General features: G+C 40.2%; 1 protein-coding gene and 1 long non-coding RNA gene across 2 annotated transcripts; one reads left to right on the top strand and one right to left on the bottom strand.

Moving 5' to 3' along the window:
* Positions 1–1251: 1251 nt before the first annotated feature.
* Positions 1252–213307, bottom strand: CRYBG1 (crystallin beta-gamma domain containing 1). Its single transcript, XM_055260353.2, has 22 exons — positions 213129–213307; positions 122179–122317; positions 57576–59185; positions 49344–51681; positions 45606–45653; positions 45400–45518; positions 43320–43485; positions 40495–40634; positions 31603–31729; positions 29517–29552; positions 27968–28125; positions 26875–27001; positions 26639–26784; positions 20033–20159; positions 19795–19827; positions 18453–18565; positions 16139–16268; positions 13109–13248; positions 10832–10955; positions 10258–10416; positions 7869–8031; positions 1252–3334 (listed from the first exon to the last, which is right to left on the bottom strand). The coding sequence occupies exons 1-22, from the start codon at positions 213305–213307 to the stop codon at positions 3240–3242; spliced, it is 6417 nt and encodes a 2138-aa protein (XP_055116328.2). The 3' UTR covers positions 1252–3239.
* LOC129471603 (uncharacterized) lies at positions 67218–122515 on the top strand. The gene is made up of 3 exons (XR_008653661.2): positions 67218–67272; positions 68435–68592; positions 122196–122515. It is a non-coding gene; the product is annotated as an uncharacterized lncRNA (long non-coding RNA).
* Positions 213308–234889: the final 21582 nt, after the last annotated feature.

Genomic DNA, 234889 nt, shown 5'->3' with positions numbered 1-234889 from the left:
TTTTTGTTTTAGAGATGGGGTCTCGCTGTGTCACCCAGGCTGGAGTGCAGTGGCACAATCACAGCTCACTGCAGCCTTGACTTTAAGCAATTCTCCTTCTTCAGCCTCTCAAGTAGCTAGGACTACAGGTATGCACCACCACACCCAGCAATTTTTTTGTATTTTTAGTAGAGACAGTTTTGCCATGTTGCCCAGGCTGGTCTCAAACTCCTGGGCTTAAGTGATCCACCACGTCAGTCTCCCAAAGTTCTGGGATTACAGGCATGAACCACCCTGCTGGGCCTGATCGTCTTAATGTACAGTACTAAAACTTTCAGTGTATGGATGGATGTTGGCATGAAGAGATAATTTAAAGCTGGTTCCTTCTTGAATTCATCACTGAGCACCTTTCTAACTGGCCAAGGTTTCCTTTTTTGTTCCTCCACCATAATGTGGTCACCACAGCTCTTAAAGTTCTAAATCTCTTAGTGTCATATATAAAAATCTGGCTGGTGATTCATTTGTTTATGCCTTAATATTGAAAGGTGAGGGCAGAGTTTCTAACTTTTTAAAACCCTTACATCTTGCATAAGGATTAGGCCTCTTTTGGCAATTGAAACGTGCTTCTCCGAGGGCTTTTCCATGAAAATTGCAGCCTTCCAATGGAGCCCAAAGCTTGCCACTTTGATGTCAAATGTTTACATTTAGATCTCTCTCCAGTCAACCCATTGCAGTGTGCACTTTTGAATATTCATTTACGGTAAGTGTTTTTACTTCCTAATATACTCATCCTCAGTATTGCACCTGAAATGCTTGCTTGTAACTTTTGATGTAGACCTGTTTTGAGATTTCTGCTTTGTTTATTCCTGTTAGACACTCGTTTGGTAGCATGTATGTTAGATGTAGGCTTTTCTGTAGAATTGCTGGTCTGGTCTTACTACCGAGTTATTGCAAAAGAAAAAACAAATCTGATTTTCCAGGTGTAAATACCAGCTGCTCTTGACTTCCATCTGGAGCAGCCTCAGCTCTTTTCCTGGAGGGCTCCCAGGTGGTAGTGGGAGTAAAATACTTGAGCCAGGACCTCACTCATCCTCATTTCCACTCAGAAACTGTGGAGTTTGGAAAGAGAGTGGTCAGCAAAACTTTCTTGCTATTATACCAGCACCCCTCAAACCTGCTTCATCCTAATCAGACATTTGTTTCTAATCTGCTAGCTGACTCTCTTTGAAGGGTTAGATGAGGGCTACTGAATGGACTCTCAGATTTCATGAACATAGTTAACCAGAAGCAAGTTTATTTAAGAGATCAGTTCAGCACAGGCTACTGTAGGATGTCTTACCCCACCATATTGTAATGGTATGCACAAAAGGCCTAAAATCAGAGCTATACATTTAGGAACAAGACAGATATGTTGGATGCTGTTGTACATGCGCCAATAATATTTTAAAACAAGATAAACTATTCCAGTGACCATAATTGCCTACCATAGACTCCAGAGAAGATCAGCATTTTAGAATTAGAAACACACTTGAATAGATGGAAAAGAAACAAGTTGTTCTACCTGTGACAAGAGCACCAGTATTGAGTGATGAGGACAAAAAGAGGAAGAATATATTCAAGGAAATGTTTAGTACTTTTGTTCAAAGCTAGAACTCACTGTTTGAAGAGCAGCGTATGGGCTGGTGTCTTGTCAGTTGTTAAGCAGTTTGTTTGCATTCTTGAAATGCTTACTGCAGTTGAGGGTTCCAAGATTGCTTGAAGATTGATTTGACTCCGGTCAAATCATGAGTTCCAAGACTTGACCAGCAACATCCCTAGAGGTCTCTTTTCCTTCTCTTTCTGGGGATAATTAATTGCTGGTCATCCTCTTGAGCCTTTCACCCTCATTTAGTGGCTATAGTGCCCCCAAGACCTGAGGCTGTCCACCAACAGCTGTACCCCGAAGCATGGCTGTAGAACACTACAGGGAAGGCAGCTCCATGCAGGCCATGTGCAGATGCAGGTGGATAGGAGGGCAAGAAATTAGGCTAAAAAATGTGAGTTTAGCAAAAAAGTATGTAACATTGCTTCAGCACTTGTAGATGAGTAAGGATGGCTCATAAATTAGGTCATAATAGTGTTCCAGTAGCAGCTATAAGAAAGGCATTAAACAACACTCATTTGTGACATTCTTGGGCAGCCCATGGATGAGTTAAAATAATGCAAATCCTGGCTGGGCGCAGTGGCTCAGGCCTGTAATCCCAGCATTTTGGGAGGCTGAGGCGAGCGAATTGCTTGAGCCCAGAAGTTCAAGATCAGCCTAGGCAACATGATGAAACCCCACCTCTACAAAAAAAAAAAACCAAAAATTGGCTGGGCTTGGTGGTGTGTGCCTATAGTCCCAGCTACCTGGGAGGCTGAGGTGGGAGGATCACCTGAGCCTGGGGAGGTAGAGGCTGCAGTGAGCCATGATTGTGCCACTGCACTCCAGCCTGAGACCCTGTCTCAAAAAATAATAATTCAAATCCTACTAACAAATGTTACCAGACTTTGACATTAAATTTTTACAATGTATTAATTTTTAATATGAACTAAAGGAAAATAGTATTTTGTTTAGAGTTCGTTAAATGTGTGAATACCTAAGGCTTTCCCTTTGTGCTATGCAGCATATTTAAAGGTTCCAGAAAGTGTTTAAGGCCAAGAACCAAAATTACAGGCCTAATAAAGTATTTCTTCTCAGATGCTAAACAGTTCTCTACCTTTCAAACTTAACTTAAGCCTTTATCTTACCCTTTAAAGTGTAAGGGCTTTGTTAAAGTATTTCTTCTCAGATGCTAAACAGTTCTCTACCTTTCAAACTTAAGCCTTTATCTTACCCTTTAAAGTGTAAGGGCTTTGTAGGTCCACAAAGTTGGTAAATTTGTTCCAGTTCTCTCCTGTCACTATCTTTGGAAATAATTTAAAATGTACACAGTCTTGAAGTCTTGATATAACATTTTAAAAAATCACCCAACAGCTGCTAATTAGGCAACCTGTTTAAGCAGCTACCAAAAATGAAAGGCAAGAAATGAAAGGAGGACAAATTATTGGTTTAAAGCTATGATAGTCTTTTGAAACGATGAGTAAGTTCTCTGAGTCATGGCAGCATGATTTAAGGTTGAATTTAGAATCAATGAAGGAGGAGTCGATCCACTTTCCAGTTTGGTCTTCCATCAGCATTGTCCTTTTTAAGAAATAAGGTGGCTGGAAGGACCTCCAGAAGATTCTTCTTCCTTCTTTGTTCAGGTATATAGGACCATGGCTTCCCACACTTGTGTAAACTTCTCTTTGCTGACAGTGTTGAGGATAATGTGATTTTGATCATACTGTGTGCCCCCTAAAAGAAAGGAAAATAATAAAAGATGAATGTGCCCACGGTGAAGGGTCTGTAGCAGACACAATTCCCCTAACACCAGTACAGCAAAAGTAAGCAAGTAAACAAGGTGTAGAACTGCATGCCTCAAGGAGGCAAGGCAGGGAGGGAAGCCTGAGCCCCTGTGGGATGAGAGGGTCAACCTGTCATGGGTGAATCTGTCCAGATTCCACCATCGGGGCACCAGCACCTTCACACAGGACATCCTACCTCACGGGCTCCTTTTTCTACCCAGTTTTTAGGAGCTAGTCCACGGTCACTCTTACAATGTCTGAAATTCAAGGGAACTGGGAAAACTCGAGAGAAGGTAAACGGAGTAAAGAGACCAACATATATTTGGTAGTGAGATGGTGGATTCGAGACACCAGTGAGGAAAGAACAGGCAGTCCTGGCAGTGGTGGAAAGGTGGGAGGAATGGTTATCGGGGAACAGCGTTTGCATGAACAATGAAAATGGGCTGTATTAGGTCAAAGGGGAAGTTTGGATGACACCTGGAAGTACATAAAGGGACAGGGTAGCATTGTCACTAATGGGGAATCAATTGGTGGATAAAACTTCATAGCATTTAAGATGCTGAGTACCATTGTATTGTAAAACTATTATCATCTAACTCCCTGTTACCAGAATGTAAGATTTTCCAAAGGTGCTCACTGGATGTTTCAGATACTTTTGTGCTAAAAACAGCCTCACGGCTTCTTTCTTTGGAGACAGCCTCACGGCTTCTTTCTTTGGAGAAGTATCATTAACAAAAGGGTTATCTGATTTTTTTTTCCAGTGTAGAAGATCCCTTCAGATGGCTTATCCTTTTTTTAGCATAAACCTCAGCACCAAGGATGTATCAACAAAGACCCCATCAAAGTAAAAATCAGTGTATTTTGATGCCGGGAGTGACTGGTATTGAAAGCATGCTTCCTCCTCGGATCAAGAAGAAATAAACATTCTTTTCACCTTTGAAGCATTTACAAAATATGAAAAAAGTTTGAGAATTTACACAATAAATCTAGGTATTATAGTTGAGGAAGGAAATCGTCTCTTCTCTTGTGAGACACTGATTTATCATCACTGATAATCTACAGCCTCTACACAGCTAGAGGTATGGCTAGATGTACTATAGAATACAAGGGTGAGGCGCTTTGGGCCTTTATGTGTAAGTTTGTAGCAGCAGGGAAAAAACGTTTTCACTACCAGCAAACCCTACACTCTGCCGAGACAGAGACACACACAGCATAATACTCCACTGGAATTTCAGGAAGTATTAAAGTCACAATGTCTCTTTTCATTCTTCATTATTATAGTATGTTAAAATACTTTTTGTATGTTAAAATACTTTTTGTATTTTAAGAGTATCTTTTGTATTTTAAAAGTATCTTAAAATACTTTCATATAAATTCAGCTAGAATCATGAAGACTAGAAAGTTCTTGAGAAATAATTTGATCCATTCTCTTGCCTTTGGAAAGTATTTAAATTGTGCAGACTAAATGTTTTTTAAAGTGAACATGAATCAGCTTCCACTGTTGTTACAAGGTATGTGGTCTGGAATAATACATGAATGTCTACCAAAAGAATTCATTTCCCAAACACAGGGAGATGAGCTAGAAGACAGATGCGTGATCTAATAACTCTTAGGGCAATTTTAATACATAACAAATGGTTCAGTAGTTGTAGCTAATGGAAATCATGGTCTGCTAGTAAGTGCACCAACGAGAAGTGTTTATATTTTCCTTTGCATGGGGTGTGGGAGGTGCGGCGCTGCTCTCTCATGTCCACAAGATGGCACCATTCTCCCAGTCTGAGAAAATTCAGTTTTAACAAGGAATTAAGACTGTTGTAGCTAGCTGGGCGTGGTGGCAGGCACCTGTAATCCCAGCTACTCAGGAGGCTAAGGCAGGAGAATCGCTTGAACCCAGGAGGCGGAGGTTGCAGTGAGCCAAGATCGTATCACTGCACTCCAGCCTGGGCAACAGAGTGAGATTCCATCTCAAAAAAAAAAGGACTGTTGTTGCTACCGTACTAGATACTGAGATTTCACAAATATACAGGACATTATGCTTACTCAGCAGGCACTTGAGTAATTTATATAGTGTCATTTAGGAACGGGCTCTGGAGCTTTAAAAAGAAGTCTTAAGAAACCTAGAGTCCCACGGTTCATGTCAGAGCCAAGACGAGTCAGGTGTCTTTCCTTCTGGTCAGCTGCTAATGTAACAAGTCAGGGACATCCTGTGTGCCTAGCACATCTAGAACATAAACTGAAGCCAAGGAGGAGGGTTTTTTTTTTTCCCACTCTGGTGCCCTCCGTGTCTAGCACCGAGCCTGCCACATAGCGTGTACCCTGTGAATATATGTTGGAAGAGTAAGAGAAGAAAGCTCTAGCTAAGGATTATAGTGTTGTCCACCCTGGACATAGGAAGCAGATCACATTTGTAAAAAACAGGAAGGTTTGGTCAGATTTCCTTTGAGAACTAAATACCCTACTTTTTCTAACATTGCCTCAAAAACTCCATTTTTTCCAATTGAGTCACATTTCTTTGGTGTCTCTGGAGATTTTGAAACTCTTGTCAACACTGAAGCTCTCTAGTACAATAAAGTTTATCAAAATAAGAATAAAGGAAGATCTGCATAATTCTTAACTAGTTTGAACCTCAGGTTGATCATCTATAAAATGAGTATTTCACCTGTCTACATATTGACAAATCTGTTGTACCAAATGTAAGGTGAGGGAGTTGTACTATATGTTACTGTTCGGTTTCTGAATATTGCATTTATTTTCTTATATCCAAGGGTACTGCTTGCATTTTATATGATCTTTGTGGTCTCCATCCAGCCTGTAGTTGCAGTGCTTAGTTTGTGTTCCTTAAGTGCCCCCTTTAATGAAGGCAAAGGCATTGTTTGCCTCTGAGCATCTTTCCAACTTCTCAGATTCTGTGTGATTCTAAGTCCATTGTTTTAAGTGGGTTGGCCAAGCTACCTACCTGGAGATCATTCAGAAGTGACAGCCACTTTTGCTCCCCATACAGTTACCAAAGCCCCTGATGAAAATGTCCAGATTCATTCTCCATTATCCAGAAAAGTTGTTTTTTAAAAATCAGATTACAGCACTTTCTTTATCCCTACAACTTTTTTTTTTTTTTTTTTTTTTGAGACAAAGTCTTGCCCTGTCGCCCAGGCTGGAGTGCAGTGGCACAATCTTGGCTCAGTGCAACCTCCGCCTCCTGGGTTGACGCGATTCTCCTGCCTCAGCCTCCCAAATAGCTGGGACTACAGGTGCCCACCACCACACCCAGCTAATTTTTTGTATTTTTTAGTAGAGACGGGGTTTCACCATGTTAGCCAGGATGGTCTCGATCTCCTGACCTCGTCATCCGCCCACCAGGGCCTCCCAAAGTGCTGGGATTACAGGCGTGAGCCACCGTGCCCAGCTCCTTACCCCTACATCATAAACTTTAATGACAGCATTGGCCTAAATCCCTGATTAAAGTAAAATTGAGTCATTTTGTAGTGATGATTTAAAATAGAGTATGTAATATACTCATAAAAATTTTAAAAAAATTAATGGAGTATGTAATATGGTTACATTATCACCAGTTCGCTAAATTTACAAAACACAATTGTGCTGACTTTCCTGATAGGGAATAAAAAAATGCCCATTAATTTAAAGCAGAATTACCCCAGATGACATGAACACACCATCCGCGCCTGTCAATAGCAACACACTAGTTCACTGAGTTCCCACACAGAGGTTAGGTCATTCTTATGTTATTTTAAAATGACCATCAGTGGTTCTCTGGGTATGGGCCTCAGACCAGCAGCATTGGCAACACCTGGGAACTTGTCAGAAAAGGAATTCTCAGGCCCCACCCCAGACCTACAGACTCAGTCTCTGAGGATGTGGCCCCACAGTCTATTTTAACCTGCCCTCCAGGTGATTCTGATGCAAATAAAGTTTGAGGACCACCACCCTAAATTTATTCTCTCCCAAGCACCATCAATTCACTCCCTATTAGCTTCATTGAACACATGTTGCATTGAAATCCTGTGGGCTGTGTTAATTCCTTTGAGATCTTAGATCTTTTCAATGAAAGGTCACATGTATACATGAGAATCATCAGCTCTACTCAACTATGTGCAATCACGGCCTTTCAGCTTGTGATTTTTTAGCCTAACACTATTATAATAAAATAAATGTTTGAAGTCAGCCTATGGCCAGATTCTGGCCAAACTGGCCAACCCCTTTGAGCTTCTGGGTTTTTTTTTTTTTGTCTGTAAAACTGGGGAGAAGAGAAGAGGGAGAGGGGATAATGTAGACCTCGTAGGGCGGCTGTGAAGATGACAGGAGATGCTGTACTGAAAGTGGTTAGCACAGCAGCTGGCACACAGTAGGGGCTCTCTTACTGTTACTACTAATAATACATTCATCATTTTCAAAAGTTATGAATAGATTTTTCCCTAACTAAAAGACATACACATTACAATAAAGAAAATAAAGGAAGTGACCCTTACCTTTGATATCTAAAACTAAATTTGGCTTCAACTTGCTATAAATCCTGCCATCGGACTTCAAGCTCCAGAACTGGCTGTCAGCATTCTGGTCCAGGGCCAGGCCTAGCTTGGAGCCAGATGTTACCAGGCTGCCCACAATCGTCAGGCAGCAGTCTTCTGCTATCTGCTCAGTGGAAAAGACAAGATATCTTAAATATGTATCCAGCTGTAAGTCTCATAGCAATTATTTCTCTGGTTACATTGAGCTTTAAAATTATCTTAGTTCCTAGCTTCATTTACCCCACATGAGGCAGTTCGGACAATAAGTATTTATGCCGTTTATTTCAGATGACACGAATGATGGAAAAATCTCAATGTTTGTGCATCATAAGAGACTTCTGCCCTTTGCAAGACTATCTTACTAGTAGGGAAAGCCTCAGAACATTAGAACTGCCCATCATATTTTTCCCTGTCATAAATGACCATGATCCCAGGCAGGTTCTGTAGCTATATCGCCCTCTGACATCTCCACCTCTGCTTGGCCTGACCTTCCAGTATATGACTGCACCTCTAATTTTGTAGCACTGGGTGGCTAAAGAGTATTTTATCATTTTAAATCTCGGAATTGCGTTTATTAGCATTTGTCTTTCCTTCATGAGAATTAAAATTTTCTAAACAGGCATGCTTTCCAGCTATGAAAACAGAAAAATGCAGACTCACTAGAGGGTGTTTTAATGCAAAGATTTTATGAGCCCTTCCCTGAAGTGAATCTACCCTTAATATATAAATAATGTATGACAGTCATGTTCACATGCCATTAACAAAAATTACTGGCCAGGTACAGTGGTTCACAACTGTAATCCCAACACTTTGGGAGGCCAAGGTGAGAGGATCACTTGTGAGACCCTATCTCTACAGAAAAGTTTTACAAATTAGCCAGGTGTAGTGGCATGCACTTGTGGGCCCCAGCTACTCAGGAGGCTGAGGTGGGAGGATCCCTTGAGCCCAGGAGGTTGAAGCTACAGTGAGCTGTGATCGCACCACTACACTCCAGCCTGGGCAACAGAGCTAGACTCTGTCTCAAACACAAAAACAAAACAATGTTGCTATAAAAATGCCTGTTAAAAGTGTATTATTGTAGGCCAGGCACAGTGGCTCAGGCCTGTAATCCCAGCACTTTGGGAGGCCAAGGCAGGTGGATCACGAGGTCAGGAGATGGAGACCATCCTGGCCAACACGGTGAAACCCTGTCTCTACTAAAAATACAAAAAAGTTAGCTGGGCGTGGTGGCACATGCCTGTAGTCCCAGCTACTCGAGAGGCGGAAGCAGGAGAATCGCATGAACCTGGGAGGTAGAGGTTGAAGTGAGCCGAGATCATGCCACTGCACTCCAGCCTGGCGACAGAGCAAGACTCTGTCTAAAAAAAAATTAAAGTGTATTATTCTATATCGAGATGAAAGCACTGTGATAATCTAGGAGACTTTTTCTCATTGACCTATTGAATTCAAAGTTGTTAAATAACATCACTGAAATGTCTGTTAGAAATAACTGCTGAAAGGCACCATTTTCTTGGATTGTTTAAGACAATTCAAAGGCAGAAAGCTTCTTTTCATGATTCCATATTACAACTACTTCTGTTTCTCCTGCTAGTTCTTCTATGCATGTCCAAACAGTACTTCTGTTTACTGAAAGAATTCTCCCTCCAGCACAACAGATCCAATTAACGAGTTGTACTCCTTTTCGCAAGGCTGTGTTCCTTCTGCTGACTCACGGGGCACCAGGTTTTTTTTTTTTTTTAAAAGAAAATTAGGAGCCAACGGTCAAGCTCATACAATCAAGGAGTAAAAAAGTTTTATCTACCATAGAAGCATGAGCTTCTTTCATAAAAATCTTACTACAGTCAGCTTTTAAGTGTCTGTTAATAGTAGGAATGATGCAGGAAGGACATGGGCCATTTTCCAATTTACAACGTATGACACTTAGGAAATGGACTGTGTAGCACACAGAGGGATCTCTTTACCCTTCATCCCGTTCTGTGGATTTCCCTAAAACAAACCAAGAGTGATTTTTGTTGACAGGGCTGGAGCTTATAGTTTGTTTCTGTAACAGTTACATTAAGGAAAAAGGGAAGAATAACAAACACTTCCTTTTTCTACTACTATATAAAAATCAAGCATAGAAATAAATATTCTATTTTGAATCAGTGCTATATTTACCTTTCATTTTAAGTTCCTAGACTGGTTCTATCAGAGCTAGGATATACTGTCATGAAAAAAACAAATTCATTTCTGAAAATACTCCAGGAATTGTGAAATTGCATCTACTTGAAGAAAAGATCAAAAGCATATGAAAGGATGAGTCACCTCCTAGCAAAGGCATCACAGGCCCCCGTGGAATCCTAAAGCTCACCCTGCATTTGATGCATCCTTCTTGATAGATCCAAATCTGATCATCGGCCCCGACATCCTCCATGACCTGTATCCTCAGAAGCTTCAGATCCTCCAAGTTTCCATTGGTTGACATGAATAACCCTGTTGCTTTGTTTCGAAGTCTGAAATAAATTCGCTTCTAGAAGACAAAACCCCCAGCAGTCGTTATACCAGATGTGCTGCTGGAAGCACTGAACAAGCATGAATATCAGGAAGAATCCAAAGTGAGATATGGATTAAGGGTAATTACCATACTCAAGAGTCTCAGAGGTTTTAGATTTTCTCAATGGGAAGAGTTTGACAAAATGTCAAAGCGCCTGAGGCAGGGTGCCTGCCTGTGGATAACTGCGTTTGATGTTCAGTTTGATGGCATTCTGAAGCAGCCACACCTCTTAGCACCAGAAACTGAGCCCAGATTATTGGGGCGGGGAAGGAGTTTATGGGGTGAGGCCAATTATAAACTTTGAATTAAAAAATTGGATAAAAAGTTGGATTGCATTTACAAAAAAATTTCAGAGAAGAGTCTATACAGAGCATGGAGAAGAAGAAAATACCTGAACAAAAGGTCGTAGAGAACCTATTTGGCGACAGCCACTGAATTCATACCAATTAGGTACTTCTGCAGGTGACAATAGGAACTGTCGCCCTCTGTAACTGCCATATTCATAAGTAACCCATCTGAAAACAAAAATAACCACAGTAAGTGGCAATTTTCATTTGACAGTGGACCCCAATTACATTTATTTTTACAATGCTTTCCATTTCTAGACTGAACTATATACTTTTAACATACATTGGGGAGAAAATGAAGATCTTTTCTAGAACACTTAAAAGAAGTAATTTCTTGACAAATAGCAAATTTTTGTTACATGAGTACTTATGCCAAAAAGTTACATTCTTGAAGAGAAATAGGTAAGTTTTTTCCTCCATAAAGCAATGAAATACTGTCTTTTAGTGGATTCCTCAGTTCTTCCTGGGAACTATTCATAAAGCAGCTTCAGTTGTAATAATGGATCTTTTAAGTTGTTAATATTTCCAAAGCTCTTAGTAGGTGCTAAATAGGGTTAAATAATAAGTTTTGTCTGCAATGAGAGTAATCTTTGTTAAATCTAAAAAACTGCTAAGATACTCAGTTCCCTTCCGCTCAGGTGCAACTGCTGCACACCTGAGGAAGTATGGGTTTAAGCGCAGACTGGCATGGAAGCAGCCCAGCACCCTCCTCTCTTGCATATTACATCAAGGAAGAATGCACTCTAGCTTTAATCCTGGAACTTAAATCCTAGATAAAATTTTATCATCTTATCATAAAAACAAAATATTAAAACCTACTGCAAAAAAATCACCCATAATTCTACCACCCTAATATTCTATAACTTTTTTTTCCAGGTAGGTCTCACTCTGTTGCCCAGGCTGAAGGGGCAGTGGCCCGATCACAGCTCACTCAACCTCCTAGACTCAAGTGATCTCCCACCTTAGCCTCCTGAGTAGCTGGGACTACAGGTGCGCACCACCACACCCGGCTAATTTTTGTGTTTTCAATAGAGACAGGATTTCAACGCGTTGCCCAGGCTTGTCTGGAACTGCTGGGTTCCAGTGATCTGCCCGCTTTGACCTCCCAAAGTGCTAGGGTTACAGACGTGAGTCACTGCGCCCAGCTTCTGTGATATTTTTTTATTTTCTATTTTTTTTAGATGGAGTTTCACTCTTGTCACCCAGGCTGGACTGCACTGGTGTGATCTCAGCTCACTGCAACCTCCGCCTCCCGGGTTCAAGTGATTCTCCTGCCTCAGCCTCCTGAGTAGCTGGGATTACAGGGGCCCACCACCACACCTGGCTAGTTTTTGTATTTTTTAGCAGAGATGAGGTTTCACCATGTTGGCCAGGCTGGTCCTGAACTCCTGACCTCAGGTGATCCACCTGCCTTGCCCTCCCAAAGTGCTGGGATTACAGGCAGGAGCCACCGTGCCCAGCCTGGCCTGATTATTTTTTAAATAGATGTAGTCCACCCCAACATCTGTTGTACACAGGTAGACCATACCTATTGTTTTTGTGAATAAAAGAAAAATACTTTCTTAAAAACATGTATTACATTGATGGTACTCATTCATTTTTATATCTTATTCAAGAATTTTCGAAGTTGAGGGGAAAAAATCTTTCCAAGTTGACCTTTAATCATTTGTATAACATCTGCCAGTCATTCCCAGCTAAAGGAAAATCTCAACCCTGAGCTCCAAAATCAGAGGACTTGCTCTTTTTTAAAGGGATAAGTAAAGTCAGCTCTTTCTTACTTGCTAGACTATGAGAGGTGTTAAAGACAAAGTCCTTACCTTAAATAAACTAAAAATCTGGATAATGAAATAAAAAATGCTTTACATATGACTTTTCTACAAAGGTGTATAATTATTAACCATTACAGAAAGAGAGGGTATATGTCAATTAGTTTAAGATAATGTAAGAGAGGGAGAAATCTGATCAATTTTTTTTTTTTTTAATTAAGATAGGGTCTTGCTCTGTCACTCAGACTGCAGTACAGTGGCATGAACACGGCTCACTGCAGCCTCAACCTACTGTGCTCAAGTGATCCTTCGGCCTCAGCCTCCCATGTAGCTGGGACCACAGGCATGTGCCACGACACCTGGCTAATTTTTAAATTTTTGGTAGAGATGGGGTCTCACTTTGTTGCCCAGGCTTTTCTTGAACCCCTGAATTCAAATGATCCTTCTACCTCGGCCTCCTAAAGTGTTGGGAGTACAGGCGTGAGCCACTGTGCCCAGCCCAAACTTGATTTTTAAAATGATCTATTTTATTGAGTCAACAAGTAGGTAACTCACATGCCACCAATAACCTGAACAGAGCGTATTTGCGTGTTGAATCCCAGGGATCGGAGATTGACAGTTTCTGCATTAAATTCAATCTTTTTTCCTTTGAAGTCTTCTCTTTCAAAGAGAATAATTGTTGGTTCAGAAAATTCCTGTTGAGGAACAAAAACAATGTTCTGTTATTCATCTTTGTTAATAATTCAAACTTATGTGAAAATCATCTTGTTACAAGGACAAAGCACAAAAAATCTGCTAGATTTGGCCTTTCCATAAACTCCTTTTCCAAGGGAGCCTGGACGTTTATATACTCCAAGCTAGAGAGAAAGCACAGAGGGGCAGTTAGTTTCTCCATTGCATAGGAAGGCAGGTAAATACAAAGTTTGTAAAAGAGGACAAAAAAAAGAGAAATGAGTATATGCTGGGAATATCAACACTTCTGACGGCATTTATTTTTGACTTAGCCATTTTCACTGGGACAAGGAGGGGCTGGAAAGTCATGGACATAAATGTTGAGGGTCAGAGGGCTGTGGCATCTGATGTTTCGTCGCTTAGTGTACAGTGGTATTGCCTAATCAGGGAACCTTCCTCTTGTATGTATTTTCAAATGTCTTTTTTTTTTTTCTGTTCATCACTAAGACAATGATTCTGTGTACTCATGCTCCCAAACTTTCCTGTAGGAATCATTGTCAGGAGGAGAGAAAAAAAAACAACAGGATGGAAGCTCTATGTTCAAACTGTCAATCATTTTAAAGAGGACAACAGCACAAACGTTCACTGTTCAGCAAAATGAAAAGTTGGCAGCTTATGCCTGTTTTTTCAAATTATAGACACTTTTGATTCTACATTAATCTCTAATGGTAATACTGCTAAGATCATAAATGATGCATTAAAAAGCATGTGGGAGGCCAGGCACGGTGGCTTACGCCTGTCATCCCAGCACTTTGGGAGGCCGAGGTGGGCGGATCACTTGAGGTCAGGAGTTTGAGATCAGCCTGGCAACAGGGTGAAACCCCATCTCTACTAAAAATACAAAAACAAAACAAACAAACAAAAAAATTAGTCGGGCGTGGTGGTGCGTGCTTGTAATCCCAGCTACTTTGGAGGCTGAGTGAGAGACTAGAGAATCACTTGAACCTGGGAGGCAGAGGTTGCAGTGAGTCAAGATCACGCCACTGCCCTCCAGCCTGGGCAGCTGAGTGAGACTCCATTTCAAAAAAAAAAAAAGCATGTGGGGATTACAATTTTTTCCCTATCCTGCTTAAAGTTTGTGGAAAGGGTGCGGTACCTTACTGCTTCATTTATGTGGGTGTGTCCTGACTTGTAAAAAAAGATTTTGTCCATCAGTAAACAGAGCATGTTCGTGTGTAGAAGTAGTTTGTATGGTCTAGGAATTAGTTTATATAAAACATACACGGAGGAAAGAAGACAAAAATTATAGTAGTATTACTACCTTGCACTTTTATTGCACTTTTGAGATGGCATGCCCAAAAATGTTCTAAACACTTTAGTATTAAAAAGCAATTAAATAAGGCCGGGCGCGGTGGCTCAAGCCTGTAATCCCAGCACTTTGGGAGGCCGAGGCGGGCGGATCACGAGGTCAGGAGATCGAGACCATCCTGGCTAACACGGTGAAACCCTGTCTCTACTAAAAATACAAAAAATTAGCCGGGCGTGTTGGCGGGCGCCTGTAGTCCCAGCTCCTCGGGAGGCTGAGGCAGGAGAATGGCCTGAACCCGGGAGGCGGAGCTTGCAGTGAGCCGAGATCGCGCCACTGCACTCCAGCCTGGGTGACACAGCAAGACTCCGTCTCAAAAAAAAAAAAAAAAAAAAAAAGCAATTAAATAATTTTGAAGTAGTAAGTCACAAAGATATGTAGTCTTCATATGGGTAAAACATTCATTTCCTCACAATTAAAACATAAAAAGATGTCATCTATAGCCTCAGAGTGTTGTGAGCATAGTTGTGGTTGAGGGAAGGCATTGAAATTTTCAAATACATACTTGTAGGTAGCTTTTAGAATCCTAGGCAGAATAACAATCAAAGTCTTATTTCATTAGTTGTAAGCTAGTGAATCTTACTACCTCATTTCATGTTTCATTGTTACTATTTTCATGTCTCAGTAGCATTTTTGCTATTTAAACAGGCAGGCAGGGATGAGATGAAAACCAACTCACATATGTTTTTCCTACTTTTAAAACTAAAATGACCAACTACGTGTGTTTAAAGCTTTTTATGAGAAAGCAGTTACCAAAAACTAATAAAAATGTCAGAAATGACGGATACTTCCAGACTTTAATATCTGAACATGATCTTGCAGTTTTGTTCTATTGAATATTACTTCCACTACATCAAACTGAAAGATTTCTGTCCAAAAGAGGGCACTATAATCTGGATTAGCACATAGTGACAAACTGGGAGAAGTCTTTTGATTGCAAATCTCTAAAATACGGAATAATAATAGACTAAAAACCTATAAGGAATTTCTTCAATAATAACAACCAAAGATAGAGGAAGCCAAATTGTGAAGGATACAATACACAATTCGCTGAATAGAAAATGCAAATTATAAATAAGAGATACCAGCCTCACTAATAGTGAAATACAGATTAACCCAACAACAACATAATGCTTTCTGCTCATTCTATCAAGTTGACAAAAATTAGAATGAGAGAATATTCAGTAATGGCAACAATGTGTACTGCTGGTGGGAGTCTCAAGTGGTGGGATCTGGCAGTACTGAATGAAACTGCCTATTCTTCCATGTGAAATCCAGTAATTCTACTCCTAATGTATAGTCCCAAGAGACTCCCACACAGGTCCGTAGGGATATGCATATGAGGATTAAGTGAGTAAAACAGAGTGGTGGAAAACGTGTACCAGTTAGAATCAATAAACTAGATGTACACAGAGCCAAATGGACAGTTCCATCTCCAAGCCCTTAACTAACTTTAAGAGCAGGTTCTACCGGCTGGTTACCTCACTCTGACCATCAGCTATGTGAGGCATACATTTCTGCAACAGTATTCACAATGACATACTTACAACATCTATAAAACGAAGAGACTTGAAAGTTGCTCCAGGCAGGCATCCCATTGCAGACAGACAAGGATAATGGCCTTCTTCCAATACGTATTGATTACCAGTGAAATTTTCTCCATCATATACAACCCAGCTACAATGGGAAAAACCACACACATGCACAGAGTATGCAACTTGAGCACCCCTATTCAAGAAGTCTCATTTTTAGAAGTGGCCTGCTATAAAATAAACACAATGCTTGTGGCAAACAGAGTTCTTTCTTCAAAAATATTTGGATATTTTTGTTGCATTTCTGCTTGTGGCAAATTAATATTCATAATAAGTCAGTTAACTTTGCATTTGGGAAATAAGCTTCTTTCTCCATGTTCTTTCTGACTTCCCCAGCCTCCAGCCTTCCTTGCTCTTCTCATGGGTGCCACCCTTTGCCCGCCAGTGGAGCTTCAAGCCCTCAAGTCCTCTTTGAATAATCCTTCTTCAAGCTTTGTGACTAGTTCATCACCAAGGCCTATTGATTTGGTCTAGTGATTTCCTTCCAAAATTTCTCGTACACTCCTCATCCTCATTTCTAATACCTCTGCACTGGGCCAGGAGTCAAAATACTATATTGACTTAGACAAGTCACTTAGCCTCTCTGGTATCAACATTATTCATAAAATGGTGATTTGCCATGCTTCCATAGAAGTTTGTGGGTTTTTTTTTTTTTTCCTTTTTCTTTTCTTTTGGCGGCGGGGAGACAGAATCTTGCTCTGTCACCCAGGCTGGAGTGCAGTGGCATGATCTCGGCTCACTGCAACCTCCGCCTCCCGGGTTCAAGCAATTCTTCTGCCTCATCCTCCTGAGTAGCTGGGACTACAGGTACATGCCACCACACCTGGCTAATTTTTGTATTTTTAGTAGAGACGGGGTTTCACCATATTGGCCAGGCTGGTCTTGAAATCCTGACCTCGTGATCCGCCCGCCTCGGCCTCCCAAAGTGCTGGGATTACAGGTGTGAGTCACTGTGCCCGGCCCTGTTGTTGTTTTTAACCCAACAAATGCCTTTTGAGGATTGTGTGTCAGGTACTTTTCTATTGCTGGGGATACAGCAGAGAACCAAAGTCCCTGCTCTCCTGAAGTTAATACTCTAGTGAGCTGAGACAGGTAATTTTCAACATGCACAGGACTGCTGGTCATAAATGAAGCAGGCAGGGGATAAAGAGGAGTGGGGATGTGGTAGTGGTATGTCCAACAAACTAGGAAGCTTTACTGTCCATCTATGTATTTGCTTTTTTTGTTTTTTCCTGAGACAGAGTCTTGCTCTATTGCCCAGGCTAGAGGGCAGTGCTATGATCTCAACTTACTGCAACCTCTGCCTCCCAGGTTCAAGCAATTCTCCTGCCTCAGCCTCCCAAGTAGCTGGGATTACAGATGTGTCACCATGCCCGGCTAATTTTTGTATTTTTAGTAAAGACAGCGTTTTGCCATGATGGCCAGGCTGGTCTCGATCTCCTGACCTCAAGTGATCTGCCTGCCTCGGCCTCCCTAAGTGTTGGGATTACAGGCATGAGCCACTGCACCCGGCCTCCATCTGTGTATTTGAATGCAAAGTCAGTGCTTTTTTGCTGTGCAGTACTAAAGGATAGGATAGCATTATTTCAACCATAAAGAACCACATGATATGTAACTACTATTATTAAGTGACTTAAATCCTCAACACCTCTTGCACAGATTGCTCCAAGGCTTTCCTGACTGAGTTTCCCTGACCCTGGGCTCTCCCCTCTCCATAAAGCTTTTGTACAAGGATTGTTTCAGCATGGCACTTTGAGCCCACTGCCTTTGCCCTGAGTCTTGTGTTTCCCGTGGAAGCCATCTAAACTCAGTGTGCTCAGCTTTGCTTCTCCTCCCAGTACAAAGGCCTCCCAGCAAGCCGGACTGGTGTGCTCCCTGATTTGCATGTCCACCAGCTCCACTCCAGTGTGCACTTTCTACCTTCCTGTTAATGCAGAGTGCCGATCCTGTCCTTTAAACAATCCACCTTGGGAGGTACCTTGGATTAACTAGAGCCCAACTCTCCCTTTCTAGATGATGGAAAGACATACAGAGTAAAGAATCTGCTCTGAATTCCATTACACAATGCGATGATCTTCAGCTTCTCCAACCAACCCGAAGCCCGCGAGCTCTGGCGTCTGGTTCTCAGATGTCGCGAAGCACGCCATGGGACTAAGATGGTGGTTTCACATAGTGCCAAGCACCTAACAGGCATCACTAAATACTTGCTGATGTGTGAATTCTGTTTTACTCCCGTGATTCAGCTCTGCCAGGCCATCGTTTTACTTACCTGCCTCCTGAAACTCTGCAAGACTTGGTAGAAAATGAATCATCAATTTGACTTGTTGTTTCTTCAAAACTTTGACTGTGACCTTGAAACTGTGGTTCTGAAAACAAGTGAATCTTTGAAAAAGTAAACAGAAACACATAAAATTATTTTCCTAAACACATGAACTAATTTAGCCTTTGAAATGATGACCTAAACATGACCTGTTGACTTTTGTTACAGTAAACTGGTATGAATTTTATAAATCCTTTAATTTTCCATGTCTACATTCATGATCAATTAGAAACATGTTAGCTGCACCATTCATGACTATTTAATTCAGAGACATCAAAGTAAAATGCAACAACAGAGGTAACTTTCTATAGAACACCCTGTTGTGAAGCCGTGAGGCATTTTAAAGCTTTATTGTGGCCAGAAATCATTGTTCATCAGTTCTAACATTAACAACAAACAGTATTTTGGAAAGACATAGTGTAGTTTTCTTCCTTCTCAATGGAAGATACTTGCTGACTTATCAGAATCCTGTAAATGCCAATAAAGGAGGCTATAGTGGTGTTTGTTCCTCTATAATTATGGCTCTGTGAACACTTCCATTAAAAGGCCTAAATAACAAATGTACACTCCAGGTGGTGTTAAGAATCAGCATTCAGAAAGCGTGAGTGAGACCATAAAAAGTGTCTAGTGTCGACACAGCAAATATGAAAATTCATTTTACCATCACAATAACTAGATGCTATTGTTTGAAATATTAATCTCAATGTATTAATACAAACTGAGTCAATGTAATGATATACAATTCAGCTTTATACAATAAGAGCATGTTATAAGAATTATTTAGACATGGGTCAGTACTGTCAATTAACCATTAAAGTAAACTTAAATCTTATTTTTTAAATACAATTATGCTTTCAGGCATAAAAATCAGTAAAACTAACAAAACGTCCCAAATGTCTGATTTTTTTTTTTTTTTTTTTTTTTTGAGACAGAGTCTCTGTCACCCAGGCTGGAGTGCGGTGGCGGGATCTCGGCTCACTCCAACATCTGCCTCCTGGGGTTCATGCAATTCTCCTGCCTCAGCCTCCTGAGTAGCTGAGCTTATAGACACAAGCCACCACACCCAGCTAATTTTTATCTTTTTAGTAGAGACGGGGTTTCCCCGTGTTGGTCAGGCTGGTCTTGAACTCCTGAGCTCAAGTGATCCGCCTGCCTTGGCCTCCCAAAGTGCTGGGATTACAGGCGTGAGCCACCACACCCGGCCCCAAACGTCTGACATTTGAAACATAAATTCAGCTTGTCAATGGAAGGCCCCTCATATACTAATATAAAAGAATATTTTTAAAGTTACCTGATTTCGTCTCCTTGGGCCAGTGAAAGAATCCTGAAAATTTTTAAAGGAAGGAGAAAAGGAAATGAATAGAACAAACACATTGAAAAAGCTTTTTTCTTCTAGATTATTAGCAATTACTGCTAAAAATAAACTCAGAATATTTTCCATAGCAATTACTATTACATGAACCAGTAACACACATTAAGGAAGTCCAGAATTCAGTTAAATATTCTCATACAAAAATATAACTCCTTACCAAACATATAGGCTGAACAGAAGAGATCTTACAATTTTTGCCTCCCCAGTCCTCAAAACTGGTATAAAATCCTTTATCCAGTATGTACTGTTCTCCTGTGAAGTCAGGATTTTCATAGGCTACCCATCTAAGAAACAAAAGCAATAACTTGTTGGAGTTCATATTTTACATATAAAACAATCACATATTTGGATAACTATGTATCATACAGAAACTTTGTTTTGCCAATTGAAATTTTAATTTTTCTGATTCTCCATTAACCTTTAGAAGCAGATGGGTTTGTCTATAGGACAAATCAAAATGGTAAGCCAGCAGAGAAAAGGGAACGCTTATACACTACTGGTGGGAATGAAATTAGTTTAGCCGCTGTGGAAAGCAGTTTGAAGATTTCTCAAAGAACTAAAGATAGAACTAGTATTCAACCCAGCAATCCCATTACTGGGTATATATCCAGGGGAAAACGAATTATTCTACCAAAAAGATACTTGCACGTGTCTTGTTTACTGCCGCACCCTTCACAATATCAAGATGTGGAATCAACCTAGGTGTTCATTGATCAATGGTGGGTTGGATAGAGAAAATGTGGTACATATAAACCATGGAATACTGTACAGCCATAAAAAAGAATGAAATCAAGTCTTTTGCAGCAACTTGGATGCAGCGGGAGGCCACTATCCTAAGCGAATTAACACAAACAGAAAATCAAATACCAAATACTTATGAGCAAGAACATATACTTATGAGCGTGTTCTTGCCCATAAGTGGGAGCTAAACATTGGTCATGCATGGACATAAAGATGAAAAAAAAAAAAAAAGGCTCTGGGGACTACAAAAGGAGGCGGGAGGGAGGGGGGTTTGAAAAACTACCTATTGTATACTATGCTCACTACCTGGTTGACAGGTTCAACCGTACCCCAAACTTCAGCAAATCATGCAATATACCCATGTGACAAACCCTGCACATGTACCCCCTGAATCTAAAATAAGAGCTGAAAAAAACTTTAATGCAAAAGAAATGGTAAGCGTAAGAGTATCTTGACATGAACTTTTTGGTGTTCTCGCTTATCAAATACTGTTCCTTGAGAAAGCTACAAAGGCAATACTTCTCTGTGCTTTGTTTTTCTAATTGTATTCTAAGGAAACAAAACAAATAGGACTTTTGAGAAGAACCTACTTCTTTTAATAAACAATCAATAAATCCTTTCATTCTCAACCTTAAAATATTTTTGCAGAAAGATCTTAGGAAGCTGTGTCTATTTATACAACAAACCACACTGAAAAAGAAGTTAACAGAAGAAATGCTTTTAAAAATGCAGAACAGAACTAAAATATTGTTTCCACCAGTGTTTCCAACATCACATAAATATGTAATAATTAAATAAACAAAATTGAGCAAAGTCACAGAAATACTAAAAATAAATCTCTCTTGGAATGTTTTTTATTTCTCTTTTAAGTGATCTACACCCAGAGGAAAATCAACAAAACCAATTTAATGATGCTATTTCCTATGCAAAGATAAAGTCTTTGAAAGGAAAAGGTTTTTCAGTTCTGTTATATTAAAGAGATACTTAATACCATTATATTGAAGACATTAAGTATCTCTTCAGTTAATTCATCACTCTCTTGATCCTTTCAAAGCTTAAAGGAATAATATCTATGTATGTATTATGTAGAGTGATCAGAACTTTGCGAAATGTTTCCACATCTGTTATCACATTTAATCTCCTAGGGAGGTATTGGTGTTCCCATTTTACAGATGGGAAAAACCTAAGACACAGTAAGTTAATTCATTTACCAGGTGCCAGGAACTAGACTGGCACTAGATATACAAAGATGAAAAAGACAAAATCTCTGTCCTCCAAAGCCCACAGATGGGTAAGAAGCATCACATGGAAGTATTTGTTGGTATTTGTTTTGAATGGGATGACTTGTCCAGGGTGACACAATCGACTATGGGCCAGAATGTGACTGAACCTACCTGTCCTGAGGCTCACCAGGCTCTCCTCGCTTTGTGACCCAACCTGCCATGTGCCCTGGAAAGTTACCTTTCATTTACTGTTCTAGTAAACCATGCCTAAAACAGTCCACACACTTTATAATTAGGGCAGATTACGATTTTACTATCCAAAGGCCTGATTTAAACAAAAACTCAAGTACAGTCATTACTAGAAATATGAACAGCCATCAAGGAAAAAAAGAACACTGCCAAAATCTCCAGTGAGAAGTAGCTAATGATAGCCAACATCTGTGCACTCACTCCCGGCCATCCAAATGGAGAAGCTGCTGTACGCACCACTCCGTCTTTCAGGAAATACAGCCCCCTACTACCCCCCATCCCCCGATTTCAGAACCTCACTAGCAATTTTTAAAACCTATTCTTTTTTTATTTATATTTATTTATTTATTTATTTATTTATTTATTTATTTATTTAGTAGAGTCAGGATTTCACCATGATGGCCAGGCTGGTCTCAAACTCCCGACTTCAAGTGATCCATCCACCTCAGCCTCCTAAAGTGCTAGGATTACAGGTGTGAGCACTGTTCCCAGCCTAAAAACCTGTTCTTTATCATTGAGAGGTGAGGAGATAGGAGACCTGGCTCCACCTGTGGCCATGACATTAACTTTCAGATAACTTTGAAGAACTCACTTAACCTTTGTGAAAGTTCGTATTTTCAAGAGTAAGTAGGGGAGGGGGCCAAGGTCCCCGGGGCTGACCAGGTGATGCTGTACAGCACACGGGTACCCGCATGTGCTGCCTCCACCCGCAGGGCCTCAGGCTTTACCCCCAGCATGAAAGGAAGCAACAGTAAAGCCGAAGCAGGGAGCACTGCTATGTGGGAGGAGTGTCTGCACATCAAGAAAATCTACGTTACAAACACTAGGACTTAAAAAAACAACTAACAATTAAAGAAGTAGAGCCACATCGAAAAAAGAGTATCTCACCAGGGCTCCGGGTCTGTAACAAGTAGAGAGATCAAAGGGTCAAAGGCCTTTCTGTTTGACTTCAAGGTTTGGAGGGAAAAAAGCCAGTGAGGTGGGAGGCTGAATGCCAAGGAGAGAGGGCAGCCCTGGAAGCAGCTTTAGCCAATACTCTATTCTTCTTACTAACAAGTATGGGTACTGTATTTTCCTATGAAACTAAACTACTTGTAAGTAAATACCCAACACCCAGCTAAGCCTATCTCTAATTCACTGAAGCTGAAGCTGGAAAACAATTTATTAAGATGTTACTTGAACTGACAGTAGTGTTGTTTTCCCTCTAAGATACTTGATGAATCACCCATGAATACAGGGGAGTGGGGGAGGGGAGAAGCCGCAAAACCCAGATCTGAGATTCTCTGCTCTATGATCCGAGAATCTACTTACAACTTACACTTGGGGCTCTTAAGAAAAGCCCTCCCTGTCCTTGTCCAGATGTATTCTGTACACATGAATCAACATTCCTCTGTTTAAAGACTGATGGGGAGATGGGGGAAAGGCATGTACACAAGTACTAGCAGGTCCCAGCCTGGTGGAATAATTGCTCAGAAGACAAGGGCAGCAGGGTAAACCTGCCCTTCTGTGGAAGGCCAAAGGAAAAAGAATTTAAAACAACAACACTTTTCGTTTTCATCTGAATACCAGAAATATTTCATTTTGCTCCTATATTTAAAAAACTAGCCCAGTTTCCACTATTTGAGCAAGAGTATAGCATAGAACTAGAAACTGATAAAAGCAGTTCCTAAAAACCTTAGTTGCTGGTTTCATGGGCATCCTTCCTGAAGGCTGTTCTCTGTTTCAGGGCTAATGATGAGATTACTGCCCAGGGGATGTATTACCCATGTGATGGTGAGCCTCCTGGGAGATACTTTCATGGAACAAGAACTTCAGAAGAGTTATTTTCTAACAATGCGTGCCATACTAAGAAATAAAGAACCAAGCTAAAATACTTAATTGCCAATAAAAATAAAGCCATTAAAATACAATAATTTTCCTTTGAAAGTATTAAAAGTGAATAGGTAGTCCTCCTCCATCATCTTGGCTCATCTCAGCCTTCCTATCCTATCCCACAGGCCTAACTCCAATGCCACCTCCTCCACAAAGTCTTCCTTCCCTGTGTCCAGACTGGAAATTAATCTCTCTCTGCTGTGGATTCCCAGAGCATTTAACCTGTACCTCTTTTGTAGCAATAATTATGTTTTACATAAATACTGTAACTTCTTTGAGGACATAATACAATGCTTTGCACATAATAGACCTCAATAAATACTTGTCAAATGACAAATTGAACAAAATATGAGGAAGCACCTGGCCCTGGTAAATACAAAAGCCCTTCCATATGCAAAGAATTTCAAAGGAAGTGGGGTGTGTGTGTGTGTGTGTCCATGTATGTGTATGTACCTCCCTTCAACTTCCCCGTTCTACCAAAACTTAACTGCTACAGCCAGAAAAAAAAGCTTAAGCCAGGAAATGCAATTAGAAATGACTAAAAATAGAAACATATAATAGCAGCACTTTATAAAGGAAACTGATTTCAAGTAAGCAAGGCCTGGGTTAAAAAGGAAAGGAGATTGGCTCAAGGCACAATAATTCTACCTGTGTTAATAGCATCATCTACAAAATACCTAAGGGAATTCATTCTACCCAGCCTCCTTTTGCTTCCTCCGCCAGGGTGGATGACTAGGCTCTGACTAACAGAACCAACACAACTGGTGAGTATCAAAATGTGCAACTGTTTCACCAGACTAAGTTGGTCACTATGTTTTCCTCCTAAATAATTAGCTTTAAAGGCAATCTAAAATACTGCAGAGCCCCAGCAACGTTTCAGATAACTTGTACCTCATATTTCAGATGACTTCTGGCTTTTGCAACAGGCTACTGATTCTAAAATGTTAGGTCTCCGGAATAGGACCCAAGAGGAGGCATTTCCTGCTAAGAATGGAATACCCAGAAATCACTGATACTCTGCCAAAATGGCACCACATGCAACGGCCTAGACAAGAACTTAGTGAACAAGGTTTTTTTTACTTTTTTTACTAAGAGTAAAAGTTAAGCATGTTCATCAACTTTTAGTACATTGTACACACATTTCAAATATCCAGGGCTATTGTTGGAGGCCCCATGAGATACAGTGGGGTTGAGGCTAGGATGATTCAAATAATCTATGTCACTATGACAACAAAAACCTAACACCAAACACTTTCAACATAACCAATGTCACATTATTTCATGTAACTATTTGAGAATACTCTCACTTATAACAAATTAGAATAGACATTAGCCTGGATTATAAGAATAATTATGTAACTCCCTATAACAGCCATCTGCTGTTTTTGCCCATTTGGCATCTATCTCCCCACTCTTTCTGATGTCCCCGGGGAACCACCAACCCCAATCATATCTAAGTGGCTCCTGTGGGATAGACCCTACATCTCAGCTCTGGAAATGGACACGTAGCCCAGATGCGGCTATCTCTGTGGCTACGGTGATTGGTTCAGGCATGTGCACATGACCCAAGCCTAGGAAAGCAAAGTCAAACATGGAACTTGTGAGAAAAAGAGAAGCTCTTTCCACTGCAAGAAATGAGCTGGGGCCAGGCACGGTGGCTCATGCCTGTAATCCCAGCACTTTGGGAGGCCAAGGCGGGTGGATCACCTGAGCTCAGGAGTTTGAGACCAGCCTGGGCAACATGGCAAAACCTTGTCTCTAAAAAATTAGCCAGGCCTGGTGGCACCCATCTGTGGTCCCAACTACTTGGGAGGCTGAAGCAGGAGGATTGCTTAAGCCCAGGAGGCAGAGGTTGCAGTGAGCCGAGATGTTGCCACTGCACTCCAGCCTGGGAGACAGAGTGAAACTCTGCCTCAAAAAAAAAAAAAGAGGAGAACAAAAGCCAAATGTGGCCACAGGCCACCAAATGCAAAGGGCCTACCTAAAGTCAAGTTAACACAGAAAAAAGCCCAGTCAAGACACAGAGACCAAGTTCTGATAGTGTTTGATCCCCTGCATCCAGCCATGCCTGAAGCAAAATCTTCTCCAGGACTTTTTAGTTACTTAAGCCAGTAAGTTCCATTTTAATCCCTTGAGCCAATTTAGCTTGGCTTGCAGTCACTTCATCCCAAAGAATCTTGACTAAACATCTTTCAATAAAAACTTGCTTTACCACTAATAAAACAGTCAACTGCTAACTCCACGTACATAGAACAATTATTTTTATGTCAAGCTAATAGTGAAGAAATATACTGGAACAGGTGTAGGACCACAGGAAAATCTAATGGGACTTTGACCCAGCCTCAGGTTTATGTTAGATTACTATTATTATTATTTGATCTCCATCATTTAAAAAATTCACTATCTTTCTGTGCAGAACGATAAAGGAAGCAGATCTGTAGATTTCTATCATGATACCCAAAGCCTACCCCAAATGTAAAAAGAAGAGATGGTATGAGAAAGATTTTTAAAGAGAGTTAATGAAAATATCATGACAGCAACTCTTAAATGACTGATTTAATGTTAAGCTGTTGAGATATTTGTGTATCGAATGCCTACTCTGTCATAGATTCTTACCAGTTTAAAACAAACCAAGGTAAAACCCATGTTTAAAATTCCAATTGGATTATTTCACTTACACTCCACTCAGCACATTAATAGACTGTGTCTTCACTCCATATCCAGTCTCCTTTAAATTAGCAACAATTCCCAATACATCAATACTGGAACCTTTGGATCCAAAGTTTTTTTCACTGTACATTATCATGTGAGCATTTGAAAAATCCTGTTGAGAAAAAAAATTCAAAATTCAAAGGCTAGCCATTTATTATCCAAAGAAGACCAAGTATTAGCCATTAGCTTGTCCTTTACTTACACCTAATATAGGTCGTAAAGAGTGAAGCTCTCCATTGTAACCTCCCCAGGCTTTCCAGTCCCTGTATTCTCCTTCTTCTAGCAAATACTGATGACCTGTAAATCCAGGCTTCTCATATGCAACCCAACTGCAACACAAAGAACATGAGGAGTAGTCATTTCCAGACATGTTAACATTTTTTCAAGGTACATATCAATTTCATTGAAAAATACAAATAGTTATAAAGCTAGACATGAACTTCTGCTTTATTATCGTTGGAATTCTTGAAAATTTAGGAGAATAACAGAATGGCCCCAAGAAAATAACCTAAGAGACATATATCAGAGTTGTATAAAAAAGGGAAGGGGAGTGTGTGTGTGAGTGGTGTGTATGTGTGTGTGTTTAATCAGGGCTGAGTCAAAAGAACCTCAGCAAGCAAAACTGGATAAACTCACTTCAAATAGTAACGAAAATATTATGAATAGTTGGCGATTTACGAGAGCAATTTCAGTGTGCACTTCCATGGGAAATGTGCAAGATCTATAAAATGCAAAAATATAAAAATCAGAAAGCCAACTATCAAACCGTTCAATAGCTCAGAGCATAATTCTAATAAGCAAGGTTGTAGATTTGATCAACTTGAACAGGCCAATCAGCCTTCCTTGACAGAGTTTCGCTCTTGTTGCCCAGGCTAGAGTGCGATGGTGTGATCTTGGCTCGCTGCAGCCTCTGCCTCCTGAGTTCAAGTGATTCTCCTGCCTCAGCCTCCCAAGTAGCTGGGATCACAGGCATGCGACACCACGCTCAGCTAATTTTGTTTTAGTAGACACGGGGTTTCTCCATGTTGGTCAGGCTGGTCTTGAACTCCTGACCTCAGGTGATCCGCCCGCCTCGGCCTCCCAAAGTGTTGGGATTACAGGTGTGAGCCACCGCACCCAGCCTCAAACTGCTTTCTTAAATCCAGTCACGATAGGCTGAGGAGAATGTGGACATAACTGTCAAAATTCACCATACTATACAATCAGGAATGTTGTTTTTAGGGGGGAAAGGGCACATTTATTACTTAATATTTAGGAAAAAAAAAGAAATCCTAACAAGTCACCCATGTACTTACATGCCTCTTAGAACTTTCACAGACCCCACTGACGTAAACGGCAAATGATCGCCTCCAGTCGCCTCTTCTGTTTCACCTCCCTCCATGACAAAACTACGCATTTCTGTTTCTAGTTCCACACATTTTCCTTCAAAGAAAGGCTTTTCATAAACAACTACCTACAATAGAAATGAGATATACCAGTAATCTGTAAGAAGTATCCCAACAGCTTAACATTAAATCAGTCATTTAATATCACTAAGTCCTGACACACAAATTAAAATTTTCTGGCTGGGCGTGGTGGCTCACGTCTGTTATCCCAGCACTTTGGGAGGCTGAGGTAGGTGGATCACTTGAGGTCAGGAGTTCGAGACCAGCCTGGCCAACATGGTGAAACCCCATCTCTGCTAAAAATACAAAAATTAGCTGGGCATAGTGATGCACACCTGTAATCTCAGCTACTCAGAAGGCTGAGGCAGGAGAACTGCTTGAACTCAGGAGGCGGAGGGTTAAGTGAGCCGAGATCACGTCACTGCACTCCAGCCTGGGCGACAGAGTGAGACTCTTGTCTCAATACAATACAATACAATGTTCTAATCATATTTTAAAAAATTAACTAGGTCAGGCACAGTGGCTCACACCTGTAATTCCAGCACTTTGGGAGGCCAAGGCAGGAGGATCACTTGAGCTCAGGAGTTTGAGACCAACCTGGGCAATATGGTGAAACCTCATCTCTGCTAAAAAGAAAAAAAGTTGGGTGTAGTGGTACATGCCTATAGTCCCAGCTATTCAGGAGGCTGAGGCAAGAGGATGGCTTGAGCTGGAGAAATCGAGGCTTCAGTGAGCCATGATGGTGCCACTGTACACCAGCCTGGGTGACAGAGCAAGGCCTGGTCTCCAAGAAAAAAAACCCTAAATAATGGCATCTGATAAGATAGTAAAAAGAAAAAAAAAATCAGCCTTTTCTTTTCCCTAATGTGTTATAGCCCAAAGCCACGGTTCCAAACAGTTTTAAAATAATTTATATACAGATATATATAAAATAAATATATATACACACATATATATGTATATATATAACTGATATTTAGAACCACATAGAAGGAACCAGAGGATTCTAAAGTAGTGTTAAAACTGAAAATTGAAAAAATTTATAGTGTGTGGCATCGATGTGGGAATTGGGAATAGCAGAAAGGGTATTTTGGAGTAGGGAAAGTTTGTCTTGAAAAAGTTTTTTCCTGGCTAACTGGCAAGCAGCAAGAAGCCCTGCATTTAGTAAATACAACTGCAGATTGTTAACTCAATATAACAATGACCCTTCTGAGCCATGGCTAAATGTACTCTTGGTGATAACCAGTGCCATTAGCATCATCTTCCACCCTGAAGGATGGCACCTGTAAGTTGGCAACTTCCTTTGGCTGCATTTATGTGTGATAGAGGTTTAATATGAGAAGTCACATAAGCGATATCTTCATAGAGATGGAGTGGGAATAACATTAAGTACACATATATGTGTATATGTTTAAATAATTACATATACATACACACAAAAATACATATATATTTTTACCTTTGGATCTGTAGGGAATTCAACTTTACGGCCACCCTGAAAAAAACAACATAGTAAGAAAAATAGTTTTTTGCTGATACATTACCATTTTATATTAGCCATAGCAGTTTATAGTAAGCCATTGAATTTCAGTGTGACTACGTTCCAGTTTGTTTTAACTTACGTGAGATAGTTCTAAAATTACCAACAATACAGATGAAGACACGGGGAAGGCAGGCTAGAACGGAGCCTTGCACAAGCAGTCTATAAGCTGATCTGCGTTGTAGGAGTGTTTTTTGACCTAGTAAGTTTTTTTAACTTGGAAAATTTATATAAAAATCCATACTTCTCTTGAAAAAGCAGTTCCAAGAGCTGACATCTCTGGACCCAGATTCTCCCAGGCCGCTGTCTTCGGCTTCTGCATTTAACGATCCTACCCTCAGTTCATCCTTCAGCTGGGCACAGGCCTGGGGTTGCCGTCTCTACCATTCCCTTCGGTTTAACTCTCAGCCATTTGTATTTGCTGCCTGGCCCCTGCAGGTATTTGATTTTGCAACCAGGGCTTACGAAACTATTATGTGTTGAAGTTCACATAATAAGATCTGGAGAATTCATGGAATAATTAGATAAACTGTTAAATAAAATTTAAAACATCCCAAAGGATGAGTCTATGGGGGGTTGTTATAAAATAAAAAACTCACTAAAATCAGAGAAATGGTATTACATTAAAAAGATATGCACAAAAATATTAAATAGGTCAAGAGTTTAAATCAGCAATGGGAAAGTTGGATTTTAAAAAAATTAATATATCTTTAATAGCTTTTTTAAAAAAGTACCGCCAAGGATGCTCAAAGGCACCAAATGAACTATAATTATAAAAGAATGTGTTGGCTTCCTTACCTTTTATGAAAAAACAAGCAAAAAAAAAAAAAGGAAAAAGGAATGTGGCTGATATTATCAGCAAACCAGAGATTATACAACTAAGCACATGACCTTTTCCAAAGTAATCCTGTTCGAACACCATAGACTTTGGAGATTTTTCATCATCATTACAAACTGCTCCTAAAACCTGGACGAATTCTTTCATACGTTCACAAAACTAACAAAACTTTGTTCTTTGAAACTGAGTTTAATTTTAGAAACGAAAGCCCAAATCATTTGAACTAAGACCAGCAAACATACAGATAATTAAACCAAATACTTTGGAAGGAGGGGTAAAATTAACATAAAAAAATTGTCTTCCTAACTTTCTAATTTGTCTCAAACTGTCTCAGAAGACAACTGCGAAGTGCAGTTTCGAAAACATATTTGTAAAATGGGAGCCTCATCTCGCTGTGGGCATTTAGAGAACAACTTCTATGCTGCAGCACACGCTGCGCTCAACACTGGGGACAAGACAGATGTGGCCTGCTTCCTCCCAAAGCTGACAGTCTAGTGGAAGAGACAAAGAACAAAGCAAGACAGTGGGACAAGGGAGAGGAAGCACAAAGCTCTTTCCACAGCAGATACTCGGGAGGACAACACTCATTTACTCATTTGGTCCAGCCCCAGCGACCCCCAAGCCACCACCCACTCGTGTCACGGCAGCCGAGCCAGTCCTCAGCGTGCCCGGCTCTCTCCCAGGCTGCACCCTGGCTCACACAGTGCATTCACCGACAGCTCCATTTAAAAAATCATCCTGCTAATTTTTTAAGACTGAATTTAATTTAGCATGAAGCTTTCCTAATTATCCCCCTTTTCTGTCACATCACCCACAACTTGGAATTGTATGTATCTTTGTCCTGTTTTTCCACCAGTGTTTAATTCTTCACTTTCCTCACTTGTTAAACCTACACTGGGCTGAAGCTTTGTGCACCCATCTGCAGCTCTGCAGGGCTGAGAATGCCTTAAAGACAAAGGACATAGTCTTACCTGCCTTTTTTTTTTTTTTTTTTATCTATAGCATCTTTCCAGTTATTGTTTCCATGATTTCTATTGAGCAATAGGTCCAATCTACTACAAATTTGTTTCTTAAAAGTCAGCTTTATTGCTTCAAAGTCATACCCTGTGAATTACCACGTCAAGCTGACAAAGAATCATCACAAGAACATTTGGATTTCATTTTTACCATTTTCAGAGGCCGCATGGATCCAATATATGCTGCTTCTGTATCCCAGAAGGACAAGTCAGGGTATTCACCAGGTTCCAGGATGAAAGGAACACCCTGAAATCCAGGCTCTTCATAAATCAGCCACCTAAATAGCCACCATGGAAGGAAAGAAAGGGAGCCAACTCATCATTTGTTTCGGTTTTTCCTTCTGTCTGGTACCCAGGATGAGAGGAAAAGAACAGGAGAGGATACGGACCCACACAATGAATGGCTGGACTCAGGTGTTAGAATCACACTAGACTCAAGGAAAAATAAAGCCACTATATGCTCCTATTCTTGATCTTTTACTTTTCTCCTTGGCTGGCTTTGTCCCCTTATTTTAATTTATATTATTAATTGCTCCAAAGTTCCATCTAATCATTTGTCATGGTGCCAAACATTAGTAACAGCTAACATCTCCCTAGAGCTTACAAGGAATGCCACTCAGAATTTCATCTAATCCTCACAACATTGCTATGAGGAAGAGAAGCTATTGTCCCCCAAGGCCACACAGCTATGAGTATGAAAGGCTGGAATGATTCAAGCCGATTCCAGAACCAGGTTCCTAATCAATTTTTTTTTTTTTTGACGGAGTCTTGTTCTGTCACCCAGGCTGGAGTACAGTGGCTTGCCCTCAGCTCACTGCACCTCTGCCTCCTGGTTCAAGCGATTCTCCTGTCTCAGCCTTCCAAGTAGCTGGGAGTACGGGCACACACCACCGCATCCGACTAAGTTTTGCATTTTTTTTAGTAGAGGGGTCTCACCATGTTGGCCAGGCTGGTCTCAAACTCCTGGCCTCAGGTGATCCGCCCGCCTCAGCCTCCCAAAGGTGCTGGGATTACAGGTGTGAACCACCAGGCCCAGCCCTAATCATTTCTGTGATGGCAATTTTTCTTATTGCAGGAAGTGCATTGAACACAGTTTACTCTTTTCACAGTTACTCAGGATCATCACTGTGAGCATTATTTAATACACAGTGGTGTCCTCAGGGGCTCTGAAGGTCTGTGGGGCTGCTTGTTCCGAGGCCACAAAGCTTTTTGAGTTCTTGGTTCTGATTGTTATGGCTTTTCAATACCACACCCTTCTATCATCTCGTCAGCTGTCGCTTCTGCTTCAGTTGGGGAACCAGCAGTCCCACCCTCCTCTAATGTGCCAGAAATCAGGAAACCAGAAAACCATGCCTACTAGCCCTGTCTCTAAAGTGTACAAGGTCTTCTTGTAAACATCTTCGCTCCTGGGAAGGGTTCTGAGAAGGTGAGGATGCTGAAGAAGTGACTTTTCTATAAGAGAGGGGTTAAGGTACCTGCTTCATAAACAAACATAGACTTCTTAATGATCACTTACACTCACCAATTCGGTTAGTTTTGCTAAAATGTTCTAGCTGTGGTACTCCACCATGTTGTGTTCCCCAGAACACCATGCCAAGAAGAGAGTGGCTCTAAATGAAATCTTTTACCAACAAAATGGGTCTGACACCTCCCTCTTTGCTTTTTTCTTCTTCCCAATTTTGGCCCAAGGCACATTTTTGGCGATGGTTTTTGTGAAGATTCCGCTGGATAAACTGGTAACTTCTCTAGACTCTCATTATATGGAGATTTACAACCAGGCTCCTACTGATGATTTGACAACACACACATGAAAGAATGTTGGGAGGCCAGGTGTGGGATATGGGTAAGAGGTCAGAACTACAGTGTTAGAAGTCAGGATGATGGTTCCTGGGGAAGAGGGCGTGAGGATGACTAGGAGGACGCATGAAAGAAATGGGTTTCTGCGATGCTGGGAATGTTCTTTTTCTTGATCTGAATGGTGACTGCGCTTGTGTATCCACTTTGTGAAAATTCACTCAGCTTATATATTTAGGGTTTATGTACCTTTTTGTACAAATGTTATGCTTCAAAAAAAGTTACCTTAAGGAAAAAAAGAGGCTTATCTTTTAAATACTACTGTAATGCTTCTAAACCACAAGAAAACAGACGCTAAGAATAGGGTACTTTAAACTGCCTTATGTTTAAAGCATGACAGCCAAGGATACATTACATGTATTTTGGAGCTCAAAGCTATCACAGGCACAGTACCCATGAATTTTGTTCTCTAACAAAATAATGGCAGTTCTGTAACACATTATGGTATTAGGCTAACAAACCTTTAGGCCCCAAGTCTGACTTCTTTACAAGTGAACAGGTTTAATTTTTCAGAAACTGAATGTATGGCTCATGAGCAAGCGATCTGAGATTTTGAAATGATTCTTACCGAAGTACCCTTTTCATTAAGTCTTTCCTTCTACAGCTTGAGTTCAAAGGGGATTTATTCATCTAATACTAAACATTTCACTTTTATTGAAGTATGTGGTTTAGTTGCATAACATTTATGGAAGGAAAGTCATTCTGGGTAGAGGGGAATTTGTGAAAAAACCAAAAACATAAATGAATGGATTTGAAAAGACTGCTGTTCTGAAAGTTCTTCCTTAGCAAATGAGTGCTGAAGGCCTGCTGGGTAATTCAAACAGATATTTATTCATGTTGGGTGGAATTTGGAATTTGGAAACTCATATACAGAGTATGATTCACTTTTTCTAAATTCTGTTCCAATAAGATACATTATTTATGAGGCCATCGGGAGGGGGGAAACTATCTCCAGGCAAGGTTATTTCAGTTTCTAAAGGTAATCTTTTATTTTCCCATGCACTTAGGTCATGAGCTTTTGCCAATACAGATTAAAAAGTACAACTTTATAGTCGTACTTAACAAACAGTATGATTATAAAGCCCAAGCTTATTTTTTAAACAAACAAATGTATACCTACAAATGAATATTGTTAAAGTAATAACAATGGCCATCTATATGTTTATTTCAAATATTTGTCCAATTACTCTTTTAGAAATACCCTTTGAGTCACACAAGAAAAAATCAGTCTTATCTTGTTCACTTGTTCTTAAACCATAAACAGCACTTCCAGATGGATCTTAAGTTTTGTTCCCTAGACATGGCTGTATATGAATATTGGCCATTCACAGAAACCAACTGGATACCTGAAAAATTAAATATGAATGTTCTGACTTTGAGGTTATTCACAAGAGAGGGGACTATGAATGTCAAAGGGGAAAATGAACCTTTACAATGGAAAGATGGAGGAGGCACCACTTTAACCAAGCAATCAAACTTGGTATTGCTAAAGGGCAAGCTAGTTAGCACATGCCACCTGCTGTGATATAACATAAATATATGGCACTACCTATATGAAGTATCCGTGCCAAAACTGTTTGGCCTGAACCCAACCATACCTCAAGACCAAAGCCCTAGTAGATAGGAAATTTGGGCAACAGAAGAACATGCTAAATAGTAGCATGAGGGAACACTCAGACAAATCTAGAATGTGGCACACTCTCTAAGACAGCTGGCCTAAATCTTTTTAAAAGTTAATGGCTTGGGAAACAAAGATGGGGTATTTTAGAGATTTTTAAAAAGAGACTTAAAGAGACAGAACAATCAAACGCATTTATATGAACTTTGATTGGATCATGATTTGAAAATGCAAATCTATAAGAGACATTCCTGAAGCAATTGGGAAAATTTGGTGGTGGGCTACAGAACAGATATTATCATGAACACCTTGTGAATTTTCTCAGGTGTAATAATGATAGTTATGCAGGAGAATATCATTAGAAAGAGAGTCAGGCTGAATCCTATATGGAATGAAGGGTCAGGATATCTCCAATGTACATTGAAGTGCTCAGAAAAGTAACACAAATATGGCAAAATGATAACAATTATTGGGTCAAAGTGAATGGTACATTGGTGTTCACTGAACTATTCTTCCTACTTTTCTGTATGTTTGAAAACTTTTATAATAAAAAATTGGGCTCTGATATGGTATATTCCACAATGAAATATACAGTGAATATTACACAGCAATGAAAAAAATACATACAGATGTACCCATCAATATGAGTAATCTTAAGAGTCTGGTTACATGTGTAACCACGGTGGGCAGCAATGTTGGTAATGGTCTAGGTTGTAAATTGGGTGGTGGGTCCACGGGGGATTGTTTTATTACTGGGCTTCATAGTTCACTTATATACATATATTATTCTGTATATGTCAAATATTACACGTAAAAATGATCAAATAATGTTTGTCCGTTAAAAAAGAAGTCCCTTGACTTTAGAACACCTGCATTCTAGTACACATTCTGCTAACAGCTAACCCTAGTCTGGAGAAAGTGACCAAAGCTTGTCTTCCTCAGTCAAATGATGGTGTTGGCCAGATCATTTTTACACTCCCTTTGAAGTTCTAAACTTCTTTGCTTTTGTTTGTTATAAATATACCACCCCCTACTTCCACCCCCACACACACCCCGCCCCCAAAAAACCCAATATGCTTTCACCTCTGGGAGGATGGGTGCTAGGATTAGCCAGCTGCTTAAAAGAAAGATTTAAAAACAAATTACTCTCAACAGAATCTGAAAGGCAAGTTTAGTTAGAAATTACTCATTTCCTCAAACAAGAATTTGACAAGACAAGTAACACCCTTATTTTGTGTATGAGTAGAAGAGCTTAATCTAGAGTGAATGGGCCCTGGAATAAATCACCTAATGGATTCTTAAGGAGTTCCCTCTACAGCAAAGACTTCTTATCTCAGTTCAGGGGAACTGGTGCATCAACAGAAGCAAAATGATCTTGAGTACTTACTATCAGTGACATCTTCTCAACCCCTTGAGACTTTCCTTTGAGATCTATAAAAGCACTAATGACCTGGTGTCTAAGCTCACAAACCAAGTTCAACGGGCCCAAACTTTGAATTAACATCTGAGGCAGTGTTCCACTATCCTAATGACAACAGAAATGAACAGCCAGAAAAAAAGATGCCCACCATGACACAAACCTGTCATAAATCATAAGCTGTGACAGGCTGGTAACTACCACCTAGGAGGCAAAGCTAAACTTACTGCAAAGGTAAGAAATATCATTTAAGGTAGATTAATGTGCTTCAACATAGCCAAACCTGAGTCATGGCACCTTCCAGACACTGAGATTAAAACATGATAGCAGATGCCTTTTTCATTCTTTTCTAAGGAAAGTGATGTTTCTCAACCTGACACCAATTCTTTAAAAAAAAAGTGTATAGACTTCCTTCATATGAAACAATTAAAGGCAGCAAGAGACGAAGGCATTTTCTTTTGCTTTTGCTTAGATTCCCACTTTTCTTCCCAGTCTCTAAATACAAAAGTGCCTTCTTTTCCCTTAACTACACCCACTCCCTTTTGGGACCGTGTCCTGTGCCTGGTTTAAATACATTCTCTATGCCAGTGACTCCTAAATTTATGCCTCCAGCCTCTCCCCTGAACTCCAGCCTCACATACCTAGTCACCTTCTTGCCCACTTACTTGAATTTGCAGTTGGCATCTCAGCCTTAATCTGTCCAAAACTGAGCTCCTGAATCTCACTTGCTCTCCTATCCCGCTCCTCCAAGTCTTCTTCGTCTCAATAAATGTTGGGGTTCCAAACCCTGGGCATGTCTCGGCCCCTCATACCCCACACACAATCTGTCAGAAATGTTGTTAGTTCTACCTTCAAAATGCATCCAAGATCTGACCATTTCCCACCACCACCATCGCACGTCTAAGCCACTATCCCTTCTTGGCTGTATGATTGCAAGTGCATCCTACGTGGTTTCTTGGCTTCCACCTTTGCCTCTTTATAGACTATTTTCTATACGAACAGTCAGGCTGATCCTTCTATTAATAACACAAGTTAGACAAAAATTCGCCAGTGATTTTCCATGCCACTTAGAGTAAATCTAAATCCTCCTCCCCGAGGCCTGAAAGGCCAGAGGTGACCTGAGCCCTGTCCTATCCCTATCCTCCTACTTCACTCAGCTTCAGCCGCCTTGGCCTCTTAGCTATTGCCCAAGCATGCCCAGAAGGGCTTTTGCAAATGGTGTGCTTCCTCTCTGGGACAGGCTCCCTGCCCCTCTTCCCTCAGCTAGCTCCAGGGCAGACTCCCTCACTTCCTGCTGGTCCCTCCTTAAAATGTCACCAGAGTCCTTTACTAGCCACCCTATCTAAAATAGCAACATGCCTGCCCCTCTCTGTAATTTATGTTTCTTGTAGCCTTTGCCTTCTGACACATTATATATGTTTTTGTGTTGTTTATTCCTGCTAGACTGACAGCTCCAGGAGAATGGGGACATCATTTTATGTCTTCACTGCTGTATTCCCAGTGACTAGAAAAGCACCTGGCACATGGTAGATGCTTGATTAACAGATTTACTGAATATATTTAATGTATCTCATAGATACTCTTTTGGGTTTATATTTGTTAAAGTCTCAATTTCTCGTCATATTTAGACAGGGTATGCAGAGGAAATAAAAGCCTTTCCTAATTTCTACTTCTAAATTAACCACCTTAAAAAATTTCAGAGCCTTTCAAGGACTACAGGGTACCAAATGATATAACTCAAAATGTACACAAAAAACAGTACATTCATCTAAAGAAGATATACAAATGGCCAAGAGGTATATGAAAAAATGTTCAACATCACTCAAGATCAGGGGAATGCAAATCAAAACCACAATGAGATACCACCTCATTCCAGTTAGAAAGGCTACTATCAAAAAGACACAATATAACAAGTATTGGTGAGAATGTGGAGCAAAGGGAACTCTTCCACACTACTGTTGGGAATATAAATTAGCACAGCCATTATGGAAAACAGTATAGAGGCTCCTCAAAAAATTAAAAATAGAACTACTGTGTGATCTTGCAACCTCACTACTGAGTATATATCCAAAGGAAATGAAATCAAGTATGTCAAAGGATACCCATACTTGCATGTTTCTTGTAGCGCTATTCGTAATAGCCAAGATACAGAATCAGCCTGAGTGTCCATCAACAGATGAATGAATAAAGAAAATGTGGTAAAAATATACAATTGAATAAGTTCTGGTGTTCTATTGCACAGTAGGGTAACTATGATTAACAATAATATATTTTATATTTCAAAACAGCTAGAAGAGAGGATTCTGAATGATCTTACCACAAAGAAATAATACGTGTTTGAGGTGATGGATTTGCTAATTTCCCTGATTTGATCATTATGCAATGTATACAGGTATCAAAACATCACATTGTACCCCATAAATATGTGCAATTATTATGTGTCAATTAAAAATAATTTAAAAAGCAGTAAAATGTATACTATCCTTGGAAAATAACTTTATACATCAAGAGGAGATATTTAAATTAATATCATTCTCTACACCCCAAATTCTGCCCTAATACCTATACCTTTGTATATTGACGAACAATCACTATAGTCTTCCCTTGCTATTTTCTCACTCTTCTAGGAGTGGAAGGTTGTTTTCTGAGAGGGGCTGCCATAGGGAAAGAGCACCCTCGGGCTTCTGGGGTGCTGGTAATGTTCCAGTTCTTGGCTCAAGTGGTGTCTACTTGGGTGCTCACTTTATTTAAGTGTACATTTACCTTCTGTGAACTTTTTTCTAGGTGTCTTATATTTCAAAAGGTTAAAAGGAAATAAATAAATGAACAAACTGTCGTAAAGGAGGTATCTAACTCATACTTTCCTTTCCCTACAAAGCTCTGGATAAATTCTTGTCCATCCTCTACCTGAATACTCCCTTTGATGAGAAACTCTCTACCTAACAAGGCAGCCCACTTCCATTTTAACTGTATTAACCATCAGAAAATTCTTCCCTGGGTCAAGTCAAAATCCATCTGTCTAATATCTACTGGTTTTTCTGGGACCTCCTATGGAATAACAGAGAACAAGTCTAATATCTCTTCTATATGACCACTTTCCAACTATTCAAGGATAGCTGCTACCAATTCTCAATAGCCACACTTCCTGTTAAGTTGCCTAGAAGTTTTTAGTTTCTGATTTCTGAGGATCAAAAATCAGATTCTATGATCTGTAACTTATCCTATTCCTACATTTTGCCCAATCAAATCATTTTTCTAAGATATGAACAATGGCAAACCAAGACTTTTAGTAATAAATAGAATGCAAAAAGCATGATTAAGGAGTGCCTTATTGTTCACTGCAGAGATACTCCATACTACTTTAGGGACAGACGGTAAACTTTTTTGACTGTATAAACCATTAGTAAAAACATTTGAGCATTCTCTGAATATATGAATATTTATAAATTATATACATTACTACTGAACTAATACATTATGCATATTAGAAAACATATACAAAAATAAAATCTTAAGAGGTGGAGACTTTAATCAAATAGAAAGAAGTTTTAGTGTTTTTTCCTGCATCTCAGTGAATGTCTTTCTCATGCCTTGGGGCTTTGTGCTTCACTTTGGAGACCACATTCTTTGGTATTGCAGTCTGTACTTTCTATCCTCATTTCTCCCCTATCTGAGGTATTCCCATTTCCTTCAAAATATTCTTGCTGTTTCCTGTGATTTGTGAAACTAACCTCCTAGGGGCTTTGAACCAGCATTGTGTGAAAATATTCAAGGAAGTACCACGTGTGTTGGCTTCCATCCCCCCCAGAAATATCAGGGGCATGTGCTTTGAATTACTTCCTCTGAATCACCATGAAAATATAATCTGCTACTCAGCTTTGAATAAATCAGATTTCTCTGTGACAAGGAAAGCCTTACATTAAAAATTCAATCCCCCCCCATTTCCTATAATAAATCGATACTGTTTTTAAGAGATGAATCATAACATAGGTGCAAAAGAATCAGAATTTTATGTGCCATAAAAATGTACCTTACAGTTAATAATCACTTAACATGATGACAAATCAGAGTCAGAGTATCTTAAGTCCTCTTTTTCCAGTACTACACTCACAAAAAAACTTCATCAAAATTGTGTTTGAAAAAAAAATACTTACGTGCCCCAATGTACTTTCATGGAACAAGTCTTCTGCATTACACCGAATCCCTGCATTTCTTCAGTATCATCAAAGTAGGAACTTAGGATTCCTAACCCTTCTGGTTCGGTAAATAAGTCAATGTGACTAACTCTGTAATCCTGAAAAAATATAGATGCATAGATGGTAAGAACTGCACCATGTATTTAACTCTCTAGTAAGCTCATTCTTCTTCTTACAACTAATCAAAATGAGCTTTAAATATACAAACACATTTCACAGAGCACCTTCCATTTTAGCCCTTTCCTGTTTTCATCCATGAATTAATAATACACCTATTTCGGGGCAGACACACTTGCTTTAGTTATATAACTCAGTGTTGCATTCAAGCAAAGATCATCAGAAATGTATTTTATTTGAGTTTTGGAATATATTTCTTTTTCTCATCCTCACTTGGCCCTCTTTGGTCTTGGTTCCTTTGCTCTGATATAATTATCCAAGCACAGAGACTCTAGTCTGTAGAATGGCTGCTCTTGGAGTCTTCCTCAGCCACTGTTTTGTGTCCATAAGCTCTCTGTTGCTTTGTGGTAACTCTCCTTGACTGACTAAGCCTCTATGATATTGGTTTGATCTAAGTTGTAAAAGCAAAAGCACACATTCACAGTGATTTACAAATCTCTGTACTTTGGTCATTGTTCCATGCCCTGATATCTGTGGTCCAAACAGTCTTCAAAAGGCCTCTTCTGGTCAAGTGCCTAAGCATTAATGGAAAATTTATTGAACTTCATCTATGCAGCTGAGTTGGGTGAACTGAGTGACAGAAGAAATATTAACACTTGAATAAGCTCAGATGAGGCTTTTCAAATATTATCAAAAGGAACAACTCTAATGAACTAAAAAGGTAACCTTTAAAATATATGCTGTGACTTATGTTTTATGTTTCAAGAAACCATGCACACGATCTGTAAAGAAAATAAAATCCATGACGTATCATAGCCCTTTAACATGACACCATTCAGAAAAATGCACCCCTAGGAAACAAATTAGAAAATTATAAATTACTGGCCGGGCACAGTGGCTCACGCCTGTAATCCCAGCCCTTTGGGAGGCCTAGGCGGGCAGATCACCTGAGGTCAGGAGTTCGAGAGCAGCCTGGCCAATATGGCAAAACCCCGTCTCTACTAAAAACATAAAAATTAGCCAGGCGTTGTGGCATGTGCCTGTAATCCCAGCTACTCTGGAGGCTGAGGCAGGAGGATCACTTGAACCCCTGGGAGGCAGAAGTTGCAGTGAGCTGAGATTGCACCACTGCACTCCAGCCTGGGCGACAGAGCGAGACTCTGTCTCAAAAAAAAAAAAAAAAAAAAAAAAAGAAATTTATACATTATTAAATGCACAAAAACATTCTCGTGGCATTACTTATAATAGTAAAAAACTAGAAACAACCTTAAGATTCACTGAAAGAAGAAATAATAAATAAATAATGGTACCTCATTTATGTACTAAATAATAAATAATGCATCATTTCAATGGAATATGATATTCAGCTAAACCCTAAACCTGTGGTAACATGAAAAGCATTTGCTACAGTAAGTATGCTATTATCAGACAAAACAAGAGATCTCGTTTCCCTTCCCCATCTTCCTGAATGCACCCAAATCCTCACCCCACCAGATTCTGATATCTTCCCCAGTTGCCAATCACAAAGATGTTACCAAGGGGAGTGTGATTTTCAGGAAAGTGGTATAAAGAGAAAAAAAGGATTGAGAACCACAGTGTTAGGTGAGAAGGGTGGAACAGCACTGTACCTGTACTATGATTATTACTGCAGAAAAAGCAGACTAGAATATGGCCAGCAAAGGGTAGAAAATTCAAAAAATAAAAGGGGAGAGGACACTTCATGATGGTGGGAATCAGATGATATTTTTAAACATTGCTTTATTACCAATATTATTTGAGCAGTAAATAAAAACTCTAGGCAAAATATTCCACTAATAGGACATTTTGAAATAGGGCTTCTCAAGTCTTAGTCTTCTCATATTATATACTTAAAACAAATAAAAGATAAATCATTTAGCATACTAATTACCACCTAAGTTACTCAGAAATGTTGACCCAGGAAGTAAGCGATGCTTTCCTCTGCCAAAACTGTTACTCATCCTTACTCATTCTGATGTAAGAATGTTCCTTTTCTCTGTATTGCATCTTGACACGCGTTTCCATTAAAACTTGGGATTTTAATTTTCTACTTAGAAGACACCATTAATTGCATTTTTAAGGTAAAGAATCATCAAATCCCAAGAGCCACAAAGAAAGACTCTGACAACACTTTCCTCATCAAATAACAAGAAACCAAGAAATTTTACCTCACCCATAAAGTGGCCTCAAATAGAGTAAATAGTATTTTGTTAAACCCACATGAAATCCCAGAGTTAATCAACCAAATTATTTTTGGATTATTTATTTTTCCAAAATAGAATTCCTATAAACCACTCAAAGTAATCAGAACTCATACAGCAAACAAAGACAGTAAATAAATGAAAAATCTGTTCATAGATGCAGAACTCATTTAAACGAAGTTACCAGGTAAAATATATTTGGAAGATGGGAATAGAAGGACAGGCATAAAAGATTTACCTGAAGGGTTTATTGTGAAAAATTATCTAACCAATTATGTTTCTTTTTAAATTATTTAAAGTATACAAATACTTAAAATACAGAAAATATATCCATAAGGCACCAAATATGTTTCCCAATCACATATTTCATAAAATGAACATTTCCCTTAAAGTAAGAATCCATAAATATTAGCTGAATAAATAAAATCCATATTTACCACAACCTACCTGCACCACATGTCTGATGGAACCAATCACCACCGGCTTATCAGACTCTGCTTCTTCCTGCCTTTCCAAAATGTCTTCTATACCCCAGAGACCAGAGAGTTCCAATTCTCCTTCTTCTAAGGGGATGGAGTGCCCTTCAAAATTTGGTTGCTCATACAAAATCCAACTAACAATAAAACACAGCAAAACCATTAGTCTTGGTGAGAGAGGTTTTGATTACTCAAATACCCTGGCTAATTGCCATTTTATATATATATAGGATATTAGCAGCCAATTATCTAGCAATTAAAATAGCTTAAACTCTCCCTAACACTAATATTTTACTGGGTATAATTAAGCCTCTGATAACTCATGAACTATATCAGGATCTTAGAGAACTTTGGAGTTACCTATGTGAATGCTATAGAGCTACTACTAATGTTCCAAGTAATTGCCAGGTGGTAGAGACTTATGATAATATGTCAGATAAATGGATGTTTACTGTAGTGGGTTTTTTTTTTTTTTTGTCTCTCTTTTTTTTTTTTTGGATACAGAGTCTTGCTCTGTTGCCCAGGCTAGAGTGCAGTGGTGTGATCTCGGCTCACTGCAACCTCCACCTCCCAGGTTCAAGCAATTCTCCTGCCTCAGCTGCCCTAGTAGCTGGGATTACAGGAATGTGCCACCAAGCCTGGCTAATTTTTGTATTTTTAGTAGAGACTGAGTTTCTCCATGTTGGCCTGCTGATCTTGAACTCCTGGCCTCTAGTGATCTGCCCACCTCGGCCTCCCAACGTGCTGGAATTACAGGCATGAGCCACCATGTCTGGCCTTTTGTCTCCTTATATGTGTAGAAAACACTTCTCTTAGAGAGACTTTAACTTACATATTACAGTCATATCAATGAATATGTTGGCACAAAAGACTATAGATATGGTAATGGAAAGCATTTTAACAATATGCTTCCCAACAACAGCCAAATACTAAAGAAAAACCTCATGTCAATATATGGCAGTGTAAATGCTTACGCTTTCGAGAAAAAGAAGCCGACAAAAGTTGCAAAAGAAAGGAAAAAGTACTGTTCCTTAAAAACAAAATTTGTGTAAAAAATTGCCACTATTATATATTGTATATTAGCGGCCAATTCTCTAGCAATTAAAATAGCATTTGTCTTCAAATTTAAGAATAAAAGCAAATCTTGTTTTTCTCATGATTATGTTGGATATATAGGAAAAAATATTAAAATATCTAAAAATCTAATAGGAAAGCTGCTGCATATTTAATCAAATGGAGACCAAAAGAAAAGCTTATGAATCTGTAAATCCATAAACATTCAGAGGTCTACCCTCTTTATTTCAAACAAGTTTACAAATAGGCACCAAAAGATAACTATTATGCCAGATCAGCGATTTCTTTTTTTAAGCTGCCTTTCTCTACTCAACTTCCTGTGTATCTCCAAGAGGCAATGAAGCTGATAAAATGATTTCAGAAACTGTCAAAATATTTATTTTTTTCACCAGTTTCTTTACTTAGCCAAAACAATCTTTTGTGGAAATATTGGAAAGTAAATTAAATTTTAAGTTAGTGCTGCATTGAACTGTCATTAAAAAGTTAGAAAAATGCCTTTCTTTATAGATTGTTTTTGTTTTTCCTTATAGATTTTTTTTCCTTATTGTTTCTTTACTTTGCCTTTTCCTACGTGTTCTCAAGTTTCCTTATAGATTTTTAAAAAGTCGTAACTGGCCTATCAACATGACTAGTGCAATTCTTATCAACCTCATTTAAAGGTCATCAACCAAAAGTATGTTATGGGCCCTGATATAGGACTAGTCCAAAGCAGTATTATGGGGAAACATGGGAAAAAGAAGCTTGTTCTACTGTACTATTGTGATTTTTCTCCCATAAACATATATCACTGCTATAATCAGAAACATGATTTAAAATGACATTGTTAAGATATGAATCCCTTATCTTACCACGAGTAGTATTTCCTGTGCTTTTCATTGCTAAAGCCATAATTTTAAACTAGTAGTGAGGACTAAAAAGGTAATTAAGTATGTAAAACACAAACACTTGACATCAGGAACTTAAAGTGCCATTCTTACCATCCTCTAACAACTTTTATGAGTATCACTGGAGAGAGGCTCCAAGAACTGCAATCCTGAATGTCACTGAAAACTTCAATGCACTTCTCAGATACGTCGGGTTCACTATATATCACTACCTGCAAGAAAACGAAAGTGGTAGCACATTTTGTTGTACTCTATCAGACCAAAATAGAATCAAGACTAGAAACAGAAAATAATCTTACCTTTCCAGGTCGGGGATTGAGCTTATTTTGGACACTTCCTCTAAGTGTCTGTAATCAGATGAACAAAAACACAACAAATAATTACAACTTCACATAACAATCCTTTTTTTCCACCCACGATCCTGTAGGTAGATCACACTTTTCCCACATTGTATCGATTTTGAATCCTCGACTCTAATCGATGCTAAAGTTGTATTAAAACTCTTTGAGTTTATGCTTTTAAATTAAGGTTTTTTCACCTCTAACTGAATTTGCCATTTCAGTTTCTCCTAATTTAAATGTCTAGGCTATTTCCACCAATGCTAGAAAATTCAGGGCACATATGTTTCATGTCAGTTCACAGAATAAGAACTCAGCTAAGAGATTCTAATTCAAATAATATCAGTATCATCTCAAATAAAGATAAATTAGAATATATTAATCACTTACCTAGAAAGAGCTGAATCAATTTTGTGTTCATATACATACCCTATCTGAATCCATATAAATATTGTTTTCTCATAGTAAATCTACAATCATATAACAACCACTAGTGTAAATAGAAGTGTTTATGGTATATATGGTATATTTCATAATGTACATTGCACATAGTATATTTAATCCCCCTTTTTTTCTTTTGAGATGGAGTCTGGCTCTGTCACCAGGCTGGAGTGCAGTGGTGTCATCTTGGCTCACTGCAACCTCCGCCTGGGTTCAAGCAATTCTCCTGCCTCAGCCTCCCGAGTAGCTGAGACTACAGGCGTGTGCCACCATGCCCAGCTAATTTTTGTATTTTTCTTTTAGTAGAGATGGGGTTTCACCATGTTGGCTAGGATGGTCTCGATCTCTTGACCTTGTGATCCGCCTGCCTTGGCCTCCCAAAGTGCTGGGATTACAGGTGTGAGCCACCGTGCCCGGCCTAATCCCGCTTTTTTGATAGACAAAATACATTTCAATATGGCTCCAAAACTAATCATTTTCAAGACCATCTGACAAGACCAGTAAAACCAGAAATGCATAAGATAATAAAATAGTAATTATACATGTAAATATATTACAAAACGTGAACTACTTTCAATGCTGACCAGGATGCCTATTTTAGGAACTGCCTTTGCTCTGACTGCTCTTGCATCACACCAGAGTGTGATATGCCCAGAAGACCACAAAAGGCTGGGGCGCGGTGGCTCACGCCTGTAGTCCCAGCACTTTGGGAGGCTGAGGTGGGCAGATCACCTGAGGTCAGGAGTTCAAGACCAGCCTGGCCAACATGGCAAAACCCCGTCTCTACTAAAAATACATAAATTAGCTGGGCGTGGTGGCACTCACTTATAATTCCAGCTACTTGGGAGGCTGAGACATGAAAATCGCTTGAACCTGGAAGGCAGAGAGGTTGCAGTGTGCTGAGATCATGCCACTGCACTCCAGCTTGGGTGACAGAGTGAGATTCTGTCTCTTAAAAAAAAAAAAAAAAAAAGTCCATAAGGGCCCACCTAGAGCATTATCAGAAGCCACATGGCATATACCTACTTATGTACATATACACATTAGAAGTAGATAAACTGAAGAAAAAGCCTAAAATTTAAAACAAAATTCAGGTAAAACCTTCATGATTCAATAGTTATACAATCAATAAAAGCCCAGGACCTAAAGAAAGACCACATTTTTTAATCATAAAAAGGCCTAGAAAAAGTGTAAAGGTTTTATTTTTCCTTTTTATGTCATTTGACTTGATTTTCATAGGGAAACTGTATATTCTGTTATTAACTTTGTCAGATTGTAGTTAAATAAGGAAAGCGATCTAAGAACAATTAAAAAGAACAAAGTAGTGATGAATGGGAAGTGGACCAGTGGACATTTTGTGCTTGAGAGAAATAGTTAATATTTCTATTATATAACTATTAATAGAAATAGTTAGAATTTTATGATTTCTGAGTACCATAGGCTGATTCAGTCTTATTTGTTTATAGCAGTGGTTCTCAAAATGTGGTTCAGAGGCCACTGGGGGGGTCTCCAAGATACTTTCAGGTAGTCCATGAGGTCAAAACTATTTTCATAATAAGAAGAGGTCATCTGCCTTTTTCATCTCTGTCTCAAATGTCCAGTGGAGTACAAGCCTCCATGATGTGTGATGACATCGTTGCTCTAAGCACTGGTGCAGTGTGCACTTCTACGTTCTGGTGTTTTACAATTTTCTCAGCAATTGTTTCTAATATAATAAATTCTGATAGGCAGAACCCATACAAACAAAAGCTTGTTGGGGTTCTCAATCATTTTGAAATGTAAAGGGTCCTTACACCAAACATCTGAAACCCAAACTTTACGAAAGTTTATGAAATCACATGAAAAAGGGATCTGCACCTCTGCTGGAAACCCAACCACATATTTTGAAAGAGCCTGCAACATCACATTCTCTGACAGGATTGTAGTAAAAGCCAATACAATACATTGAACCATGCTGCAGTACCCTGTACAGACGAGGAAAGCTGCAAGGTATTTTCTGCCTGGATAAACTGTGTTGGATTGCGGTCCACACTTGCCAGACAGCCGGGTTCACAGGAAGGACCACCAGAAAACAAGCCCTACTCAGGTTTCTAGCCTGGCAGAGCTGATCCCTAAACATATATTCCACCTTCCTCTCTCATAGTCCTCTCTCACCTTAAATAAGCTTGGTAGCAAAAAGGCACAAATTCACATCAAAAACCGAGTAAAGTAAACATCTTCTGAAGTGAGATAAAAGAAGATGCAGAAATCAAAATTATTCCCCAAAATCATGTTTTGCTGTCTTCTCTCTAATATTTAAGAAAAGATCCAATGAAAACCAAAATTATTTATTCCCCACAGCTTTGCAGGGTAAAAAAATATTTCCCTAATGAAAACTAATTCCCAATAAAGAGAAAATACTTTCTCAATTGCATAGGATGAACACCTATTGCTACTTATGGGAACAAAGAGTGAATCTCACAGAGAGAAGGATTAAGAAAAAGTTTCCCTGGCTGGGGACTTCCCAAATAGAAGAAGCTGCTTCACAAATCCTCAAAATTCTAAGTATAGCACTGAGCATTTTTACATAGAATAGGTAAGAAAAAGCATCTTGTCTGTCTCTGAACTCCAAAAGCTTACCTATACCTTTCATAACACAACATATAAATTCACGTGTCTTAAAAGATTTATTGCCAGCCAGTCAGGCTGGCTCACACCTGTAATCCCAACACTTTGGGAGGCCGAGGCAGATGGATCATGAGGTCAGGAGTTCGAGACCAGCCCGGCCAATATGGTAAAAACCCCGTATTTGTATTTTTAGTCTTTACTAAAAATACAAAAATTAGCCGGGCATGGTGGCACACGCCTGCATTCCCTGCTACTAGGGAAGCCGAGGCAGAAGAATCGCTTGAACCCAGGAGGTGGAGGTTGCAGTGAGCTGAGATTGCGCCACTGCACTCCAGCCTGGGCGACAGAGCAAGACTCTGTCTCAAAAAAAAAAAAAAAAAAAAAAAAAAAAAAAAAGATGTGCCTTAGAACATTTGTAGCTTTATCTCCCTGCAAGACTACAGATGCCGTCAGTGAAGACTCTTAGTACATTTTTTTCTTGCACTCTAACAGTCCCCTGTACATTGCAGGTTTTCAAATATGTGATGAATGAATAAAAACTATAGCACATAAGCTTAACCATTTCTAAAAGAATAACATGAGTTGCTCATCATCCCTCTCTTCCCTTGCTTTAAAAATACCCCAAATAAATAATAATATATTGCTACTTACCATTGTGTCTGATAATGACATTCCAGAAAAAGAAATGCTTGGGTCATACCGGCTTGATTTGAAAAGACCCATGAAGTCGGTGTCACTGTTTGCACAGTCTGGCAAGTTTGATTTAAGAACACTTCCAATATGATTAGCCTTTTCCATATCATTGTTCTTCAGTTTTGACAATTCAGAAAATTTAGTTTCTGGCAAGTGTAGGTTGCTTCGTGAATCCAGATCTTCTTTGGCTTTCTCTTTTTGCGGGTATTTTTCCATGTGGCTTGGACTTTTCAAACTGGAGTGTGATGTATTTGACGAGTTGAAATTGAAGACCTTTAAGGAGTTGTCGGGTAGAAGATTTGACTGTTCTTTGTTCAAACCACAGGGCGGGGCACCCTCAGTCGTGGGCTGTGACACTGAAGACTGAGATAGGGAACTGTTCTGAGAAGTACTGAAAGCCGTGGTCATAGTGTTGACTGATGTCACAGAAGGAGAAAAGATTTTGTCTTGTGGTAAAGCAGATAACAAGCTTGAGAAAAGTGCACTTTTTTCTAGTCTCGATCTCTTAATGCCACCATTTGTGACGTCCCTGTTCTCTTTATCATTGATTTCCGGCATCACCAGAGGCTCACTGTTCCCATTAGTGTTGGTGTGCAGGGATTTGAAGAGGATGCTCTGTTCAGCAGATGCACGTTTGGCTCTCAGTTTGGATTTTGTGTCAAGGTTCTGCATCAAATGTAAAGCTGGTGACATTTCTGGCTGACTTTCCTTCTTCTTCCCCAAACCAAAGGTAAACACATTGGGATCAAACACCTTTTCCAAATGGTCTTCGTGAATAGGAGGCATGACAAAGTGAGGAGCAGGAGAGTTTGGCATCCTGGCCTTCTTTCTTTTCATGGGCATACAAACTGCACTATCCATCTGTTTTATAATTTCAGTGAATTTTTCCATATCAGAAGAAGAATCAAATACACTATCATCACTACCAGCAGAAATGTTCAAAAGGCTGGCAGGGCTATCCTGGCCATTTGTAACAGTCTGATCTGGCCTTTGAGGAGTGTCTAAGTGATTTCCACTGCTGGGAGAGTTGGTGGGACTGGATTCAGCCATCAGGGGTGTTCTGCTGCCCTGACTTTGAGCCTGAATAGGCAGAGTTTTCTCTGATGCTAGTGGCACGACTTGTGGGCCAGATTCTGCCGCGAGCTCTGTTGTGCAATGAGAGTGTTCGGGTGACATGCTGTTATTGCCCAGTACTTCCTCTTGTGGGGGAGCACAACTTGCAACGGAAACCACTTCAGGTTCATTACTGTGACAAGTTGGCAACTGCACTTCTCTAACTTCAGAGCTCTCTGGAATGACCTGGGAACTCACATCCTGGGTGCTCTCCACGGGGAGCACGAAGGACCTGACCTGGACGAGGACTCTGGATGGACACTCACTTCCCACAGCTTCTGGACTATGCTCTGTGGACAAAGGAGGGTTTGTTTCTCCTCCAAGTTCTGAAAGTGGCATTTCCTCATTGTTCTGATGAGACACAGGCAAAACACATCCTTTATGGTTTTCTGACACTTTTAGATCAGTGCACGGGAAACTGCTTATGGGCGATTGAACACATGTGTCTTTGGGAACATCCCCAGGAGCGGGTGCAGACAGTGAAAGAGAAGGCCCAGGAGATGACTCAGCAGGGGGCTGTGAGTCAGAAAATGTATGCTGCGGCTTTGGCATGGCCGTTGGAGGTAAATCTTTGGTATCCACAGTGGTGGGGATGTCTTGTGCTGTACTGGTTACATTTTCAAGTACAAGTCTTCTGCTGTCTGCAGCCTCTGAGTCCTCCTTCTCTAAGAGCTTATGATCCTTGACAGGAATCAGAGCAGAAGCCACTGGTTCCGAAGGGCAGCCAGCATCTGTTTGCACATCTGCTTTATCATCTTGGTTAGGCTGAGGACCAAGAGCTTGATTCTCAGAAGGGTCTGCATTCATTCCTCTGGTTGCTGGCAGAATTTCTTCTTCCGAGACAGTAACTTTGGTTTCTATAGCAGTTTCCTTAATCAGCACACCATTCTGGGGACTGTTTGGTGTTACTTTCTTTTCAGGTTGCTCCATTTCTTTGGCTTTTTTGGCTAAATTCAGCTTTGCCCTCCCAACAAACGTTTTACTAGAGGCAAGAGTATTCCTTGTGCCTCGAATGTCAGTGTGTCTTGGGCTACTGTTTGTCCGTTTGTTTTCAAATAAGGAGATTTTGGTGGCAGTGTTGCCTTTGTGAACTGGCTGGCTAAATGGATTGTGCTCATTTCCCAAACTGTCAAGATTCTTATGGGTTTTAAGATTTAGTTCCACATGTTTGGGCTTGGCAGGGCTGTGAGGAAAAAGCAGGAAGATAAAGTTATTGACCTAGTTTTAAAAAGTGAACACACAAACCAATTAATTATAAAACTATGAAAAGCCAACATCTCCCTGATATATAACATTTGGAGTGTGGTGTGTGTGTGTGTGTGTGTGTGTGCACATGTGTTTTTAAGACAAGGTCTTGCTCTGTCGCCAAGACTGGAGTACAGCAGTGTGATCATAGATTGCTGCAGCCTCGAACTCCTGGGCTCAGGCAATCCTCCTGCTTCAGCCTCCCAGGCAGCTGGGACTACAGGCACATACCACACACCCAACTAATTTTTTTATTTTTATTTTTTTGTAGAATGGGGTCTATGTCACCCAGGATGGTCTCAAACTCCTGGCTTCAAGCAATCCTCCCATCTTAGCCTCCCCAAGTGCTGGGATTACAGGCATGAGCCACCATTCTCTGCCACATTTGTTTTTTAATGAAACTATTTTTAAATAGTCCTAAGTACACTATCAACTATTTTTAATGGGTGTTTTGCTTGCATATGAGGGATCGGAAGATTATATAGCCAAGAAACTCTAGGGATGAGGGATGAACTAATTTATTGAGTACGTAGCATGTATGCACAGTGCTTGGCACTAGAGTTGGAAGACATCTTAAGACCTGAAGAACATTAGAAGAAATTTAAATATTTAATGCATTCCCATACTCCAACATCAATTATGTATTTTTATTGTAGCATAACTTTTTAAATATTATCTCAAAAGGATAGATTTTTAAAATTCATCTACTATTGACCTCTTTGGATATTTTATTCCTCTCATCCTTCCCCCATAAGATTTTCTCTAAGTGTGTTCACTATAGCAACTTTGGATAATATTTAAAAATCACTGATAATCCTACCAGTCAGACAATATCCCTGTTAACATTTTTACACGTTTCTAATCTTTTTATATGCATAAATATTTTGAATAGAACTGAGATGATTCTGTTCATATAATTTGATATCTTGCTTTTTCAAGAAATAAAATGACTTAACCTTATAGTTAACATTTTTCAGATTACCAAAAATTTGTTTGAAAAGTTGTCTTGATGCTGCATGGAAGTCCATCATATGGATATACCATCATTCACTTTTCAATTATGCAACTGCTGGTTTTGTCACCACTTCTTGGGCAAGAGAGTCTCCCCTCTCTCTGTCACATTTCTTGGGTATAATTACCCCCAGTGGAAATAATAAGTCTTTGAATGTACACAGTGCTTTCTTTCAGAGAAACAAAATGTGCTCTCTTTGGCATTCTCTGGCTCTGGTCCTGGCTTTTATGCTAATTATCTGTGTGAACCTGGTCAAGTTACTTTACCTCTCTGGACTCTACCTTCTTCATCTTTAAAAAAAAAATGAGATGGTTTAGAACAGAGTTGTTTTTATTTCCCCCAGGTTATGGCTGAAGGACTCCCTGGGGTTCCCTCCAAGGGCTGCAGTTGGGGAAAGTAGGGATGGGGATGGGGCTGTCCACTCTCCTTTCAACCAGAACCACTCCCAGTATCTGTTTTATTTATTGTTCCTATTTAAACTTTCTTAGAAGAAAGGATTCCAAAGCACGAATACATATATATATTCCAGTACTTTGGGAGGTCAAGGAGGGAGGATCACTTGAGCCAAGGGGTTCAAGACCAGCCTGGGCAACATACTGAGACACAGTCTCCACAAAACAAAACAAAAAATTAGCCAGGTGAAGTGGTACGTGCCTGTAGTCCCAGCTACTCCAAAGGCAGAGGTGGGAGATAACTTGAGTCCAGAAGATCAAGGCTGCAGTGAGCTATGGTCGTGCCACTGCACTCCAGCTTGGGTGACAAAGCGAGACTCTGTCTCAAAAAAAAAAAAAAAGTCTAAACCATTGGTCCAGTGGTTTATAAACTGGGAGACATAAAGCATAACCACTAACAGTCAGTGATTGTCAAGCCCTTGAGAAATGCTTCATCGGGCTTAGTTAATTAATATACAACTTTATACATTCTATTTTTGGCTGAGGAAGTTGAGGTGTTGAGAAGCAACTCCCTGAGGTTATGCAGCTAATAAGTGACAGGGCCACAATTTGAAGTGAGGTGCTCTGGTTTCAGATGCCAGGCTCCCAACCAATATACTATTCTGCTTCCCCAGATAGGCTTGGACTATACCCGCCTGAATGAGCTTCTCTGGTTCTTTCCATCTTTATCATTTAAAGTCAGTGAATTATCATGAGATCCATAACATAACATAGACTTTAGAGGCCACTTTGATAATGAGAACACACAAGTGGAGACACTGAAATCCCATACTGCCTCTCCTTCATGGACTTGGCCTTCACGAAGCTTGGGCCTGGCTGGGTGCAGTCGCTCATGCTTGTAATCCCTACACTTTGGGAGGCCAAAGTGGGTGGATCACTTGAGGTCAGGAGTTCCAGACTAGCCTGGCCAACATGGTGAAACCCCATCTCTACTAAAAATACAAAAATTAGCCGGGTGTGGTGGCACATGCCTGTAATCCCAGCTACTTGGGAGGCTGAGGCAGGAGAATTGCTTAAACCTGGGAGGTGGAGGTTGCAGTGAGCCAAGACTGTGCCACTACACTCCAACCTGGGCGACAGAGTGAGACTGTCTCAAAAAAAAAAAAAAAGAGAAAAAAAAAAAAAGAAGCTTGGGCCTAAGGAGCTTCTAGAAGGGACAGGCAGTATGACTGCTGGTGAGTCACCTTATCCTTCTGGATAAAATATTCTCTCCAAAAGCAGCACTGAGAATTCAGATTTTAATTTTTATGAATTTTACTTGATACTAAATTTGAGGCTGGGATCAGTGGCCGATGCCTGTAATCCTAGCACTTTGGGAGGCTGAGGCAGGTGGATCACTTGAACCCAGGAGTTTGAGACCAGCCTGGGGAACATGGCAAAATCCTGTCTAAAAAAATACAAAAATTAGCCAGACATGGTGGTGTGCCTGTAGTCCCTGCTACTAAGGAGGCTGAAGTGGGAGGATCACCTGAGCCTGGGGAGGTCGAGGCTGCAGTGAGCCATGATCATGCCACTGCATTCCGGCCTGGGTAACAGAGTGAGATCCTGTCTCAGAAATAAATAAATAAATAAACAAACAAATAAATAAATAAATAAATAAATAAATAAATAAATTTGATCTCTGCTCACAAATTTCTCCCAGGCATTGCTTTCCCCAATATCTCCGTAAGATACTTAGGCTCCCTTATTGCAGGCCCATACCTTAAATTTAAAAGGAAAATTAATTTATAAGCATTTCCTCAAAGATCAAATTATGAAACTAGTGAGATGATTAGAAATAGAGAGCTTCAATTTGCTATCAGTTAATGAAGGATGGTCACATACCAGAGAATATACTTTTTAAAAATTCTCACTGATCAGTTCAAGGAAGGGTACTCAATTCAAACATTGAAGTATATCTTATGATGTAAATAGAAAATACTATAGGTTAGCCAACAGGCTACCTTAAGGACAGGAAACACATATCTGCACATTAAAGATTTACACCAAGATCAAAATAAATTTTACAACCAAACTTTCTGTGCTATTAAGTTGTGCTACCAAGAGTCACTACAATTAACCTAGTTCAGACTGATTAAAAGGAAGGCTCCTATAATTCATGTTGTAATGCCTTCATTATGAGACAGGGGAAAATAATTTGGAGTCCAAAAAGCTGTAGTTTTATTATAAGAGGAAAATTCTCCTTATTCTACATGTACCATTTTAAGAATTTCAACATTCAGCACTTGGTAGAGAACGTGAAGGAATCATTTTTCTAACAGCATAAAGGAACATGCTACTTCAGTGTCATTTTTCAGGAAATATGAAATAGTTTTTCTTACTCTTCAGTCTCAAATTGTTTTAAAGAATAATCTGATTAACATCTTGCGATACGGTCATAGGAAGAATTAAAGGGTCTGAAAAAACCATCAGTCACAAAGAAATTGGTCAAAGGACTAGAAATACTTGTTAATTTTTAAGTCAATAATTTGCCAAATGACCACGTGCAAGGCACTGCGCAAAACAAATACATTGAATGTCTGGTAAAGAAAATGTTTAGGTATAAATTAATCAGAACTGAGAAAGAGATATTTGGTTTAGTTCTGTTACAGAGAACAGCAAACGAAGAATTTCATTATAAGATCATCTTTCCTGTTTGTTTAGCCTACTATTTCGCAGTGTAACATTTCTGGTTTTTCTACTGGTGTCTTCTAATTGGAAGACAGGTGAACCATCCTTCATAAGGTACACAGGAATGTTTCTCTAAGGCTCACATTTAGAAGGCTTTAGCATTCAATCACACTGGTCTTCTATAAATAACAGGCATCATTCACCCAGCTTATTTCTCTGATGCTACCTACCATTACAGAATAAATCACTGACTATATCAAAGGTCTCCAGGTTGGCAGTTGGTGAGGTAGTCAAGTTATTCATTAAGCATACTTCCCTCTCAGTGTTCTCAGAGTTCACCCAATCAGAACTCTCCTCCTCTAAAGCTTACTTATCCAAGAAATCAAATAGAATGAAAGAAACCATTAAGTTCAAGAATTATAATGATAATGTTAAAATACCCACTCTTCGAACAAATATGTGAATGGAGGAAAAACTTAAGCACTTAATCATTGTTCACTTATGCTAAGTGGGAGTGGTGAGGGAGCAGAAGTGTGGAAAGGGAGGGTCTTATCAGTTTCATAGAGTACCTGCCCTATCCTGTCCACCTATACAAATTACATTTATCATCAAGGCACAAGGCCCAGCTCCTCCAAAGCACCAGCAGTGATTTCTTCCTCGCTAGCACTTTCCCAGGCTTTACAGATGGTAACATTCGTTTGGCAATTTCATCAGATATCATCTCGTATTGTTATTTGATTTGTGTGCTTTTTATGTGCCAGATAGGGCTATAAAAATTTCAGGGCAATATCCTGAGTCATAGTTGTAGGGTTTTTTTCCCCCACAGTGCCTAGCACAATATCTTGCATATAAAGTATTAAATAAATTACTTGTGAAATGAATAAACTTAACAGCAAGTAGTCACAGTTGTTTTGTGCTTTCATGCAGCAGCACAAAGAGGAAGAAGCAACCAAGATACGTAAATTAGGGACTTTTTGAAAAAGGCTTAGGCCAATAATGCACTAAGTTCCATAAAATGTTTTGGAATTATCTTAAACTCACACCTGTCACAGCTGCTTTCATGTAGCAAATAATCTTCCAGTAAGAACACTGATCTTTTTTTCAGTAACTGAGAACTACTTTTCAACCTGGGTCCAAAAGTATCAAACGACTCCCTAACATTATAAAGGGGAAGAAGCAACCAAGATACTTGTATTAGGAACTTTTCTTGTGTGTGTGTGTGTGTGTGTGTGTGTGTGTGTGTGTGTGTGTGTTTTAAGCTTTTTGCCAATAAATGCACTGAGTTCCATAAAAGGTTCTGCGAATTCTCTCAAAACTCACACATGTCAAAGCTACTGGATCGTATTTAACATGTTACTGTTTGCTCCATATTTTGAAATTCACAGCACATGCATTTTAAGAACATCCCAAGTTGGAACACCCTTGTACATTTTGAATAAAGAATGGAATCAGCTCATGTCAGGCCCTGAAGTCTTATCTCTCATCTACATAAACGTTGAGCTTCAAGGGATATCCTATGTTTACATTCGTTAAACTTAAATCTTGTGTTAAAAAGGGAATTAACTGAGGAGACTGCCACAGGTGTCATCTTAAACCTAGACTGTGTAAACTGGCCCTTCACTATCTGAAGTTCAGCATGGAGGGGAAAGTTCAGTGAACAGACATTTCTTCCACAATGCAAAGACCCCGAGCCTCTCAGAGCGGACCCCCAGCACGTGTGCGGACAGCAGCTCGGCCGGGACTTGCGCGGCTACTTACAGGGTCACTTTAGTGGTCACTGTCGACCTGCCCACGCCGAAATGGTTCCTGGGCTTCAAGCCGTCGGCGTCAGAAGCTCCAGGCGCTCCGGCTGCTCTGCCCAGCTCTTTGCTTCGACCTCCCTCTGCCCGGCCGTCGAAGTGGTTGGGGAGCGGGCCCCTTTTGTGCTCGGGCTTGATCTCTGGCAGCAGCGAGCTGCTCTTGACCAGGAGCTCGCGGGGGACCGCCCGCACCGCCTCCTCCCCGCTCTCGGCCGCAGCGCCCTTGGTGACCGGGCCGGGATCGGGCACCCTCTTTGATGGGGACTCCTTGGCGGGAGCCCGCGGGCCGCTGGCGGGTGGGGCGGGCACGGCCTCGAGGGCGCGGCTCCTGCCCTTCCTCTTGGTGGGGGACGAGGCCAGAGGTGGCTGTTTGCTCTGGTTCGACTCCCCTCGGAGCTGCCCTTTGGGACCGGGGCCGGGCTTGGACTCTGGGCTCGCAGCGGAGGCAACGCCCCCGTCGAGGGCTGCCCGTGGAGATTTCACTTTCTTTTCCGCCGAGGCGTTATCGCTGGCCGCGTTTGGCGCCACCTCGTCGTCAAACACCGCGTCGTCCCTGGCAGCGCTCTCAGGGAGCTCGGCGTCCGCGCCGGGGGAGTCGGTGGATTTCTGCGACCTCCTCCGCCTCCCCGACCTGCGGCCGCCCGACCTCTTCTCCATGTCGTCCCAGTCACCGCAATCTTCCGCCCTGGGAGTAATCACGACCGGCTCGTCCACTTGCGCCCCCTCAGTCTTACTCAGGTAGATGTCCAAAGTTAGCACCTTAGCAGGGTGGGCGTGACCCCTGGGGCTGGCTGTGCAGTCTGCCTGCGCGGAGCTGGCCGTATGCGCTGCGCCCTCGGCTGGAGGCTCACCTGGCAAAGCAGACGCGCCTTTGCGGGGCTGGCTGCGGGCGTTGCGGGGCCCCAGGGAGCCTTCTTCGGCACACACACTGGGGGCTCCGTCAGGGGCCTCGCCTAGTCCTCCCGCGGGCCGCTCCTGGGTGGGCGACCCTGGCGCACCCCTCACACCCAGGAAAGCCTCCTGTTCGTGGCCAGCACCTGGTGAAGCGTCCTCCCCCAGACTGCGGGCGGGCGTCTCTGCGTTCTCTTGCCTGGAGGAATTTCCCGGCGAGGAATGCAGCTGCTTGGCAGCGGTGGTGGCATCTGGGAAAGGCTCTCCCTCTGCCTCCAGAGATTCTAATTGGGGTGAATCATTTTCATGGCACTGCTGCACAGCCACAGCCGCTGCACTGCTGCTCCAGCGAGGTGACAGCTCGGCGTCAGGCGGGGCTGCGGGGCCACCGCTCTCGGGGAGCTCGCCCTCTGCCTCCTGGGGATTCTCCCGGGGGCAGCCCTCCTCGCTCGTGTCCGTTTGCTTCAGTTGGCTGCTCTGAGATCTGCTCCTCTCACTCTCTCTCTCTGGGAGCTTAGAAGAGGCTACCACATCTTTGGGAGAGAGTGGTTTGGCATTTGATCTGGTGGGACTCTCTAGCCCGTTTCTACTGTTCCTTCTCCTTCCTGCAGTGAATAGAGTGCCAAGTTTCCCCAAAACTGGCTTCCTTCTGTTCTCTTCTGGAGGTTGTGCTCTGGACTGAAAAATAAAAGGGATGAGGAGGGAACATGTGAGAGTCTGGTGTGTTTCCCCTTAGACGTACATTACAGAACTACCAGCCAAAATGATAACAGACCAGAGTTTCTAACTGAAAATGATAAAGTTATGTTTATGTTACCTTCATTCCAACAAAATAAACTCCGGTTTTACTTTTGAAATTTTGTTAAACACCTTAAGTTTCTGGCAGTAGTTAGAATAGCATTTTCTTTGAATTATAATTCTTGTTTTTTAAAGGAAAATTTGAACGGTCCAAATAATCACATATACAAAATAAATAGTTCCTTGCTCTCTCTTGGTTTTTTACCTTCTTCCTCAATAAAGATGCAATTTATAAACAGCCGTGCACGTGACCATGGGGCAGCAGTAAACACACTAAGTATCCTAAGGCGGACTTTTTCCCGAAACACCGCCCTTTCTTTTGTAGGAGGGAAGGAGGACGAAGAAAAAAAACCAGTCCTAGCAGCCTTCTCCTCGAGAACAGTAAGAAGCCACCCGAGTTCAACATATCATACTTGCAACATGAAAACCTTAAGCAAGCTCAGAGGAAGCGAGCACCTGGGCCCCGCCTTAGCCCGAGCACCAATGGGAGGAGCGCGCGAGCGTTCAAACACTCAAGTGATCCCGCGGCTGCTGAGCGCACCGGAAGGGCTTTTGCCTGTTGGAGTTCCTACCATGTGAACGCAGAGGAGTGCGTGGGGGTAGCGGGCGAGGTTGCAGGAGTGACTGCCTTTGCTCACCGCTCCCTAGAGCCGAGGAGGCGTGGCTGAAGGATGCGCTTGGGACTCTGCCTACTCAGCCCCGGGACCCGTTCCTCGCCACACATGTGGTTCCGGGGGGCGCAAGGCCGGAGCCCCAGGGGCCGGCCCACCCATGCGAGGGTGCCGGGCCGCCTGCGAATGATCCGCAGCGCTCCCAGGAAGGGGGAAAACCTGGGCTTCTTATATCGCCTGGAGCAAAACGGCTAGCATCCAATGCCCGCTCCAGAAGGCGGGAGGGAGCTCAGAACAAACCAATAAAAGCAAACCCGCCAATGGGCGCGGTGGCGCGCCAGGGTTTGCCAGAGTGGGGACTGGGTAGGTGCGGGGCATAGAGGTGGGCAGGAAGAGGAGGGGGCGAGCCTGGAAAAGGGAGGGAGCAGGGGCGGCGAGCCCAGCCTGGCTCCTAGGAGAGGGAAGAGTATTTGCGTAAGGACTCCTCTGAAACCAGGCCAAACGTGCGGCTACAGTATTTCTTAAGAATGAACTCTTACATTCAAAACCCAGGTGCTAGCTTGAGTCCTGGCGATGCAGGAAAGAGCCCCGCCTTTCCTGGAAGAGGAACATTCAGGACAGTACCGACTATGGGGAGGTTCCCCAATCACCCTTTGAGGCTCCATTGCGTTTGAGTTAGTGCAGCAAATGGACTTTGGTGATGGTAAATAGGAAAGATAACGCATGAAATTAATAGGTCAACAAGCATTTGTTGAGACAGTCGTGGTACTGTAACATAGTGTCACCCCGCTACAGCCCAGTAAGGTCATGCTGTTAGCACACAGATGAGGAAAGGAAGCTCAGCCAGCCCATAAAGAGACACAAAATTGGGGTGAGGGGGAGAGGCGGTCAGAGCAGTAAAGTCAGAATTCAAATCCAAGTCGCCGCCTGCCCACCCCATGCTCCTTCCATTCCGCCACAGGGGCCCCTTTTAGAGGCCGCGGAGGTTCTGCCGCCACCCGAGAACCACAGTCGGCCCAGAGGAACAGACTACGGGTCACCCACCCTCCAGAGTCAGCTCCCGAGGAAGTGCATATGAATCAGATTTGCTCTCAAGGTTCTAAGACTCTCCTGGTCTTAGAAGCACCTGGTGGGCGCTTTGGGACTAGACAGCTGCTGCTGCTGCGATGAACCAATGGTGCAGCCGCTCGGAGCTCTTGCACCTGACGTCATACGACTCTAAAATCTAACCAGATTTTGATTAATCTGATTCTTCAATGGTTATATAAATAATATAGGAAGAATTCGAAGTATGATTTAAGGGTCCTAAGGAAACATTTGGATTATTTTACAACTCAAAGGTATGACATGATTTTTAAATCATAATACATGTTTACTGAGCTATCCTTATGGGTCAGGCCCTTGTGACTCACACACTTTCATTTTATCTTCCCAACAGCTAGGTAGGTAGTCTTTTTTTAGTGCCCATTTGTCCAAGGTCCCACCACAGGTAAAGTCTGACTCTGACATAGAGCTCTTTGTCTCTGCTGTCTGGACAGGCCTTCAAACATATCTTGAAGAAGTAGCCAGGGAAAATAGGTTTGAGTCTTGGCTTAATTCCATTCCCTGTCAAAATAAAACAACTAAGTATATGTATTACTCTGTCCTGCCAATGATGTTGCAATCTGCTTTTCCCATGCAGCAAAGACGCTTGATCAGCAGTCCTCTCTATGCTCAGTATAGGCATTAAAACAATTTTTTTTTTTTTTTTTTTTTGGCTATTAGATGCTTTTTACAAAACTGGTTGCTTGCCCTTCAACTTGGCTCAACTACTTGACTCCTCCTCCCCTCAGAGGGGCAGCCTGTTAATCACCAGCCAGACTGCTGAATTTCCTTAAAACACATGAATGTTCATAGTGGCTTCATTCATTCGTAATAGCTAAAAACTGGAAACAGCTCAAAGTCACTGGACACAGCTTGTGAACAGATAAACAAATTGTGGTACATCTATACAGCAGAGTATTATTCAGCTATAAAAAAGGAACAGACTTCTGAAACATGTAAGGATATGGATGCTAAATGCTTTGGAGAAGCAGTCAGACTCCAAACGTTACATACTGTATGGTTACATTTATATGACATTCTAGACAGTGCAAATCTAATCTATAATGATAGAAAGTAGGTCGGTGGTTGCCTGAGGGTGGGGTCAGTGGGTGGCAAGTGGTAGTGGTGCAACAGGGAAGAGGCACAAAGGAACGTGAGGGTTAAAGTTCTATATCTTGATTGTGGTGATGGTTACACGAGTACGTATCTTTCAAAACTCATCAAACTGTACATTTAAGATGGGTATATATAAATGAAGTTAAGATACAATCTCTTTAAAAACAGAGTTTTTCCCTTGGGAAATAAAGAATAGAAATGCACTGTGTGGCACAATCCATCTGTCTTGGGTGTACATTTCACAGGATCTCGCTGTATTGACCAGGCTGGAGTGCAGTGGCACGATCACAGCTCACTGCAGCCTCAACCTCCTGGGCTCAAGTGATCCTTCCACCTCAGCCTTCCAAGTAGCTGAGACTATAGGCATGTGCCACCATGCTCAGCTAATTTTTAACTTTTTTGTAGAGAGTTTCACCATGTTGCCCAGGCTGGTCTCAAACTCTTCGGCCCAAGTGATCCTCCTGCCTCAGCCTTCCAAAGTGCTGGGATTATAGATGTGAGCCACTGTGCCCAGCCACATTATGCAGTTCTTGATGAGGGGTCTCGTGTCATTTCAAATGATAGACTCATTTACAGGGGAATGCAGTCTTCCCCTACGGGACCAGGTCCCTGTGGGTATCCAGGATCATATCTCCAAACAGGATGATCTGAGCAGGGCTCAGAATGCCCCATGCCTCCTGAGTAAAGTCCTCAGTCACATCTTTGAGGAACACCCCTTCTTAAATGCTATACATATTTCTTTTCAACCAGGGATTGTTTCTTTCCATTGTTCATGGGGAAACTAAGGCAAATGGAGAACAAAAAAACTAGCTGGCCTGGGAGTTGTCAGAGAGGTACCTTCTTAGGTTTGAGCCTTTGCGTCAGGGGTCTTAAACCTAGGATGGGAAGCCACAGACCCACCATCTTTCCAGGCTTGATGATAATTTGCTAGGAAGGGGAGTGTTTTGCAAAGAGGCCACGAGCGACCATCAAGCTTCTTCATGCTTCCTCAGATTCCTCTGCCCCTGGCTTTCCCACAGGCCTGGGCAGGGTCCTAAGGGTTCCCAGGCTGGGTGTTCTCAGAGCATATGCAATCCCGGGTCCTCCTTTGTATTTACCTTTTCACTGTGTATTTTCTGCCCACCTTACTTAAGGCAGCTTGCACACCTCACAGTGCAGAACCTGCACTTGGCGCCCTCCCATCGTCCATGTCCAACCGGGATTGAGCAGTCCACAACAGGACTATTGTAGAGGTAGCACATGAGTTGTGTGCTAGGACCTGCTTTAGAGTGTTCTTGTTGGCTAATATGAAATGTGGCTCATTAGGGGCACATGTAACCATCCACGAGATCATATTCCAGCAGCGTGTAGAGGCCCAGGCAGTACTAGCTGCAGTGCCGTTGGGTGATTCTCAACCTTCGTGGTGTGGCAGCACCTACTATCTGCAGGTACCATTTAGTAAATGTTACCTTGTAACATCTGCTACCCATTAGTTAAGGAGATAACGTAAATGTTAGTTTTTTGAAACTGTTCTGGTTCTGAAGCTGGCTGCCTCATGAATTTTTCTTTTTTTCCTTGCTTAAATAAATTCTGCTAAATTTAACTATCTAAGGGTTTTTCCTTTTTTACAGTAACTATGGGAACAAAACTAAGTTTTTAAATTTTAATACAATTATGGGTCATTGACATTTGTTTTATGTTTATAATCTATTTACATCTTTAAGAAATCTAGACTGGGTGCGGTGGCTCACACCTGTAATCCCAGCACTTTGGGAGGCCGAGGCGGGAGGATCACCTGAGGTCAGGAGTTCAAGACCAGCCTGGCCAATGTGGTGAAACCCCGTCTCTACTAAAAATACAAAAATTAGCCAGGCATGGTGGTGGTTGCTTGTAATCCCAGCTACTCAGGAGGCTGAAGCAGGAGAATTGCTTGAATCTGGGAGGCGGAAGTTGCAGTGAACTGAGATCACATCATTGCACTCCAGCCTGGCTGACAAGAGTGAAACTCCATCTCAAAAAAAAAGAAAAGAAATCTAATAACATTTTGAGTAAGGTGATGTTTCTTATAAAAAATAAGTTTTCCTATGTTTCCCACCTTTTCATTCCCCAGTGAATGTAAGCTCTTTGAGAACAGAAAAGATGTCCTGTTGCCTTCCCAACAGCTGGCATGGGGGACTGACAGCTAGTGGTAGACATGAAGTATTTGATGCTACTAAAGAATTAGTAACATCCCTCCTCCCTTTCAAAAAAGGAGTTGTCAATGCTCTTGGAGACAACTACAAACATCGTTCTAAACAAATCGGAATGAAAATCTTATCTGCCTAAAACTTAGTGTGGTCAAGACTTGGCAGCTTTATTCTGCCTGAGTGAGGATTCCACGTGTTGATGGAGCTACTGGTGCACAGGTTTACTGCTGCCTCTCAGCCCAAATCTGACTCAGGAGAGTGGAACAAAATCTTGTTACATGTAGTCATCTGTGCATCCTTCTAAAATGTGGTCATCAATGTACAAAGTAACTTTTTTTTTTAAACACTGTGATTCCCTAAGAGCTTTCACTTTGTTGATTTCTGAAAGGTACCTTAGCTCTTCAATTCAGCCACATAGGAATGAGTCAACTGGATATTACTGTAAATGATAGGATTGGCCATGTTACTTGTTCACAACATATGCATATGTGTGTTTGTGCTAGTGAGCAACTTTTTTTCTGAGTAGTTTTTTTGTAAAAAAAAAAAAAAAAAAATAGCATGAATTGTGTGGCTTAAAAATATAGGAATTTGAGCTACTTTACACTTCAACGTTAAAAGTTAAAATAGGGGTTAGAAAATTCTGTTCGATAGAAGCAAGAAAGACTTCAGACTCGTGACAGCTAACTAAAGAACGAAGATGGGGAGCGGGGAAGAGGGAGAAAAAGGAGAAATACACACAGAAAAATAAGGCCAGGCATGGTGGTTCACGCCTGTAATCCCAGCACTTTGAGGGGCTGAGGCCAGCGGATCACTTAAGGTCAGGAGTTCAAGACCAGACTGGCCAAGATGGTGAAACTTGTCTGTACTAAGAAATACAAAAATTGGTCCAGGTGCGGTGGCTCACGCCTGTAATCCCAGCACTTTGGGAAGCCAAGGTGGGCAGATCCCGAGGTCAGGAGATTGAGACCATCCTGGATAACATGATGAAACCCCGTCTCTACTAAAAATACAAAACATTAGCCGGGGGTGGTGGCACGTGCCTGTAGTCCCAGCTACTTGGGAGGCTGAGGCAAGAGAATTGCTTGAACCCAGGAGGCGGAGGTTGCAGTAAGCTGACATGGCGCCACTGCACTCCAGCCTGGCAGAGAAAGACTCTGTCTCAAAAAAAAAAAAAAAAGTTAGCCCGGTGAGGTGGTGCATGCCTGTTGTCCTATGCCGGAGGATCACTTGAACCCAGGAGGTAGAGGTTGCAGTGAGCCAAGATTGCACCACTGCACTCCAGTCCATCTTGAAGAAAGACTTTTATGAGACATCTTTTTTTTATATAACTTCCAGGATATTCATTCTGAAGACTTTTACAATTAAAGTTGAAATTGTATTTTCCCATGATAAGTGTATGGCAGAATATCCTCTCGGTATCAGAAACACCAGGCAGATGAAGTTAAGTTTAAGTGAGGATCCACATACAGATCCCTGATACCACAGACACTGATTTGGAATAGGCATTAAAAATAAATTAACTATCCTCCCCACCATTCCATTTGTGTTTTCCTTTCTGATATTGATTGGGATAATATATGTGGCCCATTCTAAATACACACACACACACTGCAAAAAGAATAAAGAAATGTTCACATAAATGAACTCTGATCTATTAAGCACAGAAGCTTTTCATTTTAACTTTGAAAATATTTTCTATTATATATGATTCAGTTCTCTAAGAGTATACTAGATATAATTTAGTTACTTCTTTATGATTCTGGAGACAGAACTATGAACCTCTGTTATTACATTTGTGCTATAATAATGATTTCTTCCAGGGCTGTTAGAAGGAGTGAAGACTAAGGCTTACACTAAATGACCCACAGACTGTAACACTGTCCAGTAGTAAGCAGATCTCTTATGAAAAGGTATATGAAACTGCGACGTTTGACCATTTTTGATCTACGGTCCAATTTCATATGATATAACCAATAATCCTTGATGTTAGGGCTTCAGAACCTTCTTCTCCGATGTCATTCCTCCCAGTCTCCCAGGGTGGAATGTTTGCTTGCCCCATGCTGCTTCTAATATTTGTCACCACTTCTAGTGCCCACCCCATCTCTGATGCAATTTTTCTTTTTTTAAAAAAATCTTTTCTCTGTCATTTCAACATAATGTAATACATGCCTCTCTACTTACACCTCAATGGTTGTGTTTTGTTTTTGTTTTTGTTTTTTTCTAATGCTGTCACTTCAGGCCAAACAACAATATCACCCTGTTGGGTACAATCAAAGGTATACTATTGGGTGAAAGAATAGTGACAGACTTTTTAACTCCCAGATTAACCTGTGTCCGGAAAAAGCGGTGTCACTGAATACAAAAGCCATCAATTATAAAAGTTAAATTTTCATTCTCCCAAAAAGCTTCTTTCAAAAAGCAGACTCCTAGTTTCGGGTTGGTATTGTCTTTAAGTCATTTATACTTTGACAGAGACAAAGTGAAACCTAATTGTTTCAAGCCATTGACACTTGATCAAACAGAAAGGAAGATAAAAGATAAGATCATGGAATGTCTGAATTGTAGGATCATTTACTCATTCATTCCACTGATAATTATTGAGTGTCTACATTGTGCCAGAATTTTCTCCTCACCTTAAAGAGGCAACCTGTGGCCTGTAGAATCGAATTATTTTTTCTAAGACACAAAGCAGGCTTTCTAAAAGGTAGCTCAGTATTTTTCCCTGTTAGAAATTATAATGTATCATTAGAAAAATAAGACTTTACTAGGATGATTAATGTGTCACTTTTATGAAGGTACGGCCTACATGCTTTCTCCTAGGCCATGCAGTACAGCAATGGATGTGATAGCATAAACAGCCAGTGAGCCCTCTCTTGTGATGGAGCTCTGTCTTTAGAATCCAGGTAACTGTAGGTAGAGTGTGCTGGATCTTTCCATAGGCCCACCTTCCCTCAGCCTTGTCTGCGCCCCAGGCTCCCAGTTATGATGGAAGGTAGAAACTGACTTTCTTGTCCTTAGGATTTGGTTAGGTTCAGCCAGTGGGAGGCCCTGATTTCCCCCCAATCTCTCCATCTCTTAGTTGGGCTCTGGGCTGGGTGTGGCTGGGTGTGACCAGGGCTTCTGCCAGGCGGCCCACCTTCGCCGCTGTTCTCTCTCCCCACATTCCCGAACCACTTTCCCCTCTTGCTCCTTCAGGCCTAAGATGGGAAAGGACCTCACCAGGTGCCAGCTGGGAAGGCTTCAGTAGCTATTGCTTCAGGTAGAATGAAGTTTTGTGGGGCATGAGGCATATGTAACTTTGAGAGTTTTCTTTAAGACAACACAAAATTCTGGATTATAGATTTTAAGGAGCGGGCCTTGGAAGAGGCCATGTGAATGAAGAATCCTGAAGCCTAAGGTTTTTTTTAACCCCTCTTGGCTTTCTTAAAACCTTGCCCACACTTTGTAAATAGTCCTTCACTACTTTCCTTAATTACACAGCTTGAGCGTGCTACGTGTTTTCTGTGCTAGTATCGTGACTAATTCTACTGTGTGCCTAATTACGACTAACAAGTACCCCAGAAGGTTTCTCTACCTGTACTTTGAATAGTCTCCCCAACATTTTCTTTTTCTCACAAAGCTATCTGGCTGAATTAATTTGCTTTATAGTTGAGACGTATTATCCTAATTTGGTGATTTTTTTTCTTATGCATAATGCGTAACTAAAAGGAGATAGAGGAGTTTGAAATTTACAGCAAAAGTATTTCTTATTCTACCTCCTGGATTATATACATACCCTGATTAACAAAATCAAATTACTGACAAGTTAGTTCCTAACTAAAGTTTAGCCAAACTGGAAAATGGAAGTGTGTTCCTTGTGAAGTAGTCAAATTATTTCCTTTTTATTAACTTGTAACCCAGAAAGTACATTCCTTATGCAATTTAAAAAGAATGACTTGTGCAATAATTCATGTCAAAGATCAAGAATGGTTACTTTAAAACACTTAAAAGCCACTGATGAGTCTCAGAATCTAAGTACTATAGAACCAAGGACTAAACTTCAGTTGCGTCATCCATGTATAAATGATATGATGCGGGAGATGGCGATTAAGTTGGGGGAAAGAGGGTGAAGTGGCCATTGGAGACAACTGACACGGCCTTCCTGCCCCGACCAGGCACAGCTACAGCCAAGTCAGGGGCCCTGGGGCTGACTGGGACCCAGAAGAGAAATGAGAGCTGGACAAGAGGAACAGACAAGCCTCTCCAACACAGCACGGACTCTAGCTAGGCTGGCTCTGAGACTTCTAGTGACCTTGAGACCTCATAACTTCAGGTCAGTTTAGCCATGTTTTTAAGTGTGGATTTAATCGTGGATTTATTTCTAGAAAATGGAACAGTCTTTATCTTTCCAATTAATAAACACTGCCCAGAAATGTCTTAGTTTCCTGTAGTTTCTAGTGAGAATTGTTGACTTTCTACCAATACTTTTCAAATTAAGAAGCAGATTTCACACTTTTATGAACAACTCAGGAATACTACTAAATGGGTTCAAATCACTTATTCTCTCAAAAGTTGCACATCTATCATACAGGGCACTGAGAAATTCATGTGAAATGATACATGTGAACATCTTTTGAAAAGCACAAAGTGGCCTATGACAGTGATGGCTGGCTTTATTAACAGTGCGATATTTTGCTGATGTTTTGCTCAAGTTAAAATTATAGAAGCTAAGTAAGTAACACAATGAATTCATGGTTCTCAACTGGTGAGAAGGAGATGAAAATAACAGCTTTATCAGATGTGGTTTCTAATAGAGTTAACTTGTCTGCAGAACTTGGCATATCATTGCTTATGAGTACTCATCTTTAATGTGTCATGGCTAGAATAAAGAAAATGATATAAGCCTACTCTTTTTTTAATCTCTTTTTTGCAGCTCATAAGGTATGGAGGATATGCAAACTAGGCAGGGTGAGCACTTTTGAATCACCCTATGTAAAACAGCACTGTCACTTTCTATGATCTATTCTCCTTTTTCTTCATAGCACTTAACATTACCTGAACCATATTGCATATATATTTGTATATTTCTTTATTGTCTGTGTCTGCTTACAGAACATAAGCTTCATGAGGAACAAGAATGTTAATTTGTTCACCTGTGTCCCTAACTCTTCATCAATGCTTGGTACCAATAGGCACTTAAATATTTATCAAATGTACATATTTTCCAGAAATCCTTTAATCTCCAGCCTATCAACAATCAAGAGTCAGACAACAGTGTATCATGGAATGGACAGTGGTTTGGGGCAATCACCTATCACCGAACCTGAGTAAGCAACTTTCAGATAGAAACAAAGGCCTGTCTCTAGCCTTATTCTCTTTCTCAAATGACTCCCCAAAATCTAGTTTCTAAAATATTCCTCCTCTGGATTATTTTAAGGATAAACTGACGTGTTTGTAAAATGCCCAATACAATCTCTGGGGAAGAGAAGGGAAATGGAAAAGAAAACCATGAAATAAATACATATTTGACCCCAAAACACAAAGTAGACAAATAGGATTGTATCAGACTAAAAAGCTTCTGCACAGGAAGGGAAACAAAAGAGTAAAGAGAAAACCTACAGATCGGGAGAAAATATGTGCAAATCATACATTGGATAAGGGATTAATATCCAAAATATACAAGGAATTCAGACACCACAACAGCAAAAACAAACAATCTGATTTAAAAAATGGAAAAAGGATCTGAACTGGCATTTCATAAAAGAAGACACGCAAATAGCCAAGAGGCTTGTTTTTTTTTTAGTGCTCAATATCACTGTTCATCAGGGAAATGAAAATGAAAATTGTAATGAACTATCACTTCACATCTGTTAGAATGGCTGTGATCAAAAAGGTGAAAGATAAGTGTTGATGAGGATATGGAGAAAGGGAATTCTTATACACTGTTGGTGGGAATATAAATTAGTATAGCCATTATGGAAAATGGTGTGGAGGTTCCTCAATGAAACAAAAATAGAACTGCCAGCAATCCTGCTTCTGGGTACATACCCAAAAGAAATGAAATCAGTATGTGGAAGAGATATCTGGCCCCCTGTATTCATTGCAGCATTATTCACAATAGCCAAGATATGGAATCAACCTAAGTGTCCATCAGTGGATGAATGGATAAAGCAAATGGGGTATGTATGCACAGTGGACCATTATTCAGCCTTAAAAAAGAAGGAAATTCTGTCATTGGGAACACTATAGATGAACCTGGAGGACACTGTGCTAAGTGAAATAAGCCAGGCACAGAAGGATAAATAACACATGATCTCACTTATATTTAGAATCTTAAAAAGTCAAACTTATAGAAGTGGAGAGTAGAATAGTGGTTACCAGAGGCTGTGAGTTAGGGGAAGTTTGGAGAGATGTTGGTCAAAGGGTATACGGTTTCAGTTAGGAGCAATAAATTTTCAAGATCCATTGCACAGCATGGTGACCATAGTTAATATTAATGTATTACATATTTAAAAATTGCTAAAAGGATAGATTTTAAATGTTCTCATTACAAAAAATAAGTATCTGAGGTGATGGATATGTCAATTATCTGGATATAATAATTTCAATGTATACATCCATGTATACAACACAATGTATACAATTACAACGTATACAACAATGTATACATCAAAACATCACATTATACCCATATATAAAATTATTTGCCAATTATACATTTAAATTTAAATTTAAAATTTTTTAAGTAAAAAAACACACACAGGCTGGGTGCGGTGGCTCACTTCTGTAATCCCAGTATTTTGGGAGGCCAAGGTGGGTGGATCACCTGAGGTCAGGAGTTCGAGACCAGCCTGGCCAACATGGTGAAACCTCATCTCTACTTAAAAAAAAAAAAAAAATTAGCCAGGCATGGTGGCTGGCGCCTGTAATCCCAGCTACTTGGGAGGCTGAGGCAGGAGAATTGCTTGAATCCAGGAGGCGGAAGTTGCGGTGAGCCGAGATCATGCCACTGCACTCCACCCTGGGAGACAGAGACTCCGTCTCAAAAAAAAAAAAAAAAAAAAAACACAAAAACACAAACAAACAAAAAATATGCAAAAAAGTATATATTTACATTTGAAAGTCAGAATATATAAATAACTAAATGAAAAATATATAAATTATCCTTAATTTTTTCATCCCAAAGTATCATTGTTACTATTTTTTTTTCTTGGCTTATTTTTCCCCAGGGCATTACACAGTATCATTTTGTATATGTTGTTTGGTATATTGTTCTTTCACTGAGTTCATGCCAATAAATATACCTCTATATTAATTTTTTTTTTCTTTTTGAGATGGAGTCTCACTTTTTTGCCCAGGTTGGAGTGCAGTGGCATGATCTTGGCTCACTGCAACCTCTGCCTCCCGAGTTCAAGCAATCCTCCTGCCTCAGCCTCCTGAGTAGCTGGGATTACAGGTGCTCACCACCACGCCTGGATAAGTTTGTATTTTTAGTAGAGATGGACATTCACTATGTTGGCCAAGCTGGTCTCGAACTCTTGACCTCAAGTCATCTGCCCACCTCAGCCTCCCAAAGTGCTAGGATTACATGTGTGGCCTATATTAATATTTCTGATGGTCACATTGAATTCCATTATGCTGATGTACCACAATTGCTACAGTTGTTCATTTATATTATTTTTAATGTATCACAGGCTGCAGAAAATGTATTCCTAGCTTATCTCTACCCATATCATTGATTATTTCCATAAGATACATTCCTAATGGGATTGGATCACAATCCCATTCAGGATTATGGCGTTCTGGATTGTGTCTTTAGGGATTATGATCAAAACCTGATCAGAGAGACCAACAGGAGGAGACTTAAGGGGTGGCAGCAATATTCTATTTCTTGAATTATGTCTAGTAATACAGGTGTTTGCTTTATAATTAGTCATTATTTATATGTTCATACACTTTTCTAGTGTAAGCTATATTTTACAAAACTAGGTAGCTTGCATTTCTTTGGTTTCTTATGGCATTGACTGTGTTTTATATACCTATTGGCCTTTCATTTTTTCCTCTTTTGTGATTTATTTCAGCTGACTTTTTTTTTTTTTAAGACACAGTCTCACTCTGTAGCCCAGGCTGGAGTGCAGTGGTGCGATCTTGGCTCCCTGCAACCTCTGCCTCCTGGGTTCAAGCTATTCTCGTGCCTCGGCCTGCTGAGTAGCTGGGACTACAGGCGCACACCACCACGCCCGGCTATTTTTAATTTTTTTTGTATTTGTAGGAGACGGGGTTTCATCACATTGCCCAGGCCACTCTTGAACTCCTGAGCTCAGGCAATCTGCCTGCCTAGGCCTCCCAAAGTGCTGGGATTACAGGCATGAGCCACCGCACCCAGCCTCAGCTGACAGTTCTTAAGAACCTGCGTGTGCCAAGTACTTTGTAACAGTGATGTGAGGTGATAATTTTTATCTTCATTTCGCATTTGAAAAAACTGCAGGGTGAAAAGAGATTTGCCAATGGTCACACATAGCTGGTGGACTAGAAGATGCATAGTAATGTTTGTGCTGTTTCTCTTCTTCTATTGCTTGTTCCGTTCCTTTGGGCTGTATTTGACTATCACACACATGCACACATGTGTGCACACACACACATGTAAACATGAACAGGGATGAACAAGGTAGGTCCCCTCAGACACAGAAAGAGCTGGAAGCAGAGCCTGCTGCTAAGGAGTGCAGGGGGAAGGGGGACAGGTGTAAAAGACAGGAAATAGACCATGGAGACCAAGGAGCAGGGGCCATGAAGGACAGTTCCAGGAGAGCCCAAAAAGCCACATTGAACCGCTGAACTTGGAAGCAGTTCACACTTCCTCTCGTTGGGGTGAATATATTCTATAAAATTATCCTTGTAAGGGTTTCATGCAACATCAAATGACTTTTCCCACTCAATTTCTTTCTACCCTCAGGAAGACCGGCCTGATTTCCCCTCGAATGGAATTTGGTTTTATTCTTCACCCATTCCATTAGATTCTGTCTTGGGCTGGTGTGATGGGGGGTGGGGAGGGTGGCAGAGGTTAGGACTGTATGTGTCAGGAGTGGGCCGATGGTGAGAAATTTCCTGCTCTTTCGGTTTTGAAAAGTGAAATATTTCATCACCCTCTTACTACAGTGTTCCTGGCAGGCAGCGGGAGCCTCAGATGCCTTCTCTCTGCCTTGGCTTGTGCTTCTGGACTGCATTTTGCAAACACTGCTCCTGTACAGGCTTGAGGTAGACAAGCCTGTGCACCAGGCTCTCCTGCCCTGCTCTAGTCCCGATTACACCTGGAGGCACAGGCAGCAGGTTCCTGCCCATTGCAACACTTCGAATGAAAATTAAAATGTCGTCTCACTAGCCACTACGCTGTTAGTACCTGCAGCACTTGCCATGTATCTTTATCTTCTATCACAGAGAAACTCAAGAGAGAAACAACCTTCAAAATGATCAGCCTGGCCAAAATACCTCCTCCTGCCATTCTCCCCATCCTAAGTTTACCTATCAATGTACATAGGCTATAGTTAACCTGCTTAGAATATTTTTAGATATTTACAATTAGTCTCTAATAAGATAGTTGACCAAAATATCAGAAATTTCAATTAAACTTAAAATTATTTTTGAAGGTTCATAGTCATGATGCTCTTAAACCTAGATTTAAAAAAAAAATTTTGGCAAATCGTTTCAAAAAAGGTTTTAAGTCACAAGGTATTAATTCTATTACGATTTATAGGGGAAGATTAAGACCTTATACCTTAGTGTAAAGATGATTTGTCAGTGTAGTTATTAAGCCATTGTGTCTAAAATATCAAATGATAAGGAAAGTGTTAAGTATTAAAGTATTAACAAAGAAAAGGAAGGCTAATAACGCCCAACACTTAATCAGGGATTTATACTTATGCCTCTATGACCAAACTGGTGAAGCAAAGTTTAATAAGTCTTATGTAAACTTCTTTTTCTTAAAAGTTTACAAGATTGCTTTTTCTTATAATTTATTTTAATCCCAACCACTTCTTAAATAGCAGGGTTGTAAGAAGCCCAGTGTCTCCAATAAATTTTTGTGTCCTAACAAAATCTTGTTTGGGGAAAGTATGTGCAATACATAGTAACTTGTTATGGGGACAGGCTGGTGAGGGCAGAAGGCCGTCAACACCCACTGGGAACACATTTGAAAGATAACCTAAATTTTAAAAGAACGTGTAGTAGAGTTCTAACTTTGCCTACCATTAAGAAAAATAAAAATCAATCCTTACTCTCAAAACAATATTTCCCTAATAGTCTTTTTCCAAGGAGTTGAATATCACTTTGCCTTTGAAATTTGAAAAGGGGGCAGGGGGGAAAGTTTTTTTTTTTTTATCTCAAGGAAAAAAAGGATTAAATAAGTTATTTATAGTACACTCAACAATGGGTCTATAAAATAGACGCTGTAAGAATGACTGATGGAACTAACTCAAATATATTCAATGAGGGTAGCTTGTTAATGATTACCTGTAATATTTTAAAGAACCTAGAAAAGCGCAGACAGCAGCAGATCCTATAGTGGACATTTTTAGTTCTGCTTCAAGCCAAAGTATCCAAGGGTACTCAGCCCCCACTCCACCATATTCCATATATTCACAAATGCTTCAGATTTTTGAGCCCCCCCAAAACTACCAGATCTAGACAATAAATACATCGTGAAGTTACTTGATGTTATTAATAATACTATATAAGTCCAAAACAAAGTCTTAGGCAATGAAAAGAAAAAACTTCAGTTAGTTTCTTACCATAGTGTTGCTTCTTTTTTGTTTTCTATAGATACACCAAGAGAATATGGGAGGTAAAATGTAGCCGTGTGTGCATTACCGTATCAATCTTCGTACTTCTCAAAATACCCTTGTCTCATCCTCCTCCTTCTAGCATACTCTGGTGAGCGCTCATCAGCTCACATTTGGCAGTGCTGCTCTCAACCAGAGCCAAAGCCGGCTCTCTCCCAGAGCTGAATGACAGACACTGACTGTTTATGTGAAAAGCACATTTAATAAGGGTGTGTTTGACTCAAGAGTTGAAAGTGTTAAAGAGGTGTGCCCTTTTTTGGGTGTGACGCTAAACCAAAATTGCTGAAAAGACAACAGAGGAAGTAGTAGGTAGTTTGTAGAAAGTTGCCCTGCATACATTAAATTGCATGAAAAACCTGATTATAGGATTATAGGTAGGTAGGAAGTAGGTAGAGAAAGAAGGATATGGTACCTTTGATTTTCCTTCTCTGGTGAACAAGTTCAATTTTCTTTAATGTTGTGTGTTTTGTTTTGCTTTATTTTAATTCCAGCTTTTATTCACTTACGCTTTTTTTTAAAAACAAAAGTATACATTATACACTACAAACTACATCCCATGTGCCATTACAAAAATGTGTCCAAGCATGCAACATAATAATTGAAAAGGCAAAAATTATGTTCACCTCATAATACTTAAATAATGGACACTTAAATTTATCAATATAATTCAACAATTATAAATTATCATAACATTTAGTCTATAGTTTCTACTTGCTATATGTCTTATCACAAGTTTTCAGTACTTGATAACAAGTTACATTCTTCCACAAAATAATGACACTACTATCAGACCTCTTAATTACTTAAGTCTTTGATGTACATCAGGAAAAAATGCTCTGTTTCTTTCATCATGACCACCAGTATTAGAAACATATATTAAGCATCTGCTGGCTCATGTCAGTGTATTGCTGATGGTGAATATGCATTTGAAATGCTATTCTTTTTTTAAATTTAACTGTAGTGGAAAGCACATAACATAAAATGTACCATCTTAACCATTTTTAAAGTGTAGTGTTCTATAGTGTTAACTATATGTACATTGATGTACAATAGATGTCCAGAACTTTTTCATCTTGAAAAACTGAAATCTATAATCATCCAGAAACTCCCATTCTCCTCTGCCCACCCACTGCCACCCCCAGCCCCTGGCAACCACAATTTTACTTTCTGACTCTGAGTTTGACTACTTTAGGTATCTTGTCTAAATGGAATCATACATTTGTTTTTGGTGACTAGCTTCTTTCACATAGCACAATGTTTTCAAGGTTATCTATGTTGTATGCATATGTATGCAGACTGATACATGCATATGTATCAGTACTTCATTCTTTTTATGGCTGAATAATATCCCATTATATGTATATGCCACATATTCTTTTTTTCCCCCTTTAACTTTTATTTTAACTTCCAGGGTACATGTGCAGGATATGCAGGTTTGTTACATGGGTAAACATAGGTCATGGTGGTTTGCTGCATAGATCAACCCATCACCTAGGTATTAAGCCCAGCATCCATTAGCTATTCTTCCTGATTCTCTCCCTTCCCCTCCCCTGCTGACAGGCCCCAGTGTGTGTTGTTCCCCCACCATATGTCCATGTGTTCTCATCCTACTTATAAGTGAGAACATGTGGTGTTTGGTTTTCTGTCCCTGCATTAGTTTGCTGAGGATAACGACTTCCAGCTCCATCCATGTCCCTGCAAAGGACATGATCTTGTTCCTTTTATTATGGCACATATTCTTTATCCATTTATCTGTTGATGGACATTTGGGTTCTTTCATTCTCTTGACTATTGTGAATAATGCTGCAGTGAACATGGGTGTGTAAATATCTCTTTGAGATCCTGCTCTCAATGCTTTTGGATATATACACCCTGAGACTGGTAGATTATATGGTAATTCTAGTTTTAACTTTTTGAGGAATTGCTATACTCTTTCCCATAGTAGCTGCACCATTTTATATTCCCAGTAATAGTGCATAAGAGTTCCAGTTTCCCAACATCTTCACCAACTTAAAATTTTTTGATAGTGGCCATCCTCATGGATGTGAGGTGATATCTTATTGTTAATTTGCATTTCTCTAATGATTAATAATGTTGAGCATCTTTTCTTATGCATGTTAGCCATTTGTTTATCTTTGGAGAAATGTCATTCAAGTCTTTTGCCCATTTTTTAAAGGTTGTTTCTGTTTTTCAGAAGGGTTGTACAAAAAAGATAGTGATATCTAACTTTACAAAAATATTACAAACTCCCCCAGGCTTGGCAAGAAATGATTCATTTTTTCCTGATCTAAACTCAGCTGTAATTTTCTCTGTAAGTCTATGTAAAAGGATAAAAAGAGAATAGATTAACAGGCTCTCCTAAAAGTAAAAAAAAAAATTAAAAATAGAAAAATGTTAATTTATGAAAAGACTCAATGGTCATTTGCCTACCATGACTATATTTACAGAATGTCATACTCTTGGTTACATGAGTGCTTCTGTATTTCATTTATTCATTCAACAAGCATTTATTGGTTGCCAGCTTTGCAGATTCAGGGATTAAAGGACAAGTCTCTCACATTAAGAAACTCAGTTTGAGGTAAAAGGGAAGGAAGAAGGATGGATATGTGAAGACAACACAAGGGGATATTGTTATAATATTTAGAGGTATGTATATGATAAGTGCCATATGATAATAGCTGCCATTTATGAATGGCCTGCGTAGAAGAAGCAGTGCTTTGTTGAGGAGGTGGCGTTTGAATAAATACTTAAAATACAAGTACCCTAGCTCTGGGTCGGCCCTTTCTTCCTTCCTTCCTTCCTTTCCTTCCTTCCTTCTTTCCTTCCCTTCCTTCCTTCTTTCCTTCCTCTCTTCCTCCCTCCCTCCCTCTCCCACTTCCTTCCTTTCTTCAGAAGTATAATGGCTGATAGCAGATAAAACCCTTATAATCTAATACTAATCTAATTATCTAACAATCATTCATATTATAAACATTTGTTTGGTACTATTACTTTATAAGTACTTGAAAACATAATATGAAAATAAGAATTCTTCTATTAACTCAACCTGCACAGAAAAGATATGAAACAATTAGTATCTTCTATATAGCACCTGCCATGTACTCAGTATGGAATGGATAGAGAACATATGACTTATTTTGACATCTAGAAGCTTATAGGCTTGTCTATAAAACAACCACCAATGTGCAGACAGGCATATAATTAGTTGCTAAAGTATGCAGTTGAGATACGTGTAATACTTTAAGAGTTCAAAGAGGAAGAGATTAGTGAGGGTGTGCAGTCAGAAGACCACAGGAAGAACACAGTACTAGCCTTAAAGGATGGATTTAATAAGATGAGGGCCAAGAAAAGGCATTCTGGGTAAGGGGAACAGACTGAAGAAAGGCAACCAAATGACACCAGGCACAGGGGTCGAACTGGAGTTATGAGGAACAAAGAAGATTGGTGGAATGGATACATGGGAGGTTGAGTAAGTATGATTGATCTCATCTGGGGAAAGCCTTGAGAGGCAAGTCAAGAAGCTTAGGTGTGATGTCATGGGAAATATGAAAACTTTTAAGGTTTCTGAGCAGGAAGGCGACATGATCTGCAGCAGTGTTGGAGAAAGACAACCATGGCAGCCCCTGGTGGGCCCAAGTGGATGAGGACCTAGAGTCGGCAGTTCAGACGTAAGGTGTTAAGGGGCCTGAAGTGACCACCACATATGGAAATGGAGGGAGGAAAAGAAAGAACCGAAGGAAAGCAGACACTGAGAGAGAGAGATGAATCCAAAGGAACTCCATGATGCAAGTCTCAAGGCCTGAAAGAGCACTGGAGAGCTCCGTCGGAGGGTAGGGAGTCCAGCTTGGGTCATGTTGAACTTAGGGGAAGTTAATATTTCTAAGTGGAAATGGCCACAAACCATGTAGGTTTCACTCTCAAAGTTATGCCTCTATGCTTTATCTCAGCCCTAAGTCAGTCTCATAGTAGATCACAATTTGGTAGGAAAAAATATAATCTGCAATTTGTAAATGGCATTATTAACTCTGTTATAGGGCAATGTTCCCTGTAAAAGACAAAAGACACATCTACCTGCTTTCAGCCTCCATCAGCATTTTCCAGTTTTTGATCAGGAGTCAGTCCTTTTGCATGCAGCCTCCACACAGGTGGCTCATGCTGAGGAGCCTTTGTACTGACACCTTCATTAATAAGCATACGCAATAACTGCTCTGACACAACTTGTGAGTATTTCATCATTTTGTTTAAATAAAGTGTTTGAAAAAAGGGTAATGCTTTGTGGTTATCATAATGAATGAAATAAATGTGGCAAGCCTGTAGTTTTGTTTTTAAACAAACCAATGAAATTCTCTTGCAAGAGGAGGCTTCATTAAATTAATATCACACAGCAATTAGAGGAAGACCTGCCAGTTTTAGTTACTTTCCAGCCTTAATCAAGGTATTACACTATGTCATGAGGACACATTTTTTGAAGTACAAGTTGAAAAATGATCAGGTACTCATCACTAGCAACAGGCCTTTTCACAGAGTGTGAGAAAGGGAATGGGAATTTGGCACACCTTCTACTTTCTGCCCCCTTAGCCAAATTTGCCAGGGGTCGATTCTAGCTTGAGGACTTTCCTCACATGTTCATTCTTTCTGTGAATCTGAATTCCTGCTCCTGACTCTGTGACTGAGTTTCTGCAAAGCACAGAGGTGGGGCTAAATGCAAAGAAAAGCAAAATTGCCAGCACCTGATGTTCCTCCCACATTTGCTAGCCTTGCCCTTCCATATCATGTTGGAAAAAAATTCATATAAACATATTTCAGCTACGAGTCACAGATGATGTACATGTGGATAAATGTAGAGAAAGTGTTCATAGGGCCCTACAAATCTTCTGCGTGTAAAAAATATGACATTTCTGAAAGATATAATCTTTAATTCACTATCCTTTATTTTAATCTCCTCAATCTATTTTATTAGGTTTCGATTAGTTCCTCTTTCATAGCCTACCTGGTGAAATGCTCCCCCGCTAAACTAAGCTACAGAATTTTCTTTCTGTCCTTATTCCTTTAGCAAACCTCATACCAGGCAAGCCTGGCTTAAAGATGGTTATGCCACAGTTGTTGCTTCCCCAAAGGGGAAATGCAGGGGAAACAGCCTGCATTCACACCAGGGTGAAGGAGGGATTCTCCTGGCTCTTTTAAGAAGCCAACAGCATTACATCACTCCAGCTTTGTAGATATATTTCACTAAACAGTAGGTAGACATTCTGAGAGGGAAATGACAACTGTAATGTGGACTAAGGAACCCCCTCTATGGTTGGCTATTCATGCCCTGCTGGAGTCATGAGTCTCTCCATAGAAGACTAAATCTTCTCATAGTTCTTTATGTTTCTTCACCTATGCACTTTTTAGACATTTTAGGCATTTAATCTCTGTTTCTCTAGATATTAATGAACAAACTCAATGCATCATTTACGGAGGATAATTTTGTGTTCTTATTTCTGTATAAAATAAAATGAACTGAAACCAACTCCAAACAACAGAAACTACAACCAAACTAAAATGATTCACAATTATTAATGTTTTCATTTTCTTTTCTTTTTTTTTTTTTTTTGACACAGAGTCTGTCACCCGGGCTGGAGTGCAGTGGTGCGATCTTGGCTCACTGCAACCTCCACCTCCTGGGTTCAAGCAATTCTCCTGCCTCAATATCCTGAGTAGCTGGGATTACAGGTGCATAGTACCACCCCTCACTAATTTTTTTTTTTGTATTTTCAGTAGAGACAGGGTTTCACCATGTTTGCTAGGCTGTTCTCAAACTCCTGACCTCAGGTGATCCACCCACCTTGGCCTCCCAAAGTGCTGAGATTACATGGGTGAGCCACTGTGCCCAGCCAATGTTTTCTTTTTCAATCTACCAAAAAAATGACAAGGGAATTATATCTTTTCATATACATTATATAAAGACTTTTACATTAAAAATAGTAATTAATTTGAGTTTTTTTTCTATTTTGAAGCAATTTTTGGTCTTGTGACACAATGAAATCAACATTTTATCAAGACCTTGGCCCACTGAGAGTGACATCAGCAAGATGGCCAACTAGAGTTGCCTGGCTTTCATTCTCCCCAGTACCAAAGAAACCAAAACAATGAATACACAGCTACATTCTGACTGGAGTGACTGAGGAAATGTGCTGGAGAGCACCACAAAAACCACAAAACCCCTGTGGATCACAGAAGCCTAGGACAGCTCACTCCATAGAAAGGGGAGTAAGGAATTGAACAATGAGAACTCATGGACACAGGAAGGGGAACATCACACTCCGGGGACTGTTGTGGGGTGGGGGGAGGGGGGAGGGACAGCATTAGGAGATACACCTAATGCTAAACGACGAGTTAATGGGTGCAGGAAATCAGCATGGCACATGGATACATATGTAACAAACCTGCACATTGTGCACATGTACCCTAAAACCCTAAAGTATAATAAAAAAATAAAAAAATAAAATTAAAAAAAAAAAAAAAAAAAAAAAAAGAAAGAGGAGTAAGGAATCCTGCCTCTGCCACACTGTCTCCCTGCTGGGATCAGGTCAGAGCTGGAGAGACCTCTTCTTATGGGAAAAAGTAAGCTGCAGACCCTTGGCAGTCTCCACACTGCCACAGACTCCAGTAGTCATTGCTGCAGGAAGGCCCTAAGTCCAGTGTGAACAGTTGCTGGGAGTCTAAACAGCTGCATTTGCATTTCCCAGAGCAAGAACTCCCTTGACACCTCCCACCCCCAGGATCTAAGCCGCTATGGCACAACACCATCTTGAAACTGGACCCATATTTGGAGTGTATACTGCCTTCCACCAATCCATCCCTGACACCTTGCTTTCATTACACTAAATTCCCACAGGTGCCTACAATACCAATACCCCAGTTACCCAGAACCTAGGCCCAAAGGAACAACTGGGACACCCATGCCCAAATCCATGAGGCACCTTATCACCCAGGGACACAAGCCAACTGTGCAGTAGTGGGAAGTCCATGTGCAGATATCAGGCCCAAAGGCACCCACCTCCCTGCCTGACAGCTGGCCTAAGGTCAGCCTACCCAACCAGAGAGAGCTGTGTATAGCCTCTGGCCTGCAAGCATCTGCCCCAGGATTGACAGCTGGCAAGGTGGCACCACCCCACCATAGAAAGTTACCAGCAGCGGCTACCCACATGTGCCTGCCCTTGGCCTTGTAGCCAGCCCCACCTCACCAGAGAGAGTTGTGCAAAACTGTTGGCCATTTACCCACCCCTGGTTTGACAGCCAGCTTGGAGGTGGCCCTGCACCACAGGAAGGGATCTTGTATGTCTTCCCTGGCCTGTGTGTCTTCCCTGGCCTGACAGCAAGCCTGGAGGGGACCCTACACCACTGGAGAGAATGCCCACTCAGCTGCCTAACCTATATGCACCTGACCCAGACCTGACAGATAGCACAGTAGTGACCATGCCATTAAGGAGAGCCCACCACATAATCTGCTGGCCTGCCACACCTGCACATGTCCAGCAAACAACCAGCATAGCGCCCCTGATCCCCGCAAAACCATACCACCACAGTCATAGACTGCAGTCTGGGACACTGAGCTAATCTCAGGCATTGCAGGTAAGGATTACAGTTGAAGAATCTTTATGAGGACCACACTACTGAGTCTACTCACCCAGAACTAAAGTCAATGCACCATTCCCAACCAGCACCCTAGGACCCATGTATAGGAAAAAGCCTCTTCCTACAGAAGCTACTCCATAAAATTGGAAAAAGCAACTGTATTACCAGATGGACAGATATCAATGTAGGGACACAAGAAGCAAAAAAGCAAGAAAAGATGACACCTCCCCCCAAACACAATAGGTCTCCATTAACAGATCCTCCCAAAAATGATATTTATGAAATCCCTGAAAAAGAATTCAAAATGATGATCTTAAGGAAACTCAGTGAAATATAAGAGAATACAGACAAACAATTCAATGGAAGCAGGAAATCAATTCATGATCTGTATGAGAAATTCAACAAAAAGATAGATATAATAAAAAAGAACCAAACAGAAATCTTGGAGCTGAAGAATTCAACGAACAAAATACAGTGAATAAAAAATACAGTAAATGTGGCTTCTGTTGAGGAATAAATAAACAAAAATAAAAATACCACTGAGAGCTTCAACAGACTAGAAAGAGAAATAAAAGAACTTCTCAGACAAGCAAAAACTGAGAGAACTCATCACCACTAGACCAGCCTTACAAAAAAATGCTTAAAGGAATTTTACAATAGGAAAACAAATGGGTGATAATTAATATCATGAAAACACATGGAAGTACAAAACTCACCAATATAGGTAAATCCATAACCATCTTCAGAATACCCCAGTGCTGTAATGGTACCATGTAAATTCTTCAATTCTCCAGTATAAAGATTTAAATTCGAAAAGGTAAAAAAACATCAATAGCTATAATAAGTGGCTAAAGAACACTAAAAAATAAAGATGTAAATTAAGCAACCAAAATGCAAAAAGGTTGGGGAGGAGCCTACAGTATTTGTATGGAACCAAAGTTAAGTTGTTAACAGCTTAAAATAGTCTATTATAATTACAAGACTTTTTTTGTTAACCCCATGGTAATCACACACACACAAATTTCAATAAATACACAAACAAGAAAGAGAAAGGAAACAAAGGTTGGTACTACAGAAAACCACCAAGTCACAGAGGTAAACAACAAAAAGAGAAAGAAAAGAATAAAGAATCTACAAAAAAAAAACAAAAACCAGAAATCAATTAACAAAATGGCAGGAGTAAGTCCTTACCTATCAATAACAACCTTGAATGTAAATGGATTAAATTCTCCAGTTAAAAGATATAGAGTGACTGAATGGATAAAAAACAAGACCCAACTATAAGAGATGAACCTCACCATTAAAGACAAACATATACTGAAAGTAAGAGGATAGAAAAAGATTCCAAGCAAATGGAAACCAAAAGTGAACAAGACTAGCCATACTTATATCAGATAAATTACACTTTAAGTCAAAAACTGTGAAAGGAGGGAAAGAAGGTCATTATATAATGATAAAGGGATTGAGTCAACAAGAAGCTATAACTATTGTAAATATATATACATCCAATACCAGAGCAAATATATAAAACCAAGTTTATTAGCACTAAAGGAGAGATTGCAATACAGTAATCATAGTGGGCTTCAACACCACACTTTCAACAACGGACAGACCATCTAGACAGAAAAATCAACAAACTATGTCATAGACCAAATTGACCTAACAGACACTTACAGAACATTCCATCCAATAGCTGCAAAATACACATTCTTCTCAACCACACATAGAATATTCTTCAGGATAGATCATCACATGTTAAGCCACAAAACAAGTCTTGAAAAATTTAAGAAGATAGAATATCTTTTCAGACCACAATGGTATAAAACTAGAAATCAAGAAGAAAAACTTTGGAAACCTTAAAAATACATGAAAATTAAATAATATGTTCTTTGATAATCAATGGGTCAATGAAATTAAGAAGGAAATTTAAAAGTTCCTTGAGATAAATGAGGATGGAAGCACATCAAATCAAAATCTATGGGACACAACAAAAGCAGTTCTAAAAGGGAAGTTCATAGCAATAAACACCCACAACAAAAAAGAGTAAAGATTTCTAATAAATAACCTAACCTTTTACCCCAGTGAACTAGAAGAACAAAATAAACCCAAAATTGGTAGAAGAAAGGAAATGAAGGCAGCATTACCTTGATTCAAAAACCAGATAAAAACACTGCAAAAAAAGTAAACTACAGGTCAATATCCCTGATGAGTGCACATGCAAAAATTCTCAACAAGATATTTGCAAACCAAATTCAATAGCAATTAAAAATATCATCCACTATGATCAAGTGGATTCATTCCAGGGATGCAAGGATAGTTCAACATACACAAATCAATAAATGCAACACACCACATTAATAAAAAGACAAACACCATTTCAAGAGATTTAGAAAAAGCAGTTGATAAATTTAACATCCCTTCATGATACAAACTCTCAACAAATTAGATATAGAAGGTATGTACTGCAACACAATAAAGGCCATATATGACAAACCCACAGTTGACATCATACTGAATGTATGAAACAGTGATCACGAACAAGACAAGATGCCTACTTTCACCACTCTTATTGAACATAATACTGGAAGTCCTAGCTAGAGCAATTAGACAAGAGAAAGAAATAAAATACATCTAAATTGGAAAGGAGGAAGCTAAATTGTCCTTGTTTATAGATGATGTGATCTTATATTTAGAAAACTCTAATGAATCCACCAAAAAAATCTGTTAGAACTAATTATCTAATTCAGTAAAGTCATGGAACACAAAATCAACATAGAAAAATCAGTAGCATTTCTATTTAATATATGCCAACAGCAAGCTATCTGGAAAAGAAATCAAGAAAACAATTCTGTTTATGATAGCTACAAAAATTTAAGATACCTAGGAATAAATTTAACCAAGGAAGTAAAAAATCTCTACACTGACAACTATAAAACATTGATTAAAGAAATTGAAGAAGACCACAAACGGAAATGGAAAGCTATCCTCTGTCCATGGATTGGAAGAAATAATATTGTTAAAATGGGAATACTACCCAAAGCAATCTACAGATTTAATGCAATCACTATTAAAATAATAATGACATTCATAGAAATAGAAAAAGAAATCCCCCCCACCTTTTTTTTTTAAAATGGGTCTTGCTCTGTTGCCCAGGCTGGAGTGCAGTAGCTCCATCATAGCTCACTGCAGGCTTGAACTGCTGGTCTCAAGTAATCCTCCTACCTCAGCCTCCCGAGTGGCTGGAACCAGAGGGACATACCACCACATCCAGCTAATATTTTTTTTTCATATTGTAGAGATGGGGTGTCACTACGTTGCCTAGGCTGGACTCAAACTCTTGGGCTCAAGTGATCCTCCCACCTTGGCTTCCCAAAGTTCTAGGATTACAGTTATGAGCCACCTTACCCAGCCAGAAAAAAAAATTCTACAATTTATATGGAACCACAAAAGAACCTGAATAGCCAAAGTAATCCTGAGCAAGGAGGACAAAGCTGGGCCAGGTGCTGTGGCTCACACCTGTAATCCCCAGACTTTGGGAGGCTAAGGCAGGAAGATCGCTCAAGGCCAGGAGTTTGAGACCAGCCTGGGCAACATGGCAAGACCCTGTCTCTACAAAAAGAAAAAAAATTAGCTGGGTGTGGTGGCACATGACTATAGCCCCAGTTACTTGGGAGGCTGAGGTTGGAGGATTGCTTGAGGCTGAGGTTGGAGGATTGCTTGAGCCTGAGAGTTTGAGGTTGCAGGGAGCTATGATCATGCTACTGCACTCTAGCCTGGGTGGCAAAGTGACACCTTGCCTCTAAACAAACAAACAAAGAACAAAGCTGGAGGCATCACACTGCCTGACTTCAAAATATAATACAAGGCTATGGTAGCCAAAATAGCATGGTATTGGCATAAAAAATGACACATAAACCAATGGAACAAAATATAGTTCCCCCCCAAAATTTGTCCACTTATAGCCAACTGATTTTCAATAAAGATCATAAGAACACACATTTAGAAAAAAAGTATCTTCAATAAATGGTGCTGGAAAAATTGAATAGCCACATACAGAAAAATGAGAGTAGATTCCTACCTCTCACAATATGCAAAAATCAACTCAAAAATGGATTAGAGACTTAAATGTAAAACCCAAAACTATGAACCTACTAGAAGAAAATGTAGACGAAATGCTTTACAATATCAGGCTGGGCAAAGATTTTTTAAAATAAGATTTTTAAAATATAAAACTTAACAACCAATAAACAAACCACCTGATTTTAAAATGGGCAAAAGACCTTAATAGACATTTCTCAAAAGAAGACATACAAATGGCCAACAGGTTTATGAAAAAATGTTCAACATTGCTATTCATCAGAGAAATAGAAATCAAAACCACAATGAGGTATCACCTTATTCCAGTTGGAATGGCTATCATCAAAAAGATACAAGACAACAAGTGTTGTCAAGAATGTGGAGAAAAGGGAACACTTACACCCTGTTGATGGAATTATAAATTAGTACAGCCACTATGGAAAACAATATAGAGATTCCTCAAAAAGTTAAAAATAGAACTACCATATGATCCAGCAATCCCATTACTGGGTATATATTCCAAAGGAAATGAAATTGGTATCTGCACTCCCATGTTTATTGTAGCACTATTCACAATGGCCAAAATATGGCATCAATTCAAATGTCCAACAATAAATGTGTAAAGAAAATGTTGTATATATATATTATATATATATATATATATATAAACACAATGGAATACTATGCAGCCATAAAAAGAATGAAATCCTGTCATTTGAGGCAATATGGATGGACCCGGAAGATGTCATATTAAGTGAAATAAGCCAAGTGCCAGGACAAATATCACATGACCTCACTTATATGTGAGTCTAAAACAAACAAACAGAAAAGAGTAGATAACATAGAAGCAGAGAGTAGAACAGTGGCTGACAGAGATTGCAGGAATGGAGGTGAATGGGAAGAGGCTGGTCAACAGGTACAAAGTGACAATTAGATAGAAAGAATAAGTTCTGATTTTCTATAACACCACAGTAAGGTGATGTTAACAGTAAGGTACTGCATATTACAAAATAGCTAGAAGAGAGGCTTTTGAATGTTCTCACCACAAAGAAATGATAAATGCATGAGGTGATGAATATGCTAAATAATCTGATTTGATTAGTATACAGCATATGTTGAAACATCAAATTATACCCCATAAATATGTACAATTGCAAGATGTCAATTAAAAACAATTTAAAGTCTGTTGGCCCAAAAATATTTGTGGTAGGAAGAATTCTTTTTTTATTTTTACTCTTTTTTTTGAGACAGTCTCGCTCTGTCGCCCAGGCTGGAGTGCAGTGGCATGATTTCAGTTCACTGCAACCTCTGTCTCCTGGGTTCATGCCATTCTCCTGCCTCAGCCTCCCAAGTAGCTGGGACTACAGGCGCCCACCACCACGCCCAGCTAATTTTTTGTATTTTAGTAGAGACGGGGTTTCACTGTGTTAGCCAGGATGGTCTCAATCTCCTGACCTTGTGATCCACCCTCCTCGGCCTCCCAAAGTGCTGGGATTACAGGCATGAGCCACCACACCCGGCCGGAAGAATTCTAAGATGACTCCCAGATTCCTGCTCTCTGATGTACTTTCCCTGTGTAATTCCATCCCTTTACAGGACCTGTGAATAGGATGAATGACACTCCCATAATCAGATTACATTCCACTGCAAAGGTGTAGGGATTTTTGCAGATGAAATTATTCCCTAATGAGTTGACTTGGAGTACTCAAAAGGTAAATTATCCTGAGTAGGCCTGACCTAATTAGGTGAGCCCTTTGAAAGAGGTAAAGATTTGAAGCATCACAGGTTGTCTCTCTCAATGGCCTTCAAGAAGCAAGTTGCTATGAGTTCTACAGCTTCAAGGAGATAAATTTTGCCAACAACTATGTGAGGTTGGAAGAGGATCCCAAGCCTCAGATGAAACTGCAGCCCCAGCTGACACCTTGACTGAAGCCTTGCAAGACCCTGTGCAGAGGACCCAGCTAAGCCTTGTGTAGACTCTGGACCCATGGAAACTGAGATAATAAGTACGTGTTGTTTTTAGCTGCTAAATTTGTAATAATCTGTTATGCAGGAACAGAAAGCTAATCCAATATTCAGCAAATATGTATTTGTCACTCTTTATGGTCTAGGCATTCTAGTATATTTTGCATAGGATGAAAAGAAAGTATAAGGATTAGCTTATGCATTTGAGGAACTTTAATCTACTGGGAGCCATAATATAGGCACCTGATGACAAAATAAAGCAGCATGTATCTGTATGAGTCATACCAACTAAGAATTTCAGAAACGTGAAGAAAGAGAGCAACTGTGAAGAAAGAGAAGGGGCTTTGTGAGAGTGGTGGCCCATGCTAGGGTTTAAATAGTTTTGTTAGGCAGAAACGGAAGGATCAACTTCCCAGGCAAAGAGGAGCGCATGAGCAAAATGAAGATGTAAAAGTTCACCGTCTATTCAGGGAGGTACCAGTGGAGAAGCTGAGACAGAGCGCTCCCAAAGGGGATGGCTGGGACTTATCCAGCAGTCAACAGGCAGATTGAAGAGACTGGCAGAAGCACATTTGTACATTAACAAAGGCAGCAAGCATATGCATTTCCTTCTGGGTTCTTGAAAAAGTTGACCGCTTTCTTGCTACAGAAGAGGATAAGAGGTCCTTTGCTTTGCTCTCTCAAGCTTTTTAGATGTTGGTATCACAGTTCTCTGCTTCTGGCTTCTTGGGAATCTTCAGGTTATGCGGTAAACAGATTTTTTTTTTTCCCAATGATATCCCGGGTGTCTTATTTACTAACAGGAAATTTTACTTTTTGCAACAAAACACTAACTGTATCCATTTCTGCAGGGAGTGGGGGTGGCAGGAGATAGCATAAATCTCTACTGCTGTCCTCTATTTAAGAGAACCACACCTAAGAATTTGATGATGCTAAAAAGATAATAGTTTCAAAATCTTCTGTGCATTTTAGTGAATACAGGCCTAAAATAAAACGGCCCTTGGCTTAGCAGAAAATTTTTTAAAAAATATTTATGTATTTAAAATTCGTCCCAGTCAGAGTAGGAAGTAGAGATCTTCAAAAAATAAAGAATGAGAACTTAGAGGATTGAAGACTGGTCTCTAGAAACAGCAAGAAATTGGGACTTAAAGACTAGTGAGAAATTCTCAGTATGTGGAATAGCTGAGGAAACTTTATCAACAGCAGGGAGCAATATGTAATTTTCAATTGTCTACCATACAGTGTCAAGCCCTCAGTAAAAGCCGACTGTACATGACTGCACTAAGGTAGTGGTGCTTTGAGGAAATGAAGGAGACTAGCTTTATGGTGATTTGGGGGAATTAAGGAGACTAGCTTCATGACTACAAGGTAACAGGGGAGAGAGACAGAGTGGTCTTCAGAGAAGAGTGAGAGCCAGAGGTGACAGGGGCAGGGATAGGGGAGGATTTTGGCTTTGCCTAGCATGTGGAATAAGGGTACTCTCACGTGGTTGGAAGTCTTGGGGGGACACCAGATAACAGATATTTGTATTATAGTTTATGAGCTGTGACCATAAGGGTTAACTGGGTCCCATACGTTTTGCTAAGCACTTCACATCCATAAGCTCACTGAATATGCGGAGGTACAAATTATTGCCCCATTTTAGAAATGAGGAAGCAAGTTCAGGGAAGGTGAGTAACTTGCCCAAGGGTGCAGAATTACGCAGTGCCCAGGTTCAAGTCCAGGGCTGTTGGACTCCACATGTTCATAGCCACCCTTCTGAATTGCCAGCTGCCACCACACTGCTCAACCACAAACCACTCTGTTGCTCTGAGATCCCTCACGACTTCTCTCACAACCTTCTTGCTTATCTTCCACTTATCAATTTTCTTTTTTACCCTGCCTCCCCACCCCCAGTGCAATATCTGCTGACCCTTGAAGGTGCCCCACCATCTTCCGAGTGCCTCTCTCTCCCTACATTTCCATGCCATAGACACCAAGTCACATTCATTTTACACATCAGATCCTCAGCCTCCTTGAAGTTAGGAGATGTGTCTGAGGCTACACAGGAAGAGGCAAGACTGGGTGCTCTCTAGGGATGCTTTTTCCCTAGTGACATGAATGGTTCTGTCTGAAGGCAGGCAGTGGCCAAGATGGCTGCCAGAGCGCCCATCTGTTGTCCTGCAATTCCTGGGCCACTGCTTCTGCCCTAACTGCTCTTTCTGCTTTAACACTTGCCCCTTTAGTCTGTTCTACACATGGCAGCCAGGGTGATTCTTTTCAAATTGAAAGTTAGAGTTCCTCACTCCCAGGCTTAAAATTCCCCCAATGGCTTCCATTATGTTCAGAATGAAATTCAAAGCTCTTACCATGATCCTGAAGCCTCTGCATGATCTGGCCCCTGCCTACCTCTCTGCCTTCAAATCATCCTACTCTCTGCCTCATTCACTCACCCCCAGCTTCCATGGTCTCTTCACCACTCCTTTATGCTGCCAAGGGCCTTCACCGTGCTTTCCTTTGCATGCCCTCCCCCGACATCCACATGCTCATTCTTCACTTCAGTCTCCTCAGAGAGGCCTGCGGTGGCTGTCCGTGCGTCATATCTAGGTAGCACTCTCCTGTAATCATCTTCTACTCCCTAAGTCTGTGCTATTTTTCCTTCTAGCACCTGTCACTAATGATATACTGCATGGCTGTTTGTTTATTGTCTATCTCCTATTCAAATGGAAGCTCCTTGAGAACAAGGATTTTATCCATCTTGCTCACCGTAAATCCTCAGTGTCTGGAAGAGCGAGCTCATAATAGGCATTTCTTTTCTTTTTTTTTTTTTTCTTTTTTGAGACATGGTCTCGCTCTATTGCCCAGGCTGGAATGCAAGTGGCGTCATGATGGTTCACTGCAGCCTCAACCCCCTGGGCTCAAGCAATTCTCCCACCTCTCAGCCTCCCAAGTGTGTCACCACACCCAGCTAATTTTTGTATTTTTTCGTAGAGATGGGATTTCACCATATCACCCAGGCTGGTCTTGAACTCCTGGGCTCAAGCTATCCACCTGTCTCAGATTCCCAAAGTGCTGGGATTACAGGCGTGAGCCACCATGTCTGGCCTATAATAGGCGTTTCAAATATATTATAGGTACTTCAAAAACATTTAAGAGCAAATAAATGCATTTCTCAGAATTGTTCTAAAGCGAAAAGCTTAAAGTCTGGCCTGTTGTGCACATAACTGGGAACTGGGAGAGATTGGGAGAGAAGGTGTATCATGCACATAAATACCTGACTGGGAGAGAACATGTATCAGTCAGGTCCTGTAAGTAAGAAAGTACAGAAGTGGGTTGATCTGATGACAGTCTAATAAAGGGGCAAACATGTGCACAAGACTTGGGGAACCTCCACGAGTAGTATCCTACCCCAGGACTAATGGCAGACATGAAGGACAGGGAGAGAGCAGCTCCCAGGACAGGTACAGAGAGGGCTGTGCTGCAAGGGCCCTGACGGGCCTGAGGGATAGGCTGGCCTTCAGTGGCCCCACAGGGAGGGAACCAGGAGTATGAATACCCCAGCCTCATTTCCCTCCCTCTTTCTTATCTCCTGCCAGGACTTCCCTTTGTTTGACCCCCAACAGGAAGCCTGACGATCAATGAGAGAGAACTGGTTGGTGCAGTCCCTCTAGGACACAGTAGGATGCAGAAGGGTGGAGAGGGACCTGGAAGGACAAACAGAGGGTATCCAGGAGAGAAGGCAAAGATATCTAGAGGGCTTCTGCCTCTCTTTCAGAGAGAGGAGATGCAGATGAGATTAGGGAAAGGAAGGGCTGAGACCGCAGTCACCATGAAGACCAGCATGGGGTGGCAAGTGTATCTTATCTACCTCTCATGATTTAATTCTATGGCTGCTAGGGTTTGGTAATTGTTCTCTTTATAAATTTAGTTTGTCAGAATGACAGTAAGCTAAACTTTCACCTCCATTGGAGCAGCCAATTTTTTCTTTTCTTAAGACATAGTCTCACTCTGTCATCCAGGCTGGAGTGCAGTGGCATGATCTCAGCTCACTGCAAACTCCGCCTCCCAAGTTCAAGTGCTTCTCCTGTCTCAGCCTTCTGAGCAGCTGGATTACAGGCATGCACCACCCTTCCTGGCTAAGTTTTGTACTTTTAGTAGAGACAGGGCTTTGTCATGTTGGCCAGGCTGGTCTCAAACTACCGGCCTCAAGTGATCCACCCGCCTCAGCCTTCCAACATGCTGGGATTATAGGCGTGAGCTACCATGCAGAGGTCCCAAAATTTTTTTTTTTTTCTTTTTTTTGAGATGGAGTCTTGCTCTGTCGCCCAGGCTGGAGTGCAGTGGTGCGATCTCAGCTCACTACAACCTCCGCCTCCCGGGTTCAAGTGATTCTCCTGCCTCAGCCTGCTAAGCAGCTGGGACTACAGGTGCACATCACCATGCCCGGCTAAAATTTTTTTTTTTTTTTTTTTTTTTAAGTAGAGACTGGGTTTCACTGTGTTAGCCTAGATAGTCTCAATCTCCTGACCTCATGATCTGCCTGCCTCGGCCTCCCAAAGTGCTGGGATTACAGGTGTGAGCCACCGCGCCCAGGCCACAATTTCTTTTAATATCCGAATCCTCTTAACTTCAGGCTACAGTGTGCAATCCTAACTTAGTCACGGGGCCAGCCAGCATCACTTTTCCCTATCGTACTGCATCACTTTCATGGCCTGCATCAGTTTTCCCTATCATACTGTGCCTAACCAGAACCACATAGCACTGGGCTTATGAACTTCATACTTAAGTCTTGGCAATCAGTTCTGCAATTATGTCTCCCCTGGAATCATGTCACTGAGAAACAGACTGTATTTCTAGCAAAAATGGTGGTGGCCCCTATCTCACCTCACATACAAAAAATCACTCAAAATGGATCAGAGACCTAAATGGAAGAGCTAAAACTACAAATAAAACAGGAGAAAACAGAGTTTTAATCTTTGTGACTTTGAATTTAGCAATGGCTTCTTATGACACCTAAAATACAATCAACCTGAAAAAAAATAGATAAGTTAGAGTTCATCTAAATTAAAAACTTTTGTGCTTCTAAGGACACTTGCAAGAAAATGCAAAGAGAATCCACAGAATGGAGGCAAATATTTGCAAATCATATATCTGATAGGGGTCTAGCATACAGAACTTTTACAGTTCAGCAATTAAAATACAAATAACCCTAATTAAAAATAAGCAAATAATTTCAATAGACATTTCTCCAAAGAAGACATACAAATAGCCAACAAGTATATAAAAAGATGCTCAATATCCCTAATCATTACAGAAATGCAAATCAGAACCACAATGGGATACTATTTCGCACCCACTAGGATGGCTAAAATAAAAAAGACAAAAGAGTGTTGGCGAGGATGTAGGGAAAAAGGAACCCTTATACATTACTGCTGGGATTGTAAAATGATGTAGCCGCTTTGGAAAACAGTTTGGCCATTTCTCAAAATGTTAAATGTAGAATTACCATATGATCCAGTTTTATGAGCTAATGTTTGTGTCACTCCAAAATTCTTATATTGAAGGCTTAACTCCCAGTGGGATGCTGTTTGGAGGTGGGGCCTTTGGGAGGTAATTAGGTTTGGAATAGGTCATGTGGGTTGTGCCCTTGTGATGGGACTGTAAGAAATAAATATCTGTTGTATAAGCCACTCAGTCTATGGTATTTTGCCATAGCAGCCCAAGCTAAGACACCCAGAAATTCCATTCTTAAATGTATACTCAAGAGAATTGAAAATATATGTCCATACAAAAACTTGTACATAAATGTTCGTAGCAGAATTATTCATAACAGTCAAAAATGGAAACAACCCATATGTTCATCAACTAATGAATAAAAGGTGGCATTTTTTGGCAAAAAAAAGGAATAAAGTACTGATACATGCTACAACATGGAAGAACCTTGAAAATGTTACATGAAGTGAAAGAAGCCAGACACAAAAAGCTACACATCGTATAATTCCACTCAGAATCAGTGGAAGCCCTGAGCTTCTTTTCCTGCAACTAGACGGTCCCAGCTGGGGGTGATGGACAGTGGCAGATCATCAGACATTAGATTCTCTTAAGGAGCATGCAATCTAGATCCCTTGCACACACAGTTCACAACAGGGTTTGTGCTCCTATGAGAATCTAATGCCGCTATTGATCTGACAAGAGGTGGAGCTCAGGTGGTAATGCAAAAGATGGGGAATGGCTGTAAATACAGATGAAGCTTTGCTTGCATGCCCATCACTCACCTCCTGCTGTGCAGCCCAGTTCCTAACAGGTCATGTTACTGGTATTGGTCTATGGTCCAGGGGTCGGGGGCCCCTGATCTATAGCTCTGTGGTTGGTTTTCAAAGTAGAAGGTATGTGGCACTTACATGTGTTCTATAAAAATGGTATGTTGGGATACAAAATACATTCGATGTGGACACACTTGCCATTGATTTGTGTGCTGCCAAATGTCACACTGTCTTTAGCAGATGTGTAAGAGAAACAACCCAAACCTTCAGGCATTGTCCCACATGACAATTACTTTCAGCACAAGATTTTATAATTCAGTGTGTGTATCAGTTTCTAGATTGTAGCTGTCATCAGTCTGAGCCCAAACCACAGTTTAACTGGCTTTGATTACAAACATAATTGGAATTAAGGTTTACAAGAAGAGATAAGATAGATCTAATCTTCACATAAAAGGATAATACGTACACACTCATTATTTTCTTTTTAATTTTTGTGCACCCTCATTATTGAACAGCTTTTATGTGGTGTGCAGATATAACCCAACAGGGTTGAAGGATATGAAGGATTATCCTGAAATCTTCCAAACCCAAAGGAGCAGTGGTAGAAACCAACATCCCTCCCCTGGCTGATCTCACCCACTCACATCCCAGCTTAGGGGCACAGTCTGGCACTTGTACTGACACTTGGCTCCTTGCCAGGGAGAACAACAGCCGTGCCCTCCTCCTTTGTACAGGGACAGGAACTTCTGCTGAGTTTTTCTCTGCCCTGTGGCAATGGAACTGGAGCCTTGGCACATGCCTCCAAAGCAGTCGCAGTTTCGCACTCCGGATCTTTCCATGGTGTGAGATCCTTTAGACAGGAAGAAAACCTTTACACCCACTTCTGATGAACCCCACAAAAATGGTTCCTTCTCAGACTGAGAAACAGAGAGATAATTCAGGAAAACCTGGGTAGAAAGTCATTTGCCAATAGGGCAAGAGTCTGAAAGAAGAGTATGGGGCCACGAACGGAACCATTGTCCATGGGTCTCCTTTTTTTTCTTTTTTGGCTACTTGGTCACAGCTCAGATTACCAGGGGTAACCGAGAGAGAGATGTTTTGCTAGGAGTTTTCTAAGGCTCAAATACATGAAGTTTAATTTGAAATAATAATAGGTAATTAATTAACTATGGGCTGAAGACCAACCTCAGTTTGTTATCTAAGATGAAGTGGACTGAATAAAACTATTCTTAAAAACCCTGAAGCATTGCTTCAGCTAAACATGAAATTTTAGTCCCAGCAGAATTTCCCTCCAGTAAACATCCTTTAAATGGAATATTAACTATCTACTGAAGGCACAAAGCAAACATAAGAACCACTTCCTTCATGTCTCTAAACTTCCTCTTCTGCCTCTAAATCTCCTCTTTCTGTACTTTTCTGTAGAACATTCCTCCTTAAAAGTATGTACCCCATATAGACTAAATATTTAATATATTTATCTTTAGTAAAATGCAAATAGGATGAAACGATGATTAAAACAACGTCATCTTTGTGGCTTTGGAATTACAATGGGACGAATACCAAAACACGTCACCAAAACGGCTGAACTGATCTTGAAAAAGAAATGTTGGGTTCATATAATTATGCCTACAGCTCTGTATGCCAGGATGCCTTCCTAAATAAATATTTTCTGGGGTCCAATAAAAATAACAATACCAAATACTTATGGTAGGTGGTATTTTAAGTACTTTACATGTAATAAACACATTTATCCTCATAGTGACCTGATGAGGTAGATGAGTAAACTGAAGCACAGCAAGGTTTAGCAACTAGCCCAAGGTCACAGAGCTATCAAGTGGCAGTGCTAGGATTTGAACCTGAGCAGATGTGACTTTAAAATCTATGCTTTAAACCAATTTACCATACTCTTCCTTAGTTTTTTCCAAGGTGTGTGTGGTTCTACATTGGGAACTGGTCTTACTTCATGTCCCTCATAGGCAGTCCCTAAAAAATTCACAAAAAGAATATGATCTATTGAATTATATCTGTAAGCTAGCCTATTTTTAATAGTGATTCATGGGGAGGAGGAATATAATTCACATACCAAATGACCTAATAACCTTGATACAAAATCAGCATTAGAAAAAATCTCCACCTCAATTTTCCGACGAATTAATCATAGATAAGCCCATAGCTGTGTCATCCCTTACTGTCATAGCTGCCAGGAAATTTAACCAAAGAGTATGAGTCAAAGTGTATTTAGAAATCTATTCTATTAAATGCTCTTTTGGTGTTAGATCGAACTTATATAGTTATAGAATGTTAGAGCTGAAAAGGGCCTTGGCATTTATAGAATTTAATCTCCTTAAGTGAGGCTGTGAATGAGTTGCCCCAGATCCTAGAGCCAGTCAGAAGGATCATCCCGAGAACAAACTCACAGACTGCCGAGTGCCCGGTGCCTTTCTCCACCATGCTGCTCACCCCACCTGTGTGACATCTTCATATAAAAAATAACATGTTCTTGTTACCTGGGGCTAAAGACATGTCCCTGTGCTCTGTACAGACAAGGTTAAGATAATTATATTCCACAGGTTGAATTTTGGAAATATACTTTATCTACTTCAGTATGAGTTAGGTGGTTCTTATCTTTCTTCATTTAGAGAAGTAACATCATCAAACACTAGGAGGACATGAAATATGAGTGTGGTAAATGGTAAATGTGTATTACTTTTTATCCTACTTACACAGGTACTCATTTTCTATTCTATTCTGTCTCATCATCTATCATTTGTTCACAGTGGAAATTGTTGGTGATATCTCTGAAAAGCACTAGATGGAGTTTTAAGTTCTGTGACAGAGGAAATGTGTCTCTCTTTAAAATGTCAGATCCTTGGCCTCTTCTCTGGTCCATGAGCTCAGGAATCCCCTGGTCTGCCTGCCTCTTGTTACCCTCTGCCAGTTCATCTAAACAAAGCCATTTGTTTGTTCTGTCCAAATCACAGATCTAATCCTACCATCTGTATCTCAGATACCTTCAGCGACTATCCACTTTCTGCAGGATAAAGCCCCGATTCTCAAAGCCTTAAAAAGAGACAGCACCATGTATCTTTCAAGTCATCCTGCTTTTATGTACCCACACAGACTGTCCACTCTAACCAAATTAGTATGTTCACAGTTCCCCAAACACACGTAGTGCTTGCCTGTCTCTTTATCTTTGCCCACGTGACTTTTCCTTCCCAAATATCACCTCATCTGCCTGTGACAATCCAGCTCTGATTCACACAGCAAAGCCCAGCCCAGGAGGCCTCCCTGACTACCTAGGCTTACTGAAATCCTTCTCTTAAAGCATTTATCACTGGTAACACTGATTTCATATTTGCTGTTCTGTTTTAATTTTTTCATGTACATTTGTCTTACCCTCCCATTCAGTTTATACATTCATTTAGAGCAAGGGACATTTCTTAGGCTAAAAATATGCCCTCTGTGGCTCAAACACATAAATAAGTAAGTTTCAGTTAGCTGATTATTTAGTTATCCCTCTCCTCCCCCAAATTCTCCTTGAAGATCTGGCATTTAAAACACTCGGGTGATTTTCATATATTTATTCTAAAAACCTAAAAGTTCATGGAATATATCTTTAGGTAGAAACTTTTCCCTATAATTCATGGTTAAATTCAAAGACAACGTTACAGAGTATTTATCAAAAGGTTAAAAGAATTAAGAAACTAGGAACATGTGAGTCCAATCTTTTTTGTTTTATTTTTAAAAAATCTACCTGTTTTCCCCCAACATTGGTGGCAAAAGGGAAATAAGAACATAAGTGGAAGCTCACATACCATATGTTTAAATATTTTAAAATTTCAAATCAAGTTAACAAACACAGTGTGTTCTAATTTCTTGCCTTTAAAAATTTACCTTCAAAATGACCTGAAACTCAGGTTTGCCTCCTTCTCTTCCCTCCCTTGTCTCCATTCCACACTACAAGTGGCCTCCTATGCCTGCCCATGGACATCTCAGCTTGCACATCCAAGCTCTGGACACATTCCCTGCACACAGCCTCCCCTTGGTCACCTCTCTTGCCTAAGAGACACATCATCCTCTGCCCTCAGAGGGATAGACAGGAAGTACACATAGGCCTTTTAAAAGCGAAGGCACTCTTGCATGGATCTAAGGGAGATATTGAATCTACTCTTTTTCACTTCTTCATATAAATTACCATATTTAAAATACTAAATAAAAAGTAAAACCTTTATGACTTAAAAAATCAATTAAGCCTTCAAAAGAAGTTTCTTCTGAAAGCACATAAAAAAGAGAAACATAATTATACAAATTTACAGGTTATTATACACTATAACAATTACCAACAAAATACTGATTATTATTATTATATTTTAGAGACCAGCTTTTCTCTGTCATGCAGGCTGGGGTGTAGGCACATGATCATAGCTCACTGTAGCCTCGGACTCTTGGCTTCAAGCCATCCTCCCATCTCAGCCTCCTGAGTAGCACACGCCACCACGACCAGCAAAATGCTGATATTTTAACAGCAAGATGGTTTATAGTAAAAACACACTGGCAAAAGTGTAACAGTCAGTGTTGACAATATCTGAACATACAGTTTTTTAAAAGGACTACAGATACATTGCGTAATCAACAAGATACAGTTTCTTTTGTTTTTCCAATCCTACTCTAAGTTAGCTTCTGAGTCATAGTTTAGTTTGGCAAATGTAGTCATATTCTCCAACCTAAGCAAGTAGTGTTCTTCTTATAAAGATATAATTGTATGTAAACTTTATGCATTGGATTCCGGTGAGTAAGTAAATACATGTTTATCTCAGTTTATGTAGGACAAGTCTATTTCATGGTTAGCTCAGATGACAACAGACCAACATGTCTTGAAATTACATGTCCAGAAAATTATGTCATGTGCCACAGAAGTAAGAAAAACAGTTGAGAAAGAAGACTTACTCTTATCCTCATAGTTTAGAGTTGGCATTAAGAGTAGATCAGGAATGTTACCATATTTAAAATTCTTGCCATTCAAGAAAGGAATGGTAAAACAGATCATCCAGGTCGGTGGTTAACATCCCTGGGGCACAGAATATTGTTAGTGGCATTCTCTCTATAGTGTATAATGTCTTTTTCCCCCCTGTTGTCTCCTGTCTTTTTGATTCACTGTGTTGTGTCCATCACCTGGTTCTCTCTTTAAGAGTATCACTGTTTCTAGGCCCTCTCAGCTGAGGGAGCAAGAAAATATATCTGTGTATACTAACCACTGTATAGACCAATATATCTCAATATTTCTATATGTAACTATCTGCATCTATATTAAATTAAACATGAGTTCACACTGATGCTAGAACTGGCTTTTAATCCAATTATGGAGTGGTGTGGGATGAAAGAGTTCGGAAGGTAGAGAGGAAACAAGATTGCCCAGAAGTTGGTAGCTGTTGAAACTGGATGATGTGGAAAGTCAAGGGGAGTGGGGTGGTGGTTTATATTCTATTCTCTCTATTTTGTATATGTTTCAAAGTTTCTATAATAATTAAGAAGAAAAAGAATAGTTGAAATTGGAGAGGGCATCTTGGCCTCACTCCAAGCCCATTTTACTCCTCCTTTACAGAACAATCTAATGAGCACTGTTAGCTAATTTCCAAACACAATACTAATCACAACCTCAAGATTTGAAAAGGTACATGCTGACAAAAGTAAGAAATGACAGGTAACAAGAGAGAAACTTTGCAAAAAGTCTATTAAAAATAACACAGAAATGATAATTTACTGTAATAACAGAATATACTTTTTTTTTTTTTTAATTTTCAGACAGAGTCTCATTCTGTTGCCCAGGCTGGAGTGCAGTGGCACAATCTTGGCTCACTGTAGCCTCTACCTCCCAGGCTCAAGTGATTCTCTCACTTCAGCTTCCCAAGTAGCTGGGACTATAGGCGCGTGCCACCACACCTGGCTAATTTTTTTTTTTTTAATATTTTGTGGAAATGAAGTTTCGCCTTGTTGGCCAGGCTGGTTTCAAACTCCTGGACTCAAGCAATCCGCCCACCTTGGCCTTCCAAAGTGCTGGGATTACAGGCATGAGCCACTGTGTCTGGCCAGAATATACTTTTCAATAAGCTCTCAATAAACATTACTATAATTCCATAAAAAGCTTTTTTCTATAATAATAATAATCATGAATCATCAAGAAAAAGCTAAAAATGTTTAGCATACTGTTTTTTTAAAAAATAGAAAAATAAACAAACACATCTTTAGATAGTTTTTATTCAAAATGGTAAACTTTTTTTTTTTTTTTTTTTGAGACGGAGTCTCGCCCTGTCACCCAGACTGGAGTGCAGTGGCGCAATGGTGGCTCACTGCAAGCTCCGCCTCCCGGGTTCACGCCATTCTCCTGCCTCAGCCTCTCCGAGTAGCTGGGACTACAGGCGCCCGCCACCACTCCCGGCTAATTTTTTTTTGTATTTTTTAGTAGAGACGGGGTTTCACCGTGGTCTCGATCTCCTGACCTCGTGATCCGCCCGCCTCGGCCTCCCAAAGTGCTGGGATTACAAGCGTGAGCCACTGCGCCCGGCCCAAAATGGTAAACATTTTAAAGTGTTTAACCTATCAAGATAAACACTATGTCATCTATAAAACTCAACTGTTTTGAATAACTCATTTCCCAAGTTTCTAGACAGACAAGTATTATACTTGATCTATAGACATCCAATTCTCCAAAATATCTAATTTATATTTCCATGAAAAACATAACGCTTTGTGTTCATGAGAGTCTCAGATTTAACTTAGGAAAAAAATTCAACAAAATCAGTTCCCACTCTAATAGCTTTGTGAAGAAAAAATACTATCTGAAATTTTTTTTTCTAAATTCTACTTCTGATTAAAAACATAAAGCAGATAACAGTTTATATTTGCAAAAATTTTAGTAGGATACTGTGATATTTTTCTCTCTGCAAAAGGGAAGCTAAAGCCATATTGATATGCATAGCGCTCAGAGAGTAAGTATGTTTTGCTTAAAAATATATCTCAATCAGTGAAGTCTTTACTGGTCAGCTCAATCTGTTGAAAGAAATGTTTCCATAGTTACTATTAAACTTATCTCCCTAAATAAGACCAAAGATGAGAGATAGGGGGTAAAATATTCTATCTTTTCCTTTTTGTCTACAGTATGCCAATAAATAAGACTCTTAATTTTCTTCTTTTTTTTTTTTAACTGTCTGGCATAAAGAATGCTTAATGGAGCTAAAACACCCTTTGGAGTGGGGCTGGGGGGTAGGGGTGGGGAGGCCTGGAGAACTGAGATAGCCCAGAGGCTGCCACGTCACTTCCAGGATGACCCACACTCCACCTGTCACCTGATTGTTAGTGCTGCAGCCTGCTTGGGAGAGTAACTTGTACTTAAAAAATTGTACCAAGCACTCTCCTAGAAGTATTCTTCTTGGAGTGTAATGTTTCAGAAATTAATCCCCAGCCACTTCTTTACCCATCTGATGCAGAAAGGCTTCTGGGCTCATTTGAATAATTTATAGAGGAGGCTAAAATAGATACGATCCCAAATAGGAGAAACCAGACCAGTATTACCTATCAGCAGACTAGGCAGCTGCCTCTGAAATACTTGCAAAGAAGACCCACACATTGGTGTACATGTGCTCTATTTTCATAGATCTTTACATCCTTGTGCTGGAGTACTTCCTTTACAGATAAAACTTGTCTGCTCTTTTCTTCTGGGATTTACCAGGAGCATCCTGGAAGGGAAGGCCAAGTTGCATGGTCAGCCTGCAGACTAGAATCATTCTCAAGAAACCAAGCTTAGGTAGCCTCTCTAAAGACCAAAAATCATGCAGTACATTTCCCTTCCATTTCACCATGCCACCCTCCTCCTTGAGCTCCACAGTCCATCTCCTCCAGCCCTCAAACATGCCAAACAGACAGCAGTCTCCTTTTATGTAGAAAATTACAAGGGTGGGGCTGAAATACTGCAAGAACAATGTGTATTTGGGTTATTTCCACTTGGTTGTCTTCAATGATATATTGACTCCACAGTGCAGAAAACCCAAGTTCAGGCTGAGTCAGAAATTCCAGGATTCTTTATTGAGCCCAGCCACACACTGCTTAGAGTCTAGGCACCAACACCCTTGATTTTCCTTGTTTGCAAAGCAGGGATAATGATACCTAACTCAGGGGCTCATGTAATTAATGACTGTACAGTGCCGACTCTAAAGACGCTTCATGGTACAGGCAGGCGATATGGCCGTTTAAGAGTGATACACATTAATTATACTGTGTTAGAGCACAGAGCATCTGTGTCAATTACTTTGAGAAAGGCAGTCTAAGTAGATCTGCCTTACTTCATTTTTATGATTATATACTTGCTTTTGTGTTCCTGCTCTAGACTCATCTTTTTATAGTGCAGAAGCATTTTGTTTACATTTCTTTCTTTTTTTTTTTTTTGAGATGAAGCCTTGCTCTGTCACCCAGGCTGAATGCAGTGGCGCGATCTCGGCTCACTGCAACCTCCACCTCCTGTGTTCAAGCAATTCCCTGCCTCAGCCTCCCAAGTAGCTGGGATTACAGGCGCCCGCCATCACGCCCAGCTAATTTTTAATTTATATTTCTTTTCCTCCTTAGGTATAGCCAATTTTTAGTCAGTCCAGTGAAGGCATGGTAGGCTGAGAGTTGTTCGTTTTGTTTAGTTTTGAGACAAGGTCTCACTTTGTTGCCCAGGCTGGACTGCAGTGGCGTGAACACGGTTCATTGCACCCTTGACCTCCTGGGGCTCAAGTGATCTTCCCTCCTCAGCCTCCCAAAGTGTTGGGATTACAGGCGTGAGCCACCACACCTGGCTCTGAGAATTAGTTTAAATTCTTCTGGGTGTGTCACAGAACCTTGTGTTTACCACCTTATCGCTGGGCAGACTGGAGAGCAGTGACTGCACCTACACCTCGGGGACCAAAGGGAGGAGGGAAGTGCCCTGTCCCCAAGGAAAAGTCAGGACTTGGCCTGGCAGCCTGAATGCTCAGCATAGGCACTGCACTCCCCGCCCTCTACTCTGTCGGCACAAGTGACAGCCCCATAGCATAAATGAGATCTCCTACTCCTCTGCCTGTAACTCTTCCAGGCCTTCCCATCACACTGAGTCTTCATGGGCCTTGGGGCAGAGTTGTCAAAGCTGTTGGTTACAAAACTGCTTCATAACAAAAATAATGACTTTCTGTTATGTAAGATAGCTATAAAGAAAGTTCTTTTTTTTTTTCTTTTAATGCCATTAGGTGGGGCAGTGGATGGGAAGATTGTGGCACAAGAGAACAAAACAGGTTTTGGACTTGACTGCCCAGGGATGGTTAATACCAATGATTACAAAACTGTAGAAAAGAGAAGCAATGTTCTCTATTTACTGTGTCAACTGAAATCAATAAATCAAACCAAATCCAAAAATTGAACAAACTCCTGAATACCTACTAAGTATTAAGTAGTCCTTCAGAAATAAAATCATTAAGGAAATTAAGTTGAAAATAAAAGGTACAGAGAAAACATTTCTTCATTCAAGAAATATTTACCAAGCACCTAATATGTGCCAGACATAGTAGTAGGAATGGGGATATAGCAATGAACAAAAGAGACAAAAATCTCCGCTTTGTGGAATTTATATTGTAGAAGAGAAAGACAACAAACAAGCAGGAAAACATCGTACAGTAATATGTACTCCGCAAATAACTCATGTAGGTTGAGGCAGTTGTGTCTGAGCAGCTTTACTACAGAGGTGACTTTAAGCTAAGATGTGACCAATAAGAAGGAATCGGTTCTGTGAGGACAGGGGCAAGTGCATTCTAGGCAGAGCCAACAGGTAATACCACATTCCTAAGGCAAGAAAGGGTTCTGGGTGTTCAAGTAACTGCTCCCATGTGGCTGAGGCAGAGTGAGGGGTGAGTGGTGGGGAGAGGGCCAGTGAGTTGGGCAGGGGCAGGAGCCAGGCCACACAGGGCCTGTAAACACATAGAGAGATGGAACGCTCTCTTCCAAGTGTGTGAAAGCACTGGGAAAGTTACATGCAGAGGGGTAGTTGGATCTGATTTATCCTGTAGAAAGATAAAAAGATGGCTGATCTGTGTACAAAGAAGCATAGGGAGTAAGAATACAAAAGAAGGGGGCAAGAAGACCAATTAGGAGACCCTTACAATGTCGTGTTTTGTCTTTAGATGGTTCTGGAATCACTACTTGCATATTATTGGGAAAAATAATGACAAATGATTTTTTCTGTGCATTTCATGTATCACATCTACATGTTTTCTGGGAGAGTAAAAAGATGCCACTTTTAAATTTTATTTTATTATAAATTTTGAGACAAGGTCTCACTCTATCACCCAGGCTGGAGTGCAATGGCACTCTCATGGCTCACTGCAGCCTCCACCAAGTGGGTTCAATCGGTCTTCCTACCTCAGCCTCCCTAGTAGCTGAGACTACAGGCACACGCCAACAAGCCCAGCTAATTCACATTTTTGTGGATTAGGAAATTTTAGATTGTGTTAAATAAGAAGACAGTCATGGCCAAATAGTACTTTGCACACATCTGGATTTTAGATTTATGGTGTTTAATTCATCCTGGGCCTTTGGACAGACATCAATTTCCTGATGACTTCCCGCCAGCTTCTAAAACTGCCTAGTTTGCCCCATCTTAGCATGCAGCACTTCCCTTAACTGTGCTACTCCTTTGACAGCCGTTAACCTTTCCCTTCCCAGGGTTTACCCCTCTTTCAACCTGTACGTAAAGCTCAGGCTCCTGCTCCAGTTCCTATTGCTTATCTTCCTCGACTCCCAAAATTGTCAAGAGCTGGACAGATTCAACAATATCCTTCTTCTTGCCAAATCCAATATCCTCTTCATTAGCTATTTCTTTAATCTCCTCCTTTACTTTTTACTTTCTACTGGTATGAGTATCATATTTCTCTTTTTTCAGTTTAATCATTTATTCTACTCTCATCATTTATTCAACACTTACAGATGACCCCCAGTTATGTGTGATTCTGTAAGACTCCCTCATTTAAGACCCCCTCCCTGCCACTCTTTCTCTAAACTTACTTCGGGACCACAGTCCCTGGTGAAAAGCTCATTGGGGCCAGAAGTACTGAAAAAGTAGGAATATTCAGATTTTGGAAATGTACTATATGCAAATATCATAATATATCAATATTCCTGCAGCAAAAATGTATAACTGTTTACTCTAAGTGGGACAATTAAAGGCAATAAATTACCTCATATCAGTGCAGGTCAGATTTTGCTGGCAAATAAATTTTGATGTTAATTTACGAAAAAAAAAAGTAAGAGAAAAAGCTTTGAAATTCTCCTCTTTCTGATTTGTTCTGATGATATTCTAAATATATTTCTCTGTACTGCTCTCTCTGTTAGTCTTAAAACTTTCTACCTGGTTTTCAAGTTACTACTTCAAAGTCAACATTTTCTTAAAAGAATAAATGGATTTGTCCTTGCAAGCAGGTTCCCTTTATGAAGAATTTCTTTTCTCTTTCTTTCTTTTTCTTTTCTTTTCTTTGAGACAGAGTCTTACTCTGTTGCCCAGGCTGGAGTGCAGTGGCCTGATCAGGGCTCACTGCAGCCTCAACTTTCTGGGCTCAAGCAATCCTCCTGCCTCAGCCTCCTGTGTAGCTGGGAACATAGGCACATACCACCACATCAGGCTAATTTTTTTATTTTTTGGACAGACAAGATCTCTCCAAAATCAGCATGTTGCTCATGCTGGTCTCGAACTCCTGAGTTCAAGCAATTCTCCTGCCTCAGCCTCCCAAAGTGCTGGGATTATAGACATAAGCCACCGTGTCCAGCCAAGAATTTCATCTGTTACCAGGAACACCATTTTTCTAGCTTCCTAAACTACTAAAATCTTTTTGTTCTATCTGCTTTTGCTCCTACATGTAATTTATCATGAAATCTCTTGACTTCATCCCACTCAACAGCCTCTGTCTTAATACAAGCCCATACTGCTTTAGCGGCCTCTCAGTCGGTTTCTGAGATTTCAGTTCCCATCTGCTTTCAAAGCTTTTTATTTCTCTATACCCAACTCCTCCATCATGTCAGAAATACTAATGCCTTGTCTCTGAAATATTTCATTTATCACAAATATGTCTTTGCTCAAAATCTTACAGCAATTTCTTTGTCTGAATTTAAAGATTGGGCTCTACCCTACACTTATTCCTAAAAAAATTCTACTTCCTAAGGTTCCTTTCTGTACCATTCTCTGTAGCCAAACACATTCTACTTAACTTGTTCTCTTATGTCTTCAACTGGTAACTTGATTCTGATACCTTTCCTAATTGTAAGACAGAAAGAACAACACAGTATTAAATGCAACTAAATACACTATCTTTTTCTTTATTCATAAATAAAATTAGTTTATTTTTCATTTCTAAAGGCTTGGTTTAGATTAAGTTGTTGGTAATGTATGTAACAAAGTTAGTTAATATACTTTCAACAATTCTCTTTTCATTCCCTTCCATTTTTGCTGAAAGAAGAAACTCCCAAGGCACCTCATTAACAGGCACGAAGTGAATAAATAAATAGCACATGTACCAAACATAAGGAACAAAGGATAAGCCACTAGCAGAATGTTAGCATTAAAATTGCAGAAGCACTAGGGACTTTCAGTGAGCTTTGAATGAATGTTGAGCACATGGGTACTTGAATCCCTTTCCTTATTTATATACTTTGACCTTCTGGTGCTCCTTTCTGTTTCTCCTGTAATCCACCTACTAATTCCTTCATTACTATTTATGCTGTGAAAACATGGAAGGCTGCACTTAGTACTTTGGGTGATAGCCATTGAATATTTACTCGTAACCTTGAAAATATTTGCTATTTCAAATATCCTTTTTTAAAAAACATGAAGATAGAGAAGACAACTCATTTGCAAGATCAGCTAGCAATGTAGGAAGGTCAGAATACTAACTTGTTCAAATACCCGTGCCCCCAGTAATTTCAACTTGAATATCATTCCATTCAGTGACTTTACAAATGACTGGAAGGAAGGGATGAATCTAGATATTTAAGGTTGCTAATGCACAGATAGATAAGAATAAAATTCAAAACAATTCATTAAATTTGAGTGATTCTACAAACTAAAGAAAATCCAGTAGGGATGGGCAACTTGCTCAGATTTAAAGAGTAATTACAAGATATAAAAGACAAGCTGGCTAAGTAAAAATAGAGCAAAAAAAGACCTGTATTTGAGAGGGCAGGGTATAAATAACAAGTTAATGATAGCAATGTGATACAGTTTCTTTTAAAAAGCAACATAATAATGAGATGAATTAACAAAACTGTTACATAAAATCATAGATACTAGAGGTGGAAAAACATTATACGTAGTCTAGTCCAGTTGTTTTTAAGATTTTTTGGCCGGGCGCGGTGGCTCACGCTTGTAATCCCAGCACTTTGGGAGGCCGAGGCGGGCGGATCACGAGGTCAGGAGATCGAGACCACGGTGAAACCCCGTCTCTACTAAAAAATACAAAAAATTAGCCGGGCGCGGTGGCGGGCGCCTGTAGTCCCAGCTACTCGGAGGCTGAGGCAGGAGAATGGCGTGAACCCGGGAGGCGGAGCTTGCAGTGAGCCGAGATTGCGCCACTGCACTCCAGCCCGGGCGACAGAGCGAGACTCTGTCTCAAAAAAAAAAAAAAAAAAAAAAAAAGATTTTTTTTCAGCAGTACAACATTTTACTCCAAAGAAATCTACACAGATTCAGCTATCTGTCAAAACAGATAGAGATGAGCTTCTCTGAGTGAAGAAGACATGGCATGGAGCTTGCAAGCCTGAGTTCCTCTCCCATCAGCTTCCTCCTTCCTCCTGTTGCAGCCCTGAGGTACCTCAAAGGAAGGCCTAGGGCTCCACACAGCACTATCTAATCCAATTCCCATTCCCTCTTTTACAGATACAAAAGCTGATGCCCAGAAAGGATGAATGACTTAACCTAAGACATCACAGGCCGTCTGGAGAAGAGCTGAAATCGCAGCTCTGGTCTTTTGGCCATATTCAGTGCTTCATACTTTAGTTTTACAGTCTTCTATATGCCAGGCACTGTAATAGGCATGAATAAGATGTTAGTTCCCCACCCTGGAGAGGCAAATGGTCTCATGGAGAAGAGATGTAATTTCTGAATAATAATATGGATAAATTATTTGAGATATTACAAAATTCCATGAGAACATGGGAGATGTTAGACAATGCCAGCTGGGAATTAGGGGAACTTCGCAAATAAGATAATATTTAATCAGAGTTTTAAAGATGAATAAATATTGATCAGGTATATTTTTTGCATTCACAGATACTTACAGGATTACTATTGCCAGTTTGGATAAGTGCCATTTTAAAATAAAGTAGAAAAGCAAAGAAGATGTTTTAAGCGTATTTTTTATTTTTATGATGTATATTGCCATTTTGTAAAATATCTGAACAAATTCAATATTTTGAATTAACATATATATTTTGGTGAAACATCACTTAATTCTCTAAACTCTTTGAAGTTAATTCTTGGAAGAAGTATTTTGATATTCTTTTTAGTTATTTGAGGCAAAAGTTATGAGCGAAAGCTAAGGGCAAAATCCTCTGCACTGGTTTTAATGGTACTGTCATCACTAGGGAAATGCTTTAAATTAGAAGTTATAGCCTCAATGCTCAGAACAGTCTCTAATTCTCTCATTTTCTAAGTTGGAAATCTTCATTTTAAGATTCTAATGAAACAAAATCAAATAGGAAAAAGTTTCTCATTATTTAGGGATCTTATTCCATGAATAGCATGTTGACTTTCCGATTTTTTTTTTTTTTTTTTTGAGACAAAGTCTCACTCTGTCACCCAGGCTGAAATGCCGCGGCATGATCTTGGCTCACTGCAACCTCTGCCTCCCGGGTTCAAGCAATTCTCCTGCCTCAGCCTCCCGAGTAGCTGGGATTACAGGTGTGCCCCAACATGCCTGGCTAATTTTTTGTATTTTTAGTAAAGATGGGTTTCACCATGTTGGTCAGGCTGGTCTTGAACTCCTGACCTTGTGATCTACCCGCCTTGGCCTCCCGAAGTGCTGGGATTACAGGTGTGTGAGCCACTGCGCCTGGCCAACTTTTAGATTTCTAAGATCTTTGTTTGAGGTCAAGAAGGGCATTCGATTCGACAGGTCCAGTGTTTACTGAGAAGACCCAGGCTGCCTTGCAGCTGTTCATGCTGGTTGTGTTTGTCACATTGAGAGTTGTCCCATAACCACAAGTTGTCACAAAGGCTCTAAGCATTTAAGTTACAGTTGTCCATTTGTCCTCCACTCACACATTTTGGTTTTTCCCTATGTTTTTCTGGGGGTTTTCTTTCATGTGACTGGTTGAAAATTATTTAAAATATCTACTGGTAACTGATAATTAACCAATAATTAGCCATGGACATGAATCTACGCACAGTGACTTTTTGGCCTCTCTGTAGCTGGTATTTGACTAAAGCTTCTAAAAGAGTTCATTAGGCACAATGGCAGAGTGACATCAAAGGTCCACTAACAGAAAATGACAGTAAAATCAGTAGTCATGGGAATAAACAGAATAATTAAAACACTAAATCCCTTTCCTGCAGTCTGAAATGCAAAAAACAACTAAAGGCTTTATCTGACTGATATGCTCGACAAACTGCCAACATCAAATGTTGTATTCCATCTCCAACTGTCACTTCAGCATTCAGATGTTTTTCAAAAGTGTGCTTCATACACACACATATCTATACACATACAAACACATATATTTAAAATCAATTACCTATTTCATTAAATTATGGGTAATATGATAATCAGCACCCTGAGAGGGAAAATAAAGAATAGATCATAAAGGGCATGCTTTTTCCTAGAACACATTACAAAACTAGGGTGACAAACATTCTACAAATTCCATCCAATAGCTTCAAAGGCATGATGTGCAAAACAAAGCAAATGTATACTATTACAAGTAGAGAAGAGAAGGAAAAACAAGCATCACAGGTGAGTTCAGGCTGGTGGTGATGGCCACCTCCCACCTTACAAAGTAGGACAGAAGGTTTTTTTGTTTTTTTTTTTTTCCTGCCTCAGGTTTATTTGTACAAATAGCACAGGACAGAAGATTTAATACTAAAACAGCACACTGGCTTGTTTTGTTTTTTAGAGACAGGTTCTTTCTCTGTCACCCAGGCTGGAGTGTACTGGTGCCATCCTAGATGACTGCAACCTTGAACTCTCCGGCTCAAGAGATCCTCCCACCTGAGCCTCTCAAATAGCTAGGACTACAGGTATGGCCCACCTTGCCTAGCTAATTTTTAAAATTTTATGTAGAGATAGGGTCTTGCTTATTGCCCAGGCTGGTCTCAAACTCCTGGCCTCAAGCAATCCTCCCGCTTTGGTTTCCCAAACTGCTGGGATTACAGGTGTGAGCCACTGAGCCTCTCCACATTAGCTTTTACAAACAGGAATTGGGGATAATGAGTAAAGTCTGGGTTAAGACCTTGATTCACCACTCAATCTTAAGACAACATCACCTGTCAAGAACAGTATACACAAAGCAATTATGAGCTGTTGATGCAGAATCTTAAACTAATTATTCCACTTCTCAAAGCATCTTTGTGATTTATTACCATCTGATTCAAATAAGAACTTGGTATGCTGCAAATGAGCCCAGCCCAAACGAAAGTGGCTTTTGAGAGAATATAAAGTAGCTTGGTTCTTTCTCCAGCATTAGAGGTTCTGAAAAACTTGGTGTAAGACAGGGCTAAGTCTCAGAGAACGTAACCCAGAGGAAATACTTTTACTTACTTTGCTAGTTAAACTCTAACCAATTGCAAAAACGCTGTTTAAAACTCAGAAAAGGCCGGGTGCAGTGGCTCACACCTGTAACCCCAGCACTTTGGGAGGCCGAGGAGGGCGGATCACGAGGTCAGGAGATCAAGACCACGGTGAAACCATGTCTCTACTAAAAATACAAAAAATTAGCTGGACGTGGTGGCGGACGCCTGTAGTCCCAGCTACTCGAGAGGCTGAGGCGGGAGAATTGGCGTGAACCCGGGAGGCAGAGCTTGCAGTGAGCTGAGATGGCTCACTGATGACAGGAGACAGGAGTCTCGCCTGGGCGACAGAGCGAGACTCCGTCTCCAAAACAAAAACAAAAACAAAAAACTTTATAAAAAAAAAATGAATAGCTAAATGAGTATCTTAATAAATAGTTGCCAGGATATTTTCAAATACATGAGACTGAAATATTTAGTTAGCCTTGTATAATAGTAATATATGCTGATTCACAATCATATACCTCATACTCAAACATCACTAGAGAAATATTGGACAAATCAATGACTCAGAAGGATTTCCTCAGCAAGTACTTACCTCAAGATCCCGGTCACTGTACCTGTTTCTGGGATTTTCATATCTATTCCAGGAGTCAGGACGCCTATGCCGAGAGTCAGTGTTCCTGCTGCGATTGTTAGCACACCCATTGCACCTGCCACAGCCACACCCACAGCAGGTTGAACCCCCCATGGAGGCTCTGGATTGGATCAGCCTTCTGATTTTTCCCAAGAGAGAGCAGGAAGTTTTGTAGGAGAGCTGGAGTGTCCGGAGCTACATATGCAGCCCAATATGGTGCCAATAGTCCCAAATGAGTCACTACAGCCAGTGGCCTTTTTTCTTGGCAATAGAAGGGATTTCCCTCAGTGAGGGATTTCTGACCAAAACAAATACCCTATCACGATTAGGAAAGACCCTATAACAACTCAAAAGAAGATAAACCCCCAAGTTTTCATCTCTGCAGTCAAAATGATGGTACAATCCTCTCTCGATGGCCTCAGAAACACAAATGAGCATCTCTGGCCAGTGACTCCTCTTTATTATGGGGATGATGTCACCAGAGCTTTAATTTTCTCCTGTACTACATTTGCTGGAAGGAACTCAGCTTGAAATGTAAGGATGTCAGAGAACAATAACAGTAATTACCACTTATATAAAGCTTTGTATTTGCCCCATGGTTTAGAATCATTAGCGATCCTTATGTCAAGATGGGCAGCTGGTCAGGGTGATCACCACTCAAGTATTCCCGGAGGAAAGGCACCTGTCTTGATCTAGAGCTGGAAATAGGATCCCAAAGGATTTAATTTAAATGCTTTCAGTTCCTGATGCTTTAAATCAAAGGCAATTGTAAATATTTTTCATGTTAAGAGCAAGAAATGTACTTTAACAAAGGGATCGAAGGTTGGGCACGGTGGCTCACCCCTGTAATCCCAGCACTTTGGGAGGCTGAGGTGGGCAGATCACAAGGTTAGGAGTTCAAGACCAGCCTAGACCAGGTGAAACCCTGTCTCTACTGAAAATACAAAAATTAGCTGGGCATGGTGGCAGGTGCCTGTAATCCCAGCTACTCAGGAGGCTGAGGCAAGAGAATCACTTGAACGTGTGAGGTAGAGGTTGCAGTGAGCCAAGACCTAGCCACTGCACTCCAGCCTGGGCAACAGAGTGAGACTGTCTCAAGAAAAAAACAAAACAAGACAACAAAACAAAACAACAAAACAAAGGAATTGAAAGTTGCAGGAGCAGAACTGGAGTGAGTGAGAGGGAAGAGCATTTCAGTTACTCTTCTGAGACCTTCATTTAGTTTCATTGCATATGAGTGACCACAAAACATGATTTCAAAAGCCCCACTCCTGCTCCCCATCTCTGGATATCCCCTCTAGAGTAAGGGCAGGGCAGTATTCTGGGTTTTTCATTACAATTTTTCCCCCTCACAATCCCCCACACCCATAAACACACAACAAATTTAAACCCTGACTGGATAACAGAACACTAAGGTGTTTTCAAAAAAAATTACAAAGAAGATAAAAATGTCCCATATAAAAATATAATTTTGATCAGCTCTGAATACCAATGATTATCACTTTAGCACAATATCTTCAGCAAGGTAAACAATGCAATACAAAAATGAGCAAAGAATATGAAAGGATAATTCAATGAAGAAATAATACAAGTGGCCAACAAGAGTACAAAAGAGCCCAGACTCATTCTTAGTTGAAGAACTGCAAATTTAAATAATGAGGTACCAACAGGTTGGCAAAATGAAAAAATTATTATATATAACATTCATAAAATGGTGGGAAAATAGACATATTTACTGTTGGAAGTGTAAGTTGATAAACTTTTTCAATGGACAATTTGACAGTATCTATAACATTTTAAAATATGCAAGCTTTTGATTCAGCAATTCCACTTCTAGGGAATTTATCCCGCAAAAATAACTGACCAAAAAAAGCATAGAGATGGTGTTGTTTATAAAAGAAAAAAAATGTAGAAGCAACTCAAATGTTCACAAATAAAGATTGGTAAACTATGTGATAGTACATCCATCATATATACATATGGAACACTGCTCAGCAATTCTAAAGAGGCATATTTATAGAGACTGACATGGAAAGATGATCACAAAGATTTCTTAGTAAAAAAAAAAAAAACAAAAACCCACAAATGGACAAACTCTGTTTAGTCCATTTAGACTTTTTTCTCTCCTCACCCTGAGAGGCATACCAAAATAGTTACCTCTCAGGGTGAGGAGAGAATTTAAGTCTTTATTTTATGAGTTTAGTATTCTTGGAATTTTTTTTTGCAGCAAGCTAATATAATACTTAGAAGAGAAATAACATATTACCATGCTCTTCTTAAAAAACACCCTACAACAGATAAAGCCTTCTAATTTGAGTTAATACAGGAAATGGACTGGCTGCTGTATATTTATATGTTTATTTATACATATGTAAATAAAGAGCACCCATAGTCAGTGCCTCAAAGAAGACAACACATTACTTGTGGTGGAAAGCAAAACACATCACTGCCTGAGCTTTCCTGTTACATCCTGGTGACCATAATACCTTCAAATGGAAACATCACAAATATAGATAACCTGGATTTTTCCAAAGCTGGCTATCCATAGGCAACTAATCTTTTTCATACAATATAAGATATTTAGCTTTTATGAGATATAGTGTGCCATGAGATAGAGTGTCCCAGTCTGTAATGCCATACTTAGGATACCAAAGCAACGTCCTCCAGACTGGAGAATGCCCAACTTGTGAACCTGTGTGTGCACGGAAAAGCAGCTCTTGCTGCCCTCAGTAATATCAGGTTTTTCTGGGGACAAAGAACTGCTTCCTATGCCACTGTGCTCTGTGTTCACCTGCATCTTGGCACCTCCACGTCACATTTGCGGGAGGAGAAGGGTGGTATCATGCTCTGGAAACTACCTCATTCTCTTTCTGCTGCACGCAGTAGGCTTATGTGTTTGTATTTGGTGAGATTTCCTGCTCTACCTTGAAAAGCCTAAACAAAAGTAAAATTCATACTAGAACTGAAATGCTGCGCATTTGTTGCAGCAGTATTTTCTACTTTTTAAAAAACTGTGAATATATGCATTTCATTCATGAAAAAAATTTGTAAATAATATTCCAGTCATAGAAATGCAGTCCGATCCTTAGGGCTTCCTAGTCTGACAAGGAAGGAGACTTGTAAATCAGTACAATAAGTACTGAGTTCAAGGTACATTCAAGGTAAGTGGCAACACAGGGGAAAAATAAACAACTTTCCTGGGGCAGAGATCACAAAAAAGGAGCTGTTTGAGCAGGATCTTAAAGGATGAGTAGAAGACTGCAGCTGCATAAAAAATGGAAAGACTTTGTAGGCATGGGAAAGAGTCTGTGCAAAAACAGTAGAATGGCCCAGTAAGGTAACTTGGAAACAACAGTAGCCTTCTGACAATGCAATCAGGACTGTTTGCATAGTTTACAGCACATCAGAAAATCATTAAAAATTAGACATGGATACCTAAACCATTTCAATTTAACTTTAGTCACAATATAAATTAAACCACTCCTCCATCTTCAGAAAATTTCTGCATAGGCAATACTGTCACATAGCTCAAAAATAAAAGTATTAAAAAGTACACAGTAAAAGGCTCGTGTTTCCTACATTTATTTCCCCCACCCTTATCACCTTACCACATGTAATTATTATTAGTTTTTAATGTATACTTCCATAGATTATTAATGCATCTACATATATATGTATATACACACTATTCCCCCGTTTTGCACAAAATATAACATGCTATATACATTGCTCTCTATTTTCCATTTTTTCCCCTAAGTGTATTTGACCTTTTAGATCAGCACTGATAGAGCACAGAGGGACTCCTATCACGCAGACACTATGGAAAGGCGGAGAGATTTAAGCTAGGTACTAGATCTACCCATGTGGATAGAACAGGTTCCAGAGTGGGGTGGGGTGAAATGATGGCAATATCTGACTGCTGATGAAAGCAGAGATTTGGGACAAGGTAGGTCCAAGGGCTCAGCAATCTCTAATCACACCAGATGGCACAAGTCATTTAAAATGACATCCCAATAGAAGTGCTGGGGTGTCCAGATGGATGACACTAATAAGTCCTTTAAGTAAGTCACTATGGAGAAGTTCTAACCTTAGGTAGTGCTATGGTTTAAATATTTGTCCCCTACAAAACTCATGTGGAAATTTAAACCCCAATGTGGCAATATTGAGAGGTGGGGCCTTTAAAAGGTGATTGGGTCATGAGGACTCTGCCCTTACGAATGGACTAATTCATTGATGGATTAATGAACTAATGAGTTAATGGGTTAATAAATTATCATGGGAGGGTAACCGGTGGCATTAAAAGAAAAGGCAGAGAGACCTGAGCTAGCACATTAGCATGTTCAGTCATCTCTCCAAGTAATACTCTATACTGCCCTGGGACTCTGTAGAGAGTCCCTACCAGCAAGAAGGCTCTCACCAGATGTGGCCCCTCGACCTTGATGTAGCCTCCAGAATTGTAAGAAATGAATTCCTTTTTCTTATAAATTACCCCATTTTAGATATTCTTTAATAAGCAATAGAAAATAGACTAAAACAGTTAGTAATCATCCTAATGGCAGGGTTGTGGGTTGGACTTCAAGATCTGAGGAGGTCTTACTTCTTGTAGGATGATTTGAGAACTGTGCTTGGTGAGATTAGCAGCCTAGGTGACTTGAGACACAATGTGGGTGCCCAGTGATAATGCTGATGTATTGCGTCCTAGGCCAGCCCAACAGTGGAGGAGTCACAACATATGGCCCAAGGGATGGAGCAGGTTTGGGGTGAGGTCAATGAGTCTAAGGCTCCTTAAATACTTTATATTTTGGTTTCGGTTTAGTCTAAGAAACGAGGTGAGATTGGGGATTGGGCATTGAGAGAAACACCAGTGGACCTTTGTGGAACAGGTATAAAGAGAAAGAAGAGGAAATAACAGGAGTTAGAAGAGAAATGAAACAGAGGGATCGATCACCTCTCAAAGTAACCACCTACTTGGGAAACATGGAAAACGAAAGGATTAGAAAATGTTTTTTCCTCTCTGCTACCTCAACCAATGTTTGTTGAACTGAATTGCTCTGCTTATTGACTAAATTAGAATAACCAGGCTAGAAACTGGCAAACATACTACCTCTACAATGATAAGATTAACTGGGCAATGAAAAATGCTGTTAAGGCCAGTTGCGGTGGCTCACACCTGTAATCCCAGCACTTTGGGAGGCTGAGGCAGGCAGATTATTTGAGGTTAGGAGTTCAAGACCAGCTTGGCCAATATGGTGAAACCCCATCACTACTAAAAATACAAAAAAAACTAGCTGGGCATGGTGGCACATGCCTGTTATCCCAGCTAGTAGGGAGGCTGAGGCAGAAGAATTGTTTGAACCTGGGAGGCAGAGGTTGCAATAAGCCAAGATCACACCACTGTACTCCAGCCTGGGCGACAGAGTGAGACTCCGTCTCAAAAAAACAAAAACAAAAACAAGCTGTCAAAAACAATTGTGGTTAGAACCATCTCTGAGATAGTTGAGAATAAAGCAGATACTTCTCTGTTTTGGATGATTTGGGAGCATCACAATCTCAAGAGTGAGATTAAAGATTCACAGATGTTTCCTGAATGATGGGGCAGACAAGCATCACCAAGAACTAAGATTCAGACAAGTGACTTATAAAGGAGCAGCAATGATTTGGCAATAGTCTATGGATTACAGTTACTTTTGTTTTGAGGGGGAAGGAGAGGCTTATTTTTCTTCCTAAAAAGTACACACACAAACTTCTACACATGCACATGCATGCACTAGTAGGAAATGGGAAACAGCAGCTTTATTCAGGCCACCAAGAAGGAAAAGATCCAAATGGTTAAAGCAAAAAAAGGTTTTTTGCTTGAATTAATAAAATAATTACTGTTTATTCCATTTTACTTGTTTGAATGTGAGGCCAGAATAATTGAAAATATGACAATTTAATTTATAATCACTATAGTCACATATAATTTCTAGATGAAAATAAGTGATTAGAATTCAAGGAGGGTTAAAATATTTTTATACTAGAAATCACTGAAATTCTCATTAAGGCAAGTGCTTTGAGGATATTATATTTTAATTAATAATACATTACTCAATATTCTTGTTCCATTTTTTTTTTAAAGAAACACTGTAATTCATAAAGGGTATCTCTTCATGTCCTGGAAATACCTCCACATAGTGGAATCAAGACATTTTCACTTCCAAAATGAGTTAAGCAGTAAATATAACATAATAAATATAAGTAGATATATGAAAATAAATACAAAAAACACATAATAATCTACAATGTTAATTCACTCTTATATGCAAAGAGTTATCCAATTCATGTTTGTCACATAATACATGATATGTTTTTATTTAATGATACCACTTTCTTATGCTTTTCTCTCATGAAAAAAATGGTCTGTTAGAAATATAAATATTTTAAATAAACATACCTTCTTCGCTAAAGCCAGCTAAATATTTAATGCAATTGTTTAAAGGAAAACTTGTTTTGTATAAATAAATATACAACCCCTGATGATTTTTCTCACTTAAGATTTAAATTCTAGCAATATTTTAATTTGTAGTTACACTTTTTCCTGTAGTTGTTTTGTATGTAAATTTGAGAGGCAATATTGTATTTGTAGCTATAAATCCATATTTGTTTATACAAGCAGGTATAGTAAATGTCTTTTTCTTGAGGCTAGTCAAGTGAAGCAGTGGGAGTGGAGAAGGAACAAAGAAATCTGCAACTGGTTGTGATCAATTAGTTACAAACACCAATGCACTCGGACCAGCGTGTTTTCTAATTTAATTGAAAGATTCAATATAATATTGTCTACTTTAAGAAATGTTGTTACAACGTGTTAAAAATAATAAACAAATACAATAGCATAGAACATATGGAACAGTTATAAAAATGAGTAAATTCTGATTGTTTTGGAAAATGTAAATTGCTTAGCTATAATACAAATTAAAAATGTGAGTGTTAGTTTGAATAAATAGATATAATTTATTCTGCCTGAGAAAGAAGGTCATTGGTGGTCCTTGATATAATTCCCTCAGCAAATCTGCTGAATCTTGCAGGAAATGCTCGGGCTCACTGGGGAGAGTGGATTAACAGAAGGGTAATTTGGAATGTATGGGAGGTGCCCCTGGCACCCTAGAACTCACTGCCAATATAAACTACCCAGAATCTAAATGGAGTCAACATTTGTTTCCCAGTCATATTGGCCGGGGAGGTGGTAGTGGGGTGTGTGTGTGGGTGGGTAGGTGGGGTCTTGCGCTTCTGAGCTAACGGTTCAGTAAATCTCTCAGCCATGATCTCAAGAGACAGAGTTGAAAACACATCAGTGGGGAAGAGAAAGGCTGTTGTACTGCCTCTTGCCTCCTCCCAGCCCTGGTATGATACACAGAGTGAGAAAGATTAAGACAGCCAGGGCCCAAGAGAGCAAGGGTGAAAAGAGAGAGGGGAGAAGGGGTGATGGAGACGGGGAGAGAGGGAGACAACAGGCAGATGGTAAGTGGATCCCAGAGCCAATTATTCTGTTGTAGAGATTTTGAGCCTCTCTGAGGTGGAGGGTGTGGTACAGTGAGTAGAGAGTAGAGACAGCGCCTGGCTGACCCCATTCCAGTGACACTTAGAGACAGTGTCGCCTGAACCACACTCTGCCTCTCCTTGCTCTCTCAAGTTCCTGCCCTTCTTCTCCCTGCTCTGGCTCCATCCCTACACTGGGATCCCAGTTAATCTGTGGCTTCAAGCCTCTGCCTCTCCCAGGTATACCAACTGGCCTCCTTCCTTCCTTGACCTTTTTGGCTTGGCCTTGGGGCTGCTCCTGTGGGCAGCCCAATGCCCAGAGCTTTTTGCAACAGAGGAGGCCACAGCAGACCCTTCCTTGCCACTTACCTCAAGGAACTTATTTTTTGCCTCAGTTCTGAACACTGCCACGAATTGTTTCCTGGACTTCAGCAAACATTATAGGATATGTAATTGCATTATGCTCAAATAATTATTTTTGTTTTATATTATAAAAGGCATACTTACTGAAGGACAAATATAGGAAACAACTTGAAACTCTGGCTAGGGCCAATGACTGGGTTTATCAGGGTTGTTTTTTTTTTCCCCCAGTTATAAATTATTTCTTATAAAGAGAAAAGAATAAAATGTGAAACCAATTTGAAAGTAAGTATAAAATATAGTAAGCCAGTTTACTTAATTTTTTAAATTTAAATTTGGTTTTGAGATTCAATATCTTATAAAATGTTTTATATTTCTGGTACCCTTATTGATATTATGCTATTTTGAGTTACAAAGCATTCTGTATTGAATTTCACTACCTACTTTTGTCATGTTCTAATGAAATATAAAATATAAGCTAATCATCTCTTCATGTCCTTTTTACTGCTTTTCATCACTAAGTAAGCCTTAACATTTTTTAATTGTGGTAAAATACACATAATGAAATCTACCATCTTAACCATTTTTAACTATACAGAACTATGCAGATCAATATATTAACTACACTTAACAATAGTTTAAGTACATTCACATTGTTGTGCAGCCAATCTCCAGAACTCTTTCTATCTCATGCTAAGTAATTTTTTAAACTGTTAATATATGGTGTTACTAAAGCAAATGTCTTTTGGGATGGAGGAGAGCATTTCTTTCATGACAAATATATTTCACTATTAACCCTCATTGATCTTATAATAAGTTATAACAAAAAATGTATTATACAACCTTCAGGCCTGGCAGCTAAACTAGCTCTCACTCACCCTGTGACTAAAGACATTCTACTTTCCCATCCTGCAGACAAGTAAGTGCATGAGTAATATCTTTCCACAAGTGAAGGAATGTAGTTAACACAAGTACATTTCTCTATCTCCCACCTTGGAGAAAACTTTTCTTTTAAGGCAATATAATTAAGTCAGAACTTTCTGTACAAGCATCTAGATATTAAGAAGTAACTATTGATAAAACAACTGAAAATGCCTTACAGTAGAAAAAAGCATAAGTGCTTTTTACAGGAAAGAACAATTAATTCCAAATATTGACATCATATTAATCTGTATGCCTTCGAGTTAAAGCCCAGTTTGTATAAAAGAAAAAAGGGTGGGCAAAGGCACCTACGAGGAGGAAGACACCTGAAGGCAGCAAAAAGCAAAGAGTCAAGTTCATTTATTAAGCTCATTCTTTTTTTTTTTTTTTTTTTGAGACAGTTTCACTCTGTCACTCAGGCTGGAGTGCAGTGGCATGATCTCAGCTCACCACAACCTCCATGGGTTTAAGTGATTCTCCCGCCTCAGCCTCCTGAATACATGGGATTACAGGTGCCTGTCACCACACCCGGCTAAATTTTGTACTTTTTTTTTTTTTTTAGTAGAGTCTGGGTTTCATCATGTTGGTCAGGCTTGTCTCAAACTCCTGACCTCAAGTGATCCACCTACCTCTGCCTCCCAAAGTGCTGGGATTACAGGCGTGAGCCACCAGGCCTGGCCAAGCTCATTCTTTATTATCATGGTGCTTTGATATATAATATTATGTATGATATATAATAATTATATAAAAACAGATTATATAATAAATTATATTGTTATATTGTTAAATATAATAATTATATAGAAAATTACAGAATACGTATTATATAACATATTACATATGATATATATAATGTATGATATATAATATATACCATTACTTTTAAGTATGTGTTTCTTAGCCAGGCTATCTTACAGTGCTTTAACTCTTTAAAGGGTTTATTCTTGGGAGTCAAACATTAGAAATGAAACATTACCTTTTTAAATATTCCAGACTCTAGAAGTAAGGAACCAAGTGCCTCACTGGTGGTGTGGAAGAACTGGGATTCCCCACAGTGCAGTGGAAATTCCTGGGAGTCTCGAACCACATGTTTTCCATCTACTACATCCAAAGCTCTGCAAAGAATGGAAACACAGTCATGTCAATACGCTATGAACAATGCCAAAATCTCAAGAAACCCAAAGGCATGTTTCTCCATGTATTAATATATTTCCAGTCAGCCCAAATAATGAATCATTCTTCAAAACCTACACAGCGTTGTAGATAATTTGGTACTCTCATAGCACATTTATAAATAAACCTGGATGACTTCACCCTGTGCCTAACTGAATTCTTTTAAATCCGATGCAGAAAACAAATTAGAGGTAGACAGAGGTAGACAGAAACTAGATAGACAGACAGATTTTGGCATGAAAGTAATCCAACTTCATTTTCCAATTTCTTGGTTGTTCTATGTCATGGCTTTTAAGAAATAACAAAAAGAAATTTGTAAGTTTCCTGAACACTGGAAATAAAGTGGGAACTGAATCCCAGTTACCGAAACAATCTAGACTATGCCAGGAAATGGGAACTGTTCCTAGGATTATAATATTTATCAGATTCAAAAGGAATGGAAACTAATAAAGGCAGAAAGAATGTTTTACAGACTCTGATGGTTGCCTACCCCAAAGCCATTTCCTTTATCCAACCCTTCACTGTCCTCCCACCTCCCTCATACATACTGCCTTTGCTAATCATCCTAAATTTGTTCAGCGATTCATCCTCCACATGCCTCAGAGAAAGCTGCTTCCAGCCCCAGTAGTCAGTCAGGATTGCTCTAATCCTGGTGTCCAGTTCCCCTCACCAGTAATTGATTTAGGCAAATGGCCATACCTAACTGTCTTGCTGATATTACCACATTGATTGATGTCTCTCTGACCCTCTAAAATATTCATACTTTGCCCTACTTCTCTGGCCCAGTCCTGACCAGTGAGATGTGAGAGGCGTCTGCTGAAGGAATGGGGGAAAAGGTCTTCCACAAGAAGAAAAAGTTTCCCTTTCCTGCAGGCCAGTGTATGCCTGCATGTGATGAATATGATAGAACATCTTGGGACCATGTGCAGGATTAGCCTAAGGAGACTAGATTGAGGAAAAAGCAGAGTGGAAATACCTATCTCTTGATTTCTTGAAATGAGAAGCAGAATTACCTATCTCTGGAGTTCTTGTTGTGTTAGATAATAAATGTCCTATTCTTCAAGACATTTTGACTTGGGCGTTCTTTGTTGTCTGCAGTTGAGCATCATACCTGATCCAAGGTTTGGTAGATTTTGTAAGCACAGGAATAAAGATGCCAGAGCAGAATGAGAGCTTTGAATGAAGAATGCCAGTAAAGTAGAAAGAGAACTAAAAATGCAAGACCTCAGCATTTCACAAAAGAAATGGAAGCTTTTGTGGGATTTCTACAATGTTGCAAGGAAATAAAGAGGAATAGAGCAAAGTGTTAACACTTTGCGTACTTTTTTTTTTTTTTTTTGAGACAGAGTCTTGCTCTGTCGCCAGGCTAGAGTGCAGTGGCATGATCTCAGCTCACCGCAACCTGCACCTCCCGGGTTCAAGTGATGCTCCTGCCTCAGCAGCTGGGATTACAGGCATGTGCCACCACACCCAGCTAATTTTTTTGTATTTTTAGTGGAGACAGGGTTTCACCATGTTAGCCAGGCTAATCTCGAACTCCTGACCTAAAGTGAGCCACCTGCCTCAGCCTCCCAAAGTGCCGGGATTACAGGCGTGAGCCACTGTCCTTGGCCCCTGTACATATTTTTTTAAAAAGCTATTATTGTTTGCATTATATAAAATGTAAAGGTACATTATCAGCAATATATTTCTTCTTTTTCCTTTAGTTTCATACTATGAAAGTAATACTTGCGTATAGTAAAGACAATATATTATGCCATATATAAACACATATAAAAATACATTTCTACCTGTGAGGCTAATATCTTCTTAGGAATTTAAATACAGCATTTTTGAAGGGAAAGAGAAACACGTATAGCTCAGGAGAATTTAAGTAACAACCGAAAAATACCTTAAAGTTGAAATGCTGTCATCGTCTTACCATGAATGTGTCTTACATCAAGGCCTACTTTTATTAATTGTTCCAGTGACCCTAAGTTAGTGTTCACCTTGTCCTTCTGCTCACAAATATGCCAAAGAAGTAGCAAACACGAGAAGACTCCTAGGACTTGAAAGCTTATTCCAACTGCTGCGGACTTACACATTGTCAGCCATTCAAGTACTAACCAGGCCTGACCCTGCTTAGCTTCTGACATCAGACAAGATTCAGGGTGATGTGGCCATAGATTGGACTTACAGATTGTAAAAAGTCAACCACAAATGTTAGGCAGTCTGCTCCCCTTAATATTTTTCCTTTTTGGAAAAACATATGTGCCCATTGACTGACTCCAAGTGACAACAGAGATAAAAGCAATCTACGTGTGCTTCCTAAGCTTTGTATTGTCGGAGGCGGACACTCCAAAAAAGACCTATCTCTTCTTCCTACTTATGTGTTATCTAATTAAAAGCTGGTAAGAGTAGCCTTTTGTATGTATTTTGCTTGTGATACAATCCCTGCTTAAAACATAGGATCCTTTTGCCTGCAAATAACAGTCCAACTCACAGAAGCCTGATAAAAAACAAAATATATTATCACATATAAAACAAAAGGGGTAGATTGAGTTGGTTTAACCAGTGTATTCCTTTGCTGCTGAATTTAGTCACTGCTAGATTTCTAGCTGTCACATAGAGGTATGATAATTCCTTCCTGTATAACTTGCTTAGAAGTGGGGGAAATCTCCTCTAGAAGCCACCTAGCAGGCTTCTTTTCATACTTGCACTAAACCGATCACCGGACCCAACCCTTTGAGGCTGAGACCTGAAGGACACTACTGTGCAGAAATTACGCACCTGAAGAAGCTGAGGTTCAATTAGGAAAAAAGGAGAAGGGAGAGGGTAGAAATGGATGTCGATATGCATTCTATCCTCTCCCTAGCTTTGTCTTGAAATATGTTCCCCACACTTGCTACACTGGGAGAAGTAGAGATGACACATATTTAAGATGGAATTTGAGCTATCAGAGTAGAAACTTTCATAATTTGGGCCTTGTAGCATGTTGAACCCTGTGAACCTGCCTGCTCTCCTGATTTGGGGGATAAACTAAGTCAACACAGTGTGCTATCCAAGAGTTAGTTCTCTATACTTGGGGTCATGATCTCCCAGATGGGAGGGTACACATGGCCCTGGGGGAAGGCTTAGTTTTTCAGTGGCTAGAGGAGGTGAGGACTATCACAGACAGTTCCAGGGAAGGCCCTTGCTTCACCATCATTCTAAAACAGGAACTGCTGAGTGTGTGTGGTATACCCAACAACCTCTGCTTCCCTTTGAGAGGAGGAGAATCAAGGGGTGTTGGCTAAATTCTCTTTCCTCGTGACCCAGATCCAGACAGTGCTGCTGTGCACCTGGCCGTGGACGCCATGATTTCACAATTTGCTCCAGGACTTGGTTGGAGGTGAGGCAAGGTCACGGGATGTGTGGGCTGAGAGGGCTTCGCAAACAGAACTCTGCTTCAGGGCAGCTTCTCACCCAGCCCCGGAAACTCAGGCAGTCCCAGAAGCATGTTCTACTTCCTCTCTAGAGTCAGTCACAGGCCTTCTACTCCTAGCAAGCTTACTGGACAAGTTTGTCTCCTGAAACACAACCTTTACAATGTATTACACAGAAATAATACACTTGAAATTGTGCCAAGAGGTCTCTAAGACCTAAAGCAACTTTGTAACACTATCTAGCATTCATTCTTTCAGCATTTTCTAGATCTTCCATGATATGTCATATATCAAAGCACACAAAGGTGAACAATTCCACTCCCTGCCCTCAAGGATATTAAGGTTTAGTAGACTTAGGGGCTTATCGAATGTGCAGAAATATTTTCAATTCCAAATAATGGTTACCTCTGGAACTACACACAGATAAGTCTCTCTAGCCTAAAAGCCAACCTTAATAAATGTTTGCAACAGGAAAGACCAATTGGAAAGTTTGTTAACTTTTCTTTTCCAAAGGGTAATGTTTTCATTATTATTATTTTAATTTTTGTGGGTACATAGTAGGTATATATATATTTATGAGGTACATGAGGAACAAGCATTCAAAGTATAATAATCACATCATCAAGAATGGGGCATCCATCCCCTCAAGCATTTATCTTTTGTGTTACAAACAATCCAATTATATTCTTTTAGTTATTTTTAAATGTACAATTACATTATTATCACTATCGTCACCCTGTTGTGCCATCAAATACTGGGTCTTATTCATTCTTTCTAGTATTTTTGTACCTAAAGGGTTAATTTTAGTTGTACTCCTGATGAGTGGGGTGTAGGTGGTCATAACAGAGGCTAAGCTTGGCTCCCTGATGAGAAATTTATGTGCCAATGGAAGCACAGTTTCCTTTGTGAATAGCCACAACTGGTTATTTATTAACGACAATAACCTCTTGGGTAAATAACATAAAACAACCGCCAAATGCTATCATATTGGTCTGCAGTCTTAGCAGAGGATAATTTATTAACTTGCTAATTATACTCCTTTGTACTTCCCTTTTCTTTTTAGCACAGATATTATACTGCCAGAGTGAAAGTTTCAGTGTTAAGTATGGTACTTGATTTTACTCAGAAGTAAGTGGAACATTTGCCAATTCATTCAATTATGTTTCCTTTTTATTTGGCTTACTTTAAAAAACCAGATCGGCCCTCTCCCTGGAGACTAAGTTGGTGGCAAAATTAATAATGGCAAGACTGTTTTCCCTTTCCCAAGTTAAAAGAGCCACATGGCTATTCTCAGACAAATCTCAGAATTGTGAGACCTAAAGCTTATATAAGAAGGGGGCAGGGGTGGGCCTCTTTAATAAAAAGAAAAGAGAATCTCTACTTTCTCAAGATTGACAGTGCTAGGGCCTCTCCAAAAGCCTTGAAAGTGGCCCTGATAAATCTAGTTCAAGTTTTCCTAATGTTGATCTACTCCACCAAGTTGTTCCTTAAGCATTTAAATATGTGTAGCCTAATATAAGGCAAGTTAAATAAGTTTTTTAATAATTCTTGTTTTACAGTAATGTACATCCAAAATAATAAAATGTAGCATAAAAGTTTAACTATAGTTTATAAGTTACAAACTGATGCTGTACTGCCATCTGTTGTCTATCCAAAGAATTACTACTGTGTTCAACTGAGCCTCAGAGTTGTGATTTCAAAGTTACCAAAAGGTGCTTCCACCCGCATTGAATTGAATTATTTCCTCAAGGGAACCTAAGACACCAGATACTAGAACAACTCTTCTGAATTAAGGCATTGGTTGTAAAGTGCATAAGTTTCGCGGCCACAAAGGAAGGAGAAAACTTAATTCACTAACAAATGGCACTAATAGTGTGCATAGTGTTTCTTTACTGCAACTGCTAAATGGTAGAGAGCAACCATTTACTGAGCAACCTCTTTCCTGCTAACATTAGACCCTGTATTAGATTACGGACACATACCATCAGATAATGCGAGACCTGAAAAAGTCCCTGGTGATTACCTGGTTCAGTCACTTTACTGCAGATTTGAAGAGACATTGTTCCTCAGAAACCATGTGACTGACTGTGTTGAGCCTGCTGGTTACCCATGTACATGGTACTGCAAGTCCAGGCTCACAAAGAGGCATCTAATGACAGTGTGAGGATAGAGCCATGTAAATCTCTCCCATCTCCAGAGATAAAACAAAACCCCACAATCTATTTCCCTTGGAAAACCTAGAATTTTGGATTTACAGAATGGGTTTTTCCTTCAGAAGTGGTGTTGTCCTCAAATTTATATTTCTCTCAGCTGAATAAAGGATCAAATATAGCAATGTATACACACAGATTTCAGAGTCATACCAGCCTGGTCATTAGCTATATGATCTTGAGCTAGTTACTTCTTTAAGCCTCAGTTTCTTCATCTGCAAAATGGAAGTGATAAATTGTGAAGAGAATTAAATTAGGTAAAACCTGTAAAATGCTTAGCCTAGTACTGCCATGTAGTAGGTTCTCAATAAGTATCAGCTATTGTAATTATGCGTATGAATGTCAGTTGACATGTCCTGAATAATAATTTATAAGGAATTACATAGACAGTACTTTGAGCTAGCATATTTATCAGGCTCGAATATGAAGGGAGTATGTCTGAGTTGGAAGATCCCTTACAGATAATCTAGTGACCCAACCATACCATTTTTCAGATGAGTTCATTGAGGCCCAGAGATATTCATTGTTCAAAGTCACGTGGCTAATGACTGACAGAGTTAGGAGTAGAGAACCCACCCAACTCCTCACTCAGAGACTAATTTTAAATTCTCAGTAGATGAATTTCATGATCATAAAATTCCAAGTTGGATGGGGAAATGAAAACAATTTGCTATGCTCATTCGAGTTTTTAAAATACAAAGCATCCTCAAAGTTATAGGTATGTAAACGATGCTACACCACTAACCCAAGTATTTCGTGTTGCCAATTAGTAATAGAATGCAGAAACTCTGCCATCTAGTGGTTGCACAAGAATATCACTCCTCTACTCATCCTTTTTAGCGGTGCTTTTGTAAAAAGTAACACTCCCCGGTCCAGTCAGCCTCTACTTCCTGATTGCATTCACCTTCCTGGGCACTTTGATGGTTTTTGTTTGTTTGTCTGTTTGTTTGTTTGTTTTGTTGGCTTTTGTAAAGACGGGGTCTTGCTATGTTGCCTAAGCTGGTTTTGAACTCCTGGCCTCAGCCTCCCAAAGTGCCGGGATTACAGGTGTGAGCCACCAAGTCTTTCAAAATGGCAGCCTGAAGGCTGGGAGCCATCTCCCAATGTGCTGTGTGGTACAGAAATGTCTAAGTTCCCCTCACATCTGACCAGTGGAATGCAAATCATCTCTCCAACAAAGGCTAGAAATGTTTGCCTTAATACTTCTATCTTGTGAAATCGAGGCTTTGGGTGCTACCGAGTCTGTGAAAGTTAAGCAAGATATCTCAGGACCACTAGTATGTTGATTTTGATCATTTCGGATCACTCCACATGATAAACGAACCATGAAACTCACCCAGAACCAGGCTAGGTTCAACAAGGTTTGTCTTTATTAGCATTGGTCCCAGAGGAAGAAATGATTTCATTCTGGGCACAGGCAAAGAGAAGCCAAGGCCGAGGAGCAAACAACCAGGAGAATTGTTGTGCAAATTCCCAGGAGAACTGAGAAACCGAGGTCTGTGCCTCAAGGAAAGGCTTGGGTTTATCGAGAGTATTGTGTTTCATGCGCGATTGCACATGCTCTGATTTAGAGAAGCTGAAGATCGTGGCATTTTTTTCAGCTTCTCTTTATAACAGTCAAGTTGGACAAGTTTGTTTTCAGTTGTCGAAATACAAAAGAAGATTTTTTTGATTGCTGGAATTTTCCTTTTAAGGCAATTCAAATTCTTATCATCTAATGGCAGAGAAGAGAAAATGCAGCTTTTATTTTGATAGTGTCTATACTCCCCAAAGAAAGACTAATGATCTTACTAAGCTCATGAATAACAAATTAATAATGCAAAAGAGGGCATTTTCAGTTGTTTTCCTTTGTAGCACCAAACAAAGCTACTGATGATATTACCGCGGAGCAGGCAAGGAGGAAAAAGCCTGGCAGAATGTGGTTCTATTAATGGATACAAAAATACAGTTAGATAGAATGAATAAGATCTAGTATTTGATAGCACAACAGGGTGACTACAGTCAACACTAATTTATTGTACATTAAAAAAATAAGTAAAAGAAAATAATTGGATTGTTTGTAACACAAAGGAAGGATAAGTGATTGAGGTGATAGATACTCCATTTACCCTGATGCAATTATTACACATTATATGCCTGCATCAAAATATCCCATGTACTCTATAAATATATACACTTACTATGTACCCACAAAAACTAAAAATGAAAAAAAATTATGTGGTTATAGGCACAAGGGTAGAGAAATAGTTCTAAAGTACCAGGGGCAATTCTGAGGAGTCATCTTTGAGCCCTCCTGCTCCAATCAATCCACCTCTGATCACTCATCAAGGGGTCCCTTGTCATCGCATTTGAACTTGCTTTGAGGGACACTATAAGATGCAGCCACATAGAACTCCTGGTTGGAACTATTGCAGGGATGCCAAGAAGGATGTTAGGTACCATCTTACTTAATATCCTTTATATGGAGACTGAAGGGAAAGATTTCTGTCATTCTGAAATGCCAAGAAAAGCTTTTCTCTTTCTCACCCCTTGTCTTTTAGACAATGAGATCCATGTACTTGATCATGAATCAATTTTAACAATTATATAGAACTTTGTGAACGTGTGTTTCTGTAAAGTAATTGTTTCTCTTATCACACTATCATTCTTTTAGTTTTCTGATCTGTATTTATTTGCATTGTTAATTGGATGCAAACTACTGTAAATCTTTTAGAGGAAGAAGTGACAGGGAGGCAGTTATAAATACATGAAAACTGTTTCTTCCACCTCACCAGTATGACATCCACTTACTCTTGTGCATTCTAACCACTACTATCCTACTTCTAAACGTCATTATGTCTTCAATTTAGTAAGATTCCAGTTATTCTCTGCTACTGAGTGTCTCCTGCAGCCTTTAACCCATTCTAACTTTACAAATAGATTGATCTTCCTGATGTACTGTCTGGTTTGAAAACCATCAGATAGTTCAGCTCTGTCTACAGAATAAAGCCCTAACTTCATTGTCTGGTATTCAAGTGCTTTCACCTTCTGGACCCAGTCTAACTTTTCAAATGTAGCTCCTCTACACACCCTATATTCCAGGCAATTTTGTTATATTTTAGCTTACTTATCACTGATGGCTCTTTCTCTCATCTCATCTCTTTAAGGGGCTCCTGGGTATGAGTCCCTTTGTTTCTGCCGCGGCATATAATAACATCTGTCACATCACAGATGCTCTGTAAGAGTTTACTGGCTGAGTGAATACAAAGCGCTTTCCGCAAAAGTGGTTTGATTCATGAAGATAGCAGCTGCTTGTAGAGCCTGTTGCTGTTTACGACTGTTTCAAATAATGTCAATATAAAGCTTTGGTTCAAAAGCACCTCCTCCTAACCACGATAGTTACATGCAAAACTGGTCTGTTGGTTATTATTTTCCAGAAGTCTGTGCTAATGGCACACACTTTGAAGTTAACTTTATAGCATCTTTAATATGCATCATCTGCCTATTTTGTTTACCTTTGCCCCACCTTAGCTCACTAGTCCAAAACTCATGCCAGCAACTAAGATCTGGGGTCCCTAAACAACCTGGCACAAAACTCGCCTGCCTTAGTTAATCCTTCCAGGCACTCAAATAATTATCTTCATCAATCCTGAGCTTTGATGGCACTTACACTGCAGCAATCATCATTACTTCATGGCATTTCTAGAAGCAATAAAGTTTCAGAGAAATTGTGTAACTGTTCCTTGTATCAAACTTTTTTAGCATTTATTGTATTTTCTGAACTGACAAACACCTACTTTTCTTATAGATCATATACTCTCAACTTTCTCACAGCTATAATTCAGAGGTTTCAAGGCTCTATTCATTATATTCTTTCATATGGTGGTCTATAAATCTTTATAAACCTAGAAGTGAGAATTGAGTCTTTAAAGGTTACTTGCAATTCCTCTAAAACATTCCTACACATAATATGGTGCTTATCGTAAATGCCTTTTGATAATAATATAAAACTAAGAAAATCATTTTCAATACGAGAGCGGGTTTCCTTTCATATTTTTTAGTTTTTCAAAATAATTCTTATGGAGGTTCATTTTTTACATTAATTTTTATAACTGTCAGTTTCATCATGTTCCACGTACTCAATTTCCAAACACCTCTAGTTGTTGGATGATTGATACAAAATGATCAGTAATTAGTACATAATTCATAATTGTCTGAATCATATCTTTAGCTTCTCTCACTCACCTGCACCAGGTGGGTAAACTCCACAAGGGACCAAAGTTGCTTTAAGGCTTCCTAGATACATCCTTATGTAGCAGCTAGAATTGTCATCAAATACCTAATGAATTAGTTCAATTAACTGGTGTTAATGTTTCAAAAGAGAACTCTAATTTAAAATCATTTCTCATGAAAAATCTTTGTGTATTAGCAACACATCAGGAATACAGTTTTGCTGACTGAAGACAATGGAATGGCTATGAAGCTGAATCTGAGATGGACTGATATTTATCACCTCAGCTGTCATGAATAGAAATTCTCTAAGGTGCAGAGGCAAGCAGAGGGAAGAAGAGATTATCACAGGATCCCTACTCTCCATCTATCCAAATAAAGTTGTCCATGCAAAGATGCTAGTCACAAGCTCCAAATGTCAGCTTCAAATTCCCACCCTAAGGGTGTTCCAATACCACTCTAACCTCCTTCTCCCCTCCCTCCACCTCAGACTTCCAGCTGTGGTCAGACAGATTTGTTTGCCCTTCCCATACATACAACTTGCTTCATTATTTATACGTCTTTGCTTGGGTTTTCTATTAATGCTTTTGGCTCTCCTCTTTGTAATCTTTGGCTATCAAATTCCATCAAGGCTAATTTCAAAATTCACTTCCTCCAAGATGTCTCTGATTATAATAAATCCTGTGTTTCATAAGCCCCTAAAAGTCAATTTCATGTAGCTGAAATATTACACCACAGCTAAAAGAAAAGAACGTCGTTATGAATCATAGAATTGTTTCAATACTAGTTTTTTAAAAGAACTAGAAAGCAATAAAATGGTGTGAGAAATAGTGTTTATTTTTCTCAAGTGTAGATTATTCTCTTTTTAAGAATAGGGATTATTGAGAGACATCAGTTTCATCAGAGAGAGGTGGTGGGTGGAGAATTTTTCAGAGGCTATAACATGACTTTACAGAGCTTTTGTTGTTACCACATGTTGATGATTATTATTTCTAATTTCACATCAAGATTCATGGTTTTTCCCTTTCCTTCACACAAATGCATCACTAGCTTTACTTTTAGGCTTTACAGCCATCAACTGAGTGATAGTGATTAATAATGGAATGAAAGGAGAAACAAAGAATGGAAAGAAAAAAAGAAAGGGGCTGGGTGCAGTGGCTCACACCTGTAATCCCAGCACTTCGGGAGGCTGAGGTGGGTGGATCGCTTGAGATCAGGGGTTTGAGATCAGCCTGGGCAACATAGTGAAACCCTGCCTCTACCAAAAATTACAAAAATTAGCTGGGCATGGTGGTGTGTGCCTATAGTCCCAGCTACTTGGGAGGCTGAGGCAGAAGACTTGCGTGAACTCGGGAGGTGGAGGTTGCAGTGAGCCGAGATCATGCCACTGCACTCCAGCCTGGGTGACAGAGAGAGACTCTGTCTCAAAAAAAAAAAAAAAAAAAAAAAAAGAGAGAGAAAGAGAGAGAGGAAGAAAGGAAAGTGTTTCAAATAAGGTGAGCATGTGCTTTAAAGGAAGGAAAATTCTATATGTGGAAATAATGTAGCTGAGGGAGAATGGAGGGCAGAAGAAGAGAGGCAGCACAGCAGGTGCACAGCCCTGGAAGGGGAAAGCCACCAGCCCCATGTCTTCCCTGGGCTGGGCGCTGGGACTGCCAGGCTTAGCACAGGCTTCTTGTACAGCTCTTGACACAGAGGACTGAAGGATGTGCAAAATGCAGGGGAGAGAAAGTAAGTGGTTTTGAACTTTGAGGTTGAACATTATGAAATACCATTTTTGTAGGTCAAAACCAGTCAAATATGGCAATTTCATATAGTTGCACCTAGTACTATTTAGCAAGTGTTCATCTGGGTTTTCTGTGAACACGTATCAGTTTCTCAATTTAATCATAGGCTTTTTAGGAGCTAAGAACCATATCACCTTCTGTCTTTATAACCTGTACTCAGAGTTTATAAAACAAATGCTTTTTTTTTTTTTCAGTCAGGGATGATACCAAACAAGTTTTTTCTTGTGCCACTGGTTGGGGCTTCCAGTACAGAGAGAGAGTTGAGTCACCAAACCACGAAGCATTCTGTCCCAAGAAAATATTTATTTTGTTTAACAGTATTTTAAATTAGGGAGTGTTATCTCATCAGGTAGAATGATGAGGACTCATGAGTCAACAATCTCTGCTCACAGGAGATTTTTATTTCTGCAGTCAAGACTAGGGTAGAAACTTTCACTTAGTGAAAACTGGGCACAATCTAACAGAAAGAACCCCTGTATTCATATTCTTCAGTTACAAATATCTCCATATTGTCTTTGTACCAAATTTTAAAGAATATTAACAATAATTCAAAAAGGAAACAAACTTGTTTTTTATAAACCGAATAATGGTAGGACATATAAAAATGCTTCTAAAAATGAGAAATTCATAAAATTAAAAAGGAGATAAATAAATTTTATTAAAATTTTCTATTTCACACATTGTTTAAAATGGCAGAAAAAAGGCTATTGGCATTTTCCCCAACTTTGATAATTGCTTTTTACTGAAAAGCATCAAAATATTTTATTAGCAAAATTAATTTCCCCATCTGTCATCCTTTTTTTCCTTTAAAAGAAGAAAATCTGAGGTTTTCCTCATTTGGGAAATACTCAAAATATTTTTCTCTCTTTTTTTTTTTTTTTTTTTTTTCATTTTTTAGTAAATTGAGACCAGGTCTCACTATGTTTCCCAGGCTGGTTTCAAACTCTTGGGGTCAGGTGATCCTCCCACCTGAGCCTCCCAAAATGTTGGGATTACAGGCATGAGCCACTGCACCTGACCATATTTTTCTCTTGTTACCAAATTTAACAGTTACAGTTTATGTTATTAGACTTTAAATATGAGAAAATCACATAACTGCAATTACTATTAATTCATTTATTTTTGAAAACCAAAAATATTTGGCATCAAACCATTACATGAATCATTCCAATGGATTATTCATTTTGTCCTCTCGCTTTCCTATCAATAGTTTATCTGTTTTACTAGTAGAAAAAGGAAGATATTGATCAACCGAAGAAATACCATGCAAAAACTTTGATTCTCTGCTTAAAATGTAAGCATGTTATGGGAAAGCAAACACATATGGATTTACTATTTGTTTATAGACGGAGCCACACGCCTGTGACAATGGAGGCGGAGACTGGAGTGACGCAGTGGCAAGCCAACGAGAACACCAAGGGTTGCTGGCAGCCATGAGAAGCTAGGAAGAGTAACGAGGGATCCTTCCCCAGAGCCTTCAGAAGGAGCACGGTCCTGCTGAAACTTTGATTTTGGACTTCTAGCCCCCAGGCTGTGAGAGAGAAAAAACTGTTGCTTTAAGTGACCATGTTTATGGCAAACCTGTTACAGCTACCCCAGGAAACTAATACACCATGCTACCCCCAACGTGAATGTGCATTCTAAAAGACAGCTTGAGGAGAGGGCAATGTTTAACACAGAGATGAAAGAATAGGTATTTCTGGCATCAGTAATAACTCAGAGGAAGAGATCTTTTTAGGGACGCTGGCCTTCAGAGTAGTTTTTAAATGAGGCTTGGCATGTGCCAGTCTCTTCCAGGGAGGTGTAGAATGGGCTGTCTCTGAGTAAAGCACTCTACTAAGCCCTGTGGAAGGAAGAAAGATAAATAAAAAGATGTACATGCCCTTTAAAGTCATCCAGGCACTCCAAAGACACCACAAGTCCCAACATAAAAAAGTGCTGTCTCAGGAACTAAGAAACCTTGAAATAAAATCAGGAAGTACTGAGAGAGAATCTCTGAGCTAAAGAGAACTGTGTATCTCTATATCATCCATTCCTTTAAATCCCAGCCAAGTTACACCATATCAAAGATAATTCCTGGTGGCCAAAGAATTAAATGCAGAAACATCAAATCATAAAGATTAGGAACATATTATGGCATATTAGAAGGGAAGGAACACAACTTCCGAAGATTAAAAGCAATGAGAGAAATAAAAAAGAAAGGCTAGGTGCAGTAGCTCATGCCTGTAATCCTAGGACTTTGTGAGGCCAAGGCAGGAGGATCAATTGAGCCCAAGAGTTCAAAACCAGCCTGGGCAACATAGCAACACCCTGTTTCTACGAAACAAACAAAAATCAGCTAAGTGTGATGGAGCTTGCCAGTAGTCCTAGCTACTCAGAAGGCTGGGGCAGGAAGATTGCTTGACCCCAGGAATTTGAGGTTACAGTGAGCAAACATTGTACCACTGCACTCCAGCAGCCTGGGTGACAGAGTGAGATGCTATCTCTAAAAAAAAAGAAGAAGAAAAAGAAAAAAAGAAGAAAAATATTGGTAGTTTTACTATGCAAAAATAAAAATTTCCATACATTAAAAAATTAAAGTCAATAACAAGCCAAGAAAATACTTTCAACAAATATACCTGATGATTAGTTAAGAGCCACGCTAAAGAAACCATATAAATATATAATAAAAATATTAGCAAAACCAGTGAGATGAACAAAGGAAATGAAAAAATAAAGCATTTGAAGAAATAAAGCACTAATGAAAATATTTTCCCAACTTCCCTATATGCAAATTAAAGTAACAATAGGATACAATTTTATTTGTTTTTTTTTTTAGAGAAAGGGGTCTCTCTGTTGCCTAGGCTGGAGTGCAGTGGCTATTCATAGGTGCAATTACAGTACACTGCAGTCTGAAACTCCTGGCCTCAAGCAATCCTCCTGCCTCAGCCTCCCAAGTAGTTGGGACTACAGGTGTGCACCACTATACCTGGCTCGGGATACAATTTTAAAATTGATAACGTCCAATGGTTTAACATACTATTCGGGGGTTGGGGGGCTTATATTAATTGCTACAGTCCTTTAGTAAGCAATTTATTCATACTTATCAAGAGACTTAAAATGCTACTATACCTATCCCCTATAACTCTACTTTTAGGAAATGATTTGAAGGAAATAATTTTCAAAGCATTCAAAGATCTATTTACAATGATGCTTATGGTAATATTATTTATGATAACAAAATTTGCAAACAACTCAACCCATTCAGGTAATGACTAAGTAAATTACTGCATATCCATATTATGGAATGTCATTTATCCTTTAAGTCATAGGGGCAAAGCTTGTGATATAATGTTAAGTAGAAAAGTAGAGTAAGACATTGCGGCCGAGCGCGGTGGCTCACGCCTTAATCCCAGCACTTTGGGAGGCCAAGGCGGGCGGATCACGAGGTCAGGAGATAGAGACCATCCTGGCTAACACGGTGAAACTCCGTCTCTACTAAAAATACAAAACAGTAGGGCGAGGTGGCGGGCGCCTGTAGTCCCAACAATTCGGGAGGCTGAGGCAGGAGAATGGCGTGAACCCGGGGGGCGGAGCCTGCAGGGGGCCGAGATCACGCCACTGCACTCCAGCCTAGGCGACAGAGCGAGACTCCGTCTCAAAAAAAAAAGAGGTTGCATGTCAACTGTGTTACATATCTAAGAGCATACTGAAAGGAAATACACTAAAATCTGAACAGGAATTCTCTGGCTAGTTGGATCATGACTGATTTCTATTCTTTCTGTATTTTCCGAAATTGACATTCATTCTCTTATAATAAGAAAAACATTTAATAAAAATGTTTTAAAACTCCTAATAGGTTCCTCAGGGAAGTTTAAATAAAGATTGTGAGTGGCAGTAATAGAAGGTAAAACTCCGATGATGGAACAGACCTTTTTACATAATTTAATAAAATATTAATGCATAGATTTTGCCTGCCAGTCTCAATTTCTTTTTCCCAGTTTCTTAGGCCAATAATTCCCAATCTAGATCTTGGAATACTTCACGAATTTTTTCTTGGATGGTTTCCAAGACACCATTTGTTTTTAAAATTTGCAAGGGCTGGGCACCGTGGCTCACACCTGTAATCCCAGCATTTTGGGAGGCCAAAGTGCTTAAGGTCAGGAATTAGAGACCAGCCTGGCCAACATAGTGAAACCCTATTTCTGTGAAAAACACAAAAATTAGCTGGGCATGGTGGCAGACTGGGGCGGGAGAATCACTCAAACTCCTGGAGGTGGAGGTTGCAGTGGGCCAAGATCGCGCCACTGCACTCCAGCCTGAGCGACAGCATGAGACTCCATCTCAAAAATAAATAAATAAAATTAATTAATTAATTAAATTTGCAAAGAAAACAATACTGCAGAGAAATTCACCCTGTATGATGCAGCCAACATCTGTTTTGACACTTGTCAGAGAATTAAAAAGCAATCATTACAAATGATTGTAATGTAATTTTGTAGGTTGGGGCAGTGACTCGTGTGTAATTCTAGAACTTTGGGAGGCCAAGGCAGGAGCATCATATCAGCCCAGGAGTTCAAGACCAACCTGGGCAACATAGTGAGGCCCTATTGCTACAAAAATTTAAAACATTAGTCAGGTGTGGTGGCCCCTGTAGTCCTGGCTACTTGGGAGGCTGAGGTGTGAGGAGGATGGCTTGAGCTGAGGAGTTTGAGGCTGTAGTAAGCTATGATCACACCATCCTGGTTGACAGAGGGAGACCTTGTCTCTAAAATAATAATAATAATAATGACTTTGTAGTGCTGGCAGCTAGATTGAGGTGTGGGACAGGAGAACACAGAAATTAACAGGAGAAGGTCTTTGTTTTGTTTTGTTTCCTGTTGTGCATCATTTCAAAGTCATTTATTCTACCTAAACAGGGGACAGGGAACAAATAATGAATCGGCACGCTGATTCCATTCATTGTTTGGTTTTTCAGTGATCTGTATCTTTTAATTTACCCTACAGCTTCTTTTTGTTATCCATACACATTTTGCAGAACAAATCAACAAATCCATAAACTGAAACTGGTAGAGATTGACAAGTAAATCTTTTCCCTTGCAAACTGATCCAGGATAAAATCTTCTGATTTATTATTTTCTAGTTTTTCTTTTACATCAGGGCTTAGCACCCTAAGGCCTGCAGGCCAACTCTGGCACACCACCTGCTTTTGTAAATAGAGTTTTATTGGAAGAGCCACACAGCGATTGTAATACAGCTGTGTCCATGGCTGCTTTAGTGCTACAACGGGAGAAAGTTGAGCAGTTGCAATAGAGACTGTGTGGCTGACAGTGCCTAAAATACTTACTACCTAGACCTTTAGAGAAAAAGTTTGCCAACCTCTGTTTTAGGAGTCTAGAGGCTTGCTTGGCACAGTGTCTTCTTTTTGCACTTTCATAACCTTCACTGAAGAGGAATAAGCACTCCTAAAACTCTAATCAGTATTATCAGATAATTATATTACAACTCAAGGTCAAGTTTATCCAATCCTCAATAAACTGAAAGACAGGAAAAAATTGCCCACAGTCTTAAATGCAGTTCAAAATCTGAATAATTCTTAAATCTACTTAATTTTTTTGACTACTGTTGTAGCTATCCTCCAAAACATCCCACATGATCCTCACCTTCTGGTATTTACACCTGTGTCTTCTCTTATACAAAAGTGGTGATACTTGCCTTCCAAGACTAGGTAATAACAGTGTGTCCCTCTTTCTCCTTTCTCTCTCTCTCTTTCTTTCTCTCTCAATCTCTCTCTCTCTTTCTCTCTGATATATCATTTGCTCTGAGCCTCCAGCCAATAGCCAGTGAGAAACTGAGGCCTTCTGATAACAGCCTCATGTGTGAACTTGGAAATGGATCTTCCAGTCCCAGTCAAACCTGCAGATGATTAGAGCCCTGGTTGACAGCTTGACGGCAACCTAAGAGAGAACCTGAGCTGCAGTCAATCAGCTAAGCTGCTCCTAAATTCCTGATCTGCCCAAACTGAGAGATAATAAATGTTTGCTGTTTCAAGACACTAAATTTTGGGGTAATTTGTTACATGGCAATAGAAAATTAGTGTCTTTACCTCTGCCACTACTACTACTTATATATATATGTATGTATGTATACGTATGTATGTGTATGTTTATATATATATATATATATATATATACATTTCCCAGTTTCTAGCAATTAAAAGCAAACAAAAACTGTCACATGCAATCTTTTCCTTCAAGTGGGCTGTAAATTAGATCTAGCCCAGGTCTCAAGCCCAGAAATATCATCAACTTCAAACCAACTGGAGACTTTCCTCTATACTATAACAATTCCAATATCAGCCATTAAAGCAGGTCTCAATGACTCCACTCTATTGCTATAATGACACTAGTCAAAGAATTAAATCCCAGATAATATGGATGCACTGGAATCAATACAACCTTCACCCCAGGAGGACTGATAACCCACGAGTACATATTGACAACCCAGATCCCAAAGCATAGGGAAACCAGAGCTCAAACTTCTCAGACTTCCAAACAGCCTCTAGTCTCCTTTCTCCTCCACTTTGACCAGAAGAGGTGCACAGTACGAAGATTGTCTTATATTTGTGTAGCACTTTATACCTTGAAAAGCAGTGCTTTCATGTATATTATCTCTTTATCCTCACAGCAACCCTGACTTGCTGGTTTAAAATAAGAGTCATTTCATTTTTTGTAAAAATAGAGAGCGATAATATTAGTGTAAGAACAGAAAATAGCGGCTGGGCATGGTGGCTCATGCCTGTAATCCCAGCACTGTGGGAGGCCGATGAGGGTGGATCATGAGGTCAGGAGTTCGAGACCAGCCTGACTAACATGGTGAAACCCCATCTCTATTAAAAATAGGAAAAATTAGCTGGGTGTGGTGGCGCGTGCCTATAGTTCCAGCTACTCAGGAGTCTGAGGCAGAAGAATCGCCTGAACCCAAGAGACGGAGATTGCAGTGAGCCGAGATCACGTCATTGCACTCCAACCTGGGCAACAGAGTGAGACTCTGTCTCAAAAAAAAAAAAAAAAAAAAGAAAGAAAGAAAAAAAGAAAAAGAAAATAGTATCTGATTATTTTTGTGACATATTAGGATGTTTTACAAAGAATGTGTAAAGCCCAGGGGTTCAATGGAGGGGCCTCAAAGGCCGAATCAAGGGTTAAGGAGGACAGGCAGAGGTGCACGTGGTGGGCACATTGTCAAGAGTCTACCAGAGAACTCCATTTTTTTGCACCTGTTTAGCAGAGCCCAGGTACATTCACCAGCATAACTCCTATGTTTGGGTTAGAGATTTGCACCCTTAACTCTCAATTGTTCAAGCCCTCCAACAAGCTACTGATTTCCCTTGGTACATACTTAACTCCCTGGGGGGTAGGTACTGGGTCACCTTTCATCTTTGTACCTACCACAGCTTGTAGGACAATGAATTCACATAGAAGGCCCTCAACAGATGTCTGAGAAGGGATAGAAGGGAGGAAATGAGAAAGGCAGTGAAGAGCAGGTTTGAAGTACAATATGGTTTTCTGCAAACTATATAATCTATTGTATTGCAAACTATTTCAAACAAAGTTTTATAATTTCTCTTGATGGACCTCCTTCCGTTGAAAATTCTGAAGTGAGCAAAGTCATGCAGAAAACATTAATGAAAGTACAAAGTAGGGTGGAAAACTCCTCTTCACATTGACAGTGATTCATCTCCCAAGGAATCTAGGTTATGAGGTACAATTAAGAGTCTTTATTTGAATATTTCACTCTCAAAGAGCTTCAAGAGACAAGAGGCATTTTGAAGACAGCAATGATTTTTGCAACGCTAAAATTAATATTCTGGTCATTAAGAACATAATCAGTTTTTAGATCATTGTTTTCACTAAAACACAAGCACTTATAATCTGATGCCTAAGTAAACAATGTAAAGAAACCCCTCCATGTCAACATAGCCTTGTGGGTGGCAAATTCATCATGTCATTTGCATCTGATGATGATATCTGGTTCTATGAAGCCAGAGTGGGCCCATACGAGATGTTAGCCTTGATAGAATTCCCAGGGAGACAGCTGGCCCTCTGTAGGGTAGGTGCTGTAGGGTACAGAAACATTCCAAAGGGCCCCTTTGCTACTTCTGCAGGCAAGTCCCATGACAAACTACTTAGGGTGTTCAATAACAAAAATACAGCACACTACAAAACAGTGTGGCCACTTCTGTGTGTATTTTTCTCCCCTCATAGGGTAGTCTGTCCACCTACAGGTAGAATAATTAAGTCAATAAAACAGAACACAGTGACTTTTTTTCAGATTGGTATATTTGTTTAACTGGAACAAGCAAGTTGTTTGCCTATCTAGGTTTATAATCTCATCTTATTTTTTTTTCAACTTTTATTTTAGAATTTAGGGGCTTGAGCAGGCTTGTCCCAAAGGTATATCGTGTGATGCTGAATTATCTCCTTATCTTACAGTGTAACTCAAACATCATTCTCAAGATGGCTTAGAATCTAAATGCTTTAGTTTAGAAAGACTGTGTGAAGAAAGAGTCTGCACTAAATGAAAGATTAAAGTGTCCAGCTAAGAATATACTTATATCATACTTAAGCAGGTTGTTGACTATCGTGAGACAGGTTTATTCCAAAGTGGGGTTTAGGAGACTACATGGCAGAGGACTAAATGAATTCATTTTTAGGAGGCTGTGGTAACTTGCCTCCAACGACAGTCCCTGCGCCGGGTGTGGTGGCTCACGTCTGTAATCCCAGCACTTTGGGAGGCCAAGGCGGGTGGATCACTTGAGGTCAGGAGTTTGAGACCAGCCTGGCTGACATGGTGAAACCCCATCTCTACTAAAAACACAAAAATTAGCCAGGCATGGTGGTACATACCTGTAGTCCCAGCTACTCGGGAGGCTGAGGCATGAGAATCACTTGAACCCGGGAGGCGGTGGTTGCAGTGAGCCAAGATCACGCCACTACACTGCAGCCCGGGTGACAGAGTGAGACTCCATCTCTAAACAAAAACAAAAACGAAAACAAAAACAAAGACAGTTCCAAAAATTGCCCCCTCTCTGTCCCGCATGCTCTTCTTCATGTTGAAGGATAGTTATTTTCCTCTCCTGAGCTGCTTGTAAGAGGTGCAGCTACCCGGCTACAGATGTCCCATGGAGAGGGAAAGGCCACGAGATAATATGGGAAGAAACTTCAAACCCAACAGACAACAAGAACTGAGGCCCCCTACATGTGACCCCAGTGGAGTGGCTCAGCCAGCTCCCACTATTCAAGCCACCCTAGCTGACGCATCAGGCATGTGACTGAAGGAGCCATGTTACACGTTCCCACCTCAGAAAGTCCCAGATGCGTGGAATCATTACAAACAATAAAGAATCATTATTTTAGTTCACCAAATTTGGGGGTAGATGTTATACAGCAATAGACAACCAAAGCAGGCTAAAGTCACATAGGCTTGTGCTAAAATCCTTTTTTTTTTTTTTCTTTTTGAGACAGGGTCTTGCTCTGTTGCCCATGCTGGAGTGCAGTGGCACCATCATGGCTTACTGCAGCCTCTGCCTCCCAAGTAGCTGGGATCACAGGCGTGAGCCACTGCACCCAGCTAATTAAAAAATTTTTTTTGTAGAGATGGGGGTTTCACTATGTTGCCCAGGCTGGTTTCAAACTCCTGGACTCAAGTGTTCCTTCTGCCTTGGCCTCCCAAAGTCGTGGGATTTATAAGCCTGAGCCACCATTCCCAGTCTAAAATCAGTTTTTAATAAAAATATTATACTGGATCATTTCTTATGAAAATCATCCATAGAAAATCCAGTTGTTCTAAGCATTTATTAGGAGAAACCTGAAATCTAAATATATTTTAGAAATGATGGATAGATTCAAAGAGAATTTTTAAAAATAATATATAATATATTTCTGAATTGATCTCTTACTATTTTAAATGAACAGGGCAGTAGAGAGGACAAATAAAGAATCAACTCAATAGTGCTAAGCACCTTGACAATTTTAGTTTAATAGTAATAACTACATTTTATCCAGTGATTGCTATAGCCCCAGCACTGTGCTAAGTATGCATTTTACATCTGTTACCTCATTTAATACTCACAACAAACCTGTGAGATAGGTGTTATTACTGGCATTTTATGCAGAGGAGGAAACTAAGACTAAAAGAGGTTAAGTAATGGGCCTATAGTCCACAGGAAGTTGTGGAGCTGGGATCTGAACCTGTCTGGCGTGATCTGAAAGCTGTTTAACTATTTACTATACTATAAGGCCTCCACCTTTAATAATAAAATTGTTTCATTATTTGGTTACTTTCATGCTCAGAAAGGAATATACCCCACAGTAATAATAGCTAAAAATAAAAGCCATATTTTGGCCTAGAGTAAGTGACTTAAAGTATTTTGTATGCAACTTGGCATCCTTTTGCATTTAAACTGTGGTATTTGGCCAGTCTCATCTCATGCCACATAGTTCCTCTAGAATGTTACATATATATATATTTTATATATATATAAATATATATAAAATATATATATATTATATATTATATATATATAATATATATATATAATATATATATTATATATTTTATATATAAATATATATATAAAATATATATATTATATATTTTATATATAATATATATATAAAATATATATATTATATATTTTATATATAAATATATATAAAATATATATATTTATATATATAAATATATATAAAATATATATATTATATATAAATATATATAAAATATATATATTTATATATATAAATATATATAAAATATATATATTATATATATATATAAATATATATAAAATATATATATTATATATTTTATATATATATGGATGTAGGAGAAATTCCCACATACAGCATGGACATTTTCCTTTTGTTAGTTTATTTTATAGTCCCTAAAAGAGTATTTGTTTTATAAAAGGAAGAACTGAGGCACAACCATCTCATTCCAATGATTTATCCAGATCAACTCTCCCCCTACTCAAGCACATGTCATCCTTTCATTATTCAGAGAGGGCATAGCCTTGAGTAGCAAGGCTAATAGGCGATATATTCCACATAGAGATGGAAAATAGAAGGAAATGAGAGGAAAATAATTTTGCCAAAGGTTAAAATGTTCAGGTCATCAACTCTGCCAGCCTTACAGATTAGTTTTATCCATTTCAAAGAGCCTAAAACACTGTAAAAATCTCCATAAAGAGAAGTTGTTCTAATACCAAGTGAACAGCTAGCTTGGGTTGTTTCTAGAACTTCAATGAGCAACTTGTATTCTCAAAAGATCAAGGGAAAGGATACTCTGGTTTATCTGATAAAAAGTTGAAGAGGACGCCTCAACAGAGAACACTTGATCTGTTACTTCCACAAAGCTCCTTCACAGCCTCTCAGCTTTGCCAAATTGGGCTAGAATTTGGGGTGATGCTTTGATGCACGGAAACAACAATGAACCGAAGGACTGAAACACCTGCCTTATGCCAAATATTTTCTTTGTGTTCCTAGAGTAAAATGAGAATCTGATGTGGTATCAGAAGACCTTACATAAATGCCAACTCTGCCATGTCTAACTGTATCACCTTAGGCAAGATACTTTCTCTCTCTGACTTTAAGATTCTTCACCTGTAGAATAAGGATGACCATACAACACAACACAGGGTTGTTAGAGGAATTAAATGGGATAGTACATGTGATTGCACTTTGTCAACTGCAAACCTCATTACAAATTTTAATTCTTATAAGTTTCCCAGAAACATTTTACTATATATCACACGAGTATACTGTCTTCAACTTTCCAAAGAAAATATAGCAGATCTGAAAGTCTAAAGAAGTCAATTTAAAAAAAAGAAAAGAAAAAGTAAAATATACCAGATATTATTATCCATCATACTGGTTGTTTACACAAGACATAAAAAAGTGAGAAGAGTGGAGATATTTAATTTTTAATGCCTGACCAATTTCTAATACATCATGTCCAATTCAATGGAAATATTCATTAATTCTTTCAACAAAAAAATATTTTTGTGTGACTTACCACAGTGAATAAAATACCCTCAGGGAGCTTACTTTTGAATGAGAGAGACTTAGAATAAACAAAAAGGAAGCTAATATTAATTATAATGTCAGGTATTGATAAGTTCTACAAAGAAAAATGAAGTGGCTTCAGAGGATAAAGTTTTGGAAGGTACTGTTTTAAGGGCAGTTGAACAGAGCTCTCTCAGGAGGAAAATGTTTGAACAGAGACTTAAATAATGTGAGGGGGATGAGCCAAGCACATATCTGGGGAAGAGCATTACCATACAGAGGGAAGAGCAAGCACAGAGGCTTGAGCTCAATGCAGTCCAGAAAATGAAAAAGGGCAACTGTGCCTGGGAGGGCTGTGAGAGGCAGACAGAGGCAGGAGGTGATACAGTTTTAGGGACCAGGCCATGAGCCAGGTAGCTCTGGATTTTATTCTGAGTGTAATGAGGAAGCACTGAAGGGTTCTGAGCAGGCGGAAAACACCATTACTTTTAGGTTTTTCAAGAATCCCTCTGAGGAAAAAAAATGTTTTTTAATTAAAAAAAATAAAAGAATCTCTCTAATACGTAGAGAACTGACTTCGGTGGAGAGAGTAGGCAGCGGGAGACAAAAGAGGAAGACCACAAAGGCTGCTCTTTGAATAAGCCAAGCTAGACATCACAGAAGAATGGACTAAGATGATAGCAGCTGGGAATGAGCTAAGAAGTGTGGTCAGATTCTAGACATATTTTAATGATAGAATGATACTGATAGAATGAAGGTGGGGTGTAAGAGGAAGAAAGGTTTCCAGGATGATTCCAAGATTTGGGGGCCTGAAATACTGAATTATTTAGATTTACTGAGATAGGGAACAATCAGGAAGGAGCAGGTTTTGGGAAAGAATTAATCAATAGTTGGGTTTTAGACCTGTTATTTAATATATTACAAAAGCATATTAGACATTCAAGTCGAGAGGCTGGGAAGGCTGTTGGATACGTGTGTCTGGGATGCAGACAGAGATGGATATTGGGAACATAAACGTGGAGTCAGAATCATACAGATGGCCGGGCGCGGTGGCTCAAGCCTGTAATCCCAGCACTTTGGGAGGCCGAGGCGGGCGGATCACGAGGTCAGGAGATCGAGACCACCCTGGCTAACACGGTGAAACCCCGTCTCTACTAAAAAAATACAAAAAATTAGCCGGGCATGTTGGCGGGCGCCTGTAGTCCCAGCTACTCGGGAGGCTGAGGCAGGAGAATGGCGTGAACCCGGGAGGCGGAGCTTGCAGTGAGCCGAGATCGCGCCACTGCACTCCAGCCTGGGCGACAGAGCAAGATTCCGTCTCAAAAAAAAAAAAAAAAAAAAAAAAAAAAAAAAAATCATACAGATGATTTAAAGCTGTAAGTCCAGAAAGCTCACCTAGAAAGTAAATGCAGAGAGAAAGGAGCTCCAAGAACTGAGCCCTGAGGCCCTTCCACATTTAAAAGTTGGGAAGAGGAGGAATAACCACCAAAAGAGGCAAAAAGAGAGTTCATGGAGATAGGAGGAAAGTGAGAAGGGCCTACTGTCATAGGACACCAGAGGAAAAAAGGAAACCTGGAGGCGTTGCGAGATGTTGCTGATAATTTGAGTAAAATGAGGTCTAAGAATTAATTACTGAATTTGGCAGCATGGAAGTAAATGACAGCCCCTAAACCTGATGTTTCCTTCCATGTTGAAGGAATTCATTTAGGCAACTCTTAGCCCCTCTTCTCTCTCTGCTTCTGTGGAGACAGTGACTTCTCTGGTTGATAAATTTGGGTAGAATTAACGAGCATGCCTGGTGCATTCTTCCTCCTCTTAGGAGCCAGCTGCGCGCAGGGAACAGGCTTTCTTCTCTGCTTCTCCAGGGGCAGACTCTGCCCACTGGGGACCCCTGAGCTCTCCTAATCTGTCTAGAACCCAGGCAAGAAATAGTATTATTCTGATGTTGGCTGTGGGTTTGAAAAAAAGAAAAGAGTGTTATTAATCAGGCATCCCTTTGAGACCTCAAGACCCTCATAGACTGTTTCAGAGGAGCCCAATTGGAGTAGGTTCCAATCAGAAAGGGGAAGAAAGTGGGATAAGAGGAAATGAAAATAGCAACTATAAACACTCTATAAACACTCTTCTGTGGTTTTTTTCTCTGCAAAGAGGATCAGATAAATGAGTGGCTGTGGGGCCTAGGAAAGCGTGTGTGTGTGTTTAAGATATATGATATTACAGCACATCTGTATGTTGATAGGAATGAAAGGAAGAATAATGACGAGAAGGAGGGAACTTTGAGTAGGTGAGAGGGGATGGGGTCAGGAGCGCAAGTGAAAGACTTGACTTAGACATGAACATGGACATCCATAACAATAGGAGAAAAGTTGAGGACATGGGTACAAATGAAGACAAGTTGGTGGTGGGTGTGGCATTCTATATGATAGATTTAGTTTTCTCAGAATAAAAAGCAAGGGCATCAGCTGAGATGGGGAGTGACGTTTACAGTTTTGAGGAGAGATGAAGAGATGGGAGAATAAAAGACGTAAGGAAATACAGTAGGATTGCCAGGTCAGCCCTTAGGGCCCATGCAGCATATGTGGTCGTGAATTTAAAGTGAAACTGTCTGGGAGCGGTGGCTCACACCGGTAATCCCAGCACTTTGGGAGGCTGAGGCAGGTGGATCACCTGAGGTCAGGAGTTCAAGACTGGCCTGGCCAACTGGTGAAACCCTGTCTCTACTGAAAATATAAAAATTAGCCAGGTGTGGTGGCACACACCTGTAATCCCAGCTACTCTGGAGACTAAGGCAGGAGAATTGCTTGAACCTGGGAGGCGGAGGTTGCAGTGAGGCAAGATCACGCCATTGCACTCCAGCCTGTGTGACAAGAGCAAAACTCTGTCTCATAAATAGATAAATAGATAAAGTGAAACCAGTCAACATAGTTGTGAACTTTTCTCCAGTCACATTGCGTTAGAAAGTGTATTTAGTTAGAGAACTGCATATGTCAGTATTGGAATTTTCCCAGATGACTATAATAAGATAGGGTGTGAGGGAGCTGAGGCTGTATGCAAAGGCATGATGATAATGGACCAAAAACCCTACACTGAAGGGAGTTAGCTGCAAGTATAGAACGTCAAGGAGTAGGATAAATTGAGGTTTTGGAGGTCGTAAAATTGCTGATAATGACAAGATAACAGTGAGTGTGGCGGAGGTGGGACAGGCAGCGAAACTGAGAAGCAAACGTGCAAGGATGGGTCCTCCACTTGGATACTGAAATCACTACCAATAGAGCTGGAAGGAGAGAGGGTGGCTCAGGTGTTACTCCTCATTGAATGAGGGGCAGCACTCAGGAGGACTAGAATGTAGCAAAGATGGCATGTCTCCCCAAGGGGCTGAGGAGGCAGGCAGAATCAAGGGTCTGGAAAGAGCCAGGAGGAGCAAGGAAAATACCTCTTTCTCCACTGGGTGAGAGGTAGAACTGAGAAAGGAAAGATGGTCAGTGCTGGTGCTGATGAGGGAGGCAAGAAAGGTAACATCCTTAGGGGAGGTCCAGGTTTTGCTCAGAGAAAGGAGGCACCTCAGAGAGTCTGGGGGATTTTTGTGATGATGCGCCCCAAGTTCCAGAGGACACAGTGGAAGGACTTGAGGGTGAGGCAGAGGTGAGGAGTCTCCAGAAAGTATAGGGTGAAGATGCCAATGACAAGGAGTGACCAGAGAGGCTGGACTTCTGTGGTGACGGGCAGACAGGACTGGTGGTGTTAGTCCTGATGGTCTCTTAAGAGGAGGTGGGTAGGCCGGGCACATTGGCTCACGCCTGTAATCTCAGCACTTTGGGAGTCTGAGGCAGGCGGATCACCTGAGGTCAGGAGTTTGAGACCAGCCTGGCAAACATGGTGAAACCCCATCTCTACTAATAATACAAAAATTAGTTGGGCATGGTGGTGGGTGCCTGTAATCTCAGCTACTTGGGAGGCTGAGGCAAGATTATCAGTTGAACCTGGGAGGCAGAGGTTGCAGTGAGCTGAGATTGTACCATTTCACTCCAGCCTGGGTGACCACAGTAAAAATCGTCTTCAAAAAAAGAGGTGGTGGGTAATCAGTTCTCACAGTAGCCTCCTTCTGGGGCTGGTCCTCCAGGCCATAGGCAGTGGGGAGGGAGGATGAGTAAAATGGTGATGTCATGTAAGAAAAATGGTCTTGTGTAATCATTAGGTTTTTATTGAAATATACATTGTTAATGTTTGTATTTTTGTTTGAAAGCTTAGGAAAAGTCAATTGACTATCCTTCAAAGAGGGTGCCAAATAGGAGAAAAAAATACATTTTAGTGTGTTTTGTACTATGAGTTCCTAGAAAGGTAGTTTGGATATGAAATTTTATAAACCAAATATTATGTATAGCTTGCTAGTTAAAAGAAGTTAAATTACTTCAAAAAGTGGAGACCCTTTGTAATGCAAACAATCCTTTGCTTGTTTCTAATATTTTGCCTTTTGTATATTAGGTTATCTTAAATCATGAGAGAGAGAGAAGGAAAGGAGGGAGAAGCTGGGCGCAGTGGCTCGCACCCGTAATCCCAGCACTTTGGGAGGCCAAGGTGTGCAGATTGCTTCAGCTCAGGAGTTCGAGACCAGCCTGGGTGATGCGGCAAAACCCTGTCTCTACGAAAAATACAAAAATTAGCCAGGCAAGGTGGTGTGGGCCTGTAGTTCCAGCTACTGAGGGGCTGAGGCAGGAGGATCACTTGAACCCAGGAGATTGAGGCTGCAGTGAGCCGTGATGGCACCACTGCACTCCAGCCTTGGTGACAGAGTGAGACCTTGTCTCAAAAAAAAAAAAAAAAAGTGAGGGAGAACTGAGGACGGAGAGCTGGAGGAGAAAAGGAGATTTAAAAAGTAAAAGTGAATTAAATCCTTTAGTATTTAAAAAATAGTACACCTCCACAGTTCAACTGGAAAAGTTCACTAGAGCCAAACTTACATCATTCTAGTGCTTCAATGCATCTCTTGTACTGACATAAATAGCATAAATGTTATGCTTATATCTATAACACAGGTAAAAATGTTTCTGCTGCAGTTGTACATGGAAATTGCTCTACAGATCAAACTTTTTAATTTACAGAATTTAAGAAAAATAAAGGAATTTTTTTTTTTAAATTCTGTGACTCTAGCCAATGCAAAGGAAGATTTTAAAGTTGAATGATTGAACTGTGGCCGGGAGGTAACTTAGCAAAATGTATTGGTTATGAAAAAGTTTTACTGATAGAAAAAAAAAAAACCAACCAACTCTAGCACTTACTTTGATGAGGCAAGTTTCTTTTAGTCTGCAGGTAACATTAATCCTGCTACTGTTTCAACCCAACTGTGATTCTCTGAAGTCAATTCATTATTTTCTGTAGATCAAGGGGTCATTCATTAAAAGGTAAATGGATTCTTTCCATAATACCAAGAAGTAACTACATCAAGATAGCAAATTACCAAACGGTGGTCTGATATCCTCCAAGACTTTGTGGAATTTATCTACGGGAGCAATTCACTTCCAGAGTATTTTAATCACTATCCATCTCTGAAGGCCTTTAAAAAGTAGCCACTTTTGGCCGGGCGCGGTGGCTCACGCTTGTAATCCCAGCACTTTGGGAGGCCGAGGCGGGCGGATCACGAGGTCAGGAGATCGAGACCATGGTGAAACCCCGTCTCTACTAAAAATACAAAAAATTAGCCGGGCGTGGTGGCGGGTGCCTGTAGTCCCAGCTACTCGGAGAGGCTGAGGCAGGAGAATGGCGTGAACCCGGGAGGCGGAGCTTGCAGTGAGCCGAGATCGCGCCACTGCACTCCAGCCTGGGCGACAGAGCAAGACTCTGTCTCAAAAAAAAAAAAAAAAAAAAAAAAAAAAAAAAGTAGCCACTTTTAACCTCCTTCACTTCTAAAATGAAGCTCCTAAAAAGGGTGATAATGTGATTCACACTAGTTTTGGGCACCTAATCACGCTCCCATGGTGCCTTGTTGATAGCATTATCACTTCCTTATCCAGCTGTTGATTCAGTCCCCATTACTTGAAAAGAACCCCTTAAGGGCAGGAACCATCTTTCAACATCCCCCAAATAAACATTATGGAATGAGTGAGTAAATGAAGGCATGCAACATGAATTGTCCCAAGTCACAGTAGCAGAAGATGATGAAATATGTGTTTTAAAATTCTTGAACAAATAGGTCAGATGGGGTGGCCCACACCTATAATCCTGGCACTTTGGGAGGCTGGGGCGGGAGGATTGCTTGAGGCCAGAAGTTCAATATCGGCCTGGGCAATATGGTGAAACCCCCTCTCTAAAAAAAAATACAAAAATTAGCTGGGCATGGTGGCTCATGCCTGTGGTTCCAACTACTCAGGAGGCTGAGGTGGCAGGATCACCTGAACTTGGGGAGGTCAAGACTGCAGTGAGACATGATGGTGCCACTGCACTCCAGCCTAGGTGACCGAGTGAGACCCTGTCGCAAAATAATAATAATTAATAAATAAATAAATAACAAAACCCTATTGGGATTTTGATTAGAAAGGCATTAAACCAAGATCCCTGCACTCAAGAATTTACCAACTACTTGGTCATGTGAAGACTAAGTTCTAACAGGATTGTGGCCATAAAGGAAATATGTGTGGATAGGCTGCAGGAATCCAAAAGGGAGTCACCAATTCTAATGAGAAGAGGTCAGAAAAAACCCACAGACGGACATCAAGGCCCAGAACACTGAAAGAAAGCTGAATCTGTGGTTGATACGGTTTGGCTCTGTGTCCCCACCCAAATCTCATCTTGTAGCTCCCATAATTCCCACGTGTTGTGGGAGGGACCTGGTGGGAGATGACCGAATCATGGGGGCAGGTCTTTCCCATGTTGTTCTCATGATGGTGAATGGGTCTCAGGAGATCTGATGGTTTTAAAAATGGGAGTTTCCTTGCACAAGCTCTTTTTTTTGCCTGCCGCCATCCACATAAGATGTGACTTGCTCCTCCTTGCCTTCCAGCATGACCGTGAGGCTTCCCCAGCCACGTGGAACTGTGAGTTCTCCATTAAACCTCTTTCCTTTGTAAATTGCCCAGTCTCAGGTTACGTCTTTATCAGCAGTGCGAAAATGGACTAACAGAGGTATTGATGCCAAAAATGGACAAGGTGAGAGCAGAAAGAAACCACAGGAATGTTGAGATCCTAGCCCATGGATTAACAGGACAAGACTGAGTCACATCTGAGGCAGGGTCCAAATGACATTCATGAAAAGCCCTCCCCTTTGGGGGGCCTCAGGAAGAGGCCCTACTCTCTAGGCTCAGCTCTAGTGGTACTAAAAGCATTCCGAACCCAAATTCCTAAAGAGAGTATCCAGATAGAGACCTCAACCATCTTGAACTCAACATATATAAAACACTGTGGTTTCCACCACCCCATCTTCTCCATTGCCAAAAATGATTTTACATGAAGTTCTGTCAAGGGCATGGCAAGGGTAATGCATCGCCCAGACTTGAAACCTTGGAACTGCTTTCCACTCTTCTATTCCCACGCCACTCACATCCAGCCAACAGCTGCCTCATCATGATTCTCCCTCCGTTATTATGCTCATATCTGACTCTTATTTTCCACTGCCTTTATTGCCTCTTAAATCCAGGATCTTATACCCTGAGGCCTGAATAGTAACAATCATCTCATCTGTTCACCTTCCTTGGCCTCAAGTGCACTGCACTCCAGATCTCCTGAGTGTGTTGATTGCCTCAGATTCTCAAAGTGGGATGGCTTCCTGTCTCCATTCCAGCACAGACCCATACCCTCAGGAATCCTCCCCACAATCCCAGGAAGCTCAGAGGTCTCTCCCATTTGCACAGGTCCAGGGTTCTTACTTTCCTCACTGCTCTGTTGGCACATTTCACTCTTACCCTGACTCCTCTGGTATTTGGCATTATCAGCAATTGAGGCTCTACCCATACGTGGATGTACTAGAAAATAGAGGCTTACCAAAAATGTAACTTTACCAAAAAACACAACCTTTTTTTCCTAATTATTTATTATTTTTTTTAAGGCAAGTCAAGTGAAGCAGTAGGAGTGGGGAAGGAACAACGAAATCTGTAACTGGTTGTGATCAATTAGTTATAAACACCACTGCACTCAGACCAGCCAGACACAACCATTTTGACAGAAATTTTTGCCAAAGGGATTATGTGCTTCTTTGCCCTCAGAGTATGTTGAAGGTACTTCATCTTTTCCTTCTGTGAAGAAAAATAGAATCTCAGGACCCCAAACTCACTATGCCAAAGGGAAGTTAAGCTTGGGAACTGAGGCATGCAAAATGTGCTTTGTTTTTGTTCCCAAACAGACAGCTGTCATTTCACAACCTTGTGTCATGGCTTCATTTTCTCTACTCCCTGTTTTCACATGTTTATCTTATGTAAAACGTAGACTTACTGAGCACAAGACAATGTGTAATTACTTTTTCCTCCATTCCGCTTTTTACATGTAAAATGTAGATTTACTGAGACTAATCAGAGCCTGCAAGAACGTAGCCATCTGCCTTATGACCCTCTCTTTTTTTCCCTCCAGATTGTTCTTTCCCCTTTAAATACTGAAATTCCCAAAGCCCCCTTTAGAAAAAGCACAGGTCACCAATGCTCCTGTATGCTTATATTTTTTTCCTGGGTGTGTCTTCAACCTTGGCTAAATAAACTTGTATCTGTTTTGAGACCTGCCTCAGTCACTTTTTGGTTTATACTTCAATACTTGGAATGATATCAAAATGTACAAAATTACTGCACTGCACAGTCAGAGCCAGCTGGGAGGACTTCTGCGGGGTCATCCCTTGTAGTAAGTTGATGTTAAAGGTTTCTCATCTGCTAGATTCAGGAAGACCCACAGAGTAAATCAGAGTCAAGTTTATTAGATCAGTGACTTTATAGATACACAATTTGAAATCAATATCATCTGGCCTAGGGACAACTTCAGCTTTCTGTATGGAAAGGAATAGAGACTTCAAAACAGCTGTATTTGCCTGCTCAGATGATTTTTTTCCTGCCTCAAGATTCTTGATTACAAGTCAGAGTGGAGCTTGCTGGAGGCTATCTTTTGAGTGAGTGGCATAATAGAACATTTCTGTATTTAACTTCTCTGGTACGACCCCCTAATCACTTAAAAACTTGTAAGGAGGCCAGGTGGGTGTCTCATACCTGTAATCCCAGCACTTTGGTAGGCCAAGTTGGGAGGATGGCTTGAGCCCAAGAGTTTGAGACCAGCCTAGGCAACATAGAGAAAATTTTTTCTCTACAAAAAATTTTAAGAATTCACCTGGCACAGTGGTGTGTGCCTGTAGTCCGGCTACTCAGGGGGCTAAGGTGGGAAGACTGCTTGAGCCCAGGAGGTTGAAGCTGCAGTGAGCCATGATCACACCATTGCACTCCAGCCTGGGTGACAGAATGAGACCCTGTCTCAAAAACCAACAAACAAAACTTGGAAGAGTTAGGTTTTATTCTTATATTTCTTTGTCTTTCTCATGGTGACATAAGAGTTAAAAAGAAGTTAGGCAGTTAGTAAGGGTATGAAAGTCCTTGGTAAGGTTTTCCTTTTAATGAAAAGCAGTCCCCAAATCATTTATTTTCTAACAAAGAGCAGCCTGTAAAACTGAGCTGCAGACATAGATAAGCAAGGTGGAAGCTTGTACAGGTGAATGCCAGCAGCCGTTTCAATAGGAAAAAGGCTACCTGGGGGCTAGGCATGTTCAACACGGCAGCTCCATTTTCCCTTTTCTTTGTCAACCATGTGTACGGTAAGGGGCAGACAACATGGCACTGGCCAAGTAAAAAAACTATTTGCATAATAAAAGATTAGGGTAGGGTGGCCAGCTTATTCGTGTACTATGTAAACAAAATGCCTGGTCCAACCAATCTTCAGGCCCTATGTAAATCAGACACTGCCTCCTCAAGCCAGTCTATAAAACCCCGTGCACTTCACCATGGGACCAGAAGACCCACTCGGGTGCCCCTCTCTGCAGGAGACAGAACTATTCTCTTTTCTCTTTCTTTCACTTATTAAACCTCTGCTCTTAACCTCATTCCACATGTGTCCATGTCCTTCATTTCCTTGGCATGAGGCAACAAACTTCGGATATTTCCCCAGACGAATGACATTGCTTCAATGGTACAATGCTTACTCTATACATGTAACAAATATCTACTGAATCTACAGTTATGAACCCAAGTCATTGCCAAGACACCTGTCACGATGGCAAGTTAACAGGTTGGAAAAATTGTTGTAAGTTGATGGTGAGGTTGTTCAGGCTAAAACAATAGTGGAGTTTGAAAAAGGAATTTAGAATTAAATTTTAGAGTTGTTAACAGTAAAGAACTGAAAATTATAGTAACAAGAGTCAGCCAAATGCCTAGGCAGATTAGGTGAGTCCTTAGTAAAACCCCACCTTCAAGCCAAAACACAGCCTGAAGGCTGAAAGATCAGACTGCTGGTCCCAGATGAAACCTGTGACACAGGGTGAGAACTTCTGTCCCTGTTGGCCTGCCCTTTCCCAATTGATTCTTTCTGAATAATGCCTTTTAACCAACTGAATGTTGCCTTTTCCAATACTAGCTATGGCCTGCCCTTCCCCTATTCTAAGCTCATAAAAGCTCCAGACTCAGCCACATTGGGAGGACTTTCCCGTCTTCGAGTAGGGGGACCAACCCTGTGTCCCCTTTCCACAGAAAGCTGTTTTGTCACTAGATGAAACTCCTGCTTTGCTCACTGTTTTATTGTCAGCATATCCTCATTCTTCTTGGATGCTGGACAAGAGCTCAGGACCCACTGAGTGCAGGTACTCAGAAAGGCTGTCACACTGACCTTCTGCCCTCACCGGCAGAGAGTGACAGGGCCAGGAGCCGACTGAGCTGCCAACACACTGCCATCCATTGAGCTGTGGACGGGGTAACTAAAAGAGCTAATTAGCACACTAACATCCCTTCTGGGGCTTCAGAGTCGCAGGCACCCTTGCCTGGGCAACACCAGGTTCCCCTCAAAGTGATACTCCTGGTCTGGCTGCAGGCCCCACATGGAGCTTACTCCTGTGTTGGTGCCTGGAGTGGCCAGCTGCCTCCTGCACTGGTTCTCTCACATTCTCCCTTCCACAAGGGACTGAGTGTGGCAGGCCAAGTAGACAGGAGGCACCTGCTGCGAGTCCAGCAAAGGGGCTGAGAGAAAATTCCTATGTCAATAAGATATTCATTTTATCCCTAACCTATGAAAGAAGATAAAGCAGAGAGCAAGGGTAAGTGCCTTGGTTATCTTTACAGAAATTAGACTTTGAGGGACATCCAAACCTTTATATCTACAGTGGTAGTCTGTGGGGACAGAGTACTACCTTCCATGTTTTGTTCTTTTTGGTTTCTTTTCAACAAGGCTAGGAATAGGGTTAGTCAAGAGAGGCATCTAGGGTGCAAATGTAATACAGCCTTCACTCTCAGGCCACTTGCCTCAGGTCATTTGCACAACCTTGAGCATTACATCTTATGCCCTAGATGCCTCTCTTGTCTCTCCCAGCTCAGCTGCCACATTTTCTTCCTCCCTCTTCGATAGCTCATCCGCCAGTCTGTAGCCCTGCTTTTTAAATTTTTTTAAATATAGAAATTAAATTTTAGTCAGACTCTGTCTTTAAAAAAAAAATAACTGAGCATGGTGGTACATGTCTGCAGTCTCAGCTACTCAGGAGGCTGAGGCAGGAGGATTGAGCCTGGGAGGTCAAGACTGCAGTGAGCTGTAATCGTGCCACTGCACTCCAGCCTGGGCAGCAGAGCAAGACCATATCTCAAAAAAAAAAAAAAAAGTAAATCTCATCATTGCCTTTGTTCTCGATTAACGTAAAACAAACTCAATGTAAAACAATTTTTTTTTTTTTTTTTTTTTTTGAGACGGAGTCTTGCTCTGTCGCCCAGGCTGGAGTGCAGTGGCGCGATCTCGGCTCACTGCAAGCTCCACCTCCCAGGTTCATGCCATTCTCCTGCCTCAGCCTCCCGAGTAGCTGGGACTACAGGTGCCCGCCAACACGCCCAGCTAATTTTTTGTATTTTTAGTAGAGACGGGGTTTCACCATGTTAGCCAGGATGGTCTCGATCTCCTGACCTGGTGATCCGCCCGCCTCGGCCTCCCAAAGTGCTGGGATTACAGGCTTGAGCCACCACGCCCGGCAATGTAAAACAATTAAAGAAACACAGAAATCAGCTGGAAAATAAAATCCCCATAATGTCACACCTAGAGATAACATATTTTTCAGTGCCCCTTCCCATATATTTTTCAACCAAAATGAGATTAGACTATACATTGTCCTTTTTAAAAAGTATTAACAGTGTATCACAAGTGTCTTTTATGTCAACAAACTCACAATGTGTATAATGAATACTACAATTTGTTTAGCAAATCCTTGACTGAAGGACTTTTAGGATGGTTCTAGTTTTTCACTTTTATAAATCACTCTGAGATAAACATTCATTCATTTATTCAAATATTTACACCTTTCCTCCTCATCTCAAAATTTCAGCCAAAGCTCTACATTGGAGAACATTGGGCAATATATTCTGAAGAAAGGTATCGGAAAAATCTATGCCAGAGGTACCAACATACAGCAGAACCAGCCTGGCAACTGTCAAGCCCCATTTTAAACCTCAGGCTTATATAAAATGAAACTAGAAATCTGAAAGACTGAAGAGTACCATAGAAGTAAAGCTCATGCTTGGGTGTCTCCCCTCTCCCATGGGGGGAACAGTGAATGCTTCTCTCCCTGCTGCTGCAAACCAAGTGAGGGAAGCCCCAAGAAAACAAAATACAGAAATTAGGAATGCCTGCAAGAAGGAAAGACAGAACTTCCTCTCCATGCAGGTTCATCACGCTATGGACTCTGGGCCCTGGAGCTCCGTGGGCCCACAGTGGGAGTGGTATTGAGAGAGCCTGGCCAGTATGTTCTGGAATCTGGGGACAGAGATAGACACAGAGGGTAGTGCTGGCTTCCTGCCGGGAGAACTTTGAAAGCTGTGGGGCCAAGAAAGGGGGCAGCAGAGGGAACAGTCTTGGGCTGGGGGAACAGAGCAGATAAACTCTGCAGGAGTTTTCCAGATGGGCACTGCAAAGCTGGCAGGCTTATGCTTTCTCGATTGGGCCCCCCGAAGAGGCCTGCTTGCTCGAGCAAGGGGAACTGGGCACTAAAAAAGAGGCATGGAGTAGACTGCCAGGCAGAGAGCTCAGGGAAGGCATCCGAAGAAGAGAAGCACATTGTTGTCCACATGAGGGAATGTTACAGGAGAGAAGTGCCTGTACCTCATCCCAAGAGAGAGACAGCCAGTATTTGAATGTCTGTCATATGTATAGGTCAACAGAAGACAGTCAAAGTGCACCAACTAAGCAGAAAAACTTTTTTTTTTTTTTTTGAGACAGGGTCTCACTCTGTCACCCAGGCTGGAGTGCAGTGGTATGATCATGGCTCACTGCAACTTCCGCCTCCCAGATTCAAGCAATCCTCCCACCTCAGCATCCTGAGTAGCTGGGTCTACAGGTATATACCACCATGCCTGGCTAATTTTCATATTTTTTTTTATAGAGACGGGATTTTTCCATGTTACCCAGGCTTGTCTTGAACTCCTAGGCTCAAGCGATCTGCCTGCCTCGGCCTCCCAAATTGCTGGGATTACAGGCACGAGCCTACTAAGTAGACCACCATGCCTGGCCTACTAAGCAGAAAGACTTTTGTCCGTTTCCTGCAATTCCTCTCCTCCTTGCCCAACCTTGAGGGCAGAGGTAGAGAAAGAGCCCTGGAGATTACTTTTATATAAACAGACTTATTAAAGGCCCTTTTTACACAGAAATACATAATCCACTATTATTCCTATGCAAAAGCAAAATAATGGCCACTTCCTGAAAACAAATACATCTAAAATGTATAAACATGTATCTTCATGAGAAACATATTATTTTATTCAAGCAAGAAGCTGAAATCACAAGATAGTCTTTGACATTCTGCCAATTTTGACTTTGCATGTTAATGACAACCACAAGTGAAAGCCTGGACTCATAAAGATTTTAGGAGCAGGTAAAATCAGAGCTCCCATCTCTCACTTTGTCAGATTAAAGACACATTTATGTCAAAAAAAAAAAAGAGGATTTCTTCAAAATTCTGCTAGTTGAATGCATTTGTATTATTTCTTTTGTTCTCAAGTTAATGAGGTCATCTTTAGCAGGGTTTGTGTCCCTGATGTAGCTTCTATCAGAAAAAAAGGGATTATAAATCTGCTTTTAATTTTGAAGTCACATGGGTTGAAAAGCACCCTTCAAAGGAGTTTCATAGTGTTTCCAGGTGACTTTTGCCTGCAGAGAAAGTGATAAAAAGCCTGCCTCAACACCTCCACTTCTGCAAAGTGCATATAGTTGTACTCCTCCAATTTCTTCCACTCTCACCATGTTCCTCTCTGGTCCAGTTGCAGCATCCTTAACATTGCCTGCAGGGTTTTAAACACTAAGGTTCGCATCATTGGTAAAGCCAAAAATGTACAGCAAGTAAGCCAAAACAACTCCCAGTCTACTCGCTGAGTGGACTCTTCTTATCTCTCTCTCAAAGAGAAAGTGGACATTTTGAAGAACTCAAACTTGTCTTCTAGCATCAGTGACCTCCTTTGTAGTAGAGAAAAACTTGATAGTTTGCCTCCAGTTCTTGGGGGAACTTCTCAAAAAGGAGATGATTCCAGGCTGTGGCTCTGCAGGAGTAGACAGCAGTAGACAAGGCTTCCTCTGGCCAAGGCCAATCCATGCTGATGCAGAAGTCAAGGAGCCATCTTCCTTGTGGAGCTTCTTTCTCCCAAAGGAGCAAAACAGATATGTTGCTAAGCATCAGAGGAGTTCTCCAGGTGCACAGAAGGTCAAGATTCACTTCCACTTGAAGCGTTGTTTGGAATGGTAATTTATCACTCTTTCAAAGACAACAGAAATCTTTGAAGTATCCAAAAGGGGCTCGCACAACAGAAATTCTTGTCAGGTGGAACCACTTGCACTGGATGAAGGAAAACCAGGAGCTTGCTGTGCTGAAAGATGTCAGTAATTTCACTGAGTCGGATGCTAAAGGAAATGAAATAATTGTCCATTTCCTTAAAATCTGCTTTTAAAACTAGAAGAAACATCAGCAACTCTGGAATTAATGTAATATGACAGAGAGTCTGGTACAATTTGTTCCTTTGCAAGAAAACCTATAACAGCCTGTAAATTTTAGATCACACAGCTTTAACATCATCTATCCAATTGTATGTGGTTTCTTTTATCTAGCAGGGCAATAAAAACTTTCAGAATATTTAAAAACGAGGCTTTTGTGATGGAGCAAATCCAAATTTTGGTAGTTAAATCCTTCAAACATTCACCCTCTTCTCATGACAAAGATCTGCTTTGCCTGCAGTGAACATGTGCCCACTGTTTTTTTTTTTTTTTTTTTTTTTTTTGAGACAAAATCTCACTCTTGTCACCCAGGCTGGAGTGCAATGGTGCAATCTAGGCTCAGTGCAACCACTGCTTCCCGGATTCAAGCGATTCTCCTGCCTCAGCCTCCCAGGTAGCTGGGATTACAGGTGCACACCACCACTCCAGGCTAATTTTTGTATGTTTAGTAGAGACAGGGTTTCACCATGTTGGCCAGACTGGTCTCAAACTCCTGACCTCAGGCGATCCACCCACCTCAGCCTCCCAAAGTTCTGGGATTACAGGTGTGAGCCACCATGCCCAGCCAACATCTGTCTACTTTTGTTGTCCCAGAATTTCATCCACTTTTCTTCCAGTTACAGCATAGTGATTTTTCTTTGGGGAACCACTCCTACCTGCTCTGACTGTGTGGTTCTGCTGGGACCAAACCAGTGCCCAGTGCCAGGGGTTGGCACAATCACTGTGGCCAGGAAGATGAAATATACTGATTTCACAAGCACAGACATGTAACCCAAACCAGGAAGTTTTCTTTCTGCAGGAATTGCTGGCTATGGGGGTGATGGAAGACTACAGTTGAGGAGGCCACTTCATGACAGAAGTTGGGAGCAGGCTTACCTGAGAATGTTGTTCTCGCAGGAAAACGAAGCAGGAGATGACAAAATAAACCTCTGGACCCAGTCATTCTTACAGCCAGAACCACCTCAAAATTTTCTGATATGTAATCCAAAAGCTTTTTTTTTTTTTTTTTTTTAAAGAATTTGTGTTGGATTTCTGTACTGACAGATGCCTGGGTAACCATGTCCAATGTTCAATTTACTTTCCGCTGGACACATAGAAGGCTCTCTTGCAGCCTTTCCATTTTCAGGTGTCTACTGGTAAGAAATCTGCCACACAAGAAAGCACTGACATTTGGAGCCTCATCAGGTTCAGAGTTGAAAGTGAAATAAAGGATAATAATCTTCGTCTTATTTTCTTTGTTTTAATGTTTTCCAACTTGTGTTAGGACAATGTCAACAAACACAGATGTCCCTAATAGTAATTGCAGGACATTTGTTTTCTCATTCCTATCAGTGGCAAACTACTCTAGACATCATAACCCGGCAACAATGACCAGCACACCGCCCTTCAGTAACAATCCATGCCACCCTACACATGTGCGGGGTAAAACGGTAATGTAATAACATATGTTTTTCCTTAACAAAGTCATATTTTTAAAGAAATAGAAAGGACTTTTGTTGAGATGATAAAATGAACTATTCAAGAAGTCTCTCTGCTCTCCAAATACACAGAAAATCTGGATAAATTATAATAAAATATTTAAAGTACATAATTACACTCAAAAGCAAGAAAGAGAATTTTAAAGTGGCAAAAGAAGAGGAAACTCAAGCCATCAGCATAAGCAGTGTGAGGCTGCCTGACGTAGTATTGGGAACAAATACATTCAATCAAGCTGGGTCTTTAATGTAAGCACCAGGGTGGTGCCCCACAGGGAGGAAGGTGAAACTGGGCTTCCTACACAAATGCCAGTGTTGACAAAGCTGTCCTGTCTGTGAATAGCGATGCGATGGTTAATACCAGGTGTCAACTTGACTGGATTGAGAGATGCCTAGATGGCTGGTGAAGCACTGTTTCTGGGTGTGTCTGTGAGAGGAGACTGACATTTGAGTCAGCCAACAGGGAGAGGAAGACCAACACTCAATGTGGGTGGACACCATCCAACTGGCTGCCAGTCCAGCTAGAACAAAGCAGGTGGAAGAAGAGGGAGAAGCAGCTTGCTGGGACCTCTTGCTCTGTCTCTTTCTTCTTGTGCCAGATGCCTGCTTCCTCTCCTCCTGCCCCTGGACATCTGACTCCAGGTTCTTCGGCCTTTGTACCCTGGGACTTGAATCAGTGGCCTCCCAGGGGCTCTCAGGCCTTTGGCAACAGACTGAAGGCTGCACTCTTGGCTTCCCTGGTTTTGAGGGTTTCAGATTGGACGGAGCCACTACCAGCTTCTCTCTCCCCAGCTTGTAGACAGCCTATTGTGGGACTTCACTGTGTAATCCAGTGAGCCAATTCTCCCTAATAAACTCACTTTTATATACACATATATCCTATTGGTTCTGTCCCTCTGGAAAATCCTGACTAATAAAAAGGACTAGAAGAACTTCACTTGCTAGCCTGGTGACAAAGTGTGAAGAGTGACAAAAACAATAATTTAAAACTCAAGACACAAAGCCTATGTAGATACAAATATGTGACTCTGAGCTAAGAAACCAAACTAATCAAAATTGCCGAGCCCTGATGAAAACAGTAGGCAGAAGCTAAGCTGCCTCTAGGTTAACCCTCACAGAACAGGAAGCACATGGGACTCCCATGAAAATCAACCCTGCTAGAGATAAGCTCGAATCAGACAAGTTTTCCCAATCAAAAGTAGGTCAATACTAGTCTAACATTTTATTATGGCCCCCAAAGCCAATTTCCTCTAGAAACCCAGCAGCTTGTGGTAGAAGGCATGTTTCAAATGCATTTTATTACCTTACTTCTGCATACCAGATGCTTTCTGATTATGTACAAACATTACTTATTAACCACACTTTATCATTTTTTTAACCCAGTTCTTAAGATTAAAATCAATCTCCCAGGGGTTTTCTACCTTTAGCATTTTTATGATGAATACATTTTAAACTCTTTTTTTTTTTATTATTATACCTTAGGTTCTGGGATACATGTGCAGAAAGTGCAGGTTTGTTACATAGGCATTATACATGTGCCATGGTGGTTTGCTGCATCCATCAACCCGTCATCTACATTAGGTATTTCTCCTAATGCTATCCCTCCCCTTGCCCCCCACCTCCCGACAGGCCCCAGTGTGTGATGTTCCCCTCCGTGTCCATGTGTTCTCATTGTTCAACTCCCACTTACGAGTGAGAACATGCATGTTTGGTTTTCTGTTCCTGTGTTAGTTTGCTGAGAACATGGTTTCCACCTTCATCCATATCCCTGCAAAAAACATGAACTCATCCTGCTTAGTATTCATGGTGTATATGTGGCATGTTTTCTTTATCCAGTCTATCATTGATGGGCATTGGGTTGGTTCCAAGTCTTTGCTATTGTGAACAGTGCTGCAATAAACATATGTGTGCATGTGTCTTTATAGTAGAATGATTTATAATCCTTTTGGTATACACCCAGTAATGGGATTGCTGGGTCAAATGGTATTTCTGGTTCAAGATCCTTGAGGAATCACCGCACTGTCTTCCACAATGGTTGAACTAATTTACACTCCCACCAACAGTGTAAAAGTGTTCCTATTTCTCCACATCCTCTCCAGCATCTGTTGTTTCCTGACTCTTTAATGATCACCATTCTAACTGGCGTAAGATGGTATCCCATTGTGGGTTTGATTTGCATTTCTCTAATGACCAGTGATAATGAGCTTTTTTTCTTTCATATGTTTGTTGGCCACATAAATCTCTTATTTTGAGAAGTGTCTGTTCATATCCTTCACCCACCTTTTGATGGGGTTGTTTTTTTCTTGTAAATTTGTTTAAGTTCCTTGTAGATTCTGGATATTAGCCCTTTGTCAGATGGATAGATGGCAAAAATTTTCTCCCATTCTGTAGGTTGCCTGTTCACTCTGATGATAGTTTCCTTTGCAGTGCAGAAGCTCTTTAGTTTAATTAGATCCCATTTGTCAGTTTTGGCTTTTGTTGCCATTGCTTTTGGTGTTTTAGTCATGAAGTCTTTGCCCATGCCTATGTCCTGAATGGTATTGCCTAGGTTTTCTTCTAGGGTATTTATGGTTTTAGGTCTTACATTTAAGTCTTTAATCCATCTTGAGTTAATTTTTGTGTAAGGTGTGAGGAAGGGGTCCAGATTCAGTTTTCTGCATATGGCTAGCCAGTGTTCCCAACACCATTTATTAAATAGGGAATCCTTTCCCATTGCTTGTTTTTGTCAGGTTTGTCAAAGATCAGATGGTTACAGACGTGAGGTGTTATTTCTGAGGCCTCTGTTCTGTTCCATTGGTCTATATATCTGTTTTGGTACCAGTACCATGGTGTTTTGGTTACTGTAGTCTTGTAGTATAGTTTGAAGTCAGGTAGCGTGAAGCCTCCAGCTTTGTTTGTTTTGCTTAGGATTGTCTTGGCTACACGGGCTCTTTTTTTGGTTTTGTATGAAATTTAAAGTAGTTTTTTCTAATTCTGTGAAGAAAGTCAATGGTAGCTTGATGGGAATAGCATTCAATCTATAAATTACTTTGGGCAATATGGCCATTTTCACAATATTGATTCTTCCTATCCATGAGCATGAAATGTTTTTCCATTTGTTTGTGTCCTCTCTTATTTCCTTGAGCAGTGGTTTGTAGTTCTCCTTGAGCAGTGGTTTGTAGTTCTCCTTGAAGAGGTCCTTCACATCCCTTGTAAGTTGTATTCGTAGGTATTTTATTCTCTTTGTAGCAATTGTGAATGGGAGTTCACTCATGGTTTGGCTCTCTGTTTGTCTACTATTGGTGTATAGGAATGCTTGTGATTTTTGCATTGATTTTGTATCCTGAGACTTTGCTGAATTTGTTTATCAGCTTAAAAAGATTTTTGGGCTGAGACAATGGGGTTTTCTAAATATACAATCATGTCATTTGCAAACAGAGACAATTTGACTTCCCCTCTTCCTATCTGAATACGCTTTATTTCTTTCTCTTGCCTGATTACCCTGGCCAGAACTTCCAACACTATGTTGAATAGGAGTGGTGAGAGAGGGCATCCCTGTCTTGTGCCAGTTTTTAAAGGGAACGCTTCCAGCTTTTGTCCATTCAGTATGATACTGGCTGTGGGTTTGTCATAAATAGCTCTTACTATTTTGGATGTGTTCCATCAATACCTAGTTTATTGAGTTTTTAGCATGAAAGGGTGTTGAATTTTATCAAAGGCCTTTTCTGCATCTATTGAGATAATCATGTGGTTTTTGTCATTGGTTCTGTTTATGTGATGGATTATGTTTATTGGTTTGCGTATGTTGAAGCAGCCTTGCATCATCCCAGGGATGAAGCTGACTTGATTGTGGTGGATAAACTTTTTGATGTGCTGCTGGATTCAGTTTGCCAGTATTTTCTTGAGGATTTTCACATCGATGTTCATCAGGGATATCAGCCTGAAATTTTGTGTTGTTGTTGTGTCTCTGCCAGGTTTTGGTATCAGGATGATGCTGACCTCATAAAATGAGTTAGGGAGAAGTCCCTCTTTTTCTATTGATTGAAATAGTTTCAGAAGGAATGGTACCAGCTCCTCTTTGCACCTCTGGTAGAATTCGGCTGTGAATCCGTCTGGTCCTAGGCTTTTTTTGGTTGGTAGGCTATTAATTGCTGCCTCAATTTCAGAACTTGTTATTGGTCTATTCAGGGATTTGACTTCTTCCTGGTTTAGTCTTGGGAGTGTGTATGTGTCCAGGAATTTATCCATTTCTTCTAGATTTTCTAGTTAATTTGCATAGAGGTGTTTCTAGTATTCTCTGACAGTAGTTCGTATTTCTGTGGGATCAGTGATGATATCCCCTTCATCATTTTTTATTGTGTCTATTTGATTCTTCTCTTTGATCTTCTTTATTAGTCTGGCTAGCAGTCTATCTATTTTATTAATCTTTTCAAAAAACCAGCTCCTGGGCCAGGTGCGGTGGCTCACACTTGTAATCCCAGCACTTTGGGAGGCAGAGGCGGGAGGATCACGAGGTCAGGAGATCGAGACCACGGTGAAACCCCATCTCTACTAAAAATACAAAAAAATTAGCCAGGCGTGGTGGCGGGTGCCTGTAGTCCCAGCTACTCAGAGAGACTGAGGCAGGAGAATGGCGTGAACCCGGGAGGCGGAGCTTGCAGTGAGCCGAGATTGCGCCACTGCACTCCAGCCTGGGCGATAGAGCAAGACTCTGTCTCAAAAAAAAAAAAAAAAAAAAAAAAACCAGCTCCTGGATTCATTGATTTTTTGAAGGGTTTTTCCTGTCTCTATCTCTTTCAGTTCTGCTCTGATCTTAGTTATTTCTTGTCTTCTGCTAGCTTTTGAATTTATTTGCCCTTGCTTTTCTGGTTCTTTTAATTGTGATGTTATGGTGTCGATTTTAGATCTTTCTTGCTTTCTCCTGTGGGCATTTAGTGCTATAAATTTCCCTCTTGACACTGCTTTAGCTGTGTCCCAGAGATTCTGGTACATTGTGTCTTTTTTTTTTCATTGGTTTCAGAGAACTTACTTATTTCTGCCTTAATTTCGTTATTTACCCAGTAGTCATTCAGGAATCTTTATTTAACCAGTTGTTCAGGTTCCATGTAGTGTGGTTTAGAGTGAGTTTCTTAATCCTGAGTTCTAACTTCATTGCTCTGTGGTCTGAGAGACTGTTTGTTATGATTTCCATTCTTTTGCATTTGCTGAGGAGTGTTTTACTTCCAATTATGTGGTTAGTTTTAGAATAAGTGCGACGTGGTGCTGAGAAGAATGTATATTCTGTTGATTTTGGGTGGAGAGTTCTGTAGATGTCTATTAGGTCCAGAGCTGAGTTCAAGTCCTGAATATCCTTGTTAATTTTCTGTCTCGTTGATCTGTGTAATATTGACAGTGGGATTTTAAAGTCTCCCACTATCATTGTATGGGAGTCAAAGTCTCTTTGTAGGTCTCTAAGAACTTGCTTTATGAATCTGGGTGCTCCTGTATTGGGTGCATATATATTTAGGATAGTTAGCTCCTCTTATTGCATTGATCTCTTCACCATTATGTAATGCCCTTCTTTGTCTTTTTTTATCTTTGTTGGCTTAAAGTTCGTTTTATCAGAGACTAGGATTGCAACCCCTGCTTTTTTTTGCTTTCCATATTCTTGCTAAATACTCCTCCATCCCTTTATTTTGAGGCTATGTGTGTGTTTGCACGTGAGATGGGTCTCCTGAATACAGCACACTGATGGGTCTTGATTCTTTATCCAATTTGCCAGTCTGTGTCTTTTAATTGGGGGCACTTAGCCCATTTACATTTAAAGTTAATATTGTTATATGTGAATTTGATCCTGTCATTACAATGCTAGCTGGTTATTTTGCTGTTAGTTGATGCAGTTTCTTCATAGTGCCAATAGTCTTTAAAATTTGGTATGTTTTTGCAGTGGCTGGTACTGGTTGTTCTTTTCCATATTTAGTGCTTCCTTCAGGAGCTCTTATAAGGCAGGCCTGGTGGTAATAAAATATCTCAGCATTTGCTTGTCTGCAAAGGATTTTATTTCTCATTCACTTACGAAGCTTAATTTGGCTTGATACGAAATTCTGGGTTGAAAATTCTTTTCTTCAAGAATGTTGAATAGTGGCTCCCACTCTCCTCTGGCTTGTAGGGTTTCTGCAGAGAGATCCACTGTTAGTCTGATGGGCTTCCCTTTGTGGGTAACCCGACCTTTCTCTCTGGCTGCTCTTAACATTTTTTCCTTCATTTCAACCTTGGTGAATCTGATGATTATATGTCTTGGGGTTGCTCTTCTTGAGGAGTACCTTTGTGGTGTTCTCTGTATTTCCTGAATTTGAATGTTGGCCTGCCTTGCTAGGTTGGGGAAGTTCTCCTGGATAATATGCTGAAGAGTGTTTTAGTGTTTTCCAACTTGGCTCCATTCTCCCCATCACTTTCAGGTACACCAATCAAACGTAGGTTTGGTCTTTTCACATAGGCCCATACTTCTTGTAGGCTTTGTTCATTTCTTTTCTTTTTTTTTCTCTAATCTTGTCTTCACACTTTATTTCATTAAGTTGATCTTCAATCTCTGATATCCTTTCTTCTACTTGATCGATTCGGCTATTGATACTTGTGTATACTTCATGAAGTTCTTGTGTGTGTTTTTCAGCTCCATCAGGTCATTTATGTTCTTCTCTTAACTGGTTATTCTAGTTAACAATTCCTCTAACTTTTTTTCAAGGTTCTTAGCTTCGTTGCATTGGGTTAGAACATGCTCCTTTAGCTCAGAGGAGTTTATTACCTGCCTTCTGAAGCCTACTTCTGTCAATTCGTCAAACTCATTCTCCATCTAGTTTTGTTCCCTTGCTGGCGAGGAGTTCTGATCCTTAGGAGAACAGCTGTCCTGGTTTTCGGAATTTTCAGACTTTTTGCACTGATTTTTCCTCATCTTTGTGGATTTACCTACCTTTGGTCTTTGATGTTGGTGACCTTCGGATGGGGTTTTTGTGTGGACGTCCTGTTTGTTGATATTGATGCTATTCCTTTCTGTTTGTTAGTTTTCCTTCTAACAGTCAGGCCCCTCTGCTGCACTTTTGCTGGAGGTCCACTTCAGACCCTGTTTGCCTGGATATCACCAGCAGAGGCTGCAGAACAGCAAAGATTGCTGCCTGTTCTTTTCTCTGGAAGCTTTGTCCCAGAGGGGCACCTGCCAGATGCCAGCCAGAGCTCTCCTGTATGAGGTGTCTGCTGATCCCTGCTGGAAGGTGTCACCCCGTCAGGAGGTACGGGAGTCAGGGACCCACTTGAGGAGGCATTCTGTCCCTTAGCAGAGCTTGAGCACTGTGATAGGAGATCTGCTGCTCTCTTCAGAGCCAGCAGGCAGGAACGTTTAAGTCTGCTGAAGCTGTGCCCACAGCTGCCCCTTCTCCCAGATGCTCTGTCCTGGGGAGATAAGAGTTTTATCTATAGGCTCCTGACGGGGGCTGCTGCCTTTCTTTCAGAGATGCCTTGCCCAGAGAGGAGGAATCTAGAGAGGCAGTCTGGCTACCGTGGCTCTACCAAGCTGCGGTAGGCTCCACCTAGTTTGAACTTCCCAGCAGCTTTGTTTACACTGTGAGGGGAAAACCGCCTACTCATGCCTCAGCAATGGTGGACGCCCCTACTCCCACCAAGCTCGAGCATCCCAGGTTGACTTCAGACTGCTGTGCTGGCAGCAAGAATTTCAAGCCAGTGGATCTTAGCTTGCTGGACTTCATGGGGGTGGGATCCGCTGAGCTAGACCACTTGGCTCCCTGGCTTCAGCCCCCTTTCCAGGGGAGTGAACAGTTCTGTCTCACCAGCATTCCAGACACCACTGGGGTATGAAAAAAAAAAAAACTGTGGCTAGCTTGGTGTCTGCTCAAACAGCTCCCCAGTTTTGTGCTTGAAACCGAAGGTCCTGGTGGTATAGGCACACGAAGGAATCTCCTGGTCTGTGGGTTGTGAAGACTGTGGAAAAAGTGTAGTATCTGGGCCAGAGTGCACCGTTCCTCATGGCACAGTCCCTCACAGCTTCCCTTGGGTTGGGGAGGGAGTTCCCCAACCCCTTGCGCTTCCTGGGTGAGGTGCTCCTTCTCACCCTCCGTGGGCCGTACCCACTGTCTAATCAGTCCCAATGAGATGAGCCAGGTACCTCAGTTGGAAATGCAGAAATCACCACCTTCTGTGTTGATCTCACTGGGAGCTACAGACCGGAGCTGTTCCTATTTGGGCATCTTGCCAGCCCCCCACATTTCTAATTCTTACTCTCCCACTCTTTCAGCCAAGATATCAGTGAAGATATTATGTGACTGAGATTTGGATGTTCAGATAGAATATTTCTTTTTATGAAACAGATGAAATACTATGTTACTAGATTCCTGAAGAAATTCATACACCTCAATTTTAATTTTAATACCAAATCAATTAAATAATATTAGCAGCAGAACTCTTAGAGTTCCAGCACAGAAATGTTTACGTGCTGAAATGCTGTGTTGTCATTTTGTAATCCTAATTAATTTTTCATGCATATGTATGAAACAGTGCAGCACAATGGGAAGATTGCCAGACCAGTGATGAGGAAGCCTGGAAGCCAGCCCTGGTCTGTCCTCTTCCTAGGCATCTAACCTCTCAGTAAGTCACCTCCCAGCTTCACTTTCCTCCCAACTTCACTTTATAAGATGGTCATAACACCACCAAGCCAATGTGCCCCATAGCTTGCTGTGAAAAGCACCAACAGCAGAGGCTGAAAGGAACCTAGGAAAGATCACAGATGTGTGAGAAATCTGGGCAGAGCCCTCTTCTGATAGGACTCCCATGTCCTCTGAGCAAGTTTACTTAACTTTGATACTTTTCTGCTGGATTCTAGAATGGCTAACATCCTTTCTACACTTAACATTCTCTCATGAGTTCCCCTTCTCAAATTCCTAGCATCTCTCTAGATTTCAGTTTTGCACATTGTTTTTAAGCTACCATGTTTTGACCTTTCTTAGATCACCTCAAGTTGCTATTTTTAATGATTTTAGGCACATAAGCTTCATCATTAGGGTATCCATTCCTCATAGGAGTGTTTTCCACACCATACTTATGACTCATGAGTCATACTGATTTTGACCATTACTTTTTACAAATATCAAATAGGACAGAAAATAATGGAGCACATCATGCTTAGTAAGGCTACCCATTGTTCATCAAAAGTATTTCAAGTACGTGTGTATATATATATATGTGTTTTACTAGGTTACAATATAAAATGTGTTTCTTACTGTTGGTTACAATAAAAAAGTTAGAAAGTGGTGCTCCGCACTGTAGAACAAATCCAATTGCCATTCCCTTGCTTAGAATCTTTTAATGGTGACCCACTGCAGAGGACAAAGCTCACTACCTTTAATGTGAACTACAGGGCCTTGCACAACCCTACCTTTCAGAATCACGTTATTCCACGCAGCCCCTTGCTCTCTGTGTCCCAGTCACAAATGAACCTTTTATTTATTTATTTATTTTTACTGAGACTGGGTCTTGCTCTGTCAGCCAGACTGGAGTGCAGTGGAACCATCATAGCTCACTGCAGCCTAGGGCTCAAGTAATCCTCCCACCTCAGCCTCCTGAGTAGCTGGGACTACAGGAACATGCTGCCGTGCCCAGTTCATTTGTTTGTTTTTAAGAGAAGGTGTCTGGCTTTGTTGCCCAGGCTAGTCTCAAACTTCTGGCTTCAAGCAATCCTCCCCTATCTTAGCCTCCCAAGGCATGATTACAGGTGTGAGCCACCACACCCAGCCAAAACCTTTTAAATTCCTCCTTAACAAACATATGTTCATTAAGAAGCTGCTGTGCATTAATGTTCTAGGTACATGAGACAGTCCTGAGAACAAAACAGACCAGTTTCCTGCCCTCATAGTGCTTACATTTCAGTCCTTAAATCCAGCATGTGCCATGCCTTCAGAGATTGTGCTCATCACACGGCTGCATTCTTCCCCCACCCTCCCCTCACTCATCCTGCACACTGTTGAGCTAATTATCATTCCTTCAGGCCATAGATCAAGGGCTCAGTCGTGATTTCCTCAGGGTCACCCTCCCTGACATGTCTCCACCATTCACTGAATGATCCTGAGTGACTCTTAAAGAATCATTCAGCAAACAAGAAAATAAAGATATCACTAGCCGGGCGCGGTGGCTCACGCTTGTAATCCCAGCACTTTGGGAGGCCGAGGCGGGCGGATCACCAGGTCAGGAGATCGAGACCACGGTGAAACCCCGTCTCTACTAAAAATACAAAAAATTAGCCGGGCGTGGTGGCGGGCGCCTGTAGTCCCAGCTACTCGGAGAGGCTGAGGCAGGAGAATGGCGTGAACCCGGGAGGCGGAGCTTGCAGTGAGCCGAGATTGCGCCACTGCACTCCAGCCTGGGTGACAGGGCGAGACTCCGTCTCAAAAAAAAAAAAAAAAAAAAAAAAAGATATCACTAATAATAGAAAATATGACTAGAAATTCTCAGAATCTAAATGAAGGTCATACCCTCTCTGTAGTAGATACTCCATACAAAATATAAGTCCAAAGCACTCACCAGTTCTTACTTAAGAGTCTCTCGTTAAAAATGAATCCAACTCTATTATTTGCTCTGTAGGTTGAAAACAGGTAAGAGGATCTTCATAATTTTAGATTTAGTGTCAAGAAGAATGACAATCTTCCTTTTGCACTTCCTTTTATGTGAAAATTCAATTATGACCAAAAGGCCATTGGAGGATGTAGGAGCTTGGAGGAGGAAATGTAGTGTCTGCTGGACACTGTCTCATCAGAGCATAGCACACTAGGCCACTGACAGTATCTCAACTAGCTGGCAAGGAAGATGGCTCCCCAAAGCCCATGCACTTTCATTACTCTGGTCACATTGCTTTCTTTGCTTGAAATGCTCTTCCTCTTACCCTCCTCTACAATCTTGCACCTACTTTGTGACTTAGTTCACATGTGTCTTTTGTGAAACCTCTGACTTCCCTTTAAAGAACTGATCCCCCTCCTCTCTGTTCTCATTGGCACTGTAGGTGCTGTAATTTTCTTCTGGCATTATAAATAGTGTCTGTCTACCTCACTAGATTATGAGGTCCAAGTAGGCAGGAAGTGTATCATATTCATTTTTTTCTTATTTCTGGTATAGTGCCTGACACTTACTAGGGTTTATTCTGTATGCTATGAAGATTTATTGAATATTTATAGTCTCCCTTTAAAAGGCTGTTAAGTCATTCAGTTTCCTCCAACACCAAGGCAAATCTTTCCATAACACTTACAAATATTCTGCCTACTCTCTGACCAATCTTCTGTTGTTTGTTTCTATTCCTATCCTTCTGAAATATTTTCTTCATCCATTGCTGAGATCCAATAAAGTAAAAGAAAAGATGAAGAAAACATAAGCACAATTACACTAATAGTAAAGGCAAAGTAAAAAGGGCATTGTCTCAAATAAGATTTGACAATGTCCATCGTTATATGTGCAAGTGAACATATTTAATTAATATTGCATCTTAAAGGGCAGATCTGGGTGGGGCATGGTGGCTCACGCCTGTAATCTCAATACTTTGGGAGGCCAAGGTGGGAGGATTACTTGAGCCCAGGAGTTTGAGACCAGCCTGAGCAACATAGGGAGACCTTTCCTCCCTCTTTTTTTTTTTTTGGGGGGGGGGGGATGGAATCTCACTCTTGTCACCCAGGCTGGAGTGCAGTGTCGCGATCTCAGCTCACTGCAAACTCTACCTCCTGGGTTCAAGCGATTCTCCCACCTCAGCCTCCCAAGTAGCTGGGCTTCAGGCATGCGCCACCACTCCTGGCTAATTTTTATATTTTCAGTATAGACGGGGTTTCACCATGTTGGCCAGGCTGGTCTCAAACTCCTGACCTCAGGTGATCCGCCTGCCTTGGCTTGGATTACAGGCATGAGCCACCGCGCCCAGCTGGAGATATTTTCTCTACAAAAGGTAAAAGAATTAGCTGGGCATGGCGGTGCATGCCTATGGTCCCATCTACTCAGGAGGCTGAGGTGGCAGGATGCCTTGAGCCCAGGAGTTTGAGGCTACAGTAAGCCGTGTTCACACCACTGCACTCCAGGCTGGGCAACAGAGTGAGATCCTGTCTCAAGAAAAAAAAAAAAAGAAAAACTAAAAAAAAGGACTGATCGGAAAACCCAGACTGAAGTTATCACACAGAAAATTTCTTAATAAGCCATAAGAGAATACTGCAAGTTTCCTTCACTAGGTCCATATGGCCTTTAATGTTTTTAACATACCTATGTCACGCATCCAAAAAGTTGTTCAAATGGATATTCTTGGCAAGTTCAACACTAACAGAGATGTGAACTAAGTTATTGACATTTAATGATTGGGATATAACAAGGGCATCAAATAAGTTATAAAGTAGTGAGTTATCTTTTTGCTGTAGAAAGTTAGAAGGGCAAAACTAAAGCATGAGACAAATGATAACTTATATGATTAAAGGGTGGAAAGTTGAAATTTATTTTATGCAGTTTAAAAAACTGACTACACTGTTGGATTTACTGGCTCATGTCAGGATTTTCTGCCTACGAAATTAACAAAGGGCTGATCAAAAGGTTTTTCTGAGGTGAAGAGGTTTTGACAGGAAGTGGGAAGGTGATTCATCAGGCTTCTTCAATGGCTGAAATTAAATTGGAATTTTCAAGTACTGGTATGTATTTGTTACCTTCTACTATGCAAAATAAACTGGTTCTCTGGGCAAACTTCCTCACTGAGAAGGTTTAATGGAAAAGTAAACTGTAGTTCTTAATAGCATGTTGGTTAAAAAGCACTTAAGGCATGTTTCACCAGAGGACTATTTCCCAGCCTTCATTTATTCACTCGACAAATCTTTATGGGAAACATACTCTGTGCCACATGTCATGTGAGGCATCAGGGATAAAAGGATGGCACTTGTCTTTAAGGAACTTAGGCTCTGGTGGAGAGAAACAGGCCTATAAACAAACATGAAAGAAGCATTGTGGGAGTTGTGACAGAGGGACTAAGAAGATATGAAAAAGAGAAGAAGGGGGTTAATTTTGATTGGAGGAAACGAAAAAGATTTCATAGAAAAGATCACATTGAAAAGATAACATTCCAACAGTGAGAAGTTGGAGAAGGAAATGAATGAATAAGTGTTCAAGACAGCGTAGAGGTCAGAAAAAAGGCCTCCTAACAGAAGTGTTTGAATATTTGGGGGACCTTCTAGTTCAAAAGAATGTACTTCCTGTATATTTTACAGAAAATAGATTTTTGCTACCAATTTCTGAATTGGCTTCTGAGTTCACTGGTTGTTGGTTTGTTGGATTTTATTATTTATTTATTTATTTTTTGAGACAAGGTCTGGCTCTGTCATCCAGGCTGAAGTACAGTAGCACGATCTCAGCCCACTGCAACCTCTGCCTCCCAGGCTGAAGCGATCTTCCCATCTCAGCCTCTTTGCCATGTTGCCCAGGTTGATCTTGAACTCATGAGCTCAAGCCATCCTGCCACCTTGGACTCCTAACGTGCTGGGATTATAGGCGTGAGCCAACGCACCTGGCCGGTTTGCTGGATTTTGAAATTGTTATTTTGTTCTCTCCATTTAGTATGCCCATGTCTGGTAGGTCTGAGAACCTTTAAAAGCAGAGAAGATGGGCAAGGGTTCAATCTATATATTGCACTTCAAAACTTCCTGGAGAAAAAATGAAAGCAATTGTGTGTAATAGCTCAGTGAGAGCGATTTTGGTACTTATTGTGTCATATTTTGGTACTTAATGTATTTTGGTACTTATTGATAAACTATAAGATGAGTACCGCTCTTGATGACACTGAGGGCTAAAGAAGGTGGGGCCATATAAATTTGATACAGAGATAGTCAATATCCAAAGTTTCCATTGACACAGAGATACTGCAGCTCAAATTCCCACATTTATGCCAGCAAAAGGTAAAAATATAGGATTTCCTGGAAGCATACAGGGAATAGGTGACCATTACAGTTTATCTCTAGTTAATCCTTGTTAGAAACATTCCAAATGCGGAGATTATCACTCAGTAGTCATGGAGTTAGTGGTGATATGCCCCACTGGTTTCATAGAGGCAGTAGCCTTCCACTGACCCTAAACCATTTCAGTCTGGGAATAATGTGCTGACTACTGAACTCTGTGTTCCTTGGTCACACCCTGCCCTTTATCAGAGATGAGGAACCTAAAGCTGAGGATTATAGAAAGATTATGCTGAAGCACTGAACTGAACCAAGCTCATTAAAAGTACTCAACCCATAAAGCTCCTAACCTCTTACTTCATGTTTGTCTTATTTGACGCAATTTCTAAAACAATGATTCCAAGTTCTCTTTGAGTCTATAGTCACACACATATTAAAAATAAAATAGTTTCGGTTATTCAGGATGAATAAGTTCTAGAGATCTAATTCATTATAATAAGCATGGTGACTATAATTAATAATACTACACTGCATACTTGAAGTTTGCTAAGACAGATCTTAGATGTTCTTACCACACACCAAAAAAGGTAACTATGTGAGGTGATAAATATGCTAATTAGTTTGATTGCAGTAATCATTTCACAGTATACACTTGTATCAAAACACCATGTTGTGTACCTTAAATATATATGCTTTTTATTTGCCAATTACACTTTAGTAAAGCTTGGGGAAAGAAAAAAGAATCGGTAAAAGACACTTGGAAAAATATAGTTCTTAATATTATGACTTCATGTAATTGTCACAGCAACTTTAGTTTGGATGTCTCTGCATACCATGATGTAATCAATCAAAAACGTCCATGTATTGGCTGGGCGTGGTGGCTCACACCTGTAATCCTAGCACTTTGGGAGGCCAAGGCAGGTGGATCACAAGGTCAGGAGTTCAAGACCAGCTTGGCCAACATGGTGAAACCTCATCGCTACTAAAAATACAAAAATTAGCTGGGTGTGATGGTATGCACCTATAATCTCAGATATTTGGGAGGCTGAGGCAGGAGAACTGCTTGAACCTGGGAGGCGGAGGTTGCAGTGAGCAGAGATTGTGCCACTGCACTCCAGCCTGGGCAACAGAGCAAGACTCCATCTCAGGGGGAAAAAAAAATGTCCATGTTTCAACAGCAGGTGTTGCCCTGAGGTCTTGTTTTTCTGGTAGAACAGGTCCTCAGAAAGTCCACAGTCTGTACATGTGGTCAAGAAGCAATACCATTAAACTTGACCTTTCCTCTTACTCCATGCTAAGAGTGATATGCCAGAGATTTTAGGTGCTGGTTTTTCTATCTCTGGTGCTAAGTTTGTCAGAAAGAATAAACGAGTCCTTGAAACACTGGAAATTACATATTCCAGCAAAAGTTGTAGAATTCTCCTTTGCTACAGGTTGGTGAAGTCATACATATAGATGATAATACTGTAATTCATGATGTTTAAATATGAAAGAATTTGCTTTCCACTAAATTTATAAGTTCATTCAGTGTTTACACTGAAACAGTAGACAAAATTCTATCGGGAAAGGATGCTGGGAGACTAATCAGTGGTTGATACTGTCACTATAAACACAAGAAATGTGAAATAAAACATAATAAATTAAAATTCATAGCTAAGTTCAAAGGAAAAAAAATTACCCTGGCATAAGAAATAAAATACTCAAAGCTAAGCCATGAGTATACAAGCTGGCACTTAGATATCCTAGTAAAATAGCAGATCCAGAAATAAGTTCTTATATCTAGGGACTAGGACTTCAATGCGTATGAAGGGATGAGAGACAGCTCTGGGATCATGCAAGGCAGAGAGCTGGAAATAAGACCCTTTCATGCAGCTGGATCCATGGATGGGTTATCTCCTCCATGAAAATGGAAGCAGAAACATGACCAATGCCTCAGGTAAGTATTGTCATTTGCCTAGAGCTTGTCATTTGCCTAGAGCTCAGGGTAGAGAGGAAATTGTCCAACAAAAAATAAAATGCCAAAGAGTGATTTAGACCCAAAATCTATATATATATGTATATGGGGTCTGAATGTATAGTATCTTTGTAATGTAATAACCACAAACTGAGGATTAATATAAAAATTGATCTCAAATAGATGGGACTCCTTCAGAGATGGCAAAATCACCACTTAAGGAAGCAAACCAAAAAATCCTATACTTCTGAAAATCCATAATCTCACTTTTAAATTATTCATGGTCCAAGTAGAAACCATAATTAAATTTGTAAAACAGAATTGAACAAAAATAAAAATACTATATAACAAAATTAAAGGTAAGCAGATAAAGCAGTATCTGGAAGATACATTATAGCATTAAAATATATATATATACATATTTATTTGAAAAATAAATATATGTTAAAAAATGAAAAACTGAAAATTAATGAGCTAAGCATTCACTCAAAAAGCTACAAAAATAATGGCATAAATCCAAACAAATGAGGAGGAAGCAAATATAAAGATAAGATCAGAAATTAATAAAATAAAAAAGAATGAGAGGAAAAGAAAATGAAAAACGTTAAGAATAGAGAAACCTAACTATAAAAACCGAAGCAGTTTTTTATTTTTTTTATATTTTTAAAATTGTTTTTATAGAGAAGGAGTTTTACCATGTTGCCCAGACTGGTCTCAAACTCCTGAGCTCAAGCGATCAGCCCACTTCAGCCTCTCAAAGTGCTGGGATTACAGGCATGAGCCACTGTGCCCAGCCTAGAAGCAGTTTTTTAAATAATAAAAATATTACATTAATACATTTGAAAATTGAAAGACGGTAGAAACTTTTATAAAAAATATATATACATTTCCGGGTGTGGTGGCTTATGCCTGTAATCCCAGCTACTTGGGAGGCTGAGACAGGAGAATCGCTTGAACTCGGGAGGCAGAGGTGGTAGTGAGCTGAGATCGTACCACTGCACTCCAGCCTGGGTGATAGAACAAGACTCTGTCTCAAAAAAAAAAAATTCTACTGTGTGCATTTAACACACTATTGTTAAAACCTCTCTAAGGCACTGCACTACCTACTAAGGGATATTCTTTTTTTCTTCTTTGAAAGATTAAGCCTGTCAAACTTTCTTCAATGTTTCTGTTCTAACTTAACATCCATAAGCAGAAATTACATGGTTCATTTAACTCTAATGCACTATTATGAAACAAACTTAACATACTTGTTTAAAAAGTGTGTTACCTTCAAAAACAAGCTTATATTCCAGAAACAACTTTTAGAATCACTTTATTCCTTTCTTGCTTAACAATGCTGGGAATAAAAGTCAATGTGTCCTCATGTTCAGTTTACTTAGAATTCAGCCTCTAAAACAATCCCTTAGTAACAACTTTAAGATAATCTTACAAGAACATTAGAGAAGCTTGGAGATGTGCAAGAAAAAGCATTTTTACAATAAATTCTCAATTATATGTGATAAACGGAAATGAACATGACACAGAAAATATAGACATTAATTAGACATTGAATGGGTCACAGAGCACTCATGAGTGTAAGACACTGTTGTATATGTATCATAAGAAGGGTAGAAAAATGAAATATGTTCCTTCAGAGCCCTTGGAAAACATAAGAATGTAAGGGTAAAGAGGACAAGGATAAATGATGTAGAGACATTTATTAATAAGCTATATTCAGAAATGCCAAAGAAATATGATGTCAGGGTGCCTGAATCAAGTGTACCTAAAGTTTTGCAGCCTAGATAAACTTTAAGTGCATGGATTAGAAGTGACAGACTATTCTAGGCTGTGCTGAAATCCAGTATTGGCCGTATACCCTTTCATTCAATTTCTGATAAAAGTGCTATTGCTCAGTAGTCTAAAGGCAGGACAAGACAAAAAAAGGAAGAGGAGGCCGGGGGTGGTGGCTCACACCTGTAATCCCAGCACTTTGGGAAGCCAAGGTGGGCAGATCACCTGAGGTTAGGAGTTCGAGACCAGCCTGGCTAACATGGCAAAACCCCGTCTCTACTAAAAATACAAACATTAGCCAAGCATGGTGGCAAATGGCTGTAGTCCCAGCTCAGAAGACTGAAGCAGGAGAATTGCTTGAACCTGGGAGGCGGAGGTTGCAGTGAGCCAAGATCGTGCCACTGCATTCCAACCTAGACAACAGAGCAAGACTCCATAAAAAAAAAAAAAAAAAAGGAAGAGGAAACGAAGAAACAGGGTAAGGAGCTATTACACAGCCTTATGAATCCACAAATGGAAGAAGTCAACAAAGAATCATACATCTTTAAAGCTGAGTGCAGTGGTAATAGTCAAAATATTTAACAGAGGTATGGACTGTGCACCATCCAATCCCTGCCCACGCGGGGCTCAGACACTGCCTGGAAGTCCCCCCTGCAGTGCAAGCCCAAGGAAGGTCAGGGGAGTCTGGGAAGCCGGTGGTAGGAGGAATGCCCAGGGAACTTATTTGCTCACCACTATGTTAGTGTTACAACCCTTTAACGATGGTGAGGCTGCACAGGTGCATACTGGTCAGTGCTAGCTGCCCTAATTATATGGGCCATAGAGAGCACGACAGCCATGCTCCCTGGACTCCCTGTGCATCATTGATTCATGTTACTGGGCCTTCTCTTTTTAGAGAAATGTACCACAGCTCCTCCGTGTTCCATCTCAGAACTCTGATGAGCTAGCCCAATGTTTACAATCTAGAAACCAACAGCATGTTCTAGGACTAAAACAAGACTTATGAATAAGAAAAATTCTAGTACAGAGATTTTATTGTTTTGAAATCTAAAAATTGTATTACCAGGTGCGGTGGCTCATGCCTGTAATCCAGCACTTTGAGAGGCCAAGGTGGGCAGATCACTTGAGGTCAGAAGTTCGAGACCTGCCTGGCCAACATGGTGAAATCCCGTCCCTACATAAAATACAAAAATTAGCCAGGTGTGGTGGCATGCACCTATAATCCTAACTACTCGGGAGGGTGAGACAGGAGAATCACTTGAACCCGGAAGGCGGAGGTTGCAGCGAGCTGAGATCATGCCACTGCACTCCAGCCACTCCAGCCTGTGCAACAAAGCAAAACTCTGTCTCAAAAAAAAAAAAAAAAACTATTTCTCTTTTAAATAACCAAAAATTCAAACAGTTCTTGGCGGGGCTGTCCTTTGCACAATGGTAAAATTTATTTGTGGAAGATCTCATTGTCAGAATCCCTTTACTTCCTTCTTCCTATTTTATATTACAGAGAAAAATTTAATCTTAGATAAACACGTTGTTTAATTTAATTTTCAAAATTTCAAGATGGTATCGGTCCCATCAGATCTCCCTCCACCATCTCTTTCCTGTGTCCCCCCCTCCCCTTCGTACCACTGTCCTTTTCCCTTCCTGATTCTTTTTTGCCTTCACTGGGCCTCCCTAAGTCCTACCTCTAGTCTGCTGCCTTTTTACTCTGATTCTTTATTTGCCTTGTTATTTTTCTGTCCTGACATAAGAAAGAGGATGAGAAATCAGACACTGAAGAGATAATAGAAGAGGAGAGCAGGAGATTCCCATTTTCATTCGGTTGCCTTTTTTAAGACAATGGGGTAGCTTTCCTCTCTCACTATTGTGTATGTGGCAGGGGAGGAGCAGGCTTGGGGAGCAAAGGGCAATTTACACATTGAACAAGCCAAAGAAAAGATTGGGGTAAAGAGCCCAACTTATTCCCCCAAGCTTTCCCATCCCCCATTATAACTCCCACAGCACGGCCACACAGATTCGCAGGGACTAAACCTCATCGCACTGAGAGCCTTCTTTACATTTTCTAAGATGATAATCAGCTAATATGATGAACTTATCTGAATCCTCACAGCTGCTCACGTTTTCCTGAGGGAAGATTAACTCCATTGCTTTCCTCCCCTTTTCAGGAAACACACACACACACATACACACACACACACACACACACACACACACAGTTTTAAACAACGGGCTTTTGGAAACAACTCCACTTTTGTGATCTAGCCAGTGGGAGCACCTCTAATGCCAAGAATTTGGAGTGCAAGAACGAAGCAAGTTTGGTGTGCTGGCAGAGCTGAGGGGAGCTCTGCCCCTTGGCTTCAGTATAGTTTATATCAGGCACCAAAGCCATTGTGTATTTCTTTCCCCTAGTCCCACGGCCAGCAAAGCTCCCTCATTCTCCCCTCACTTCGTGTGGCCAAAAAGCATTAGACATATAAGGCAGTCCTTTAAGAAGATCATGACATGTAATTAAAAAATGGAATATTTGCATATATATACACAGAATGCCTATAAATCAATAATGTAAAAAAAAGACTGATGGTCCAGCTTCTAAAATGGGCAAAATATTTGAACAGGCACAACAAAAGGATATCAAATGGCCAATAGATTTGAGAAAAGTTGTCCAACATCATTAGTCATTAGGAAAATATAAATTAAAACCACAATGAGATTCATTATCAATTAGCACTGGACATCAAAATAGCTAAAATTAAAAGAACTGGATGGACACGGTGGCTCACGCCTGTAATCCCAGCACTTTGGGAGGCCTAGGTGGGTGGATCACCTGAGGTCAGGAGATCGGGACTATCCTGGCCAACACGGTGAAACCCCATCTCTACTAAAAATACAAAAATTAGCTGGGTGTGGTGGTGCATGCCTGTAATCTCAGCTACTTGGGAGGCTGAGCCACAAGAATTGCTTGAACCCGGGGGGCAGAGGTTGCAGTGAGCCGAGATCACGCCAGTGCACTCCAGCCTGGGTGACTGAGCGAGACTCCATCTCAAAAAAAAAAAAAAGAACTGACAAGCAACTGGAACTCTTCACTAACTGTTGGTAGGAGTGTACACTGATACAATCACTTCGGAAAGCAGTCTGAAAGTATGTACTAAATGAAGCGTATGTTTGCCCTATGTCCCAGCAATTCAAATTCTGAGTATATACGCAACAGAAATGAGTACATACTTACGTTCACCAAAAGACACACATGAAAATGTTCATAGGAACTTTTCTCATAATACTGCAGTAAAAAACTAGAAATAACCCAAATATCCAATGGTAATAGCATATGTAAAGTAAACTGTAACACAGTCATAAAATAAAATATTACATAGCAATAACTATCGCTGATTAAAAATATGAATGACTCTCATAGACATAATATTGAGTGAAAGATGCCAGACATGTATCATATGATTCCAATGAAATGAAAGGAAAAAGAACAAAATTAATCTATGGTGAATAGAAGTCAGAATAGTAGTTATTTTCATGACAGGGCATGGGGGAGTGCACAGGAGCGCCTTCTGGAGTAACAGTAATGTTTCCTATTTTTATCTGGATTGTGGTTATATGTATATACACAAATGTAAAAATTAATTGATCTGTACACTTAATATTTTTATATTTTGCTCCATGTAAGATATACCACAATTAGAAGGGAAAGAAGGGAGAAGAAAAGAAAGAAAAGGGAGATAGAGGAGGGAAGGGGAGGGGAGAGGAGATCAGATTTATTATATCATGTCACCGCTTTAAACAATGTGATTTAGTAAGGAAGTACCAAAGAACCAATGGTAACTTTTGTAATCCTATTTCCTGCTTTGGTACTAAGTCCCTAAAACCAAGTAGTATTTCCAAACAATATGATATTTGTTCTTTGGTATTTCTGATCAGAACATAGTTTTCTTTACAGCTCCATTTTATAAATGATTCATCTTAATGCTATTTGTCCCTGAACAATAACAGGCTTCATGGATAAAGTTAATTAAACTGTAAGCCTGGAACCTGGAAAAATAATGTTCAAAAAAATTAATTAAACTGTTTACCTAGACCTAGGGATTATTTCCAATTAAAATCAGCATAGGCATACAAAAACAACAATTTTTCCAAAGGTTTACACAAAAATGTATCCTTTGCCAAAAGGGTGAACAACGAAATATTTTCATAGCTATCATGAAATAAAGTTAATATTTCATATTAAGGGCTTAAGTTGTAGCAGCTGAAAAAAGTTAAAACATCACAGTACAACAGAAACCTGCCTCTCACTATAGGAGTTGACTGAACCAAAACATATGCAAAAATATATAAAGTGATAAAAATATGCTTTTATATTATATATAAGTATATCCATAAAAGCAACTACCAAAAAAGACTCAACTATCTCTCCCACACACAAAAGTACCCAGCTAACATATATAAGTTACTTCACATTCCTGCTCAGGAAAGAAAGCTCACACTTCATCTGTGAGACAGAGAAAAAATTGCTATTTTTCTGAAGTGTGACTCACAAACTAAACAAATGAGATCAATGCCTCGCTTTTTAATGCAACTGATCTGTTTATTTCATAGTATATTTCTGAAAGAATACATTAATTTTGACAAATTTTGGAACACTACTATGGTTGATTAAAATTTTTTAATTGGACATGTAGAATTGAATTCTGTAAAAGAAAACTAGTTTCACTTATAATCTTAAGAAAAAGCATAATGCTGTCCAACTCGAGTCAAATTAAGGGTGCCCAATTTAATTTCACCACTGAGTTCTTACAAATCAATTAAGAAAACACAAACACACCAATATTAAAATGGGAAAAGAACATTCCACAAAAGAATAAATACAAGTAAGTGGCCAATAAACATATAAGGCAATTTTCTAATTCCCTAGTAAACAAACACAAATCACATAACAAAAAGCAATTTTTAAACCAAAAAAATAAAAGATTTAAAAAATGATAAAAAGTCACAGAGGAAACTATAAAGGAAGATTTGGGAAAGAAATTTTAATCCCAAGTGTCACTTCAGTACTGAGCTGAGGATAACTAAGTGAAAATAAACATAAACTAGACCTTGCAATTAAAAAATTGTTGAAAATGGTACTGACTTTATGCCAGTGTTAATTTCTCTGCTTAGGTACAGTCTCTTTAGGTTTAAAAGTACAAAATAGTCCTAGCTATCATGATAAAGAATTCTGTTTTCTTTTAAAATAAATAATATTGTAAAAATCACTGATCTTTCTCTCAGCTAGCCATCCCTCTGATATAAACCTAGCAATTTTACAAGATGGCGATAACCAAAATACTGTTTCTTATATGGTGGCATCTTATTCTAATCATCAGCAAAGTACATAAAAAGAAACAACTTGAGAAATAAACTTGCCAACTGGAACCTATAAAGTAAAAAGCATAATTCATAAGGTCATATGTCAGATGGTATTTTTCTCTGCACACTGAGGAGTGATGCCAGAAATTATTCTGCTCTAGAACTGAAGTATGTTCCCCTTTTTAAGAGGCTCCTGCTTAAAATGAAACTTTTTAACACACATAAAATTACATATTCAAAATATTATTAAACCATAAGAGCCTTTGCTCTTAAATTGCTAATAATAAAGTTAGAAGGGGCAATTCAACAAAACATTTGCCAAAAATTTATGAAGAAGACAGGTTTGGGCTGGGGATAGAGGGAGGTGCAGGTGGAAAAGGGGATCAAATCTCTCCTTCCTTCCTTCCTTAAATTTATTAAATAAGTGCATGGCCAAAACACTTGATGTTAGCCCCAGGATAGTTCAGGACCTAGAAAATTTGGGAGGTGCCAAGATGAACATGGCAAGCCTATCTACACAGTGATTTTCAGACTTCTGAGGAAGTTTTTCAACATACATAGAAAAGAAGTGCACGTGATTTACCCCTCTACTATTGTGGCAGCAGGAGCTTGAAAAGGATTCATAGCACAAGCCAGGTTCATGGTGAGGTGGCATAACTAGACATCCAAACAAGGATCTGCTCAGAGTAAAAGGGAGTGCCAGTAATAACTGTGGAGGGAAAACAGGCATAAACCAGGACACACGGCCTTCCTACCAATGCCCTAACCTGGCACACTCATGGCTCAATAAGTGTTTTAAAGAGTAGCAAACAGGACCTGAAATAATTGCTCCAATGGAAGAATAAAAGGTCACTGATAATCTTTAGAGCACCTGAGAATTCACTAGTCATGTTCATGGATGATAATACATAGGAAAAAGCTATTTTTGAGTTATTTTTATGGGTCTTCATAATTTTGAGTTATTTTTATGGGTCTTCATAATTTTGTTACCATGAGAATCTAAAAAGCTCCTCTCTTGCACTATACCAAGCATAGAGTGCTAGAGACACCCCTCCCCACAACAAAATTTCCTACCCTCACTCAACCCAATTGAGTTAACCCATTGTTAAACCTATCCATCTGGGGTTGAGCAGAATTGCACACAGCAATAGAAAAAACTTTGCATGGATAGCAAATGTCCTGTAGAGTATCTAAAACCCTTACTAGAGTGGAGGTATGACAAGAATAAAAATAATTAGTACCTGTTGAACAAAAAAGAGACAGGGAGGTGACAGCAGGAGGGAGGAGCAACGGTGCCTGTAGGAATCGGCTGTGAGTATAGAGGGACGTACAGTCCTTTCATGCTTAAGACCCCATGAGGGGAGCAGAGCCTCTTCCATCTCTCCTGGGTATGAACGCAGGTTACAAGATCATCTTCCTCAGCTTCCGTTTCCCTTCTCACTTCTCCCAGTATTTACATCACAAATTTTTTTCCATTCAGAGTTCAAAGATTTTGTAATTCCAGTGACAGTCTTACTATGGAAACTCTGATAATTCAATATGTTCCATAAATCCTTACAACTTCATACTGATATTTTATTAATTTGCACATCAGGTCCTAGATTATGACCAACTGGCTTAGCCTTATTCCTTATTAACTTGGGTTCCACCTCTGGATATTTTCTTCCTTGTTTTACTATACTTTTAAGTTATGCTACTTTGTTATATTTTATGTTCCATGGTAAATCCCTTGAAATCCTTACTAAAAATACAGTTACAAGAATAAAAGAAAAGAGAGTAGATGAAATTCGAGCTATTGTCTCAATTTTACTTTAAGCAATGTCAAAATCAACCCTGTTTCCAAATCTACCCTGTCTCAACTCTGTCTCCTCTGGAGCAGGGGTCCCAAATCCTGGGGTCATGGACGGATAGTGGTCCAGGGGCTATTAAGAACCAGGCCACCTAGCAGGAAGTGAATGACAGGCAAGCGAGCGAATCTTCATCTGTCATTTACAGCCGATCCCCATCACTTGCATTACCACCTGAGCTCTGCCTCTTGATGGTATGTCTAGCAGTGGCATTCGATTTTCATAGGAGTGCGACCCCTATTGTGAACTGTACATACAAGGGATCTAGGCTGCATGCTCCTTATGAGAATCTAATGCCTGATGATCTGAGGTGGGGCTGGGGCAGTGATGCTCGCACTGGGGAGCAGCTGCAAATACAGATTAATATTAGCAGAGAGGTTTGCACAGAGACCATAATAAATCAATTGCTTGCAGACTCATATCAAAACCCTATCAGTGAGTGGCAAGTGACAATTAAGCTGCAACTGGTGGCAGGCTTTAAGTCAGAATCTGACACTTATTTTAGTCCACACACAGCCTATCCATTATTTTATTTACCACTTCTGTTCACACCTCTTTCCTGCCCTATGCACTTGTCTCAGTCACAGTTTTGGTAAGCTCACAAGCCAACCTTAGCCAAAATTGGTAAAAAACAAATGTCACTGGAGAGCTTCTTTGAAAAACAGGGAAAGACCCAGTGATTAGACAGCAGAAGACTATAAGACTGCCAACAAAACGAAAGCTGCATTTAAAAGAAAATACCAAGAGTCCTACTTAAGTTACAGGTTCATTGCAACAGGTTATTCACATTCTCTAAGCCCACATTATATAATATGTTGTGACTGGCTATCCAATGAAGCCATGAAACCATCAAAACTGCTTTGCCACATGGAGACCAAGCACCCTGCATTAAAAGATGAGCCTTTGGCGGTTTTTGTTGTTGTTGTTGTTGTTGTTTTGTTTTGTTTTAACGTGAACACCAAGAACAGAAGCAGTTATTGAAGGCCATCACATCATCAAATGTGCCGGCACTGAGAGCATCATTCTTAGTGGCTAACTGCATTGCTAAAGCCAAGATGCTCTTTACTATTGGTGAAGAGCTGATCTTGCCTGCTGCTAAGAACATTTGTCATGAATTTTTAAGAGAGGCTGCAGTTCAAAAGGTGGCACATGTTCCTCTTTGGGATAGCACCATAACTAAACAAACTGATGAATAGGATATTGAAACATAATTGTTAGAGAGGATTAATGAGTCACCGTGGCATGCAATTCAGGTTGACGAGTCTACCGATGTTTACAATGAAACAGCAATGCTTGTTTTTGTGCAATATATTTTTCAGGAGGATGTGCATGAGGATATGTTATATGCACTGTTATCACCAACCAACATCACATTTGCAGAACTATTCAAGTCTTTGAATGACTATGTATCAGGAAAACTGAACTGGTCATTTTGTGTCAGTATATGCATGGACAGAGTAGCTGCCATGACTGGATGGCTTTCTGGCTTCACTGCTCAGGTCAGAGATTGCTTCTGCATGTTAGTCTATGCACTGTGTTATCCAACAGAGAAATGCTGGCTAGCCAAAAACTGTCACCTGAACTTAACAATGTCTTGCAGGATGTGATTAATATTATCAACCACCAATAAAGTACATGTCCTTAACCCATGTCTGTTTGAGCAGCTCTGAGAGGAGATGGATGCAGAGCACACACGTCTTCTCTTATACACAGAAGTGAGATGGTTTTCTAAAGGTAGATCACTGGCCAGAGTTTTTAAGTTATGAGAGCTGTTTCACAGATTTCTTTTACAAAAACAGTCACCACTGGCAGCACATTTCAGTGACACAGAATCAGTGGCAAAACTTGCTTACTTGTGTGACATATTCAACCTGCTCAATGAACTCAATCTGTTACTTCATGGGAGAATGACAACTATGTTCAAGTCGGCAGATAAAGTGGCTGCATTCAAAGCCATACTGGAATTATGGGAGCGATGAGTGAACATTGGGATTTCTGACATGTTTCAAACATTAGCAGAGATTTTGAAAGAGACTGAGCCAGGGCCTTCTTTCTCCCAGTTGGTGCATGATCACCTATCTCAGCTTTCAAAAGAGTTTGAGCATTACTCCCCAACCACAAAAGACACCTGAACTGGGAAGAATGTATCTGTGACCCACTTGTGAATAAGCTAGGTGAGTTGACGTTGTCTGAGTTAGAAGAGGATCACCTGCTTGAGATCACAAACGACGGTGGCCTTAAAAGTATGTTTTACTTTTAAAACATACTTAACATACTTAAAAGTATGAGAAAACTTCAAATCTCCATACATTCTGAATGGAATCAAGCCAGAATATCCTGAGATTGCCACAAAAGCACTGAGAAGCATGCTTCCATTTCCAACATCCTGTCTTTGTGAAGCAGGGTTTTCTTCAGTGACTGCAACCAAAATGAGATTATGGAGTAGACTGGACATAATGCAATTCGAGTGTCACTCTCTCCCATCACCCCCAGATGAGACCATCTAGGTGCAGGAAAACATGCTTAGGGCTCCCACTGATTCTACATTATGGTGAGTTGTATAACTATTTCATTATATATTACAATGTAGTAATAAGAGAGACAAAGTGCACAATAAATGTAATGCACTTAAATCATCCTGAAACCATCCCCGTCCCCTTCATCCCCTGGTCTATGGAAAAATCATCTTCCATGAAACTGGTCCCTGGTGTCAAAAAGGTTGGGGACCACTGCTCTAAAGAACAGGGCCCCAGTTACCCATGGGAAGCCCCCAGAGGACCAGTGGGTCAAAGAGGAGTCTCTGTAGCCTTGTTTTGGGTCACAGTTTAAACTCATGTTATTTTCCATCCTAAACAAAGGTGACACTGACCTCACACCATCAGCAGTAAGTGCTCTGCAAGCTGCTCCTCAATAGAGGTGATGTGCTGTGCTGAGTTCACACCTGCTCTCACCTGGTACCTGCATGGCCAACACTACACATCTGCAGGAAGACTTGCCTTGTTAGAAATGCAGTTTATGAACAAGGAAGCTTTTTTTTTCTCTCTGTGCAAAGCTGACTGGCCACACACAGGGTTGAGAATCACAATTATAACTTCCCTAGCCCCATGTACTAATCACAAAAACTCACCAGCCCAGATAGTCATCAATGATGTGGTTCTAAGTAGTGTATTCACATTGGAACACTTAGGAGATTGCATATGAAAAACTGCAGGAGGAAGTTATCTGGTGCAAACTTGCCAAATATGAACAATAGATGTGGAAATAAAGAACTGATCAGAGGAAAAGCATGTGTGACATATCATATGATACATTCATATGGGAGCCTTGTTAGAGATCTGTTCATACCAGCACTTTTTGTCTGTTTTGTTTCACAGTCTTTCAGGAACTAAAGTCCAGCCTTTCAAAACTATAAACTATTCTTCTATTCTAGTCTGTGTAAATTTCATTTACACATTTACATTTATGAAAGGTTTGAGACTTAATACATCTGCTGCATTTGATTCTATAGTAAAAGATTACTTATCACTTAAGCAAAGGATAAGTTTGAGACATGCATTTATGAACATTAAACTAGAGAAAGCTTGGTTCTGGCCACAGCTTTGCCACTGAATAGCTGGGTGTCCTTGGAAAGTCCCTTTTGGGATTTCAGTTTCCTAATCCCAACCGGGCTAGATCCTTGGTTCTCAAACTTTAACGACTACTTATGGAGGTTAAGATGCAGACCTCAGATCTATCAAATTTGAATTTCTAGAGGAACAGAAATATGCTTTTTACCCCTGAGTGATTTTGATTTGGATATTTAAGTAACACATTTTGAGAAATACTAGATGAGATAATATCTTCATATACTTTTAAAAAATCTTAAAATTCAGGTTCCATGACTAGTTCAAGTTGAACTCACTACCTCCATTCCAGAAAAAGCTACCTCAAGAGTCTTTCTGCCCACTTGATTACTTACTTGCCTTTCGTGGACATAGAGACATAAAAAAAAAATTGCAGGATTTCCCATTAACCCTACTTGGATATCAATAATTTTGTAGTAAGCAGATTACTTAATAGTAATAAAGTCATGATGTTCTAATTATAATTGTCTTTTGCAATGTGGCTAACTCAAGGACAATGATTCATCAGGTCATATTATAGTTAATCATAATTTTTTATAATAATCTCAAGTATATGGATTATCATCCAAAGCTAGCTTTTGCATGCCAATAGCACAGAAACTATTTCCAAACACTTAGCTTTTGGTTCTGGCATAAATATTAAAAATAAAATCTAAATATTACAAAAATATGAAAGAAAATTATAATTCTAACAGAGATTACATTCTTTTCCATTGTATAAAGAGCAATTGGTAGAAAATTTTATTTTTATTATTTTTATTTTATTCTTGGCCTTCCAAAGTGCTGGTATCACAGGCATGAGCCACCGTTCTTTGCCAAACAATTCATTTTAAAAAGCCAACTTTATCTAGAAAGCAATAGGGAGTTTTCACAAAACTGGTGACACTGAAGGAACAAAAATTTCAAAGTCCAGATGTTTCAAAATCTGTCAGGAATGCTGCTAATAACTGGTTTGATTTCCCATAAAACCTAATAAAAATTTCTGTATCTCCTAATATTCTTTTACAACATAGAAGAGAATTTCTTTCTCTATCAAAAGAAGAATTTCCACAAAATAAATCAGATTCCCCATGTAGTTTTTGCTCTTTGCATCAACAAAGTCTTCATGGACGCTACTCCCCTTAAAGTGCTATGTCCTAGATGTAGCCAGCAATTAGGCCCCGCAATTTTGACTACTGACCACACGTGTACTGTCAACATGTTTTTTGCAATGCCCATGGCTGGTCTCCCAAATCTAAGCCTATTAAGAGCTCAGGAGCCTGCCCCTCCCTGGCTGCTGCATGCCTTTGTTTAGAGGTAGACAGGAAACTGACACAGCTGAGGAGGACTGTTCATTGCTTCCTGGCGTCCTGCTTCAGTGTCTCTTAGAGGTGTTTCCTTCTAGAAGTGAGTGCATATCTATCTTCCCTTGGTGCACCATAGTCCAGCAGTTTAGATGTACTCTGGCTGTACCCCTGTAACTAGATTACGTCAAACATTGTCCATGCCCTGTCCATATCTCCTCAAGATAATATAGCCTGGGACAACTGGACTTCCAACCACCTGGGGGCTTTCTGGCCAGCAGGAGCACACATTGCCCAAAGCAGAAAGTACCAGAGAAACAGAGCCTGCAGGATCAGCCCTTAACCAATGACTGGCAGAACTTGGTGTTTTAATACTCCAGCTCCTCTCCCCAAAGATGGCATAGCTCTGAGTTCTACAATGGTGTCCAGAATTTCCCAAGAGGATCAACCTCTTTTTACCAACAGTGGAAACTGGCATTATAATTTCCCCTTTACTGGCTGGCTCCTTACTCTCTTCCCACAGGTATTTCCTAAATTACATCTATACTTACATCCTTGTCATAGAGTTTGCTTCTAGCTGAACTCACCTAAGATGGCAATCTCCTAGGTAACCTTCTCTCAGTAAAACTGTCTTTCACTGGATATGGTTTTTAGCACTTAGGATTCATGGTTGAAAGAACTGAACTCCAAGGAGGTAAAATGCTTTACCTAAGGTAACACACCCAGGAAATGGCTGAACCATGAGCAGAATTTAGGAATTTTGGCCACAAGACACTATGATTCAAACCTGCAAAGAAAGCAATATGCTATTTTATTAAGTCAACAGACACATTATGACTACAAAGAAGCCAGACATAAATTTTGTAAGCTTTTTTGTCCCCTGAATTTTTGTCATTAGTTAAGTTCTTCTATGCTGCATATAGGAGTGTCTGGACATACCTCAGTTTCTACGTTATGATCCTATGCTGAATTTGTAATCAAACATACAGACACAAATGGATGTACATCTTAAGAGATTCCTTGAAATAGCATTTATGTAATCCACTCTTTCAAGTTATGTGCATAAAAGAAATACATAACTTTTGCAGTTTTCCTCTTTCCCATTTGCAATCATCCAAGATGTTTAAGATTTCTACTCAGAAGGGGTTTGAAACATCTTGATTTTGATGATTCTACTTTTCATCCAGGGCACCCCCACTGAAAGGGTGGAAAAACTATCATTGGAATGAATTCAATTTCCTTACACATTACACATTGCTGCTTATTGTACTTACATGAAAAACTTTCCTGTAAAAATTATAAACTAAACTATGTAATTCAGAGACTTTAAGACCAGAACAAACCCTATGATAAAAGACTGAATTCACCCTTCCTATTATAAATGAGGAATCTAAGCCTCAAGAAAGTCAAGTGACGTCACTGAATAAACATAGCTAATATTAGCAAAGATCCAAGTCTTTGGATTTCTGGTTTAGTTCTTTTCTCAAATTGTTATGATTACTCATCTTCTTTTCTGAATTCATCTAAATTATTAGAACACAGAAGAAATTCCAAAGGTTGTCACAGAAACAGGTAACATCACCTAATCACACTCTCCTCTGTGCTAACCCATCAGAGTCATTTAGGTGGCTAGTCCATCAGCCCTCTGACCCACCACCAAGCTCTGATGCCTCAGAGAAGCTGGATTTCAATTACTCTGGGTTGCTGTCCCACATCCAAGCCCTGAATTTTGGGTTCCAGAATCTCTTAGGAATTCAAATAGTAACATTTTCAGATCACAAGTTCCCAAAGGAAATTACTCTAGAGATATTTGAAATTGCTCAATATTTAAATTTCCTAAATATATTGTGTTCAATGCTACTGAATTTCCATTTAAGAAAAAAACTGAAGCTGCATGTTGGGACCTGAACATGAACAGCTCTGATCAGAAAGGTATCTTGTGGGGTGACAACTTCTGGGGTTTTTCTTTTTTGAAATTGCACAAGTCAGGGCAATGTCTTTAGTTATCAAACTCTAAACATGGAAATGCCCTAGAGACAGTGTATTTCAAAAGAGCACAAAGTAAGTGAGAGTCAAACTAAGGATTCAATGGCCAGCCATTTGTTACTAACAACAATCCATTATTTTCTACATATAGAATTTATTATATTAAAATTGTAATGTTCACCTTAGTGTGATCTGTAATTAGAATGCAAAAATCATGGCTGAGCATGGTAGACATGCCTGTAATCCCAGCATGTTGGGAGGCCAAGGCAGGAGGATTTTTTGAGGCCAGGAGTTGGAGACTAGGCCTCAAGCAATCCTCAAGCTGGGCAACACAGCGAGACCCTCATCTTTACAAAAATTGTTTTAAAAGTAGCCAGGCATGGTGGTGCACACCTGTAGTCCCAGCTACTTAGGAGGCTAAGGTGGGAGGATTGCTTGAGCCCAGGAATTGGAGGCTTCAGTGAGCTATGATCGTACTACTGCACTCCAGCCTGGATGACAGAGCAAGACCTCATTTCTTAAAGAAAAGAGGCCAGGTGCAGTGGCTCACGCCTGTAATCCCAGTACTTTGGGAGGCCAAGGCGGGTGGATCACAAGGTCAGGAGATCGAGACCATCCTGGCTAACCTGGTGAAATCCCGTCTCTATGAAAAATACAAAAAATTAGCCGGTCATGGTGGCACGTGACTGTAGTCCTAGCTACTTGGGAGGCTGAGGCAGGAGAATGGCATGAACCCAGGACGCGGAGATTGCTGTGAGCCAAGATCACACCACTGCACTCCAGCCTGGGCAACAGAGCGAGTCTCTGTCTCGAAAAAAAAAGAAAAGAAAAGAAAGCAAAAAAAAGGTTATTATTTTACTTTTCTAATCAAATAAGTGTTTTCATTTACTCTCTTACTTCAACATCATTTTGTTCTATTTGTATTTATTTATTTATTTTTGAGACAGAGTCTGGCTCTGTCACCCAGGCTGAAATGCAGTGGCACGATCTCAACTCACTGCAACCTCTGCCTCCCGGGTTCAAGCAATTCGCATGCCTCAGTCTCAGCAAAGCAGCTGGGACTACAGGCGCCTGCCACCAAGCCTGGCTAATTTTTGTATTTTTAGTAGAGATGGGGTTTCACCATTTTTTGGCCAGGTTGGTTTCGATCACCTCAGGTGATCCACTCACCTTGGCCTCCCAAAGTGCTAGGATTATAGGTGTGAGCCACCACACCTGGCCAGCATCATTTTATTCCATTAATTTTAAGTTTTAAAAAAAGGGAAGAAGAAGAACAACAGGAGGAGGAGGAAGAAAAGACATTGCAATAAATCAGTAAAGCTACAAAACACATTTTTCTCTTTCTATCTGCTGTAGTGAAATATTTGTGGAGCTATAGTGGAAGAGGCATTAGCTAAAATTCTGAAGACACAGTTGCGACTCTCATTAAACAATTTCATGCCTCAATTGTTTAATCTGTGAAATGGAGACAACCAAACCTAACTACCTCTGGAAATTATCTGGGAAGTCCATATGTGCTTCCTCTGAAATACGTAGTGTCTGTAAGAGAGGGCAAAGAGGGCAACCTGGTAGCAGCAGCTAAAGAAGACATATGGGTATGTGTGTCTAGGCACAGCAATCCCCACAGGCACTTGGGTGGTGCAAGACCGAGGTGAGTGGGGAACAGTGCCGAGGACCGAGCCCTGAGGAGTGGCAGTGATGGGATCTACAGGCCCCACACTTCCACCTTGCCACTTTGCACAGGGAAATGAATGGGAATGCCCCATACCAGCTTCAGAACAGAATTTTGGAGATGTTTCAGAAATAAGTTGAGAAGCTGGAGAGGAATAGCTAGAGAGAAGATTAGAATGGACACAAGGTACGGGCAAGTGAATCCTGCCGTCTGTCTACTTACCTCTGGGAAGACCACAGGAAGAGGGAAAAGAATGCTCAAGGCTTCCAGAAAAGAAGTGGTGAGAGCTGTGTGAGGGATGACTGGGGGGTGACAGGGCTCCCCTAAGCCTGAGGCCTCCCACTTCTCACCATGCTGTCATACATGGCTTCAAGGGAGCCACTCAACAGGCTGGTTAGGGAGCAGGGAGATTGGTATCATCCCCATTTTATGGAAAAATACCCTGAAGCATAAAGAATTTAGGTGATTTGCTTAAAGTCACCTAATTTGTAACTGAGAAATCTAAAATTAAAACCCAAGTCCTCTCATTTCTATACCAATAAATTTTTGTTTTTGTCTTTTCTGCCATCAATGGTCATTGGTAAGTGATGGAAATTTTGTATACTGAATTTTAAGTAAATTATACTTATTTTTACCTGTGGTAGGATACATTAAGAGTAATTCATATTTCTAAGAGCATGAAATATAATGTGAATATCTGATTAACAAAGACATATTTAAAAATAAGTTAAAAATAGATAAAATTTATTTAAATCTTGGACAGACTGCAAATGAAAATATATATATATAAAAACCCACTAGGACTTATGAGTTACACAGTGAGTCACGGAATAAGCCTTAATATTCTCTCAGTCAGAGATTTTGTCAGTGATAACCTGGTAATCACAGAAAACACTGACATTCTTCCATTACATTTATTGGATTTAAAAGGCCTGTGAAGTATTAACAGCCCCTAGCAAGTCTGATGACCGCTTTGGCATTTGTTTTTAAAAGTCATGACTCAGATCTAGAGCTGAAGCAAAACAGAATGAAGTTAACTTTTTGCTACATGCTTTGTGTCTCCTTTAAGGAAGAAAAGGGTTATTGTTCATATAAGGGAGCATGCCTAAAACATGGTATCCATTCAGCTCACAAAACCCTGAGAGTGCTTTCTACAAGGGTGCAACACATGAATGAAGAAGGACTATCCAAGTGGAGATAGAGGACTGTATGTATGGATAGGCAAACTGCCCAGAAACCAGGAGGAAAAGCAGAAGGGAATTAGTCATGAAAGCCCAGGTTGAAAAGGGAAATGAAACAATTGAACTAATATTATCCAAATAAAACAAGAGAACTGGAAACATTTGGCAGGGAAGGTATCCTGCTTGCCTTTTAAGTGCAGGTGTTCAATACAGTGCTTGCAAGAATTGATTGCTCCTTTTTCTCTGTTCCAGAAACAATTTGCTTATATTTCTGTAAGTGTCATTTAATTTAGTCTATGTCATTTTTCAGTAACACCAGCTCAGACCTGAACTAATTTAACTCCCTTACCTAATCCTGAACTGTCTTTTATCCTTCTGGAGTACAAAGCCCTAAACCTAAAATATAAAGAGCATACCACTTGGATTCAGATGTCAGCCAGGTTCTCAGCAGAGAACCGATAGTACACACAAAGAGATAATTGAGAAGTGTTTAAATAACTGACTAGTTACAAGATGTGGACAGGTAAGGGAAAACCACTAAGGAATGGTAAGCAGACCAGGGCTCCCAGTGGCAGGGAGGGAGTGAGTACTGGAACTGCCAAGATCTGAGCTATAGAAGAAGTCGACCCATCAGAAGCTGTGGCCTTCTGCGAAGTAACAAAACCATTACCTAACTCCAGCCTGACCTCCTACTCTTGCCCTCTCCTCCAAAGCTTCCCATTGGCAGAACCTAACTGTTATAGAAGCCAGAGGACAAAGAGCTAGGTTCATGTAGTCATTAAATACAGCCTCTGAGCACAGAGGAGGATGGTTCTGGAAAAACAAATAGAGAATATCCAGAGACTGAGGTTCAAGATGTGGATAAAGGTTTTACACAGAGGGAAATGAGTAAGGAAATCATTTTACATGTTTTAATGAAGTAGGGAGAGGCTTATGATAAAATGTGAAATGAAAAACAAAACAAGACACAAAAGCCATCTAAATTACTCTCTCTAAAATTTCATCTTTACTGCTAAGCTATATGAAAATATGTACCAAAAAGGAAGGCAATGTTAACAGTGTTATCCATAAGTAGTGAGATTGTGAATTATTATAACTATAGCAGTCCTCCCTTATGCATGGTTTCAGTCACTCAGTCAACCGTGGTCCAAAAATGTTACACACAATAAGATATTTTGACAGACAGAGAGAGAGAAATACCATATTCATGTAATTTTTATTATAGTATATTGTTATAATTGTTCTTATTATTTCTGTTGTTAATCTCTTACTGTGCCTAATTCATAAATTTAGCTTTATCATAGGTACATGTATATAGGAAAAAACATAGTATATAGAGGGTTCAGTGCTATCAGCAGTTTCAGAAATCCACAGGGCATCTTGGTATGTACACTCCCGGGGTGAAGGGGAACTACTCAATATGGTGAAGCCTCCAAAACAGCTAAGCCAAGTGTATCAAAAAATAAATGTATCAAAAAATAAAACTGGAGTCTCAAACCATAAAAGAATAGTTACTTGAGATGTTCACCGATCTGACCATTTCCACAGAACTGGACAGGACATTTAACAAGTGGTGCTAACCAGTTGAGCCTCTTTAAGGAAGATAAAGTGGTACCTTTGGGCCTGGAATCCGACTCACGAGATGAACACAAGAATAAATGGGGCATATTTCTCTATTACCTTCCACAGTTCACATCATACTTTTTCTCCCACCTCCACCCTAACCCCTGCCAATGCTCTCTTTTATTTATTTATTTATTTATTTATTTAATTACTTACTTACTTACTTACTTACTTACTGAAAGACAGGGCCTCACTCTGTCTCCCAGGCTGGAGGGCAGTGGCTTAATCACAGCTCACTGCAGCTTTGAACTCCTGGGCTCAAGCAATCCTCCTGTCTCAGCCTTTCGAGTAGTTGGGACTACAGGCACATGCCACCATGCCTGGTTAATTTCAAAAATTTTTTTATGGAGACAGGGTCTCACTATGTTGTCCAGGCTGGTCTCAAATTTTGGCCTCATGTGATCCTCCCACCTCAGCTTCCTCAAGGTGTTGCGATTATAGGCATGAGCCCCCACGCCTGGCCACAATGCTCTTTAAACAAGGTATATACAGAGGTCTGCATCATTATCTTTAGAAACTTTAATCATCAAAAAGGTTATGCCTCCCCCACCTCAATATGTCATTCAAAATAAAAACAATTCTAAACCCTACAACAAAATTTAATATCTGAAAATAACACAGAACTTTCAGGCATATTTTGGCTTTTCTCTCTCTCATTCCTGCTTTGCTGATGTTGTAAATACATGTTTAATTTACTAAGTAGGTAATCTAGCACTGAGTACATATATCAGTAAAGAACTTAGTGCTAGAATGTATGTATGTGTATATATCTATGAATGTGTCTAGCTATATCTACAAACATATATATCTATATGTATATCTTTAGATTATAGATATAAATAGAATCATCCATTTAGAGAATTTATATACACTAACATCATCAAGTGTTCTCTGGAATTCCTTTAGCAGTAACAATTACACTCAAGAATTATAAATTATTCATCCTCTGTGGGGATTAAGTTCTTTTATCTCTCAGCCTCTGTCTTGAGCATATTTGTTTGTTTTTAGCGAGACATCTTGCTCTGTTGCCCAGGCTAGAGTGCAGTGGCACGATCATAGCTCACTGCAGCCTTGAACTTTTGGCCTCAAGCAACCCTCCCACCTCAGCCTCCCAAGTAGCGGGTACTACAGGTTCATGCCACCCTGCCCAGTTACTTTTTTTTTTTTTGGAAGAGACATAGTCTTCCTATGTTGGCCAGACTGGTCTCGAACTCCTGGCTTCAAGCAATCCTCCCACCTTAGCCTCCTATTGTGCTGGGATTACAGGCGTGAGCCACCGTGCCTGGCTGTCTTATGCATATTTGAATATTTTCTCTTTTTTATTATAGCGGTAAGTGTAGCAACTTTTTATCATTTTAATGGTGAATATTACAGCTTCTCTAAAAGATAGGGGAGTGAGACTCAATTTGCCAACCACAGAACTTGAACTGGTTTGCCAGCCCACACTCCAGGGCCTCACATACAGCAGGTGTCTATAAATTTTTGTTTAATAAATAAATTATACTAGTGCAGTTTCACTATCACAGTTACTTACCTTTCTGAGTGTCACAAACACAGTCACTGAAAACCATACATCAAGACCACTTTGGAGAGAAGTAGTAACATCTGCTCAGTTACAGTCACACATAAAAGAAGCAAACCAACCTTCTGCTTCAATTACCATTATCACTGGGTAATTGTTTTTAAAATTAGAGAAAGTCTATAATGAAAGACCATGGTTTAAGGCAAAGTAGCAAATTTCCAGTTGTACTTTGGAAAATGAACAGTATTAATGACTATAATCATTTAGACCTTAAGCCAACAACATGTAATCTAAATACCAGAGCATATAAATTTCCAGTCTGGTAAAATGGAAACAGAAAGTTACTCTTTTCTGTGACCTACTGACATAGAAGTTAGCTCTGTGTATATAATAACATTCATAGAAACTAATGAACATTCTTAAACATAATTTTAAAACTCTCTCACATACATAAAAATCAAAATAAAACTCAGTTTTGAGAGAAATGGGCACTAAAGACAAAGATTATTTACAAGGTTTTCATAATCCTTTTACATCAAATTCTCTAGATCTACATCTTTCACGCCAACAGTATTGCCTACAAATTTGAAGTTTGGGTCACCAGCATTTTCTTTCCTCCTTTGGGGCTGTGACCTTTATGCAGAGTGAAAAATCCTCAACATTTGTCACCTTAGATTCCTTTACATACTCAGTGAATCATCCCAGTAGCAGGTACTAAGACTTTGTGGCTAGATTGGAAATCAGGTGCGACAGGTTTAGTTAACACTTCAGGAACTGAGTCACAGATTCTTCTTAGAATCATTTCAAGTCAGGGGTTCCCAGGAAAACAAGAATGCCCCATTAACTTTATAAGGCATATGAATTCTTTGTTCCTGGATACCCTTCTGTACAATGGGACCAAGTAGGGTGCATGTAATCAAAAGGAGGAAGTGCTTCCCTGCTCAAGGAGATAGCTCTGAGAGTAAATGGGTACCTACATTTCTAAGGAAAGCTTTATTCATTAGCTGGTTACCTCCCCTGTACACACACACACACACACACCCTCTACCAACTACTCATTCAATGAGCTTTAGTTTTTTCATGGTGTGGTGAAAATATTTTGAGGTTTAGAGCCAGAAAGAAGTATTTCAAATACTGCTCTGTCATTTATTAGCTGAAATACTTCTTTCAGGTTCTGTCTTCTCAGTTATAAATATGAAGGTAGAAATACCTATTTGGCACAGCTACTATGAAGATTAAATGAGATACACTGATATGAAAGCAACTGTCACATAATAAAGAATTGTTCATGTCCCTTGTCTTATATATACTTGACAAAAGTTCCTTATATTTATTTAGTTTATAGGAGAGATTGAGAATTACCTGGCCAAAAAGAATCCTTTCCCTTCATTCCCGCATGCCACATCCATCTTTCTCAGTGAACATGCTCAAACCCAACTGTTGTTATTAGGTTGGTGCAAAAGTAATTGCAGTTTTTGCCATTAAAAGTAATGACAAAAGGCAGGGCGCGGTGGCCTATGCCTGTAATCCCAGCATTTTGGGAGGCCGAGGTGGGCAGATCACCTGAGGTCAGCAGTTTGAGAGCAGCCTGGCCAACATGGCCAAATCCCGTCTCTACTAAAAATACAAAAATTAGCCAGGTGTGATGGCACGTGCCTGTAGTCCCAGCTACTCAGGAGGCTGAGGTGGGAGGATCACCTGAGTCCAGGGAGTCAAGGCTACAGTGAGTTGAGACTGTGCCACTGCGCTCCAGCCTGAGCAACTGGAGACCCTATCTAAAAAAACAAAAGTAACAACAAAAACAAAGTAATGACAAAAACCTCAATTACTTTTGCACCAACTTACACTTTTGTTCTTTGTTGATCAGTTATGGAGTGGCATTAAGATACAAAATGGTGCTCCTCTTTGTTTAACTTCTGCTGGCTTTGTAAATTAGAGGAATTGTAGCCAATGTATGCTTATACACAGAAAGGCAACCAGAAATCCTGCAGTGAGAAAGCGGATGCGTAAATTCCTGAGGAGCGTCTCTGTACGAAGAAACTACATGATGATGGTGACATCGCCTCTCTACATCATCAACAGTTATCAGCTATTGTGACTGGTTGCCTCCTCATGGGCATACAAAAAACCTTTTAATAAAAGTGAAACAATAGGAAAGGATACAATTAAGTGCCAGCAATGCACCTAGCTACTAAGACTTCTGGGCCAAAGTACTTGAAACCTTTTACAGGGCAAGATTACGACAATCACAAAATGCAAATCAGTAAAGGTCAAAACTTTGGAGCAAATGCAGACATTCAGTCCTACTTTGCTTTTATCTTGAAAGAAATCCAAAATCTAGTTTTAGACAAGCTTGTTTAAACATGTATACTGATACACAGGAATACAAGTGCGCTTGTTTCAAACCCTAAGTATGTTCCAATGAAGGACTCCTGATTGATAATAGAGTCCACTCCAGACAAAATTGTTTTGGATAGCCAATACAAAAGAAAATAGTTCTGTAATCCCACTCTTGCAGTAACTACATTTTCTTGTTTTGCTGATAATAACAACCACTTAGTTCATGGGAGCTAAATGGTGGGGAAGGAAGCCAACAGTGGGGAAAGAGGCAAGGCAGTAGAGCCAAGAGTGGCTGGCAAGGCCTGGGTGAGCCTCCTCTGCCCAGGCTTGAAAAGGGCCAGTTCTTAGGTTTGTAATAACATGCATGATAAAGGAGACATTGAATTTCCGTGTGAATGTCAACAGTTGCTTCAAATATTATACCTTTTCCTAATAGCAGATGTAAAAAGTCAAGCTGTGCTTTCATGAGATATTTATGAATCCATCAGTATTATGAAAACATTTAAGTGACAAATTATGAATACATTATGTTATGTGTCACAGCGCCAGCATTACTTCAAGACTTGTAAAGGGAGTTCTTGCATAGGTACAATATCATACTGACAGGCTCTATCACTTTAAGTGACATTTTGTTGTTATAAAATATGGCTTGTGTAAGCTTTTTTAAAAATCATGAATTGAGTTATTTTTATTTTTGTTGGCTTTTTTTAGGTGGTGGGTGAGGTACTAATTATAGTAGAAACCCAGAAATTATCCAGTATGTCAATAACCAGACTATAGGTGCCGGCTGAATAACTAGTAACTCAATCTAGGAATCAGACAGTCTCATCGTTGTTAGTTTATGAAACTAAGGGAAGATTTCCAGGGGAATAGTCATCAGGAAGTCAGGTGAGTCAGCTGGGCTCCTGTCAAAGGTGGGTAGAGGCCAGGAGTGGAGGTATAGTACGCAACGCAAGAGAACCCAAGAGAACAGCTAAGAAAAAAATCAGAAAATCTGAGTTTTAGTCCTGCTTCCTCCACCTGCATTACCTTCCATGAACTTCAGTTTCCTTATCCTCAGAATGAGGGTATGGGCTTATTTCACAGAACCCTTATAAGCCTCAAGTGGGATAAAGTATCAGCAATGGTTTTCAATCCTTGAAGTGTAAGGTCAATGTAAGGTGGAACCTGTATTCATTGCCAGGGAATCCTCGAGAATAAGTCATGAGGTAAAACCAATGGATTCAAGCAGCAGGGCTTCTAGAGGCCTAAAGTTAGAGCAGCCAGGAGCAGCTTTCTGCAGCAACTGGTAAAGCAACTACTTGAGGAATTCTGCCATCTCTCTTTAGCATGGGCAGCAACTAGAGGGCCCCCCATCTATCACTTATCTCTGACCTCGCATTCTACTGCCTGTGCCAGGGCAGAAGAAGGGGTACGAAGTAGGTCCACCTCTTGGTAATGCTTTTTTCTGACACAGCTTGGGCAGAAGCCCCAAACTCAGCATCTAGACATGACACTTTCGTTTATAATATATACTTTTGAATTTCTGTTTTAAAATCTTTTTTCTTCAAGATTTTAATGAACTTATATTTCTATTAATTAGCATATTTTTCTTTCCACTACTTAACATAGAAATTGTCTAGTACCAAAACTTAATTTATCATATGTATTTTAATTTCTACTTGTGAGATCTAGAGGCTAAATGAACTCATATAAGAATATAAAGAAAGCAGCATTAACCACAGTGATTAACTTGCAGTGATTAAACTGCAGTGATTAACCACAGGAACTCAAGACCACTGGTTGGGGAATCCCAGCCTCACTCTTAATGAGCTCTGTGACTTTGACCAAATAATCATACCCCTCTGTGCCTGATTTTTCCTCCATATGGGACTAATAATAGTGCCTACCTCTGAGGAAAGTTATGAATTAACTGTAGTCGGTTAGTATTTGTAAAGCACTTAGAACTGTGTCTGATACATAGTGCATATTGAATAAACTGCATCTCTCAATCAAATATTGATGGAAAACAATGTTTTCACAGACATGGTCTGAAGTTATCATAAAGCACATGCTTCCTCTATTTTCTTATCTTATATGCAGCATATATTATTTTGACCCTTGATCCTAATCATAAGATTAAAAAATGAATCCAAAGACTATCATGAGCTTATGCTACTACTTATAAACAAATTTGAAAAAAATTAAGAGGTGTACTGTGCATGGTGACTTTATGTAACTGTTGGCCAAATCTCTTATTTGAGCTGTCGATATTACCTTTGGAATAACCCTAAATTCTAATGACTGAGACTCAGTTAGAGTTTCTAGCTTGAAATGGCACAAACAACAAACACAACCAGCAGCCAACTTTCTTCCCCACAGTATCTTTTGCCAAGCTTAACACCAACCTACTTTTACTCATTTAATTGCCATTTATGAGAAGGTAACAAACAAAAGGTACTTGCTAATTGTGTTTCTTTTTGTCTGTGTGTTATGGGTGCAATCTTGACTTGTCTATAACATGCCAGTGAGAGAGGTCGGGGACACTGCAAATGGATTCTGATTCTCTGCCTCATTTGTATGTCCTTGGGCCTCCTGGTACTTTGTCAAAATGTATGCTTTCATGAGATATTTATGAATCCATCAGTATTCTGAACACATTTAAATGACAAATCATGAATAAAATATATTATGTGTCACACTACTAGCATTACTTGAAGCTCTGTAAAGGGAGTTCTTGCATAGGTAACAATATATTGATAGGCTCCATCATTTTAAGTGACATTTTGTTGTTATAAATATAGTTCCTTCAAGCTTAAAATTTTTTTTTTGAAAACATGAATTAAGTTATGGTTTTTTTTTTAAGTAGTAGGTGAGGTACTAATTATGGCAGAAACCCTTAAACTATTCAGTATCTCAGTAACCACACTATAGTATATACTGTATACTGGCTGAATAATTAGCAACTCAATCTAGGTCTCTGTTATGAGAGGTCATTGCTTTTCTTCCACTGAACAAAACAATTCAGAAGATGCACAGTGCTGTAAAGGCAGCCCTAAGCAAGGGCTCACTCTCTAGAGGGAAGATGTCTCATATATTCGAATCTGTACTGGTATGTTCATGAGGCATTTGGGTTAGCCCAATGCAGCTATGTTTTAAGGGAACTGTAAATGAGCTAATGAGACTCATAAGCAATTTGCTGGTCGTTCTTGCGAAGCTCCTCACAAGCATTAGACAGTCATACATCCTGTATCTTGAAAACTCACTTTGGGACAAGTTTTTCAAGGTAGACAGAAGAACACACCATTCAAGCTTCAAACGATCTTCTCATGTTGACCAGACATAGATTTTCAATACATAAATCACCTTTCTTCTGCATGGACATTCCTGAAACATAACTGACCCCTTAGCTGAACTCAAACTTTAAGACAGATGTGTGTGTGTGTGTGTGTGGGTGTGTGGGTGTGTATCTTTTTTAAGAGATGGGATCTCGCTATGTTGACCAGGTTGCTCTCAAACTCCTGGCCTCAAGTAAGTGATCCACCCGCCTCCACCTCCCAAAGTGCTGGGATTACAGGTGTGAGCCACCATGCCTGGCTCAGATATGTATTTTTAATGTTCATAGTAAGATATGTATTTTGAATGACTATTAGGAATTAGAAACTATTTCAATATCTAATATGTTTACTACACTGTTTTAACTGTGGACAAATACTACAGCAGCAACTCACTATCTCAGCTTACAAAAAAGATGTACTCATTTATTATTATGATTATTTTAGAGACAAAGTCTCACTCTGTCACCTAGGCTAGAGTGCAGTAGCATGATCATAACTTACTGCAGCCTCCAACTCCTGGGCTCAAACGATCCTCCCACTTCAGCCCCCCCAGGAGCTGAGACCACAGGTGTGTGCCACCACACCTGGCTAATTTTTTTTTTTTTTTTTTTTGGATAAGCAGGGTCTGAGTTTGTTGCCTAGGCTGTCTTGAACTCCTAGGCTCAAGCAATCCTCCTGTCTCAGCATCCCAAAGTGCTGGGATTATAGGCATAAGCCACCATGCTGGGATTACAGGCATAAGCCACCATGCTGGGATTACAGGCATAAGCCACCTACAAATAAGATTTATAATCAAAAGCCATACATTCTGGCAAAACTATTAATGAGAAAGGGAGTAGATATGTATTTGAACTTTTTTTTTTTTTTTTTAGACAGAGTCTGGCTCTGTTGCCAGGCTGGAGTACAGTGGCGCAATCTTGGCTCAGTGCAACCTCTGACTCCCTGATTCAAGTGATTCTCCTGCCTCAACCTCCCGAGTAGCTGGGATTACAGGCGTGTGCCACCACGCCCAGCTAATTTTTGTATTTTTAGTAGAGACAGGGTTTCACCATGTCGGCCAGGATGGTCTCGATCTCCTGACCTTGTGATCTGCCCAGTTTGGCCTCCCAAAGTGCTGGGATTACAGGTGTGAGCCACCACACCCGGCCCGGTATTTTTTTTTAAAAAAGCTAAGGAAGAAAAAAGAAGTGAACTCAAGTTTCAAAGGTCTTACTAAAGGTCCCTAAAAGGGTTTATGTCACTGCCACTTGATTATGGAGAGTAGATTATGCTGGAAATTGTGGAAATAGAGAGTGGATAAAGTAATTCAATGACAGAGATAAGTGGCAAATGATTATCCTATGCTAAACTCAGACTCCAAAATCACTTCAGGAAAAACTCCTGTAATGTCAAGTATAAAGTTTAGCCTTGGCTTCCTCAGTGAGATATATTAAGACTTTTAAGGCACTGAGAGTGCATGAAGGGTCTCCCTTTTAGAGACCAACATGAACATCCAAATACTCAAAGGTACTTCAAAGCTTAACAGACCTGGTTACGACTTCTGGGCTTCTGAAGTTTTTACTCCACTCACAAAGTAACAATGTATGTATTAATACTACTACCATTACTATAAAGACAACAATAATTACAACTATCACTGCCACTATTGCCCCTGCTACTGACCACCACCTTTCCTCTATCCAGCACTTGCTTTGAGCCAAGCCCTGTGCTGGGTGCTTTACATAGATAACATCCAATCCTCCTACAGCTCCATAAGAGAAGTGTAATTGCCTCCATTTTACAGGTGAAGAAACTGAGACTTAAAGAGGTTAAAAATCTATCCCAATGGCAGAGGCAGATTTGAAACTAAGTCTGCCCAACACCAAAGTCTACTATCCTTTGACTGTGGCATGCTTTCAGAGGTACTATTTACTGAGTTTCTGTTATCTGCCAGGCACTAGGCTAGTCACTTTTTAAAAAAATATATTTATAACTCTCAAAAACAATGTTAAGAGGTAGGTCACAGATCATAAAACAGAAGTTAGCGGGGTAAACTAACTTCCCAAGAAGCTCACAGCTAGTGGTAGACTTACTTTTAAATTCCTGGTTTATCACTGGTGAAATAAAATAAACCTAAAAATTAAAACTCTTTCCTTTAGTATAAGGAAAATAAGAGGGAAAACTCAGTACTAACCAGTTTAAATCTAACATTACATAAAACAAAAATAGACTTATCTGGCTATGTTCTTTATGCTAGAAAATAATTAAACCTGTTTAGAGTTCTAAGCACCAAACCAGCCACAAAAGACTGGAAACTGGAATCAATTTTAAGTTATGAAGACGAACACTCTACAGTTCCACAATGCTTTCAAATAACATTTTAAATGATTGTTCTTTTTCTGAAGAAAAAAGAAAAACCCTCCAAACAACAATAGTTTATCCTTACAACATTCTAGTGATATAAACAGGGAGTTAGTTGTTTTCTCTTCATAGAAGGGAAAGGTCCACTGAGTACAGAAAAACTAAGGGATCGTCTATAGTTCTGAAACTTGGGCCTGCTGGCCTTCAGTCAAAGGTAGATCTCTGCCTGCCCAATGAGGATGCTCTGCCCTTGACACTGGCTACACTTTTCCTCCAACTGAAACAAGGCGAGCTGATTTTCACAGGATTATGAGGCCCATCCACTGCCTGAATTTGGCTCTCCTGCAGGGAGCATTAATATCTGCTTCTAGATGTGGGGTTCAATTCAGTTCAACGGTGATAATTTTTAATTCACTGCTTTTTAAAATATACATATATATAGTTTCTTAAACAAAGAACTCAATGGAAATAATTCATTGCTTTTGATCTTTAGCTAAGGACCCACTTCGAATCAAAATAACAAGTATGGCCACATGTGGTGGCTCCCACCTGTAATCCTAGCACTTGGGAGGCCAAGGCGGGAGGACTGCTTGAACCTAGGAGTTTGAGACCAGCCTGGGCAACATAGTGAGACCCTGTCTCTATTTATGTTTTTTTTTTTTTTGGTTTTGTTTTGTTTTGTTTTGTTTTGTTTTTGAGACAGAGTCTCGCTCTGTCACCCAGTCTGGAGTGCAATGGCACGATCTCGGCTCACTGCAACCTCCACCTCCCAGGTTCAAGTGATTTTCCTGCCTCGGCCTCCCAAGTAGCTGTGATTACAGGCATCCGCCATCACACTTGGCTAATTTTTTGTATTTTTAGTAGAGACAGGTTTCACCATGTTGGCCAGGCTGGTCTCAAACTCCTGACCTCAGGTGATCCACCCACCTCCATCTCCTAAAGTGCTGGGATTACAGGTATGGGCCACCACGCCCGGCCTTTTTATGTTTTAATTTTTAAATATTTTTAATATTTAAAAAAAACCAAAATAACACAAAGTGGCTTGAATAGATAAAATAAAAAGAAAGTACCACTTTCATTATATAGCAGAAAAATACACAAAATTCCTACTCAAAAGGAGGCATAGGCAAGATACTAGTAAGACAAAGGGAAACCACTCCCACTGGTTGAGCACATACTATGTACCAGCCACTGTTCTGAGCACTTGAAATGCATTAACTCGTTTATTTTTATAACAACTCTTATGATTCCCATTTTATGAATGAGAAAATTGTGGCACAAAAATGTTAATAACTTTCCTAGGATGATAGGATTCGGTGTCACGATAAGTATTAACAGAAGAACAAGAATTTACATCCAAGTAGAGAATCCACATTCTGAACACATTATTCACAAGACAGAGTATAATTTAAAATGTGGTAAATGACAGTGCCACTAGTGGCTGCTAAGTGGCCTGGCCACAGCTCGCCATGCTCATTCCACCACACCACTAGACCCTCTAATGGCAAGAGAATTATGGGCTAGACAGGCGATGGGGCTGACTCAGGAGGGCAGCAATTCTATCTTTGTGAAAAATAACATCGTATGACCATGTTTACCAAAACCAAGCTGAAAAAAAAACTTAAAGAGTAAATTTTGGAAAGAGAAGTAGCCATGTTCAAATTATTTTATATAAAGAAAAAATTGATTAGAATGTCTATACCAAAAGCCACAAATATTTGCAGAATATGAAAATCTGACTTTAATAAACTTTAAATCATCTTTGGACTGGCAAGCTTTTCTTTTTTTTTTTTTGGGATGGAGTTTCACTCTTGTTGCCCAAGCTGGAGTGCAATGGCATGATCTCGGCTCACTACAGCCTTCATCTCCTGGGTTCAAGGGATTCTCCTGCCTCAGCCTCCTGAGTAGCTGGGATTACAGGCGTGAGCCACCACACCCAGCTAATTTTTTGGTATTTTTAGTAAAGATGAGGTTTCACTATGTTGGCCAAGCTGGTCTCAAACTCTTGACCTCAGGTGATCCGCCTGCCTTGGCCTCCCAAAGTACTGGGATTAGAGGCGTGAGTCACCGCATCCGGCTGGACTGGTAAACTTTTCTTGGAAAAGAAGATCTTCCTAGAGTTGGCTTTTCCCCTATCCAAACCTATTTTTTCCATTAGACCTTTGCTTTGATGATGATGATGATGACGAGGATGCTTTTGCATTTACTGAGTTTCTACTTTGTGCTCAGAAACGTATTAAGGTTTTTGCACTTAATAACATAAACTTTCATTTAATATTCATGACAACCCTACAGAGTCAGCATCCTATTGTCTCCATATTACAGATGAGGAAATTGAGATTTTAAGAGGTGAAGTAACTTGCCCAAGGTCACAAAGCTAGTAGATAAATTCATTTTTTTCCAATCTAAACACCCATAATATTAATCAAATGAGCAAATATGGGTGGCTACCTGACTGTCCCCTCCTTATTTAGAGACAAAAACCACAGTGAGTGCTGCACATTCCAGCCAAATTCCATCACTTCCAAGTCCTGGACAGAAATGAACGGATATAGTCAGGAGGCTCAAGAGAGCCACACGGGGCAAAGACTGGCTAGAAATCTAAGGGTGCTTTTGCTACTCTCTTTAAACCAGAAAGAAGTACACTCTCTTAGAAGTAAATGAAATATTTATAAAGATGATCTAACTAGAAAAACATCCCAAAGACAGACTAGTACGTTTAGTTTTTCAGAGCATTTATTAATACGAAGTTCATTAGGGTTCTGAAGGAAAAAATGAAGTGTTTCAAGACTGCACTAAAATACAAAAAACTCAAGGAGAGAAGCAAATCTCCTATTTTAAATTTTATACTAAAATGTATTTACATTTGAACAAATTACCTATAGCTGTGTATTATTATGTTTTGATAGATAGTAAATGATGAGACTAGATCTTAAAAGGAAAACTACGATGGAAATGTTTAAAATATTTACTGAGGTAATAGAAAAGAACTTCAATGTTGGGTACATTAAGTAGTGTAGTTAGAAAGTATAATCTATAATTAGGCACAGTAAATGTTTGAATAGGTAATATATTTCTACTACAACTGATTACCAATGTGGATGATAAAATATAAGAGAAAAATAAAATGACTTCTTAGCTTTCCTACCCTTATCCCCTCACACCTAGACCTCCCCGCTCCAACCACTTGCGCTTCTCAGGAAGTGCCACACTCTTCTAAGTACTGGTGATGTGCACAGTGCAGCCCCCGTCTGGAACTCGCTGCTCCTCCCTGTTTCTGCCTAAGCCACTTCACCTATCCTCCTTCAGGAAGCCTGCCTGATCCCCTCCTCTGTGCTGGCATCTATCATTGCACGTTTTGGTATCCACAAGAGACTAAGAATTCTTTGATGACACAATTATTACTGTCTCTCATTGTTTTTTATATCGCAGTACATGGCACTTAGCTAAGGTACTCAATACAATAAGTGAATGAAAATAGATTGTAAAATTGACTTTTTTCTTTTAGAAATAAAAGGAGAGGCCGGCGCGGTGGCTCATGCCTGTAATCCCAGCACTTTGGGAGGCCGAGGCAGGCGGATCACGAGGTCAGGAGATCGAGACCCTCCTGGCTAACACGGTGAAACCCCATTTCTACTAAAAATACAAAAAATTAGCCAGGCGTGGTGGCGGGCACCTGTAGTCCCAGCTACTCGGGAGGCTGAGGCAGGAGAATGGCGTGAACGCGGGAGGCGGAGCTTGCAATGAGCCGGGATTGGGCCAGTGCACTCCAGCCTGGGCGACACAGCAAGATGCCATCTCTAAAAAAAAAAAAAAAAAAAAAAAAGAAGAAGAAAGAAACAAAAGGAGAAAACTGTGTCTAAAACGCAAATCTTGCACAATTTTATTCTGGCCCTCATTATTCATAGGATGTGTTTTAAAAACACATATAGAAGGATTTACTGGACATTGTCAATTGTCCATCACTATAAATATTTCACACCTCTGAGCCATGTAAATACGCTGTTACTTCAAATTGATTATTATTCAACAAATGCATAAACTCTGATGGTATAGCTGAATAATTACACATATAGAATAAAACCACTTCAAAACCATGATAAAAATTAAAAAGCACAATAGTAACTACAGTTTGGATAACTAGGTGCTCTCTAGCTCTGCCACTGGCTGCAATGGGGAGAAGCCATTTATCCTTCGGTCTCAGTTTCTCCATCCGTGAAATGGGGGTAACCATTCCTGCCACTTCCTCCTCCCTTCGTATGTTGCGAGGAGAATGGGGGTATAACACCTGTAAGAGCACAGATCTTACAGATATTCACAATAAAGAACTTTACAATAAAGACACTAGCTCAAAAGCAGTGCCTAACCCCAAAGCAGAGTTCCCACCATCACTTAGGACGGTAACAACCCTCACTCCCCGCCGCTCTGGTTAGTAGGCTGATGCGGGAGGCTCCTGCATGAAGACTTTGTAGTCATACTAAAGGCCACATGGGTGGGCACAAGTTCCTCTGCCGGTGCTTGGTCTGAGCCAAAAGACGCGAGCAACCTGGTCACCCCCAGCGGCTACGATCGCTCCCCTCCGGAACCCGGTACCCTCCTGCGGAGTGAAACAGACCCCGGGGCTTTCCCCTCCTCCAAGTGGGGTCAGGAGTCCAAGGGCCAGCGCAGCGGGATTAGGAGGAGGAGGAGGAGGTGGGACTGGAGGGCTCCGGCGAGGAGCTCACCTGGCCTCGCCGGCGGGCGCCGGGAGCTGGAGCGGGTGCGGAACGAACACCCCACAGTCAGGCGGCGCCGGCTGCTGCTTCTTTTTGGAGCGCCAGAGGTGGAAGGAGGTGTGCTTCTTAGGGGGCCTGCACGGGCTGGGCTCCCCGGAGTCGCCCTGGGCTGGCGGGGACAGCGGCATCGTCTTGTCCTCCTCCCGCTCCGACAGCAGGGACGCAGTCCTCTCTGCCGCCCAGGCCCTGTGGAAGAACACACCTGGGCGCCAGCTCGCCCGCCTTTCTCAGCGCGCCATGGGACCCCGCCCCCTCGTCGCGGATGCGGGGGACGGCAGCGGGTTGCAGAACCAGCACCCAGCGCAGCGCGAGCAGCACTGCAGCCCGAACTGTTGGGGCGGAGGCGGGGACCCAGCTGCGGGAGAGCGCCCCTGCGCGGCGCGGGCGGCAAGGGGCGCTAGCCCAGGTGCGGCGCGCGCGCCGGGAGCCCCAGGTGAGGCCGACACGCCCCGGCTTCCCACCCCGCGGGCGCGCGGAGGCCGTGGGACAGCGACACCTACTGGATGCTCTGGGCACCGCGTCTCCCGACACTGCATCCCAGGCTCTAAGCTGGGACCCAGAGCCAGGTCCGGCTTCGACAGCGCCTGGGGTGCAGCGGCCATTGTCGCCTGCGGAGTTGTTGGCCGCTCTTGGCCTGTGACAGGCTGGCAGGGTGAGTCGCTGCTTAGCCACGAGCCCCGCCTGGAGAAAGATGGGAGAGGCACATCCCGGGGCTGAGCCGCCCAGCAATTAGGACTCTTCCACTCTGATCTTTGGGTGGCTTGGGCAATGTCATGTGCTGGTGGCTTCTGTTCCTGTTCATGAACACGGGTGGCAACTCCGCCAACTCCTCTCCTCTGTCAAGAGTCTGAACAATTAATTTGTACTCACATCTCATAAAACACAAAAGGATTTAAAAAAAAAACGCCAGAAGGGAATTAGGCATATTCCCCAATTCCCCAAGAGCTTAATAGATCCCTCGCAGTAAATTAAATGCCAGTCCCACAAGGTATTTACATCATCTGCATTACTGTTGATGACTTTGTTGTCTTAACTTCACAGTCGTGGCTAAATAGCAAAGGAAATTAATACTTAAGCAAAGTAAGTAAACGAACAATTATTTCGGGCATCATTAGAGCAAAAAAGTGCAAGAACTAAGCACTACTTAAAAATTCAATGCAGTACAAGATCCTCTTTCACGGTATTAAGTCTTTATTTTCCTCTTTGAAAACACAACTCATTCATTCGTTTATTCACTCATTCAAGGAACATTCATTTTTATTTTTTATTTACATTTTTATCAAGATGTAATTTATAGACAGTAAAATGCACAAATCATAAGGGTAAAACTCAAACTTTTACATATTTATGTGGTTGGGGTGTAAAAAGTTTTTTAATGGAGAGTTGACATTGTCCTAGAAAATTCTTCCGTATGTGGCTTTTAAATATATGATTATAGGCCAGGAGTGGTGGCTCACGCCTGTAATCCCAGCACTTTGGGAAGCCGAGGCAGGCAGATCACTTGAGGTCAGGAGTTCGAAACCAGCCTGGCCAACATGGTGAAACCCCTTCTTTACTAAAAATACAAAAAAAAAAAAAAAAAAAAAATTAGCTGGGCGTGGTGGTGGAGGTGTGCCTGTAATCCCAGGTACTTGGGAGGCTGAGACATGAGAATCGCTTGAACCCAGGAGGCAGAGGTTGCAGTGAGCCGAGATGGTGCCACTGCACTCCAGCCTGAGCAACAGGACAAGACTATGTCTCAAATAATAATAATAATAATAGGTAAATATATATGATTATAAAAATATAGAATACTTTCAAAACTTTAGAAATCTCCCTACTGTCCTCTTCCAGTACATTACCCCTCCCACCTGTAAAAGTTAACCATTATTTCATCCTCTTTTGCTGGAGATTAATTTGACCTTTTCTGGAATTTCATTTTAGTGGAAAATCACAATATGTACTCTGTTTCTGGTTTGCTTTGCTCAATATTAGTCGGTAAAAATAATCTATATTGTTGCATATATTGTAGCAGTTTTTTGTCTTGTTTTGTTTGAGACAGGGTCTCACTCTGTCACTCAGGTAGGAGTACAGTGTTACCATCACCTCTCACTGCATTCACTGCAGCCTTGACCACCCGAGCTCAAGTGATCGTCCCACCTCAGCCTCCTGAGCAGCCAGGACTACAGGCACATACCACAGCACCTGGCATTTTTTGTTGTTTTTTTGGGGGGTACATTTGTAGAGACTGGGTTTTCCCATGTTGCCTAGGCTGGTCTCGAACTCCTGAGCTGAAGTGACTTGCCTGCCTCAGCCTCCCACCAAAGTGTTGAGATTACAGGGGTGAGCCCCTGCACCTGACCCATAGCAGTTTTCATTTAAAAAATTATTGTATACTGTTCCATGATATGAATATGCCACAATTCATTTATCCATTATTGTGGATGGACATTAGGTTGTTTCCAGTTTGGGGCTATTATGAATAAAACTGATATGAACCTTCTGAGATGTACACATTCATTTCTGTTGGATACTTATACCCCGCAGTTCAATCTTTGGGCAATATAATATGCATATGTTCAGCTTTAGTGAATTCTGCCAAAAAAGTTTCTCATTTATATTCTTTCTAGCATGTTTGAAATTTCCAGTTTTTCAATATCTTCATCAACACTTGATATTAACAATCTTTTTCATTGTGGCCATTCTGATGGGATGTGGTGGTATCACATTGCAGTTTTAATTTATATTTCCTCAAGTTATTGAACTTATTGAGTACTGTACTAATTATGTGCCAGGCCCTGACTTGGCGGAGGAGGCAATGACAGATGCATAGATCATATATATATATAAAATCATCTGATAGATATATCATCTGATATACATATATGTATATATATATATACACACACACACACACACACATCAAAGGCTAAAAGAATCAGTGGAGGTATGTACAAGGTATTGGGGAGTTTAGAAAAGTTACTAACTTAGCGTGCTAGTTTGGAAGGGAGGAAGGGGCGTGGTCAGTAAAGATTTACTATGAAGATGGCCCTTGGATTGAACGTTAAAGGGCAAAGGGAACAGTAAGAAATGGCAAAGAATAGGGAAAGAGAAGAAGGGAAAAGAAAAGAAAAGAAAAGAAAAGAAAAGAAAAGAAAAGAAAAGAGGGAAAAGGGACAAGAAGAAATCTTTATGCACACTCAAAACTATTTCTACATTCAGTAACTTAGTCTTTCATTCCTGGCTTTTCCAAGCAGAATTTTTCACTCCACCCCTCCTTTGTGCCACCAGTGAATCAGGAACATATTTTTGTTATCACACTTTTCAGGTTGCATCAAACTGGTTTACATTTCTATGTCTCCTATTAGCCTCAGAGACACTTAAGAACATTTCTCATTTATCCTTATATTTTCCAGATGCAAACGTCCAGTAAGTAAAGTAAGTAATCAAATAAATTGGTGTACTCACTCAGTTGGACACCTAGGATGTTTCAGACAGGTCTTTTTTTTTTTTCTTCTTTTTTTAAGAGATGGGGTCTCACTATGTTGCCCAGGCTGGTCTGGAGCTCCTGAGCTCAAGTGATCCTCCTGCCTCAGCCTCCCAAAATTCTGGGATTACAGGCATGAGCCACCATGCCTGGTCTCAGACAGATTTTTTAAATTGTACACTTCATAAAAAAAATTTTACAAGTCTCTTTTTCTCAATTATGTCCTCAATGACTAGCACAGCGCATGGCGCAGTGTAAGCACTCAACATGTATTTGTTATAAGAGTTAAGAAAGTAGAACTCTGCATAGAAGGATAAGACACAGTACCTGAGATTAATCTAGTGAGAGAAATAGACACTTAAGAAAACATGATTAGTAAAACTTGGTAAGTGTTCTAACCAATGTGGGTCAGTCGCTGTTTTTCAGTCACTGCAAGAAAGAATCCACTCAGACTTATTTAGGCAGAAATTAACCTACCACGGGATTTTAGGTGGCTCATAGAATATTCGAGAGAGCCAAAGAACAAGACTCTGAAGCCCAAGCATCCTCAACCACTCCAGGTAGCTGTTTTGATAAACACCACTCTTACCATCTCTCAGCACTATGGGCTACATGCCAGCAGCTCTGCCACTGGCCACCCCAAGGATCAAAGGCCTCTTCACACCCATCTTACCAGACGATTAATTTCCTGCCTCACTCCCATTACCAGCACATATATTGCTCACTTCAAGCAAAAAAGTTCCCTGCAGGTACATCTGATTAGAAGAGCCTAAGTTATTTAACTGTTTCCTAGCTACAAGGGAAATTTGGGTTTTTGGGGTTCTACCTTAGAGAAATGGAATTCATGTGGCTAAAATTTGCCAAACATGGTGGAGGTATTCAAAATAGGCGAGGCAGCCAAAAGTGTGGACGGTGGTGACTGCTGAAGGAAAGGGCAAAGGGCTACGGGAACACAGAAGAAATGACTAACTCTGCTGATTGGCTCAAGGAAGTCATCAGCAGGGAGATGACAGGTTTATGAGCTTAACTAATGCATAAGAATTTCCTAGATGAAGAAGAGAGGGTGGACAGTCCAGGAAGAGTAAACAACATGGGCCAAGGCCCAGGCTTGTGAAAGGACATGCATTGCTGGTGAGGACTAATCAGAAGCTCTGTGATGTTGGAGAAGAGAGGGATGGGGTGGGGCAAAGTGGCAAGAGGTGATTCTGGTAAAATCAGATATAAATCATGCATAGATGATATATATCAAAGACTAAAAGAATCAGTGGAGATATGTACAAGGCATTATGGGAGTTCAGAAAAATTACTAACTTAGTCTGGTAGTTTGGAAATGAGGAAGGGGAGTGGTCAGTAAAGATTTACTGGATTGCTAAGCACTTGCTAAGTCATGCTTTTAAGGAGTTTGGACTTAGTTTTGTAGGCACTAGGGACCCAGCTTACATTATTAAGTAGAGGAGTGACATGAACAAACTTGGGTTTTATAAAAAGAAACCCTGAATGGAGTGAAGTAGGAAGAAACTAGGAAAGTGAAACTATTTGAGGGAGACCAGCTAAGAGGTTGGTGCAAGAGGTCAGGTAAGAGGTGATGGGGTCCCCTACCAAGGCAGTGGGATAGGAATGGAGAGGAGGGGATGGACACAAGACACATGTAGAAGATGGAATCACCAGGACTTGTAGTGAGTGAAGAAGAATCCATCAAAGATGACTATGAGGTTAGGTTTCCAGCTTAGCTAAATGGATGGAAGAAAAGCCATTAACTAAAAAACAGAAATATAGGAGAAAGAAAGATCAGGTTCTCTGGGCATGAAAATAAATTAAGTTTTAAAAACATTGAGATATGGCATCTATATAGGCAGAGATGTCTAAGAACTCATTGAAAAATATGGTTCTAGAGATCATAGTTCAGGACTACATATATAGATTTGGACATCATCACTGGATAGGTGGGAGTTGATGCCATGAAATTGGATGAAATCCCCCCGGGCAAATGTGTAGAATACGAATAAAAAAGGAACAAAGATAAAATCCTGGGCAACACAAACATTAGGTGTCTTGCAGGTAAGGGAGAGCCTACATACGACAGAGGCTAGGTACAGCAGCTGGAGACTAGAAGGGTATCTGGGCAGAGCATTAGCCCTTTGGCCAAGGTCATGTGATTTCTATGTTCAAGCTTTGTGCTTGGGCCGAGTCCTCTATCTTATAATGCTTTATTTTTATTTATTTATTTTTTTTTTGAGACGGAGTCTCACTTGTTGCCCAGGCTGGAGTGCAGTGGCGCGATCTCGGCTCACTGCAAGCTCCACCTCCCGGGTTCAAGTCATTCTCCTGCCTCAGCCTCCCAAGTAGCTGGGGCTACAGGCGCCCGCTACCACGCCCAGCTAACTTTTTGTATTTTTAGTAGAGATGGGGTTTCACCGTGTTAGCCAGGATGGTCTCGATCTCCTTTTACTCCTCTCCCTCTATCTAGCAATCCGAGATCCATTTCAAAATTTCCCTTGCTTTTCCAAGAAGCCAACTTTCTCCAACCTGCACAGATTTTTTTTCTTTCTCTAACCTTCTATTAGAGTTTCTATCTGAATTTAAGTTGACATTGTGGTAGATTATTAAAATGTCCGCGATACTTTTCCCATAAAGAAGCAAAGTTTATTTTTTCACTCGTTAATTCAGGGCTGGCCATGAGACTTACTCTGGCAAGTGAAGCATTAGCAAATGTAATGCAAACAGAACTTGAGAAATGCTTGTACCCCGGGGCTTACCTCTTTGCTTCCCTTGCAATCTTGCTGCCATGTGAATGTGCCTAGAGTAGGCAGCTGAATGAGGAGATCTGTGTGGCCAAGTCACCCCCCCATCATCCTCAGCGAACAGAACCAACCATCAGAAATAAGGGTGAGGCTAGCTGAGACCAGCCAGACCCCAATGAAGCCACAAACTGGCTGCAGACACATGAAAGAGCCCATTAGAGATCAGCTGAGACTGTCCCAGATGAGGACTTCCCAGAAGAATCATAAGCTATAGCAGCAGTGTTGTTTTAAGGCACGAGGATTTTGTTTTTGTCTAAAAATGTTTGTTACCCATGAAACCAGGATAAAAATAATTAAAAAATAAATAAAATAAAAATTAAAATATTTGTTGAAAAAAAAATAATGACCTAGCATGAAGTCAACAACCAACCAACCCAATTTTGAGCACTTTTTGTATCTTAACCTCAGAGATATACAATGAATGGAAGCAATGACAAATCTGAACTACTACATAAAGATTCAATTATGTTCAAGCTACTTAATAAGAAAATGCATCTTAGCCCAAATTAGCTGTATCACCTCTAATGAGATTATAGAAAAAAAAACACACACAAAAATCACTTCTAAGATGAAATAGAAAAAAAGGTGCAAAGTGTTTACCTGCATTAGGTGAATTAAAAATCTATTTAAAAATTATTAAATCATTTTGATAGATAGAACAGAGAGTTCTTGAACTGGTCTTCACGTCAAAAACAATTTACAGTATTCTTATTATACTTTATTGGAAAGATACTATTCAATTAAGCCACTAAATTTTGAGGTGATTTGTTATATAACAATAGAAAACTGATACAGATACTAGAGGATTATTCTCTTTTACTATATTATTAAAGCAAAGTCATATTTTTGAAGTCTCCAAATTACAAATTAGCCATATTTTAAAGTCAATTGTTTGAAATGTAAAATACATTGCCTCATAGAAACAGATATATGTAGTGACTCTCTTCATTGACTAGTCTATAGAGTCATTTTAACATATAGTAAGTCCAAATTCCTTATTTGCTATACAGAGAAAAATATCAAGAAATATGCATAGAAGTTGCCTTGCATCTGCTCCAGAATACCAACTTGTGTCTGTGTAAGGTAAAACTCCACAAGGGAGGGCAAAAAGCAAATAGCAGCCAGTTGGCTGAGTAATTCCCAGAGCTCACACAAGACTGGAAGATGGGCCGGGCGTGGTGGCTCAGGCCTGTAATCCCAGCACTTTGGGAGGCTGAGGCGGGCAGATCACGAGGTCAGGAGATCAAGACCATCCTGGCTAACACAGTGAAACCCCGTCTCTACTAAAAATACAAAAAAAATTAGCCGGGCGTGGTGGCGGGCAACTGTAGTCCCAGCTACTCCGGAGGCTGAGGGAGGAGAATGGCGTGAACCCGGGAGGCGGAGCTTGCAGTGAGCCGAAATCGTGCCACTGCACTCCAGCCTGGGCGACAGAGCGAGACTCCGTCTCAAAAAAAAAAAAAAAAAAAAAAGACTGGAAGATGTTCTGGGAGACTCTGACCAACAGGAGTAATGAGTCCACACTGAACACTGGGGAATTCAACAGAGACCACAGAGGGGTCACACAGTAGAGCGGCTAAACTAACCCAGAGCAAAGAGTTTGCTCTAAAAAAAAAAGAAGTTTAAAAACAAGCCCCCAAAGCATCACACAGATCCATAAGTAGTTTAACAAAACAAACTTCAACATTCTACATGAAGATTGTTTAAAAGTAATTTAACTGCATCCCAGAAAAACAATCCAAAACTCTTTAAAGGAAGACAACAAAATCCTGCCCTCAACAAAATACAATGTACAATGTTCAGCATCCAATCAAAAATTACCCAACATATAAAAAGGGAGGAAAATGTGTCCCATAAGCAAAAGAAAAATCAGTCAATAGAAACTCACCCGGAAATGACAGATAATGGAGCTAGCAGACAAGAACTTAAAACAATTATAATATATTCAAGGACTTAAAGGAAAGCATGAATATAATGAGCAGAGAAAGTAAAGACATGAGTATAATTCAAGTAAAAACTTTAAAGGTGAAAAATATAATATCGGTAATAAAAAAATCACTATTGAATTAACAATAGATTATTCACTGCAGAAGAAATAATCAGTGAATCTGAAGAAATAGCAGTAGAAATTCTACAGATAGTTTCTGGGTAAAAGAAAATATTTTTAAAAAGAAAGAAAAAGAGAATGAGAGAGAGGGTGTTGGGGGAGAAAGGAGGGAGGTGAGCAAGAGAGATTGAAAAAATCTGAAGAAACAATGGCAAAATTTTTACAAATTTAATACACAGCATAAATCCACAGATGCAGGAAGCACAGTGAATCACAAATAGAATAAACACAAAGAAAACCACATCAGAATAATTTTTTGAAAACCAGTGATGAAAAGAAAAATTTTAAAGAAGGCAGAAAATAAAGATATTGTATGTGTAGGATAAAAGGTAAGAATAAATACAATTTTTTTTTTGCCAGAAACTAGGCAAGTTAGAAAATAATAGAACAACTTTGAAGTGCTTAAAGGGAAAAAAAAAAAGACAACCTATACCCAGTGAAAATATTCTGTGAAAATGAAGACAAAAATAAGGATGTATTCAATCAAACACAATCTAAAAGAATGCATCACCAGTATCCCTCCCTGCATTACAAGAAATGCGGTGCTTTTTTTTTTTTTTTTTGAGACAGAGTCTTGCTCTGTTGCCCAGGCTGGAGTGCAGTGGCATGATCTCAGCTCACTGCAACGTCTGCCTCCCGGGTTCAAGCAATTCTCCACGATGTCCAGCTAATTTTTATATGTTTAGTAGAGACAGGGTTTCACCATGTTGGCTAGGCTGGTCTTGAACTCCTGACTTTGTGATCCACCTGCCTCAGCCTCCCAAAATACTGGGATTACAGGTGTGAGCCACCGTGCCCAGCCTACCAGGCACTTTATTAAAGGAAGTGCTTCCGGCAAAGGAAAGTGATGTCAAAAACTTGGGCCTACATGAAAAAATGAAAAGTGCTGCAAATGGCAAAAGCAGATGGTCCCTGATTTATGATGATTCAATTTACTGTTTTCAGCTTTACAATGGTGCAAAGGTGATAGGCATTCGGTAGAAATCACACCTCAAGAACCCACAAAACCATTCTGTTTTTCACTTTCAGTATAGTTTTCAATAAATTACATGAGATATTCAACATTTTATTATAAAATAGGCTTTTTGTTAGATGATTTTGCCCAGCACTAGGCTAATGTAAGTGTTCTGAGCACTTTTAAGGTAGGCTAAACTAAGCTCTGATGTTCAGTAGATAATGTGCCTTAAATGCTTTTTTGACTTACGATGGGTTTGTCAGGACATTACCCCATGATAAGTTGAGGAGCAGATGAATATGGGTGACTGCAAAGGACTTTTTTATCATTTGCAAATTTTTTAAAAAGGTAATTGATCGTTTAGCACATTGAGAGAATTATGTATAAAAGTAAAATAAGTGACAACACTAGCAAAGGAAGGGAAGTGGAAAATGGAAGGATACAAAATGAGAGAAAGAGAATTACTACAATGATCACCCAGATATGTGTCACTCCGACTTATCAGTTGTTAAAATCTTGCCACTTTAATGTTAAATCCTCTCTCTCTCCAACTCAGCATTAGTTTTGCTGAATTACTTGAAAGTAATATGCTGACATCAGGACACTTCACTCATAAATATCTCAATATGGTTCCTCTTAAGTACAAGAATAATCTCCTATGCAAACATAAAACAATTACCACACTCAGAAAACTCAATGTTGATACAGTGCCATCATCTAACATAAAGCCCATATTCAAATATTCCCAATTGCCCATAGATCACATGCTTTGAACTCAAAATTGAAAATCTCTCCCAGAAGGAAGTTCCCTACCTTTAAGATTACAGTTCTCCTTTGGTATTCATGGGGATACCCCTTCAGATGTCGAAATCCACAGATGCTCAAGCCTCTGTTATAAAATGGTGTCGTGTTTGCATATAACCTATGCACATCCTCCTGTATACTTTAAATTATCTCTAGATTATTTATAGTACCTAATACAATGTAAAAGTTATGTAAATAGTTGTTATGCTGCATCATTTAGGAACTAATGGCAATAAAAAGTTTGTACATGTTCAGTACAACTGCATTCATTCTCTTTTTTTTCAAATACTTTTTATCTGTGGCTGGTTGAATCCACAGATGTGACACCCATGGATATGGAGGGCCAGATTTATATTTTTTACCTTCTAATCTGCACAACAAAAGGAAAATGCTTGGCTTACTCTCATCTCTCTGGAATTTCAGGTCAGTCATTCTTTTGTGTGAATGTTTCCAAGTCAGGAATCCATCTGTACTTATTTTTGTTACTTTTAATATTTATTTATGTAATTCTTGGATTAAAACCCATCTTTATAAATTTGGGGAGCTAAATGATAAGAACTTATGAACACAAAGAAGAAAACAGGCCGGGCAGGGTGACTCATACCTGTAATCCCAGCACTTTGGGAGGCTGAGGTGGGCAGATCACTTGAGGTCAGGAGTTCAAGACCAGCTTGGCCAACATGGTGAAACCCTGTCTCTACTAAAAATACAAAAATTAGCCAGGCATGGTGGCATATGCCTGTAATCCCAGCTACATGGGAGGCTGAGGCAGGAGAATCACTTGAACCAGGTGGCAGAGTTTGCAGTGAGCTGAGATCGCACCACTGCGCTACAGCCTGGGTGACAGAGTGAGACTCCGTCTCAAGAAAACCAACCCCCACCCCCCAAAAAAAAAACAAAGAAGGAAACAACAGACACTGGGGTCTACTTAAGTGGGAGGGTGGGAGGAGGAGGAGGAGCAGAAAATATACCTATTGTGTACTAGGCTTAATACCTGGGTGATGAAATAGTATGTACAACAAACCCCTGTGACGCGTTTACCTATGTAACAAACCTTCATATGCACCCCCAAAGCTAAAATAAAAGTTAAAGTAAATAAATATATAAATAAAAGCGAATGCCTCAGAACTCGTTTTTGTTTTGTTTTGTTTTTTAAAAAAGAGCAGAGATTGTTTTTCCCTAACCCCAAATGTATTCTCAGAACCTAACAAGTGCTTGGCACATAACAGGTGTCCAATAAATGTTTGTGGAGTGAATGAATGGATAAAGTGTTTAAGTTGGGGAAATGCCTGTATCTACTTTATATATCTCTGCATCTCATAGAATTGGACCTTCAGTGGGAGTAAAATAGATCCTTATTAAGTAAAGGAGTATTTTGCACCGTAGCTAGAAGTATGCTTTGACTGTTCCTTTTGCACTTCTACATTTTAGAAACAGAAGAGTAATATAGGGAATATTGGATTTGATCTTCAATTCACTGCATCAAACTGTAGAAATTTAGTAACTATAGGGGGAACTATTACTGTGACAATAGAGAAATTAGTTTTTCATAATATTAATACAGCCACATATCACTATCATATCATTCATTATGCACTTAGTGTCAAACCTGTACTAAGTACTTTACATGCATTTTTAAATTTTATTTTTTAAAGTCAGATTTATCGAGGTACATGTGACTTTCAGTAAAACTCATACTTTTTAGTATGCAGTTCTGTGCAGTTTAATAAGTGCACGTAACTACCGTCACAACATAAAACATTTCCATTACCCCTCCCCGCAAATTCCCTTATGATTTTTTTTTTTTTTTGAGATAGAGTCTCGCTCTGTCACCAGGCTGGAGTGCAGTTGTGTGATCTCGGCTCATTGTAACCTCTGACTCCCTGGTTCAAGCCATTCTCCTGCCTTAGCTTCCTGGGTAGCTGGGATTACAGGCACGTGCCACCAAGCACAGCTAACTTTTTTTGTATTTTTAGTAGAGATGTGGTTTCACCATGTTGGCCAGGATGGTCTCGATCTCCTGACCTCGTGATCTGCCCACCTTGGCCTCCCAAAGTGCTGGGACTACAGGTGTGAGCCACTGCGCCCAGCCTATACTCCTTTATATACACTATTTAGTCCTCCTAATTACCTTAGTAGACATTACTATTTATTATTTCCATGTTTTGGAGAGGAAAAACTGAGGCTAAGAGCAGTTTAGGAATCTATTGAGGGTTGTTGCATAGTAAATGGCAGAGCTTGGACTCCAAATCCTATGATCTAAGTACTTCACCATGCCATTAGTATTTTGTAGTACTGTATTTCATTTGTTCAAAATTGTATTTCCCATTTTGTTACACAATGAGATGGTTAGGGAGTTGTGACAACAGGAGAAAATTAAAATGAATTTTTCGAAAATACAAAGAATAAGGTAAATGAATTACAAGATAGATTTTATGTCATAGTAGAAGTGTACGCTCTCTATGTTACACAACGTTAAAGCCAAGTGAAGTTTTAGTTGATTGATATGGTAGTGAATATTTCAAAAGCTTGTGAATTTTAACTTTACTTCACAACCAAGAAACCCATTAGTCGCTTGACTGTAGAAATGTCCAAGGATAAGATGTGGGAATTAGCAGCTGCCTGACATGTCAGACCTAGGTAGTCACCATCCTCAAGTAGCTTACCATTGAGTTTCACAGATAAAACAATCAGTCTTTTGTAGTTACTGTTTTATTTAGAGTTCTGCCATGACAGTGGCCTTAGTTGGCCCCTGGTTCTGATTTGGTCTTCCTGATTTCCAGAAACCCCTCTACCAACTGTTGCTGAAAAAGCAGCAGAAGCCAGAGAGGCAACCTTACAGAGGTCATGTTATCATACCTTTGCACAAAGTGAGCTTCTCGGCTGGTTCAAGCTGTAGGAAACAACGAATTATTCTAGTTAATTTCAAAAACCTAGTCTGTTTTAGAAATTTATGTTAACAACCCTAAAAACATGTATTTTATCAAAGAAGTTTTTAACACTGAGTGGAAACACATTTCCATTGCACGATCTAAAGCCAAATAGATTGCTTTGAGCTAATCATGTGTGTTCAATACACATCGTTTTACCTAGATGTTTGCTTATAGCTACATAATTTAGTTATTCTCCTATCTACATTCAATTAAAATGGTATGGCCCCTGGTGATGATATTTTTACAAACATCATTGCCATTAGCCAAGTCTGAATCCCAGGAGACACATGCTAAAATTTTTCTTCTTATCATTCTTATCATTTCTTTGTATTATTAATATTAATGCTTTAGCAAACAAGAATGCCTAGAGAGAGTGATTTGTGAGCTAATTATAGACAGTCTTCACTATGTAAATAAGGCCTGTGTACATAGTTTAGGATTTCTCAAGATGGAGGCAATGTATTAGAAAAATCCTATATCATGTTTATTTTACTATATTTAATAGTTGGAAATTTTTCCTTCAGTAGCAATTTTTTTTTTAGCAAAGCAAGAGTGATCTAAAGACAAATATGGTAAATAAAGTAGATGATCCAACATACATTTTTTTTCTGTGGGGGGAATAATTAGCTGAATTTATAAAGTAATGTGAATAGTTTCATTTGTGTATTTCTTTAACCGGCTTTAAAAGCAATTACAAAAAGTTTTGTCAATGCCTTGAGTAATTACATCATTATTCAACAAGCATGTGGTCTTCTGGAGCTTCAACTTTGAAGGACAACATATTTTATGTTTCATTATGCTTGCTTAAAAATAAGTCACCTATCCTCAAAAAACTAAAAATAAAGCTACCATAGGATACAGCGGTCCCACTCCTAGGTATATATCCAAAAGAAAGGAAATCAGTATATCAAAGAGATATCTGCACTCCCATGTTTATTGCAGTACCATTCACAATAACCAAGATTTAGAAGCAACCTAAGTATCCATCAACAGATGAGTAGATAAAGAAAATGTGGTACATGTACATAATGGAGTACTATTCAGTCATAAAAAAGAATGAGATCATGTCAATTGCAACATGGATGGAAACAGAGGTCACTATGTTGAGTGAAATAAACCAGCCACAGTAAGACAAACATCACGTGTTCTCACTGATTTGTGGGAGCTAAAAAGACAATTAGACCCATGGAGATAGAGAGTAGAAGGATGGTTACCAGAAGCTGGGATAGGTAGTGGGGTTGCGGTGAGGCAGAAGTGGGAATGGTTAATAGGTACAAAAGTAGTTAGAAAGAACGAATAAGACCTAGTATTTGCTAGCACAGCAGGGTGACTATAGTAAATAATAATTTAATTGTACCTTTTAAGATAACTAAAAGAGTATAAATGGATCGTTCATAACACAAAGGATAAATGCTTCAAGGGATAGATACCACATTTACCTTGAGGTGATTATTATGCATTGCATGCCTCTATCAAAATATCTCATATAACCCATGAATATATACACCTACCGTGTATCCACAAAAAATTAAAAAGTCATCTAACTTTAAAGTGATATCATCCTAACTTTATGTCCTAAAGTTCATTCAAGGCCTTAATTCAAGGATTTGCATGAGCTATAAAGAGAATTTATGGCCGGGCTCGGTGTGTAATCCCAGCACTTTGGGAGGCTGAGGTGGGTGGATCCCTTGAGGTTAGGAGTTCAAGACCAGTCTGGGCAACATGGTGAAACCCTATCTCTACAAAAACTACAAAAATTAGCCAGGCATGGTGGTGTGTGCCTGTAGTCACAGCTACCCAGGAGGCTGAGGTGGGAGGATCGCCCGAGCCCAGGAGGTTGAGGCTGCAGTGAGCTGTGAGTGCGCCACTGTACTCCATCCTAAGTAACACAGCAAGACACTGTCTCAAAGGAAAAAAAAAAATAACTTGGCTGATTACTACTTTTTCGAGAGAAAAAGGAAAGAGAATTTACTGGCAATTAGGGTTAACACTGAAATTTTTAATAAATACATCTTTCAGTTAATCAATAAGCATTGCCCAAGGTAGTGCTAAGTGCTTTATGTGGGACCTGAAACATTCTTCAGGAGATTAAAATCTAGTTGGACACCTAAGACTAATAAACATCAAATAATTAAGGGATAAAGTAAAGAAGTTGCTGCTGTAGATGTTTATCATTAGTTATTAGTTTACTAAACTAATACATAAAAACTAACAGTAGATTTTATTTTTGTCTCATATCTTGGCCATACCTTAGTCCACTATTACTCCGCCTTCTTCCTAGCTTGGCCTAAATAACCAACCAGGACGACACTCATACCTGACACATTCAAATTGCTTGGATGCGATCCTGTCCTGAAACTAAGATATACATCTACATACCACACAGGCTAAGCATTGACTACCTATGGTAAATTGAGAACATTATATAATTCTTCCAGATGAGTGAGGGCTTTGCAAGAGAGGATGTAATTATTGTATGAAGAAATGAAAATAACAATCTCCTTTCTCATTTGCAATGCTTATTAAATTGTGTGAATTACATATTACCAGATTGTTTATTCATGTTTGCTTTGTTCTGAAAAAGGATTTGAGACTGTTGAATGAAAATAGGTAACACATAAGCAATGAGCTGTGTGGGTTCTTTTCCCTACTCAGAAACATAGAATATAATTTCATATACTGTAGTAATGGCATAATAAAGTGGCTTAATAAGCAGCCAGTTTCAAACACTGCTTAACTGGCTAGTTATGGGTAATTTATGCATGGGATAATGTAGCCCATCAGTTGCTACATTTATTTAGCATCCAGAGGTTTTGAGTAAATGAATCAATCAATTCAATTTAAAAACTAGTGTAATTTATTTCCTCCTACTTAATTGACATTGGCTCTGATGTACCCATTACCTCAATTATGGAATTCTAGATGCAAGTCCACAGTACCAGATCTTGGACAGACTGTCATTTTAAAATAGAATTAAATGAGCTCATGTACCAGACATGGCTAGTTGCCAATACTCATTCTCCCTTCTTCAAAACATTACCCTGATTCTGTTTGAGGTGCGAACACTCTCTAACTAAAAACACTTGATTTCCCAGCTTGTTTTCCAGATAGAGGTAGTCATTTGGCACAATCACGACCAGTTAGATGTGGGTGAACGTCTGTGGGGAGGATTTGCTTCCTTGAATGGAATGGTAAATCTTTGAGAGGAGGAAGTCCTTGGCCTCCATCCTCTCTGTCTTCTTTTCGTCTTCCTTCCTGAGACATGAATGTTATGCCAAAGAAGCCAAACCCATCTTATGGCCCAGAGGATTGCAGGGCAGGAAGAAAGAAGCATTTGGAACAATGACGCCACCATGGGGCCACTACCCAGGCCCTAGACTTCTTGTAATGTGAACAACAACTAAAAATCTAATTTTGGTTGAGTTTTCTGCCACCTGCTGTCAAATTACAAATACTATAAAGGTGCCCAAAGTGGGTGCCAAAAAAGTGTTAGCAATTATGTGAGAGATTCCTAAAGATCAGGAAATACTTTAGGAAAGCTTTAATTAATTAATAAATTAACATGAAAAAGGGGAGTACGTCTAATAGCAGGGAGGTAAAAACAATGATATTATTAATATTTATTATTATTATTTTTTAACAGAGACATAGTCTTCCTGTGTTGCCCAGGCTGGTCTTGAACTCCTGGGCTCAAGCAATCCTCCATGCTTGGCCTCCCAAAGTGTTGGGATTACAGGCATGAGCTACCACACCCAGCCAATAGTTATTATTATGGTTAATTTTCTGAGTGCTTACCATACACCAGACACTGTGTAATATTGCATATATGATATAAATATAAATATGTATATAACATACAGCACATATATAAACATGTTTATTTGTTATGTATATATAACATATGTATAATTTATTACTATAACAATACTATAGGGTTGCAACTATTGTTACCCCTATTTCATAGGTGAGAAGAATAAAGCTTAGGAAGGTTAAATAAATGTGGCTACAGGCACATGCCACCACACCTGGCTAATTTTTTGTATTTTTAGTGGGGACAGGGTTTTGCCATGTTGGTCACAGTGGTCTTGAACTCCTGACCTCAGGTGTTCCACCTCCCTTGGCCTCCCAAAGTGCTGGGATTACAGGTGTGAGCCACCACGCCTGGTCAAAACATCCCGCTTTTTAAATGAAGTAGCAGGTTAAGACATGAAGGCAAAAAAAGCAATGTAGCAGCAATGCATGAAGAATAGGTTTATCTGTTAATCCCTAAATTGCTGGTATTTGAGTATCAGGAACTACAGAGACATCTAGAGGGGAAAAGGAAAGGTCTGAAACTGTGGCCAAGAGACACAAAGCTATGCACTGCCCTTCAGAACTTCATGATGGCAAAGAGCAGTTTAAAGTGTTGAACTTTTGTTTACACTGATGTGTATATATTAAAATAAGACATATTTGTTGAAGTGTGGTGGTGGTCAGGAGAATACACTTCACAGATCTACTGAGTGAGAGTGATTGATCGAGAGCCCAGGGACTGAGCATGCTGGAGACTAGAGGGCAGTCCTATTCCACAGGACTCCTCTGACTGATGTCTTTGGCTTGAGATGTCTCAAAATTTCTTGTTGCACCTATCTTAGGCTACACTGGCTTCTATCCACCTGCTCCTTTGCTCCACTGACAGCTGGCTTTCCAAGCTCCTCCTCTCTCCCTATATTTTCCTTTTCTTTTTCTTTTCAGACTGAGTCTTGCTCTGTGGCCCAAGCTGGAGTGCAATGGTGTGATCTTGGGTCACTGCAACCTCAGCCCCCTGGGGTTCAAGTGATTCTCCTGCCTCAGCCTCCTGAGTAGCTGGGATTACAGGCATGTGCCACCATGCCTGGCTAATTTTTGTATTTTTAGTAGAGGCAGGGTTTCACCATACTGGTCAGGCTGGTCTCGAACTCCTGACCTCAGGTTATCCGCCCACCTCGGCCTCCCAAAGTGCTGGGAATACAGGCATGAGCCACAGAGCCTGGCCTTTTTTTTTTTTTTTTCAGTGGTGTCCCCATGTTCCCCGGGCCAGTCTCAAACTCCTGGGCTCAAGCGATCCTTCTGCTTCAGCCTCTCAAAATGCTAGGATTACAGGAGTGAGCCAGCATGCCGGACCTCCCTACATTTTCTATCACAGAGATTTCTGCTAGTGAAATATTTGCAAATTTAATCCTGTCCTGGAGTCTGCTTCTGGGAGGACCCAGACTAAAATGAGTGATAAATGTCTTCTTACGAAAATGCCTCCAGTCTAGACTGCTCTCTCAAACTCTAGATCTCTTTAGATGTTACCATAAAATTCCATAAGGATACTTTGCAGGTAATCCCCCACCTTTTCAATAGACTTAGTTTTTCTAGAGCATTCTTAGGGTCACAACAAATTTGAACAGAAGGTACAGAGATTTCCCATATATCCTCTGCCCACACACATGTATAGCCCCCCATTAACAACATTGCCCACCAGAGTGCCATTAACCAACTTTGAGCCCTAGGAGACACATGCTAAAAATTTTCTTCTTATCAGTTTTATCATTTCTTTGTATCATTAATATTAATACTTCAGCAAACAACAATGCTTAGAGAGAGTGATTCATGGGCTAATTTTAGACAGTCCTCACTACATAAATAATGCCTGTAGTTTACAATTGATGAGCCTACATTTACACATCATTATCACACAGTGTCCATAGCTTACTATAGGGTTCACTCTTGATGTTGTACAGTCTAGGGGTTTGGATAACTTTTAATGTCATATATCCACCATTCCAGTGTCATGCAGAGTAGTTTCACTGCCCTAAAAGTCACTGGTGCTTTGCCTGTTCATCTCTCCCTCCCTTCAACCCCTGATTTTTTTTTTTTTGAGATGGAGTCTCACTGTGTTGCCCAGGCTGGAGTGCAGCCACGTGATCTCGGCTTACTGCAACCTCTGCCACCCAGATTCAAGTGATTCTCCGGCCTCAGCCTCCTATGTAGCTGGGATTACAGGCGCCCACCACCATGCCCAGATAATTTTAGTATTTTTAGTAGAGACAGGGTTTTGCCATGTTGGCCAGGCTGGTCTTGAACTCCCAACCTCAGGAGATCCAATCGCTTCAGCCTCCCAAAGTACTGGGATTACAGGCGTGAGCCACCACACAGGGCAATCACTCGTCTTTTAAGTGTCTTTATAGTTTTACCATTTCCAGAATGTTGTGTAGTTGGGACCATACAGTATGTAGCCTTTTTGGGCTGGCTTTTCTCACTTAGCAACACACATCTAAGTTTCATTAAATGTCTTTTCATGGCTTGATGGCACATTTCTTTTTAGTGATGAATAATATTCTATTGTCTGTGTGTACCACAGTTTATCCATTCACCCACTGAAAGATATCTTGGTTGCCTCCAAGTTTTGGAATTTGTGAATAAAGCTGCTACAAACATCCATATGGATACAAGTTTTTGTATGAACACAAGTTTTCAACTCTTTTGTGTAAATACCAAGGAGCACAATTGCAGGATCAGATGGGAAGACTGTGTTTAGTTTTGTAAGAAGCCACCAAATGGTCTTCCAAAGTGGCTGTACCATTTTGCATTCCCACTAGCAATGAATGAGACTTCCTGTTTCTCACATCCTCGCAGGCATTTGGTGTTGCTAGTGGGTAATCTTGTTTTGGCATTGGTCTTGGTTAACAGCCTGAACACTAAGACCTCAGCCGCCCTCACAAACTGACCCAATCAGTCACTAAAGTCCGTTGATTATTCCTCTTGAACATTTCTTCTTTCCACCCTCTTCTTTAACCCACTGCCTTGCCTTTCTCATCATTTCCCAGTTGACTATGGTAGTTTTTCAATTGCTCCCATTGCCTCCAGAGACATCGCCAGTCAAAACACACTTTATGTTAGCCGGGTGTGCTGGTGTGGGCCTGTAGTCACAGTTATTTGGGACAGTCCTAACTACAGAAATAAGGCCTGTAGGTTACAATTGATGAACCTGCATTTACACATCTATCACGCAGTGTCCATAGCTTACTACAGGGTTCATTCTTGGTGTCGTACAGTCTAGGGGTTTGGATAAAATTCTAATGACACGTATCTACCATTCTAGTATCATGCATAGTCATTTTATGCCCTAAAAATCCTTGGTGCTTTAAGGGAGGCTTGCTGCCTCAGGAGTCTGAGGCAGGAGGATCATTTGAGTCCAGGGCTAGAGTGAGCTGTGATCGCACCACTGCACTCCAGCTTGGGTGACAGAACAAGACCCTGTCTATTAAACAAACAAACACTCACTACGGTCTGAGGAAACTTCCAAAACCACACATCTGGTCATATCATGCCTTTAATTGAGACTTTCCATGGATCCCCTCTGGTTACAGTGGCTTTAAAACCTTTTTAACATGACCCACTGGAATAAAAACATTCCACATCAGGACTCAATAAACACATTCTTATTTAGGATATGCATGTGTATGCATAATATATATAACTAAAGTAAAAGTTTTATGAAACAAACTTACTCCTGCGACTTGTGATGCACTTTGATATTTTTTATGTTATTCTATTCTGTTCTGTTCTACAGAATTTTATTTAACACAAGAAATTATTGCAAACCACTAAATTAATCTCACAATCTAGTAACAGATTATAACTAATAGTTTGAAAAACCCAGAGGTCTAGAAGATGAAGTCCAAATTCCTTTCCTTGGCTTCTGGTCCTTCTCTTGATGTAAGCTTGGACAGTAATTCCAGCTTCATTCATCTCACCGGTAAAACCATTGAATGCCTGCTATGTGTCAGTTACAATGTGGGGAATTAAATAGTGAGTAATGAATGGCTCAGTGCCAACCGGAAAAGACAGTGCAGTATTTTGTGGGACACAGACCAGCAAAAGTCTATTACCGTTCAATGATAAAATGAAGGTAAATACTGTTAAGACAGCCCATAATAAGGAGATATTCTTGGGGGAAGTAGAGAGAGCTTCCCAGAAGAAACCTCTGAAGTGACATCTAACAGCTAAGTAGGAATTAATCAGGAAAAAGGGGTAGTGAGAGGTATTGTCCCAGGCAGAAGAAGTAGCCTGTTTATTGGAGGCAAAAGAGGGCATGAGGTTGTACCAGAAGGGTGAGCTTTTTGAAGACTAAAAAGTGATTCACTGTGGCGAGAGACTCAGAGCTCCTGCAGGCATAGGGTAGGAGACGCAGATGGAGAGGTAAAGAACGCCCCCTGGAGGATATTGAAGGCCACACTTCTCTTCTAGGCTTTCAGATTGCATCCCAGGGAGCCCAAGACTCCACAGAGGGGCCTTGGGGACAGAGGGAGAGTATCAGATGAAGGCCAAACAGGCCAGACTTTCCTTACCACCTTCAACCTGAGTAGCAGCGGCACAAGCATTGTGGCGTTTTACATTGACCCGTTTTGAAGACAGTGAAGAAAATAGAGTGGAAGAAGGCAAGACTGACAGCTGTGCCACACTAGGAGAGTGGCAGCAAGAGGGTAAGAGGACAGAAGTGGCCAGAATTTAAAGTTAGGAGAAAGAAAAGACAGCACTGGGGATTTAATTTTGAACAAGTCCTCATATTTTACACCTTCCATGTCTTTGTATATGTTGTTCCCTCTGCCTAGAGCAGGATTCTTGACTTTAATTA

This window comes from Symphalangus syndactylus, chromosome 2 (genome assembly GCF_028878055.3).
Source record: "Symphalangus syndactylus isolate Jambi chromosome 2, NHGRI_mSymSyn1-v2.1_pri, whole genome shotgun sequence".
Classification (NCBI taxonomy): Eukaryota; Metazoa; Chordata; class Mammalia; order Primates; family Hylobatidae; genus Symphalangus; species Symphalangus syndactylus.
This window is presented reverse-complemented; position numbering and strand designations above follow the sequence as displayed.

What these genes read in the sequence shown, in the direction of transcription:
- CRYBG1 (XM_055260353.2), bottom strand. Translation starts at nt 213,307, where the DNA reads ATGCCGCTGTCCCCGCCAGCCCAGGGCGACTCCGGGGAGCCCAGCCCG. An exon ending in AGTCTGGAATATTTAAAAAG is followed by an intron (nt 59,186 to 122,178) that starts GTAATGTTTCAT and finishes TTTATTTTTCAG; the next exon opens with TCCAGAGCACAACCTCCAGA. An exon ending in CCATCAGACATGTGGTGCAG is followed by an intron (nt 40,635 to 43,319) that starts GTAGGTTGTGGT and finishes ATATTTTTTCAG; the next exon opens with GATTACAGAGTTAGTCACAT.